Consider the following 248686-nt stretch of genomic DNA (forward strand, 5'->3'; position numbering starts at 1 on the left):
TGGTCAATCTGTTGAAATCAGACCACTACATTTTGGCCACCGTGTTCGATCCTAGGTTTAAAGCCTATGTGGTGTCTCTCTTTCCAGCCGACACAAGCCTGCAGAGGTGCAAAGACCTGCTGGTGAAAACACTGTCAGCTGAAGCAGAACGTGACACGTCAACAGCTCCTTCTTCATTTTCTCCCGCAACTGGGGCTGCCAGGAAACAACTTAGGTATCCTAAGCAACCTGCTGGCGGTGATGCAGGGCAGGCAGGTTCAAGTTTGGACAAACTGGCTCTATTTTACCTGAGTTGTCCCTCCTCCAGTGTGTACTCCGAAAGAGTGTTTAGTGCAGCCGGGAACCTTGTCAGCGAAAGGCGTAGGAGGTTGCTTCCACAAAATGTTCAGAAGATGATGTTCATAAAAATGAATTATCAACTCTTCCAGGGAGACCAGCCTCCAGAACGTACAGAGGGACTTGTGGTTGTGGATTCCAGCGGGGACGAATTAATACTCTGTGAGGATGAGGATGTACACAACACTGAAGAGGGTGAGGAATCGGTGGATGAGGAGGATGAGGACGACATCTTGCCTCCGTAGAGCCAGTTTGTTCAGGGACAGATTAATTGCCAGCTTGTTTTGTGGGGGCCCAATCAAACCAATCATTTCAGCCACAGTTGTTTGGCAGACCCTGGCGCTGAAATGATTGGTTTGTTAAGTGTGCATGTCCTGTTTACACAACATAAGGGTGGGTGGGAGGGCCCAAGGACAATTCCATCTTGCACCTCTTTTTTTCCTTTGCATTATGTACAGTTTGGGGCCTAGTTTTTCAAACTGCCATCCTGTCTTCCACTGCAGTGTCACTCCTAGATGGGCCACGTGTTTGTGCCGTTCACTCGTGTCGCTTAGCATAGTCATCCAGCTACCTCGGTGCAACCTTTTGGACTAAAAACAATATTGTGAGGTGTGAGGTGTTCAGAAAAGACTGGAAATTAGTGGAAATTAATGTTATTGAGGTTAATAATAGCATAGGAGCAGAAAAACCCACAAATTCTGTGATTTTGCTGTTTTTATGCTTTTTTTAAAACAAAACCCAGATCCAAAACACAAAACCCAGAACCCAAAACACGGAAGGGTGGTTTTGGCAAATACAGATCCAAAACACAAAGAAAGAACCAGATCCAAAACACAAAGAAAGAACCAGATCCAAAACACAAAAAGTGGCCGGTGCACACCATATATATATATATATATATATATATATACACACACACACACACACACACACACACACACATATATATATATATATTTATATATATGTGTGTGTATATATATATATATATATATATATATGTGTGTATTTATATATATTTGTGTGTATATATATATATATATATATATATATGTGTGTATACAGTATGTTTGTATGTATATATGTGAGTGTTTAAATAAATATATATATATTATATATAATATATATGTATAAATGTGAGTATGTAGATATGTGTGTGTGTGTATATGTATATATTAGTGTGTATGTATAGATGTGTATGTATATATATATGTGTGTGTATATGTATATATTAGTGTGTATGTATAGATGTGTGTGTGTGTATGTATGTTTGTGCATGTATGTATAGATGTGTGTGTATGTATGTATATATGTGCATGTGCGTGTATGTATAGATGTGTATGTATGTGCATGTGCGTGTATGTATAGATGTGTGCATATGTGTGTATGTATAGATGTGTATGTATGTGCATGTGCGTGTATGTATAGGTGTGTGCATATGTGTGTATGTATAGATGTGTATGTATGTGCATGTGTGTGTATGTATAGATGTGCATATGTATAGATGTGTGTATATGTATAGATGTGCATGTGTGTGTGTATGTATGTATATATGTGCCTATGTATGTATGAGTGTATGTATGTATATACAGTCAGGTGCATAAATATTGGGACATTGACAGAATTGTCATATTTTGGCCTCTAGTCACCACCACAATGGCTTTGAAATGAAACAAACAAGAAGTGATTTACCTGCAGACTTTCAGATTTAATTTGAGGGTAATTACATCCAAATCAGGTGAACGGTGTAGGAATTACAATGGTTTCTATATGTGCCTCCCACTTTTTAAGGCACCAAAAGTGATGGGACTATCAACTGAAAAGCTATTTCATGGACAGGTGTGGGCTATTCCCTCGTTATTTCAGTATCAATTAAACAGGTAAATGGTCTGGAGTTGATTCTAGGTGTGACATTTGCATTTGGAATCAGTTGCTGTTGACTCTCAATATGAGATCCAAAGAGCTGTCACTATCAGTGAAGCAAGCCATCATTAGGCTGAAAAGTCAAAACAAACCCATCAGACAGATAGCAAAAACATTAAGTGTGGCCAAATCAACTGTTTGGAACATTCTTAAAAAGAAAAAACGCACCGGAGAGCTCAGCAACACCAAAAGACCCGGAAGACCACGGAAAACAACTGTGGTGTATGACAGAAGAATTATTTCCCTGGTGAAGAAAAACCCCTTCACAACAGTTGGCCAAATCAAGAACATTCTCCAGGAGGTAGGTGTATATGTGTCAAAGTCAACAATCAAGAGAAGACTTCACAAGAGTGAATATAGAGGGTTCACCACAAGATGTAAACCATTGGTGAGCCACAAAAACAGGAAGACCAGATTAGAGTTTGCCAAACAACATCTAAAAAAGCCATTACAGTTCTGGAACAACATCCTATGGACAGATGAGACAAAGATCAACTTGTACTAGAGTGATGGGAAGAGAAGGAAAGGAACTGCTCATGATCCAAAACATACCACCTCATCAGTGAAGCATGGTGGTGGTGGTGTCCTAGCGTGGGCATGTATGGCTGCCAATGGAACTGGTTCCCTTGTATTTATTGATGATGTGACTGCTGACAAAAGCAGCAGAATGAATTGTGAAGTGTTTCGGGCATATTATATGCTCATATTCAGTCAAATGCTTCAGAACTCATTGGACGGCGCTTCACAGTGCAGATGGACAATGACCCGAAGCATACTGCAAAAGCAACCAAAGAGTTTTTTAAGGCTAAAAAGTGGAATGTTATGCAATGGCCAAGTCAATCCCCTGACCTGAATCGGATTGAGCATGCATTTCACTTGATGAAGACAAAACTGAAGGGAAAATGCCCCAAGAACAAGCAGGAACTGAAGACATTTGCAGTAGAGGCCTGGCAGAGCATCACCAGGGATGAAACCCAGCGTCTGGTGCTGTCTATGCGTTCCAGACTTCAGGCTGTAATTGCCTGCAAAGGATTTGCAACAAAGTATTAAAAAGTGAAAGTTAGATTTAGGATTGTTTAGTTTGTCCCATTACTTTTGGCCCCTTAAAATGTGGGAGGCACATATAGAAACCGTTGTAATTCCTACACCGTTCACCTGATTTGGATGTAATTACCCTCAAATTAAATCTGAAAGTCTGCAGGTAAATCACATCTTGTTTGTTTCATTTCAAAGCCATTGTGGTGGTGAATAGAGGCCAAAATATGACAATTCTGTCAATGTCCCAATATTTATGCACCTGTCTGTATATACACACACATATATATATATATATATATATATATATACATACATACACACACACACACACACATATATATATATATATACACACACAGACATATATAGGTATACACACACATATATATATAGGTACGCACACATATATATATACACACACACACACATATATATAGGTACACACACAAATATATCCACACATGCACATTATATATGTATATATATATATATATACACATACACACACGTGTGTGTGTGTATATATACGTGTGTGTGTGTATATATATATATATATATATATATATTAGGGGTGAGCGGGTTCGGATTTCTGAAATCCGAACCCCCCGAGCCCCCCCGATCCGAGGCCGATCCGAGTCAGGCTCGACTTTTCCCGCCTGACTCGGATCTGAAATCGAGGCAAAACGTCATCATCCCGCCTTCCGAGTCTCGCGGGTTTTGGATCCTATATAAGGTACCCGCGTCGGCGCCATTTTCTCACTCGGCTGTGGACAGTGAAGAGGGAGGGTGGGAGTTATGGCTGTGTAGTGTAGTGTAGAGTAGTGTTGTGCTGCTGTTGTCCATAGGGGCTGTGTCCACTCCTCCAAAGTCCATAGGGGCTGGCTGTGTTGTGCTGTGCTGCTGTTGTCCATAGGGGCTGTGTCCACTCCTCCAAAGTCCATAGGGGCTGGCTGTGTTGTGCTGCTGTTGTCCATAGGGGCTGTGTCCACTCCTCCAAAGTCCATAGGGGCTGGCTGTGTTGTGCTGTGCTGCTGTTGTCCATAGGGGCTGTGTCCACTCCAAAGTCCTGTGCAGTGTCCCAGTCCTAAAGGGGTGCTGTAGTGTTGTCCAGGGGGTGCTCTGTCCATCAGGGGTGCTCCCCCCAAGTGCTAAAAAAACAATATTTTTTCTGTGTTTGTGAATTGTGTGCACTGTGGCTGCACGTGCATCAACAAAGGAGCAGCGCCAAGCGATGCAGTATGGCATCCCAGCGCTGGAACAGCGGCGGAAATGTGTAGAGATGTGTCCCGCAAGGGACACATGTCGATCAGCGGCAGCGGACACGCTGGCATGTAGCCGGGACAAAGCATCCGGTCCCGGCTACAGTCAGCACACACTGGCCGCCAGCCAATCACGGGGCTCGCAGCCGCCAGCCAATCACAGAGCTCACGGCAGCCAGCCAATCACAGGGCTCGCGGCTGCCAGCTAATGAGAAGCTGCCAAGTGGCAGCTTCTCATTGGCTCGCACAACTGATCCAGCAACGTGGGACCCGGTGCTGCTGAGTCCTTGCAGCACCGTTCCAGCAGCGCACTGAGCGCAGGACAGAGGTAAGTAGTGAGAGGGAATAGAGAGAGGGACAGACAGAGGGAGGCAGGCAGTTAGTATTGTAGGGGGTGACAGAGAGGGAATTAGTGAGAAGGGCAGGGTGTGAGAGAGGGGAGCAGGCAGGGAGAGTGGGGGGGGGTGAGACGTACAATGGGGTGATATGGAAGCAGGGGCCCAAGGGGAGGGGGGGGAAGAGATTCATTCGCCATACCCCCACCTCTAAATTCCCACTTCGAGCACTGTGTATATATATATATATATATATATATATATATATGTGTGTGTGTATCTGTATATGTGTGTAACTATATATGTGTGTGTACCTATATATGTGACTGTGTATGCATGTGTGTACCTATATGTGTGTGTCTATATATACAGTATATATATATATATATATATGTTTGTGTGTATGCATATGTGTGCGTACCTATATACGTGTGTGTGTGCATATGTGTGTGTGGATGGTGCCACATACACACAGTAATCATGGGTGGTGCTACATACACACAGTAATCAGGGGTGGTGCCACGTACACACAGTAATCAGGGGTGGTGCCACATACACACAGTAATCAGGGTGGTGCCACATACACACAGTAATCAGGGGTGGTGCCATGTACACACAGTAATCAGGGGTGGAGTCATGTGCAGAGCTTAGGGGTGAGGGTCATGTATAGACAGCATCGAGGTGTGGGGCCACACACACATGTGCTGTACATGGACTGCACAATGTTATTATATGGGTTATCCCCTCTCTGAGGATGCATTATCTGTTTCATGACCATTGATTAGAATGGAAAAGTAACTTTCCTATATCTTCCTTTTTTAGTCCATGCGTCGCGCTAATCGGGGAACTGTTGGAGGCTACTTTCTGGCTGGAAGAAGCATGTCCTGGTTTCCTGTAAGTAACATATCCTAATGCTGAGTAACTTGTCCTGGCTCCCAGATATCACCCATACTTATCAAGGTTAGCGGCTTCTCTTGGATCCTGATTAATAAGTTGTCCTGCAGTCCTGGCAGGTGACTCGCCCTGTACCCCTGGCCGGTGTCTCTCTCTGCACCCCCAGTGGAAGACTCTCCCTGTACCCCCGGTCGGTGTCTCTCTCTGCACCCCCAGTGGGAGACTCTCCATGTACCCCCGGCCGGTGTCTCTCTCTGCACCTCCAGTGGGTGACTCTCCCTGTACGCCAGTTTTGTGACTTGCCCTGTACCCCCAGAAGTGCAGCTCAGAGGTAGATCGGTAGATTCAAGAGGTCATGATGGTGATACTACAAGATGAAGTGAGATATAACAAAGGTTTGATATTGAGGGTTGTGCAGACAAGGGAGGGGAATGTGAGGGTTGTGCAGACAAGGGAGAGGAATGTGAGGGTTGTGCAGACAAGGGAGAGGAATGTGAGGGTTGTGCAGACAAGGGAGAGGAATGTGAGGGTTGTGCAGACAAGGGAGGGGAATGTGAGGGTTGTGCAGACAAGGGAGGGGAATGTGAGGGTTGTGCAGACAAGGGAGGGGAATGTGAGGGTTGTGCAGACAAGGGAGGGGAATGTGAGGGTTGTGCAGACAAGGGAGGGGAATGTGAGGGTTGGGCAGACAAGGGAGGGGAATGTGAGGGTTGGGCAGACAAGGGAGGGGAATGTGAGGGTTGGGCAGACAAGGGAGGGGAATGTGAGGGTTGTGCAGACAAGGGAGGGGAATGTGAGGGTTGTGCAGACAAGGGAGGGGAATGTGAGGGTTGTGCAGACAAGGGAGGGGAATGTGAGGGTTGTGCAGACAAGGGAGGGGAATGTAAGGGTTGGGCAGACAAGGGAGGGGAATGTGAGGGTTGGGCAGACAAGGGAGGGGAATGTGAGGGTTGTGCAGACAAGGGAGGGGAATGTGAGGGTTGTGCAGACAAGGGAGGGGGATGTGAGGGTTGTGCAGACAAGGGAGGGGGATGTGAGGGTTGTGCAGACAAGGGAGGGGAATGTGAGGGTTGTGCAGACAAGGGAGGGGAATGTGAGGGTTGTGCAGACAAGGGAGGGGGATGTGAGGGTTGTGCAGACAAGGGAGGGGAATGTGAGGGTTGTGCAGACAAGGGAGGGGAATGTGAGGGTTGTGCAGACAAGGGAGGGGAATGTGAATTGGAATCTGGAGGCTATTGGGAGCCTATGAAGGACTTGCAGAGGAGAGAGGAAATTCGTCTGTCACAGCATGTAGGATTGCTTAAAGAGGGCACAGGCGGGTGAGGGGGATGGCAGATAGGAGGAGGTTGCAGTAGTAGAAGCCGGAGATGATAAAAGAGTGGGTGGGTTTTGATTGTCTCTTGAGGCATGAGGAGGCAGACAGCACGATGGACAGATACAGTATATCTGCAGATGATGGTTGTACATACACACTGACCAAACATTATCTGTCTACTGGCTGTGGGACCTGCTGGCCAGGGGGTGTCCCCTCCCCCTCTCCGCGGCCTCGGCTGCAAGTGTATGGGCGGTCGGGCATGATGGACAGATATATCTGCAGATATATTGGGCATTGGCATTCACAGACATGTCGCTGGTGCACACTGGCTGATGCCCGATCAATAGATCCGCCAATATATCTGCCAGTGTGTACCCAGCATTCGTCTTACTAAATCCAATCTGGGCACGACATTAGCTCATTGGATCAGGTTGCAGAATAATGTATTTACTGGTACATGCAGGGACAGTAACTTCGTACAGTGCCCGTCCCTGTGATGTGCTCGGAGAGAAGTAACCACATCAGCGGTCACTTCACTCCCCTATCGGGAATCCTGCGCATGGCGTTCTACTGACCATACATGTGTGGCGGCCATTGCCAGGGCTATGTTGTGACTGCTGTCAGAATGGAGGGACCACAGCAGATATCTGGGGATACTCAATATTTACAGGTAATGTCAGCTTTCCGGGAATATGCCGCAAATATTTATTGATAAACACCTTAGACTTACTAAAGGCTATAATGGGGCAGAGCTGCGACGTCTCTCAGTATTACTAAAGGGTATAATGAGGCAGAGCTGTGACGTCTCTTAGTATTACTAAAGGGTGTAACAGGCAGAACTGCGACGTCTCTTAGTATTACTAAAGGGTGTAATGGGGCAGAGCTGTGACGTCTCTTAGTATTACTATAGGGTGAAAAGGGCAGAGCTGCGACGTCTCAGTATTACTAAAGGGTATAATGGGGCAGAGCTGCAATGTCTCTTAGTATTACTAAAGGGTGAAAAGGGCAGAGCTGCGATGTCTCAGTATTACTAAAGGGTATAATGGGGCAGAGCTGCAATGTCTCTCAGTATTACTAAAGGGTATAATGGGGCAGAGCTGCGACGTCTCTCAGTATTACTAAAGGGTATAATGGGGCAGAGCTGTGACATCTCTTAGTATTACTAAAGGGTGAAAAGGGCAGAGCTGCGACGTCTCTTAGTATTACTAAAGGGTGTAACAGGCAGAGCTGCGACGTCTCTCAGTATTACTAAAGGGTGTAACAGGCAGAGCTGCGACGTCTCTCAGTATTACTAAAGGGTATAATGGGGCAGAGCTGTGACGTCTCTTAGTATTACTAAAGGGTGAAAAGGGCAGAGCTGCGGCGTCTCTTAGTATTACTAAAGGGTGTAATGGGGCAGAGCTGTGACGTCTCTCAGTATTACTAAAGGGTGTAATGGGGCAGAGCTGTGACGTCTCTTAGTATTACTAAAGGGTGTAATGGGGCAGAGCTGTGACGTCTCTTTGTATTACTAAAGGGTGTAACGGGCAGAGCTGTGACGTCTCTTAGTATTACTAAAGTATGTAACGGGCAGAGCTGTGACATCTCTCAGTATTACTAAAGGATGTAACGGGTAGAGCTGCGACATCTCTCAATATTACTAAAGGGTATAACAACAGGCAGAGCTGTGACATCTCTCAGTATTACTAAAGGGTGTAACGGGCAGAGCTGCGACGTCTCTTAGTATTACTAAAGGGTATAACGGGCAGAGCTGTGACATCTCTCAGTATTACTAAAGGGTGTAACGGGCAGAGCTGTGACATCTCTCAGTATTACTAAGGGTGTAACGGGCAGAGCTGCGACGTCTCTTAGTATTACTAAAGGGTATAACGGGCAGAGCTGTGATGTCTCTTAGTATTACTAGTGGCTGAAGTAATCAGAACTCTGACTGTCACAGGTATTTCACACATTACAACAGATACCAGACAGCCAGTAATATACCAAACAGACAGTAATATACCAAACAGACAGTACTATACCAGACAGACAGTACTATACCAGACAGACAGTCAGACACCAGACAGCCAGTAATATACCAGACAGACCGTAATATACCAAACAGACAGTCAGATACCAAACAGACAGTACTATACCAGACAGTCAGATACCAGACAGACAGTCAGATGCCAGACAGACAGTAACATAGACCAATATTCCAGATGTCTGCCTGACAATTATCTCTCTCACAGGTTGGTGCCTCGCTCTTTGCCAGTAACATTGGCAGTGGTCACTTTGTAGGGCTGGCTGGCACGGGGGCAGCGAGTGGTCTTGCAGTGGCTGGATTTGAATGGAACGTAAGTATTGTCTTGTTACCTCTAGTTAATGTAGAGGGACGTGGGAGGAAATGGCTGTGCACTGGCGGAATATTAGATGTTTTGGGGTTAATGAAGTGGCGTCTTTACAAAACCGCCAGCATAATGGACATGTGACCCCAGAAAGGGAACTTCTGTGTAATAGACATGTGACCCCAGAAAGGGAACTTCTGTGTAATAGACATGTGACCTAAGAATGTTACTTCTGTGTAATAGACATGTGACCTCAGTATGTTGTTACTTCTGTGTAATAGACATGTGACCTCAGTATGTTGTTACTTCTGTGTAATAGACATGTGACCTCAGTATGTTACTTCTGTGTAATAGACATGTGACCTCAGTATGTTACTACAGTTACTTCTGTGTAATAGACATGTGACCTCAATATGTTGTTACTTATGTGTAATAGACATGTGACCCCAGTATGTTACTTCTGTGTAATAGACATGTGACCTCAGTATGTTACTTCTGTGTAATAGACATGTGACCTTAGTATGTTACTTCTGTGTAATAGACATGTGACCTTAGTATGTTACTTCTGTGTAATAGACATGTGACCTCAGTATGTTACTTCTGTGTAATAGACATGTGACCTCAGTATGTTACTTCTGTGTAATAGACATGTGACCTCAGTATGTTACTTCTGTGTAATAGACATGTTACCTCAGTATGTTACTTCTGTGTAATAGACATGTGACCTCAGTATGTTACTTCTGTGTAATAGACATGTGACCTCAGTATGTTACTTCTCCTGCACGGTCTGATGCCGTGTCATGTCACCACCTTACTGTAATTGCCAGACATAACATGCACCACATACGTTGTTACTACAGGTTGAGTCTCCCATATTCAAAATGGTTGAGACCAGACGTATTTTGAATATCAGATTTCTCCTAATTTTGAAATATTTGCATACCATAATGCCATATACACACAGAATACATGTATATTTCATATACACCTTATACACACAGCCTGCATGTAATTTTATACAATATTTGTATTATTAATAATGTATTAATGAATACACAACCATCAGAAAGCAAAGATGTCACTATCTCAGTCACGCTCCAAAAATTCTGTATTTCAGAATATTCAATGTTTTTGAATTTTAGATATGGGAGACTCAACCTCTACTTTATATTCTTATTATCCTCTACTTTATATTCTTATTATCCTGTATACTTCATATTCTTATTATCCTGTATACTTCATATTCTTATTATCCTGTATACTTTATATTCTTATTATCCTGTATACTTTATATTCTTATTATCCTGTATACTTTATATTCTTATTATCCTCTACTTTATATTCTTATTATCCTGTATACTTTATATTCTTATTATCCTGTATACTTTATATTTTTATTATCCTGTATACTTTATATTCTTATTATCCTCTACTTTATATTCTTATTATCCTCTACTTTATATTTTTATTATCCTGTATACTTCATATTCTTATTATCCTCTACTTTATATTCTTATTATCCTCTACTTTATATTCTTATTATCCTGTATACTTCATATTCTTATTATCCTGTATACTTCATATTCTTATTATCCTGTATACTTTATATTCTTATTATCCTGTATACTTCATATTCTTATTATCCTCTACTTTATATTCTTATTATCCTGTATACTTTATATTCTTATTATCCTCTACTTTATATTCTTATTATCCTCTACTTCATATTCTTATTATCCTGTACTTCATATTCTTATTATCCTGTAGAGAAATGACACCGAGGCCAACCTTTGTTATCTGTATTATACTTTCCAGCTGCTGAGAGGCATTGCACTAATTACTGTCCACCGAACCACGTGTAATATATAGCAATATTAGGCTCTTCCCTAAAGGGGGCACTTATTTAGGCTCATAAACAGGACGTACAGTCAGGGGAGGCAGAGCATTCCCTGTCATAGTCTTGAGATGTGATATAAAAATCATTAAAATAATACAAATAAAATATTTATAACTTATAAACATCTTTGTAAATTGTAATCATTTTTATAGTTAACACTCGCCAGCTTTGTGGAGCTCCCTGGGACTCACTTCTGTATAGCCATGGCCAAAAGTTATGAGAATGACACAAGTTTTGGTTTTCACAAAGTTTGCAGCTTCACTGTTTTTAGACCTTTTTGTCAGATGTTACTATGGTATACTGAGGTAACATAACAGCATTACATAAGTGTCAGATGTTACTATGGTATACTGAGGTAACATTACAGCATTACATAAGTGTCAGATGTTACTATGGTATACTGAGGTAACATTACAGCATTACATAAGTTTCAGATGTTACTATGGTATACTGAGATAACATAACAGCATTACATAAGTGTCAGATGTTACTATGGTATACTGAGGTAACATTACAGCATTACATAAGTTTCAGATGTTACTATGGTATACTGAGGTAACATTACAGCATGACATAAGTGTCAGATGTTACTATGGTATACTGAGGTAATATTACAGCATTACATTAATGTCAGATGTTACTATGGTATACTGAGGTAACATTACAGCATTACATAAGTGTCAGATGTTACTATGGTGTACTGAGGTAACATTACATAAGTGTCAGATGTTACTATGGTATGCTGAGGTAATATTACAGCATTACATAAGTGTCAGATGTTACTATGCTATACTGAGGTAACATTACAGCATTACATAAGTGTCAGATGTTACTATGGTATACTGAGGTAACATTACAGCATTACATAAGTGTCAAAGGCTTTTATTGACAATTACATTAAGTTTATGCAGAGAGTAAATATTTGCAGTGTTGACCCTTCTTTTTCAAGACCTCTGCAATTGGCCCTGGCATGCTGTCAATAAACTTCTGGGCCACATACTGACTGATGGCCGCCCATTATTGCCTAAACAATTCTTTGTCAGAATTTGTGGGGGGGTTTTTGTCCACCCACCGCTTGAGGACCACAAGTTCTCAATGGGATTAAGGTCTGGGGAGTTTCCTGACCATGGACCCATAATGTTGATGTTTTGTTCCCCGAGCCACTTAGTTATCACTTTTGCCTTATGACAAGGTGCTCCATCATGCTGGAAAAGGTACTGTTCCTCACCAAACTATTCTTGGATGGTTGGGAGAAGTTGCTCCTGGAGGATGTTTTGGTACCATTCTTTATTCATGACTGTGTTCTTAGGCAAAATTGTGAGTCATCCCACTCCCTTGGCTGATAAGCAACACCACACATGAATGGTCTCAGGATGCTTTACTGTTGGCATGACACAGGACTGATGGTAGCGCCCACCTTTCCTTCTCCAGACAAGCATTTTCCCAGATTCCCCAAACAATCTGAAAGGGGATTCATCAGAGAAAATAACTTTACCCCAGTCCTCAGCAGTCCAATTCCTGTACCTTTTGCAGAATATCAGTCAGTCCCTGATGTTTTTCCTGTAGAGAAGTGGCTTCTTTGCTGCCCTTCTTGACACCAGGCCATCTTCCGAAAGTCTTCGCCTCACTGTGAATGAAGATGCACTGACACCTGCCTGCTGCCATTCCTGAGCAAGCTCTGCACTGGTGGTGCCCCTATCCCACAGCTGAATCAACTTTAGGAGACGGTCCTCGCACTTGCTGGACATTCCTGGGTACCCTGAAGCCTTCTTCACAACTACTGAACCTCTCTCCTTGAAGTTCTTGACGATCCGATAAATGGTTGATTTAGGTGCAATCATAGCAGCAATATCCTTGCCTGTGAAGCCCTTTTTGTGCAAAGCAATGATCACTGCACGTGTTTCCTTGCAGGTAACCATGGTTAACAGAGGAAAAACAATGATTTCAAGTTCCACCCACTTTTAAAGCTTCCAGTCTGTTATTCTAACTCAATCAGCATGATGGAATGATTTCCATCATTGTCTTGTCAACACTGTCACCTGTGCTAACGAGAGAATCACTGACATGATGTCAGCTAGTCCTTTTGTGGCAGGGCTGAAATGCAGTGGAAATTTTGTTTTTGGGATTAAGTTCATTGTCATGGCAAGGAGGGACTTTGCAATTAATTACAATTCATCTGATCACTCTTCATGACATTCTGGAGTATATGCAAATTGCCATCATAAACACTGACGCAGCAGACTTTGTGACAACCAATACTTGTGTCATTCTCAAAACTTTTGGCCCTGGCTGTATAGTCAGACACTGCTTGCAGAGCTGGGGGCATGGCCACACCACGGGCAGTAAGCTGCACAGAAAAAGAGCTAATAGAGGCATGCCTCTGAGTATGGGGGGCGTGCCTTGAGCACTGATGGACATTTTGGATGTCATGTGACCAGGAAGTGCACTGCATTGTTTAGAGAGGACACAGTGATGCATGTAGGAGAATCAATGGACACTGAAGCTTAGTGTACTGAGAGGAGAGTTACAGTGAGTACAGGGTGAGACAGGCTCCCAGCACTCAGACCCATCTCCATGTGTCTCTCCAGCCATCACTGCTCATAAGTTGTGTTCCAGAATGATTGCCTCTATCTTTGTCCTCATGCAGATTAATGTTTCCATGTCCGTATATAACCAGGTGCCAAATGCGTCCAGATTAGCATTTCCATGTCTGTGTATAACCAGGTGCGAAATGCGTCCAGTTACCATTTCCATGTCTATGTATAATGAGGTGCGAAATGCGTCCAGTTACCATTTCCATGTCTATGTATAATGAGGTGCGAAATGCGTCCGGTTACCATTTCCATGTCTGTGCATAGCCAGGTGTGAAATGCATCCAGTTACCATTTCCATGTCTGTGTATAACCAGGTGTGAAATGCGTCCAGTTACAGTTTCCATGTCTGTGTATAACCAGGTGCCAAATGCATCCAGATTACCATTTCCACGTCTGTGTATAACCAGGTGCAAAATGCATCCCAGATTACCATTTCCATGTCTGTGTATAACCAGGTGTGAAATGCGTCCAGTTACCATTTCCATGTCTGTGTATTACCAGGTGCAAAATGCGTCCAGTTTACCATTTCCATGTCTGTGTATAACCAGGTGTGAAATGCATCCAGTTACCATTTCCATGTCTGTGTATAACCAGGTGTGAAATGCATCCAGATTAAAGTTTCCATGTCTGTGCATAGCCAGGTGTGAAATGCGTCCAGATTGCCATTTTCATGTCTGTGTATAACCAGGTGTGAAATGCGTCAAGTTACCGTTTCCATGTCTGTGTATAACCAGGTGCCAAATGCGTCCAGATTACCATTTCCATGTCTGTGCATAGCCAGGTGTGAAATGCATCCAGATTGCCATTTCCATGTCTGTGTATAACCAGGTGTGAAATGCGTCCAGATTAGCATTTCCATGTCTGTGCATAGCCAGGTGTGAAATGCATCCAGATCACCATTTCCATGTCTGTGTATAACCAGGTGTGAAATGCGTCCAGTTACCGTTTCCATGTCTGTGTATAACCAGGTGCCAAATGCGTCCAGATTACGTTTCCATGTCTGTGTATAACCAGGTGTGAAATGCATCCAGATTAAAGTTTCCATGTCTGTGCATAGCCAGGTGTGAAATGCGTCCAGATTGCCATTTTCATGTCTGTGTATAACCAGGTGTGAAATGCGTCAAGTTACCGTTTCCATGTCTGTGTATAACCAGGTGCCAAATGCGTCCAGATTACCATTTCCATGTCTGTGCATAGCCAGGTGTGAAATGCATCCAGATTGCCATTTCCATGTCTGTGTATAACCAGGTGTGAAATGCGTCCAGATTAGCATTTCCATGTCTGTGTATAACCAGGTGTGAAATGCATCCAGATTGCCATTTCCATGTCTGTGTATAACCAGGTGTGAAATGCGTCCAGTTACCATTTCCATGTCTGTGTATAACCAGGTGCCAAATGCATCCAGATTACCATTTCCATGTCTGTGTATAACCAGGTGTGAAATGCGTCCAGTTAGCATTTCCATGTCTGTGTATAACCAGGTGCCAAATGCGTCTGGTTAGGAATACCTATAGGAAAGACGCCGGGATTCCAGAATGTATCTACAGGAAACATGAAAAGTCTTTATTGGTGCAATCACAATGTTGTTGTGGAGGCGCCGATTCAGAGATGGACGCAATACTGTTGATGGTTATGCAGTTGAGCAATTATCGGTGGTCTACGGATGCATCAGAGTGGCATTGCACATGTGTCACGTTCCATTAGCGTCCTTGCTCACAGTGAGAATTTCTTTCGCGAAGGGATTGACAGACAGGTACCATTTGTGGGTGGCAAAGGGGCGTGGTGACAAAAATGCAGGCATGTCGCAACTGTATTTGGGGAATGTCTTGGCCTGTGATCCCGTACTCTGTAAAATGGTTCCGGTGTCTCAGTTCCATCAGCCATTCTGCGCGATCATATGGTTACTCATAAGTCTAATAACGGACTGATCTGTAACGGATGCTGTGACCTTGTACAGAGACGCTTGGATTTGTGAAGCCACCAGAGGGCGTCTCAGTACATCTCCAGGCAGCTGCGACATTTCTATATCTTTGCACAGCTGCGGTGTACAAATTCGCAACAGTAGCCGCATTAGCGTCCATCTCTAAATGAGGCCAAGGGTCAACACATCATTTTCCAAACTTAAAGCAGTGATCATATTCTATTAATATCAATGGGTATTATCGGTAATTTTATATAGCACATACACTGATGCGCTCTGTGATCGGCACCGGCTACGCCGATACACTCTGTGACCGGCACCGGCTACGCTGATACACTCTGTGACCGGCACCAGCAGGAACTGGTGTCAGGAGGTAACGTGCTGCCATAGTGCACCACATGCTTGTGTCACCTTTTATAGGCATCATAATTACGTTACTACCAATATAATGGTGTTTACAAGCTAAAATCACCTGTTTTTAATAGTCTATTTATTTGGGGATTTTTCTGTTGATTTTAAATCGATTTTCAGTCTGTTAGACAACTAAAGGATTCTCTCATTTACTATGTGAAAGTATCGATGTTTGGTCGATATTGGTCGGGATTCGGGGTTTACCTTTAGTAAATTCCCAATTTGCAAATCACACAGAAAATCACCTATAAGTACAAAAAAACCCCAAAGTTTGCCTTCAGCAAATATATCCCTAGGACTCCAGTAAACTATGGGCCTGTTTCAGAGCCGGACGCTCTGACAGAGCGCTCGCTCTGAATCAGTGCCCGCCTATTGTTTTTTTAGAACGGCCTCCTGTCCGCTCGCAAAGCTGTGGGTGACCACCCACAGCTAGTGCGAGCGGCCAGGATGATGGTCGCGATGGTCAAGACCATCACAACCATCGGACTTGCGACGAGACCCTTGTGGTAGGGTCTCATTGCCGCAAGTCCCAGTGGACTTCTTGCTCTTACAGCATGCGCACTTGGCCAACATCGACCAGCTTGCGAGCGCTCAGCGCTCTCGAGCGGGTAAGAATAAGGCCCTATGTACTCAAACAAGCATCCAGGGTGTTTGCTGCAATTGTCTCACCTATAAACAACTTACCATGATGACTAGCAAAGCCGCTTGTCATTGGCTCTTTGAAAACACGCCCCTGACACTGAGTGGTTCTTTATCGCTCAGGAAAAGATTATTCTGTGTTTGTATATAATCCAATTATATTATTATCATTTATTTTGGATGAGGGGTGTAGCATGTGCTAGATGGTGAGTAGTGTCTGCCGCATTACAGAGGTCATTTTGTGTTTCAGTTAGAGCCCAGCAGCGAGTGCATTTGTTGCACAAAAAGTAAATAATATACAACATTAATGCAAGTGGTACATAAATGTCTGACGTGTGCTTGGGGACACGTATGCTACTCTTGTCACACATAACAAGCTCTGCATATGGGCAGAAATACGGTACTTGTGCCAAAAACATTTTCACTGTTAAATTGTTCTAATTTTGTGGCCAAATCTGCATCAGTGCCCCAGTGTCTATATAAGTCACAGGATGATCACTACAGAGCGCAGGCGCCATTTACCCGTTACATGTGACTCATCTCCCAGTGTCTCAGTGCCCCAGTGTCTATATAAGTCACAGGATGATCACTACAGAGCGCAGGCACCATTTACCCGTTACATGTGACTCATCTCCCAGTGTCTCAGTGCCCCAGCATCTATATAAGTCACAGGATGATCACTACAGAATGCAGGCGCCATTTACCCGTTACATGTGACTCATCTCCCAGTGTCTCAGTGCCCCAGCATCTATATAAGTCACAGGATGATCACTACAGAACGCTGGCGCCATTTACCATTTACATGTGACTCATCTCCCTGTCTCTACACTTTCTTCCAGGCTCTCTTCGTGGTATTGCTCATGGGTTGGATATTTGTACCTGTGTATCTGACAGCCGAGGTAAGAAGAAAAGTTTAAACCGAGAAATGTACCTCACAATGGGCCTAATTAAATATTGTGAAATGGGGTTTTCTCATTATTTTAGTAAAACCTAAATGTACTAAAGGGCATTGTAAGGAGATTTCACAAAATTCTTCTCCAAGCCCCAATTATCGCATTTTATTTAGTAAGTAGATCACGTCCCATAAATGTAATGGGAAATGGGATCTGCTCAGATTTACTAAAATGAATTGTTAAAAAATAACTGGGGAAGCCCATAACAGTACCTGGAGATGGTATTATTAGGGCTTCCCATTTCATCAACTCCTGCTCTGACAGTCAGAGTAGAGCTGGGAGCCAGCACCCGTGTGTCCAAATAGACCACAGGCTGATTACAGTTACAAAAAATAAAAAATTAATAGAAAAAAAATTACACTTAACTGCACCCAGGGACCAGTGATCCGATGAGCTCCTCCGTGATCCGGTTAGCTGATCTCCAGACTCCTGATCTGTGACCCTGGTGAGCTGTTCCAAGCTGATGTCTGTTTACTGCGTAGATCAGATGACTGGGGTCACAAAGCAGGAGACCAGCGATCAGTTGACTGGTGTCACGGAAGATCTCACCAGATCACCGGTCCCTGGGTGCAGGTAAGGGTAAGCTTAGCAGTGGAGGAGGGAGATTTAGCTGGAGTAGTGCAGGGAGAGGATTTGCAGGAACAGAGCTTTCTTGCCAGCTCTATCCCAGCATGCGATATGTCATCCATCCTTGTGATGTGTTCAATTATTACATTGCAATTTTGGGTGAATTTATCACATCCCAGCCACATCTGAGATGTGGATTGTGATAAATATGCCCCAAAGACATATTACCATAGAGCAGCAGAGAGGGAAGGATTCCAGAAGCAGCACAGAGCGAGGAAGGAAGGTTCTCCAGGAGTAACGTACAGGGGTCTGATTCAAAAGTGGACACAGATGTGGCCAAATCTATTGGAGGTCGCCCATCTGGAACTTTATGCAAATGCAGCTACAAAGCCCTTCCCTGGTGTACATCCATGGGTCCTAATGTGCAAGCACTGAGACGCCCACTGTCAGCGTCCGTAAGCTCGGAAATACTAATTGGTGCGTCTTTAGTTCACCATCTAAACTTGCACCAACCCTAAGACAGGTGCAGTTTTGCCTCCTATTTCAGCAGTTGGTCATTTCTGTATGCAGCCACTTTTACGGACATGCCCAGTATACTCCCATAATGTCATTAAGATGGACCATCTCCATGCATCCACTGAGCCACCTCCCAGACACAGCCCGGGAATGCCCAGCAGTTTTCAATACAGTACGTTTCTATCGCAACAGCACCTCTGCGCATGCGCTCTGTGTAACGCATGCGCCATAGGAGTTTTCAGGGATTTTCAAAAATGTGCACTAGCAAAAAAAAATAAAAAATCGATCAACTATGTGAATATTGCGTCTCTGAATCGGGCCCACAGAGAAAAGGAGAATCTTTAGGAGTAGCACAAATTGAGGAAGCTTCTCCAGGAGTGGCACACAATAAGCAAAGTTCTCCAGGTGTGGCACAGAGAGTCAAGAGGATCTTCAGGAGGAGCAGATTGAGGAAAGTTCTCCAGGATGGTTGAAAAGATAGAGAGGGTGAAACTCTCAAGAAGTGACACACAGAGCATGAAAAGGAGAGGATTTCTAGGAGCAGCACTGTTTCAGGATTGTTCTCCAGCAGTGACACAGATTGAGAAAGGTTCTGCAGGAGTGGCACAGAGGGGTAGAGCAGGAGGAAGTTCTGTAGCGGCACAGATTGAGGAAGGTTTTCCAACCGTGGCACAGATTGAGGAAAGTTCTTCAGGAGAAACAGAGAGAAAATGGATCTCCATGAGTGGCACAGAGAGGGAGAGAAGAGGATCTTCAAGAGTGGCACAGATTAAAGAAGGTTCACTAGAAATAGAACAGATTGAAGGAGGTTCTCTAGGGGAGGATTGAAGGAGGTTCTCCAGGAGGGACACATATTTAGGAAGGTTCTCCAGGAGTGGCACAGATTGAGGAAAGTTCTGAAGAAGTAACAGATTGTGGAAGTTCTTGAAGGAACCTTCCTCAATCACAGATTAAGGAAAATTTGGCAGAAGTGGTACCGAGAGGGAGAAGAGAGGATCTTCATGAGTGGCACAGAAAGGGAGAGGGAATAGCACAGATTAAGGAAAATTCTCCAGCAGTGGCACAGATTAAGGAAGGTTCTACAGGAGTGGCACAGATTGAGGAAGATTCTCCATGAGGGGGACACAGTGGGAGAAGGTGAGGATCTCCAGTAGGAAAGAAAAGAGGGAGAAGGTGAGAATCTCCAGGAATGATACAGAGAGCAGGAGAGGAGATGATCCCTAGGAGTGTCACAAATTGAGGAAGGTTCTCCAGGAGAGATAGAATGAGGAAAGTTCTGAAGGAGTGGCATAGATTATGGAAAGTTTGCCTGGAGTGTCACAGAGAGAGAGAGGAAGGAGAAAGTACAGAAATGGCACAGATTGAGGATGATGCTCCAGGAATGGTACATATTGAGGATGGTTCTCCAAGAGTAACAGTAATTGAGTATGGTTATCTAAAAATTGTGCAGATTTAGGATTGTTCTCCAGGAGTGGCTCAAATTGAGAAAGGTTCCCTAGGAGTGGCACAGAGGGAGAGGTGCGGATCTTTTGACGTGGCACATATTAAGGAAAGTTCTTACAGGAGTGGTACAGATTGAGGAAGGTCCCCCAGGAGCGGCACAGATTGAGAATGGTTCTCTAGGTGTGGCACAGATTGTGAAAGACTTTCCAGGAGTGGCAGATTGCGGATTGTTCTCCAGGAGTGGTACAGACTGAGGAAGGAAGGAGTGGCAAAGTGAGGAACAGGGGGAAATAATTCAGGCATGACACAGTTCTAGGAAGGTTTCCAGGAGAAGCACAAATTGAGATACATGATGGTTCTCCAGTAGCAGCACAGGTTTGGGTAGGTTTCCCAGGATTGGCACAGAAAAAGAGAGGAGATCATCTCCAGGAATGGCACAGATTGAGGATGGTTCTCCAGAATTGGCACAGATTGAGGATGGTTCTCCACAAGTGGCACAGATTGAGGATGGTTCTCCAGGAGTGACACAGATTAAGGAAGGTTCTCCAGGAGTGACACAGATTGACGAAGGTTCTGCCCGAGTAGCACAGATTGAGGATGGTTCTCCATGAGTGTCACAGAGAGGGAGAGCGGAGGTTCTCCAGGAGTAGCTCAGATTATGAATGGATCTCAAAGAGTGGCACAGATTTAGGATGGTTCTCTAAAAGTGGCACAGATTGAGAGAAGTTCTGCAGGAGTGGCACAGATAGAGGGAGAATCTTCAAGAGTAACACAAAGAGATGAAGGTTATTGATGAGTGGATGGAGGTTCTACAGCAGTAGTAGAGAGCGCAGATAGGTGTCCCTCCATAAGTGGCATAGAGGGAGGAAAATTCTCCTGTTGCCATGTACAAGAGAGGGGGGAGTATGCTGCTATTGCAGGACACAGGAAGGGGTCAGCAGGTTGTCCAGTATCAGCATAAAGGTATAATAGGAGGCTCATTCTCAGCAGCAGCCTGAAGGGGACACAGATACTAAGAAGGTTTCTGCTTCTCCCCACAGGTGGTGACTATGCCAGAGTACTTGAAGAAGCGTTTTGGAGGGCAAAGAATCCAGCTCTATCTGACAGTGCTCTCATTAGCCATGTATATATTTACTAAGATATCTGTAAGTATGCTGCAGGTACATGTATATAATGTGCTGTATTTCCTTGATTGCTCTTTTCTCAGAAATGATGTTGCTAGTTGCTTGCAACATCTGTAGTAAAGCAGCCTACAGCAGTGGTATCCAGCATGTGGGCCTCCCGCTGCTGTAGGACTACACTTCCCAGCATTTCCTGTCACAGTTTTACCATGCCCTTATAGCAAAACTGTTGCAAGTCATGCTGGGATGTGCAGTTCCACAGCAGCTGGAGGGCCACATGTTAAATACCCCTGGTCTACAGTATAGAACAGAAACGCGGTCCTCAAGGCTCGCCAACAGTTCAGGTATTAGAGATATCCATGGTTGAGCACAGGAGACTTAATTTGTGCCTCAGACAATTTGATTTAACCACCTGTGCTCAACCATGGATATCTCTAATACCTGAGCTGTTGGGGAGCCTTGAGGACCGCGTTTGGGAACCTCTGGTATAGAAGAACAAATGTTGCCACTATACATATGCTGCACCATGAGACAGACACTACATGTGCACACTGTGCTAATAGTATATATACATGGAGGTGTGACTAATGGACGATACCCAGCATAGTATAGACTTAGGTTTAGGCTGCGGGGAAGGGGGGGTTAGGTTTAGGCACTTAGAGGGGGCGGTTAGGGTTAGGCACCCCTAAAGGAGGGTTAGGGTAGGGAATTGGTTAGCGGTACTTACCTAAATTAGCAGTCGGGATCTTCACCCCTGCCAGGCTTCTGCTGTCAGGATTTGGGCCGCCAATCATACCGATTCCATATATGCATATATACACCAGGGAGATCCCATGCCGCATGTGGCAGGATCTATTGAGAGATCATTACAAGGCAATGAGCGGATCTCGGAACCTTTCTCCTCTCCATAGCACAACAACTCGGCAGGGAGATTGTTCCAAACATCTTGGAGAACTAAGCACAGATCTTCTGTGGATGTAGGCTTGCTCATATCCTTCTCTCTTCATGTAATGACAGACAGACTCGTTTCCTTGGCCGACCACTGCACCAATGGTCCTCAACATTGCCCGTTTCTTTGTGCGTCTTCAAAAGAGCTAGAACATCACATCTTGAGACCTTACGGATGCTGTATAACTACCTTGTGTCTTGTTGTTGTGCTCAGTCTTGCCATGGTGTATGACCTGTGACATGAAACTGTCTTCCACAACCTCACCTTTGTAGCAGAGTTTGGCTGTTCCTCACCCAGTTTTAAGCCTCCTACACAGCCGTTTCTGTTTCCGTTAATCACTGTGGGTCTCATTCATTACCGATCACAACTGCAATTACGCACGCAATTGGTTAGATTGTTGCGTTGTGCGCATGCATCTCAGTGCGCATGCACGAACCAGCCACTGTGATCAGGACTACGATCACAGTAACTACGCAGAGTGAATGACAGGAAGTGCCGTTTGTGGGAGGTGACGGAGGGTAGTTGGCGAAACGCAGCCGTGCCAGTGCATTTGAATGCCGTCACATGGGCATGTATATATTATCCACTGTGATGCCATATGCAGCTTGTGTAGTCACTGTGTGTGATGAGGTTAGTAATTCCTGAGTAAGGTCAGAGCCTGTGTAAGTGTGTGTGAGGCTGTGATGGTACTCCATGTTACTGATGGTTTCTCAGTCTTGTGTAATCACTGCGTGTGATGAGGTTAGTAATTCCTGAGTAAGGTCAGAGTGTAAGACTGTGTAAGTGTGTGTGAGGCAGCGATGATACCCCATGTTGCTGATGGTCTCTCTGTCTTGTATGTGGAGGTTAGTAATTCCTGAGTAAGGTCAGAGCCTGTGTAAGTGTGTGTGAGGCTGTGATGGTACTCCATGTTACTGATGGTATCTCAGTCTTGTGTAATCACTGCGTGTGATGAGGTTAGTAATTCCTGAGTAAGGTCAGAGCCTGTGTAAGTGTGTGTGAGGCTGTGATGGTACTCCATGTTACTGATGGTATCTCAGTCTTGTGTAGTCACTGCGTGTGATGAGGATAGTAATTCCTGAGTAAGGTCAGAGCCTGTGTAAGTGTGTGTGAGGCTGTGATGGTACTCCATGTCACTGATGGTGTCTCAGTCTTGTGTAATCACTGCGTGTGATGAGGTTAGTAATTCCTGAGTAAGGTCAGAGTGTAAGACTGTGTAAGTGTGTGTGAGGCTGTGATGGTACTCCATGTTACTGATGGTATCTCAGTCTTGTATAATCACTGCGTGTGATGAGGTTAGTAATTCCTGAGTAAGGTCAGAGCCTGTGTAAGTGTGTGTGAGGCTGTGATGGTACTCCATGTTACTGATGGTATCTCAGTCTTGTGTAGTCACTGCGTGTGATGAGGTTAGTAATTCCTGAGTAAGGTCAGAGCCTGTGAAAGTCAGTGTGTCAGGCTGTGATGGTACTCCATGTTACTGATGGTATCTCAGTCTTGTATAATCACTGCGTGTGATGAGGTTTGTAATTCCTGAGTAAGGTCAGAGTGTAAGACTGTGTAAGTGTGTGTGAGGCAGCGATGGTACCCCATGTTGCTGATGGTCTCTCAGTCTTGTGTAATCACTGTGTGTGATGAGGTTAGTAATTCCTGAGTAAGGTCAGAGCCTGTGTAAGTGTGTGTGAGGCTGTGATGGTACTCCATGTTACTGATGGTATCTCAGTCTTGTATAATCACTGCGTGTGATGAGGTTAGTAATTCCTGAGTAAGGTCAGAGCCTGTGTAAGTGTGTGTGAGGCTGTGATGGTACTCCATGTTACTGATGGTATCTCAGTCTTGTGTAGTCACTGCGTGTGATGAGGTTAGTAATTCCTGAGTAAGGTCAGAGCCTGTGAAAGTCAGTGTGTCAGGCTGTGATGGTACTCCATGTTACTCATGGTATCTCAGTCTTGTGTAGTCACTGTGTGTGATGAGGTTAGTAATTCCTTAGTAAGGTCAGAGTGTAAGACTGTGTAAGTGTGTGTGAGGCTGTGATGGTACTCCATGTTACTGATGGTTTCTCAGTCTTGTGTAATCACTGCGTGTGATGAGGTTAGTAATTCCTGAGTAAGGTCAGAGTGTAAGACTGTGTAAGTGAGTGTGAGGCAGCGATGGTACCCCATGTTGCTGATGGTCTCTCAGTCTTGTGTAATCACTGCGTGTGATGAGGTTAGTAATTCCTGAGTAAGGTCAGAGCCTGTGTAAGTGTGTGTGAGGCTGTGATGGTACTCCATGTTACTGATGGTATCTCAGTCTTGTATAATCACTGCGTGTGATGAGGTTAGTAATTCCTGAGTAAGGACAGAGCCTGTGTAAGTGTGTGTGAGCCTGTGATGGTACCCCATGTTACTGATGGTATCTCAGTCTTGTGTAATCACTGTGTGTGATGAGGTTAATAATTCCTGAGTAAGGTCAGAGCCTGTGTAAGTGTGTGTGAGGCTGTGATGGTACTCCATGTTACTGATGGTCTCTCAGTATTGTGTAATCACTGTGTGTGATGAGGTTAGTAATTCCTGAGTATGGTCAGAGCTGTGTATGTGTGTGTGAGGATGTGATGGTACTCCATGTTACTGATGGTCTCTCAGTATTGTGTAATCACTGCGTGTGATGAGGTTAGTAATTCCTGAGTAAGGTCAGAGCCTGTGTAAGTGTGTGTGAGGCAGCGATGGTACCGATGGTTTTGCAGACTTGCTAAACATTATGAATGTGTGTAATGTAAAGTCGGCGTCCTTATGTAGTGCTGCGACAGCATAGCGATTCCAGTGGATTAGCATACTATCGCAGCGAGACTGCATGCATAATCGCTACTGCAATTGCAGTTGCAATCCGTAAAGAATCAGGCCCTATGTTTCAACCTATTTATGAAAATGATGATCATTATCATCTGATCTGTATGATTGGTTAATCATACACCTGACTATGGCCCTGATTCAGAGTCGGGCGCTCTGACAGAGTGCTCGCTCTGAATCTGGGTGGTCCCTGCTCCTTTTTGGAGCGGCCTCCTGGCCGCTCGCATAGCTGTGGATGACCACCCACAGCTATAGCGAGCGGCCAAAATGATGGCAGCGATGGTCAAGTGATGTCAGTGGGGCCGGACCCAGACGGTAGGCGTTCCCATGGGAACTCCTCCGTCTGGGCAGCCACGCCCCCGGCACGCCCACCAAAGGGGGCGTGCTGTCAATCACTATCGACAGCACACCCCCTTTGGTGCGAGACTCTTAACGACGGCTTGGCCGTCGTTGTTCGGGTCTCGCGCATGCGCACTTGGGCACCATCGACCCACTTGCGAGCGGGTCAGAATCAGGCCCTATAATCCTACAAAATCCCTGACTTCGTGCAAGTGTACCCAGAAAAATTGAAGGGTGGTCACACCAAATATTTCTCTTCTGTTCATTTAGGTTGCATTTTGCGAACTGATAAAAATAAACTATTAACACTTCTATGTATGAAAGTATTCTCACTTTGCAGCATCTTTTCCTCACCTGCCTAAAACTTTTGCACAGTATTGTATATCAGGGACCAATTCAGATGGCCTCACCAATACTGCTGCTCAGCGTCCTCTCACTCACACGCCGATAGCCGCCTCGTCCTCTCACTCACACGCCGATAGCCGCCTCGTCCTCTCACTCACACGCCGATAGCCGCCTCGTGCTCTCACTCACACGCAGATAGCCGCCTCGTGCTCTCACTCACACACAGGTAGCCACCTCGTGCTCTCACTCACACCCCTATAGTCACCTCGTCCTCTCACTCACACAAGGATAGCCGCTTCATGCTCTCACTCACACCCCTATAGTCACCTCATCCTCTCACTCACACAATGAAAGCAGCCTCGTGTTCTCACTCACACCCCTATAGTCACCTCGTCCTCTCACTCACACCCCGATAGCCGCCTCGTGCTCTCATTCACACCCCGATAGACGCCTCATGCTCTCACTCACACCCCTATAGTCACCTCGTCCTCTCACTCACACAATGATAGCCACCTCGTGCTCTCACTCACACCCCTATAGTCACCTCGTCCTCTCACTCACACAAGGATAGCCGCTTCATGCTCTCACTCACACCCCTATAGTCACCTCATCCTCTCACTCACACAATGAAAGCAGCCTCGTGTTCTCACTCACACCCCTATAGTCACCTCGTCCTCTCACTCACACCCCGATAGCCGCCTCGTGCTCTCATTCACACCCCGATAGACGCCTCATGCTCTCACTCACACCCCTATAGTCACCTCGTCCTCTCACTCACACAATGATAGCCGCCTCATGCTCTCACTCACACCCCTATAGTCACCTCGTCCTCTCACTCACACAATGATAGCCGCCTCATGTTCTCACTCACACAATGATAGCCGCCTCATGCTCTCGCTCACACCCCTATAGTCACCACGTCCTCTCACTCACACAATGATAGCCGCCTCATGCTCTCACTCACACCCCTATAGTCACCTCATCCTCACACTCACACAATGATAGCCGCCTCATGCTCTCACTCACACCCATATAGTCACCTTGTCCACTCACTCACACAATGATAGCCACCTCATGCTCTCTCACACCTCTATAGTCACCTTGTCCTCTCACTCACACAATGATAGCCACCTCATGTTCTCACTCACACCCCTATAGTCACCTCGTCCTCTCACTCACACAATGATTGCCGCCTCATGCTCTCTCACACCCCTATAGTCACCTCGTCCTCTCACTCACACAATGATAGCCGCCTCAAAGTCTCACTCACACCCGATAGCCGCCTCATGTTCTCACTCACACAATGATAGCCGCCTCATGCTCTTACTCACACCCCTATAGACACCTCATCCTCTCACTCACACAATGATAGCCGCCTCATGTTCTCACTCACACCCCGATAGTCACCTCGTCCTCTCACTCACACAATGATAGCCGCCTCATGTTCTCACCCACACCTCTATAGTCACCTCGTCCTCTCACTCACACAATGATAGCCGCCTCATGAGCTCACTCACACCCCTATAGTCACCTTGTCCTCTCACTCACACAATGATAGCCGCCTCATGTTCTCACTCACACCCCTATAGTCACCTCGTCCTCTCACTCACACAATGATAGCCGCCTCATGCTCTCTCTCACACCCCTATAGTCAACTCGTCCTCTCACTCACACAATGATAACCGCCTCATGCTCTTACTCACACCCCTATAGTCACCTTGTCCTCTCACTCACACAATGATAGCCGCCACATGTTCTCACTCACACCCCTATAGTCACCTTGTCCTCTCACTCACACAATGATAGCCGCCTCATGTTCTCACTCACACCCCTATAGTCACCTCGTCCTCTCACTCACACAATAATAGCCGCATCATGCTCTATCACACCCCTATAGTCACCTCGTCCTCTCACTCACACAATGATAGCCGCCTCATGCTCTCACTCACACCCCTATTGTCACCTCATCCTCTTACTCACACCCCTATAGTCACCTCATCCTCTCACTCACACCCCTATAGTCACCTCGTCCTCTCACTCACACAATGATAGCCGCCTCGTGTTCTCACTCACACCCCTATAGTCACCTTGTCCTCTCACTCACACAATGATAGCCGCCTCATGTTCTCACTCACACCCCTATAGTCACCTCGTCCTCTCACTCACACAATGATAGCCGCCTCATGCTCTCACTCACACCCCTATAGTCACCTCGTCCTCTCACTCACACAATGATAGCCGCCTCATGCTCTCACTCACACCCCTATAGTCACCTCGTCCTCTCACTCACACAATGATAGCCGCCTCATGCTCTCACTCACACCTCTATAGTCACCTCGTCCTCTCACTCACACAATGATTGCCGCCTCATGGTCTTACTCACACCCCTATAGTCACCTCGTCCTCGCACTCACACAATGATAGCCGCCTCATGCTCTCTCACACCCCTATATTCACCTCGTCCTCTCACTCACACAATGATAGCCGCCTCATGTTCTCACTCACACCCCTATAGTCACCTCGTCCTCTCACTCACACAATGATAGCCGCCTCATGTTCTCACTCACACCCCTATAGTCACCTTGTCCTCTCACTCACACAATGATAGCCACCTCATGCTCTCTCACACCCAAATAGTCACCTCATCCTCTCACTCACACAATGATAGCCACCTCATGTTCTCACTCACACCCCTATAGTCACCTCGTCCTCTCATTCACACAATGATAGCCGCCTCATGTTCTCACTCACACCCCTATAGTCACCTCGTCCTCTCACTCACACAATGATAGCTGCCTCATGCTCTCTCTCACACCCCTATAGTCACCTCGTCCTCTCACTCACACAATGATAACCGCCTCATGTTCTCACTCACACCCATATAGTCACCTTGTCCTCTCACTCACACAATGATAGCCGCCTCATGTTCTCACTCACACCCCTATAGTCACCTCGTCCTCTCACTCACACCCCTATAGTCACCTCGTCCTCTCACTCACACAATGATAGCCGCCTCATGCTCTCACTCACACCCCTATAGTCACCTCGTCCTCTCACTCACACAATGATAGCCGCCTCATGCTCTCACTCACACCTCTAGTCACCTCGTCCTCTACTCACACAATGATAGCCGCCTCATGGTCTTACTCACACCCCTATAGTCACCTCGTCCTCTCACTCACACAATGATAGCCGCCTCATGTTCTCACTCACACCCCTATAGTCACCTTGTCCTCTCACTCACACAATGATAGCCGCATCATGCTCTCTCACACCCCTATAGTCACCTCGTCCCTTCACTCACACAATGATAGCCGCCTCATGTTCTCACTCACACCCCTATAGTCACCTCGTCCTCTCACTCACACAATGATAGCCGCCTCATGTTCTCACTCACACCCCTATAGTCACCTCGTCCTCTCACTCACACACAATGATAGCCGCCTCATGTTCTCACTCACACCCCTATAGTCACCTCGTCCTCTCACTCACACAATGATAGCCGCCTCATACTCCCACCCCTATAGTCACCTCGTCCTCTCACTCACACAATGATAGCCGCCTCATGTTCTCACTCACACCCCTATAGTCACCTCGTCCTCTCACTCACACAATGATAGCTGCCTCATGTTCTCACTCACACCCCTATAGTCACCTCGTCCTCTCACTCACACAATGATAGCCGCCTCATGTTCTCACTCACACCCCTATAGTCACCTCGTCCTCTCACTCACACAATGATAGCCGCCTCATGTTCTCACTCACACCCCTATAGTCACCTTGTCCTCTCACTCACACAATGATAGCCACCTCATGCTCTCTCACACCCAAATAGTCACCTCGTCCTCTCACTCACACAATGATAGCCACCTCATGTTCTCACTCACACCCCTATAGTCACCTCGTCCTCTCACTCACACAATGATAGCCGCCTCATGTTCTCACTCACACCCATATAGTCACCTTGTCCTCTCACTCACACAATGATAGCCGCCTCATGTTCTCACTCACACCCCTATAGTCACCTCGTCCTCTCACTCACACAATGATAGCAGCCACATGCTCTCTCTCACACCCTATAGTCACCTCGTCCTCTCACTCACACAATGATAACCGCCTCATGCTCTCACTCACACCCCTATAGTCACCTCGTCCTCTCACTCACACAATGATAGCCGCCTCATGCTCTCACTCACACCCGATAGCCGCCTCATGTTCTCACTCACACAATGATAGCCGCCTCATGAGCTCACTCACACCCCTATAGTCACCTCGCCCTCTCACTCACACAATGATAGCCGCCTCATGTTCTCACTCACACCCCGATAGCCGCCTCAAGTTCTCACTCACACAATGATAGCCGCCTCATGTTCTCACTCACACCCAGATAGCTGCCTCATGTTCTCACTCACACCCCGATAGCCGCCTCGTCATCTCACTCACACGCCGATAGCCACCTCGTCCTCTCACTCACACAATGATAGCCGCCTCATGCTCTCACTCACACCCCTATAATCACCTCGTCCTCTCACTCACACAATGATTGCCGCCTCATGCTCTCACACACACCTCTATAGTCACCTCGTCCTCTCACTCACACAATGATAGCTGCCTCATGGTCTTACTCACACCCCTATAGTCACCTCGTCCTCTCACTCACACAATGATAGCCGCCTCATGTTCTCACTCACACCCCTATAGTCACCTTGTCCTCTCACTCACACAATGATAGCCGCCTCATGCTCTCTCACACCCCTATAGTCACCTCGTCCTCTCACTCACACAATGATAGCCGCGTCATGTTCTCACTCACACCCCTATAGTCACATCGTCCTCTCACTCACACAATGATAGCCGCCTCATGTTCTCACTCACACCCCTATAGTCACCTCGTCCTCTCACTCACACAATGATAGCCGCTTCATGTTCTCACTCACACCCCTATAGTCACCTCGTCCTCTCACTCACACAATGATAGCCGCCTCATGTTCTCACTCACACCCCTATAGTCACCTTTTCCTCTCACTCACACAATGATAGCCACCTCATGCTCTCTCACACCCAAATAGTCACCTCGTCCTCTCACTCACACAATGATAGCCACCTCATGTTCTCACTCACACCCATATAGTCACCTTGTCCTCTCACTCACACAATGATAGCCGCCTCATGTTCTCACTCACACCCCTATAGTCACCTCGTCCTCTCACTCACACAATGGTAGCCGCCTCATGTTCTCACTCACACCCCTATAGTCACCTCGTCCTCTCACTCACACAATGGTAGCCGCCTCATGCTCTCACTCACACCCGATAGCCGCCTCATGTTCTCACTCACACAATGATAGCCGCCTCATGAGCTCACTCACACCCCTATAGTCACCTCGTCCTCTCAATCACACAATGATAGCCGCCTCATGTTCTCACTCACACCCCGATAGCCGCCTCAAGTTCACACTCACACAATGATAGCCGCCTCATGTTCTCACTCACACCCAGATAGCTGCCTCATGTTCTCACTCACACCCTGATAGCCACCTCGTCATCTCACTCACACGCCGATAGCCACCTCGTCCTCTCACTCACACAATGATAGCTGCCTCATGCTCTCACACACACCTCTATAGTCACCTCGTCCTCTCACTCACACAATGATAGCCGCCTCATGGTCTTACTCACACCCCTATAGTCACCTCGTCCTCTCACTCACACAATGATAGCAGCCTCATGTTCTCACTCACACCCCTATAGTCACCTTGTCCTCTCACTCACACGATAGCCGCCTCATGCTCTCTCACACCCCTATAGTCACCTCGTCCTCTCACTCACACAATGATAGCCGCCTCATTTTCTCACTCACACCCCTATAGTCACCTTGTCCTCTCACTCACACAATGATAGCCGCCTCATGTTCTCACTCACACCCCTATAGTCACCTCATCCTCTCACTCACACACAATGATAGCCGCCTCATGTTCTCACTCACACCCCTATAGTCACCTCGACCTCTCACTCACACAATGATAGCCGCCTCATGCTCCCACTCACACCCCTAGTCACCTCGTCCTCTCACTCACACAATGATAGCCGCCTCATGTTCTCACTCACACCCCTATAGTCACCTCGTCCTCTCACTCACACAATGATAGCCGCCTCATGTTCTCACTCACACCCCTATAGTCACCTCGTCCTCTCACTCACACCCCGATAGCTGCCTCATGTTCTCACTCACACCCCGATAGCTGCCTCGTCATCTCACTCACACCCCGATAGCCGCCTCATGAGCTCACTCACACCCCTATAGTCACCACGTCCTCTCACTCACACAATGATAGCCGCCTCATGTTCTCACTCACACCCCTATAGTCACCTTGTCCTTTCACTCACACAATGATAGCCGCCTCATGTTCTCACTCACACCCCTATAGTCACCTCGTCCTCTCACTCACACAATGATAGCCGCCTCATGCTCTCACTCACACCTCTATAGTCACCTCGTCCTCTCACTCAGACCCCGATAGCCGCCTCATGTTCTCACTCACACCCGATAGCCGCCTCATGTTCTCACTCACACAATGATAGCCGCCTCATGGTCTCACTCACACCCGATAGCCGCCTCATGTTCTCACTCACACAATGATAGCCGCCTCATGCTCTCACTCACACCCCTAGTCACCACGTCCTTTCACTCACACAATGATAGCAGCCTCATGCTCTCACTCACACCCCTATAGTTACCTCATCCTCTCACACTCACACAATGATAGCCGCCTCATGCTCTCACTCACACCCATATAGTCACCTTGTCCTCTCACTCACACAATGATAGCCACCTCATGCTCTCTCACACCTCTATTGTCACCTTGTCCTCTCACTCACACAATGATAGCCGCCTCATGCTCCCACTCACACCCCTATAGTCACCTCGTCCTCTCACTCACACAATGATAGCCGCCTCATGTTCTCACTCACACCCCTATAGTCACGTCCTTTCACTCACACAATGATAGCCGCCTCATGCTCTCACTCACACCCCTATAGTTACCTCATCCTCTCACACTCACACAATGATAGCCGCCTCATGCTCTCTCACACCCATATAGTCACCTTGTCCTCTCACTCACACAATGATAGCCACCTCATGCTCTCTCACACCTCTATAGTCACCTTGTCCTCTCACTCACACAATGATAGCCACCTCATGTTCTCACTCACACCCCTATAGTCACCTCGTCCTCTCACTCACACAATGATAGCCGCCTCATGCTCTCACTCACACCTCTATAGTCACCTCGTCCTCTCACTCAGACCCCGATAGCCGCCTCATGTTCTCACTCACACCCGATAGCCGCCTCATGTTCTCACTCACACAATGATAGCCGCCTCATGGTCTCACTCACACCCGATAGCCGCCTCATGTTCTCACTCACACAATGATAGCCGCCTCATGCTCTCACTCACACCCCTATAGTCACCACGTCCTTTCACTCACACAATGATAGCAGCCTCATGCTCTCACTCACACCCCTATAGTTACCTCATCCTCTCACACTCACACAATGATAGCCGCCTCATGCTCTCACTCACACCCATATAGTCACCTTGTCCTCTCACTCACACAATGATAGCCACCTCATGCTCTCTCACACCTCTATTGTCACCTTGTCCTCTCACTCACACAATGATAGCCGCCTCATGCTCCCACTCACATCCCTATAGTCACCTCGTCCTCTCACTCACACAATGATAGCCGCCTCATGTTCTCACTCACACCCCTATAGTCACGTCCTTTCACTCACACAATGATAGCCGCCTCATGCTCTCACTCACACCCCTATAGTTACCTCATCCTCTCACACTCACACAATGATAGCCGCCTCATGCTCTCTCACACCCATATAGTCACCTTGTCCTCTCACTCACACAATGATAGCCACCTCATGCTCTCTCACACCTCTATAGTCACCTTGTCCTCTCACTCACACAATGATAGCCACCTCATGTTCTCACTCACACCCCTATAGTCACCTCGTCCTCTCACTCACACAATGATAGCCGCCTCATAGTCTCACTCACACCCGATAGCCGCCTCGTCCTCTCACTCACACAATGATAGCCGCCTCATGTTCTCACTCACACCTCTATAGTCACCTCGTCCTCTCACTCACACAATGATAGCCGCCTCATGAGCTCACTCACACCCCTATAGTCACCTTGTCCTCCCACTCACACAATGATAGCCGCCTCATGTTCTCACTCACACCCCTATAGTCACCTCGTCCTCTCACTCACACCCCTATAGTCACCTCATCCTCTCACTCACACCCCTATAGTCACCTCATCCTCTCACTCACACAATTATAGCCGCCTCATGTTCTCACTCACACCCATATAGTCACCTTGTCCTCTCACTCACACAATGATAGCCGCCTCATGTTCTCACTCACACCCCTATAGTCACCTCGTCCTCTCATTCACACAATGATAGCTGCCTCAAGCTCTCACTCACACCCCTATAGTCACCTCGTCCTCTCACTCACACAATGATAGCCGCCTCATGCTCTCACACACACCTCTATAGTCACCTCATCCTCTCACTCACACGATGATAGCCGCCTCATGGTCTTACTCACACCCGTATAGTCACCTCATCCTCTCACTCACACAATGATAGCCGCCTCATGCACTCTCACACCCCTATAGTCACCTCGTCCTCTCACTCACACAATGATAGCCGCCTCATGTTCTCACTCACACCCCTATAGTCACCTTGTCCTCTCACTCACACAATGATAGCCGCCTCATGTTCTCACTCACACCCCTATAGTCACCTCGTCCTCTCACTCACACACAATGATAGCCGCCTCATGTTCTCACTCACACCCCTATAGTCACCTCGTCCTCTCACTCATACAATGATAGCTGCCTCATGCTCCCACTCACACCCCTATAGTCACCTCGTCCTCTTACTCACACAATGATAGCCGCCTCATGTTCTCACTCACACCCCTATAGTCACCTTGTCCTCTCACTCACACAATGATAGCCGCCTCATGTTCTCACTCACACCCCGATAGCTGCCTCATGTTCTCTCTCACACCCCGATAGCTGCCTCGTCATCTCACTCACACCCCGATAGCCGCCTCATGAGCTCACTCACACCCCTATAGTCACCACGTCCTCTCACTCACACAATGATAGCCGCCTCATGTTCTCACTCACACCCCTATAGTCACCTCATCCTCTCACACTCACACAATGATAGCCGCCTCATGCTCTCACTCACACCCCTATAGTCACCTCGTCCTCTCACTCACACAATGATAGCCGCCTCATGTTCTCACTCACACCCCTATAGTCACCTCATCCTCTCACACTCACACAATGATAGCCGCCTCATGCTCTCACTCACACCCCTATAGTCACCTCGTCCTCTTACTCACACAATGATAGCCGCCTCATGTTCTCACTCACACCCCTATAGTCACCTTGTCCTCTCACTCACACAATGATAGCCGCCTCATGTTCTCACTCACACCCCGATAGCTGCCTCATGTTCTCTCTCACACCCCGATAGCTGCCTCGTCATCTCACTCACACCCCGATAGCCGCCTCATGAGCTCACTCACACCCCTATAGTCACCACGTCCTCTCACTCACACAATGATAGCCGCCTCATGTTCTCACTCACACCCCTATAGTCACCTCATCCTCTCACACAATGATAGCCACCTCATGCTCTCACTCACACCCCTATAGTCACCTCGTCCTCTCACTCACACAATGATAGCCGCCTCATGCTCTTACTCACACCCCTATAGTCACCTCGTCCTCTCACTCACACAATGATAGCCGCCTCATGTTCTCACTCACACCCCTATAGTCACCTCGTCCTCTCACTCACACAATGATAGCTGCCTCATGCTCTCTCACACCCCTATAGTCACCTTGTCCTCTCCCTCACACAATGATAGCCGCCTCATGTTCTCACTCACACCCCTATAGTCACCTCGTCCTCTCACTCACACAATGATAGCCGCCTCATGCTCTCACTCACACCCCTATAGTCACCTTGTCCTCTCACTCACACAATGATAGCCGCCTCATGCTCTCTCACACCCCTATAGTCACCTCGTCCTCTCACTCACACACAATGATAGCCGCCTCATGTTCTCACTCACACCCCTATAGTCACCTCGTCCTCTCACTCACACAATGATAGCCGCCTCATGCTCCCACTCACACCCCTATAGTCACCTCGTCCTCTCACTCACACAATGATAGCCGCCTCATGTTCTCACTCACACCCCTATAGTCACCTCGTCCTCTCACTCACACAATGATAGCCGCCTCATGTTCTCACTCACACCCCTATAGTCACCTCGTCCTCTCACTCACACAATGATAGCCGCCTCTTGAGCTCACTCACACCCCTATAGTCACCTCGTCCTCTCACTCACACAATGATAGCCGCCTCATGTTCTCACTCACACCCCGATAGCCGCCTCATGTTCTCACTCACACATTGATAGCCGCCTCATGTTCTCACTCACACCCAGATAGCTGCCTCATGTTCTCACTCACACGCCGATAGCCGCCTCGTCCTCTCACTCACACAATGATAGCTGCCTCATGTTCTCACTCACACCCCTATAGTCACCTCGTCCTCTCACTCACACAATGATAGCCACCTCATGCTCTCTCACACAATGATAGCCGCCTCATGCTCTCACTCCCACAATGATAGCTGCCTCATGCTCTCACTCACACCCCGATAGCCGCCTCATGTTCTCACTGACACCCCGATAGTCGCCTCATGTTCTCACTCACACACTGAAAATTTGAAGGGCTGGTTATATACTGTATAGAATCACTGGACATGGGGTTCGTGGTATGGGGGTGCTGGTGGCATTGCTGATAGAAATGATGGGTTTCAGGGTATTAATATAAGAGGGAAGCATACTGTACAGCAAGGAGCTTTGTCTTGGCTAGATCAGGCTGAGACTATAATTGAGGAGACTGCTGGGATTGTCTTCAGGACCTGACCCAAGTCTGATAGTGCGGATCTCTATGATCAGCTCCATTCACACTGGATCCTTACAGCTTTTTTTCTTCCCTCAGGTGGATATGTTCTCTGGGGCAGTGTTTATACAGGTGGCATTGGGCTGGGATATATATGTGTCTGTTATCGCCCTGCTGGTTATTACCACCATATACACTGTGACAGGTAAGCAGCTTGGCCACATACCGGGAGTGTATGAGTAAGGTGTTACAGTAATGGGGAATGTGAGGTTATTTCTGTCTCTTATTCCCAATGTGGCCTCTGAATAATTGCTCTAAATACCTCTTTGTTTGTAAACTGCTATAACTGCCCCCTCACCCATAAGGTGGTCTCTCTGTAGGTGGTCTCAGTGCCGTAGCCATGGGAGGGAGCAGGAGGTGCACATATGTAACGCTGGTGATGATGATGTGACGCTGCCTGTCAGGGAGAGGAACTGAGAGAACAAGGAGGGGGACAGTATGAATTCTAGAGACAGAGGTATTGGGGCAGTATGGAACCTAGAGATGGGGATATGGGGGCAGTATGGAACCTAGAGATGGGTGTATAGGGGGCAGTATGGAACCTAGAGATGGGGATATGGGGGCAGTGTGGAACCTAGAGATGGGGGTATGGGGGAAGTATGGAACCTAGAGATGGTGGTATGGGGGGCAGTATGGAACCTAGAGATGGTGATATGGGGGCAGTGTGGAACCTAGAGATGGGGATATAGGGGGCAGTATGGAACCTAGAGATGGGGGTATGGAGGCAGTATGGAACCTAGAGATGGGGGTATGGGGGGCCATATGGAACCTAGAGATGGGGGTCAGTATGGAACCTAGAGATGGGGATATGGGGGGCAGTATGGAACCTAGAGATGGGGGTATGGAGGCAGTATGGAACCTAGAGATGGGGGTATGGGGGGCCATATGGAACCTAGAGATGGGGGTCAGTATGGAACCTAGAGATGGGGATATGGGGGGCAGTATGGAACCTAGAGATGGGGGTATGGGGGGCAGTATGGAACCTAGAGATGGTGATATGGGGGCAGTGTGGAACCTAGAGATGGGGATATAGGGGTCAGTATGGAACCTAGAGATGGGGGTTTGGGGTCAGTATGGAACCTAGAGATGGGGGTATGGAGGCAGTATGGAACCTAGAGATGGGGGTATGGGGGGCCATATGGAACCTAGAGAAGGGGGTCAGTATGGAACCTAGAGATGGGGGTATGGGGTCAGTATGGAACCTAGAGATGGGGGTATGGGGGAAGTATGGAACCTAGAGATGGGGGTATGGGGGGCAGTATGGAACCTAGAGATGGGGGTATGGGGGGCAGTATGGAACCTAGAGATGGGGGTATGGAGGCAGTATGGAACCTAGAGATGGGGGTATGGGGGGCCATATGGAACCTAGAGATGGGGGTCAGTATGGAACCTAGAGATGGGGGTATGGGGGAAGTATGGAACCTAGAGATGGGGGTATGGGGGGCAGTATGGAACCTAGAGATGGGGGCAGTATGGAACCTAGAGATGGGGGTATGGGGGGCAGTATGGAACCTAGAGATGGGGATATGGGGGGCAGTATGGAACCTAGAGATGGGGATATGGGGGGGAAGTATGGAACCTAGAGATGGGGGTATGGAGGCAGTATGGAACCTAGAGATGGGGGTATGGGGGGCCATATGGAACCTAGAGATGGGGGTATGGGGGAAGTATGGAACCTAGAGATGGGGGTAAGTGGGGCAGTATGGAACCTAGAGATGGGGGTATGGGGGGCAGTATGGAACCTAGAGATGGGGGTATGGGGGGCAGTATGGAACCTAGAGATGGGGATATGGGGGAAGTATGGAACCTAGAGATGGGGGTATGGAGGCAGTATGGAAACTAGAGATGGGGGTATGGGGGGCCATATGGAACCTAGAGATGGGGGTCAGTATGGAACCTAGAGATGGGGGTATGGGGGAAGTATGGAACCTAGAGATGGGGGTATGGGGGGCAGTATGGAACCTAGAGATGGGGTTATGGGGGGCAGTATGGAACCTAGAGATGGGGATATGGGGGGAAGTATGGAACCTAGAGATGGGGGTATGGGGGGCAGTATGGAACATAGAGTGAGTGAAGGTTATTTCGGTGTGTGGGGTATGGAGCCTGCAGCACATATTATTCATTGTAGCTCTTCCTTCTGGCAGAAGCTGGGTGCTCTGACCCTTCTCCCTCTCTATAAGTAATAACATTTAGTATCACTGTAGGAAGTGTAGCTCTCAGTAAATAAAGGAGTACAAGGATGATGCTATTATTTCTCTACACTGAGAATAGGGATGTCTCACAGAATGTCCTATGTCATGTGACATCTACTAGTCTTCAGCAGACTGATATGGATGTTATTCTGCAGATGATTGCGCTCAGGTGTAAGAGTCAAGTGGTAGTTGCTATTGGTAACTCTACTCCCTCCATTTACCTACCGGTAATATTATTTTAGCATTTTATGTTGTATTTATTTTTTGTATAAGGGAATTTAATTTACTAAATGTGTTTGTTTAGCCAATTCCTTGTCTGTCTGTGAAAGTCTGTAAATCAGCCATTTATTGTCACTAACAGACACTTCACAGCCCTGATCCATTCTTACGGTCTCTCTTGGTGACCATCTTTTTTACCTGATGTGGAAGCCACCCAGTAAATGGTGTAATACTTCTCTCTCTGTAGGTGGTCTAATCCTTGCCAATAAGGTGGTCTCTCTCTGTACTGTAAGTGGTCCTATCCTTCTTGCCCATAAGGTGGTCTCTCTGTAGGTGGTCTAATGCTCTTGCCCATAAGGTGGTAGCTCTCTGTAGCAGATCTAATCTTTCTTTCCCATAAGGTGGTCTCTTTCTGTAGGTGGTATAATATTCTTGCCCATAAGGTGATCTCTCTGTAGGTGGTCTAATGATCTTGCATATAAGGTGGTATCTCTCTGTAGCAGGTTTAATCCTTCTTTCCCATAAGGTGATCTCTCTGTAGGTTACTAATGATCTTGCCCATAAGGTGGTATCTCTCTGTAGCAGGTCTAATCCTTCTTTCCCATATAGTGGTCTCTCTCTGCAGGTGGTCTAATGATCTTGCCCATAAGGTGATATCTCTGTAGGTGGTCTAATGCTTCTTTCCCATAAGGTGGTCTCTCTCTGTAGCAGGTCTAATCCTTATTTCCCATAAGGTGGTCTTACTCTGTAGGTGGTCTAATGCTTCTTGCCCATAAGGTGGTCTCTCTGTAGGCAGCCTCATCATTGTTGCCCATAAGGAGGTCTCTCTGTAGGTGGTCTATAACTGCTTGTCCATAAGATGGTCTGTCTATAGGTGGTTTAACAATAGTTGCCCATGAGGTGGTATCTTTGTAGATTGCCTAATATTTCTTTTCCTTAAGGTGGTCTCTCTGTAGGTGGTCTTATCCTTCTTGCCCATAAGGTGGTCTCTCTGAAGGTGGCCTATTATTTGTTGCCTATAGGGTGGGCTCTCTGTAGGTGGTCCAATCCCTGTTGCCCATAAGGTGGTCTTTCTGGTGGCCTAATCCTTTTTGTTAATGGTAGTCTTGGAAGTCTAATTCTTCTTGTCCAAAAGGTGGTCTCTCTGTAGGTGGCCTTATTGTTGCCCATAAGCTTGTCATTCTGTAGGTGGTCTATTCCTTCTTCCACATAAGTTGATCTTTCTGTAGGAGGTCTAATACTACTTGCCCATAAGGTGGCCTCACTATTTAGGTGTTGTAATCCTTCTTACCCATAAGGTGATCTCTTTGTGCAAGTGGCCTACTTGTTGTTGCCCATACGGTGGTCTCTCTGTAAGTACTCCAATCCTCTTTGTCCATAAGCTGGTCTCTCTGTAGGTGGCCTAATCATTGTTGCCCAGTAGGTGGTCTCTCTGTAGGTGGTCTTATCCTTCTTGCCCATAAGGTAGTCACTCTGTAGGTGGTGCAATCCTTGTTGGCCATAAAATTGTCTCTCTCTCTAGGGAGCCTGATCCTTGTTGCCCATAAGGTGGTCTCTATCTATAGGCAGTCTTATGCTTTTTGCTCATATTTTCTTTCTTTGTCCTGAAGGTGGTCTTGCAGCTCTTATGTATACAGACACGGTACAGACATTTGTGATTATTGGAGGGGCGTGTGTTCTATCTGCATATGGTGAGTACATTAATAAATAAGCCAGTTAAGTCAAGTGATGTCATATCATCATAACAGACTATAGCTGGGCTTCTAAACTCCAACAGGTCATGTTTTGTGGATTTCTCTAATCATGCACAGGTGAGTTGATCTATTTTGCTGGGTCAGTAATTATTACGCCTGTTTTAACAGACACAAATCTCCAAATCAGGACCTGGGAAAACTTGTGGGTAGAGAACCTCTGGTTTATAGGACAATGCACAGCTACAGCAGAGAATATGAGAAACACACATACCTCTGACAGTACTGAATGCCATTAGTGGTCTCCTTTTCTCACTCTAATGATACAGACATGTATTTATGTATAAGCCAAACCACCTGACTAATATTGTGTAGATCCACTTGTGCCACCAAAAACAGTCAAGGCCTGGACTCCACCTCTGAAGGTGTCCTGTGGTATCTAGCACCAAGATGCTAGCAGTGAGTCCTTTAAGTCCTGTAAGTTGCGAGGTGGGGGCTCCATGGCTCAGACTCGTTTTCCCAGCACATTAGATTGATATCTGTGGAATTAGAAGGCAAATTCAATACCTTTAACTCTTTTGTCATGTTCCTCAAACCATTCCTGAACAATGTGAGAGGGCACATTATCCTGCTGGAATACTGTAGACCACTACCATCAGGGAATACTGCCACCATGAAGGGGTGTACATTGTCTGCAAGTGTCATAGTAACATTTACATGAATGTCAGGACCCAAGGTCTCCCAGCAGAACATTGCCCAGAGCATCACACTGCCTCCGCCGGCTGCCTTCTTCCCATAATGCATCCTGGTGCCATCTCTTCCCCAGGTAAATGATGCACACACCTGGCCGTCCACATGGTGTAAAAGAAAATGTGATTAATCAGACAACTCCTTCCATTGCTCCATGGTCCAGTCCTGATGCTCATGTGCCCATTGTAGGAGCTTTTGGCGGTGGACAAAATTCAGAATGGGCACTCTGAGCAGTCTGTGACGACATAGCCCCATACACCGCAAGCTGCGATGCTCTGTGTGTTCTGGCACCTTCCTATCCAACATTAATGTTTTCAGCAATTTGTGCTACAGTAGCTCTTCTGTGGGATTGGATGAGACCGGCTAGCCTTCACTCTCCACGCGCATCAATGAGCCCCTATGACTTTGTTGCCCGTTGTCCTTCCTTGGAGCACGTTTGTTAAGTACTAATCACTGCATATCAGGATACACCCTACAAGACTGTTTTGGAGATACCATCACAATTTGCCCCTTGTCAGAGTCACTCAGATCTTTAGGCTTACCCATGTTCCCTGCTTCCAACACATCAACTTCAAGAGCTGATTGGTCAGTTGCTGCCTAATATATCCCAGGCACCATAGTACCCAGATAATCCGTGTTATTCACTGCACCTGTCAGTGTGTGTGTACATGAAGTAATGCTACCAAATTATACTATCATACAATGCAATATACTTCACAGATATAGTACGTTTAAGTCACAAGACATCAGCAGTAAAGTATACTGTACATACAGCAGTAAAAAAATATATGCATACAACAATGTATAACGAGAGAGAAAAACATATACTGTATATATGTTACTATGTATTATAGAATAAATGAATGAAATAACAAACCCAGAAGGTCCAGGCAAGGTCCAGGCCAGGTCCAGCATATATTTCCATCATCATACACATAATTTTAAGAAATCAGCCCAAGTTGTTCATTTCATTACGACCATTTGGTGCAATAGTATTTAATTTGTGCATCCAGCGAGCATCTAGCATCAAAAGTTGTTTGCTCTATTGCCCACCTAATATTTTTGGGGACATGATCAAATGCTTTGTAGTGGATAATAGCCAAAGGATGCTGCTTTTATATTTTATATATATTCTTCAAACGAGCCGCTCTCTCATTATATACATTCCTTCACATCACCTGGGGTAGCATCCCAATAAGGATCCTGAATGGGTCCAACTTCCGCGTTTCACATTGGAACGCAGTGACGTCACTTCTGATAAAACATTGGCACAGCTCCCCCTCATTGCCGCACTAATCGTGACACGTCCATGTCACTCCCAAAGTGGCCGAGGTATCAGGGCAGCCCGCATCACTCGGCCCCCTCGTGCCCTCGTGTGGGTTGACCATAATCATACATGAGACTAATTCCACATTAGGGTGTATGGACATGATTGACCCTGTATTTGCTACAATAGCTCAATGCTCTTTGCAGACAGGAATTTTTCCTGAAACACTAAAGGAAGCAATTGTGAGACCACTTCTTATAAAACCTAATTTAGACCCCAACTGCATAACAAACTACAGACCGGTATCAAACCCTTTTCTAGGAAAGGTCATTGAGAAAGTGGTGGCAATGCAACTAGAAACCCACCTGTCTACCCATGATATTTAAAATCCATTCCAGTCAGGATTCAGGAGAAGACATAGCACTGAAACAGCCCTGGTATGTGTGTTTAATGATCTTCTGATGGCAGGAAACAGAGGTGATTGGTCAATCTTAATCCTTCTGGACCTCTCAGCAGCATTTGATACTGTGGACCACGGGACTCTAATTGAGCGCCTGAAATATTTCTGTGGACTGGATGGCACAGTCCTTAGCTGGTTCATAATCATTTCTGACCGGCAGGTCACAGAGAGTTTCTTCTGGAGTAAACTCTTCATCACCAGTGCCACTTCCATGTGGTGTCTCACAGGGTTCTATACCATCTCCCATGCTTTTTGCAGTATACATGTTACCATTGGGTGAAATAATCAGACGTCATGGCCTGGTCTACCACTGCTATGCAGATGATACACAACTGTACCTGTCCTTTGCTCCAGGTACAAAGGACCCCATAACAACCCTAAATGGCTGCCTAGCTGAGCTTCAGGTGTGGATGAGTGCCAGTTGGCTGCAACTGAACCCTGATAAAACAGAGGTCCTGATGATAGGTCATAGGACAGGGCTACAACATAGCCAACCAACAGGACTTACGCTTGGGGGATCAGAATTACAATACACTGAACATGTGCGGAATCTTGGTGTTGAGCTGGATGGTGGCCTCTGACATTTAAATCAGGTATCAGCCACAATAATTCCCTAATTATTCCATCTGAGGAACATTGCCAGAATAAAGCACTTAATTCCCTCAGAAGATCTGCCTAAAGTCATACATGCATTTATATCATCATGCCTAGACTACTGCAATGCCCTCTACCTCGGTCTCCCAGCAAAAGAATTACACCACTTGCAGATGGTACAAAATGCAGCTGCCAGGCTATTAGCCAACCAGACCCCCTTCCAGCCACATAACACCCATTCTCTACTCCCTTCACTGGCTGCCTATCACATGGCAAATTGTTTTCAAGATTGGCTTACTAACTTACAAAGCCCTACATGACCATGGCCCAAGGTACCTAAAGCAGCTTCTGATCCATTACTGTCCCACTCGATTACTGAGATCCATTGAAGGAGGACTATTAACAGTACCTAGAATGTCCTGGAATTAATTTGGGGGTCGAGCTTTCAGCATTATGTCTCCGACTCTATGGGACTCATTTCCCCGCACAGGTCGAGAAGCCTCCACTCTAGAGTCCTTCAAAAATAGACTCCAGACTGTTCACCCAGCATTTCACTAATGTCCCTTGTTAGGCTTGTTTTGTATTTTGTGCTGTAAAGACAAATGTAAAGCACTTCAAGTCCAATTAGGAAAAATGTGCTATATAAATAACATTATTATTATATAAAACATTGTGGGTATAGAACATGGCCGAGGCACAGGATATAGAATATTGCCATGTCCTCTACCCACAATGTTTTATATCTCGTGTCTCTGCCATATCCTCTACCCACAGAGACATGGTATATAGAACATTATGGGTACAGGACATGGCAGAAACACGGGATATAGCACATTGTCAGTATATGACATGGCAGAAACACTGGATATAGCACATTGTGGGTACAGGACATGGCAAAGACACGGGATATAGAACATTGTGGGTACAGGACATGGCAGACACAGGATATAGAACATTGTGGGTACAGGACATGGCAGAGACATTGGGTATGGGTAGAGGACATGGCAGAGACATTGGGTATAGGACATTGTGGGTACAGGACATGGCAGAGACATTGGGTATAGGACATTGTGGGTACAGGACATGGCAGAGACACTGGATATAGAACATTGTGGCTACAGGACATGGCAGACACAGGATATAGAACATTGTGGGTACAGGACATGGTAGAGATACAGGATACAGAACATTGTGGGTACAGGACATGGCAGAGACACAGGATACAGAACATTGTAGGTACAGGACATGGCAGAGACACAGGATACAGAACATTGTGGGTACAGGACATGGCAGACACAGGATATAGAACATTGTGGGTACAGAACATGGCAAAGTCACAGGATATAGAACATTGTGGGTACAGGACATGGCAGAGACACAGGATATAGTACATTGTGGGTACAGAACATGGCACAGACACAGGATATAGAACATTGTGGGTACAGGACATGGCAGAGACACAGGATATAGTACATTGTGGGTACAGAACATGGCAGAAACACAGGATATAGTACAGGACATGGCAGAGACACAGGATATAGTACATTGTGGGTACAGGACATGGCAAAGACACAGGATATAGAACATTGTGGGTACAGAACATGGCAAAGACACAGGATATAGAACATTGTGGGTACAGAACATGGCAAAGACACAGGATATAGAACATTGTGGGTACAGGACATGGCAGAGACACAGGATATAGAACATTGTGGGTACAGAACATGGCAAAGACACAGGATATAGAACATTGTGGGTACAGGACATGGCAGACACAGGATATAGTACATTGTGCGTACAGGACATGGCAGAAACACGGGATATAGCACATTGTCAGTATAGGACATGGCAGAAATATTGGATATAGCACATTGTGGGTACAGGACATGGCAGATACATGGGATATAGACTATTGTGGGTAGAGGACATGGCAGAGACATTGGGGATGGGTAGAGGACATGGCAGAGACATTGGGTATAGAACATTGTGGGTACAGGACATGGCAGAGACACAGGATACAGAACATTGTAGGTACAGGACATGGCAGAGACACTGGATATAGAACATTGTGGGTACAGGACATGGCAGAGACACTGGATATAGAACATTGTGGGTACAGGACATGGCAGAGACACAGGATACAGAACATTGTAGGTACAGGACATGGCAGAGACACAGGATACAGAACATTGTGGGTACAGGACATGGCAGAGACACAGGATACAGAACATTGTGGGTACAAGACATGGCAGAGACACAGGATACAGAACATTGTAGGTACAGGACATGGCATAGACATTGGGTATGGGTAGAGGACATGGCAGAGACATTGGGTATAGGACATTGTGGGTACAGGACATGGCAGAGACATTGGGTATAGGACATTGTGGGTACAGGACATGGCAGAGACATTGGGTATAGAACATTGTGGGTACAGGACATGGCATAGACATTGGGTATAGGACATTGTGGATACAGGACATGGCATAGACATGGGATACAGAACATTGTAGGTACAGGACATACCAGAGACATTGGGTATAGAATATTGAGACCATTGTCTTACCACTTGTGTCTTTCAGCTTTCCTGGAGGTCGGGGGCTATGGTGCGCTCATGGAGAAATATATGGAAGCTGTACCAAGCAATTTGGGTAATATGTCGGCTGCTTGTGCATTCCCACGACCTGATGCTCTACACCTGTTGCGTGATGCCTATTCTGGGGACCTGCCATGGCCGGCTCTCCTAGTGGGACTGACCATTGTGTCCACCTGGTACTGGTGCAGCGACCAGGTGTGGACCTTTATCTCTTACATACTGTTGTTATGTGTACTCCTTTCATAACTTTCCACTACACCTACTTCATGCCAACTAACCTCCTGTCTCCATCCCCAAACTCTCATCGCAAGTAGCACCAGCATAAATCTGATTAGGGATGAGAGGGAGCTAATGAGGCAGTCTTGGGCTCCGTGTCCCTATGTTCCCTTCTGCCACTTTATGATGGCTTCAGCCAGAAACCCTCCACTAAGGCCAGCAGCATCTTGGATTGATGACCTGAGGGCCTGGTGACACAATTCAGGAACTTTCTCCAAAGCTCTGATCTGCACCTGTTATGTGACATTTCTCCAATAATCTGTGTATTTGTCTCTTTAATCCTGTGGTTGTAGCCATGTTTCTGGTCCTTTATGTATAGCTGGGTACATTCAGTTTCATGGCCAGTACTGGAAATAACCCAACACTATTCTGAATGGATGAATAATGGATAATGAGCTACAGCCCCTCCCTCATTGTTCTAGGTGATTGTTCAGCGCTGCCTTGCTGCCCGTTCTCTAACACACGTCAAGTTGGGATGTGTGCTCTGTGGCTATCTGAAGATCCTCCCCATGTTCTTAATGGTTATGCCTGGAATGATCAGCAGAGTATTGTATGCAGGTAATAGCCCACATAACGTACTTGTACAATCATTCCCAAACCTCTCTCTTTTTATTACAAAAGATACAAATCTAATTTCTCCACATTTCCAGACTTTCCAATTATTCTAGGCTAACTATCCCCTAGCCTGTGTAATTGACACCTCTGTAATGATGCATGGTGCTGAAATCCCTACTTTGATTCCTGAGTTAGTGTTTCCTTGTTACAGATGAAGTAGCCTGTGTTGTCCCATCGGAGTGCTATAATATTTGCGGTGTGGAAAGTGGCTGCTCTAACACAGCCTACCCAAAGCTGGTTGTGAAGCTGATGCCGAGAGGTAGGTCTCCTTCACCAATTATCCAGCATGCAGGCTGGTGAGCAGGGCCCTCCTACATCTTTGTCTGTTATTATACAGTCTCGTCTTATTATTTTCTTCCCAATATGACGGCACTATATAAGTAACTATTAATAACCCTTGTTATTGTACGAGGCTAGGCTTATCTACAGCACCTGACTTGTGATCATTGCAGCCATTTCTGTGTGTGCTTCAGCAGCCCAATATTTGTGCTGCCACTATCCATGTCGCTTAGTTCAGTCTCCTCTGAACAGTTGATGTTGGGATTTGTCTGCTACTTGAACTCTGTGAAGACTTTATGTGGTCTCTAATCTGAGGTGCTGTTAAGTAGCGGTTTCTGAGGTGGTAACTCTAATGAACTTCTCCTCTGCAGCAGAGGTAACTCTTGGTCTTCCTTTCCTGGGGCAGTCCTCATGAGAGCCAGTTTCAGCATAGCATTTGATGGTTTTTGCAACTGCACTTGAGGATACATTCAAAGTTCTTGAAATTTTCCGTATCGACTGACCATGTCTTACAGTAATGATAGACTGCTGTTTCTCTTTACTGAGATGAGTGGTTGGTGCCATAATATGGATTACAACAGTAGTCAGATAGTGGTGTCCACTGTGTACTAACCCTACCTCTGCACAACACAACTGATGGTCTCAAACACATTAAGTAGGCAAGTAATTCCACAGATTGACTCCTGACAAGGTCCACCTGTTACTTCATAACCATTCCAGGAGACGACCTCAAGCAGCTGACTGAGAGAATGCCAAGAGTGTGCAAAGCTGTCATCCAAGCAAAGGGGGGCTACTTTCAGGAATCTAAAATATAAAACATATTTTGATTTAACACTCTTTTGTTTACAACATAATCCCATATGTGATCTTTCATAGTTTTGATGACTTCAGTATTAATCTACTATGTTGAAAATAATTTAAATAAACAAAAACCATTGAATGAGAAGGTGTCCAAACTTTTGACTGGTACTGTGTATATAATTAGTGCAACAATGAAATTGATTGTGAGCACCAAAGAAAGTGCTTAAAGAGCAAGTTAACATGTGAAAATATTCAGTGGATCAAATTGTGTTACCATGTACAGTACATACGTGTCCAAGCGCAAAAAATATACAATTAACCACAATCACTATGGGATTGTAATTAAAAGGCAGGTTATTTACCAATTACAATGTAGACACGTAAAAGCCTGTAATGTGCTAAGCAGTCAACATAGAGGCTAAAAATGAAACCAGTAAAAAGTGAATAAAAAATTACAAGGAGTAAATATATGTAATAAGCTTCTCTCTTGTGTTAGTAAGATTGGTCCATGTCAGGTGTGTTAGGTGGTGCCCTGTGTGCGCTGGTAGCATTACCTGGTTATTGTTATCTGGGGTCATACCTAATCCCCCATGTGCTGTGTGTAATACAGATAACAGTGTATCCTTGCCTGTGTGATTCATGAACCTATAACAGTGATGGGGTACTATGCAAGCTTTATACATTCAAGGTGGATGTGGTCAAATGGGGGACAGAAGCACAGATACACCTGGTATCCTCTCACTAGCCCAAACACGCAGACTAACAGTAACCCAGTCTATTCACACAATAACCCTGAATAACCAGGTCTTCACAGACTAACATCAACCCAGTCTATCCCACACTAACCAATAACACGAATAACCAGGTCTTCACTGACTAACATTAACCCAGTCTATCCCACACCAACCAATAACCCTGAATAACCAGGTCTTCACAGACTGACATCAACCCAGTCTTTTCCACACAATAACCCTGAATAACCAGGTCTTCACAGCCTGACATTAACCCAGTCTTTCCCACACTAACCAATAATCCTGAATAACCAGGTCTTCACAGCCTGACATTGGCCCTCATTCAGAGCCGTACGCTCTGAGCAGAGCGTACGCTCTGAATGAGCGCCGGGCTCCATTTTCATGGAGCGTCCTCCTGGACGCTCGTATAGCTGTGGGTCACCACCCACAGGCTATACGAGCGTGCATTGTGATGGTCGCGATGGTCGAGACCATCGCGACCATCGAATTTGCGAGCCGGAGCCTGCGGTTGAGGTTTTCAACCGCAAGCTCCGGAGTGATTTTGGCTCTATCAGAGCCAAAATCACTCCCACTGACATCACTAGTGATGTCAGTGGGCCGGCTTCTGACGGGAGGCACGCCCCCGGCAAGCCCACCAAAGGGGGCGTGCTGTCAAACATTGACAGCACGCCCCCTTTGATCGGACACAACGAGCGAAGGACTTTCCTTCGCTCGACGCGTCTGGCGCATGCGCACGATGGAGCTCCCTCCGTCGTGCGCATGCTCAGTCCATAACATCGACCCACTTGCGAGCGGACAGCCGCTCGCGAGTGGGTCTGAATCAGGCCCATTAACCCAGTCTTTCCCACACTAACCAATAACATGAATAACCAGGTCTTCACAGACTAACATTAACCCAGTCTTTCCCACACTAACCAATAATCCTGAATAACCAGGTCTTCACAGCCTGACATTAACCCAGTCTTTCCCACACTAACCAATAACCCTGAATAACCAGGTCTTCACAGACTAACATTAACCCAGTCTTTCCCACACTAACCAATAATCCTGAATAACCAGGTCTTCACAGCCTGACATTAACCCAGTCTTTCCCACACTAACCAATAACCCTGAATAACCAGGTCTTCACAGACTAACATCAACCCAGTCTTTCTTGTTCTGCTAGTCTTCCCAATACTAAACTTAATCTTCCTCATACTAGCCTAACCAAAATATCCACATACAAACCCTGTCATGCCAGATGTCACAGTCTGCCCAGACTAGCTATAACCAAGTCCTCACCACACTAACACAATAACACAGACTAACCAGGTCTTTACAAACAGACTAACCTACCATACTAACCCAAATTTCAGTAATTCTAACTAATTACTAACTAAAACTTCCCCAGACTAACAGTAACCCAGACTTTCTGATCTTCCCCAGACTAACCCAATTGCAAAGTAACCAGATCTCAACAGTTCTCGCAGACTAACCCTAACTAATTCTTCCCAGTTCTCACAAACTAATTCTTCCCAGTTCTCACAAACTAATTCTTCCCAGTTGTCCCAAACCCTAAATACTACTTCTCAGTTCTCCCAGACTAACCCCAATTCATTCTTCACAGTTGTACGAGACTAACCCTAAACCATTCTTACCAATTCTCCCAGACTAACCCTAAATAATTTTTCTCAGTTGTCCAAGACTAACCATAACTCAGTTAGTCTGGGAGAACCGGGAAGAATGATTTAGGATTAGTCTAGGAAAACTAGGAAGAATGGTTCTCATTCTTCCAAGTTCTCCCAGACTATCATTACCTCATTCTTCCCAGACTAACCATAACTCATTCTTCCCAGTTCTTCCAGACTAACGATAACTCATTCTTCCCAGTTCTCCAAGACTACCACTACCTTATACTTTCAGACTAATGATCTTAGTTCTGCCAGACTAATGATAAAGCTTGCGACATATTACCCGATTATCATTCCAACCAGCCAACTAGTTCACAGTAATCTATGGAAGCAAACAATAATCCTCCATTTTGCTACAAAATGACGATAAAATTACTGAAAATGGTAGTTCCAACAGGTTGGTTAAATCAGGCATGGTTTACCAACCCAACTACGAATATAGTTTCCTTTAACAGTAGTAAACAGACACTGTCCACCTACTTCTGTTCCTGCTGGATAACACACACTACAGAGTCTGCCTACTGATACCCACAGTCTGCTCCCACTCACTTACACGGCCCCTGGGTAATGGATAACACACAGTACAGACTATGCCTACTGATACCCACAGTCTGCTCCCACTCACTTACACGGCCCCTGGGTAATGGATAATGCACAGTACAGTCTCTGCCTACTGATACCCACAGTCTGCTCCCACTCACTTACACGGCCCCTGGGTAATGGATAATGCACAGTACAGGCTCTGCCTACTGATACCCACAGTCTGCTCCCACTCACTTACACGGCCCCTTGGTAATGGATAATGCACAGTACAGACTCTGAGTGGGAGCAGACTGTGGGTATCAGTAGGCACTTACATGGCCCTTGGGTAATGGGTAATGTACAGTACAGGCTCTGCCTACTGATACCCACAGTCTGCTCCCACTCACTTACATGGCCCCTGGGTAATGGATAATGGGTATCTGCCTACTGATACCCACAGTCTGCTCCCACTCACTAACACGGCCCCTGGGTAATGGATAATGCACAGTATAGACTCTCATCTGCCTACTGATAACCACAGTCTGCTCCCACTCACTTACATGGCCCCTGGGTAATGGATAATGCACAGTACAGACTCTGCCTACTGATACCCACAGTCTGCTCCCACTCACTTACATGGCCCCTGGGTAATGGATAATGCACAGTATAGACTCTCGTCTGCCTACTGATACCCACAGTCTGCTCCCACTCACTTACATGGCCCCTGGGTCAGCATCTTTGATACCCATATCCTGTTCAAGGCTACAGGCTCAAATCTGGACTCCGGCTTACACCTACTACTCTAGGCCACAGTTTAGGATAACCAGAACTCTGGATTCTCAGTGCCACTGTGGACTCTGATACTTTGCCTCCCACCCCTATTGTGTTCAGTATTACCCATCACACCCCTCCCTACAAGCTACGATCTCCCCACACCTCTCCTCTAGCTCACTTTCCCATAATCTCCTATTACTCCATCAGAGGCCTATGTACGTATGATAGTTCCACTCCATTAGTGGGTGCGGACGCCGAGTGTAATATACGGCACTGTGACCTCCCTGATGGATGAGGAATGCTTATTAAGAGCCAGATAATTACCGATCTGGTTATGTGCTGCAGCGATATAATCCTGTCTTACGTTAGAAGATCTAAACCAGGAATAAAATCTGCTGCTGTGCAGGGGCGGGATGTGTAACAAATTGCTCTGCAGGAGGGGGGGGCATGTATGACAATTTGCTGTGCAGGAGGGAGGGGAGTGGGGGGCATGTGTGACAAATTGCTGTGCAGGAGGGAGGGAAGGGGGGGACGTGTGACAATTTGCTGTGCAGGAGGGGGGGCATGTATGACAAGCTTCTGTGTATGGGGGGGCATGTGTGACAAATTGCTGTGCAGGAGGGAGGGGAGTGGGGGGCATGTGTGACAAATTGCTGTGCAGGAGGGAGGGAAGGGGGTGACGTGTGACAAATTGCTGTGCAGGAGGGAGGGAAGGGGGGGACATGTGTGACAAATTGCTGTGCAGGAGGGAAGGAAGGGGGGGACATGTGTAACAAATTGCTGTGCAGGAGGGAGGGAAGGGGGTGCACGTGTAACAAATTGCTGTGCAGGAGGGAGGGAAGGGGGTGCACATGTGACACAAATTGCTGTGCTGGAGGGAGGGAAGGGGGTGCACATGTGACAAATTGCTGTGCAGGAGGGAAGGAAGGGAGGGACATGTGTGACAATTTGCTGTGCAGGAGGGAGGGAAGGGGGGGACATGTGTGACAATTTGCTGTGCAGGAGGGAGGGAAGGGGGGGACATGTGTGACAATTTGCTGTGCAGGATGGAGGGAAGGGGGGGACGTGTGACAAATTGCTCTGCAAGAGGGGGGCCATGTATGACAAGCTGCTGTGTATGGGGGGACATGTGTAACAAATTGCTGTGCAGGAGGGATGGGGGGCATGTGTGACAAATTGCTATGCAGAAGGGAAGGAAGGGGGGGCATGTGTGACAAATTGCTGTGCAGGAGGGAGGGAAGAAGGGGACGTGTGACAATTTGCTGTGCAGGAGTGAGGGAAGGGGGGGACATGTGTGACAAATTGCTGTGCAGGAGGGAGGGGAGGGGGGACATGTGTGACAAATTTCTGTGGAGGAGGGAGGGAAGGGGGTGGACATGTGTGACAAATTGCTGTGCAGGAGGGAAGGAAGGGGGGGACGTGTGACAAATTGCTGTGCTGGAGGGAGGGAAGGGGGTGACGTGTGACAAATTGCTGTGCAGGAGGGAAGGAAGGGGGGGCCTGTGTAACAAATTGCTGTGCAGGAAGGAGGGAAGGAGGGGACATGTGTGACAAGTTGCTGTGCAGGAGGGAGGGAAGGGGGGGACATGTGTGACAATTTGCTGTGCAGGAGGGAGGGAAGGGGGGGACATGTGTGACAAATTGCTCTGCAAGAGGGGGGGACATGTATGACAAGCTGCTGTGTATGGGGGGACATGTGTAACAAATTGCTGTGCAGAAGGGATGGGGGGCATGTGTGACAAATTGCTGTGCAGGAGTGAGGGAAGGAGGGGACGTGTGACAATTTGCTGTGCAGGAGTGAGGGAAGGGGGGGACATGTGTGACAAATTGCTGTGCAGGAGGGATGGGGGCATGTGTGACAAATTGCTGTGCAGGAGGGAGGGAAGGGGGGGGACGTGTGACAATTTGCTGTGCAGGAGGGAGGGGGGACATGTGTGACAAATTGCTGTGCAGGAGGGGGGGCATGTATGACAAGCTTCTGTGTATGGGGGGGCATGTGTGACAAATTGCTGTGCAGGAGGGAGGGAAGGGGGTGACGTGTGACAAATTGCTGTGCAGGAGGGAAGGAAGGGGGGGACATGTGTAACAAATTGCTGTGCAGGAGGGAGGGAAGGGGGTGCACATGTGACAAATTGCTGTGCAGGAGGGAAGGAAGGGGGGGACATGTGTGACAAATTGCTGTGCAGGAGGGAGGGAAGGAGGGGACGTGTGACAATTTGCTGTGCAGGAGTGAGGGAAGGGGTGGACATGTGTGACAAATTGCTGTGCAGGAGGGAAGGAAGGGGGTGACATGTGTGACAATTTGCTGTGCAGGAGGGAGGGAAGGGGGGGACGTGTGACAAATTGCTCTGCAAGAGGGGGGGACATGTATGACAAGCTGCTGTGTATGGGGGGACATGTGTAACAAATTGCTGTGCAGGAGGGAAGGAAGGGGGTGACGTGTGACAAATTGCTGTGCAGGAGGGAGGGAAGGGGGGCCTGTGTAACAAATTGCTGTGCTGGAGGGAGGGAAGGGGGTGACGTGTGACAAATTGCTGTGCAGGAGGGAAGGAAGGGGGGGCCTGTGTAACAAATTGCTGTGCAGGAGGAAGGGAAGGAGGGGACATGTGTGACAAGTTGCTGTGCAGGAGGGAGGGAAGGGGGGGACATGTGTGACAATTTGCTGTGCAGGAGGGAGGGAAGGGGGGGACATGTGTGACAAATTGCTCTGCAAGAGGGGGGGACATGTATGACAAGCTGCTGTGTATGGGGGGACATGTGTAACAAATTGCTGTGCAGGAGGGATGGGGGGCGTGTGACAAGTTGCTATGCAGAAGGGAAGGAAGGGGGGGCATGTGTGACAAATTTCTGTGCAGGAGGGAGGGAAGGGGGTGGACATGTGTGACAAATTGCTGTGCAGGAGGGAAGGAAGGGGGGCCTGTGTAACAAATTGCTGTGCTGGAGGGAGGGAAGGGGGTGACGTGTGACAAATTGCTGTGCAGGAGGGAAGGAAGGGGGGGCCTGTGTAACAAATTGCTGTGCAGGAGGAAGGGAAGGAGGGGACATGTGTGACAAGTTGCTGTGCAGGAGGGAGGGAAGGGGGGGACATGTGTGACAAATTGCTCTGCAAGAGGGGGGGACATGTATGACAAGCTGCTGTGTATGGGGGGACATGTGTAACAAATTGCTGTGCAGGAGGGAAGGAAGTGGGTGACGTGTGACAAATTGCTGTGCAGGAGGGAGGGAAGGGGGGCCTGTGTAACAAATTGCTGTGCTGGAGGGAGGGAAGGGGGTGACGTGTGACAAATTGCTGTGCAGGAGGAAGGGAAGGAGGGGACGTGTGTGACAAATTGCTGTGCAGGAGGGAGGGAAGGGGGTGGGCATGTATGACAAATTGCTGTGCAGGAGGGAGGGGAGGGGGGACATGTGTGACCAATTGCTGTGCAGGAGGGAAGGAAGGGGGGGAAATGTGTGACAATCTGCAGAGGAGGGGTCTGATGTGAAGTATTTTTTATAGTTAGACGGAGTCTTTCTGTGGCATCAGCTGGAGGGAAGGTGGCTGCTCGGTGCAGTGTAGGAAGTAAGCCCATTGATCGTTTAGTTCAGTGGTTCTCAAACTCGGCCCTCATGACCTCAAACAGGTCAAGTTTTCAGGCTCACCCAGCAGGAGCACATGTGACTTCATTACTCAGTGACACATTGGTGATCCAGAAGTGGAGCAAATTATTTCACCTGTGATTCTGTGAGGAGACCTGGAAAACATGACCATTTGGAGTTCTATGGATTTGTCAGTTGGAGGAAACATTGGATAGTGCATGGCGAGATTAATAGGAGAGTTATGGTAAAACTTACCCTTGTTAACTCTCTTTCATCAAAGTCCACAGGGAGACATTGGGGTGTATGTGGGACTTGGAGGACCGGACACCAACAGCAAGGATGTTCTGGTCCTTCCCCCTATACCCCACCCACAGCCTGAGGGCAACTCAGTTTTGTTAACAAGCACATGGCAGGAGCAGGATAGCAGAGAAGGAAGACTGGTACACTGGAGGTATCACTCTCACACACAGAGAAGGAAACAAGTGTCCAAGAGGAGAGGCCCATAGAAGCCAGGTGCGTCAGGCGGGTGCTCTGTGGACGCTATAGACTTCGAAGAAAGAGAGTTAACCAAGGTAAGTTTTACCATACCTCTCCCAATCTTCTTCAGTGTCCATAGGGCTCCACAGGGAGACGGTTGGGATGTCCCAAAGCAGTTGTTCAAGGACAGGGACGCTCCTGAGCTGAGAGGAGAACCTGGCATCCAAAGGAAGCATCCCGAGAGGCAAGTGTGTCAAAGGCATAGAAAGAAAAGTGTGGACAGAAGACCAAGTGGACGCCTTGCAGAATTGTTTGGCAGACATGACACGGCAGGCTGCCCACAAGGAAGCCACTGAGTGAGTAGAATGAGCAGATAATATAGCCGGCACAGGAAGGCCAGCCAGCGTGTAAGCCTGTGAAATAGACTCTGGCCAGATGCTTCACATGACTGTTTGTTAGCTGGCCATCCCTTCTTGTGGAATCCATATAGGACAAAGAGGGAATCCATTTTCCTGATGGAACCAGTATGGTCCACGTAGATCTTCAGAGCACGGACCACATCCAAGGAGGCCTCACCTGCCGAGAGGTCTGGTGATTGAAGGCTGGAACAACAATTTCCTCATTAAGGTGGAAAAGAGAGACCACCTTGGGAAGAAAGCCAGGCACATTCGAAGAACAGCCCTGTCCTGATGAAAGATCAGAAATGGGGAGCGACAGGAGAGCACCCCTAAATCAGATACCCATAGGGCAGATGCTATAGCCAGAAGAAAAATAGTCTTCATACAGTAGTGATCCATTTGAGGTCTACTGAATCCAGGGGTTCAAATGGAGGTTCCTGAAGTGCGTGGAGAACCACTGACAAATCCCACAGAGCCAAAGGAGGGACAAAGGGAGGTTGTATATGGAGAACACTCTGCAGGAAGGTGTAAACATCAAGCAGAGGAGCAATTCTGGGTGTGGAACCAGATTGACAGAGCAGAGACGTGTACTTTCAGAGAGGCTAAGAGGAGTTCGAGATCCAATCCAGCTTGAAGGTACGGATTCTATAAACCCTAAAAACCTGAGGGTCATAGTTTCTAGTAGCACACCACTGGAAATATGTATGCCACACCCGGTGATAAATCTGGGCAGAGGCTGGTTTACACGCTCTGAGCATGGCCTGGACCACAGATCTCTTAGACCTCTTTAGACCTTAGGAGGGATGTCTCAAGAGCAAAGCAGTTAAAGACAGATGGGCCAGTGCCAGATGTAGACAGGGACCCTGAGACAACAGGTCTGAATGTAGAGGAAGTTGGAGAGGAGTGTTTATGGAGAGACTTTGAAGATCGAAGTACCAATGGTGCCTGGGCCAAGCCGGAGCTACCAACAGGACTGTACCCCCTTCTTGCTTCAACTTCTGAAGAACCTGTGGAAGAAGGGAGACTGGAGGGAAGAGGTATGCCAAATGGAAGGTTTACTTCACAGAAAGTGTCCACGAAGGCTGCTGTCCCTTGTCCTGGCCCTGTACATTGGAAGCTTGTGGTTGTGTCGTGAGGCCACGAGGTCCACTTCTGGTAGACCCCGTTTGTCCACCAGGAGCTGAAAGACTTATGCATGCAGGGAAGTGGTCTCTATATCCAGGTCATGATGGCTGAGGAAATCTGCTTCCCAAATGAGAATCCCCGGGATGAACACTGTGGAGATGGCTGGGAGATGGCGTTTGGTCCATGTGAGAATGTGGGACACTTCTGCCAGTGCTGACCGACTTAGAGTGCCTCCTTGGTGATTGAGGTAGGCCACTGCCATGGTAGTGTTGGACTGTACTTGTACTGGCCTGCCCTGAAGAATATCCTAAGCCAGAGTGAGGGCTCTGTAGATGGCTTGGAGTTTCAGGACGTTGATTGGTAAGATCACCTCAGCTGGAGTCCAGCATCCTTGGAAGGAGTGCTGGCCGGTCACTGCATCCCACCTGTGGAGGCTTGCATCCGTGGTGAGAAGTGCCCAGTCCAGGATCCAAAAGGGGCAACCCTTGTTTAAGTGGGACGTCTGTAGCCACCAGGATAGGGACAGGCGAACCTCTGGAGAAAAGCCCATCATCTGGATCTGAACAGATGGGGCAGCCCATTCCACCTGGTGAGGATCAGGTGTTGTAGGGTCCTGGAATGGAACTGAGCGAACACCACCATATCGAAGGTGGACACCATGGATCCCAAGGTCTGCATTGCAGAGTGAATTGACACTTGGCGATTGTGGAGCAACCTGCCCACTCGGTGCCGTAGTGCAGAGATTTTGTCTGCTGTCAGGAAGATTTTCTTAGCCTGAGAGTCCAGAAATACTCCCAGATGTACCATTCTTTGAGAAGGGGTCAGGGAACACTTTCTCCAGTTGATCAGTCAGACGTGCATTTGTAGAAAGGCAACGGCTACTTGTAGATGGTGGTGAAGAATCTCTGGAGAGCTTGCTAAGAGCAAGAGTTCATCCAAGTATGGGAGCAGTCTGATCCCCTGATGATGAAGATAGGCCGCCATAACCTTGGTAAAGTCCTGTGAAATTCTAGAAAGCCCAAAAGGCAGTGCTTGAAATTGGTAATGTTGCTGAAGGATAGCAAACTGGAGATATCCCTGATGAGAGGTCCCTAAAGGTACATGTAGGTAAGAGTCATGAATGTCACCATAAAGTCCCCAGGCTCCATAGCTAGGACAACATAGGGTTTCCATACAAAACCTAGGAACCCAGATAAACTTGTTCAGAGACCTGAGGTTGAGGATAGGCCGATGAGACCCGTTGGGCTTCTGAACTAAGAAAAGGGTAGAGTAATAACCCGTCCCTTGCTGTGATGAGGGGACCGGAAATATTACCCCTTAGAGCAGCAAGTACTGAATGGCCTTCTGGAGGAGCTGGGCTTTGTTTGGGTCCGATGGAGGTTCTGTGCAAAAGAACCGCTTGGGGGGAGGGGGGAGGAGACCAGCAGGCTCCTGTTGTCATGAAGCCAGCGTCCCCGGACGGATGATGCAACTTGGGGGAGGTAGGCACTCCCCCGGCAGCTTCTCCCCAGACATGGTCCCATCAATGGTTTCTATGTGTCTGAGTCACCCCTCCTACCCGCCTTGTGTACACGAGATGCTCACAGTCCACTATCGGTGCGCTGCTGTAGCTGTTGGTCTCAGGAGGTTTTAGGTCAGTTTCCCTGTATACCTTTCCCATGGGCCAGGTATATAGTGCTCTATATCCTACCAAGCATTGTGTTTTGAGTTGATTCAGAGCCCAGTGCAACTAAATTACATATGCATTGTATGTGACCGTGTGCTAGCTGCTGTATATATACACTGTATGTGACATTGTGCTAGCTGCTGTACATATACACTGTATGTGACCGTGTGCTAGCTGCTGTATATATACACTGTATGTGACCGTGTGCTAGCTGCTGTATATATACACTGTATGTGACCGTGTGCTAGCTGCTGTATATATACACTGTATGTGACCGTGTGCTAGCTGCTGTATATATACACTGTATGTGACCGTGTGCTAGCTGCTGTGTGTATATACTGTATGTGACCGTGTGCTAGCTGCTGTATATATACACTGTATGTGACCGTGTGCTAGCTGCTGTGTGTATATACTGTATGTGACCGTGTGCTAGCTGCTGTATATATATACTGCCTATTATTTCTGACTGTCAGTTATAGCTATCACTGTGTTTCTCCTCATCCCTCTGTGACAGGTGTGTATATACTGTATGTGACAGGTGTGTATATACTGTATGTGACAGGTGTGTATATACTGTATGTGACAGGTGTGGGGTTTTTTTTCTTAAACTTCACATTTACTTGTTATTTGTGAAGGTTTTCGCATTACATTACATTGTTGCCTTTATAAATGATATGTCAATAAGTAAAGGCAATCAGGAGGAGGGGGCCCCTGTGCTGATTTCATGTAAAGCCTGTTTAGCGGGCTTGACCTCTCAGGACTTGATTAAGGATGGTTTGTGTGCTGTCTGTTTATAAAGAGCCACCTCACCAGTCCTGTATACCAGTCCCTGTACAGGAGCCATCTTGGGTGTGCTCTTTGTCTCAAGTTATGAACAGTTTGCGGACGTATGGCTACTCCAATAAAGCCTCCTTGTATGGGGTACCCACAGCTTGCTATGTTTACACCTCCTATACATCCTTCCTGGATGGATGCTTATGCCCACTCAAGTCAGAGTATAGCTCAGTCAGTGGGTGCAGGTAGTTATTAAGGCGCCTAAACGCAAGTTATCTTTTTATCAGTCAGCTCAGCATATGGATTCAGACACATCATCAGATGAATCAGATGATGCACAGGGTTGTTCTCCAGGGTCTAGCTCGGGAGAGGAGGACCATTCGTTCTCAGTGGATGTTCCTTCTTTGGTGAGGGCTGTTAAATCAATCCTAGATATTCAGGATGATGAACCAGCTCCTAGAAAGAAGGGGACCCATTGTTTAAACACCAGAAGCTGAGCATCCACTATACAGTTTTCTGTCAGATATCTGTCCAATCTGGCTGGTTGGAATGAAAACCTGGTAATGTATGGGAGCAAATGACAGTCGATCACATGGTTTTAAACACTGAAAAAAGGACAAGTTGGTTACATTTGTGTGTTTTATCCAATTTGTCTGAACAACCATTTTTGGTTATTTTCCAGTGTTTGTGAGCAAATGGACGATTGTCATTTGCTCCCATACATTACCAGGTTTTCATTCCAACCACCCAGATTGGACAGATATCTGATAAAAAAAATTGTATAGCGGATGCCCAGCTATAGTCAGAAATGCTACATTGCCTATTTCGTCAGCATCTTCTCTTAAGGATTCTACAGACAGGAAGATTGAAACATGTCTTAAGGCAATATTTTCATCATCTGGAGCTCTTACTCGTCCAGCTATGGCTGGAGCCTGGGTAGCCAAAGCTGTTGAGGAATGGACGGGGGCATTGGAAGACTCTCTACCAGTTGCTACCAGAGAACAGATGATGAATATCTCCCACATACGGGAAGCAGCTTCCTATTTGGGAGGAGCTGCCGTAGATGATGGAATTTTAGCTTCTAAAGTATCAGCATCATCGGTAGTGGCACGTAGGCTTTGGTTAAGATCCTGGAGAGCTGATACAGGATCAAAGAAGGCTCTGGAGACAACCTTTTTCAGGAAATATACTTTTTGGAGCAGAGTTAGATAAGATAATAGCTACTCTGGCAGCTTCAAAATCTGCAGGTCTGCCATCTACGGCTACATTGAAGTCTAGGCAGTTTTCTTTTCGGTCTTTTCGTCCTCAGGGACGAGCAAAGGAACAGGCTTCCTCCAGGCCATCTAGTTTTCGCAGGACAACCAGGCGACAAACTAAGAGGTCTGGGCAGGCAGATGTCCATCTTCTAAGCCAGACGACAGACCCGTGGCCTGATGGGGCATCACTCCCTCCTGTGGTGGCTAAAAAGGACCATCTGAACAAAGGGTGCCCATTCTGGATTCCAAATTGGGTGCTTCTCACCACAGACACCAGTCTTCGCGGATCGGGAGCAGTGACAGGTCATCACACCTTTCAGTGAAGATGGACAAATGAAGAAAGTAATCTGCCAATAAACATTCTGGAAATGCGAGCAGTATACAAAGCACTTGTCATGGCACAGGACCTGCTCCAGGGCAAGCCGGTCCAGATCCAGTCTGACAATGTGACTACAGTGGCCTATTTCAACTACCAGGGAGGCTCAAGAATTTATGCAGCCATGAAAGAGGTGACAAAGGTTCTGATTGTCATCTTTCAGCCATCTTGGCAATATTCATACTGGGAGTACTCATTTGGGAAGCAGACTTCCCAAGTCAACAGGACATACACGCTGGAGAGTGGTCTCTCCATCCAGGAATGGTTCAGCTCCTGGTACACAAATGGGGTCTTTCAGAAATAGATCTCATGGCAACACGTCACAATCACAAGGTCCCCAGGTACGGGTCTAGGTCCAGAGACTCATAAGCAGCCTTTTTGGATGCACTGGCAGTAAGATGTGACTTCAAGCTGGCGTATCTCTTTCCTCCAATTTCCCTCCAACCAGGAGTTCTCAGGAATCTCAAGCAGGAAGACGGAACAGTAATACTAGTGTTAATGGCTTGGCCCAGACGACATTGGTTCACCGACATACAGAATCTATCCATAGACAGTCCTTATCTCTTCCTCTATGGCAAGATCTGCTAACACAGCATCCCTGCCGGCATCCGGACTTACCTCGTCTGGCTTTTACGGCGTGGCTCTTGAATCTTCCATCTTAAGAGCAAAAGGTTTTTCCAGTTCTGTAATTCAAACAATGATTAGGGCTCGAAAGCCTACCTCTGCAAGCATCTATTACAGAGTTTGGCATTCTTTGGTCATTGGTGTTCCTACAGAAAGTATGATCTTAAGGTGTTTAGGATTTCCAGGGTCCTGGCTTTTCTTCAGGCGGGGTTAGACAGTGGTCTCCACTTAGCCACATTGAGACTGCACTGTCAGTCTGGTTCCAGAGGAAGATTGCCTCATTACAAGATGTTAGAATTTTTTCTGCGAGTTCAGCCTCCTTTTGTTCCACCAGTAGCACCATGGGATTTGTCTTTGATTCTTAAGGGGCTCAAAAAAAAAGAGATTTGCCCCCCAGCACACTGCAGCAAAAACAATACTTAAATCCTACATGATAGTAGAGATTTAGAGGTATTAGTTACATACATTTGCAAATATATGAATAAGCGCCAGGCCAATCGTCAAGGTTCCTCTATACTGGCGTCCCTACCAGGGGAACTGGTTGTATCTTCTATTGATACAATAGTATCCTAAAATTAGCAGTTTCCTATTACAATATACAAAGTAGCAAATTTGGTTACAACAGATGTGTTGGTGTAATTTATATATAAACCACTAGATGGCTCAGCTGCTCTATCATTATTCAGGGGCATTATGGAAGAGCCACATGTAGAGCAGAACCTTTCTTGTGATAAACAGAATTAGCTTAGATTGCTATCATACAGACAGCGTATTGGTACCTATAAATATTGGTGTATGTGTGGGTCATATAGCATTTGGCATATCTGTGGAGTGTAATCCGGTATTGCCCTCTACACTCCCCTGATCATATATATTGATCAGTATATAAACTAGGGATGTGCAGGCTCGGATAGGTTCGAGTTTGCACGTTGAGTTCGGATTTTTCCCTCCAAAAAAACGGAACTCAGAGAGAGGCTAAACGTCATCTTACATGGACGAACATCATCATTCCTGGACTTTTACACAGACAGACCGCAGTGGCAGGTAGGATATAGCGCTGTATAACCTGGCTCTTAGGAGAAGTATACAGAGACCAGACCCAGCGTTCCAGGGACCTGAATGCAGAAAATGGCTGCCGTGAGTCTTGGGGGGAGGAGGGTGAGGGAGGAGCAGCTCAGGGGCGGCAACACCGCAGTGGAATGGCGCCCTGAGCTGGGGGAGGGGCTACAGGGAGAGGACCATCTCCCCTATACTGACATCAACCACCAAGTCCCTGTCCCCTATGCCAGTATAGGTTATGCCCTGGTGGTCTAGTAGAGTCCCGGACGAACCGGTGTCTACATCAGTGCCTCTGTCTCCTGAGACTGGAGGTATGCAGATTCCCGCCTTACCTGTCCCCTTGAGTCCCGGCTGCAATCTGGGGTCCGAGGATCCCTGCTAGCTTGGTCCCACCGGAGCCCCGCCGAGAGTACCTAGCCGATGGCTGGAGTCTTGGTGGCGCGGAGGGGTGATGGAGCAGACATCCAGGGGACTGTGTAGCGCTGCTTGCTCTGTAGTATAAAATAAATCTTAGGCTGTGTAATAGCAGCCCCACTGTGTAACTGTGATCCAGCTCCTGCCGGACACCAATGACACAGAGTTACCTTCAGGCTGTGGGCGGGGTATAGCGGGAAGGACCGGAGCATCCTGGGACAGGAAAAGGCTTTGATGTTGGTGTCCGGTCCTCCAAGTCCCACCTACACCCCATTGTCTCCCTGTGGAGCCCTATGGACCCTGAAGTAGTAGTCACACTTCCCAGTTCTCCCAGGATCACCCTGCCAGCTAACTCCAGACACTCTCTCTCTCGTGTCTCCTCTCTGTCAGGTCTCCGGGGGCTGATGCTTGCAGTGATGCTTGCCGCTCTCATGAGCAGTCTTGCCTCTATATTTAACAGCAGTGGCACTCTCTTCACTATGGATGTTTGGAGGAAGCTGAGACCTCAAGCACCAGAGAGAGAGCTGCTTCTGGTGGGCAGGTGAGTGTCTTAGTAGCAGAAGCCAGGAGTGGACGGCGTTCAGTCCCCAGGGTCACCATTCTCTTCTATTTCAGAGTGTGGACAGTATGTCTCGTGGCCTTCAGCATCGCCTGGATCCCAGTGGTTAAAGCTGCACAAGGGGGGCAATTGTTTGACTATATTCAGTCTGTAGCCAGTTTCCTGGCACCACCCATTGCGGCTGTGTTCTTCCTTGCACTGTTTGTGAAGAGAGTGAATGAACCAGTAAGATCTCCTCCCCGTATTTCATCAATATAGGACATTTCCATGCAATAAATGGAAACACACTACTGATAGATCTCACATCTTCCAAATTCAGTAATTGGCTGCTAACAACACTAAATTCTGAGTCAAGCGCTGCGGAATTTTTGTGCGCAATATAAATAACTGGTAATAAATAATAACAATCCTATCAACAAAGCATTCAGACAACTCCCTGCAAATCAGTCACCCTACAAACCAAACATCCCAACAACATCCTTCCATTCTGTTACCCTACACACCGAACATCATCCTTCCATTCTGTCACCCTACACACCGAACATCACAACATCATCCTTCCATTCTGTCACCCTACACACCGAACATCATCCTTCCATTCTGTCACCCTACACACCGAACATCCCAACATCATCCTTCACCATACACACCGAACATCCCAACATCATCCTTCCATTCTGTCATCCTACTCACCGAACATCCCAACAGCATCCTTCAATTCCGTCACCCTACACACCGAACATTCCATCATCCTCCTTCCATTGTCACACCGAACATCCCAACAGCATCCTTCCATTCTGTCACACTGAACATCCCATCATACTTCCATTCTGTCACCCTACACGCCGAACATCCCAACAGCATCCTTCCATTCTGTCACTCCACACACCGAACATCCCAACATCATCTTACCATTCTGTCACCCTACACACTGAACATCCCAACAGCATCCTTCCATTCTGTCACCCTACACGCCGAACTTCCCATCATCCTTCCATTCTGTCACCCTACACGCCGAACATCCCATCATCCTTCCATTCTGTCATCCTACACACCGAACATCCCAAAATCATTCTTCCATTCTGTCATACCGAACATTCCATCATCCTCCTTCCATTCTGTCACACCAAACATCCCAACATCATCCTTCCATTCTGTCACACCGAACATCCCAACAGCATCCTTCCATTCTGTCACCCTACACGCCGAACATCCCAACATCATCCTTCAATTCCGTCACCCTACACACCAAACATCACAACATCATCCTTCCATTCTGTAATCCTAGACAACGAACATCACAACATCATCCTTCCATTCTGTCACCCTACTCACAGAACATCCCAACATCATCCTTCCATTCTGTCATCCTACTCACAGAACATCCCAACATCATCCTTCCATTCTGTCACACCGAACATCCCAACATCATCCTTATATTCTGTCACACCGAACATCCCAAAAACATCCTTCCATTCTGTCACCCTACTCACAGAACATCCCAACATCATCCTTCCATTCTGTCACACCGAAAATCCCAACATCATCCTTCCATTCTGTCACCCTACACGCCGAACATCCCAACAGCATCCTTCCATTCTGTCACTCCACACACCGAACATCCCAACATCATCTTACCATTCTGTCACCCTACACACTGAACATCCCAACAGCATCCTTCCATTCTGTCACCCTACACGCCGAACTTCCCATCATCCTTCCATTCTGTCACCCTACACGCCGAATATCCCATCATAATTCCATTCTGTCATCCTACACACCGAACATCCCAAAATCATCCTTCCATTCTGTCATACCGAACATTCCATCATCCTCCTTCCATTCTGTCACACCAAACATCCCAACATCATCCTTCCATTCTGTCACACCGAACATCCCAACAGCATCCTTCCATTCTGTCACCCTACATGCCGAACATCCCAACATCATCCTTCAATTCCGTCACCCTACACACCAAACATCACAACATCATCCTTCCATTCTGTAATCCTAGACAACGAACATCACAACATCATCCTTCCATTCTGTCACCCTACTCACAGAACATCCCAACATCATCCTTCCATTCTGTCATCCTACTCACAGAACATCCCAACATCATCCTTCCATTCTGTCACACCGAACATCCCAACATCATCCTTATATTCTGTCACACCGAACATCCCAAAAACATCCTTCCATTCTGTCACCCTACTCACAGAACATCCCAACATCATCCTTCCATTCTGTCACACCGAAAATCCCAACATCATCCTTCCATTCTGTCACCCTACACACCGAACATCCCATCATCCTTCCATTCTGTCACACCAAACATCCCAACATCATCCTTCAATTCTGTCACACAGAACATCCCAACATCATCCTTCCATTCTGTCACCCTACACACCGAACATCCCAACAGCATCTTTCCATTCTGTCACACTGAACATCCCAACATCAACCTTCTATTCTGTCACACCGAACATCCCGACATCATACTTCCATTCTGTCACACCAAACATCCCAACATCATACTTCCATTCTGTAACATCGAACATCCCAACATCATCCATCCATTCTGTCACAACAAACATCCGAATATCATCCTTCCATTCTGTCACACCGAACATCCCAACATCATCCTTCCATTCCATTACCCTACACACAGAACATCCAAACGTCATCCTTCCATTCCATCACACTACACACAGAACATCCCAACAGGATCCTTCCATTCTGTCACCCTACACGCCGAACATCCCGTCATCATTCCATTCTGTCACCCAACATGCCGACTATCCCCACAGCATCCTTCCATTCTGTCACCCTACACACCGAACATCCCAACATCATCCTTCACCATACACAGCGAACATCCCAACAGCATCCTTCCATTCTGACATCCTACTCACCGAACATTCCAACATCATACTTCCATTCCTTCACCATACACACCGAACATCCCAACATCATCCTTCCATTCTGTCATCCTACTCACCGAACATCCCAACAGCATCCTTCAATTCCGTCACCCTACACACCGAACATTCCATCATCCTCCTTCCATTCTGTCACACCGAACATCCCAACAGCATCCTTCCATTCTGTCACATTGAACATCCCATCATACTTCCATTCTGTCACCCTACACGCCGAACATCCCAAGAGCATCATTCCATTCTGTCACTCCACACACCGAACATCCCAACATCATCTTACCATTCAGTCACCCTACACACTGAACATCCCATCATCCTTCCATTCTGTCACCCTACACGCCGAATCCCATCATCCTTCCATTCTGTCATCCTACACACCGAACATCCCAAAATCATCCTTCCATTCTGTCATACCGAACATTCCATCATCCTCCTTCCATTCTGTCACACCAAACATCCCAACATCATCCTTCCATTCTGTCACACCGAACATCCCAACAGCATCCTTCCATTCTGTCACCCTAGATGCCGAACTTCCCATCATCCTTCCATTCTGTCACCCTACACGCCAAACATCCCAACAGCATCCTTCAATTCCGTCACCCTACACACCGAACATTCCATCATCCTCCTTCCATTCTGTCACACCGAACATCCCAACAGCATCCTTCCATTCTGTCACATTGAACATCCCATCATACTTCCATTCTGTCACCCTACACGCCGAACATCCCAAGAGCATCATTCCATTCTGTCACTCCACACACCGAACATCCCAACATCATCTTACCATTCAGTCACCCTACACACTGAACATCCCATCATCCTTCCATTCTGTCATCCTACACACCGAACATCCCAAAATCATCCTTCCATTCTGTCATACCGAACATTCCATCATCCTCCTTCCATTCTGTCACACCAAACATCCCAACATCATCCTTCCATTCTGTCACACCGAACATCCCAACAGCATCCTTCCATTCTGTCACCCTAGATGCCGAACTTCCCATCATTATCCTTCTATTCTGTCACCCTACATGCCAAACATCCCAACATCATCCTTCCATTCTGTCATACCGAACATCCCAACATCATCCTTCCATTCTGTTACTCTATGCACCAAACATCCCAACAGCATCCTTCCATTCTGTCATCCAAGACACCGAACATCCCAACACCATCCTTCCGTTCCATCACCCTACACACAGAACATACCAACATCATCCTTCTGTTCCATCACCCTACACACAGAACATCACGTCGTCATCCTTCCATTCTGTCACACTGAACATCCCAACATCATACTGACATTCTGTCACCCTACACACCGAACATCATCCTTCCATTCTGTCACCCTACATGCTAAACATCCCAACAGCATCCTTCCATTCTGTCACTCTACACACCGAACATCCCAACATCATCCTACCATTCAGTCACCCTACACACTGAACATCCCAACAGCATCCTCCAATTCCGTCACCCTACACACCGAAAATCCCATCATCCTCCTTCCATTCTGTCACACCAAAAATCCCAACATCATCCTTCCATTCTGTCACACCGAACATACCAACATCATCCTTCCATTCTGTCACTCTACGCACAGAAAAGCCCAACATCATCCTTCCGTTCCATCTCCCTACACACAGAACATCCCAACGTCATCCTTCCATTCTGTCACCCTACAATCCTGACATCCCAACAGCATCATTCCATTCTGTCACCTTAAACACCGAACATCCCAACAGCATCCTTCTATCACCCTACACACCGAAGATCCCAACAGCATCATCCATTCTGTCATCCTACACACCGAACATCCCAACATCATCCTTCCATTCTGTCACACCGAACATCCCAACATCATTCTTCCATTCGGTCACCCTACTCACCGAACATCCCAACATCATCCTTCCATTCTGTCATCCTACACACAGAACATCCCAACATCATCCTTCCATTCTGTCATCCTACACACCGAACATCCCAACATCATCCTTCCATTCTGTCACACCAAACATCCCAACATCATCCTTCCATTCTGTCACCCTACATACTGAACATCCCATCATTATCCTTCTATTCTGTCACCCTACATGCCAAACATCCCAACAGCATCCTTCCATTCTGTCACACTGAACATCCCAAAATCATCCTTCTATTCTGTCACACCAAACATCCCAACATCATACTTCCATTCTGTCACACCGTACATCCCAACATCATCCTTCCATTCTGTCACACCGAACATTCCATCATCCTCCTTCCATTCTGTCACACCAAACATCCCAACATCATCCTTCCATTCTGTCACACCGAACATCCCAACAGCATCCTTCCATTCTGTCACCCTAGATGCCGAACTTCCCATCATCCTTCCATTCTGTCACCCTACACGCCGAACATCCCAACATCATCCTTCAATTCCGTCACCCTACACAGTGAACATCCCATCATTATCCTTCTATTCTGTCACCCTACATGCCAAACATCCCAACATCATCCTTCCATTCTGTCATACCGAACATCCCAACATCATCCTTCCATTCTGTCATCCTACACACCGAACATCCCAACAACATCCTTCCATTCTGTCACCCTACACACTCATCATCCCAACATCATCCTTCCATTCTGTCACACCGAACATACCAACATCATCCTTCCATTCTGTCATCCAAGACACCGAACATCCCAACACCATCCTTCCGTTCCATCACCCTACACACAGAACATACCAACATCATCCTTCTGTTCCATCACCCTACACACAGAACATCACGTCGTCATCCTTCCATTCTGTCACCCTACACACTGAACATCCCAACAGCATCCTTCCATTATGTCACCCTAGATGCCGAACTTCCCATCATCCTTCCACTCTGTCACCCTACACGCTGAACATCCCAACATCATCCTTCCATTCTATCACCCTACACACCAAACATCCCATCATTATCCTTCTATACTGTCACCCTACACGCCGAACATCCCATCATCCTTCCATTCTGTCATCCTACACACCGAACATCCCAAAATCATTCTTCCATTCTGTCATACCGAACATTCCATCATCCTCCTTCCATTCTGTCACACCAAACATCCCAACATCATCCTTCCATTCTGTCACACCGAACATCCCAACAGCATCCTTCCATTCTGTCACCCTACACGCCGAACATCCCAACATCATCCTTCAATTCCGTCACCCTACACACCAAACATCACAACATCATCCTTCCATTCTGTAATCCTAGACAACGAACATCACAACATCATCCTTCCATTCTGTCACCCTACTCACAGAACATCCCAACATCATCCTTCCATTCTGTCATCCTACTCACAGAACATCCCAACATCATCCTTCCATTCTGTCACACCGAACATCCCAACATCATCCTTATATTCTGTCACACCGAACATCCCAAAAACATCCTTCCATTCTGTCACCCTACTCACAGAACATCCCAACATCATCCTTCCATTCTGTCACACCGAAAATCCCAACATCATCCTTCCATTCTGTCACCCTACACGCCGAACATCCCAACAGCATCCTTCCATTCTGTCACTCCACACACCGAACATCCCAACATCATCTTACCATTCTGTCACCCTACACACTGAACATCCCAACAGCATCCTTCCATTCTGTCACCCTACACGCCGAACTTCCCATCATCCTTCCATTCTGTCACCCTACACGCCGAATATCCCATCATAATTCCATTCTGTCATCCTACACACCGAACATCCCAAAATCATCCTTCCATTCTGTCATACCGAACATTCCATCATCCTCCTTCCATTCTGTCACACCAAACATCCCAACATCATCCTTCCATTCTGTCACACCGAACATCCCAACAGCATCCTTCCATTCTGTCACCCTACATGCCGAACATCCCAACATCATCCTTCAATTCCGTCACCCTACACACCAAACATCACAACATCATCCTTCCATTCTGTAATCCTAGACAACGAACATCACAACATCATCCTTCCATTCTGTCACCCTACTCACAGAACATCCCAACATCATCCTTCCATTCTGTCATCCTACTCACAGAACATCCCAACATCATCCTTCCATTCTGTCACACCGAACATCCCAACATCATCCTTATATTCTGTCACACCGAACATCCCAAAAACATCCTTCCATTCTGTCACCCTACTCACAGAACATCCCAACATCATCCTTCCATTCTGTCACACCGAAAAACCCAACATCATCCTTCCATTCTGTCACCCTACACACCGAACATCCCATCATCCTTCCATTCTGTCACACCAAACATCCCAACATCATCCTTCAATTCTGTCACACAGAACATCCCAACATCATCCTTCCATTCTGTCACCCTACACACCGAACATCCCAACAGCATCTTTCCATTCTGTCACACTGAACATCCCAACATCAACCTTCTATTCTGTCACACCGAACATCCCGACATCATACTTCCATTCTGTCACACCAAACATCCCAACATCATACTTCCATTCTGTAACATCGAACATCCCAACATCATCCATCCATTCTGTCACAACAAACATCTGAATATCATCCTTCCATTCTGTCACACCGAACATCCCAACATCATCCTTCCATTCCATTACCCTACACACAGAACATCCAAACGTCATCCTTCCATTCCATCACACTACACACAGAACATCCCAACAGGATCCTTCCATTCTGTCACCCTACACGCCGAACATCCCGTCATCATTCCATTCTGTCACCCAACATGCCGACTATCCCCACAGCATCCTTCCATTCTGTCACCCTACACACCGAACATCCCAACATCATCCTTCACCATACACAGCGAACATCCCAACAGCATCCTTCCATTCTGACATCCTACTCACCGAACATTCCAACATCATACTTCCATTCCTTCACCATACACACCGAACATCCCAACATCATCCTTCCATTCTGTCATCCTACTCACCGAACATCCCAACAGCATCCTTCAATTCCGTCACCCTACACACCGAACATTCCATCATCCTCCTTCCATTCTGTCACACCGAACATCCCAACAGCATCCTTCCATTCTGTCACATTGAACATCCCATCATACTTCCATTCTGTCACCCTACACGCCGAACATCCCAAGAGCATCATTCCATTCTGTCACTCCACACACCGAACATCCCAACATCATCTTACCATTCAGTCACCCTACACACTGAACATCCCATCATCCTTCCATTCTGTCACCCTACACGCCGAATCCCATCATCCTTCCATTCTGTCATCCTACACACCGAACATCCCAAAATCATCCTTCCATTCTGTCATACCGAACATTCCATCATCCTCCTTCCATTCTGTCACACCAAACATCCCAACATCATCCTTCCATTCTGTCACACCGAACATCCCAACAGCATCCTTCCATTCTGTCACCCTAGATGCCGAACTTCCCATCATCCTTCCATTCTGTCACCCTACACGCCAAACATCCCATCATCCTCCTTCAATTCCGTCACCCTACACAGTGAACATCCCATCATTATCCTTCTATTCTGTCACCCTACATGCCAAACATCCCAACATCATCCTTCCATTCTGTCATACCGAACATCCCAACATCATCCTTCCATTCTGTTACTCTATGCACCAAACATCCCAACAGCATCCTTCCATTCTGTCATCCAAGACACCGAACATCCCAACACCATCCTTCCGTTCCATCACCCTACACACAGAACATCACGTCGTCATCCTTCCATTCTGTCACACTGAACATCCCAACATCATACTGACATTCTGTCACCCTACACACCGAACATCATCCTTCCATTCTGTCACCCTACATGCTAAACATCCCAACAGCATCCTTCCATTCTGTCACTCTACACATCGAACATCCCAACATCATCCTACCATTCAGTCACCCTACACACTGAACATCCCAACAGCATCCTCCAATTCCGTCACCCTACACACCGAAAATCCCATCATCCTCCTTCCATTCTGTCACACCAAAAATCCCAACATCATCCTTCCATTCTGTCACACCGAACATACCAACATCATCCTTCCATTCTGTCACTCTACGCACAGAAAAGCCCAACATCATCCTTCCGTTCCATCTCCCTACACACAGAACATCCCAACGTCATCCTTCCATTCTGTCACCCTACAATCCTGACATCCCAACAGCATCATTCCATTCTGTCACCTTAAACACCGAACATCCCAACAGCATCCTTCTATCACCCTACACACCGAAGATCCCAACAGCATCATCCATTCTGTCATCCTACACACCGAACATCCCAACATCATCCTTCCATTCTGTCACACCGAACATCCCAACATCATTCTTCCATTCGGTCACCCTACTCACCGAACATCCCAACATCATCCTTCCATTCTGTCATCCTACACACAGAACATCCCAACATCATCCTTCCATTCTGTCATCCTACACACCGAACATCCCAACATCATCCTTCCATTCTGTCACACCAAACAACCCAACATCATCCTTCCATTCTGTCACCCTACATACTGAACATCCCATCATTATCCTTCTATTCTGTCACCCTACATGCCAAACATCCCAACAGCATCCTTCCATTCTGTCACACTGAACATCCCAAAATCATCCTTCTATTCTGTCACACCAAACATCCCAACATCATACTTCCATTCTGTCACACCGTACATCCCAACATCATCCTTCCATTCTGTCACACCGAACATTCCATCATCCTCCTTCCATTCTGTCACACCAAACATCCCAACATCATCCTTCCATTCTGTCACACCGAACATCCCAACAGCATCCTTCCATTCTGTCACCCTACATACTGAACATCCCATCATTATCCTTCTATTCTGTCACCCTACATGCCAAACATCCCAACAGCATCCTTCCATTCTGTCACACTGAACATCCCAAAATCATCCTTCTATTCTGTCACACCAAACATCCCAACATCATACTTCCATTCTGTCACACCGTACATCCCAACATCATCCTTCCATTCTGTCACACCGAACATTCCATCATCCTCCTTCCATTCTGTCACACCAAACATCCCAACATCATCCTTCCATTCTGTCACACCGAACATCCCAACAGCATCCTTCCATTCTGTCACCCTAGATGCCGAACTTCCCATCATCCTTCCATTCTGTCACCCTACACGCCGAACATCCCAACATCATCCTTCAATTCCGTCACCCTACACAGTGAACATCCCATCATTATCCTTCTATTCTGTCACCTTACATGCCAAACATCCCAACATCATCCTTCCATTCTGTCATACCGAACATCCCAACATCATCCTTCCATTCTGTCATCCTACACACCGAACATCCCAACAACATCCTTCCATTCTGTCACCCTACACACTCATCATCCCAACATCATCCTTCCATTCTGTCACACCGAACATACCAACATCATCCTTCCATTCTGTCATCCAAGACACCGAACATCCCAACACCATCCTTCCGTTCCATCACCTTACACACAGAACATACCAACATCATCCTTCTGTTCCATCACCCTACACACAGAACATCACGTCGTCATCCTTCCATTCTGTCACCCTACACACTGAACATCCCAACAGCATCCTTCCATTATGTCACCCTAGATGCCGAACTTCCCATCATCCTTCCACTCTGTCACCCTACACGCTGAACATCCCAACATCATCCTTCCATTCTATCACCCTACACACCAAACATCCCATCATTATCCTTCTATACTGTCACCCTACACACCAAACATCCCACCATCCTTCCATTCTGTCACCCTACACACTGATCATCCCAACATCATCCTTCTATTCTGTCACACCGAATATCCCAACATCATCCTCCCATTCTGTCACACCGAACATCCCAACATCATCCTTCCATACTGTAATCCTAGACACAGAATGGAAGGATGATGTTGTGATGTTCGGTCACCCTACTCACAGAACATCCCAACATCATCCTTCCATTCTGTCATCCTACTCACAGAACATCCCAACATCATCATTCCATTCTGTCACAAAGAACATCCCAAAAACATCCTTCCATTCTGTCACCCTACTCACAGAACATCCCAACATCATCCTTCCATTCTGTCACACCGAAAATCCCAACATCATCCTTCCATTCTGTCACACCAAACATCCCAACATCATCCTTCCATTCTGTCACCCTACACACCGAACATCCCAACAGCATCCTTCCATTCTGTCACACTGAACATCCCAACATCAACCTTCTATTCTGTCACACCGAACATCCCAACATCATACTTCCATTCTGTCACACCAAACATCCCAACATCATACTTCCATTCTGTAACATCGAACATCCCAACATCATCCATCCATTCTGTCACAACAAACATCCGAATATCATCCTTCCATTCTGTCACACCGAACATCCCAACATCATCCTTCCATTCTGTCACACCGAACATCCCAACAGCATTCTTCCATTCTGTCACCCTACACACCGAACATCCCAACATCATCCTTCCATTCCATCACCCTACACACAGAACATCCCAACAGGATCCTTCCATTCTGTCACTCCACACACCAAACATCCCAACGTCATCCTTCCATTCCATCACACTACACACAGAACATCCCAACAGGATCCTTCCATTCTGTCACTCCACACACCAAACATCCCAACATCATCCTACCATTCTGTCATCCTACACACCGAAAATCCCAAAATCATCCTTCCATTCTGTCATACCGAACATTCCATCATCCTCCTTCCATTCTGTCACACCGAACATCCCAACAGCATCCTTCCATTCTGTCACCCTAGATGCCGAACTTCCCATCATCCTTCCATTCTGTCACCCTACACGCAGAACATCCCAACATCATCCTTCAATTCCGTCACCCTACACAGTGAACATCCCATCATTATCCTTCTATTCTGTCACCCTACATGCCAAACATCCCAACATCATCCTTCCATTCTGTCATACCGAACATCCCAACATCATCCTTCCATTCTGTCATCCAAGACACCGAATATCCCAACACCATCCTTCCGTTCCATCACCCTACACACAGAACATCACAACGTCATCCTTCCATTCTGTCACACTGAACATCCCAACATCATACTGACATTCTGTCACCCTACACACCGAACATCATCCTTCCATTCTGTCACCCTACATGCTGAACATCCCAACAGCATCCTTCCATTCTGTCACTCTACACACCGAACATCCCAACATCATCCTACCATTCAGTCACCCTACACACTGAACTTCCCAACAGCATCCTTCCATTCTGTCACCTTACAGACCGAACATCCCAACAGCATCCTCCAATTCTGTCACCCTACACACCGAAAATCCCATCATTCTCCTTCCATTCTGTCACACCAAAAATCCCAACATCATCCTTCCATTCTGTCACTCTACGCACAGAACAACCCAACATCATCCTTCCGTTCCATCTCCCTACACACAAAACATCCCAACGTCATCCTTCCATTGTCACCCTACAATCCTGACATCCCAACAGCATCATTCCATTCTGTCACCCTAAATAACGAACATCCCAACTGCTTTCTTCTATCACCCTACACACCGAAGATCCCAACAGCATCCATCCATTCTGTCATCCTACACACCGAACATCCCAAAATCATCCTTCCATTCTGTCACACCGAACATCCCAACATCATTCTTCCATTCGGTCACCCTACTCACCGAACATCCCAACATCATCCTTCCATTCTGTCATCCTACACAAAGAACATCCCAACATCATCCTTCCATTCTGTCATCCTACACACCGAACATCCCAACATCATCCTTCCATTCTGTCACGCTACTCACAGAACATCCCAACATCATCCTTCCATTCTGTCACACCAAACATCCCAACATCATCCTTCCATTCTGTCACCCTACACACTGAACATCCCATCATTATCCTTCTATTCTGTCACCCTACATGCCAAACATCCCAACAGCATCCTTCCATTCTGTCACACCAAACATCCCAACATCATACTTCCATTCTGTCACACCGTACATCCCAACATCATCCTTCCATTCTGTCACGCTACTCACAGAACATCCCAACATCATCCTTCCATTCTGTCACACCAAACATCCCAACATAATACTTCCATTCTGTCACGCTACTCACCGAACATCCCATCAATCATCCTTCCATTTTGTCACCCTACATGCCGAACATCCCAACATCGTCCTACCATTCAGTCACCCTACACACTGAACATCCCAACAGCATCCTTCCATTATGTCACCCTAGATGCCGAACTTCCCATCATCCTTCCATTCTGTCACCCTACACACCGAACATCCCAACAGCATCCTTCAATTCCGTCACCCTACACACCGAACATCCCATCATCCTCCTTCCATTCTGTCACACCGAACGTCCCAACAGCATCCTTTCATCCTGTCCCACTGAACATCCCATCATACTTCCATTCTGTCACCCTACACACCGAACATCATCCTTCCATTCTGTCACCCTACACGCTGAACATCCCGATAGCATCTTTCAATTCTGTCACTCTACACACCGATCATCTTACCATTGTCACCCTACACACTGAACATCCCAACAGCATCCTTCCATTCTGTCACCCTACACGCCGAACATCCCATCATCCTTCCATTCTGTCACCCTACACGCCGAACATCCCAACATCATCCTTCCATTCTGTCACCCTACACACCAAACATCCCATCATTATCCTTCTATACTGTCACCCTACACACCAAACATCCCACCATCCTTCCATTCTGTCACCCTACACACTGATCATCCCAACTTCATCCTTCTATTCTGTCACACCGAACATCCCAACATCATCCTTCCATTCTGTCACACCGAACATCCCAACAGCATTCTTCCATTCTGTCACCCTACACAGCGAACATCCCAACAGCATCCTTCCATTCTGTCATAGTACTCACCAAACATCCCAACATCATACTTCCATTCTGTCACCCTACTCACTGAACATCCCAACATCAATCATCCTTCCATTTTGTCACCCTACATGCCAAACATCCCAACAGCATCCTTCCATTCTGTCACTCTACACACCGAACATCATCCTTCAATTCCGTCACCCTACACACCGAACATCCCATCATCCTCCTTCCATTCTGTCACACCAAACATCATCCTTCCATTCTGTCACCCTACACACCGAACATCCCAACATCATCCTTCCATTCTGTCACCCTACACACCGAACATCCCAACATCATCCTTCCATTCTGTCACCCTACTCACCTAACATCCCAACAGCATCCTTCCATTCCATCACCCATACACACCGAACATCCCAACATCATCCTTGCATTCTGTCACACCGAACATCCCAACATCATCCTTCCATTCTGTCACACCAAACATCCCAACATCATCCTTCCATTCTGTCACCCTACACACCAAACATCCCATCATCATCCTTCCATTCTGTCACCCTACACACCAAACATCCCAACAGCATCCATCCATTCTGTCACCCTAAATGCCGAACATCCCAACATCATCCTACCATTCAGTCACCCTACACACTGAACATCCCAACAGCTTCCTTCCATTGTCACCCTAGATGCCGAACTTTCCAACATCCTTCCATTCTGTCACCCTACACACCCAACATCCTCCTTCAATTCTGTCACACCAAACATCATCCTTCCATTCTGTCACCCTACACACCAAACATCCCAACATCATCCTTCCATTCTGTCACCCTACACACCAAACATCCCAACATCATCCTTCCATTCTGTCACCCTAAATGCCGAAAATCCCAACAGCATCCTTCCATTCTGTCACTCTACACACTGAACATCCCAACATCATCCTACCATTCAGTCACTCTACACTGAACATCCCAACAGCATCCTTCCATTCTGTCACTCTACACATTGAACATCCCAACATCATCCTACCATTCAGTCACTCTACACTGAACATCCCAACAGCATCCTTCCATTCTGTCACTCTACACACTGAACATCCCAACATCATCCTACCATTCTGTCACCCTACACAATGAACATCCCAACAGGATCCTTCCATTGTCACCCTACACGCCGAACATCCCATCATCCTTCCATTCTGTCACCCTACATGCCGACCATACCCACAGCATCCTTCCATTCTGTCACCCTACACACCGAACATCCCAACATCATCCTTCACCATACACAGCGAACATCACAACAGCATCCTTCCATTCTGTCATAGTACTCACCAAACATCCCAACATCATCCTTCCATTCTGTCATCCTACACACCGAATATCCCAACATCATCCTTCCATTCTGTCATCCAACACACCAAACATCCCAACAGCATCCATCCATTCTGTCACCCTACATGCCGAACATCCAAACATCATCCTACCATTCAGTCACCCTACACACTGAACATCCCAACAGCTTCCTTCCATTGTCACCCTAGATGCCGAACTTTCCAACATCCTTCCATTCTGTCACCCTACACACCCAACATCCTCCTTCAATTCTGTCACCCTACACACTGAACATCCCAACAGCATCCTTCCATTCTGTCACTCTACACACCGAACATCATCCTTCCATTCTGTCACCCTACTCACCTAACATCCCATCAACATACTTCCATTCTGTCATCCTACTCACCAAACATCCCATCATCATCCTTCCATTCTGTCACCCTACTCACAGAACATCCCAACATCATCCTTCCATTCCATCACCCATACACACCGAACATCCCAACATCATCCTTGCATTCTGTCACACCGAACATCCCATCATCCTTCCATTCTGTCACACCAAACATCCCAACATCATCCTACCATTCTGTCACCCTACACAATGAACATCCCAACATGATCCTTCCATTGTCACCCTACACGCTGAACATCCCATCATCCTTCCATTCTGTCATACCGAACATCCCAACATCATCCTTCCATTCTGTCATACCGAACATCCCAACATCATCCTTCCATTCTGTCACACCGAATATCCCAACATCATCCTTCCATTCCTTCACACCGAACATCCCAACATCATCCTTCCATTCTGTTACACCGAACATCCCAACATCATCCTTCCATTCTGTCACACCAAACATCATCCTTCCATTCTGTCATCCTACACACCGAACATCATCCTTCCATTCTGTCACGCTACTCACAGAACATCGCAACATCATCCTTCCATTCTGTCACACCGAACATCCCAACATCATCTTTTCATTCTGTCACACCGAACATCCAAACATCATCCTTCCATTCCATCATCCATACACAACAAACATCCCAACATCATCCTTCCATTCTGTCACACCGAACATCCCAACATCATCCTTCCATTCTGTCACACTGAACATCCCAACATCATACTTACATTCTGTCACCCTACACACCGACCATCATCCTTCCATTCTGTCACCCTATATGCCGAACAGCATCCTAAAATTCGGTCGCTCTACACACTGTACATCCCAACAGCATCCTTCCATTCTGTCACCCTACACACTGAACATCCAGACAGCATCCTTCCATTGTCACCCTAGATACTGAACTTCCCATCATCCTTCCATTCTGTCACCCTACACACCAAACATCCCAACAGCATCCTTCAATTTCATCACCCTACACACCGAACATCCCATCATCCTCCTTCCATTCTGTCACACCAAACAAACCAACATCATCCTTCCATTCTGTCACAGCAAACATCATCCTTCCATTCTGTCATCCTACACACCGAATATCCCAACATCATCCTTCAATTCTGTCACCCTACACACCGAACATCTCAACATCCCAACATCATCCTTCCATTATGTCACCCTACACACCGAACATCCCAACATCACCCTTCCATTCTGTCACCCTACTCACCGAACATCCCAACATCAATCATCCTTCCATTCTGTCACCCTACAGACCGAACATCCCAACATCATCCTTTCATTCTGTCATCCTACACACCGAACATCCCATCATCATGCTTCCATTCTATCATCCATACACACCGAACATCCCAACATCATCCTTGCATTCTGTCACACCGAACATCCCAACATCATCCTTCCATTCTGTCACCCTACACACCAAACATCCCAACAGCATCCTTCCATTCTGTCACCCTACACACCGAACATCATCCTTCCATTCTGTCACCCTACATGCCGAACATCCCAACAGCATCCTTCCATTCTGTCACCCTACACACGGAACATCATCCTTCCATTCTGTCACCCTACATGCCGAACATCCCAACAGCATCCTTCCATTCTGTCACCCTACACACTGAACATCCAGACAGCATCCTTCCATTGTCACCCTAGATACCGAACTTCCCATCATCCTTCCATTATTTCACCCTACACACCGGACATCCCAACAGCATCCTTCAATTCCGTCACCCTACACACCGAACATCCCATCATCCTCCTCCCATTCAGTCACTCTACACACTGAACATCCCAACAGCATCCTTCCATTCTGTCACCCTACACACTGAACATCCCAACATCATCCTACCATTCTGTCACCCTACACACTGAACATCCAGACAGCATCCTTCCATTGTGTCACCCTAAACACAGAACATCGCAGCATCATCTTACCATTCTGTCACCCTACACACTGAACATCCCAACAGCTTCCTTCCATTGTCACCCTAGATGCCGGACTTTCCATCATCCTTCCATTCTGTCACCCTACACACCCAACATCCCATCATCCTCCTTCCATTCTGTCACACCAAACATCATCCTTCCATTCTGTCACCCTAGACACTGAACATCCCAACAGCATCCTTCCATTCTGTCACCCTACACACTGAACATCCAGACAGCATCCTTCCATTGACTCACCCTAAACACAGAACATCGCAGCATCATCCATATCATTCTGTCACCCTACACACTGAACATCCCAACAGCATCCTTCCATTGTCACCCTAGATACCGAACTTCCCATCATCCTTCCATTCTGTCACCCTACACACTGAACATCCCAACAGCATCCTTCCATTCTGTCACACCCAACATCCCATCATACTTCCATTCTGTCACACTACACACCGAACATCATCCTTCCATTTTGTCACCCTACACGCCGAGCATCCCAACATCATCCTACCATTCTGTCACCCTACACACTGAACATCCCAACAGCATCCTTCCACTCTGTCACCCTAGATGCCGAACTTCCCATCATCCTTCCATTCTGTCACCCTACATACCAAATATCCCATTATCCTTCCATTCTGTCACACCGTACATCCCAACATCATCCTTCCATTCTGTCACCCTACACACCGAACATCCCAACATCAATCATCCTTCCATTCTGTCATCCTACACACCGAACATCCCAACATCATCCTTCTATTCTGTCAAACCAAACAACCCAACATCATCCTTCCATTCCATCATCCATACACACCGAACATCCCAACATCATCCTTCCATTCTGTCACACTGAACATCCCAACATCATCCTTCCATTCTGTCACACTGAACATCCCAACATCATACTTCCATTCTGTCACCCTACACACTGACCATCATCCTTCCATTCTGTCACCCTATATGCCAAACATCCCAACAGCATCCTTCCATTGTCACCCTAGATACCGAACTTCCCATCATCCTTCCATTCTGTCACCCTACACACTGAACATCCCAACAGCATCCTTCCATTCTGTCACCCTACACACTGAACATCCAGACAGCATCCTTCCATTGAGTCACCCTAAACACAGAACATCGCAGCATCATCCTACCATTCTGTCACCCTACACACTGAACATCCCAACAGCATCCTTCCATTGTCACCCTAGATACCGAACTTCCCATCATCCTTCCATTCTGTCACCCTACACACTGAACATCCCAACAGCATCCTTCCATTCTGTCACCCTACACACTGAACATCCAGACAGCATCCTTCCATTGAGTCACCCTAAACACAGAACATCGCAGCATCATCCTACCATTCTGTCACCCTACACACTGAACATCCCAACACCATCCTTCCATTGTCACCCTAGATACCGAACTTCCCATCATCCTTCCATTCTGTCACCCTACACACTGAACATCCCAACAGCATCCTTCCATTCTGTCACCCTACACACTGAACATCCAGACAGCATCCTTCCATTGAGTCACCCTAAACACAGAACATCGCAGCATTATCCTACCATTCTGTCACCCTACACACTGAACATCCCAACAGCATCCTTCCATTCTGTCACACCAAACATCCCAATATCATCCTTCCATTCTGTCACCCTACACACCGAACATCCCAACAGCATCCTTCCATTCTGTCACACCGAACATCCCAACAGCATCCTTACATTCTGTCTTTCTACACACTGAACATCCCAACATCATCCAACCATTCAGTCACCCTACACACTGAACATCCAGACAGCATCCTTCAATTCTGTCAGCCTACACGCCGAACATCCCCACAGCATCATTCCATTCTGTCACCCTACACACCAAACATCCCAACAGCATCCTTCCATTCCGTCACCCTACACACCGAACATCCCAACATCATCCTTCAATTCTGTCACGCTACACACCAAACATCCCATCATCATCCTTCCATTCAGTCACTCTACACACTGAACATCCCAACAGCATCCTTCCATTCTGTCTTTCTACACACTGAACATCCCATCATCCTACCATTCTGTCACCCTACACACTGAACATCCCAACAGCTTCCTTCCATTGTCACCCTAGATGCCGAACTTTCCATCATCCTTCCATTCTGTCACCCTACACACCCAACATCCCATCATCCTCCTTCCATTCTGTCACACCGAACATCCCAACATACTTCCATTCTGTCACCGTACACACCGATCATCCTTCCATTCTGTCACCCTACCCGCCAAACATCCCAACATCATCCTACCATTCTGTCACCCTACACACTGAACATCCCATCATCCTTCCATTCAGTCAGCCTACACGCCGAACATCCCCACAGCATCATTCCATTCTGTCACCCTACACACCGAACATCCCAACAGCATCCTTCCATTCTGTCACCCTACACCGAACATCCCAACATCATCCTTCCATTCTGTCATCCTACACACAGAACATCCCAACAGCATCATTACATTCTGTTACCCTACACACCGAACATCCCAACAGCATCATTCCATTCTGTCACCCTAAACACCGAACATCCCAACAGCATCCTTCCATTCTGTCACTCCACACACCGAACATTCCAACAGCATCATTCCGTTCTGTCACCCTACACACCGAACATCCCAACAGCATCCTTCCATTCTGTCACCCTACACACCGAACATCCCAACAGCATCCTTCCATTCTGTCACCCTACACACCGATCATCCTACCATTCTGTCACCCTACAAACCGAACATCCCAACAGCATCCTTCCATTCTATCACCCTACACGCCGAACATCCCATCATCCTTCCATTCTGGTCACCCTACACGCCGAACATCCCCACAGCATCCTTCCATTCTGTCACCCTACACACTGAACATAACAACAGCATCCTTCCATTCTGTCACCCTACACACCGAACATCCCAACAGCATCCTTCCATTCTGTCATCCTACACACAGAACATCCCAACATCATCTTTCCATTCTGTCACCCTACACACTGAACATCCCAACAGCACCCTTCCATTCTGTCACCCTACACACTGAACATCCCAACAGCAACCTTCCATTCTGTCACCCTACACACTGAACATCCCAACATCATCCTTCCATTCTGTCATCCTACACACTGAACATCCCAACAGCATCCTTCAATTCTATCACCCTACACGCCGAACATCCCATCATCATTCTTCCATTCTGTCACCCTACACACTGAACAGCCCAACAGCAACCTTCCATTCTGTCACCATACACACTGAACATCCCAACAGCATCCTTCCATTCTGTCTTTCTACACACTGAACATCCCATCATCCTACCATTCTGTCACCCTACACACTGAACATCCCAACAGCTTCCTTCCATTGTCACCCTAGATGCCGAACTTTCCATCATCCTTCCATTCTGTCACCCTACACACCCAACATCCCATCATCCTCCTTCCATTCTGTCACACCGAACATCCCAACATACTTCCATTCTGTCACCGTACACACCGATCATCCTTCCATTCTGTCACCCTACCCGCCAAACATCCCAACATCATCCTACCATTCTGTCACCCTACACACTGAACATCCCATCATCCTTCCATTCTGTCACCCTACACCAAACATCCCAACATCATCCTTCCATTCTGTCATCCTACACACAGAACATCCCAACATCATCTTTCCATTCTGTCACCCTACACACCGAACATCCCAACAGCATCATTACATTCTGTTACCCTACACACCGAACATCCCAACAGCATCATTCCATTCTGTCACCCTAAACACCGAACATCCCAACAGCATCCTTCCATTCTGTCACTCCACACACCGAACATCCCAACAGCATCATTCCGTTCTGTCACCCTACACACCGAACATCCCAACAGCATCCTTCCATTCTGTCACCCTACACACCGAACATCCCAACAGCATCCTTCCATTCTGTCACCCTACACACCGATCATCCTACCATTCTGTCACCCTACAAACCGAACATCCCAACAGCATCCTTCCATTCTATCACCCTACACGCCGAACATCCCATCATCCTTCCATTCTGGTCACCCTACACGCCGAACATCCCCACAGCATCCTTCCATTCTGTCACCCTACACACTGAACATCCCAACAGCATCCTTCCATTCTGTCACCCTACACACCGAACATCCCAACAGCATCCTTCCATTCTGTCATCCTACACACAGAACATCCCAACATCATCTTTCCATTCTGTCACCCTACACACTGAACATCCCAACAGCACCCTTCCATTCTGTCACCCTACACACTGAACATCCCAACAGCATCCTTCCATTCTGTCACCCTACACACTGAACATCCCAACATCATCCTTCCATTCTGTCATCCTACACACTGAACATCCCAACAGCATCCTTCAATTCTATCACCCTACACGCCGAACATCCCATCATCATTCTTCCATTCTGTCACCCTACACACTGAACATCCCAACAGCAACCTTCCATTCTGTCACCCTACACACTGAACATCCCAACAGCATCCTTCCATTCTGTCATCCTAGACACCCAACATCCCAACAGCATCCTTCCATTCTGTCACCCTAGACACCCAACATCCCAACAGCATCCTTCCATTCTGTCACCCTACACACTGAACATCCCAACATCATCCTTCCATTCTATCACCCTACACACTGAACATCCCAGCAGCATCCTTGCATTCTGTCACCCTACACACTGAACATCCCAACATCATCCTTCCATTCTGTCATCCTACACACCGAACATCCCAACATCATCCTTCCATTCTGTCACCCTACACACTGAACATCGCAACAGCATCCTTCCATTCTGTCCCCTACACGCCAAACATCCCATCATCCTTCCATTCTGTCATCCTACACACCGAACATCATCCTTCCATTCTGTCACCCTACACACCGAACATCCCATCATCATCCTTCACCATACACAGCGAACATCCCAACATCATATTTCCATTGTGTCACACCGAACATCCCAACATCATCCTTCCATTGTGTCACACCGAACATCCCAACAGCATCCTTCCATTCTGTCCCCTACACATTGATCATCCCAACATCATTCTTCCATTCTGTCAGACCGAACATCCCATCATCATCCTTCTGTTCCATCACCCTACACACAGAACATCCCAACGTCATCTTTCCATTCTGTTACCCTACACACCGAACATCCAAACAGCATCATTCCATTCTGTCACCCTACACACCGAACATCACAACAAGCATCATTCCATTCTGTCACCCTAAACACCGAACATCCCAACTGCATCCTTCCATTCTGTCAGCCTCCACACCGTATATCCCAACAGCATCCTTCCATTCTGTCACCCTTCACATTGATCATCCCAACATCATTGTTCCATTCTGTCAGACCGAACATCCCATCATCCTTCCATTGTGTCACCCTACACACTGATCATCCCAACATCATTCTTCCATTCTGTCAGACCAAACATCTCATCATTATCCTTCCGTTCCATCACCCTACACACAGAACATCCCGTCATCTTTCCATTCTGTTACCCTACACACCGAACATCCCAACAGCATCATTCCATTCTGTCACCCTAAACACCGAACATCCCAACAGCATCCTTCCATTCTGTCACTCCACACACCGAACATCCCAACAGCATCATTCCGTTCTGTCACCCTACACACCGAACATCCCAACAGCATCCTTCCATTCTGTCACCCTACACACCAAACATCCCAACAGCATCCTTCCATTCTGTCACCCTACACACCGATCATCCTACCATTCTGTCACCCTACAAACCGAACATCCCAACAGCATACTTCCATTCTATCACCCTACACGCCGAACATTCCATCATCATTCCATTCTGGTCACCCTACACGCCGAACATCCCCACAGCATCCTGCCATTCTGTCACCCTACACACTGAACATCCCAACAGCATCCTTCCATTCTGTCACCCTACACACCGAACATCCCAACAGCATCCTTCCATTCTGTCATCCTACACACAGAACATCCCAACATCATCTTTCCATTCTGTCAACCTACACACTGAACATCCCAACAGCACCCTTCCATTCTGTCACCCTACACACTGAACATCCCAACAGCATCCTTCCATTCTGTCACCCTACACACTGAACATCCCAACATCATCCTTCCATTCTGTCATCCTACACACTGAACATCCCAACAGCATCCTTCAATTCTATCACCCTACACGCCGAACATCCCATCATCATTCTTCCATTCTGTCACCCTACACACAACATCCCAACAGCAACCTTCCATTCTGTCACCCTACACACTGAACATCCCAACAGCATCCTTCCATTCTGTCATCCTAGACACCCAACATCCCAAGAGCATCCTTCCATTCTGTCACCCTACACACTGAACATCCCAACATCATCCTTCCATTCTATCACCCTACACACTGAACATCCCAGCAGCATCCTTGCATTCTGTCACCTTACACACTGAACATCCCAACATCATCCTTCCATTCTGTCATCCTACACACCGAACATCCCAACATCATCCTTCCATTCTGTCACCCTACACACTGAACATCCCAACAGCATCCTTCCATTCTGTCCCCTACACGCCAAACATCCCATCATCCTTCCATTCTGTCATCCTACACACCGAACATCATCCTTCCATTCTGTCACCCTACACACCGAACATCCCATCATCATCCTTCACCATACACAGCGAACATCCCAACATCATATTTCCATTGTGTCACACCGAACATCCCAACATCATCCTTCCATTGTGTCACACCGAACATCCCAACAGCATCCTTCCATTCTGTCCCCTACACATTGATCATCCCAACATCATTCTTCCATTCTGTCAGACCGAACATCCCATCATCATCCTTCCATTCTGTCACCCCACACACTGATCATCCCAACATCATTCTTCCATTCTGTCAGACCGAATATCCCATCATTATCCTTCTGTTCCATCACCCTACACACAGAACATCCCAACGTCATCTTTCCATTCTGTTACCCTACACACCGAACATCCAAACAGCATCATTCCATTCTGTCACCCTACACACCGAACATCCCAACAAGCATCATTCCATTCTGTCACCCTAAACACCGAACATCCCAACTGCATCCTTCCATTCTGTCAGCCTCCACACCGTATATCCCAACAGCATCCTTCCATTCTGTCACCCTACACACCGAACATCCCAACAGCATCCTTCCATTCTGTCACCCTACTCACCGAACATCATCCTACCATTCTGTCACCCTACACACCGAACATCCCAACAGCATCCTTCCATTCTATCACCCTACACGTCGAACATCCCATCATCCTTCCATTCTGGTCACCCTACATGCCGAACATCCCCACAGCATCCCTCCATTCTGTCACCCTACACACTGAACATCCCAACAGCATCCTTCCATTCTGTCACCCTACACACCGAACATCCCAACAGCATCATTCCATTCTGTCACCCTACACACCGAACATCCCAACAGCATCATTCCATTCTGTCACCCTACACACCGAACATCCCAACAGCATCCTTCCATTCTGTCATCCTACACACCGAACATCCCATCATCCTTCCATTCTGTCATCCTACACACCGAACATCATCCTTCCATTCTGTCATCCTACACACCGAACATCCCATCATCCTTCCATTCTGTCATCCTACACACCGAACATCATCCTTCCATTCTGTCACCCTACACACCGAACATCCCAACATCATCATTCACCATACACAGTGAACATCCCAACATCATCCTTCCATTGTGTCACACCGAACATCCCAACATCATCCTTCCATTCTGTCATCCTACACACAGAACATCCCAACATTATCTTTCCATTCTATCACCCTACACACCAAACATCCCATCATCCTTCCATTCGGTCATCCTACACACCGAACATCATCCTTCCATTCTGTCACCCTACACACCGAACATCCCAACATCATCCTTCACCATACACAGCGAACATCCCAACATCATCCTTCCATTCTGTCATCCTACATACCGGACATCCCAACATCATCCTTCCATTCTGTCATCCTACATACCGGACATGTCAACATCATCCTTACATTCTGTCACTCCACACACCGAACATCCCATCATCCTTCCATTCTGTCACCCTACACACCGAACATCCCAACAGCATCCTTCCATTCTGTCATCCTACACACAGAACATCCCAACATCATCTTTCCATTCTGTCACCCTACACACGGATCATCCCAACATCATTCTTCCATTCTGCCAGACCGAACATCCCATCATTATCCTTCCGTTCCATCACCCTACACACAGAACATCCCAACATCATCCTTCCATTCTGTCACCCTACACACCGAACATCCCAACAGCATCCTTCCATTCTGTCACCCTACACACCGAACATCCCAACAGCATCCTTCCAGTTGGTCATCCCACAATTCAAACATCCCGGCAGCATCCATCCCTACAGTCACACTTCCCTCACACCCCGCATATATTCCCGTACACTTCCCTCACATCCCACATCTATTCTCGCACACCCCATGGTTCACCTGCTACAAGCCATAACTGAGTCTCTCTCCACAGGGCGCATTCTGGGGTCTGATTGGGGGGCTGTTCCTGGGTCTGTGCCGCATGGTGCCTGAATTTGCCTTTGGATCAGGAAGCTGTTCTGTTCCCAGCTCCTGCCCTGCACTGATCTGTGGCGTCCATTATCTCTACTTCGCAATTATCCTCTTCTTATGCTCCGCATTCATCATTCTGGCTGTGTCTTACGTCACCCCTGCAATCCCGGACTCACAGGTGAGGCCCCGCCCATCACAGGGATATTGCTTAGGGCCATGTGAGATGATATGGACAGTAACCATAATGGGCAGCAACCAATCAGCTTTTACCTGCCTGGTGACAACGGCCAATGAAAGCAGGTGGCTGATTCCAGTCATGGGACAAACAACCAATCATTGTCTGATTAGTCAGTTACTGTACAACAGCATCACAATTACAGTATGGAAGATGCAGTATGGGCAGCGCAGGGAGACCCCAATCTGAAGAGCGCAGTCGATTTAAGAGGCAAAAGGGGTATTCAATTAGGTGCGTAAAGTACCGTTCTTTTCGCCTGGAGAGGTTTTCCCCGTCATCGCTGGTTTTCAATGCAGTAAAGTATCACGCTCATTCCCGTATTCAATTCCAAATCAGCGAAAACGGAACCTGGCAAATTCGATACCGGCTAAACGTGCTGTCAGATTTGGGGAAATCAGCCTGACACCCCCCTATAAATACCCCCAAATAGCCCTGCTGAAGGTATTTGGGGTACTTAAATGAGCTCAATAGCTGCTAATTTGCGTCTTTGCAGAAGTGGTGAAGAATAGCATTTAGCAGGTTTTTTATTAAGAAAATAGCTATTCCCAGCAAATTTGGGGTACATGAAAATGGGGGCTAGCATATTTTGAAGTTGCTAAAGTGAAGTTTTAAAAAACTTAAAAAATCCACCTGCAACGAACACCTGCAATCTTAACAACACCTGGGGCATACTTGGGGGACCCCTTGGAGTCTATTTCGCAAGTTAAGTTTGTCCCCCAACTTTGTTCTTTTTCAACCCCAAAATGAAAGTACTTTTTTAGGGGTGTTCTGTAGTTTGTTTATTTTTAACTTTGACAGTTTACCTTTGGGGGACTGTCCCAAGGGAGCAGGGTGGTTCCCGCAAGTTTGCACCTCAAAACCCTATTCTGCACTTTTTTCCGACAGTTTTCATAGGAGAATCTTTTTCGCCTATTCCAATACATTGTTTTTCCGCAGCGGTGGAAAAGTCTGTGGAATTGAATACAAGGATAAGTTTTCGCCTGGCGTAATTACATCACCGGCAAAACTGCTCTGCAAAAACAGACTTTTCGCACCTAACTGAATACCCCCCAGAGACTTAATAGGAGTCATAGGGCCTGATTCAGACCCACTCGCGAGCGGCTGTCCGCTCGCAAGTGGGTCGATGTTATGCACTGCGCATGCGCACGACGGCGGGAGCTCCGTCGTGCGCATGCGCGAGACGCGACGAGCGAAGGACTTTCCTTCGCTCGTTGTGTCTGATCAAAGGGGGCGTGCTGTCGATGTTGATTGACAGCAAGCCCCCTTTGGTGGGCGTGCCTCCCAGACAGGGGCGTTCCTAAGGGAACGCCTACCGTCAGAAGCCGGCCCCACTGACATCACTAGTGATGTCAGTGGGAGTGATTTTGGCTCTGATAGAGCCAAAATCACTCCGAGCCTTGCGGTTGAGAAACTCAACCGCAGGCTCCGGCTCGCAGTGGCGATGGTCGCGATGGTCAAGACCATCGCAGTCATCAACCTGCACGCTCGTATGAGCTGTGGGTAGTGACCCACAGCTATACGAGCGTCCAGGAGGACGCTCCATAATTATGGAGGACGGCCCTCATTCAGAGCGTGCACTCTGCTCAGACCGTACGGCTCTGAATGAGGGCCTATGTCCGATCCTAATAGGATGAGCCAGCACACCGCTGATGGCCAGCTCCCTATGGCACGATCCCACATCAGTTACCGCTATGATGGCCAGCTCCACATGGCATGCTCCCACATCAGACTCACCGATATGATGGCCAGCTCCCTATAGCACGATCCCAACTGCTATGATGGCCAGCTCCCCATGGCACGATCCCACATCAGTCACCGCTATGATGGCCAGCTCCCCGTGGCACAATCCCACATCAGTCATCGCTATGATGGCCAGCTCCCCGTGGCACGATCCCACATCAGTCACTGCTATGATGGCCAGCTCCCCGTGGCACATTTCCACATCAGAGTCACCGCTATGATGGCCAGCTCCCCGTGGTACATTTCCACATCAGAGTCACCGCTATGATGGCCAGCTCCCCATGGCACAATCCCACATCAGAGTCACCGCTATGATGGCCAGCTCCCCATGGCACAATCCCACATCAGAGTCACCGCTATGATGGCCAGCTCCCCATGGCACAATCCCACATCAGAGTCACCGCTATGATGGCCAGTTCCCCATGGCACAATCCCACATCAGAGTCACCGCTATGATGGCCAGTTCCCCATGGCACAATCCCACATCAGAGTCACGGCTATGATGGCCAGTTCCCCATGGCACGATCCCACATCAGAGTCACCGCTATGATGGCCAGCTCCCCATGGCACAATCCCACATCAGAGTCACCGCTGATGGCCAGCTCCCCATGGCACAATCCCACATCAGAGTCACCGCTATGAATGACATCCGTCTCCCAGTGGGATCACGCTCAGTACTGGCTCTGGCACCTCCTTCTGTTGTGGACTAATGCAGCGGTACTCTCGGCAGCATTGCATAGTGCAGGACTCTGTAATTACATTAAGAACACCAATCTCTGAGCAAAATGTATAGACACTAAAGGATAGAACAGTAAAATAAATGCTCATTGTCTCTCCACAGCTCTATCGCTTAGTGTTCAGCCTCCGCAACAGTCAGGAGCCACGAGAAGAAATGGGAACATCAGGTAGAGTTCTCCACTTTACTAACAGTAGATCACCACCATTGTCGCTTGAAGACTGAATATAGCTCGGTTCATTTGGATGCAACAAAGACTCGGCACTCGCTCCAGTCACCGCAAGTAATACATCATGTCCGCAATAAGGACTCTGCCCTCAGGGGTCTATGTACTAAGCCTTAGAGAGAAATAAAGTGGATGGAGATGAAGTACCAACCAATCAGCTCCTGTCATATTACACCTGTGCTTGAAGGAGACAGTTAGGAGCTGATCGGTTGGTACTTAATATCCATCCACTTTCTCTCTCTCAAAGACGTAGTACATAAACCCCTCAGTCCTGTCACCGCCAGTTATACATCATGGTCACAATAAGGGCTCAGCACTCAGTCCTGTCACCACCAGTTATACATTATGGTCACAATAAGGGCTCAGCACTCAGTCCTGTCACCACCAGTTATACATCATGGTCACAATAAGGGCTCAGCACTCAGTCCTGTCACCTCCAGTTATAAATCATGGTCACAGTAAGGACAAAGCACTCAGTCCCATCACCACCAGTTATACATCATGGTCACAATAAGGACTCAGCACTCAGTCCTGTCACCACCAGTTATACATCATGGTCACAATAAGGACTCAGCACTCAGTCCCGTCACCACCAGTTATACATCACGGTCACAATAAGGACTCAGCACTCAGTCCTGTCACCACCAGTTATACATCATGGTCACAATAAGGGCTCAGCACTCAGTCCTGTCACCACCAGTTATACATCATTGTCACAATAAGGACTCAGCACTCAGTCCCGTCACCACCAGTTATACATCATGGTCACAATAAGGACTCAGCGCCAGTTTTACATCATGGTCACAATAAGGACTCAGCGCCAGTTATACATCATGGTCACAATAAGGACTCAGCACTCAGTCCTGTCACCACCAGTTATACATCATGGTCACAATAAGGACTCAGCACTCAGTCCCGTCACCACCAGTTATACATCATGGTCACAATAAGGACTCAGCACTCAGTCCCGTCACCACCAGTTATACATCATGGTCACAATAAGGACTCAGCACTCAGTCCCGTCACCACCAGTTATACATCATGGTCACAATAAGGACTCAGCACTCAGTCCTGTCACCACCAGTTATACATCATGGTCACAATAAGGACTCAGCACTCAGTCCCGTCACCACCAGTTATACATCATGGTCACAATAAGGACTCAGCACTCAGTCCTGTCACCACCAGTTATACATCATGGTCACAATAAGGGCTCAGCACTCAGTCCCATCACCACCAGTTATACATCATGGTCACAATAAGGACTCAGCACTCAGTCCTGTCACCACCAGTTATACATCATGGTCACAATAAGGGCTCAGCGCCAGTTATACATCATGGTCACAATAAGGACTCAGCGCCAGTTATACATCATGGTCACAATAAGGGATCAGCACTCATTCCTGTCACCACCAGTTATACATCATGGTCACAATAAGGGCTCAGCACTCAGTCCTGTCACCACCAGTTATACATCATGGTCACAATAAGGGCTCAGCACTCAGTCCTGTCACCGCCAGTTATACATCATGGTCACAATAAGGACTCAGCACTCAGTCCTGTCACCTCCAGTTATACATCATGGTCACAATAAGGGCTCAGCACTCAGTCCTGTCACCTCCAGTTATACATCATGGTCACAATAAGGGCTCAGCACTCAGTCCTGTCACCACCAGTTATACGTCATGGTCACAATAAGGTCTCAGCGCCAGTTTTACATCATGGTCACAATAAGGACTCAGCGCCAGTTATACATCATGGTCACAATAAGGGATCAGCACTCAGTCCTGTCACCACCAGTTATACATCATGGTCACAATAAGAACTCAGCACTCAGTCCTGTCACCTCCAGTTATACATCATGGTCACAGTAAGGGCTCAGCACTCAGTCCCGTCACCACCAGTTATACATCATGGTCACAATAAGGACTCAGCACTCAGTCCTGTCACCTACAGTTATACATCATGGTCACAATAAGGGCTCAGCACTCAGTCCTGTCACCACCAGTTATACATCATGGTCACAATAAGGACTCAGCATACAGTCCTGTCACCGCCAGTTATACATCATGGTCACAATAAGGGCTCAGCACTCAGTCCCATCACCACCAGTTATACATCATGGTCACAATAAGGGCTCAGCACTCAGTCCCGTCACCACCAGTTATACATCATGGTCACAATAAGGACTCAGGACTCAGTCCTGTCACCACCAGTTATACATCATGGTCACAATAAGGACTCAGCTCTCAGTCCCGTCACCACCAGTTATACATCACGGTCACAAAAAGGGCTCAGCACTCAGTCCCGTCACCACCAGTTATACATCATGGTCACAATAAGGACTCAGGACTCAGTCCTGTCACCACCAGTTATACATCATGGTCACAATAAGGACAAAGCACTCAGTCCTGTCACCACCAGTTATACATCATGGTCACAATAAGGGCTCAGCACTCAGTCCTGTCACCACCAGTTATACATCATGGTAACAATAAGGGATCAGCACTCAGTCCCGTCACCACCAGTTATACATCATGGTCACAATAAGGGCTCAGCACTCAGTCCCATCACCACCAGTTATACATCATGGTAACAATAAGGACTCAGTCCTGTCACCACCAGTTATACATCATGGTCACAGTAAGGACTCAGCACTCAGTCCTGTCACCACCAGTTATACATCATGGTCACAATAAGGGCTCAGCACTCAGTCCTGTCACCTCCAGTTATACATCATGGTAACAATAAGGGCTCAGCACTCAGTCCTGTCACCACCAGTTATACATCATGGTCACAATAAGGGCTCAGCACTCAGTCCTGTCACCACCAGTTATACATCATGGTCACAATAAGGGCTCAGCACTCAGTCCCGTCACCACCAGTTATACATCATGGTCACAATAAGGGCTCAGCACTCAGTCCCATCACCACCAGTTATACATCATGGTCACAATAAGGACTCAGCACTCAGTCCTGTCACCGCCAGTTATACATCATGGTCACAATAAGGGCTCAGCGCCAGTTATACATCATGGTCACAATAAGGACTCAGCGCCAGTTATACATCATGGTCACAATAAGGGATCAGCACTCATTCCTGTCACCACCAGTTATACATCATGGTCACAATAAGGGCTCAGCACTCAGTCCTGTCACCGCCAGTTATACATCATGGTCACAATAAGGGCTCAGCGCCAGTTATACATCATGGTCACAATAAGGACTCAGCGCCAGTTATACATCATGGTCACAATAAGGGATCAGCACTCAGTCCTGTCACCACCAGTTATACATCATGGTCACAATAAGGGCTCAGCACTCAGTCCTGTCACCTCCAGTTATACATCATGGTCACAATAAGGGCTCAGCACTCAGTCCCGTCACCACCAGTTATACATCATGGTCACAATAAGGGCTCAGCACTCAGTCCCATCACCACCAGTTATACATCATGGTCACAATAAGGACTCAGCACTCAGTCCTGTCACCGCCAGTTATACATCATGGTCACAATAAGGGCTCAGCGCCAGTTATACATCATGGTCACAATAAGGACTCAGCGCCAGTTATACATCATGGTCACAATAAGGGATCAGCACTCATTCCTGTCACCACCAGTTATACATCATGGTCACAATAAGGGCTCAGCACTCAGTCCTGTCACCGCCAGTTATACATCATGGTCACAATAAGGGCTCAGCGCCAGTTATACATCATGGTCACAATAAGGACTCAGCGCCAGTTATACATCATGGTCACAATAAGGGATCAGCACTCAGTCCTGTCACCACCAGTTATTCATCATGGTCACAATAAGGGCTCAGCACTCAGTCCTGTCACCTCCAGTTATACATCATGGTCACAATAAGGGCTCAGCACTCAGTCCTGTCACCACCAGTTATACGTCATGGTCACAATAAGGTCTCAGCGCCAGTTTTACATCATGGTCACAATAAGGACTCAGCGCCAGTTATACATCATGGTCACAATAAGGGATCAGCACTCAGTCCTGTCACCACCAGTTATACATCATGGTCACAATAAGAACTCAGCACTCAGTCCTGTCACCTCCAGTTATACGTCATGGTCACAATAAGGTCTCAGCGCCAGTTTTACATCATGGTCACAATAAGGACTCAGCGCCAGTTATACATCATGGTCACAATAAGGGATCAGCACTCAGTCCTGTCACCACCAGTTATACATCATGGTCACAATAAGAACTCAGCACTCAGTCCTGTCACCACCAGTTATACATCATGGTCACAATAAGGGCTCAGCACTCAGTCCTGTCACCTCCAGTTATACATCATGGTAACAATAAGGGCTCAGCACTCAGTCCTGTCACCACCAGTTATACATCATGGTCACAATAAGGGCTCAGCACTCAGTCCCGTCACCACCAGTTATACATCATGGTCACAATAAGGGCTCAGCACTCAGTCCCATCACCACCAGTTATACATCATGGTCACAATAAGGACTCAGCACTCAGTCCTGTCACCGCCAGTTATACATCATGGTCACAATAAGGGCTCAGCGCCAGTTATACATCATGGTCACAATAAGGACTCAGCGCCAGTTATACATCATGGTCACAATAAGGGATCAGCACTCATTCCTGTCACCACCAGTTATACATCATGGTCACAATAAGGGCTCAGCACTCAGTCCTGTCACCGCCAGTTATACATCATGGTCACAATAAGGGCTCAGCGCCAGTTATACATCATGGTCACAATAAGGACTCAGCGCCAGTTATACATCATGGTCACAATAAGGGATCAGCACTCAGTCCTGTCACCACCAGTTATACATCATGGTCACAATAAGGGCTCAGCACTCAGTCCTGTCACCTCCAGTTATACATCATGGTCACAATAAGGGCTCAGCACTCAGTCCTGTCACCTCCAGTTATACATCATGGTCACAATAAGGGCTCAGCACTCAGTCCTGTCACCACCAGTTATACGTCATGGTCACAATAAGGTCTCAGCGCCAGTTTTACATCATGGTCACAATAAGGACTCAGCGCCAGTTATACATCATGGTCACAATAAGGGATCAGCACTCAGTCCTGTCACCACCAGTTATACATCATGGTCACAATAAGAACTCAGCACTCAGTCCTGTCACCTCCAGTTATACATCATGGTCACAGTAAGGGCTCAGCACTCAGTCCCGTCACCACCAGTTGTACATCATGGTCACAATAAGGGCTCAGCACTCAGTCCTGTCACCACCAGTTATACATCATGGTCACAATAAGGACTCAGCACACAGTCCTGTCACCGCCAGTTATACATCATAGTCACAATAAGGGCTCAGCACTCAGTCCTGTCACCACCAGTTATACATCATGGTCACAATAAGGACTCAGTGCCAGTTATACATCATGGTCACAATAAGGACTCAGCACTCAGTCCTGTCACCACCAGTTATACATCATGGTCACAATAAGGGATCAGCTCTCAGTCCTGTCACCACCAGTTATACATCATGGTCACAATAAGGTCTCAGCGCCAGTTATACATCATGGTCACAATAAGGACTCAGCGCCAGTTATACATCATGGTCACAATAAGGACTCAGCACTCAGTCCTGTCACCACCAGTTATACATCATGGTCACAATAAGGGCTCAGCACTCAGTCCTGTCACCTCCAGTTATACATCATGGTCACAATAAGGACTCAGCACTCAGTCCTGTCACCGCCAGTTATACATCATGGTCACAATAAGGGCTCAGCACTCAGTCCTGTCACCTACAGTTATACATCATGGTCACAATAAGGGCTCAGCACTCAGTCCTGTCACCACCAGTTATACATCATGGTCACAATAAGGGCTCACCACTCAGTCCTGTCACCACCAGTTATACATCATGGTCACAATAAGGACTCAGCGCCAGTTATACATCATGGTCACAATAAGGACTCAGCACTCAGTCCTGTCACCACCAGTTATACATCATGGTCACAATAAGGGCTCAGCACTCAGTCCTGTCACCTCCAGTTATACATCATGGTCACAATAAGGGCTCAGCACTCAGTCCCATCACCAACAGTTATACATCATGGTCACAATAAGGACTCAGCGCCAGTTATACATCATGGTCACAATAAGGTCTCAGCGCCAGTTATACATCATGGTAACAATAAGGACTCAGCGCCAGTTATACATCATGGTCACAATAAGGGATCAGCACTCAGTCCTGTCACCACCAGTTATACATCATGGTCACAATAAGGACTCAGCACTCAGTCCTGTCACCTCCAGTTATACATCATGGTCACAATAAGGGCTCAGCACTCAGTCCCGTCACCACCAGTTATACATCATGGTCACAATAAGGGCTCAGCACTCAGTCCTGTCACCACCAGTTATACATCATGGTCACAATAAGGGCTCAGCACTCAGTCCCGTCACCACCAGTTATACATCATGGTCACAATAAGGACTCAGCACTCAGTCCCGTCACCACCAGTTATACATCATGGTCACAATAAGGACTCAGCGCCAGGTATACATAATGGTCACAATAAGGACTCAGCGCCAGTTATACATCATGGTCACAATAAGGTCTCAGCGCCAGTTATACATTATGGTCACAATAAGGGCTCAGCACTCAGTCCTGTCACCACCAGTTATACATCATGGTCACAATAAGGGCTCACCACTCAGTCCTGTCACCACCAGTTATACATCATGGTCACAATAAGGGCTCAGCACTCAGTCCTGTCACCACCAGTTATACATCATGGTCACAATAAGGACTCAGTCCTGTCACCACCAGTTATACATCATGGTCACAATAAGGACTCAGCACTCAGTCCTGTCACCACCAGTTATACATCATGGTCACAATAAGGGCTCAGCACTCAGTCCTGTCACCACCAGTTATACATCATGGTCACAATAAGCACTCAGTCCTGTCACCACCAGTTATACATCATGGTCACAATAAGGGCTCAGCACTCAGTCCTGTCACCACCAGTTATACATCATGGTCACAATAAGGACTCAGTCCTGTCACCACCAGTTATACATCATGGTCACAATAAGGGCTCAGCACTCAGTCCTGTCACCACCAGTTATACATCATGGTCACAATAAGGACTCAGTCCTGTCACCACCAGTTATACATCATGGTCACAATAAGGGCTCAGCACTCAGTCCTGTCACCACCAGTTATACATCATGGTCACAATAAGGACTCAGTCCTGTCACCACCAGTTATACATCATGGTCACAATAAGGGCTCAGCACTCAGTCCTGTCACCACCAGTTATACATCATGGTCACAATAAGGACTCAGTCCTGTCACCACCAGTTATACATCATGGTCACAATAAGGGCTCAGCACTCAGTCCTGTCACCTCCAGTTATACATCATGGTCACAATAAGGGCTCAGCACTCAGTCCTGTCACCACCAGTTATACATCATGGTCACAATAAGGACTCAGCACTCAGTCCTGTCACCACCAGTTATACATCATGGTCACAATAAGGGATCAGCTCTCAGTCCTGTCACCACCAGTTATACATCATGGTCACAATAAGGTCTCAGCGCCAGTTATACATCATGGTCACAATAAGGACTCAGCGCCAGTTATACATCATGGTCACAATAAGGACTCAGCACTCAGTCCTGTCACCACCAGTTATACATCATGGTCACAATAAGGGCTCAGCACTCAGTCCTGTCACCTCCAGTTATACATCATGGTCACAATAAGGACTCAGCACTCAGTCCTGTCACCGCCAGTTATACATCATGGTCACAATAAGGGCTCAGCACTCAGTCCTGTCACCTACAGTTATACATCATGGTCACAATAAGGGCTCAGCACTCAGTCCTGTCACCACCAGTTATACATCATGGTCACAATAAGGGCTCACCACTCAGTCCTGTCACCACCAGTTATACATCATGGTCACAATAAGGACTCAGCGCCAGTTATACATCATGGTCACAATAAGGACTCAGCACTCAGTCCTGTCACCACCAGTTATACATCATGGTCACAATAAGGGGTCAGCACTCAGTCCTGTCACCTCCAGTTATACATCATGGTCACAATAAGGGCTCAGCACTCAGTCCCATCACCAACAGTTATACATCATGGTCACAATAAGGACTCAGCGCCAGTTATACATCATGGTCACAATAAGGTCTCAGCGCCAGTTATACATCATGGTAACAATAAGGACTCAGCGCCAGTTATACATCATGGTCACAATAAGGGATCAGCACTCAGTCCTGTCACCACCAGTTATACATCATGGTCACAATAAGGACTCAGCACTCAGTCCTGTCACCTCCAGTTATACATCATGGTCACAATAAGGGCTCAGCACTCAGTCCCGTCACCACCAGTTATACATCATGGTCACAATAAGGGCTCAGCACTCAGTCCTGTCACCACCAGTTATACATCATGGTCACAATAAGGGCTCAGCACTCAGTCCCGTCACCACCAGTTATACATCATGGTCACAATAAGGACTCAGCACTCAGTCCCGTCACCACCAGTTATACATCATGGTCACAATAAGGACTCAGCGCCAGGTATACATAATGGTCACAATAAGGACTCAGCGCCAGTTATACATCATGGTCACAATAAGGTCTCAGCGCCAGTTATACATTATGGTCACAATAAGGGCTCAGCACTCAGTCCTGTCACCACCAGTTATACATCATGGTCACAATAAGGGCTCACCACTCAGTCCTGTCACCACCAGTTATACATCATGGTCACAATAAGGGCTCAGCACTCAGTCCTGTCACCACCAGTTATACATCATGGTCACAATAAGGACTCAGTCCTGTCACCACCAGTTATACATCATGGTCACAATAAGGACTCAGCACTCAGTCCTGTCACCACCAGTTATACATCATGGTCACAATAAGGGCTCAGCACTCAGTCCTGTCACCACCAGTTATACATCATGGTCACAATAAGCACTCAGTCCTGTCACCACCAGTTATACATCATGGTCACAATAAGGGCTCAGCACTCAGTCCTGTCACCACCAGTTATACATCATGGTCACAATAAGGACTCAGTCCTGTCACCACCAGTTATACATCATGGTCACAATAAGGGCTCAGCACTCAGTCCTGTCACCACCAGTTATACATCATGGTCACAATAAGGACTCAGTCCTGTCACCACCAGTTATACATCATGGTCACAATAAGGGCTCAGCACTCAGTCCTGTCACCACCAGTTATACATCATGGTCACAATAAGGACTCAGTCCTGTCACCACCAGTTATACATCATGGTCACAATAAGGACTCAGCACTCAGTCCCGTCACCACCAGTTATACATCATGGTCACAATAAGGACTCAGCACTCAGTCCTGTCACCACCAGTTATACATCATGGTCACAATAAGGGCTCAGCACTCAGTCCTGTCACCACCAGTTATACATCATGGTCACAATAAGGGCTCAGCACTCAGTCCTGTCACCACCAGTTATACATCATGGTCACAATAAGGACTCAGCACTCAGTCCTGTCACCACCAGTTATACATCATGGTCACAATAAGGGCTCAGCACTCAGTCCTGTCACCACCAGTTATACATCATGGTCACAATAAGGACTCAGTCCTGTCACCACCAGTTATACATCATGGTCACAATAAGGACTCAGCACTCAGTCCTGTCACCACCAGTTATACATCATGGTCACAATAAGGGATCAGCACTCAGTCCTGTCACCACCAGTTATACATCATGGTCACAAAAAGGACTCAGCACTCAGTTCTGTCACCACCAGTTATACATCATGGTCACAGTAAGGACTCAGCACTCAGTCCTGTCACCACCAGTTATACATCATGGTCACAATAAGGACTCAGCACTCAGTCCCGTCACCACCAGTTATACATCATGGTCACAATAAGGACTCAGCACTCAGTCCTGTCACCACCAGTTATACATCATGGTCACAATAAGGACTCAGCACTCAGTCCTGTCACCACCAGTTATACATCATGGTCACAATAAGGGCTCAGCACTCAGTCCTGTCACCTCCAGTTATACATCATGGTCACAATAAGGACTCAGCACTCAGTCCCGTCACCACCAGTTATACATCATGGTCACAATAAGGACTCAGCACTCAGTCCTGTCACCACCAGTTATACATCATGGTCACAATAAGGACTCAGCACTCAGTCCTGTCACCACCAGTTATACATCATGGTCACAATAAGGACTCAGCACTCAGTCCCGTCACCACCAGTTATACATCATGGTCACAATAAGGACTCAGCACTCAGTCCTGTCACCACCAGTTATACATCATGGTCACAATAAGGACTCAGCACTCAGTCCTGTCACCACCAGTTATACATCATGGTCACAATAAGGACTCAGCACTCAGTCCTGTCACCACCAGTTATACATCATGGTCACAATAAGGACTCAGCACTCAGTCCTGTCACCACCAGTTATACATCATGGTCACAATAAGGGCTCAGCACTCAGTCCTGTCACCACCAGTTATACATCATGGTCACAATAAGGACTCAGTCCTGTCACCACCAGTTATACATCATGGTCACAATAAGGACTCAGCACTCAGTCCTGTCACCACCAGTTATACATCATGGTCACAATAAGGACTCAGCATTCAGTCCCGTCACCACCAGTTATACATCATGGTCACAATAAGGACTCAGCACTCAGTCCTGTCACCACCAGTTATACATCATGGTCACAATAAGGGCTCAGCACTCAGTCCTGTCAACACCAGTTATACATCATGGTCACAATAAGGACTCAGCACTCAGTTCCGTCACCACCAGTTATACATCATGGTCACAATAAGGACTCAGCACTCAGTCCTGTCACCACCAGTTATACATCATGGTCACAATAAGGGATCAGCACTCAGTCCTGTCACCACCAGTTATACATCATGGTCACAAAAAGGACTCAGCACTCAGTTCTGTCACCACCAGTTATACATCATGGTCACAGTAAGGACTCAGCACTCAGTCCTGTCACCACCAGTTATACATCATGGTCACAATAAGGACTCAGCACTCAGTCCCGTCACCACCAGTTATACATCATGGTCACAATAAGGACTCAGCACTCAGTCCTGTCACCACCAGTTATACATCATGGTCACAATAAGGACTCAGCACTCAGTCCTGTCACCACCAGTTATACATCATGGTCACAATAAGGGCTCAGCACTCAGTCCTGTCACCTCCAGTTATACATCATGGTCACAATAAGGACTCAGCACTCAGTCCCGTCACCACCAGTTATACATCATGGTCACAATAAGGACTCAGCACTCAGTCCTGTCACCACCAGTTATACATCATGGTCACAATAAGCACTCAGCGCCAGTTATACATCATGGTCACAATAAGGACTCAGCGCCAGTTATACATCATGGTCACAATAAGGGATCAGCACTCAGTCCTGTCACCACCAGTTATACATCATGGTCACAATAAGGGGTCAGCACCTCCAGTTATACATCATGGTCACAATAAGGACTCAGCGCCAGATATACATCATGGTCACAATAAGGACTCAGCGCCAGTTATACATCATGGTCACAGTAAGGACTCAGTCCTGTCACCACCAGTTATACATCAAGGTCACAATAAGGGCTCAGCACTCAGTCCTGTCACCACCAGTTATACATCATGGTCACAATAAGGACTCAGTCCTGTCACCACCAGTTATACATCATGGTCACAATAAGGGCTCAGCACTCAGTCCTGTCACCACCAGTTATACATCATGGTCACAATAAGGACTCAGTCCTGTCACCACCAGTTATACATCATGGTCACAATAAGGGCTCAGCACTCAGTCCTGTCACCACCAGTTATACATCATGGTCACAATAAGGACTCAGTCCTGTCAACACCAGTTATACATCATGGTCACAATAAGGGCTCAGCACTCAGTCCTGTCACCACCAGTTATACATCATGGTCACAATAAGGACTCAGTCCTGTCACCACCAGTTATACATCATGGTCACAATAAGGACTCAGCACTCAGTCCCGTCACCACCAGTTATACATCATGGTCACAATAAGGACTCAGCACTCAGTCCTGTCACCACCAGTTATACATCATGGTCACAATAAGGGCTCAGCACTCAGTCCTGTCACCACCAGTTATACATCATGGTCACAGTAAGGACTCAGCACTCAGTCCTGTCACCACCAGTTATACATCATGGTCACAATAAGGACTCAGCGCCAGTTATACATCATGGTCACAATAAGGGATCAGCACTCAGTCCTGTCACCACCAGTTATACATCATGGTCACAATAAGGGGTCAGCACTCAGTCCTGTCACCTCCAGTTATACATCATGGTCACAATAAGGACTCAGTCCTGTCACCACCAGTTATAGATCATGGTCACAATAAGGACTCAGCACTCAGTCCTGTCACCACCAGTTATACATCATGGTCACAATAAGGACTCAGTCCTGTCACCACCAGTTATAGATCATGGTCACAATAAGGACTCAGCACTCAGTCCTGTCACCACCAGTTATACATCATGGTCACAATAAGGACTCAGCACTCAGTCCTGTCACCTCCAGTTATACATCATGGTCACAATAAGGGATCAGCACTCAGTCCTGTCACCTCCAGTTATACATCATGGTCACAATAAGGGCTCAGCACTCAGTCCTGTCACCACCAGTTATACATCATGGTCACAGTAAGGACTCAGCACTCAGTCCTGTCACCACCAGTTATACATCATGGTCACAATAAGGACTCAGCACTCAGTCCTGTCACCACCAGTTATACATCATGGTCACAATAAGGACTCAGCACTCAGTCCTGTCACCACCAGTTATACATCATGGTCACAATAAGGACTCAGCACTCAGTCCCGTCACCTCCAGTTATACATCATGGTCACAATAAGGGCTCAGCACTCAGTCCTGTCACCACCAGTTATACATCATCATGGTCACAATAAGGACTCAGCACACAGTCCTGTCACCACCAGTTATACATCATGGTCACAATAAGAACTCAGCACTCAGTCCTGTCACCTCCAGTTATACATCATGGTCACAATAAGGACTCAGCACTCAGTCCAGTCACCACCAGTTATACATCATGGTCACAATAAGGGCTCAGCACTCAGTCCTGTCACCTCCAGTTATACATCATGGTCACAATAAGGACTCAGCACTCAGTCCTGTCACCACCAGTTATACATCATGGTCACAATAAGGACTCAGTCCTGTCACCACCAGTTATAGATCATGGTCACAATAAGGACTCAGCACTCAGTCCTGTCACCACCAGTTATACATCATGTTCACAATAAGGACTCAGCACTCAGTCCTGTCACCACCAGTTATACATCATGGTCACAATAAGGACTCAGCACTCAGTCCTGTCACCTCCAGTTATACATCATGGTCACAATAAGGGCTCAGCACTCAGTCCTGTCATCTCCAGTTATACATCATGGTCACAATAAGGGCTCAGCACTCAGTCCTGTCACCACCAGTTATACATCATGGTCACAGTAAGGACTCAGCACTCAGTCCTGTCACCACCAGTTATACATCATGGTCACAATAAGGACTCAGCACTCAGTCCTGTCACCACCAGTTATACATCATGGTCACAATAAGGACTCAGCACTCAGTCCTGTCACCACCAGTTATACATCATGGTCACAATAAGGACTCAGCACTCAGTCCTGTCACCACCAGTTATACATCATGGTCACAATATGGGATCAGCACTCAGTCCTGTCACCACCAGTTATACATCATGGTCACAATAAGGACTCAGTCCTGTCACCACCAGTTATACATCATGGTCACAATAAGGACTCAGCACTCAGTCCTGTCACCACCAGTTATACATCATGGTCACAATAAGGACTCAGCATTCAGTCCCGTCACCACCAGTTATACATCATGGTCACAATAAGGTCTCAGCACTCAGTCCTGTCACCACCAGTTATACATCATGGTCACAATAAGGACTCAGCACTCAGTCCTGTCACCACCAGTTATACATCATGGTCACAATAAGGACTCAGCGCCAGTTATACATCATGGTCACAATAAGGGATCAGCACTCAGTCCCGTCACCACCAGTTATACATCATGGTCACAATAAGGGGTCAGCACTCAGTCCCGTCACCACCAGTTATACATCATGGTCACAATAAGGACTCAGCACTCAGTCCTGTCACCACCAGTTATACATCATGGTCACAATAAGGGCTCAGCACTCAGTCCTGTCACCACCAGTTATACATCATGGTCACAATAAGGACTCAGCACTCAGTCCTGTCACCACCAGTTATACATCATGGTCACAATAAGGGGTCAGCACTCAGTCCCGTCACCACCAGTTATACATCATGGTCACAATAAGGACTCAGCGCCAGTTATACATCATGGTCACAGTAAGGACAAAGCACTCAGTCCTGTCACCACCAGTTATACATCATGGTCACAATAAGGGCTCAGCACTCAGTCCTGTCACCACCAGTTATACATCATGGTCACAATAAGGACTCAGTCCTGTCACCACCAGTTATACATCATGGTCACAATAAGGACTCAGCACTCAGTCCCGTCACCACCAGTTATACATCATGGTCACAATAAGGACTCAGCACTCAGTCCTGTCACCACCAGTTATACATCATGGTCACAATAAGGGCTCAGCACTCAGTCCTGTCACCACCAGTTATACATCATGGTCACAGTAAGGACTCAGCACTCAGTCCTGTCACCACCAGTTATACATCATGGTCACAATAAGGGATCAGCACTCAGTCCTGTCACCACCAGTTATACATCATGGTCACAATAAGGGGTCAGCACTCAGTCCTGTCACCTCCAGTTATACATCATGGTCACAATAAGGACTCAGCACTCAGTCCTGTCACCACCAGTTATACATCATGGTCACAATAAGGACTCAGTCCTGTCACCACCAGTTATAGATCATGGTCACAATAAGGACTCAGCACTCAGTCCTGTCACCACCAGTTATACATCATGGTCACAATAAGGACTCAGCACTCAGTCCTGTCACCTCCAGTTATACATCATGGTCACAATAAGGGATCAGCACTCAGTCCTGTCACCTCCAGTTATACATCATGGTCACAATAAGGGCTCAGCACTCAGTCCTGTCACCACCAGTTATACATCATGGTCACAGTAAGGACTCAGCACTCAGTCCTGTCACCACCAGTTATACATCATGGTCACAATAAGGACTCAGCACTCAGTCCTGTCACCACCAGTTATACATCATGGTCACAATAAGGACTCAGCACTCAGTCCTGTCACCACCAGTTATACATCATGGTCACAATAAGGACTCAGCACTCAGTCCCGTCACCTCCAGTTATACATCATGGTCACAATAAGGGCTCAGCACTCAGTCCTGTCACCACCAGTTATAGATCATGGCTGGAGACCCAGCACCACCTCACCCGGGGGCACCATGCTGGTGTGACAGTGTACTCCTTGCTATCTTTATCCAAGAGTAGAGGGGTAACTGACATATAATCCGAAAAGAAAATCTGTAGATTCAGGGGAAACTCAAAAGTGGTCCTAACGTACAGAACCAGATCACAAAATGTTTTTTATACAAGTAGATAAAATAAGGGAATATAGTGATTGTGGGAATAAGATTATATAGGAAATTGTGGGTGAGATCAGAGGGGAAGCGGGTGAGAGGGAAGAGACGGAGATATTGTTAGACGCCCCCTTATTATTGAGTCACGGTGACGCCATTATGACGCATGTGAACAGCGATCTGTATGGGTTTCCCCCCCGGTTCCAAGCCGTGGCCATAAAGCACCACGCCATGTAAGGATTTCTGTACATAACGACAGCGGTGGAAGGGTTACTAGGACCCTGTGTAAATAGGACATTTCCATCCCGCGTCAGCAGTAACGAGACTCTTCTGGTATAAAGCGATTTTATTACAGTTCTATAGATTATAAAGAGATCACATATAATAAATCTTCTCTCTCCGCAGGGATCTATGATTCCAGTATCCCACAGAATGGCTCCGCACTGCCCAGCATCAGAGAGGACCCGGGACTGGCGCGTCTGGTCAACGTGAACGCCCTGATCATGATGAGCTGCGCAGTCTTCCTCTGGGCGTACTATGCTTGAATAAAAGTTATTATTGCCAAGATGTCGGTGTCTCAATGTTCGGGGGCACCATCGTCTGGGGGTACTTCAATGCTCTGCAGGCTAGGGACAGGGATGTGCAGGCAACGGAGGGTTCTCAGGAAATGTTTAGGGGGTGAACAGCGCAGCACAATAGGGTCCTGCCCAGGGGAGAGTGGGAGGGTGACCTGCGCAGCGTGAAGATGGAGCAGAAGAGTTCGAGCCTGTGGGAGAGAGAGTCCGAGAGCTCGAAGCACAGACTGGGGGGGTTTCTGGTGAGAGAGATAGAGAGACTGACAAAGGTCACATTATTCATTACTCACACAGAGATTACCCCATAACGCAGAGATTACCCTTATTACACAGAGATTACCCTCATTACACAGAGATTATCACATAACGCAGCGATCACCCTCATTACACAGCAATTACCCTCAGTACGCAGCGATTACCCCATAACGCAGCGATTACCCTCATTACACAGAGACTACCCTCATTACACAGCGATTACCCTCGGTACACAGCGATTACCCTCGGTACACAGCGATTACCCTCGGTACACAGCGATTACCCTCGGTACACAGCGATTACCCTCGGTACACAGCGATTACCCTCGGTACACAGCGATTACCCTCGGTACACAGCGATTACCCTCGGTACACAGCGATTACCCTCGGTACACAGCGATTACCCTCGGTACACAGCGATTACCCTCGGTACACAATGATTACCCTCGGTACACAGCGATTACCCTCGGTACACAGCGATTACCCTCGGTACACAGCGATTACCCTCGGTACACAGCGATTACCCTCGGTACACAGCGATTACCCTCGGTACACAGCGATTACCCTCATTACACAGCGATTACCCTCATTACACAGAGATTACCCTCATTACACAGAGATTACCCCATAACGCAGCGATCACCCTCATTACACAGAGATTAGCCCATAACGCAGCGATCACCCTCATTACACAGAAATTACCCTCATTACACAGAAATTACCCTCATTACACAGAAATTACCCTCATTACACAGAAATCACCCTCATTACACAGAAATCACCCTCATTACACAGCGATCACCCTCATTACACAGCGATTGCCCTCATTACACAGAGATTGCCCTCATTACACAGAGATTGCCCTCATTACACAGAGATTGCCCTCATTACACAGAGATTGCCCTCATTACACAGAGATTGCCCTCATTACACAGAGATTGCCCTCAGTACACAGAAATTACCCTCAGTACACAGAGATTACCCTCATTACACAGAGATCACCCTCAGTACACAGAGATCACCCTCAGTACACAGCGATTACCCTCATTACACAGAGATTACCCTCATTACATAGAGATTACCCCATAACACATTACCCTCATTACACAGAGATTACCCCATAACACATTACCCTCATTATACCCTCATTACACAGAGATTACCCCATAACACATTACCCTCATTATACCCTCATTACATAGAGATTACCCCATAACACATTACCCTCATTACACAGAGATTACCCCATAACGCAGCGATTACCCTCATTACACAGAGATTACCCCATAACACATTACCCTCATTATACCCTCATTACATAGAGATTACCCCATAACACATTACCCTCATTACACAGAGATTACCCCATAACGCAGCGATTACCCTCATTACACAGAGATTACCCCATAACACATTACCCTCATTACACAGAGATTACCCCATAACACAGCGATTACCCTCATTACAGAGATTACCCCATAACACATTACCCTCATTACACAGAGATTACCCCATAACACATTACCCTCATTATACCCTCATTACACAGAGATTACCCCATAACACATTACCCTCATTATACCCTCATTACACATTGATTATCCCATAATACATTGCCCTCATTATACCCTCATTACACAGAGATTACCCCATAACACATTACCCTCATTATACCCTCATTACACAGAGATTACCCCATAACACATTACCCTCATTATACCCTCATTACACATTGATTATCCCATAATACATTGCCCTCATTATACCCTCATTACACAGAGATTACCCCATAACACATTACCCTCATTATACCCTCATTACACAGAGATTACCCCATAACACATTACCCTCATTATACCCTCATTACACATTGATTATCCCATAATACATTGCCCTCATTACACAAAGATTACCCCATAATGCAGCAATTAACCTCATTACACAGAGATTACCCCATAACACATTACACAGAGATTACCCCATAACATATTACCCTCATTAGTAGTCGATACAGGGAGAGGGTCTCCGCACAAGCTTTTAAATTGACATATTTCTAGCCAAAATCTCAGATCGTGTGGCAATAAAAATCATAAGTATTACATCAATATTGAAATACTTAAATAAATGCCATAAGCAAATAAAGTTGGCGGTGCTCCCCTAGAATTAGATTACAATATAGCACAAAAAAGGAAATAAAACGCATTTTGTTGGGGGCACAGACTTATTTTCATCTGTTAAAAAAAATTATTTTAATGTTGTATTTAACTAGTTTTGAAGCACTTAAGACAAAATAATCACAAATCATAAATGAAATATATCACACTGGATAATTGGACATATTTGTAAACCAATTCTCCTCACAAATTCAGGTCAAAAATAAGTTCTGTCATACGGTTTAGTAAGACCCAGAGGATAGTTATCAGTGTGATTAACAATAGTAATAGAGGGCAAAAACGTTTTTAGATCATGTTCATGAGTAAAGTACGTTTTGGGGAACTGAGCAAACCCCTACCTACGGTGGTACATTTGTCAGAGAGTTAAGAGGGAAGAGAAGTTTAGTTTACACAGAGAGAATCAGTAACGTCATACATCTGCTTTCCAATTTCATTGCCTCCAAACTGCTGTACAGAGGAGATACGATGAGAGTACATATATAAAAGACAATTATTGACCCACTTTAGTGCTTCTGCTGTCTGTAAACCTGTGCCCGGCTCCTGCAGGCCAGTACCGTTGAGAGTGCGAAGAAAGTTTATAGATTCCACCAACGGTCTGATATTTACCAAATAAATTACAAAATGTAAAGGATATGTTATTATAGCGCTACAGGTGTGTGTCACTCTGAATGCAGAGATAATACCAGATAGTTTACTATACTATTAATTACGTCACCGGTATCACCTATAAGGTATTCCGTAGATAGCCCCTTTTTTTTCGTGTTGCTAAACACTAAATCTTGAGAAACCAGACGCTTGTTACACGCACATATGAAGATTATCCAATCTATAAACCTGGTATATAATACGAAGATGCTGCTAGTAAAGTACTTTTCAGAAATGGATTATTTTGTAATTTATGTGCTCTGATTATTTGGTGAATATCAGACCAATGGTGGAATCTATAAACTTTCTTCGCACTCTCAACGGTACTGGCCTGCAGGAGCCGGGCACAGGTTTACCGACAGCAGAAGCTCTAATTAAAGGGGATCAGTTATTGTCTTATATATGTACTCTCATCACATCTCCTCTGTACGGCAGTTTGGAGGCAATGAGATCTGAAAGCAGATGTATGACGTTACTGAATCTCTCTTTTCACAATATCTGCTGCTTACCTTATTATTCTTACTATAATAACGGCTACTGTGGAGGGGGCACTCACTGAAGTCATATGAAGCTTTATAGCAGATGGTATAACAGCCATATCTTACTCCTCAGATTGGTATAAAAGAACTGCTCAAACTTCTCTCTACCCTCTTAACTCTCTGACAAATGTACCACCGTAGGTAGGGGTCTGCTCAATTCCCCAAAACGTACTTTACTCATGATCTAAAAACTTGTTTGCCCTCTAATAATACTATTGTTATCACACTGATAACAATCCTCTGGGTCTTACTAAACCATATGACAGAACTGATTGTGGCCCAAATTTGTGAGGGTAATTAGTTTACAAATATGTCCAATTATCCAGTGATATATTTCATATATGTTTTGTGATTTTTTTTGTCTAAGTGCTTTAAAACTAGTTACATAACATTATAATAAATTTTAACAAATGAAAATAAGTTTGTGCCCCCAACAAAAAGTTTGCTTTCCTTTTCTGTGCTACATTACTCCCATTACACAGAGATTACCCCATAACACAGCAATTACCCTCGTTACATAGAGATTACCCCAAAACACAGCAATTACCCTCATAAAACAGAGATGACCCCATAACACAGCAATTACCCTCATTATACAGAGATTACCCCATAACACATTACCATCATTATACAGAGATTAGCCCATAAAACAGCAATTACCCTCATTACACACAGATTACCCCATAACACAGCAATTACCCTCATTATACAGAGATTACCCCATAACACAGCAATTACCCTCATTACACACAGATTACCCCATAACACATTACCCTCATAACTCTGTAACTTGAATCCATAACAATAAATGAATGGAATTCAATCAGGTCTACTCCCGACCACTGCCCGTGTACATCTCCACCAGGGATAGAGCATCAGGGTTCTCAGGGAGTAGAAAACTCATCCCTTGCATGTCCTCTCACTACAGGCCGTATTCCCCACAGGTTACAGCAGGGGAGGGGGAGCAGCTCCTGTACCTAATCCCATCACCACTAATGCTGGGTACACACTACAGATATATCCCCTGTAAGTCCTCTCACTACAGGCCGTATTCCCCACAGGTTACAGCAGGGGAGGGGGAGCAGCTCCTGTACCTAATCCCATCACCACTAATGCTGGGTACACACTACAGATATATCCCCTGTAAGTCCTCTCACTACAGGCCGTATTCCCCACAGGTTACAGCAGGGGAGGGGGAGCAGCTCCTGTACCTAATCCCATCACCACTAATGCTGGGTACACACTACAGATATATCCCCTGTAAGTCCTCTCACTACAGGCCGTATTACCCACAGGTTACAGCAGGGGAGGGGGAGCAGCTCCTGTACCTAATCCCATCACCACTAATGCTGGGTACACACTACAGATATATCCCCTGCATGTCCTCTCACTACAGGCCGTATTCCCCACAGGTTACAGCAGGGGAGGGGGAGCAGCTCCTGTACCTAATCCCATCACCACTAATGCTGGGTACACACTACAGATATATCCCCTGCATGTCCTCACACTACAGGCCGTATTCCCCACAGGTTACAGCAGGGGAGGGGGAGCAGCTCCTGTACCTAATCCCATCACCACTAATGCTGGGTACACACTACAGATATATCCCCTGTAAGTCCTCTCACTACAGGCCGTATTCCCCACAGGTTACAGCAGGGGAGGGGGAGCAGCTCCTGTACCTAATCCCATCACCACTAATGCTGGGTACACACTACAGATATATCCCCTGTAAGTCCTCTCACTACAGGCCGTATTCCCCACAGGTTACAGCAGGGGAGGGGGAGCAGCTCCTGTACCTAATCCCATCACCACTAATGCTGGGTACACACTACAGATATATCCCCTGTAAGTCCTCTCACTACAGGCCGTATTACCCACAGGTTACAGCAGGGGAGGGGGAGCAGCTCCTGTACCTAATCCCATCACCACTAATGCTGGGTACACACTACAGATATATCCCCTGCATGTCCTCTCACTACAGGCCGTATTCCCCACAGGTTACAGCAGGGGAGGGGGAGCAGCTCCTGTACCTAATCCCATCACCACTAATGCTGGGTACACACTACAGATATATCCCCTGCATGTCCTCACACTACAGGCCGTATTCCCCACAGGTTACAGCAGGGGAGGGGGAGCAGCTCCTGTACCTAATCCCATCACCACTAATGCTGGGTACACACTACAGATATATCCCCTGTAAGTCCTCTCACTACAGGCCGTATTCCCCACAGGTTACAGCAGGGGAGGGGAGCAGCTCCTGTACCTAATCCCATCACCACTAATGCTGGGTACACACTACAGATATATCCCCTGCATGTCCTCTCACTACAGGCCGTATTCCCCACAGGTTACAGCAGGGGAGGGGGAGCAGCTCCTGTACCTAATCCCATTACCACTAATGCTGGGTACACACTACAGATATATCCCCTGCATGTCCTCTCACTACAGGCCATATTACCCACAGGTTACAGCAGGGGAGGGGAGCAGCTCGTGTACCTAATCGTATCACCACTAATGCTGGGTACACACTACAGATATATCCCCTGTATGTCCTCTCACTACAGGCCGTATTCCCCACAGGTTACAGCAGGGGAGAGGGAGCAGCTCCTGTACCTAATCCCATCACCACTAATGCTGGGTACACACTACAGATATATCCCCTGTATGTCCTCACACTACAGGCCGTATTCCCCACAGGTTACAGCAGGGGAGGGGGAGCAGCTCCTGTACCTAATCCCATCACCACTAATGCTGGGTACACACTACAGATATATCCCCTGCATGTCCTCACACTACAGGCCGTATTCCCCACAGGTTACAGCAGGGGAGGGGGAGCAGCTCCTGTACCTAATCCCATCACCACTAATGCTGGGTACATACTACAGATATATCCCCTGTATGTCCTCTCACTACAGGCCGTATTCCCCACAGGTTACAGCAGGGGAGGGGGAGCAGCTCCTGTACCTAATCCCATCACCACTAATGCTGGGTACACACTACAGATATATCCCCTGTATGTCCTCTCACTACAGGCCGTATTCCCCACAGGTTACAGCAGGGGAGGGGGAGCAGCTCCTGTACCTAATCCCATCACCACTAATGCTGGGTACACACTACAGATATATCCCCTGCATGTCCTCTCACTACAGGCCATATTCCCCACAGGTTACAGCAGGGGAGGGGAGCATCTCCTGTACCTAATCCCATCACCACTAATGCTGGGTACACACTACAGATATATCCCCTGCATGTCCTCTCACTACAGGCCGTATTCCCCACAGGTTACAGCAGGGGAGGGGGAGCAGCTCCTGTACCTAATCCCATTACCACTAATGCTGGGTACACACTACAGATATATCCCCTGTATGTGCTCTCACTACAGGCCGTATTACCCACAGGTTACAGCAGGGGAGGGGAGCAGCTCCTGTACCTAATCGTATCACCACTAATGCTGGGTACACACTACAGATATATCCCCTGTATGTCCTCTCACTACAGGCCGTATTACCCACAGGTTACAGCAGGGGAGAGGGAGCAGCTCCTGTACCTAATCCCATCACCACTAATGCTGGGTACACACTACAGATATATCCCCTGTATGTGCTCTCACTACAGGCCGTATTACCCACAGGTTACAGCAGGGGAGGGGAGCAGCTCCTGTACCTAATCCCATCACCACTAATACTGTGTACACACTACAGATATATCCCCTGCATGTCCTCTCACTACAGGCCGTATTCCCCACAGGTTACAGCAGGGGAGGGGGAGCAGCTCCTGTACCTAATCCCATCACCACTAATGCTGGGTACACACTACAGATATATCCCCTGCATGTCCTCACACTACAGGCCGTATTCCCCACAGGTTACAGCAGGGGAGGGGGAGCAGCTCCTGTACCTAATCCCATCACCACTAATGCTGGGTACATACTACAGATATATCCCCTGTATGTCCTCTCACTACAGGCCGTATTCCCCACAGGTTACAGCAGGGGAGGGGGAGCAGCTCCTGTACCTAATCCCATCACCACTAATGCTGGGTACACACTACAGATATATCCCCTGTATGTCCTCTCACTACAGGCCGTATTCCCCACAGGTTACAGCAGGAGAGGGGAACAGCTCCTGTACCTAATCCCATCACCACTAATGCTGGGTACACACTACAGATATATCCCCTGTATGTCCTCTCACTACAGGCCGTATTCCCCACAGGTTACAGCAGGGGAGGGGGAGCAGCTCCTGTACCTAATCCCATTACCACTAATGCTGGGTACACACTACAGATATATCCCCTGTATGTGCTCTCACTACAGGCCGTATTACCCACAGGTTACAGCAGGGGAGGGGAGCAGCTCCTGTACCTAATCGTATCACCACTAATGCTGGGTACACACTACAGATATATCCCCTGCATGTCCTGTCACTACAGGCCGTATTCCTCACAGGTTACAGCAGGGGAGGGGGAGCAGCTCCTATACCTAATCCCATCACCACTAATACTGTGTACACACTACAGATATATCCCCTGTATGTCCTCTCACTACAGGCCGTATTCCCCACAGGTTACAGCAGGGGAGAGGGAGCAGCTCCTGTACCTAATCCCATCACCACTAATGCTGGGTACACACTACAGATATATCCCCTGTATGTGCTCTCACTACAGGCCGTATTACCCACAGGTTACAGCAGGGGAGGGGGAGCAGCTCCTGTACCTAATCCCATCACCACTAATGCTGGGTACATACTACAGATATATCCCCTGTATGTCCTCTCACTACAGGCCGTATTACCCACAGGTTACAGCAGGGGAGGGGGAGCAGCTCCTGTACCTAATCCCATCACCACTAATGCTGGGTACACACTACAGATATATCCCCTGCATGTCCTCTCACTACAGGCCGTATTCCTCACAGGTTACAGCAGGGGAGGGGAGCAGCTCCTATACCTAATCCCATCACCACTAATACTGTGTACACACTACAGATATATCCCCTGCATGTCCTCTCACTACAGGCCGTATTCCCCACAGGTTACAGCAGGGGAGGGGGAGCAGCTCCTGTACCTAATCCCATCACCACTAATGCTGGGTACACACTACAGATATATCCCCTGTATGTGCTCTCACTACAGGCCGTATTCCTCACAGGTTACAGCAGGGGAGGGGAGCAGCTCCTATACCTAATCCCATCACCACTAATACTGTGTACACACTACAGATATATCCCCTGCATGTCCTCTCACTACAGGCCGTATTCCCCACAGGTTACAGCAGGGGAGGGGGAGCAGCTCCTGTACCTAATCCCATCACCACTAATGCTGGGTACATACTACAGATATATCCCCTGTATGTCCTCTCACTACAGGCCGTATTACCCACAGGTTACAGCAGGGGAGGGGGAGCAGCTCCTGTACCTAATCCCATCACCACTAATGCTGGGTACACACTACAGATATATCCCCTGCATGTCCTCTCACTACAGGCCGTATTCCTCACAGGTTACAGCAGGGGAGGGGAGCAGCTCCTATACCTAATCCCATCACCACTAATACTGTGTACACACTACAGATATATCCCCTGCATGTCCTCTCACTACAGGCCGTATTCCCCACAGGTTACAGCAGGGGAGGGGGAGCAGCTCCTGTACCTAATCCCATCACCACTAATACTGTGTACACACTACAGATATATCCCCTGTATGTCCTCTCACTACAGGCCGTATTCCCCACAGGTTACAGCAGGGGAGGGGAGCATCTCCTGTACCTAATCCCATCACCACTAATACTGTGTACACACTACAGATATATCCCCTGTATGTCCTCTCACTACAGGCCGTATTCCCCACAGGTTACAGCAGGGGAGGGGGAGCAGCTCCTGTACCTAATCCCATCACCACTAATGCTGGGTACACACTACAGATATATCCCCTGCATGTCCTCTCACTACAGGCCGTATTCCCCACAGGTTACAGCAGGGGAGGGGAGCAGCTCCTGTACCTAATCCCATCACCACTAATGCTGGGTACACACTACAGATATATCCCCTGCATGTCCTCTCACTACAGGCCGTATTCCCCACAGGTTACAGCAGGGGAGGGGAGCAGCTCCTGTACCTAATCCCATCACCACTAATGCTGGGTACACACTACAGATATATCCCCTGCATGTCCTCTCACTACAGGCCGTATTCCCCACATGTTACAGCAGGGGAGGGGAGCAGCTCCTGTACCTAATCCCATTACCACTAATGCTGGGTACACACTACAGATATATCCCCTGTATGTCCTCACACTACAGGCTGTATTCCCCACAGGTTACAGCAGGGGAGGGGGAGCAGCTCCTGTACCTAATCCAATCACCACTAATGCTGGGTACACACTACAGATATATCCCCTGTATGTGCTCTCACTACAGGCCATATTCCTCACAGGTTACAGCAGGGGAGGGGAGCAGCTCCTGTACCTAATCCCATCACCACTAATGCTGGGTACACACTACAGATATATCCCCTGTATGTCCTCACACTACAGGCTGTATTCCCCACAGGTTACAGCAGGGGAGGGGGAGCAGCTCCTGTACCTAATCCCATCACCACTAATGCTGGGTACACACTACAGATATATCCCCTGTATGTCCTCTCACTACAGGCCGTATTCCTCACAGGTTACAGCAGGGGAGGGGGAGCAGCTCCTGTACCTAATCCCATCACCACTAATGCTGGGTACACACTACAGATATATCCCCTGTATGTCCTCTCACTACAGGCCGTATTCCTCACAGGTTACAGCAGGGGAGGGGAGCAGCTCCTGTACCTAATCCCATCACCACTAATGCTGGGTACACACTACAGATATATCCCCTGTATGTCCTCTCACTACAGGCCGTTTTCACCACAGGTTACAGCAGGGGAGGGGAGCAGCTCCTGTACCTAATCCCATTACCACTAATGCTGGGCACACACTACAGATATATCCCCTGCATGTCCTCACACTACAGGCCGTATTCCCCACAGGTTACAGCAGGGGAGGGGGAGCAGCTCCTGTACCTAATCCCATCACCACTAATACTGTGTACACACTACAGATATATCCCCTGTATGTGCTCTCACTACAGGCCGTATTCCTCACAGGTTACAGCAGGGGAGGGGAGCAGCTCCTGTACCTAATCCCATCACCACTAATGCTGGGTACACACTACAGATATATCCCCTGTATGTCCTCTCACTACAGGCCGTATTCCCCACAGGTTACAGCAGGGGAGGGGGAGCAGCTCCTGTACCTAATCCCATCACCACTAATGCTGGGTACACACTACAGATATATCCCCTGTATGTCCTCTCACTACAGGCCGTATTCCCCACAGGATACAGCAGGGGAGGGGGAGCAGCTCCTGTACCTAATCCCATCACCACTAATACTGGGTACACACTACAGATATATCCCCTGTATGTCCTCTCACTACAGGCCGTATTCCCCACAGGTTACAGCAGGGGAGGGGGAGCAGCTCCTGTACCTAATCCCATCACCACTAATGCTGGGTACACACTACAGATATATCCCCTGTATGTCCTCTCACTACAGGCCGTATTCCCCACAGGTTACAGCAGGGGAGGGGGAGCAGCTCCTGTACCTAATCCCATCACCACTAATGCTGGGTACACACTACAGATATATCCCCTGCATGTCCTCTCACTACAGGCCGTATTCCCCACAGGTTACAGCAGGGGAGGGGAGCAGCTCCTGTACCTAATCCCATCACCACTAATGCTGGGTACACACTACAGATATATCCCCTGTATGTCCTCTCACTACAGGCCGTATTCACCACAGGTTACAGCAGGGGAGGGGAGCAGCTCCTGTACCTAATCCCATTACCACTAATGCTGGGTACACACTACAGATATATCCCCTGCATGTCCTGTCACTACAGGCCGTATTACCCACAGGTTACAGCAGGGGAGGGGGAGCAGCTCCAGTACCTAATCCCATCACCACTAATGCTGGGTACACACTACAGATATATCCCCTGTATGTTCTCTCACTACAGGCCGTATTCCCTACAGGTTACAGCAGGGGAGGGGGAGCAGCTCCTGTACCTAATCCCATCACCAGTAATGCTGGGTACACACTACAGATATATCCCCTGTATGTCCTCTCACTACAGGCCGTATTCACCACAGGTTACAGCAGGGGAGGGGGAGCAGCTCCTGTACCTAATCCCATCACCACTAATGCTGGGTACACACTACAGATATATCCCCTGTATGTCCTCTCACTACAGGCCGTATTCCCCACAGGTTACAGCAGGGGAGGGGGAGCAGCTCCTGTACCTAATCCCATCACCACTAATGCTGGGTACACACTACAGATATATCCCCTGCATGTCCTCACACTACAGGCCGTATTCCCCACAGGTTACAGCAGGGGAGGGGGAGCAGCTCCTGTACCTAATCCCATCACCACTAATGCTGGGTACACACTACAGATATATCCCCTGCATGTCCTCTCACTACAGGCCATATTCCCCACAGGTTACAGCAGGGGAGGGGAGCAGCTCCTGTACCTAATCCCATCACCACTAATGCTGGGTACACACTACAGATATATCCCCTGCATGTCCTGTCACTACAGGCTGTTTTCCCCAAAAGTTACAGCAGGGGAGGGGAGCAGCTCCTGTACCTAATCCCATCACCACTAATGCTGGGTACACACTACAGATATATCCCCTGTATGTCCTCTCACTACAGGCCGTATTACCCACAGGTTACAGCAGGGGAGGGGAGCATCTCCTGTACCTAATCCCATCACCACTAATGCTGGGTACACACTACAGATATATCCCCTGCATGTCCTCTCACTACAGGCCGTATTCCCTACAGGTTACAGCAGGGGAGGGGGAGCAGCTCCTGTACCTAATCCCATCACCACTAATACTGTGTACACACTACAGATATATCCCCTGCATGTCCTGTCACTACAGGCCGTATTCCCCACAGGTTACAGCAGGGGAGGGGGAGCATTTCCTGTACCTAATCCCATCACCGCTAATACTGTGTACACACTACAGATATATCCCCTGTATGTCCTCTCACTACAGGCCGTATTCCCCACAGGTTACAGCAGGGGAGGGGAGCAGCTCCTGTACCTAATCCCATTACCACTAATGCTGGGTACACACTACAGATATATCCCCTGCATGTCCTGTCACTACAGGCCGTATTCCCCACAGGTTACAGCAGGGGAGGGGAACAGCTCCTGTACCTAATCCCATTACCACTAATGCTGGGTACACACTACAGATATATCCCCTGCATGTCCTCTCACTACAGGCCGTATTCCTCACAGGTTACAGCAGGGGAGGGGAGCAGCTCCTGTACCTAATCCCATCACCACTAATGCTGGGTACACACTACAGACCTATCCCCTGCATGTCCTCTCACTACAAGCCGTATTCCCCACAGGTTACAGCAGGGGAGGGGAGCAGCTCCTGTACCTAATCCCATCACCACTAATGCTGGGTACACACTACAGATATATCCCCTGTATGTGCTCTCACTACAGGCCGTATTCCCCACAGGTTACAGCAGGGGAGGGGAACAGCTCCTGTACCTAATCCCATCACCACTAATGCTGGGTACACACTACAGATATATCCCCTGTATGTCCTCTCACTACAGGCCGTATTCCCCACAGGTTACAGCAGGAGAGGGGAACAGCTCCTGTACCTAATCCCATTACCACTAATGCTGGGTACACACTACAGATATATCCCCTGCATATCCTCACACTACAGGCCGTATTCCCCACAGGTTACAGCAGGGGAGGGGGAGCAGCTCCTGTACCTAATCCCATCACCACTAATGCTGGGTACACACTACAGATATATCCCCTGTATGTCCTCTCACTACAGGCCGTATTCCCCACAGGTTACAGCAGGGGAGGGGGAGCAGCTCCTGTACCTAATCCCATCACCACTAATGCTGGGTACACACTACAGATATATCCCCTGTATGTCCTCTCACTACAGGCCGTATTCCCCACAGGATACAGCAGGGGAGGGGGAGCAGCTCCTGTACCTAATCCCATCACCACTAATACTGGGTACACACTACAGATATATCCCCTGTATGTCCTCTCACTACAGGCCGTATTCCCCACAGGTTACAGCAGGGGAGGGGGAGCAGCTCCTGTACCTAATCCCATCACCACTAATGCTGGGTACACACTACAGATATATCCCCTGTATGTCCTCTCACTACAGGCCGTATTCCCCACAGGTTACAGCAGGGGAGGGGGAGCAGCTCCTGTACCTAATCCCATCACCACTAATGCTGGGTACACACTACAGATATATCCCCTGCATGTCCTCTCACTACAGGCCGTATTCCCCACAGGTTACAGCAGGGGAGGGGAGCAGCTCCTGTACCTAATCCCATCACCACTAATGCTGGGTACACACTACAGATATATCCCCTGTATGTCCTCTCACTACAGGCCGTATTCACCACAGGTTACAGCAGGGGAGGGGAGCAGCTCCTGTACCTAATCCCATTACCACTAATGCTGGGTACACACTACAGATATATCCCCTGCATGTCCTGTCACTACAGGCCGTATTACCCACAGGTTACAGCAGGGGAGGGGGAGCAGCTCCAGTACCTAATCCCATCACCACTAATGCTGGGTACACACTACAGATATATCCCCTGTATGTTCTCTCACTACAGGCCGTATTCCCTACAGGTTACAGCAGGGGAGGGGGAGCAGCTCCTGTACCTAATCCCATCACCAGTAATGCTGGGTACACACTACAGATATATCCCCTGTATGTCCTCTCACTACAGGCCGTATTCACCACAGGTTACAGCAGGGGAGGGGGAGCAGCTCCTGTACCTAATCCCATCACCACTAATGCTGGGTACACACTACAGATATATCCCCTGTATGTCCTCTCACTACAGGCCGTATTCCCCACAGGTTACAGCAGGGGAGGGGGAGCAGCTCCTGTACCTAATCCCATCACCACTAATGCTGGGTACACACTACAGATATATCCCCTGCATGTCCTCACACTACAGGCCGTATTCCCCACAGGTTACAGCAGGGGAGGGGGAGCAGCTCCTGTACCTAATCCCATCACCACTAATGCTGGGTACACACTACAGATATATCCCCTGCATGTCCTCTCACTACAGGCCATATTCCCCACAGGTTACAGCAGGGGAGGGGAGCATCTCCTGTACCTAATCCCATCACCACTAATGCTGGGTACACACTACAGATATATCCCCTGTATGTCCTCTCACTACAGGCCGTATTACCCACAGGTTACAGCAGGGGAGGGGAGCATCTCCTGTACCTAATCCCATCACCACTAATGCTGGGTACACACTACAGATATATCCCCTGCATGTCCTCTCACTACAGGCCGTATTCCCTACAGGTTACAGCAGGGGAGGGGGAGCAGCTCCTGTACCTAATCCCATCACCACTAATACTGTGTACACACTACAGATATATCCCCTGCATGTCCTGTCACTACAGGCCGTATTCCCCACAGGTTACAGCAGGGGAGGGGGAGCATTTCCTGTACCTAATCCCATCACCGCTAATACTGTGTACACACTACAGATATATCCCCTGTATGTCCTCTCACTACAGGCCGTATTCCCCACAGGTTACAGCAGGGGAGGGGAGCAGCTCCTGTACCTAATCCCATTACCACTAATGCTGGGTACACACTACAGATATATCCCCTGCATGTCCTGTCACTACAGGCCGTATTCCCCACAGGTTACAGCAGGGGAGGGGAACAGCTCCTGTACCTAATCCCATTACCACTAATGCTGGGTACACACTACAGATATATCCCCTGCATGTCCTCTCACTACAGGCCGTATTCCTCACAGGTTACAGCAGGGGAGGGGAGCAGCTCCTGTACCTAATCCCATCACCACTAATGCTGGGTACATACTACAGACCTATCCCCTGCATGTCCTCTCACTACAAGCCGTATTCCCCACAGGTTACAGCAGGGGAGGGGAGCAGCTCCTGTACCTAATCCCATCACCACTAATGCTGGGTACACACTACAGATATATCCCCTGTATGTGCTCTCACTACAGGCCGTATTCCCCACAGGTTACAGCAGGGGAGGGGAACAGCTCCTGTACCTAATCCCATCACCACTAATGCTGGGTACACACTACAGATATATCCCCTGTATGTCCTCTCACTACAGGCCGTATTCCCCACAGGTTACAGCAGGAGAGGGGAACAGCTCCTGTACCTAATCCCATTACCACTAATGCTGGGTACACACTACAGATATATCCCCTGCATATCCTCACACTACAGGCCGTATTCCCCACAGGTTACAGCAGGGGAGGGGGAGCAGCTCCTGTACCTAATCCCATCACCACTAATGCTGGGTACACACTACAGATATATCCCCTGCATGTCCTCTCACTACAGGCCGTATTCACCACAGGTTACAGCAGGGGAGGGGAGCAGCTCCTGTACCTAATCCCATTACCACTAATGCTGGGTACACACTACAGATATATCCCCTGTATGTCCTCACACTACAGGCCGTATTCCTCACAGGTTACAGCAGGGGAGGGGGAGCAGCTCCTGTACCTAATCCCATCACCACTAATGCTGGGTACACACTACAGATATATCCCCTGTATGTCCTCTCACTACAGGCCGTATTCCCTACAGGTTACAGCAGGGGAGGGGGAGCAGCTCCTGTACCTAATCCCATCACCACTAATGCTGGGTACATACTACAGATATATCCCCTGTAAGTCCTCTCACTACAGGCCGTATTCCCCACAGGTTACAGCAGGGGAGGGGGAGCAGTTCCTGTACCTAATCCCATCACCACTAATGCTGGGTAAACACTACAGATATATCCCCTGCATGTCCTGTCACTACAGGCCGTATTCCCCACAGGTTACAGCAGGGGAGGGGGAGCAGCTCCTGTACCTAATCCCATCACCACTAATACTGTGTACACACTACAGATATATCCCCTGCATGTCCTGTCACTACAGGCCGTATTCCCCACAGGTTACAGCAGGGGAGGGGAGCATCTCCTGTACCTAATCCCATCACCACTAATACTGTGTACACACTACAGATATATCCCCTGTATGTCCTCTCACTACAGGCCGTATTCCCCACAGGTTACAGCAGGGGAGGGGGAGCAGCTCCTGTACCTAATCCCATCACCACTAATACTGTGTACACACTACAGATATATCCCCTGCATGTCCTGTCACTACAGGCCGTATTCCCCACAGGTTACAGCAGGGGAGGGGAGCATCTCCTGTACCTAATCCCATCACCACTAATACTGTGTACACACTACAGATATATCCCCTGTATGTCCTCTCACTACAGGCCGTATTCCCCACAGGTTACAGCAGGGGAGGGGGAGCAGCTCCTGTACCTAATCCCATCACCACTAATGCTGGGTACACACTACAGATATATCCCCTGCATGTCCTCTCACTACAGGCCGTATTCCTCACAGGTTACAGCAGGGGAGGGGGAGCAGCTCCTGTACCTAATCCCATCACCACTAATACTGTGTACACACTACAGATATATCCCCTGCATGTCCTGTCACTACAAGCCGTATTCACCACAGGTTACAGCAGGGGAGGGGGAGCAGCTCCTGTACCTAATCCCATCACCACTAATGCTGGGTACACACTACAGATATATCCCCTGCATGTCCTCACACTACAGGCCGTATTACCCACAGGTTACAGCAGGGGAGGGGAGCAGCTCCTGTACCTAATCCCATCACCACTAATGCTGGGTACACACTACAGATATATCCCCTGCATGTCCTCTCACTACAGGCCGTATTCCTCACAGGTTACAGCAGGGGAGGGGGAGCAGCTCCTGTACCTAATCCCATCACCACTAATACTGTGTACACACTACAGATATATCCCCTGCATGTCCTGTCACTACAGGCCGTATTCACCACAGGTTACAGCAGGGGAGGGGGAGCAGCTCCTGTACCTAATCCCATCACCACTAATGCTGGGTACACACTACAGATATATCCCCTGCATGTCCTCTCACTACAGGCCGTATTCCTCACAGGTTACAGCAGGGGAGAGGAGCAGCTCCGGTACCTAATCCCATCACCACTAATGCTGGGTACACACTACAGATATATCCCCTGCATGTCCTCACACTACAGGCCGTATTCCCCACAGGTTACAGCAGGGGAGGGGAGCAGCTCCTGTACCTAATCCCATCACCACTAATGCTGGGTACACACTACAGATATATCCCCTGCATGTCCTCTCACTACAGGCCGTATTACCGACAGGTTACAGCAGGGGAGGGGAGCAGCTCCTGTACCTAATCCCATCACCACTAATGCTGGGTACACACTACAGATATATCCCCTGCATGTCCTCTCACTACAGGCCGTATTCCTCACAGGTTACAGCAGGGGAGAGGAGCAGCTCCGGTACCTAATCCCATCACCACTAATGCTGGGTACACACTACAGATATATCCCCTGCATGTCCTCACACTACAGGCCGTATTCCCCACAGGTTACAGCAGGGGAGGGGAGCAGCTCCTGTACCTAATCCCATCACCACTAATGCTGGGTACACACTACAGATATATCCCCTGCATGTCCTCTCACTACAGGCCGTATTCCCTACAGGTTACAGCAGGGGAGGGGGAGCAGCTCCTGTACCTAATCCCATCACCACCAATGCTGGGTACATACTACAGATATATCCCCTGCATGTCCTCTCACTACAGGCCGTATTCCTCACAGGTTACAGCAGGGGAGGGGAGCAGCTCCTGTACCTAATCCCATCACCACTAATGCTGGGTACACACTACAGATATATCCCCTGCATGTCCTCTCACTACAGGCCGTATTCCCCACAGGTTACAGCAGGGGAGGGGGAGCAGCTCCAGTACCTAATCCCATCACCACTAATGCTGGGTACACACTACAGATATATCCCCTGTATGTCCTCTCACTACAGGCCGTATTCCCCACAGGTTACAGCAGGGGAGGGGGAGCAGCTCCTGTACCTAATCCCATCACCACTAATGCTGGGTACACACTACAGATATATCCCCTGTATGTCCTCTCACTACAGGCTGTATTCCCCACAGGTTACAGCAGGGGAGGGGGAGCAGCTCCTGTACCTAATCCCATCACCACTAATGCTGGGTACACACTACAGATATATCCCCTGTATGTCCTCACACTACAGGCCGTATTCCCCACAGGTTACAGCACGGGAGGGGGAGCAGCTCCTGTACCTAATCCCATTACCACTAATGCTGGGTACACACTACAGATATATCCCCTGTATGTTCTCTCACTACAGGTCGTATTCCTCACAGGTTACAGCAGGGGAGGGGGAGCAGCTCCTGTACCTAATCCCATCACCACTAATGCTGGGTACACACTACAGATATATCCCCTGTATGTCCTCTCACTACAGGCCGTATTCACCACAGGTTACAGCAGGGGAGGGGGAGCAGCTCCTGTACCTAATCCCATCACCACTAATGCTGGGTACACACTACAGATATATCCCCTGCATGTCCTCACACTACAGGCCGTATTCCCCACAGGTTACAGCAGGGGAGGGGGAGCAGCTCCTGTACCTAATCCCATCACCACTAATGCTGGGTACACACTACAGATATATCCCCTGTATGTCCTCTCACTACAGGCTGTATTCCCCACAGGTTACAGCAGGGGAGGGGAGCAGCTCCTGTACCTAATCCCATCACCACTAATGCTGGGTACACACTACAGATATATCCCCTGTATGTCCTCTCACTACAGGCTGTATTCCCCACAGGTTACAGCAGGGGAGGGGAGCAGCTCCTGTACCTAATCCCATCACCACTAATGCTGGGTACACACTACAGATATATCCCCTGTATGTCCTCTCACTACAGGCCGTATTCCCCACAGGTTACAGCAGGGGAGGGGGAGCAGCTCCTGTACCTAATCCCATCACCACTAATGCTGGGTACACACTACAGATATATCCCCTGTATGTGCTCTCACTACAGGCCGTATTACCCACAGGTTACAGCAGGGGAGGGGGAGCAGCTCCTGTACCTAATCCCATCACCACTAATGCTGGGTACACACTACAGATATATCCCCTGCATGTCCTCTCACTACAGGCCGTATTCCCCACAGGTTACAGCAGGGGAGGGGGAGCAGCTCCTGTACCTAATCCCATCACCACTAATGCTGGGTACACACTACAGATATATCCCCTGCATGTCCTCTCACTACAGGCCGTATTCCTCACAGGTTACAGCAGGGGAGGGGAGCAGCTCCTGTACCTAATCCCATCACCACTAATGCTGGGTACACACTACAGATATATCCCCTGCATGTCCTCTCACTACAGGCCGTATTACCCACAGGTTACAGCAGGGGAGGGGGAGCAGCTCCAGTACCTAATCCCATCACCACTAATGCTGGGTACACACTACAGATATATCCCCTGTATGTCCTCTCACTACAGGCCGTATTCCCCACAGGTTACAGCAGGGGAGGGGGAGCAGCTCCTGTACCTAATCCCATCACCACTAATGCTGGGTACACACTACAGATATATCCCCTGCATGTCCTCTCACTACAGGCCGTATTCCTCACAGGTTACAGCAGGGGAGGGGAGCAGCTCCTGTACCTAATCCCATCACCACTAATGCTGGGTACACACTACAGATATATCCCCTGCATGTCCTCACACTACAGGCCGTATTCCCCACAGGTTACAGCAGGGGAGGGGAAGCAGCTCCAGTACCTAATCCCATCACCACTAATGCTGGGTACACACTACAGATATATCCCCTGTATGTCCTCTCACTACAGGCCGTATTCCTCACAGGTTACAGCAGGGGAGGGGAGCAGCTCCTGTACCTAATCCCATCACCACTAATGCTGGGTACACACTACAGATATATCCCCTGTATGTGCTCTCACTACAGGCCGTATTCCCCACAGGTTACAGCAGGGGAGGGGAGCAGCTCCTGTACCTAATCCCATCACCACTAATGCTGGGTACACACTACAGATATATCCCCTGTATGTGCTCTCACTACAGGCCGTATTCCTCACAGGTTACAGCAGGGGAGGGGAGCATCTCCTGTACCTAATCCCATCACCACTAATGCTGGGTACACACTACAGATATATCCCCTGCATGTCCTCTCACTACAGGCCGTATTCCTCACAGGTTACAGCAGGAGAGGGTAACAGCTCCTGTACCTAATCCCATCACCACTAATGCTGGGTACACACTACAGATATATCCCCTGCATGTCCTCTCACTACAGGCCGTATTCCCCACAGGTTACAGCAGGGGAGGGGAGCAGCTCCTGTACCTAATCCCATCACCACTAATGCTGGGTACATACTACAGATCTATCCCCTGCATGTGCTCTCACTACAGGCCGTATTCCCCACAGGTTACAGCAGGGGAGGGGGAGCAGCTCCTGTACCTAATCCCATCACCACTAATGCTGGGTACACACTACAGATATATCCCCTGCATGTCCTCTCACTACAGGCCGTATTCCCCACAGGTTACAGCAGGGGAGGGGAGCAGCTCCTGTACCTAATCCCATCACCACTAATGCTGGGTACACACTACAGATATATCCCCTGTATGTCCTCTCACTACAGGCCGTATTCCTCACAGGTTACAGCAGGGGAGGGGAGCAGCTCCTGTACCTAATCCCATCACCACTAATGCTGGGTACACACTACAGATATATCCCCTGCATGTCCTCTCACTACAGGCCGTATTCCCCACAGGTTACAGCAGGGGAGGGGAGCAGCTCCTATACCTAATCCCATCACCACTAATGCTGGGTACACACTACAGATATATCCCCTGTATGTCCTCTCACTACAGGCCATATTCCCTACAGGTTACAGCAGGGGAGGGGGAGCAGCTCCAGTACCTAATCCCATCACCACTAATGCTGGGTACACACTACAGATATATCCCCTGCATGTCCTCACACTACAGGCCGTATTCCTCACAGGTTACATCAGGGGAGGGGAGCAGCTCCTGTACCTAATCCCATCACCACTAATGCTGGGTACACACTACAGATATATCCCCTGTATGTCCTCTCACTACAGGCCGTATTCCTCACAGGTTACAGCAGGGGAGGGGGAGCAGCTCCTGTACCTAATCCCATCACCACTAATGCTGGGTACACACTACAGATATATCCCCTGCATGTCCTCACACTACAGGCCGTATTCCTCACAGGTTACATCAGGGGAGGGGAGCAGCTCCTGTACCTAATCCCATCACCACTAATGCTGGGTACACACTACAGATATATCCCCTGTATGTCCTCTCACTACAGGCCGTATTCCCCACAGGTTACAGCAGGGGAGGGGGAGCAGCTCCTGTACCTAATCCCATCACCACTAATGCTGGGTACACACTACAGATATATCCCCTGTATGTCCTCTCACTACAGGCCGTATTCCTCACAGGTTACAGCAGGGGAGGGGAGCAGCTCCTGTACCTAATCCCATCACCACTAATGCTGGGTACACACTACAGATATATCCCCTGCATGTCCTCTCACTACAGGTCGTATTCCCCACAGGTTACAGCAGGGGAGGGGGAGCAGGTGTGACAAAAGGCTATGTACATACATATTATACAAACATACATTATATCTGTAGTGCATGGGCGTGCGTGTACACCGATAACGACCTAGCTCACATAATAAACTGACGCAGCAAAGCCAGTGACGATTAATCTAGCAGATGTATGGTTTCTTCTGTCTGTCTGTCTGTATGGCCAGCCCGCCAACTGCCCCATAAGTCGCCTGCAGAAGTCACTGGGCGCCATTGTGGGACACACACATTACATAGAATGTGACGGCAGGTAAGTACCACTAGGCCCGTCTGGTCTGCCCTTCTCTAGCTCTTGGAAACCTCAGCTCTATGTGATCCTCAGAACATTGGGCAGACGATTGGCCAAGTGTGTACCCAGCTTGAGAGTGGTAAGAACAGGATCATCTCACACCATGAGCTGGACGTCACTGGGATTTCCTCACCTTACCCATCACACAGAGATAAACCAGCGACACGATGACCGGACAGATTAGGGATTCAGGCAGGTTCCCAGGTTGGTCTTCCTGGGCGATTTAAGGTTTATTAGCTCTGCTATAGACAACACACTGTATTGTTGAGGTCTCAGAACACCGTCATATCCATCCAATTAGCTCCCTTACCTTCCAATCTGTCCCAAATCCTAAACAAACCAAAATACCCCTCATTCCCGGCTTTGTTACCTGCGGAGCAAGGCGAGCCCAATTCGAGTACTTGTGGTCCCCAAGAATCGGACAATTCAAAGCGAGAGCAAGATGAGCCCGAAGCTGGTGCTTCACCCCTAGGGAAAGAGAGACATCATCAGGGCGCAAGAGAGGAGAGAGACATCATCAGGGTGTAACAGAGGCGAGAGACATCATCAGGGCGTAAGAGGAGAGAGAGCGAGAGACATCATCAGGGCGCAAGAGAGGAGAGAGACATCATCAGGGCGCAAGAGAGGAGAGAAAGCGAGAGGCATCATCAGGGCGCAAGAGAGGAGAGAGAGCGAGAGACATCGGGGCGTAAGAGAGGAGAGCGATGGACATCAGGGCGCAAGAGAGGAGAGAAAGCGAGAGACATCATCAGGGCGTAAGAGAGGAGAGAGAGCGAGAGACATCATCAGGGCGCAAGAGAGGAGAGCGAGAGACATCAGGGCATAAGAGAGGAGAGAGACATCAGGGCATAAGAGAGGAGAGAGACATCATCAGGGCGTAAGACAGGAGAGAGCTAGAGACATCAGGGCATAAAAGAGGAGAGAAAGCGAGAGACATCGTCAGGGCGTAAAAGAGGAGAGAGACATCATCAGGGCGTAAGAGAGGAGAGAGCGAGAGACATCATCAGGGCGTCAGAGAGGAGAGAGAGAGAGCGAGAGACATCAGAGAGCGAGAGACATCATCAGGGCGTTAACAGGATTCCCTGCAGGGTGCTAAGGACACTATGTATTGCACATACTCCATGCCAACTAGCCTCCCATGCCAACTAGCCTCCCATGCACTAGCTGCAGCTAAGTGCCTCATATCCCTGTACGCCCTTGCCCTGGGCAACACACTAATTCCTCTCCTATTACATCTCTCCTCCACATCAGCCGCGCTACCAAATTAACGTGTCCGGTTCTCCTACTTCTTGCCAAGGGTCTATCAGGCTGTTTTTTTGTGTGTATACCTGCCGCCCCCCCCCCCCCCCTAAAGGTGAACCTCCCTGACCTCCCCCCCACCCGCAGGTGACCCTCCGTACCCCCCCCCCCCCTAAAGGTGAACCTCCCTGCCCTTCCCCCACTCCCGAAGGTGACCCTCCCTACCCCCCCCACCCGCAGGTGACCCTCCCTGCCCCCCCCACCCGCAGGTGACCCTCCCTAACCCCCCCAACCCGCAGGTGACCCTCCCTAACCCCCTGGATGAGTCAGTACTTTCCTCCTATTGCACATTACCATTTCTAAATGTCCGGCCGCCCATGCCTGTATCCCAGATACACACATAGCCAACATGTGATGTGACCGCCTCACATTCATACACGGTTCTGGTATTTCTCCTGCGTCCGTCAGGAGTCACAGAAGATCTCACCTGTGAGAGGCTGCAGTTCTATCAGTGAGGCCCCAGATACTTTCCCCACGGTGCGGTAACGCGTCACAGCCTCATGTGCAGAACTACTAATACGGAACCGCTGCAGAGACCCATCTGGTGATACTCGGAACCGCGGGCACAGCGCCATCTGAGGAGAGACGGACCATTAGGTAGAGACATTCTGCCCTCACCCCCAGCACGTATCTCGCCCAGTATCACTAAGTGGTGGTGAGCATTAGGGACATCTGAGGAGAGACGGACCATTAGGTAGAGACATTCTGCCCTCACCCCCAGCACGTATCTCGCCCAGTATCTAAGTGGTGGTGAGCATTAGGGACATCTGAGGAGAGATGGACCATTAGGTAGAGACATTCTGCCCTCACCCCCAACACGTTCCCATGCTACGCACGTTGCCCAGTATCACTAAGTGTGGTGAGCATTAGGGACATCTGAGGAGAGATGGGCCATTAGGTAGAGACATTCTGCCCTCACCCCCAGCACGTATCCATGCTACGCACGTCGCCCAGTATCACTAAGTGGTGGTGAGCATTAGGGACATCTGAGGAGAGATGGACCATTAGGTAGAGACATTCTGCCCTCACCCCCAGCACGTATCCATGCTACGCACGTCGCCCAGTATCACTGTGTGGTGAGCATTAGGGACATCTGAGGAGAGACGGACCATTAGGTAGAGACATTCTGCCCTCACCCCCAGCACGTATCCATGCTACACACGTCGCCCAGTATCACTAAGTGTGGTGAGCATTAGGGACATCTGAGGAGAGATGGACCATGAGGTAGAGACATTCTGCCCTCACCCCCAGCACGTATCCATGCTACGCACGTCACCCACTATCACTAAGTGTGGTGAGCATTAGGGACATCTGAGGAGAGATGGACCATGAGGTAGAGACATTCTGCCCTCACCCCCAGCACGTATCCATGCTACGCATGTCACCCAGTATCACTAAGTGTGGTGAGCATTAGGGACACGGGGACATCTGAGGAGAGCTGACCACACACTAGGAAAACGCCTTAGTCAGCAGTGGCCAGGATCACAATCAGAGCGCGGGAGAGACGCACTATCACTCTGCGTGTAGCCGCGATTGGCCACCAGTGTCAGCAGACTCTCAGCAGGAGAACGCGGATGGTCCAATGTGTGGTCAGCGGACTGTGGGGGAGGGGGAAAAAATACCAACCAATCACCTTGTAATGTTTTTGGGGCCCAGGAGTCTCCGTCTCTATGATGGGAATGTCCACAATTCCTTCCAGGGGAGCAGGAACCCCGAGACATACTGCCCTGCCAATTATAACCGTAATATGGTACAAGTCACATACAGTCCCACAGTACATTTATGCAGGGGGGACGGGCTGCATTCTATTAATAAAAGGGCATTTTCATTCATTTAGGTCAGTGGTTCTCAAACTCGGTCCTCAGGACACTACACAGTTCACATTTTGTAGGTCTCCTAGCAGGGGCACAGGTGTAGTCATTACTCACAGACATATTTTAAAAGATCCCGAGGTGGAGCTAATTATTTCACTTGAATCTGTGAGGAGACATGGAAAACATGCACTGTTGGGGGTCCTGAGGACCGAGTTTGAGAACCTGTGATTTAGGTTATATGCTGGCGGTGGAGATAAATTTCTACTTTCATAATGTTAAGACAAAGGGAGAGCCACGCCCACCAGGAGAGCCATGTTTACAGGAAGACCCTATATATCACCATCAACTCCTGCAGCCTCTCACCAGTAGACTCCACACCCCTACCCATCCTCTAACCAGTAGACTCCGCAACCCCCACCCATCCTCTCACCAGTAGACTCCGCACCCCCACCCATCCTCTCACCAGTAGACTCCGCACCCCCCACCCATCCTCTCACCAGTAGACTCCGCACCCCCCCACCCATCCTCTCACCAGTAGACTCCGCACCCCCCACCAGTAGACTCCACACCCCCACCCATCCTCTCACCAGTAGACTCCGCACCCCCCACCCATCCTCTCACCAGTAGACTCCACACCCCCCACCCATCCTCTCACCAGTAGACTCCACACCCCCACCCTCTCACCAGTAGACTCCGCACCCACCCTCTCACCAGTAGACTCCGCACCCCCCAGCCATCCTCTCACCAGTAGACTCCGCACCCCCCACCCATCCTCTCACCAGTAGACTCCACACCCCCCACCCATCCTCTCACCAGTAGACTCCACACCCCCCACCCATCCTCTCACCAGTAGACTCCACACCCCCCACCCATCCTCTCACCAGTAGACTCCACACCCCCCACCCATCCTCTCACCAGTAGACTCCACACCCCCCACCCATCCTCTCACCAGTAGACTCCACACCCCCCACCCATCCTCTCACCAGTAGACTCCGCACCCATCCTCTCACCAGTAGACTCCGCACCCCCCACCAGTAGACTCCACACCCCCACCCATCCTCTCACCAGTAGACTCCACACCCCCCACCCATCCTCTCACCAGTAGACTCCGCACCCATCCTCTCACCAGTAGACTCCGCACCCCCCACCAGTAGACTCCACACCCCCACCCATCCTCTCACCAGTAGACTCCACACCCCCCACCCATCCTCTCACCAGTAGACTCCACACCCCCCACCCATCCTCTCACCAGTAGACTCCACACCCCCCACCCATCCTCTCACCAGTAGACTCCGCACCCATCCTCTCACCAGTAGACTCCGCACCCATCCTCTCACCAGTAGACTCCACACCCCCCACCCATCCTCTCACCAGTAGACTCCACACCCCCCACCCATCCTCTCACCAGTAGACTCCACACCCCCCACCCATCCTCTCACCAGTAGACTCCGCACCCCCCACCCATCCTCTCACCAGTAGACTCCACACCCCCCACCCATCCTCTCACCAGTAGACTCCACACCCCCCACCCATCCTCTCACCAGTAGACTCCGCACCCATCCTCTCACCAGTAGACTCCGCACCCATCCTCTCACCAGTAGACTCCGCACCCCCCACCCATCCTCTCACCAGTAGACTCCACACCCCCACCCATCCTCTCACCAGTAGACTCCACACCCCCCACCCATCCTCTCACCAGTAGACTCCACACCCCCCACCCATCCTCTCACCAGTAGACTCCACACCCCCCACCCATCCTCTCACCAGTAGACTCCACACCCCCCACCCATTCTCTCACCAGTAGACTCCACACCCCCACCCATCCTCTCACCAGTAAATTCCACACCCCCCACCCATCCTCTCACCAGTAGACTCCGCACCCCCCACCCATCCTCTCACCAGTAGACTCCACACCCCCACCCATCCTGTCACCAGTAGACTCCACACCCATCCCTTCACCAGTAGACTCCCCACCCATCCTCTCACCAGTAGACTCCCCACCCATCCTCTCACCAGTAGACTCCCCACCCATCCTCTCACCAGTAGACTCCCCACCCATCCTCTCACCAGTAGACTCCCCACCCATCCTCTCACCAGTAGACTCCCCACCCATCCTCTCACCAGTAGACTACACACCCCCACCCATCCTCTCACCAGTAGACACCCCACCCATCCTCTCACCAGTAGACTCTGTGCATCCTTCGTTCCCGAATTAGGCTCTGTACACGCTCGGCAGCCTCTGCAGTCCTGGCCAGGATTAATGCCCCAGTGGTGTCTTTGTCCAAACGGTGACAAACTTTCAGAGGCTCAGCCCCTCTTCCAAACAGCATGTGAGACAGAGCAGGGAGTAGGGAGGCCACACTACGGCCCACAGAGGGGCCACCTGTGGGATGGCAGCAGACATGAATATACATGTAGGGTGCAGCGCACACAGGGGGAATGGCTCCGCCATACTCACCATGTGTAGGCAGACCATAAGGTTTGTTTATTAGCACAAGCTCGGAGTCGTGCTGCAATACCCAGCTCTTCAACTCATGCAGGGTGGTGCTGGGACTAGGGGTCTGTGGGAGACAGAACACAGGAATAACCAGACTGAACACAGAGAGACAAGCCATCAGATTCTCACCACGTGTAATATAACTGGATAGAACGCTGGGTCAGTCCTTACAGAGGTCTGTGCAGGAACGCTCATTCAGATTCACCCATCCCAGGCCTAAGCAATAACCGGCAAATCCCACAAATATGGGGAGCTTCCATTACCCAGCACAGGTTATGTATATCCCCCAATCCCAGGCCTAAGCAATATACCCCCATTCCCAGGCCTAAGCAATAACCGGCAAATCCCACAAACATGGGGAGCTTCCATTACCCAGCACAGGTTATGTATATCCCCCAATCCCAGGCCTATGCAATATACCCCCCATCCCAGGCCTAAGCAATATACCCCCCATCCCAGGCCTAAGCAATAACCGGCAAATCCCACAAATATGGGGAGCTTCCATTACCCAGCACAGGTTATGTATATCCCCCAATCCCAGGCCTATGCAATATACCCCCCATCCCAGGCCTAAGCAATATACTCCCCATCCCAGGCCTAAGCAATAACCAGCAAATCCCACAAATATGGGGAGCTTCCATTACCCAGCACAGGTTATGTATATCCCCCAATCCCAGGCCTATGCAATATACCCCCCATCCCAGGCCTAAGCAATAACCGGCAAATCCCACAAATATGGGGAGCTTCCATTACCCAGCACACGTAGAAGCCCCTTATACCCCCCAATTGTCCCAGTAAGACCTGTCTTGTGAGTCTCTGAATGCAGCCGTTCTGCACTCTGCACAGGTTATGGGGTGCACCTATGGGAACCAGGAGCAGTCTGTACTCGGCACAGGTTATAGGGTGCACCTATGGGAACCAGGAGCAGTCTGTACTCGGCACAGGTTATGGGGTGCACCTACGGGAACCAGGAGCAGTCTGTACTGCAGTCTGTACTCGGCACAGGTAATAGGGTGCACCTATGGGAACCAGGAGCAGTCTGTACTCGGCACAGGTTATGGGGTGCACCTACGGGAACCAGGAGCAGTCTGTACTCGGCACAGGTTATGGGGTGCACCTACGGGAACCAGGAGCAGTCTGTACTCGGCACAGGTTATGGGGTGCACCTACGGGAACCAGTAGCCGTCTGTAGTCGGCACAGGTTATGGGGTGCACCTATGGGAACCAGTAGACGTCTGCACAGGTTATGGGGTGCACCTATGGGACACAGAAGCCATCTGCACAGGTTATGGGGTGCACCTATGGGACACAGAAGCCTTCTGCACAGGTTATGGGGTGCACCTATGGGACACAGAAGCCATCTGCACAGGTTATGGGGTGCACCTATGGGACACAGAAGCCATCTGCACAGGTTATGGGGTGCACCTATGGGACACAGAAGCCATCTGCACAGGTTATGGGGTGCACCTATGGGACACAGGAGAACGGGATGGAATTTGGATGCAGAAGAAATTCTTACTGCTGAAATTATAAAGAGGAATTAGAAATACTGACCATTTAGTATGTACAGAGCTGTATCCACGGTGACTACAGCCATGGCCAAAAGTTTTGAGAATGACAAGTTTTGGTTTTCACAAAGTTTGCTGCTTCAGTGTTATTAGACCTTTTTGTCAGATGTTACTATGGTAAAGCATCCTGAGACCGTTCATGTGTGGGGGCTTCTCAGCCAAGGGAGTGGGCTCACTCACAATTTTGCCTAAGAACAGCAGCCATGAATAAAGAATGGCACCAAAGCATCCTCCAAGAGCAACTTCTCCCAACCATCCAAGAACAGTTTGGTGATGAGCAATGCCTTTTCCAGCATGATGGAGCACCTCGCCATAAGGCAAAAGTGACAAGTGGCTCGGGGAACAAAACATCAACATTATGGGTCCATGGCCAGGAAACTCCCCAGACCTTAATCCCATTGAGAACTTGTGGTCAATCCTCAAGAGGCGGGGGACATACAAAAACCCACAAATTCTGACACACTCCAAGCATTGACTAGGCAAGAATGGGCGGCCATCAGTCAGTATGTGACCCAGAAGGTGAGTGACAGCTGCCAGGGCGAATTGCAGAGGTCTTGAAAAAGAAGGGTCAGCAATGCAAATATTCACTCTCTGCATAAACTTAATGTAATTGTCAATCAAAGTCTTTGACACTTATGTAATACTGTAATGTTACCTCAGTATACCATAGTAACATCTGACACTTATGTAATGCTGTAATGTTACCTCAGTATAGCATAGTAACATCTGACACTTATGTAATACTGTAATGTTACCTCAGTATACCATAGTAACATCTGACACTTATGTAATACTGTAATGTTACCTCAGTATACCATAGTAACGTCTGACACTTATGTCATGTTACCTCAGTATACCATAGTAACATCTGACACTTATGTAATGCTGTAATGTTACCTCAGTATACCATAGTAACATCTGACACTTATGTAATGCTGTAATGTTACCTCAGTATACCATAGTAACATCTGACACTTATGTAATGCTGTAATATTACCTCAGTATACCATAGTAACATCTGACATTAATGTAATGCTGTAATATTACCTCAGTATACCATAACAACATGTGACACCTATACTCTATAAGACACGTCCCCTTTTCGTCACTCGGGGGCGTGCCCGGCACTAACAGACACGCCGGGCACCCCCCAAGCACTGCAGACTTGGATAATAGATGCCCGGCGTCTATTCTCTGGGGGTGACCGGGTCACCGCACATTTCTCCAGGGTGGGGGGGGTACCCCTCACCCTGTCCTGCACTGAGGCCCCTCTACCTTCTATTCTCGCATCACTGTGCACTCCTCCATATCATCAGGCCAGTCTGTGTACAGTCATGGCCAAAAGCTTCCAGAATGACACAAGTATTGGTTATCACAAATTTTGCTGCTTCAGTGTTGTTAGACCTTTGTGTCAGATGTTTAGCGTTACCGCTAGGCTATTTGAGCTCCCTGCCCCCACAGCCTGCGGGTGCCGTCTTCACCAGCGGGTCGCAGTGTCCCCCCCCACCCTGTGCACACACGGTACCTGGTTCCTGCCTATGACACATGTAAGCGGAATTGAGCTATAGAGATAGGGGTGCGAATCAGATGTGGACGCAGGGAAGCCTTTGGCGCAAATGTCAGATGGTTTCCCTCACCGCCTGTGTAGCCGCCAGAATGGAATCCTCACAGAGACGCAGATGGAAACTTCATGGAGACTCATACAATTTCGATGGGTATAACTGGGGTGTAACAGCTACTAGAAGCGGGCGTGTTGGGTCAGCTAATCCATTTAAAGATGCACTTCCACCAACATCGTGGCCATGGTCAATCGGACATTCGACGCCTGTCATAGGCAGCTGCAATGTCTAGTGGTGTATCGCTAGTGCGTTGTAGTCAGGCAGCGTCTCAATAGTACGCCCATCGGTCACGACATTACCATAGAGTCGCAATAATGGCTGCACCAAAAGACGCAGCCGCAACTGTGTCCATCTCTGAATCACCCCCCGGGGGCTGTATTATGTGCCCGTACTGCCTATAAGGAGCTCTGTATTACGTGCCCGTACTGCCTATAAGGAGCTCTGTATTATGTGCCCGTACTGCCTATAAGGAGCTCTGTATTACGTGCCCGTACTGCCTATAAGGAGCTCTGTATTATGTGCCCGTACTGCCTATAAGGAGCTCTGTATTATTTACCCACCCTGCCTATAAGGAGCTCTGCATTATGTGCCCGTACTGCCTATAAGGAGCTCTGTATTATGTGCCCGTACTGCCTATAAGGAGCTCTGTATTATTTACCCGCCCTGCCTATAAGGAGCTCTGTATAATGTGCCTGTACTGCCTATAAGGAGCTCTGTATTATGTGTCTGTACAGCCTATAAGGAGCTCTGTATTATGTGCCCGTACTGCCTATAAGGATCTCTGTATTATGTGCCTGTACTGCCTATAAGGAGCTCTGTATTATGTGCCTCTACTGCCTATAAGGAGCTCTGTATTACGTGCCCGTACTTACTATAAGGAGCTCTGTATTACGTGCCCGTACTGCCTATAAGGATCTCTGTATTACGTGCCCGTACTGCCTATAAGGAGCTCTGTATTATGTGCCCGTACTGCCTATAAGGAGCTCTGTATTATGTGCCCGTACTGCCTATAAGGAGCTCTGTATTATGTGTCTGTACTGCCTATAAGGAGCTCTGTATTATGTGCCCGTACTGCCTATAAGGAGCTCTGTATTATGTGCCCGTACTGCCTATAAGGAGCTCTGTATTATGTGCCCGTACTGCCTATAAGGAGCTCTGTATTATGTGCCCGTACTGCCTATAAGGAGCTCTGTATTATGTGCCCGTACTGCCTATAAGGAGCTCTGTATTATGTGCCCGTACTGCCTATAAGGAGCTCTGTATTATGTGCCTGTACTGCCTATAAGGAGCTCTGTATTATGTGCCCGTACTGCCTATAAGGAGCTCTGTATTATGTGCCTGTACTGCCTATAAGGAGCACTGTATTATGTGTCTGTACAGCCTATAAGGAGCTCTGTATTATGTGCCTGTACTGCCTATAAGGAGCTCTGTATTATGTGCCTGTACTGCCTATAAGGAGCTCTGTATTATGTGCCTGTACTGCCTATAAGGAGCTCTGTATTATGTGCCTGTACTGCCTATAAGGAGCTCTGTATTAGGTGTCTGTACTGCCTATAAGGAGCTCTGTGAGCCCAGGAACGTGTGTAACCTCTGAGCACCTGAGTGTTCCTAATACCTTCAGCTGGGAATATTGTAATATTTAATACATTTATATCAACACCCAGAGTGATCCCGTGTATTCCATAACGAGTTACTGATTATAATCTCCCATCCCTCACTTAACACATATACATCTTCTCTATCCACCAGCCACGTGCACCACTCACACCATCAGCACTCTCTCACCTAAGTGTACCAGCCACGCACGCGCACCACTCACACCATCAGCAAGCTCTCCCCTAAGTGTACCAGCCACGCACGCGCACCACTCACACCATCAGCAAGCTCTCCCCTAAGTGTACCAGCCATGCACGCGCACCACTCACATCATAAGCAATCTCTCCCCTAAGTGTGCCAGCCACGCACCACTCACATCATCAGCAATCTCTCCCCTAAGTGTACCAGCCACGCACGCGCACCACTCACATCACCAGCAATCACTCCCCTAAGTGTACCAGCCACGCACGCGCACCACTCACACCATCAGCAATCTCTCCCCTAAGTGTAGCAGCCACGCACGCGCACCACTCACACCATCAGCAAGCTCTCCCCTAAGTGTACCAGCCAAACACGCGCACCACTCACATCATCAGCAATCTCTCCCCTAAGTGTACCAGCCAGGCACGCGCACCACTCTCATCATCAGCAATCTCTCCCCCTAAGTGAACCAGCCACGCGCACCACTCACATCATCAGCACTCTCTCCCCTAAGTGTACCAGCCACGCACGCGCACCACTCACACCATCAGCAATCTCTCCCCTAAGTGTACCAGCCACGCGCACCACTCACATCATCAGCACTCTCTCCCCTAAGTGTACCAGCCACGCACGCGCACCACTCACACCATCAGCACTCTCTCCCCTAAGTGTACCAGCCACGCACGCGCACCACTCACACCATCAGCAAGCTCTCCCCTAAGTGTACCAGCCACGCACGCGCACCACTCACATCATCAGCAATCTCTCCCCTAAGTGTACCAGCCACGCACCACTCACATCATCAGCACTCTCTCCCCTAAGTGTACCAGCCACGCACGCGCACCACTCACACCATCAGCAAGCTCTCCCCTAAGTGTACCAGCCATGCACGCGCACCACTCACATCATCAGCAATCTCTCCCCTAAGTGTGCCAGCCACGCACCACTCACATCATCAGCAATCTCTCCCCTAAGTGTACCAGCCACGCACGCGCACCACTCACATCACCAGCAATCACTCCCCTAAGTGTACCAGCCACGCACGCGCACCACTCACACCATCAGCAATCTCTCCCCTAAGTGTACCAGCCACGCACGCGCACCACTCACACCATCAGCAATCTCTCCCCTAAGTGTACCAGCCACGCAGGCGCACCACTCACACCATCAGCAAGCTCTCCCCTAAGTGTACCAACCAAACACGCGCACCACTCACATCATCAGCAAGCTCTCCCCTAAGTGTACCAGCCACGCACCACTCACATCATCAGCAAGCTCTCCCCTAAGTGTACCAGCCACGCACGCGCACCACTCACATCATCAGCAAGCTCTCCCCTAAGTGTACCAGCCACGCACGCGCACCACTCACACCATCAGCAATCTCTCCCCTAAGTGTACCAGCCACGCGCACCACTCACATCATCAGCACTCTCTCCCCTAAGTGTACCAGCCACGCACGCGCACCACTCACACCATCAGCAAGCTCTCCCCTAAGTGTACCAGCCATGCACGCGCACCACTCACATCATCAGCAATCTCTCCACTAAGTGTGCCAGCCACGCACCACTCACATCATCAGCAATCTCTCCCCTAAGTGTGCCAGCCACGCACCACTCACATCATCAGCAATCTCTCCCCTAAGTGTACCAGCCACGCATGCGCACCACTCACATCACCAGCAATCACTCCCCTAAGTGTACCAGCCATGCACGCGCACCACTCACACCATCAGCAATCTCTCCCCTAAGTGTACCAGCCACGCACGCGCACCACTCACACCATCAGCAAGCTCTCCCCTAAGTGTACCAGCCAAACACGCGCACCACTCACATCATCAGCAATCTCTCCCCTAAGTGTACCAGCCAGGCACGCGCACCACTCTCATCATCAGCAATCTCTCCCCTAAGTGTACCAGCCAGGCACGCGCACCACTCTCATCATCAGCAATCTCTCCCCTAAGTGAACCAGCCACGCGCACCACTCACATCATCAGCACTCTCTCCCCTAAGTGTACCAGCCACGCACGCGCACCACTCACACCATCAGCAATCTCTCCCCTAAGTGTACCAGCCACGCGCACCACTCACATCATCAGCACTCTCTCCCCTAAGTGTACCAGCCACGCACGCGCACCACTCACACCATCAGCAAGCTCTCCCCTAAGTGTACCAGCCACGCACGCGCACCACTCACATCATCAGCAATCTCTCCCCTAAGTGTACCAGCCACGCACCACTCACATCATCAGCAATCTCTCCCCTAAGTGTACCAGCCACGCACCACTCACATCAGCAAGCTCTCCCCTAAGTGTACCAGCCACGCACGCGCACCACTCACTCCATCAGCAAGCTCTCCCCTAAGTGTACCAGCCACGCACGCGCACCACTCACACCATCAGCAATCTCTCCCCTAAGTGTACCAGCCACGCACGCGCACCACACACCATCAGCAAGCTCTCCCCTAAGTGTACCAGCCACGCACGCGCAACACTCACACCATCAGCAATCTCTCCCCTAAGTGTACCAGCCACGCACGCGCACCACTCACATCATCAGCAAGCTCTCCCCTAAGTGTACCAGCCACGCACCACTCACATCATCAGCAAGCTCTCCCCTAAGTGTACCAGCCACGCACGCGCACCACTCACATCATCAGCAAGCTCTCCCCTAAGTGTACCAGCCATGCACGCGCACCACTCACACCATCAGCAAGCTCTCCCCTAAGTGTACCAGCCACGCACGCGCACCACTCACACCATCAGCAATCTCTCCCCTAAGTGTACCAGCCACGCACGCGCACCACTCACACCATCAGCAAGCTCTCCCCTAAGTGTACCAGCCACGCACGCGCACCACACACCATCAGCAAGCTCTCCCCTAAGTGTACCAGCCACGCACGCGCACCACTCACATCATCAGCAAGCTCTCCCCTAAGTGTACCAGCCACGCACCACTCACATCATCAGCAAGCTCTCCCCTAAGTGTACCAGCCACGCACGCGCACCACTCACACCATCAGCAAGCTCTCCCCTAAGTGTACCAGCCACGCACGCGCACCACTCACACCATCAGCAATCTCTCCCCTAAGTGTACCAGCCACGCACGCGCACCACTCACACCATCAGCAAGCTCTCCCCTAAGTGTACCAGCCACGCACGCGCACCACACACCATCAGCAAGCTCTCCCCTAAGTGTACCAGCCACGCACGCGCACCACTCTCATCGTCAGCAAGCTCTCACCGAAGTGACTCATCTTCATGACACATGTATTTGGCACACAGACATGTAAAAGGCACACACACACATAAAACACACGCACATGCGTAACAGACACACACATAACAAGCGCACACACACACACGCACAAGCGCACACACACACACGCGCAACAGCACACGCAACAGGCACACACACGCACACGTAACAGGCACACACACACGCAACAGGCGCACACACACGCAACAGGCGCACACACACGCAACAGGCGCACACACACGCAACAGGCGCACACACACGCAACAGGCGCACACACACGCAACAGGCGCACACACACGCAACAGGCGCACACACACGCAACAGGCGCACACACACGCAACAGGCGCACACACACGCAACAGGCGCACACACGCAACAGGCGCACACACACGCAACAGGCGCACACACACGTAACAGGCGCACACACACACACGTAACAGGCGCACACACACACACGTAACAGGCACACACACACACACGTAACAGGCACACACACACACACGTAACAGGCACACACACACACGTAACAGGCACACACACACACGTAACAGGCACACACACACACGTAACAGGCACACACGCCTAACAGGCACACACACATGTAACATTCACACACACGTAACAGGCACACACATATGTAACATTCACACACACACGTAACAGGCACACATGTAACATACACGTAAAACATTCACACACACACGCAACGGGCACACACACACGCAACAGGCGCACACACACGCAACAGGCGCACACACACGCAACAGGCGCACACACATGCAACAGGCGCACACACACGCAACAGGCGCACACACACGCACGTAACATTCACACACACGTAACATTCACACACACGTAACATTCACACACACGTAACATTCACACACACGTAACATTCACACACACGTAACATTCACACACACGTAACATTCACACACACGTAACATTCACACACACGTAACATTCACACACACGTAACATTCACACACACGTAACATTCACACACACGTAACAATCACACACACGTAACAATCACACACACGTAACATTCACACACACGTAACATTCACACACACGTAACATTCACACACACGTAACATTCACACACACGTAACATTCACACACACGTAACATTCACACACACGTAACATTCACACACACGTAACATTCACACACGTAACATTCACACACATGTAACATACACGTAAAACATTCACACACACACGCAACGGGCGCACACACACGGAACAGGCACACACACACGCGACAGGCGCACGCACACGCAACAGGCACACACACACATGTAACAGGCACACACACACATGTAACATTCACACACACACACACACATGCAACAGGCACACATGTAACACACACGTAACATTCACACACACGTAACATTCACACACACGTAACATTCACACACACGTAACATTCACACACACGTAACATTCACACATGTAACATACACGTAAAACATTCACACACACACGCAACGGGCGCACACACACGGAACAGGCATACACACGCGACAGGCGCACGCACACGCAACAGGCACACACACACATGTAACAGGCACACACACACATGTAACATTCACACACACACATGCAACAGGCACACATGTAACACACACGTAACAGGCACACACACACACGTAACATTCACACACACGTAACAGGCACACATGTAACATACACGTAAAACATTCACACACACGTAACATTCACACACACACACACGTAACAGGCACACATGTAACATACACGTAAAACATTCACACACACACACAACGGGCGCACACACACGCAACAGGCGCACACACGCAAAAGGCGCACACACGCAACAGGCGCACACACACGCAACAGGCGCACACACACGCAACAGGCGCACACACACGCAACAGGCGCACACACACGCAACAGGCACACACACACGTAACATTCACACACACGTAACATTCACACACACGTAACATTCACACACACGTAACAGGCACACATGTAACATACACGTAAAACATTCACACACACACGCAACGGGCGCACACACACGGAACAGGCACACACACACGCGACAGGCGCACGCACACGCAACAGGCACACACACACATGTAACAGGCACACACACATGTAACATTCACACACACACACATGCAACAGGCACACATGTAACACACACGTAACAGGCACACACACACACGTAACATTCACACACACGTAACATTCACACACACGTAACAGGCACACATGTAACATACACGTAAAACATTCACACACACGTAACATTCACACACACACACGTAACAGGCACACATGTAACATACACGTAAAACATTCACACACACACGCAACGGGCGCACACACACGCAACAGGCGCGCACACACGCAACAGGCGCACACACACGCAACAGGCGCACACACACGCAACAGGCGCACACACGTAACAGGCGCACACACGTAACATTCACACACACGTAACATTCACACACACGTAACATTCACACACACGTAACATACACGTAAAACATTCACACACACACGCAACAGGCGCACGCACACATGTAACAGGGACACACACATGCAACAGGCACAAATGTAACACACACGTAACATTCACACACACGTAACATTCACACACACGTAACATACACGTAAAACATTCACACACACACGCAACGGGCGCACACACACGGAACAGGCACACACACACGCGACAGGCGCACGCAACAGGCACACACACACATGTAACAGGCACACACACACATGTAACATTCACACACACACACACGCAACAGGCACACATGTAACACACACGTAACAGGCACACACACACACACGTAACATTCACACACACGTAACATTCACACACACGTAACAGGCACACATGTAACATACACGTAAAACATTCACACACACGTAACATTCACACACACACACACACACGCAACAGGCACACATGTAAAGTACACGTAAAACATTCACACACACACGCAACGGGCGCACACACACGCAACAGGCGCACACACACGCAACAGGCGCACACACGCAACAGGCGCACACACACGCAACAGGCGCACACACACGCAACAGGCACACACACACGTAACATTCACACACACGTAACATTCACACACACGTAACATTCACACACATGTAACAGGCACACATGTAACATACACGTAAAACATTCACACACACACGCAACGGGCGCACACACACGGAACAGGCACACACACACGCGACAGGCGCACACACACGCAACAGGCACACACACACATGTAACAGGCACACACACACATGTAACATTCACACACACACATGTAACATTCACACACACACACACACACATGCAACAGGCACACATGTAACACACACGTAACAGGCACACACACACACGTAACATTCACACACACGTAACATTCACACACGTAACATTCACACACACACACACGTAACAGGCACACATGTAACATACACGTAAAACATTCACACACGCAACGGGCGCACACACACGCAACGGGCGCACACACACGCAACAGGCGCACACACACGCAACAGGCACACACACACGTAACAGGCACACACACACACGTAACAGGCACACACACACACGTAACAGGCACACACACACACACACGTAACAGGCACACACACACACGTAACAGGCACACACACGTAACATTCACACACACGTAACATTCACACACACGTAACATTCACACACACGTAACATTCACACACACGTAACATTCACACACACGTAACATTCACACACACGTAACAGGCACACACACACACACACACACACGTAACAGGCACACACACACACGTAACAGGCACACACACACACGTAACAGGCACACACACACACGTAACAGGCACACACGCCTAACAGGCACACACGCCTAACAGGCACACACACATGTAACATTCACACACACGTAACAGGCACACACATATGTAACATTCACACACACACGTAACAGGCACACATGTAACATACACGTAAAACATTCACACACACACGCAACGGGCACACACACACGCAACAGGCGCACACACACGCAACAGGCGCACACACACGCAACAGGCGCACACACACGCAACAGGCGCACACACACGCAACAGGCGCACACACACGCAACAGGCGCACACACACGCACGTAACATTCACACACACGTAACATTCACACACACGTAACATTCACACACACGTAACATTCACACACACGTAACATTCACACACACGTAACATTCACACACAGGTAACATTCACACACACGTAACATTCACACACACGTAACATTCACACACACGTAACAATCACACACACGTAACAATCACACACACGTAACATTCACACACACGTAACATTCACACACACGTAACATTCACACACACGTAACATTCACACACACGTAACATTCACACACACGTAACATTCACACACATGTAACATACACGTAAAACATTCACACACACACGCAACGGGCGCACACACACGGAACAGGCACACACACACGCGACAGGCGCACGCACACGCAACAGGCACACACACACATGTAACAGGCACACACACACATGTAACATTCACACACACACACACATGCAACAGGCACACATGTAACACACACGTAACATTCACACACACGTAACATTCACACACACGTAACATTCACACACACGTAACATTCACACATGTAACATACACGTAAAACATTCACACACACACGCAACGGGCGCACACACACGGAACAGGCATACACACACGCGACAGGCGCACGCACACGCAACAGGCACACACACACATGTAACAGGCACACACACACATGTAACATTCACACACACACACACACATGCAACAGGCACACATGTAACACACACGTAACAGGCACACACACACACGTAACATTCACACACACGTAACAGGCACACATGTAACATACACGTAAAACATTCACACACACGTAACATTCACACACACACACACGTAACAGGCACACATGTAACACACGTAAAACATTCACACACACACGCAACGGGCGCACACACACGCAACAGGCGCACACACGCAACAGGTGCACACACGCAACAGGCGCACACACGCAACAGGCGCACACACACGCAACAGGCGCACACACACGCAACAGGCGCACACACACGCAACAGGCGCACACACACGCAACAGGCACACACACACGTAACATTCACACACACGTAACATTCACACACACGTAACATTCACACACACGTAACAGGCACACATGTAACATACACGTAAAACATTCACACACACACGCAACGGGCGCACACACACGGAACAGGCACACACACACGCGACAGGCGCACGCACACGCAACAGGCACACACACACATGTAACAGGCACACACACATGTAACATTCACACACACACACATGCAACAGGCACACATGTAACACACACGTAACAGGCACACACACACACGTAACATTCACACACACGTAACAGGCACACATGTAACATACACGTAAAACATTCACACACACGTAACATTCACACACACACACGTAACAGGCACACATGTAACATACACGTAAAACATTCACACACACACGCAACGGGCGCACACACACGCAACAGGCGCGCACACACGCAACAGGCGCACACACACGCAACAGGCGCACACACGTAACAGGCGCACACACGTAACATTCACACACACGTAACATTCACACACACGTAACATACACGTAAAACATTCACACACACACGCAACAGGCGCACGCACACATGTAACAGGGACACACACATGCAACAGGCACAAATGTAACACACACGTAACATTCACACACACGTAACATTCACACACACGTAACATACACATAAAACATTCACACACACACGCAACGGGCGCACACACACGGAACAGGCACACACACACGCGACAGGCGCACGCAACAGGCACACACACACATGTAACAGGCACACACACACATGTAACATTCACACACACACACACGCAACAGGCACACATGTAACACACACGTAACAGGCACACACACACACACGTAACATTCACACACACGTAACATTCACACACACGTAACAGGCACACATGTAATATACACGTAAAACATTCACACACACGTAACATTCACACACACACACACACACGTAACAGGCACACATGTAAAGTACACGTAAAACATTCACACACACACGCAACGGGCGCACACACACGCAACAGGCGCACACACACGCAACAGGCGCACACACGCAACAGGCGCACACACACGCAACAGGCGCACACACACGCAACAGGCACACACACACGTAACATTCACACACACGTAACATTCACACACATGAAACAGGCACACATGTAACATACACGTAAAACATTCACACACACACGCAACGGGCGCACACACACGGAACAGGCACACACACACGCGACAGGCGCACGCACACGCAACAGGCACACACACACATGTAACAGGCACACACACACATGTAACAGGCACACACACACATGTAACATTCACACACACACACACACATGCAACAGGCACACATGTAACACACACGTAACAGGCACACACACACACGTAACATTCACACACACGTAACATTCACACACGTAACATTCACACACACACACACGTAACAGGCACACATGTAACATACACGTAAAACATTCACACACACACGCAACGGGCGCACACACACGCAACGGGCGCACACACACGCAACAGGCGCACACACACGCAACAGGCACACACACACACGTAACAGGCACACACACACACGTAACAGGCACACACACACACACACACGTAACAGGCACACACACACACGTAACAGGCACACACACGTAACATTCACACACACGTAACATTCACACACACGTAACATTCACACACACGTAACATTCACACACACGTAACATTCACACACACGTAACATTCACACACACGTAACATTCACACACACGTAACATTCACACACACGTAACATACACGTAAAACATTCACACACACACGCAACGGGCGCACACACACGGAACAGGCACACACACACGCGACAGGCGCACGCACACGCAACAGACACACACATGTAACAGGCACACACACACATGTAACATTCACACACACACACACACATGCAACAGGCACACATGTAACACACACGTAACATTCACACACACGTAACATTCACACACACGTAACATTCACACACACGTAACATTCACACACACGTAACATTCACACATGTAACATTCACGTAAAACATTCACACACACACGCGACAGGCGCACGCACACGCAACAGGCACACACACACATGTAACAGGCACACACACATGTAACAGGCACACACACACATGTAACATTCACACACACACACATGCAACAGGCACACATGTAACACACACGTAACAAGCACACACACACACGTAACATTCACACACACGTAACATTCACACACACGTAACAGGCACACATGTAACATACACGTAAAACATTCACACACACGTAACATTCACACACACACACACGTAACAGGCACACATGTAACATACACGTAAAACATTCACACACACACGCAACAGGCGCACACACACGCAACAGGCGCACACACACGCAACAGGCGCACACACACGCAACAGGCGCACACACACGCAACATTCACACACACGTAACATTCACACACACGTAACAGGCACACATGTAACATACACGTAAAACATTCACACACGCAACGGGCGCACACACACACGGAACAGGCACACACACGCGCGACAGGCGCACGCACACGCAACAGGCACACACACACACATGTAACAGGCACACACACACATGTAACATTCACACACACACACACACACATGCAACAGGCACACATGTAACACACACGTAACAGGCACACACACACACGTAACATTCACACACACGTAACATTCACACACACGTAACAGGCACACATGTAACATACACGTAAAACATTCACACACACGTAACATTCACACACACACGTAACAGGCACACATGTAACATACACGTAAAACATTCACACACACACGCAACGGGCGCACACACACGCAACAGGCGCACACACACGCAACAGGCGCACACACACGCAACAGGCGCACACACAGGCAACAGGCGCACACACACGCAACAGGCGCACACACACGCAACAGGCGCACACACACGCAACAGGCGCACACACACGCAACAGGCGCACACACACGTAACATTCACACACACGTAACATTCACACACACGTAACATTCACACACACGTAACAGGCACACATGTAACATACACGTAAAACATTCACACACACACGCAACAGGCGCACGCACACATGTAACAGGGACACACACATGCAACAGGCACACATGTAACACACACGTAACATTCACACACACGTAACATTCACACACACGTAACATTCACAAACACGTAACATTCACACACACGTAACATTCACACACACGCAACATTCACACATGTAACATACACGTAAAACATTCACACACACACGCAACAGGCGCACACACACGGAACAGGCACACACACGCGTGACAGGCGCACGCACACGCAACAGGCACACACACACATGTAACAGGCACACACACACATGTAACATTCACACACACACACACACATGCAACAGGCACACATGTAACACACACGTAACAGGCACACACACACACACGTAACATTCACACACACGTAACATTCACACACACGTAACAGGCACACATGTAACATACACGTAAAACATTCACACACACGTAACATTCACACACACACACACGTAACAGGCACACATGTAACATACACGTAAAACATTCACACACACACGCAAAGGGCGCACACACACGCAACAGGCGCACACACGCAACAGGCGCACACACGCAACAGGCGCACACACACGCAACAGGCGCACACACACGCAACAGGCACACACACACGTAACATTCACACACACGTAACATTCACACACACGTAACATTCACACACACGTAACATTCACACACACGTAACAGGCACACATGTAACATACACGTAAAACATTCACACACACACGCAACGGGCGCACACACACGGAACAGGCACACACACACGCGACAGGCGCACGCACACGCAACAGGCACACACACACACATGTAACATTCACACACACACACATGCAACAGGCACACACACACACACACACATGCAACAGGCACACATGTAACACACACGTAACAGGCACACACACACACGTAACATTCACACACACGTAACATTCACACACACGTAACATTCACACACGTAACATTCACACACACGTAACATTCACACACACGTAACATACACGTAAAACATTCACACACACACACGCAACAGGCGCACGCACACATGTAACAGGGACACACACATGCAACAGGCACAAATGTAACACACACGTAACATTCACACACACGTAACATTCACACACACGTAACATTCACACACAGGTAACATTCACACACACGTAACATTCACACACACGTAACATACACGTAAAACATTCACACACGCAACGGGCGCACACACACGGAACAGGCACACACACACGCGACAGGCGCACGCAACAGGCACACACACACATGTAACAGGCACACACACATGTAACATTCACACACACACACACGCAACAGGCACACATGTAACACACACGTAACAGGCACACACACACACACGTAACATTCACACACACGTAACATTCACACACACGTAACAGGCACACATGTAACATACACGTAAAACATTCACACACACGTAACATTCACACACACACACACACACGTAACAGGCACACATGTAACATACACGTAAAACATTCACACACACACGCAACGGGCGCACACACACGCAACAGGCGCACACACACGCAACAGGCGCACACACGCAACAGGCGCACACACACGCAACAGGCGCACACACACGCAACAGGCGCACACACACGCAACAGGCGCAAACACACGCAACAGGCACACACACACGTAACATTCACACACACGTAACATTCACACACACGTAACAGGCACACATGTAACATACACGTAAAACATTCACACACACACGCAACGGGCGCACACACGGAACAGGCACACACACGCGACAGGCGCACGCACACGCAACAGGCACACACACACACATGTAACAGGCACACACACACATGTAACATTCACACACACACATGTAACATTCACACACACACACACACATGCAACAGGCGCACGCACACATGTAACAGGGACACACACATGCAACAGGCACACATGTAACACACACGTAACATTCACACACACGTAACATTCACACACACGTAACATTCACAAACACGTAACATTCACACACACGTAACATTCACACACACGTAACATTCACACACACGTAACATACACGTAAAACATTCACACACACACGCAACAGGCGCACACACACGCAACAGGCACACACACACGGAACAGGCACACACACGCAACAGGCACACACACACGCAACAGGCACACACACACGCAACAGGCACACACACGTAACATTCACACACACGTAACATTCACACACACGTAACAGGCACACATGTAACATACACGTAAAACATTCACACACACACGCAACGGGCGCACACACACGGAACAGGCACACACACACGCGACAGGCGCACGCACACGCAACAGGCACACACACACATGTAACAGGCACACACACACACATGCAACAGGCACACATGTAACACACGTAAAACATTCACACACACACGCAACGGGCGCACACACACGCAACAGGCGCACACACACGCAACAGGCGCACACACGCAACAGGCGCACACACGCAACAGGCGCACACACACGCAACAGGCGCACACACACGCAACAGGCGCACACACACGCAACAGGCGCACGCACACGCAACAGGCGCACGCACACGCAACAGGCGCACACACACGCAACAGGCGCACACACGTAACATTCACACACACGTAACATTCACACACACGTAACAGGCACACATGTAACATACACGTAAAACATTCACACACACGCAACAGGCACACATGTAACAGGGACACACACATGCAACAGGCACACATGTAACACACACGTAACAGGCACACATGTAACATACACGTAAAACATTCACACACACGTAACATTCACACACACACACGTAACAGGCACACATGTAACATACACGTAAAACATTCACACACACACGCAACGGGCGCACACACACGCAACAGGCGCACACACACGCAACAGGCGCACACACGCAACAGGCGCACACACACGCAACAGGCGCGCACACACACGCAACAGGCACACACACGTAACATTCACACACACGTAACAGGCACACACACGTAACAGGCACACATGTAACATACACGTAAAATATTCACACACACACGCAACGGGCGCACACACACGGAACAGGCACACACACACGCGACAGGCGCACACACACGCAACAGGCGCACACACACGCAACAGGCGCACGCACACGCAACAGGCGCACGCACACGCAACAGGCGCACGCACACGCAACAGGCGCACACACACGCAACAGGCGCACACACACGCAACAGGCGCACACACACGCAACAGGCGCACACACGTAACATTCACACACACGTAACATTCACACACACGTAACAGGCACACATGTAACATACACGTAAAACATTCACACACACGCAACAGGCACACATGTAACAGGGACACACACATGCAACAGGCACACATGTAACACACACGTAACAGGCACACTTGTAACATACACGTAAAACATTCACACACACGTAACATTCACACACACACACACGTAACAGGCACACATGTAACATACACGTAAAACATTCACACACACACGCAACGGGCGCACACACACGCAACAGGCGCACACACACGCAACAGGCGCACACACACGCAACAGGCGCACACACACGCAACAGGCGCACACACACGCAACAGGCGCACACACACGCAACAGGCGCACACACACGCAACAGGCACACACACGTAACATTCACACACACGTAACAGGCACACATGTAACATACACGTAAAACATTCACACACACACGCAACGGGCACACACACACGGAACAGGCACACACACACGCGACAGGCGCACGCACACGCAACAGGCACACACACGCGACAGGCGCACGCACACGCAACAGGCACACACACACATGTAACAGGCACACACACACATGTAACATTCACACACACACACACACATGCAACAGGCACACATGTAACACACACGTAACATTCACACACACGTAACATTCACACACACGCAACAGGCACACATGTAACAGGGACACACATGCAACAGGCACACATGTAACACACACGTAACAGGCACACATGTAACATACACGTAAAACATTCACACACACGTAACATTCACACACACACACACGTAACAGGCACACATGTAACATACACGTAAAACATTCACACACACACGCAACGGGCGCACACACACGCAACAGGCGCACACACGCAACAGGCGCACACACACGCAACAGGCGCACACACACGCAACAGGCACACACACACGCAACAGGCACACACACGTAACATTCACACACACGTAACAGGCACACATGTAACATACACGTAAAACATTCACACACACACGCAACGGGCGCACACACACGGAACAGGCACACACACACGCGACAGGCGCACACACACGCAACAGGCGCACACACACGCAACAGGCGCACACACACGCAACAGGCGCACACACACGCAACAGGCGCACGCACACGCAACAGGCGCACGCACACGCAACAGGCGCACACACACGCAACAGGCGCACACACGTAACATTCACACACACGTAACATTCACACACACGTAACAGGCACACATGTAACATACACGTAAAACATTCACACACACGCAACAGGCACACATGTAACAGGGACACACACATGCAACAGGCACACATGTAACACACACGTAACAGGCACACTTGTAACATACACGTAAAACATTCACACACACATAACATTCACACACACACACACGTAACAGGCACACATGTAACATACACGTAAAACATTCACACACACACGCAACGGGCGCACACACACGCAACAGGCGCACACACACGCAACAGGCGCACACACACGCAACAGGCGCACACACACGCAACAGGCGCACACACACGCAACAGGCACACACACGTAACATTCACACACACGTAACAGGCACACATGTAACATACACGTAAAACATTCACACACACACGCAACGGGCGCACACACACGGAACAGGCACACACACACGCGACAGGCGCACGCACACGCAACAGGCACACACACACGCGACAGGCGCATGCACACGCAACAGGCACACACACACATGTAACAGGCACACACACACACACATGTAACATTCACACACACACACACACATGCAACAGGCACACATGTAACACACACGTAACATTCACACACACGTAACATTCACACACACGCAACAGGCACACATGTAACAGGGACACACATGCAACAGGCACACATGTAACACACACATAACAGGCACACATGTAACATACACGTAAAACATTCACACACACGTAACATTCACACACACACACACGTAACAGGCACACATGTAACATACACGTAAAACATTCACACACACACGCAACGGGCGCACACACACGGAACAGGCACACACACACGCGACAGGCGCACGCACACGCAACAGGCACACACACACATGTAACAGGCACACACACACATGTAACAGGCACACACACACATGTAACAGGCACACACACACATGTAACAGGCACACACACACACATGCAACAGGCACACATGTAACACACACGTAACAGGCACACACACGTAACATTCACACACACGTAACATTCACACACACGTAACAGGCACACATGTAACATACACGTAAAACATTCACACACACACGCAACGGGCGCACACACACGGAACAGGCACACACACACGCGACAGGCGCACGCACACGCAACAGGCACACACACACGCGACAGGCGCACGCACACACAACAGGCACACACACACATGTAACATTCACACACACACACACACATGCAACAGGCACACATGTAACACACACGTAACATTCACACACACGTAACATTCACACACACGCAACAGGCACACATGTAACAGGGACACACACATGCAACAGGCACACATGTAACACACACGTAACAGGCACACATGTAACATACACGTAAAACATTCACACACACGTAACATTCACACACACGCACACGTAACAGGCACACATGTAACATACACGTAAAACATTCACACACACACGCAACGGGCGCACACACACGCAACAGGCGCACACACGCAACAGGCGCACACACACGCAACAGGCGCACACACACGCAACAGGCACACACACGTAACATTCACACACACGTAACAGGCACACATGTAACATACACGTAAAACATTCACACACACACGCAACGGGCGCACACACACGCAACAGGCACACACACACATGTAACAGGCACACACACACGCGACAGGCGCATGCACACGCAACAGGCACACACACACATGTAACAGGCACACACACACATGTAACATTCACACACACACACACACATGCAACAGGCACACATGTAACACACACGTAACATTCACACACACGTAACATTCACACACACGCAACAGGCACACATGTAACAGGGACACACACATGCAACAGGCACACATGTAACACACACGTAACAGGCACACATGTAACATACACGTAAAACATTCACACACACGTAACATTCACACACACGCACACGTAACAGGCACACATGTAACATACACGTAAAACATTCACACACACACGCAACGGGCGCACACACACGCAACAGGCGCACACACACGCAACAGGCGCACACACACGCAACAGGCACACACACGTAACATTCACACACACGTAACAGGCACACATGTAACATACACGTAAAACATTCACACACACGCAACGGGCGCACACACACGCAACAGGCACACACACATGTAACAGGCACACACACACGCGACAGGCGCATGCACACGCAACAGGCACACACACACATGTAACAGGCACACACACACATGTAACATTCACACACACACACACACATGCAACAGGCACACATGTAACACACACGTAACATTCACACACACGTAACATTCACACACACGCAACAGGCACACATGTAACAGGGACACACACATGCAACAGGCACACATGTAACACACACGTAACAGGCACACATGTAACATACACGTAAAACATTCACACACACGTAACATTCACACACACGCACACGTAACAGGCACACATGTAACATACACGTAAAACATTCACACACACACGCAACGGGCGCACACACACGCAACAGGCGCACACACACGCAACAGGCACACACACGTAACATTCACACACACGTAACAGGCACACATGTAACATACACGTAAAACATTCACACACACACGCGACAGGCACACATGTAACATTCACACACACACATGTAACATTCACATTCACACACATGCAACAGGCACACATGTAACACACAGCTAACAGGCACACACGTCACCTGTGTATTCCCAGTCGCTGTCTTCTCCACCCGAATCCTCTCCGCCAGCCGCCGAGCCCCGCGTGTAACACCGGCCGCCGCCATTTGTACTACTGGCAGCTCCCTCACTATCACATACTAATGATAACACAGGAGCCGCCATCTTAGTCCTTGGAACGCCCGCATCCGCCATCTTTATCTCAGTCACCTGCTGCCCCAGCTTAACAGTGCTCTTACGGAAGGGGATCCAGCTGTAACCGCGCTCTTACGGAAGGGGATCCAGCTGTAACAGTGCTCTTACGGAAGGGGATCCAGCTGTAACAGTGCTCTTACGGAAGGGGATCCAGCTGTAACAGTGCTCTTACGGAAGGGGATCCAGCTGTAACAGTGCTCTTACGGAAGGGGATCCAGCTGTAACCGAGCTCTTACGGAAGGGGATCCAGCTGTAACAGTGCTCTTACGGAAGGGGATCCAGCTGCAACAGTGCTCTTACGGAAGGGGATCTAGCTGTAACAGTGCTCTTACGGAAGGGGATCCAGCTGTAACCGAGCTCTTACGGAAGGGGATCCAGCTGTAACCGCGCTCTTACGGAAGGGGATCCAGCTGTAACAGTGCTCTTACGGAAGGGGATCTAGCTGTAACCGTGCTCTTACGGAAGGGGATCTAGCTGTAACAGTGCTCTTACGGAAGGGGATCCAGCTGTAGCCGAGCTCTTACGGAAGGGGATCCAGCTGTAACCGCGCTCTTACGGAAGGGGATCCAGCTGTAACAGTGCTCTTACGGAAGGGGATCCAGCTGCAACAGTGCTCTTACGGAAGGGGATCCAGCTGTAACAGTGCTCTTACGGAAGGGGATCTAGCTGTAACCGAGCTCTTACGGAAGGGGATCTAGCTGTAACAGTGCTCTTACGGAAGGGGATCCAGCTGTAGCCGAGCTCTTACGGAAGGGGATCCAGCTGTAGCCGAGCTCTTACGGAAGGGGATCCAGCTGTAACCGCGCTCTTACGGAAGGGGATCCAGCTGTAACAGTGCTCTTACGGAAGGGGATCCAGCTGTAACAGTGCTCTTACGGAAGGGGATCTAGCTGTAACCGAGCTCTTACGGAAGGGGATCCAGCTGTAACAGTGCTCTTACGGAAGGGGATCCAGCTGCAACAGTGCTCTTACGGAAGGGGATCCAGCTGTAACAGTGCTCTTACGGAAGGGGATCCAGCTGTAACAGTGCTCTTACGGAAGGGGATCTAGCTGTAACCGAGCTCTTACGGAAGGGGATCCAGCTGCAACAGTGCTCTTACGGAAGGGGATCCAGCTGCAACAGTGCTCTTACGGAAGGGGATCTAGCTGTAACAGTGCTCTTACGGAAGGGGATCCAGCTGTAACCGAGCTCTTACGGAAGGGGATCCAGCTGTAACCGCGCTCTTACGGAAGGGGATCCAGCTGTAACAGTGCTCTTACGGAAGGGGATCCAGCTGCAACAGTGCTCTTACGGAAGGGGATCTAGCTGTAACCGTGCTCTTACGGAAGGGGATCCAGCTGTAACAGTGCTCTTACGGAAGGGGATCCAGCTGTAGCCGAGCTCTTACGGAAGGGGATCCAGCTGTAACCGCGCTCTTACGGAAGGGGATCCAGCTGTAACAGTGCTCTTACGGAAGGGGATCCAGCTGCAACAGTGCTCTTACGGAAGGGGATCCAGCTGTAACCGTGCTCTTACGGAAGGGGATCCAGCTGTAACAGTGCTCTTACGGAAGGGGATCCAGCTGTAACCGAGCTCTTACGGAAGGGGATCCAGCTGTAACCGCGCTCTTACGGAAGGGGATCCAGCTGTAACAGTGCTCTTACGGAAGGGGATCCAGCTGCAACAGTGCTCTTACGGAAGGGGATCCAGCTGTAACAGTGCTCTTACGGAAGGGGATCCAGCTGCAACAGTGCTCTTACGGAAGGGGATCTAGCTGTAACCGTGCTCTTACGGAAGGGGATCTAGCTGTAACAGTGCTCTTACGGAAGGGGATCCAGCTGTAACCGCGCTCTTACGGAAGGGGATCCAGCTGTAACAGTGCTCTTACGGAAGGGGATCCAGCTGTAACAGTGCTCTTACGGAAGGGGATCTAGCTGTAACCGAGCTCTTACGGAAGGGGATCCAGCTGTAACCGCGCTCTTACGGAAGGGGATCCAGCTGTAACCGCGCTCTTACGGAAGGGGATCCAGCTGTAACAGTGCTCTTACGGAAGGGGATCCAGCTGCAACAGTGCTCTTACGGAAGGGGATCTAGCTGTAACAGTGCTCTTACGGAAGGGGATCCAGCTGTAACCGAGCTCTTACGGAAGGGGATCCAGCTGTAACCGCGCTCTTACGGAAGGGGATCCAGCTGTAACAGTGCTCTTACGGAAGGGGATCCAGCTGCAACAGTGCTCTTACGGAAGGGGATCTAGCTGTAACCGTGCTCTTACGGAAGGGGATCCAGCTGTAGCCGCGCTCTTACGGAAGGGGATCCAGCTGTAACCGCGCTCTTACGGAAGGGGATCCAGCTGTAACAGTGCTCTTACGGAAGGGGATCCAGCTGCAACAGTGCTCTTACGGAAGGGGATCTAGCTGTAACCGTGCTCTTACGGAAGGGGATCCAGCTGTAACAGTGCTCTTACGGAAGGGGATCCAGCTGTAACCGAGCTCTTACGGAAGGGGATCCAGCTGTAACCGCGCTCTTACGGAAGGGGATCCAGCTGTAACCGCGCTCTTACGGAAGGGGATCCAGCTGTAACAGTGCTCTTACGGAAGGGGATCCAGCTGCAACAGTGCTCTTACGGAAGGGGATCTAGCTGTAACAGTGCTCTTACGGAAGGGGATCCAGCTGTAACCGAGCTCTTACGGAAGGGGATCCAGCTGTAACCGCGCTCTTACGGAAGGGGATCCAGCTGTAACAGTGCTCTTACGGAAGGGGATCCAGCTGCAACAGTGCTCTTACGGAAGGGGATCTAGCTGTAACCGTGCTCTTACGGAAGGGGATCTAGCTGTAACAGTGCTCTTACGGAAGGGGATCCAGCTGTAGCCGCGCTCTTACGGAAGGGGATCCAGCTGTAACCGCGCTCTTACGGAAGGGGATCCAGCTGTAACAGTGCTCTTACGGAAGGGGATCCAGCTGCAACAGTGCTCTTACGGAAGGGGATCTAGCTGTAACCGTGCTCTTACGGAAGGGGATCTAGCTGTAACAGTGCTCTTACGGAAGGGGATCCAGCTGTAGCCGCGCTCTTACGGAAGGGGATCCAGCTGTAGCCGCGCTCTTACGGAAGGGGTTCCAGCTGTAACCGCGCTCTTACGGAAGGGGATCCAGCTGTAACCGTCCTCTTACGGAAGGGGATCCAGCTGTAACAGGGCTCTTACGGAAGGGGATCCAGCTGCAACCGTGCTCTTACAGAAGGGGATCTAGCTGTAACCGTGCTCTTACGGAAGGGGATCTAGCTGTAACAGTGCTCTTACGGAAAGGGATTAGCTGTACAGTCCTCTTACGGAAAGGGATCTAGCTGTAACAGTCCTCTTATGGAAAGGGATCTAGCTGTAACCGTCCTCTTACGGAAGGGAATCTAGCTGTAACCGTGCTCTAAGCTCTCCGCACTGATTGCCCCTGATAGATATGGTGCCCTCAGTGTAATAGGTGTGCCTTGTATGTAATGCCATTAACACACCTATTACATACATGACTTCAGCATTATTTACATAGCAAAATCATAAAGTACAAGGCACCACCATAACGTACATGGTACACCCGTTACATACATGACACCACTATTACATATATGGTAAAACCAGTAAGTACATGGCACCAACATTACACACGACACCAATTACATATATGGAACAATCAGTAAGTACATGGCACCACCATTACATACATGACCCCCATTACATACATGGCACCACCATTACATATATGGTACACCCAGTAAGTACATGGCGCCACCATTACATACATGGCACCACCATTACATATATGATCCCAATTACATACATGACACCACTATTACATACATGACCCCCATTACATACATGGCACCACAATTACATACATGACACCACCATTACATACATGGCACCACAATTACATACATGGCACCACCATTACATATAATGGTACACCCAGTAAGTACATGGCACCACCATTACATACATGACACCACCATTACATATAATGGTACACCCAGTAAGTACGTGGCACCACCATTACATACATGGCACCACCATTACATACATGGAACCATTACATACATGGCACCACCATTACATACATGGAACCAGTAAGTACATGGCACCACCATTACATACATGGAACCATTATATACATGGCACCACCATTACATACAGTCAGGTGCATAAATATTGGGACATTTACAGAATTTTCATATTTTGGCCTCTAGTCACCACCACAATGGTTTTGAAATGAAACAAACAAGATGTGCTTTACCTGCAGACTTTCAGATTTAATGTGAGGGTAATTACATCCAAATCAGGTGAACGGTGTAAGAATTACAACGGTTTCTATATGTGCCTCCCACTTTTTAAGGGGCCAAAAGTAATGGGACTATAAACTCAAAAGCTATTTCATGGACAGGTGTGGGCTATTCCCGCGTTATTTCAATATAAATTGAGCAGGTAAAAGGTCTGGAGTTGATTCTAGGTGTGACATTTGCATTTGGAATCAGTTGCGGTCGACTCTCAATATGAGATCCAAAGAGCTGTCACTATCAGTGAAGCAAGCCATCATTAGGCTGAAAAATCAAAACAAACCCATCAGAAATATAGCAAAAACATTAAGTGTGGCCAAATCTACTGTTTGGAACATTCTTAAAAAGAAAGAACGCATCGGAGAGCTCATCAACACCAAAAGACCCGGAAGACCACGGAAAACAACTGTGGTGGATGAGAGAAGAATAATTTCCCTGGTGAAGAAAAACCCCTTCACAACAGTTGGCCAAATCAAGAACACTCTCCAGGAGGTAGGTGTATATGTATCAAAGTCAACAATCAAGAGAAGGCTTCACAAGAGTGAATATAGAGGGTTCACCACAAGATGTACACCATTGGTGAGCCACAAAAACAGGAAGACCAGATTAGAGTTTGCCAAACAACATCTAAAAAAGCCATTACAGTTCTGGAACAACATCCTATGGACAAATGAGACAAAGATCAACTTGTACCAGAGTGATGGGAAGAGAAGAGTATGGAGAAGGAAAGGAACTGCTCATGATCCAAAACATACCACCTCATCAGTGAAGCGTGGTGGTAGTGTCATGACGTGGGCATGTATGGCTGCCAATGGAACTGGTTCCCTTGTATTTATTGATGATGTGACTGCTGACAAAAGCAGCAGAATGAATTCTGAAGTGTTTCGGGCAATATTATATGCTCATATTCAGTCAAATGCTTCAGAACTCATTGGACGGCGCTTCACAGTACAGATGGATAATGACCCGAAGCATACTGCAAAAGCAACCAAAGAAGTTTTTTAAGGCTAAAAAGTGGAATGTTATGCAATGGCCAAGTCACTCCCCTGACCTGAATCCGATTGAGCATGTATTTCACTTGATGAAGACAAAACTGAAGGGAAAATGCCCCAAGAACAAGCAGGAACTGAAGACATTTGCAGTAGAGGCCTGGCAGAGCATCACCAGGGATGAAACCCAGCGTCTGGTGATGTCTATGCGTTCCAGACTTCAGGCTGTAATTGCCTGCAAAGGATTTGCCACAAAGTATTAAAAAGTGAAAGTTAGATTTAGGATTGTTTAGTTTGTCCCATTACCTTTGGCCCCTTAAAAAGTGGGAGGCACATATAGAAACCATTGTAATTCCTACACCGGTCACCTGATTTGGATGTAATTACCCTCAAATTCAATCTGAAAGTCTGCAGTTAAAGCACTGTGTTAGGAAGCGTGGTACTGTGATAGGAGGCGTGGTACTGTGATAGGAACCGTGGGTACTGTGATAGGATGCGTGGTACTGTGATAGGAACCGTGGGTACTGTGACAGGAGGCGTGGTACTGTGATAGGAAGCGTGGTACTGTGATAGGAGGCGTGGTACTGTGATAGGAAGTGTGGTACAGTGATAGGAGGCGTGGTACTGTGATAGGAAGTGTGGTACAGTGATATGAGGCATGGTACTGTGATAGGAGGCGTGGTACTGTGATAAGAACCGTGGGTACTGTGATAGGAACAGTGGGTACTGTGATAAGAAGCGTGGTACTGTGATGGGAGGCGTGGTACTGTGATGGGAAGCGTGGTACTGTGATGGGAAGCGTGGTACTGTGATGGGAGGTCGTGGTACTGTGATAGGAAGTGTGGTACAGTGATAGGAGGTGTGGTACTGTGATAGGAAGTGTGGTACAGTGATAGGAGGCGTGGTACAGTGATAGGAACCCTGGTACAGTGATAGGAGGCGTGGTACTGTGATGGGAAGCGTGGTACTGTGATGGGAAGCGTGGTACTGTGATAGGAGGCGTGGTACTGTGATAGGAGGCGTGGTACTGTGATAGGAGGCGTGGTACTGTGATAGGAACCGTGAGTACTGTGATAGGAGGCGTGGTACTGTGATAGGAACCGTGGGTACTGTGATAGGAAGCATGGTACTGTGATAGGAAGTGTGGTAACAGTGATAGGATGCCACCTTTGCAATAAGACGGTTCATGAAATTTCATCCCTGCTAGATATTCCACGGTCAGCTGTAAAGTGGCACATCCACTAGGCGAAAATGAAAAGGCTGAAAGATAACGATATCATTATCGTTCAGTCGTTCATTTTACGGTGCAGTGCCTACAATGAAACAATATATCATTCAGTGTAGGCACCCACCATCATCCCCGAACATTGCCAATCTGTCGTTATTAGTAGATTGACCGGCATGTTCAGGCGATGATTGATGTTGGAAATGACCAGCAGGAGCGGGCATCGCTGGTCGTTTCCGACATTTGGATGCACGATTAATGAGCGATTGAACGATAATGATGTCGTTCAATCGCTGTGTTTAATCGGGTAGTGGATGTGCGCCTTAAGTGATATTATCAGAAAGTGGAAGCATTTAGGAACAACAGCAATTCAGCCACGAAGTAGTTGCATGCCAGCCTCACATCACCCAGTCCAATGCCCAGCGTGGGATGAAGGGGTGTAAAGCACACTGACACTGGACTGCGGAGCGTGTTCTATGGAGTGACGAATCACGCTTCTCTGTTTGGCAGTCAGATAGGCGAGTCCGGGTTTGGCGGATTCCGGGAGAGCGTTACCTGCCTGACTGCATTGTGCCATCTGTGAGGTTTGGTGGAGGAGGGATGATGGTACATGGGGCTGTGTGTCAGGGTTTGGGCCAGGCCCCTTATCTCCAGTGAGGGGCAGTCTTAGTGCTTCAGCATACCAAGGCATTTTGGACAATGCTATGCTCCCAACTTTGTGGCAACAGTTTGGGGAAGGCTCTTTTCTATTCCAACATAACAGTGCCCCAGTGCACAAAGCAAGGACTATAAAGACATGGGCCCTCATTCAGACCCGCTCGCAAGTGGGTCGACGGTGGGGCACTGTGCGCATGCCACGCGCAAGCCCCAGAGTGAGTGAGAAATTCACATCGACATCGCCACATCAACAGCCGCCCCGTTTTGTAGGCGGGAGGGGGGTTGGCTGGACAAATGGAGGCGTTCCTGAAGGAACGATTGCCATTTGTGGGCGGCCCTACTGACATCACGAGACATCACATCATGTCTGCTCTATTAGAGCCGGAAGCTCACTGGGGCTTGCCACAGTCACCCACAGCTTAGCGAGCAGCCAGGAGGCTGGCTAGAAAAATAAAAAACGTCCGCCCTCATTCAGAGCGAGTGTTCGCTTTTTGCGAGCGGCTCTGAATGAGGTCCATGGTTTGATGAGTTTGGTGTGGAAGAACGTGACTGGCCCGCACAGACCACTGACCTCAACCCCATCGAGCACCTTTGGGATGATCTGTAACGGAGATTGTGAGCCAGACCTTCTCATCCAACATCAGGGTCTGACCTCATAAATGCTCTACAGAATGACTGGGCATAAGGTATCACAGAAGCCCTCCAACATCTTGTGGAAGGACTTCCAAGAAGAGTGGAAGCTGTTATAGATGCAAAAGGGGGACCAGCTCCATATTACAGTATATGTACTTGATTACAATGTCATTACAGTCCCTGTTGGTGTAATGGTCAGGTGGCCAAATACTTTTGTCCATATAGTGTACATTCAATCCTGAATCCCTAGAATGGAGGTCTCACGTATGTATTAATAGTCTCCCGTAATTAATGGTGGAGACACGTATATGGAATGGTGCTGTCACGTATGGAATGGTGCTGTCACGTATGGATTGGTGCTGTCACGTATAGAATAGTGCTGTCACGTATGGAATGGTGGTGTCACGTATAGAATGGTGGTGTCACCTATGTACTGGCAGTATCATGTATAGAATAGCAGTGTCATGTACAGAATGGTGGTTTCATGTACAGAATGGATTGGAGACTAACTAAACATGTTATGATTCATCATTCTCAAAGGCCAAACAATGGCTGATCACACCGTATCATCCATGGCCACCTCAATTCATTACTGATCACCAATTTATACTGATAAACATACCTAACCAGACGCTTCTTTCCTCCTAATCTCCCCTACACACCCATAGGGACCCCTGCTTTCCTTCTAATCTCCCCTACACACCCATAGTGACCCCTGCTTTCCTCCTAATCTCCCCTACACACCCATAGTGACCCCTGCTTTCCTCCTAAATTCCTCTACACTCCCATAGTGACCCCTGCGTTCCTCCTAATCTCCTCTACACACCCATAGGGACCCCTGCTTTCCTCCTAATCTTCCCTACACACCCATAGGGACCCCTGCTTTCCTCCTAATCTCCCCTACACACCCATAGTGACCCCTGCTTTCCTTCTAATCTCCCCTACACACCCATAGTGACCCCTGATTTCCTCCTAATCTCCCCTAAACACCCATAGGGACCCCTGCTTTCCTCCTAATCTCCCCTACACACCCATAGGGACCCCTGCTTTCCTCCTAATCTCCCCTACACCCCCATAGGGACCCCTGCTTTCCTGCTAATCTCCCCTACACTCCCATAGTGACCCCTGCTTTCCTCCTAATCTCCCCTACACACCCATAGTGACCCCTGCTTGCCTCCTAATCTCCCCTACACACCCATAGTGACCCCTGCTCTCCTCCTAATCTCCCCTACACACCCATAGTGAACCCTGCTTTCCTCCTAATCTCCCCTACACTCCCATAGTGACCCCTGCTTTCCTCCTAATCTCCCCTACACACCCATAGTGACCCCTGCTTTCCTCCTAATCTCCTCTACACACTCACAGTGACCGCTGCTTTCCTCCTAATCTTCCGTACACACCCATAGTGACCCCTGCTTTCCTCCTAATCTCCCCTACACTCCCACAGTGACCCCTACTTTCCTCCTAATCTCCTCTACACACCCATAGTGACCCCTGCTTTCCTCCTAATCTCCCCTACACTCCCATAGTGCCCCCTGATTTCCTCCTAATCTCCTCTACACACAGTGACCCCTGCTTTCTTCCTAATCTCCCCTATACACCCATAGTGACCCCTGCTTTCCTCCTAATCTGCCCTACACACCCATTGTGACCCCTGCTTTCCTCCTAATCTTCCCTACACTCCCATAGTGACCCCTGCTTTCCTCCTAATCTCCTCTACACACCCATAGTGACCCCTGCTTTCCTCCTAATCTCCTCTACACTCCAAAAGTGACCCCTGCTTTCCTCCTAATCTCCTCTACACACTCACAGTGACCCCTGCTTTCCTCCTAAACTCCCCTACACTCCCATAGTGACCCCTGATTTCCTCCTAATCTCCCCTACACACCCATAGTGACCCCTGCTTTCCTCCTAATCTCCCCTACACTCCCATAGTGCCCCCTGATTTCCTCCTAATCTCCTCTACACACAGTGACCCCTGCTTTCCTCCTAATCTCCCCTACACACCCATAGTGACCCCTGCTTTCCTCCTAATCTGCCCTACACACCCATAGTGACCCCTGCTTTCCTCCTAATCTTCCCTACACTCCCATAGTGACCCCTGCTTTCCTCCTAATCTCCTCTACACACCCATAGTGACCCCTGCTTTCCTCCTAATCTCCTCTACACTCCAAAAGTGACCCCTGCTTTCCTCCTAATCTCCTCTACACACTCACAGTGACCCCTGCTTTCCTCCTAAACTCCCCTACACTCCCATAGTGACCCCTGATTTCCTCCTAATCTCCCCTACACACCCATAGTGACCCCTGCTTTCCTCCTAATCTCCCCTACACACCCATAGTGACCCCTGCTTTCCTCCTAATCTCCCCTACACACCCATAGTGACCCCTGCTTCCCTCCTAATCTCCCCTACACACCCATAGTGACCCCTGCTCTCCTCCTAATCTCCCCTACACACCCATAGTGACCCCTGCTTTCCTCCTAATCTCCCCTACACTCCCATAGTGACCCCTGCTTTCCTCCTAATCTCCCCTACACACCCATAGTGACCCCTGCTTTCCTCCTAATCTCCTCTACACACTCACAGTGACCCCTGCTTTCCTCCTAATCTTCCGTACACACCCATAGAGACCCCTGCTTTCCTCCTAATCTCCCCTACACTCCCACAGTGACCCCTACTTTCCTCCTAATCTCCTCTACACACCCATAGTGACCCCTGCTTTCCTCCTAATCTCCCCTACACTCCCATAGTGCCCCCTGATTTCCTCCTAATCTCCTCTACACACAGTGACCCCTGCTTTCCTCCTAATCTCCCCTATACACCCATAGTGACCCCTGCTTTCCTCCTAATCTGCCCTACACACCCATAGTGACCCCTGCTTTCCTCCTAATCTTCCCTACACTCCCATAGTGACCCCTGCTTTCCTCCTAATCTCCTCTACACACCCATAGTGACCCCTGCTTTCCTCCTAATCTCCTCTACACTCCAAAAGTGACCCCTGCTTTCCTCCTAATCTCCTCTACACACTCAGTGACCCCTGCTTTCCTCCTAAACTCCCCTACACTCCCATAGTGACCCCTGATTTCCTCCTAATCTCCCCTACACACCCATAGTGACCCCTGCTTTCCTCCTAATCTCCCCTACACACCCATAGTGACCCCTGCTTTCCTCCTAATCTCCCCTACACACCCATAGTGACCCCTGCTTTCCTCCTAATCTTCCCTACACACCCATAGTGACCCCTGCTTTCCTCTCCTACACACCCATAGTGACCCCTGCTTTCCTCCTAATCTCCCCTACACCCCCATAGTGACCCCTGATTTCCTCCTAATCTTCCCTACACTCCCATAGTGACCCCTGCTTTCCTCCTAATCTCCCCTACACTCCCATAGTGCCCCCTGCTTTCCTCCTAATCTCCCCTACACACCCATAGTGCCCCCTGCTTTCCTCCTAATCTCCCCTACACTCCCATAGTGTCCCCTGCTTTCCTCCTAATCTCCTCTACACACCCATAGTGCCCCCTGCTTTCCTCCTAATCTCCCCTACACTCCCATAGTGACCCCTGCTTTCCTCCTAATCTCCCCTACACACCCATAGTGCCCCCTGCTTTCCTCCTAATCTCCCCTACACTCCCATAGTGCCCCCTGCTTTCCTCCTAATCTCCTCTACACACCCATAGTGACCCCTGCTTTCCTCCTAATCTCCCCTACACTCCCATAGTGACCCCTGCTTTCCTCCTAATCTCCTCTACACACCCATAGTGACCCCTGCTTTCCTCCTAATCTCCCCTACACACCCATAGTGACCCCTGCTTTCCTCCTAATCTCCCCTACACACCCATAGTGACCCCTGCTTTCCTCCTAATCTTCCCTACACTCCCATAGTGACCCCTGCTTTCCTCCTAATCTCCCCTATGCTCCCATAGTGACCCCTGCTTTCCTCCTAATCTCCCCTACACACCCATAGTGACCCCTGCTTGCCTCCTAATCTCCCCTACACACCCATAGTGACCCCTGCTCTCCTCCTAATCTCCCCTACACACCCATAGTGACCCCTGCTTTCCTCCTAATCTCCCCTACACTCCCATAGTGACCCCTGCTTTCCTCCAAATCTCCCCTACACTCCCATAGTGACCCCTGCTTTCCTCCAAATCTCCTCTACACACCCATAGTGACCCCTGCTTTCCTCCTAATCTCCACTACACTCCCATAGTGACCCCTGCTTTCCTCCTAATCTCCTCTACACACTCACAGTGACCCCTGCTTTCCTCCTAATCTTCCCTACACACCCATAGTGACCCCTGCTTTCCTCCTAATCTCCCCTACACTCCCACAGTGACCCCTACTTTCCTCCTAATCTCCTCTACACACAGTGACCCCTGCTTTCCTCCTAATCTCCCCTATACACCCATAGTGACCCCTGCTTTCCTCCTAATCTGCCCTACACACCCATAGTGACCCCTGCTTTCCTCCTAATCTTCCCTACACTCCCATAGTGACCCCTGCTTTCCTCCTAATCTCCTCTACACACCCATAGTGACCCCTGCTTTCCTCCTAATCTCCTCTACACTCCAAAAGTGACCCCTGCTTTCCTCCTAATCTCCTCTACACACTCACAGTGACCCCTGCTTTCCTCCTAAACTCCCCTACACTCCCATAGTGACCCCTGATTTCCTCCTAATCTCCCCTACACACCCATAGTGACCCCTGCTTTCCTCCTAATCTCCCCTACACACCCATAGTGACCCCTGCTTTCCTCCTAATCTCCCCTACACACCCATAGTGACCCCTGCTTTCCTCCTAATCTCCTCTACACACAGTGACCCCTGCTTTCCTTCTAATCTCCCCTACACACCCATAGTGACCCCTGCTTTCCTCCTAATCTTCCCTACACACCCATAGTGACCCCTGCTTTCCTCTCCTACACACCCATAGTGACCCCTGCTTTCCTCCTAATCTCCCCTATACACCCATAGTGACCCCTGCTAATAGTTTGTTTTGCAATTTAATCCAAGTTTTCAGCTCTATAAATGTTAGTCTTTGCCCCAAGTGTTAGTAAGCACAGTATTATGCCGAGAATGTTAGTAGGCAAAAGGACAATAATAATAGGCAGTGAAAATGGCTTTCAAATCCCTTATTCATGCAAGCAGGGACTTAAGTGAATTCATTCCTTTTAGAAACTCAGGAGCGTAGCCTGACCGGCTTGTTTATCCCGTACTCACAGTTCTCCCGGGAGATGTGACAAGTGTTTAAAACCAGCTGGTTCAGATTGACAGACTCTTAACTCGTTTCCGTCTATGCTCAGCGGCTTCCTCAGAAGTGGTAGTGTCTGTTCTAAGTCTTCCAGTTTTTATCCTGGAGACCGGAGGTTGGCGCATGCGCCTTACATCCCAAACCAAGCCTCGTTTTCGAGGTGGATCACGTGATCGAGACTCGGCAACTGAATAGGTTGTCTCTGTTTATGTCTTATACTATTGTAGATAATAGCCTTCATGCGTTCCAGCTGGATATTATTTATATATCAGCGGACAACATATCTTGTATACACATGATGGCTCAGCTTGCTTATTGTAATTTCAAAACATAATCCCCATGATTGGAGGAGAGGGAGATCGGATGATTTTTAATACTCTTTAGGGCATTTGCCCATACACTGTTAAAACATACATACATATATGTAGACGAGGAGAAAAAAGTTGACATACATGTGTGTATATATATATATATATATATCTATCAACAATAAAAAATACATATAAAAAAAAACAATCGTTTACATAAAAAAAACATATATAATATTAATATCAGACCCCATTATCAGGTCACTCTAAATTTTTTCGGAGAGATATATTTGCAACCTCAAAATAATTAAATTAAATTAGAAAATACCCAATAGGGCTGCTTAGCGTACCTCAGGAAATCCTAACTTACATTCAAGGCACAAGAGAATTGATACACCATCTCAGAATATCACCTTGAACACTTAATTAGTACATATAATATCCGGGATAAATGATATACATTAAACTAATAAGTTGGTTGCCCTATAGGTAAAAAAAAGGAGGGCCAACAAAAATGACCCAAAAAAATGAAATAAATTAAATATTTATAGAAAGACTTATAGGTTCCCATATATATTCCTAAGGTATACAGGATAATAGACCCTATTTGATATAACACTCAAATCTTACAGTATATACAAAATATACAAAATATCAGAAGATGAATGACATGTATCAACATGGCCTAACGTGGTGGACTTAATGCCCTAGTCCAAAGGGACCTTTGGTAACCTGGACAGAATACCCAACATAAATTAACCCATTTGAAACCTAGCCCAAGAAGAAATAACTCTATTAAATCGTTATTTTCGTGATGATTCCATTTAACGTAACTTTGAATTTACATATCAAATTTGGCCCTATAGGTAAAAAAAGGGGGGCCAACAAAAATGACCAAGAGAGATGAAATGGATTAAATATTTTTAGAAAGACTCATAGGTTCCTATATACATTCCCAGAGCACACAGGATAATAGACCCTATTTAATATGTCACTCAGAACTTACAGTATATACAAAATATCAGAAGATGATTGGCATGTAACAACATGGCCTAACGTGGTGGGCTTGATGCCCTAGTCCAAAGGGACCTTTGGTAACCTGGACAAAATACCCAGCATAAATTAACCCATTTGAAACCTAGCCCAAGAAGAAATAACTCTATTGAATCGTTATTTTCAGAATTATTCTGTTTAAGGTAACTTCGAATTTGCATAACAAGATCACATGTAGTCATTATTCAGACATTTAATTCTACCGTGTCATTAAGACCGCCCGGTATTAGTGTACCCAGCCTATATATCCAATATGCTTCCCTTTTACATGTGTTTTATACCTGTCCCCTCCACGCCATGTGGCCTTAATTTGTTCTATCGCTTTTATCCTTAGGGTCTTTAAATTTCAACACTGAGTAACATGTTTTGATAAAGGGTGTGTCTTAACGCCTTTCAAAATATTTCTGCGATGTTCCATAAAGGGTGTATGTAACGACCTTGTTGTTCTACCAATGTATTGGATATCGCAACCACATGTGATGAGATAAATCACAAAAGAGGAACAGTTCAAAAATTCTTTAATTTTGAAACACTCCTTATTCACACTTGAAATAGTCTAAACTTTTTTTCTCTGATTGTAAACATGTACCACATGTGGTTTTACCACATCTGTGGAACCCTACTGGCCTTGCAGGGAGCCATGTATTACTACTTATTTTAGTTTGAGTCTCACCCTTAAAATGACTTGATACCAGTTTAGATTTAAGATTCTCTGATTTTCTGAAAATAACCCGTCCTGTTGGATTGATTTCTCTTTTTAAAAAGTCATCCAACAGGAGCAACGGGGTATTATTTCTTATAAGTTTTTTAATTTCCCAAGCATCATTATTAATTTGCGTAAGAAAGGACATCGAATGTGCTTGTGTTGCAACAATTTCATTCTCTTCATTATTCATATTTTTATTGTTACCTTCTATGAGTAAAAGCTTCCTATCCATAGTACTAACCTCTTGCTATGCCAAACTCAGAATTTCTTCCGGATATCCCTGCTCCGGTAGAGATGTTATAAATTCTTTAGCTTGAATTTTGTCTTCGTCGAACAATTGTGTTTAATCCGCAAGAGTTGACTCTTTGGAATATTGTTTTTCCATCTTCTATCATGTGAGCTTTTATAATTAAGGTATCGGCTCTGATCAACCGGTTTGATATACGTTTCTCTGACTAGCTTATTATAATGGACAGTGAGGGCAATATCCAGAAAATTAATAGAACTAGTGCTAAAAGATGATGTGAACTTTAAACCAAAATTATTACAATTTAAACTATCTGTGAAAGCATATAGTGATTTTAAATCCCCACTCCAAACAATGCATAAATCATCGATGTATCTGCCATAGAGGACGAGGCTCCCCCCGAAATTGCTCCCCCACACATGTTGCTCCTCAAAGAGCCCCATGTAGAGGTTAGCAAAACTCGGGGTGAATCTCGTCCCCATGGCAGTACCTAACATTTGTAAATAATATTGTTTATCAAATAAAAAATAATTGTGAGATAAAATAAATTTAATTGAATTAAGAATAAATTCTCGTGAAGTTTGTGACATTGTATCATCTCTTTTTAAATAATAATCTACAGCATTAATGCCCATATCATGCGGAATGTTGGAATAGAGAGATTCTACATCACAAGTTAATAGATAATACCCTGGTTGCCAGGTAACTGCATTAATTAGATTCAGAAAATGTTTAGAGTCTTTTATATGCGACTTTAATTTAGTCACATACCCTTGCAAAAAATGATCCACGTAAAAAGACAAATTATTTGTGAGGGAACCAACACCTGAAATAATAGGACGACCTGGGGGTGATGTGAGGGACTTGTGTATTTTCAGTAAATAATAAAAAGTGGGTGTAATAGGGTGCAAATTAAATAAAAAGTGCATAGTTTCCCTGGATATTACCCTCTCTACCAAGGCTTCTTCTAATAATACTTTGAGTTGTCTTTGGAAAAGGGCGGTGGGGTTGTCACTCAGTTTCTTATAAAAATTCTCATTATTGAGTTGTCTCAGTGCCTCTGTGGTATAATCCACAGTATCCAGAATGACAACACCACCACCCTTATCCGCCGGCTTGATGATAATATCTCTATCTGCGTATAAAGTCTTAATAGCCCTTCTCTCTCCATAGTTTAGGTTATCCCTTAAAGGCTTTTTTCCTGCACGTTCACACATAGTTCTAAATTGATCAAGTGTAGTTTTATAGAAACTTTCTATGTAGGGGCCCTTAAATTTTAGTGGGTAGAAATCTGATTTATTTCTAAAGGAACCTCTTTGTTGATCAAATATTTTAACATATTCCTCATTTCCCTCTCCAACTCCCTTCTTTCTGTAATGATTGCAGAATATCAACCATTTCTTCGTCCTCTTTATCTAAGATAATAGGTAGAGTATCAATTGCATTTCTTTTTAAAGTTTTTAGTGCAAAATACCGTTTACGACACAAGGTTCTGACGTAACGGTTTAAGTCAGCAAAAAGACTAAAGAGATTAGGTTTGGACACCGGGGCAAAGTTAAGACCCTTTTCTAAAAGAATTAATTCATCCTGAGTCAAAACTTTGGATGAGAGGTTAAAAACCCCTTTCCCCATGTTACTCAATTTAGCCGTAGACTTTTTATTTTGTTTTCTTCTACCCCCGCTTGTGCCTCTAGATCTCCTGTTCGGTCTCTTTTTTGACTCTTTATTCCAAATGGTCTGTTGAAATTCCTGTTTGTCCCTGAAAAAACATTGTTTTGAGGGGATTGTTCATATTCATCTTCAGTCTCTGAGGGTTTATGAAGTTTGTGGGGATACTGGTAGGGCCTAAAGTTCCCAGTTTTGGGGGAGCCATAAAGCTCTAATAATTCAAACTTGTTTCCATGTAGAAAATCCTTCATATTACTATCAAACCTAGTCCTCCTATTGTGATGGGAATATTTACGTGTTCTATTTCCATTGTTAACATAGAATGGTTCCTTTCTCGTTTTTTCTTGATATTTAGGTTTAAATCCATTCCCATACTTGTTCTGTAGCATATTAGGCTCCCTACTTGTTCTAACTGATCTATTAAAATTATGTATTTCTCCTTTTTCATAATCTTTTATGTCCCTATCCATCTTATGCTCCTTTCTGGATAAGAGTAGATGTTCATATTCTTCAATTTTTTGGTTGACTTTACAGTCTCTCTCCCTATAGTCTTGATTACCCTCAAAAACCTTAAGTAGGTTTTAAGTTTTTTCTATCTCCACCTGTATTTCATTTACACGTTCCTCTCTATATTTAATTAAAAGTTTTATAACATTTTTGGAACATGATTGAATATTATTCCAATCCTCCGTAAATATGGTATCTTCTTTGAAGGTGGAGGTTTTTAGGATTCTCAAACCCCTAGGGATCAGATCACTGTCCAGATATTTCTGGAGAGTGACCTGATCCCACCAATGTCTGGTTTCAGTAATGCACAGATTCTCCAATTTGTTGAACAACCTGTGCATATCTGCTAAATCATTTACTTCATTATCAGTTTCTATAGGAATTTTACCTTTAAGATACAAATTTCTCCTCTCCATCCGATCTACTATACATTTAAGTGGTGACATGGTTAGAGGAGCAGCCTAGTCACGGCAATAGATTATACAATAAAGGAAAAAAAGAACCAGGCGCTCTTTAACCAGCCAATTATATAACAATTATTAAAATTAAAATTAGTTTAATCTTTGTTCAGCTGCTGTCAAAAGATAGGTAAATGCCACTACCTATAAAGAAAGTCCCAAGGAAAATGCAAATTATAAAGACAGGGCTTTTTGACAAAAGATTTAATATATAACAATAACCTTACAAGCAATTACTAGAACAATACATTACAATAAACAATTAAAAAAATGTATTACTAGATGTACAGAACCGGCAGGTATAGACACTCATCAATCAACAAAAAAACATAATTTTTGGACATCCAGAAAAAAACAATGTGTCATATGGTTTTGTAGATACACCTTAATTGGTGTTATAAAAAAAATAGCAAGCTTGAAAAGATTATTAGCATGAAACTTTGTCTGCTTAGAATAACAGATCGATTTATTCCCAAGATGAGGGTGTTAGTCTGTATTCATTGCAGGTGAATCCGAATAATAGTTTGTTTTGTAATTTATACATGCATGCATCCAAGTTTTCAGCTCTATAAATGTTAGTCTTTATGCCCCAAGTGTTCGTAAGCAAGGTATTATGCCGAGAATGTTAGTAGGCAAAAGGACAATAATAATAGGCAGTGAAAACGGCTTTCAAATCCCTTATTCATGCAAGCAGGGACTTAAGGGAATTAATTCCTTTTAGAAACTCAGGAGCGTAGCCTGACCGGCTTGTTTATCCCGTACTCACAGTTCTCCCGGGAGAAGTGACAAGTGTTTACAACCAGCTGGTTCAGATTGACAGACTCTTAACGCGTTTCTCCACCTCAGTCTATGCTCAGCGGCTTCCTCAGAATTGGTAGTGTCTGTTCTAAGTCTTCCGGTTTTTATCCCGGAGACCGGAGGTTGGCGCATGCACCTTACATCCCAAACCAAACCTCGTTTTCGAGGTGGATCACGTGATCGAGACTCGGCAACTGAATAGGTTGTCTCCGTTTATGTCTCATACTAACGTAGATAATAGCCTTCATGCGTTCCAGCTGGATATTATTTATATATCAGCGGACAACATATCTTGTATACACATGATGGCTCAGCTTGCTTATTGTAATTTCCAAACATAATCCCCATGATTGCAGGAGAGGGAGATCGGATGATTTTTAATATTCTTTAGGGCATTTGCCCATACACTGTTAAAACAATGACATACACACCCACAGTGACTTTGTAAGAGATTAGATAGAATCCGCACTAGTCAATCAGAACCATAATTAGACATATATTGAAAAATATCATATATATACCAACATATGAGTCTTCATTTGAAAGAGTCTAATAAGACTATGATGGTTGGTGGTGCACCAGAAAAATTTGTGAGAGCACAATATTTATTAAATATTTAGCAAAGAAGCAAAAAGGACAAATATAGTCTTACTAGTGCACTCTTGAATTAATTAGCTAAAAAACAGGATATAGTAACAATAAATAATGAACTGTATTAATACATAACTTTTAATAGATACTTAAAAAAGTGTATAAATATTATACACTAATGTTACCCGGGATCACGGAAATACCGTATGATCACAAATCACACATAACAAGCCAATACCACATTTAACAAGCAATTGGCGAAAATATTATTCCCTGGTTCCTTAAATAAACTACAATAGTCAGAAAAATTATTATTCAAGATCTATTTCCCAGGGAACCAGAATAAATATAGCACATTCCTGACCCATGAAATAGTTTAATCATAGGATCTCATTAAGAGTATACAACTAATGTGGCCAGGGATCAGAACAGCTGTATGTGAAAGCCAATGTCATATATACAGAGAATCCTCATTGGCATATCCTCGTCAGAGGTAAATAAGGACTGCTTAATGCTTCACAGTATCCTAAACTCACATCTGTAAACCGGTGGTTAATCATGCAATGAATTAAGGACATTGATAGACTCCTAGTAATTTTTATCCCATCACAACATTAACGACAGAGATATAGATAATATTAACCCTGAAGGGTCACATATGTGAAAAACCTGTATTATAATACTATACAGAAACCTATAGGAAATGTCCACACAATGAAAATGTGTGGAAACTGATGAAAATACATCCACTGCAGTATAACATATGGTAAGGTCTAATAGATATAAACAAAACACAATGGAGTGAATTAATGGGTGGTAGGAAATAAGTATAGCCCGGTGTCCAGCTGCGTCACACCTTCTACTGTCCCTTATCTTGTATAATACAGTGAACAAGAGATGAGAGAGGAGTGAACCTGAACTACCAGGGAAACAACAGGTTAAACGCCTCTGCTGTCCCCGCTCCTGACTGTATCTACTCGCTGTTACTACGTAGTATTGCAAAGGGAAAGTGTCAGCCCGGCTTGGATGAGAGAGCGCTAGAGTAATAGGGAAGAGGAAGAGTACCTGGAGTGAAAACAAAAGTGGATCACTGAAGTTTGGAATAACTGACAATCTGCTAAACACACATAATCACAGATGTGCAGCTGTTCGTGGTATCACAGGTAGGGCTGGTTACGTATAGTCACCCGGTCTGATGGCCGTCACGTGCAGTCGCGAAAGTGTAGCCGCTCACATGGAGTAATGTATGGGGCTGTGGTACATGTGAACCACCCGTTGGTAGGACGCGCGTTTCGCCTTCCTAGGCTTGGTCACCTGATCGCCGTGAGGTAAGCCTCCTTCTCACCCCCTCTATCTAGATCAGCTGAACCAATCAAGTTCTCTTTAGAGAGATTGATGTCTCTCAGTGCCAATCATAGCCCTTATCCAAAAAAGCCAATCAGCTAGGATGCCCTTATTAGCATAGGTAAACAAGAAACACATGGTTGCTGCAGTGCTGATCTTCAATACATAATATAGTGCAAGTAACATCAGGGATGTATTCTGAGATTAGATGACTGGGGATATGAGGATTAGGGATCTGAGGGTATCCTCTATATAACATATAAAACTAAATAAATAGAGTATAACATTAATCCTTATATCATTGGTGACTGTTTTGAAATGGTATTGTTGTATTAAACTATCTATGGCTGGTCCTGTATATGATGTATTACACACACTGCACTATCTATGGCTGGTCCTGTATATGATGTATTACACACACGGCACTATCTATGGCTGGTCCTGTATATGATGTATTACACACACTGCGCTATGTATGGCTGGTCCTGTATATGTCTGAAGTATTACACACACTGCACTATGTATGGCTGCTCCTGTATATGATGTATTACACACACTGCACTATGTATGGCTGCTCCTGTATATGATGTATTACACACCCTGCACTATGTATGGCTGGTCCTGTATATGATGTATTACATACACTGCGCTATGTATGGCTAGTCCTGTATATGATGTATTACACACACTGCACTATGTATGGCTGGTCCTGTATATGATGTATTACATACACTGCACTATGTATGGCTGGTCCTGTATATGATGTATTACACACACGGCACTATGTATGGCTGGTCCTGTATATGATGTATTACATACACTGCGCTATGTATGGCTGGTCCTGTATATGATGTATTACACACACTGCACTATGTATGGCTGCTCCTGTATATTATGTATTACATACACTGCACTATGTATGGCTGGTCCTGTATATGATGTATTACATACACTGCACTATGTATGGCTGGTCCTGTATATGATGTATTACACACACGGCACTATGTATGGCTGGTCCTGTATATGTCTGATGTATTACACACACTGCACTATGTATTGCTGGTCCTGTATATGATGTATTACATACACTGCACTATGTATGGCTGGTCCTGTATATGTCTGATGTATTACATACACTGCACTATGTATGGCTGGTCCTGTATATGATGTATTACATACACTGCACTATGTATGGCTGGTCCTGTATATGATGTATTACACACCCTGCGCTATGTATGGCTGGTCCTGTATATGATGTATTACACACACTGCACTATGTATGGCTGGTCCTGTATATCATGTATTACACACACTGCACTATGTATGACTGGTCCTGTATATGTCTGATGTATTACATACAAAGCACTATGTATGGCTGCTCCTGTATATGATGTATTACACACACTGCACTATGTTTGACTGGTCCTGTATATGATGTATTACACACACTGCACTATGTATGGCTGCTCCTGTATATGATGTATTACACACACTGCACTATGTATGGCTAGTCCTGTATATGATGTATTACACACACTGCACTATGTATGGCTGGTCCTGTATATGATGTATTACACACACTGCACTATGTATGGCTGGTCCTGTATATGATGTATTACATACACTGCACTATGTATGGCTGGTCCTGTATATGATGTATTACATACACTGCACTATGTATGGCTGGTCCTGTATATGATGTATTACACACACGGCACTATGTATGGCTGGTCCTGTATATGTCTGATGTATTACACACACTGCACTATGTATTGCTGGTCCTGTATATGATGTATTACATACACTGCACTATGTATGGCTGGTCCTGTATATGTCTGATGTATTACATACACTGCACTATGTATGGCTGGTCCTGTATATGATGTATTACATACACTGCACTATGTATGGCTGGTCCTGTATATGATGTATTACACACCCTGCGCTATGTATGGCTGGTCCTGTATATGATGTATTACACACACTGCACTATGTATGGCTGGTCCTGTATATCATGTATTACACACACTGCACTATGTATGACTGGTCCTGTATATGTCTGATGTATTACATACAAAGCACTATGTATGGCTGCTCCTGTATATGATGTATTACACACACTGCACTATGTATGACTGGTCCTGTATATGATGTATTACACACACTGCACTATGTATGGCTGCTCCTGTATATGATGTATTACACACACTGCACTATGTATGGCTAGTCCTGTATATGATGTATTACACACACTGCACTATGTATGGCTGGTCCTGTATATGATGTATTACACACACTGCACTATGTATGGCTGGTCCTGTATATGATGTATTACACACACTGCACTATGTATGGCTGGTCCTGTATATGATGTATTACACACACGGCACTATGTATGGCTGGTCCTGTATATGATGTATTACACACACGGCACTATGTATGGCTGGTCCTGTATGTGTCTGATGTATTACACACACTGCACTATGTATGGCTGGTCCTGTATATGATGTATTACACACACGGCACTATGTATGGCTGGTCCTGTATATGTCTGATGTATTACACACACTGCACTATATATGGCTGGTCCTGTATATGATGTATTACACACACTGCACTATGTATGGCTGGTCCTGTATATGATGTATTACACACACGGCACTATGTATGGCTGGTCCTGTATATGATGTATTACACACACTGCACTATGTATGGCTGGTCCTGTATATGATGTATTACACACACTGCACTATGTATGGCTGGTCCTGTATATGATGTATTACACACACTGCACTATGTATGGCTGGTCCTGTATATGATGTATTACACACACTGCACTATGTATGGCTGCTCCTGTATATGATGTATTACATACACTGCACTATGTATAGCGTTCTGGAATATGCAGAGCTGGAAAACAGATAGAAACATATATGCTTAATCTTACAGGATATATCACAGTCCAATACCGCCATTTATAGACCAGCGCTGGGCAGGTACAATATCACTTGCATCGCCGCTGGCACTTTTCCTCTCACCCACTTTTATATCGCAAACTCTGAACCCACCAAAAAACTTGTTGCAATGGCACAGTCTGACTACGAGACTACATCCTGACTGCACCACATTATAGGCTCAGGAGATAGGTAACCCCGGGGAGGACAGGTGACATCCCCTACATAACACTCTGCATATGGCCTAATGTATCCACTGATCCCAATAACACAGAGGAGCACATCAGGCCCTCAGCTACTAACAGCGTCAGCATCACATCAGGCCCTCAGCTACTAACAGCGTCAGCATCACATCTGTACCGGATTGGTGACATCCCCTACATAACACTCTGCTTATGGTTCTAATGTATCCACTGATCCCAATAACACAGAGGAGCACATCAGGCCCTCAGCTACTAACAGCATCACAGTAACACATCTGTACCGGATTGGTGACATCCCCTACATAACACTCTGCTTATGGCCTAATGTATCCACTGATCCAAATAGCACAGAGGAGCAGATCAGGCCCTCAGCTACTAACAGCATCACATCAGGCCCTCAGCTACTAACAGTATCACAGTAACACATCTGTACCGGATTGGTGACATCCCCTACATAACACTCTGCTTATGGCCTAATGTATCCACTGATCCCAATAGCACAGAGGAGCACATCAGGCCCCCAGCTACTAACAGCGTCAGCATCACATCTGTACCGGATTGGTGACATCCCCTACATAACACTCTGCATATGGCCTAATGTATCCACTGATCCCAATAACACAGAGGAGCACATCAGGCCCTCAGCTACTAACAGCGTCAGCATCACATCAGGCCCTCAGCTACTAACAGCATCACAGTAACACATCTGTACCGGATTGGTGACATCCCCTACATAACACTCTGCTTATGGCCTAATGTATCCACTGATCCCAATAGCACAGAGGAGCACATCAGGCCCTCAGCTACTAACAGCATCACAGTAACACATCTGTACCGGATTGGTGACATCCCCTACATAACACTCTGCATATGGCCTAATGTATCCACTGATCCCAATAACACAGAGGAGCACATCAGGCCCTCAGCTACTAACAGCATCACAGTAACACATCTGTACCGGATTGGTGACATCCCCTACATAACACTCTGCATATGGCCTAATGTATCCACTGATCCCAATAGCACAGAGGAGCACATCAGGCCCTCAGCTACTAACAGCGTCAGCATCACATCAGGCCCTCAGCTACTAACAGTATCACAGTAACACATCTGTACCGGATTGGTGACATCCCCTACATAACACTCTGCTTATGGCCTAATGTATCCACTGATCCCAATAGCACAGAGGAGCACATCAGGCCCCCAGCTACTAACAGCGTCAGCATCACATCTGTACCAGATTGGTGACATCCCCAACATAACACTCTGCATATGGCCTAATGTATCCACTGATCCCAATAGAGAAAGGGAGAGGGGGCAACTCTTTTCTAATAAAAGGTGTCATTATGCTTAAACCAATATTTGCTCAGGTTACTGTGTGAATATGCTCTAATACTCAGATCCTCAATTGCAAACAGAATTTTGGTACTTACCGATAAATCCCTTTCTCCGATTCCATAGGAGACACTGGAGGCTTCATGACGGTGGGTTATAGACGGTGCTAAGTGGGAACTGGTAATTAAAATTTTTGAAGTGTGACTAGCTCCTCCCCCTCTATACCCCCCTACAAGCCCAGTCTTAGGAAACTGTGCCCGAGGAGTGCTGGGAAAAAACAACCGGAAGAGGAGGAGGAAAAACAAGTACACAGAACAATTAGAAGTTTGAAATAACATTAACACCACAAGAGACATCAAACAGTCCTCAAACAGCCATAACATAAAATTACCACAACCATGGCAGGAAGGAACAGCGCAGGGTGGGCGTCCAGTGTCCACTATGGAATCAGGGAAAGGGATTTATCGGCAAGTACCAAAATCCTGTTTTCTCCTTCATCCACACTGGAGGCTTCAAGAAAGTGGGGACGTCCCTGAGCTCCCATCACGGGCAGGAGAGCGCTGAGAACCCTGCAAAGCAGACCGACCATATTGCCCTGCAGAGGCCGCAAACGTGTCAAATCTATATAAAACGGATAAAGGTATGTTGGCCAGACCAAGTGGCCGCCTGGCAAAGTAACTCCATGGAAACCCCGCGAGCAGCCGCCCACGAGGGACCCACTGATCAAGTGGAATGCGCTGTAATAGAAGGAGGAGGCTCCCTAGGTGAGGCCACATACGCCGGTCAGACAAATCCAGCGGACCAGCGACTGTTTGGAAGCTGGCCAACCAGGACAAGCAGCATCATACAAAACAAATAGTGTGTCTGTTCTACGTATGGCTGCAGTCCTCTCCACATAGATCCAAAGAGCCCTAACAACATCCAAGGATCTTGAAGAGGGTAAATCCAGTAGAAAAACCAGTACCCCAATAGGTTGGTTGATGTGGAAATCAAAAACCACCTTTTGAAGGAAATCCATTCTTGTACGTAGATTCCACTTTATCCGCATGAAATACCAAGAATGGAGGACGACAGGATAGAGCTCCCAGTTCCAACACTCTCCTGGCTGAGGCCAACGCGAGAAGAAGGGTTGACTTCCACGAAAGGTATTTTAACTCCACAGACTCCAAAGGTTTGAACAAAGAAAACCGTAAGAAGGAAAGGACGAGATCCAAATCCTACCGAGCCATAGAAGGAACAAAGGGTGGTTGTAACCGTATAACCCCTTGCAGAAAAGTCTGGACTTCTGGTATAAAGGCCAGCTTCTTCTGGAAGAAAACCAATAGAGCTGAGATTTGAACTTTCAGACAACCCAGACACAGTCTGGCCGAGAAACCTGCTTGCAGGAAAAGCAGAAATCTGGCTAGTTTGAATTCTGTAGGAGACCCTCGCCATTCACACCATGAAACATAAGCCTTAAAAATACGGTGGTAATGTTTCGATGTAACCTCCTTCCGGGCTTGAAGCATAGTAGGGTTACCCTGGATGGGATCCCGCTACATCTTAAGATGGCCCTTTCAACAGCCATGCTGTCAAACTTAGCCGCTTAAGTCTGGATAGATTAAAGGACCCTTCAGAAACAGATCTACTCTCAGAGAAAGGGGCCACGGATCGTCGATCAGCAGAAGTTGAAGGTTGGAATACCAAGCTCTGCGAGGTAAATCCAGAGCCACTAATAGTGCCTTGGCTTTCTCCCTTTTGATGCATTGTAGATTCCAAGGGAGAAGAGGAAACGGTGGGAACAGATAGACAAACTGCCGTGGCGATGACTGTGCCACTGCTTCTGGGTCTCTCGTCCGAGCGCAGTAGAGAGGCAGTTGATGATTTTTTCTGGATGCCATGAGGTCGACCTGCGGAAGACCCTACTGTTGGACCACCTTTTGAAAAACCTGAGGATGTAGCGCCCTTTCCCCTTGCACATCCTGCCGGCTGAGGTAGTCTGCCTTCCAATTTTCTACACCCAGAATGAAGATGGCTGAAACTGCCCTTGCGAACTTTTTCGCCCAGATTACAATTTGGCTTACTTCTTTCATAGCCGCCCAACTTCTGGTGCCACCTTGTCTGTTTATGTATGCCCCTCTCGGCAGACTCGCTTCCTGTAATGTCCAGCGGCCTTGGAAGTGGTGCTCTCGAATCACTGCCCCCCAACCTCTCAGATTTGCGCCTGTGGTGAGGAAATTCCAATCTCACACTCCAAATCTCTTTCCCTCCATTAGGTGTGTTGAGTTCAACCACCAGAGAAGGGATATCCGAGTTCTGGGACTTAACCTTACACGTTGGTGAAGGAAAAGATGGGATCCTGTCCATTGTGAGAGGAGGTCTATCTGAAATGTCCTGGAGTGAAAATGTCCGTAAGGAACGGCCTCGAATGCGCAACCATCTTCCCCAGAAGATGAATGCATACATGCATCGATACGTGCCAATGTCGAAGGACCCTTCTCCATACAAAAAAAAAGAAAACTTTTAAGAAAGCAGTGGCGCCAAGGAGACCCAAAGGATGTTGAAAAATTGTATTAAAACCAGATATTTTATTCACATATATAAAAACAAAATGAATGGTAGTTCTTCAAACTATAATTACCAATGGGACATCAATGAATATGAATGAATACAAAGTGCTTCAGATTTAAATACAAAAGTTAAATGAATAAATTATGTTTCTTCAGATGGTGACTGTCAATATTCACATATAATACAGAATTAATGGTAGATCTTCAAGCTATAACTACCAATGGGACATCAATGAATAAATACAAGGTGCTTCAGAATAAAGCTGCAAATGTAAGTAAATGAATGATGTTTCTTCAAATGGTGACAGCCAATATAATCTCTCACCCTCCTTGGATAGTTGCGGTGGGTTAGTGTAGCGCTCAGGTCCCGGGTATCAAACCACGGCACCACCACAAGGGAATTCAAGTACGGACAAAAGGCAGTCAAATCCAGATGAAGATTCGTCAGTAAGGCCGTCCATGCAACGCGTTTCGGAGTTCTTCCTCCTTCCTCAGGCTTGGATGCCTTGCTGCTGTGTGGTGCGGGTATTTATACCATTCTTTTCCCGCATTTTCCATTTTTGCCGCGTACCGGAAGTGACGCGTGCGTTTCATTCGTCACTTCCGGTTTGCGTTCCAAAGCCTCAAATTCCTGCCGCACCGGAAGCAGCATCTTACAATACATCCTGTTACTCCTCTCCACTTCCGGAAGTGATGTTATCTCATCATTTTTCACTTGCGGTCATTTTGTTTAAGGGAAAACAATTAGAAAATCCCAATAACATGATGAACAAATTTATGCTTAATCCAAAAACTTCCATATATCCTTATCTGTGCTGTACGTCGTATCCCAGCATTGTCCATCCCTACCATGGAAGTTCAGGCTTATAATGGGATTCCATATGCTCATATGGAATGGAGAAGAAAAAGATAAATAGAACATTAGTTAATATGACCCATGTAATAAATACCATAAAATACTAAAAATACATAGATGACATATAAACTACTAAAAATACATAAAAATGACAAATTAATCGAAAAACCACATAATTTCGAAGTCTGAATTATGACCATTGGGATGGACGGTATCTAAATTAAAAATCCACCTCATTTCACTTTGGGACAGCATCTCTATTTTTCCAATTTTTCACCTTATATGTTTGTTTTTATCCATGGAATTTTTTCACATATATTTTAATCTCTTTCATCACTTAGTAATTACTCGCACACATCTATACTTTACACTGCACGGTCACTATTTTTCCATTTTCATGTGATGCCCTGGGGGGGTCCTGGGCTGGACGTGTTTTGGGGTGCTCTGTGCCCCGGACGTGAACCCGTTAATGTTAGGGACTGCTGGTGACAGAGAAGCCTTGACGAGGCCTAGCAGCTTCCCATGTATTTGCAAATGCATGCAACCAATATCTCTGAAATTCTATTACCATATAGTGTTCATGTATTGTTGATGATTTCATGATTCGGTGTGCTGAGGAACAATAGGGGGTTAAAACCTCCTCTCTTTTTTACTTGGTATGACCCCTCCCTTTCATGCACCTGAAAAAAGTACTACCAGATTGATTGAGCAGATGCCATTTTTTTGTTTGCTGTAGTGTTACCCTGGCCACCACGCTAATCTCACGATGCTGCTCCGCTGCCAGCGTCGGGTGACTAATGGAGGACCGCTATAAGAGCTGCAAGCAGCGGCATACGGAACCCCCTATATGGAGACAGGTGTCTCTGTAGTCGGGGACCCCAGGCAAGCTGCGTGCAGTTGCGAACAGGTCCTCGCTGCAGCTCCATGGATGCAGACAGGCAGTGCAGCTGCTGCCTGTCTGCTCTATAGATATCCTGCGCTCTTACTATATAAATACCCTGAGGAGAATGTGACATACACCCCCAGCTCCCCTCGAGCACTAACTAAGACTGGGCTTGTAGGGGGAGGAGCTAGTCACACGTCAGAGCCTGCTCACACTTAGCACACTTCTATACCCCACTGTCTGCTCTATAGATATCCTGCGCTCTTACTATATATATACCCTGAGGAGAATGTGACACACACCCCCAACTCCCCTCGGGCACTAGCTAAGACTGAGCTTGTAGGGGGGAGGAGCTAGTCACACGTCAGTGCCTGCTCCCACTTAGCACACGTCTATACCCCACTGTCTGTTCTATAGATATCCTGCGCTCTTACTATATATATACCCTGAGGAGAATGTGACACACACCCCCAGCTCCCCTCGGGCACTAAGACTGGGCTTGTAGGGGGAGGAGCTAGTCACACGTCAGTGCCAGCTCCCACATATCACACCTCTATACCCCACTGCCTGCTCTATAGATATCCTGCGCTCTTACTATATAAATACCCTGAGGAGAATGTGACATACACCCCCAGCTCCCCTCGGCCACTAACTAAGACTGGGCTTGTAGGGGGAGGAGCTAGTCACACGTCAGTGCCAGCTCCCACTTAGCACACGTCTATACCCCACTGTCTGCTCTATAGATATCTTGCGCTCTTACTATATAAATACCCTGAGGAGAATGTGACATACACCCCCAGCTCCCCTCGGGCACTAAGACTGGGCTTGTAGGGGGAGGAGATAGTCACACGTCAGTGCCTGCTCCCACTTAGCACACGTCTATACCCCACTGTCTGCTCTAAAGATATCCTACGCTCTAACTATACAAATACCCTGAGGAGAATGTGACATACACCCCCAGCTCCCCTCGGGCACTAACGAAGACTGGGCTTGTAGGGGGAGGAGCTAGGCACACGTCAGTGCCAGCTCCCACTTAGCACACGTCTATACCCCACTGTCTGCTCTATAGATATTCTGCGCTCTTACTATATATATACCCTGAGGAGAATGTGACACACACCCCCAGCTCCCCGCGGGCACTAATTAAGACTGGGCTTGTAGGGGGAGGAGCTAGTCACACGTCAGTGTCTGCTCACACTTAGCACACGTCTATACCCCACTGTCTGCTCTATAGATATCCTGCGCTCTTACTATATAAATACCCTGAGGAGAATGTGACATACACCCCCAGCTCCCATCGGGCACTAAGACTGGGCTTGTAGGGGGAGGAGCTAGTCACACGTCAGTGCCTGCTCCCACTTAGCACACGTCTATACCCCACTGTCTGCTCTATAGATATCCTGCGCTCTTACTATATAAATACCCTGAGGAGAATGTGACATATACCCCAAGCTCCCCTCGGGCACTAACTAAGACTGGGCTTGTAGGGGGAGGAGCTAGTCACACGTCAGTGCCAGCTCCCACATATCACACCTCTATACCCCACTGTCTGCTCTATAGATATCCTGCGCTCTTACTATATAAATACCCTGAGGAGAATGTGACACACACCCCCAGCTCCCCTCGGGCACTAACTAAGACTGGGCTTGTAGTGGGAGGAGCTAGTCACACATCAGTGCCAGCTCCCACTTAGCACACCTCTATACCCCACTGTCTGCTCTATAGATATCCTGCGCTCTTACTATATAAATACCCTGAGGAGAATGTGACATACAACCCCAGCTCCCCTCGGGCACTAAGACTGGGCTTGTAGGGGGAGGAGCTAGTCACACGTCAGTGCCTGCTCACACTTAGCACAAGTCTATACCCCACTGTCTGCTCTATAGATATCCTGCGCTCTTACTATATAAATACCCTAAGGAGAATGTGACACACACACCCAGCTCCCCTCGGGCACTAACTTAGACTGGGCTTGTAGGGGGAGGAGCTAGTCACACGTCAGTGCCAGCTCACACTTAGCACACGTCTATACCCCACTGTCTGCTCTATAGATATCCTGCGCTCTTACTATATAAATACCCTGAGGAGAATGTGACATACACCCCCAGCTCCCCTCGGGCACTAAGACTGGGCTTGTAGGGGGAGGAGATAGTCACACGTCAGTGCCTGCTCCCACTTAGCACACGTCTATACCCCACTGTCTGCTCTAAAGATATCCTACGCTCTAACTATACAAATACCCTGAGGAGAATGTGACATACACCCCCAGCTCCCCTCGGGCACTAACGAAGACTGGGCTTGTATGGGGAGGAGCTAGGCACATGTCAGTGCCAGCTCCCACTTAGCACACATCTATACCCCACTGTCTGCTCTATAGATATTCTGCGCTCTTACTATATATATACCCTGAGGAGAATGTGACACACACCCCCAGCTCCCCGCGGGCACTAATTAAGACTGGGCTTGTAGGGGGAGGAGCTAGTCACACGTCAGTGCCTGCTCACACTTAGCACACGTCTATACCCCACTGTCTGCTCTATAGATATCCTGCGCTCTTACTATCTAAATACCCTGAGGAGAATGTGACATACACCCCCAGCTCCCCTCGGGCACTAAGACTGGGCTTGTAGGGGGAGGAGCTAGTCACACGTCAGTGCCTGCTCACACTTAGCACACCTCTATACCCCACTGTCTGCTCTATAGATATTCTGCGCTCTTACTATATATATACCCTGAGGAGAATGTGACACACACCCCCAGCTCCCCTCGGGCACTAACTATGACTGGGCTTGTAGGAAGAGGAGCTAGTCACACGCACAATTCTATACCCCACTGTCTGCTCTATAGAGATCCTGCGCTCTTACTATATATATACCCTGAGGAGAATGTGACATACACCCCCAGCTCCCCTCGGGCACTAACTAAGACTGGGCTTGTAGGGGGAGGAGCTAGTCACACATCAGTGCCTGCTCCCACTTACCACACGTCTGTACCCCACTGTCTGCTCTATAGATATCCTGCGCTCTTACTATATAAATACCCTGAGGAGAATGTGACACACACCCCCAGCTCCCCTCGGGCACTAAGACTGGGCTTGTAGGGGGAGGAGCTAGTCACACGTCAGTGCCAGCTCCCACTTAGCACAATTCTATACCCCACTGTCTGCTCAATAGATATCCTGCGCTCTTACTATATATATACCCTGAGGAGAATGTGACATACACCCCCAGCTCCCCTCGGGCACTAACTAAGACTGGGCTTGTAGGGGGAGGAGCTAGTCACACGTCAGTGCCTGCTCCCACTTAGCACACGTCTATACCCCACTGTCTGCTCTATAGAGATCCTGCGCTCTTAATATATAAATACCCTGAGGAGAATGTGAGACACCCCCAGCTCCCCTCGGGCACTAACTAAGACTGGGCTTGTAGGGGGAGGAGCTTGTCACACGTCAGTGCTAGCTCACACTTAGCACACGTTTATACCCCACTGTCTGCTCTATAGATATCCTGCGCTCTTACTATATAAATACCCTGAGGAGAATGTGACATACACCCCCAGCTCCCCTTGGGCACTAAGACTGGGCTTGTAGGGGGAGGAGCTAGTCACATGTCAGTGCCTGCTCACACTTAGCACAAGTCTATACCCCACTGTCTGCTCTATAGATATCCTGCGCTCTTACTATATAAATACCCTGAGGAGAATGTGACACACACCCCCAGCTCCCCTCGGCCACTAACTAAGACTGGGCTTGTAGAGGGAGGAGCTAGTCACACGTCAGTGCCAGCTCACACTTAGCACACGTCTATACCCCACTGTCTGCTCTATAGATATCCTGCGCTCTTACTATATAAATACCCTGAGGAGAATGTGACATACACCCCCAGCTCCCCTCTGGCACTAAGACTGGGCTTGTAGGGGGAGGAGCTAGTCACACATCAGTGCCAGCTCCGACTTAGCACACGTCTATACCCCACTGTCTGCTCTATAGAGATCCTGCGCTCTTACTATATAAATACCCTGAGGAGAATGTGACATATACCCCCAGCTCCCCTCGGCCACTAAGACTGGGCTTGTAGGGGGAGGAGCTAGTCACACGTCAGTGCCAGCTTCCACTTATCACACCTCTATACCCCACTGTCTGCTCTATAGATATCCTGCGCTCTTACTATATAAATACCCTGAGAATGTGACACACACCCACAGCTCCCCACGGGCACTAACTAAGACTGGGCTTGTAGGGGGAGGAGCTAGTCACACGTCAGTGCCAGCTCCCACTTAGCACACGTCTATACCCCACTGTCTGCTCTATAGATATCCTGCGCTCTTACTATATATATACCCTGAGGAGAATGTGACATATACCCCCAGCTCCCCTCGGGCACTAAGACTGGGCTTGTAGGGGGAGGAGCTAGTCACACGTCAGTGCCTGCTCCCACTTAGCACAAGTCTATACCCCACTGTCTGCTCTATAGATATCCTGCGCTCTTACTATATATATACCCTGAGGAGAATGTGACATACACCCCCAGCTCCCCTCGGGCATTAAGACTGGGCTTGTAGGGGGAGGAGCTAGTCACACGTCAGTGCCTGCTCCCACTTAGCACAAGTCTATACCCCACTGTCTGCTCTATAGATATCCTGCGCTCTTACTATATAAATACCCTGAGGAGAATGTGACATAAACGCCCAGCTCCCCTCGGGCACTAAGACTGGGCTTGTAAGGGGAGGAGCTAGTCACAGGTCAGTGCCTGCTCCCACTTAGCACACGTCTATACCCCACTGTCTGCTCTAAAGATATCCTGCGCTCTTACTATATAAATACCCTGAGGAGAATGTGACACACACCCCCAGCTCCCCTCGGGCACTAATTAAGACTGGGCTTGTAGGGGGAGGAGCTAGTCACACGTCTGTGCCTGTTCCCACTTAGCACTTGTCTATACCCCACTGTCTGCTCTAAAGATATCCTGCGCTCTTACTATATAAATACCCTGAGGAGAATGTAACACACACCCACAGCTCCCCTCGGGCACTAATTAAGACTGGGCTTGTAGAGGGAGGAGCTAGTCACACGTCAGTGCCAGCTCACACTTAGCACACGTCTATACCCCACTGTCTGCTCTATAGATATCCTGCGCTCTTACTATATAAATACCCTGAGGAGAATGTGACATACACCCCCAGCTCCCCTCGGGCACTAAGACTGGGCTGTAGGGGGAGGAGCTAGTCACACGTCAGTGCCAGCTCCCACTTTGCACATGTCTATACCCCACTGTCTGCTCTATAGATATCCTGCGCTCTTACTATATAAATACCCTGAGGAGAATGTGACACACACCCCCAGCTCCCCTCGGGCACTAAGACTGGGCTTGTAGGGGGAGGAGCTAGTCACACGTCAGTGCCAGCTCCGACTTGGCACACGTCTATACCCCACTGTCTGCTCTATAGAGATCCTGCGCTCTTACTATATAAATACCCTGAGAATGTGACATATACCCCCAGCTCCCCTCGGGCACTAACTAAGACTGGGCTTGTAGGGGGAGGAGCTAGTCACACGTCAGTGCCAGCTCCCACTTAGCACACGTCTATACCCCACTGTCTGCTCTATAGATATCCTGCGCTCTCACTATATAAATACCCTGAGGAGAATGTGACACACACCCCCAGCTCCCCTCGGGCACTAAGACTGGGCTTGTAGGGGGAGGAGCTAGTCACATGTCAGTGCCTGCTCCCACTTAGCACACGTCTATACCCCACTGTCTGCTCTATAGATATCCTGCGCTCTTACTATATATATACCCTGAGGAGAATGTGACATACACCCCCAGCTCCCCTCGGGCACTAAGACTGGGCTTGTAGGGGGAGGAGCTAGTCAAACGTCATTGCCTGCTCCCACTTAGCACACGTCTATACCCCACTGTCTGCTCTATAGATATCCTGCGCTCTTACTATATATATACCCTGAGTAGAATGTGACATATACCCCCAGCTCCCCTCGGGCACTAAGACTGGGCTTGTAGGGGGAGGAGCTAGTCACACGTCAGTGCCTGCTCCCACTTAGCACAAGTCTATACCCCACTGTCTGCTCTATAGAGATCCGGCGCTCTTACTATATAAATACCCTGAGGAGAATGTGACACACACCCCCAGCTCCCCTCGGGCACTAAGACTGGGCTTGTAGGGGGAGGAGCTAGTCACACGTCAGTGTCTGTTCCCACTTAGCACACATCTATACCCCACTGTCTGCTCTATAGAGATCCTGCGCTCTTACTATATAAATACCCTGAGGAGAATGTGACATACACCCCCAGCTCCCCTCGGGCATTAACTAAGACTGGGCTTGTAGGGGGAGGAGCTAGTCACACGTCAGTGATAACTTCCACTTATCACACCTCTATACCCCACTGTCTGCTCTATAGATATCCTGTGCTCTTACTATATAAATACCCTGAGGATAATGTGACACACCCCCCCAGCTCCCCTCGGGCACTAACTAAGACTGGGCTTGTAGGGGGAGGAGCTAGTCACACGTCAGTGCCAGCTCACACTTAGCACACGTCTATACCCCACTGTCTGCTCTATAGATATCCTGCGCTCTAACTATATAAATACCCTGAGGAGAATGTGGCACACACCCCCAGCTCCCCTCGGGCACTAACTAAGACTGGGCTTGTAGGGGGAGGAGCTAGTCACACGTCAGTGCCAGCTCACACTTAGCACACGTCTATACCCCACTGTCTGCTCTATAGATATCCTGAGCTCTTACTATATATATACCCTGAGGAGAATGTGACATATACCCCCAGCTCCCCTCGGGCACTAAGACTGGGCTTGTAGGGGGAGGAGCTAGTCACACGTCAGTGCCAGCTCCCACTTAGCACACGTCTATACCCCACTGTCTGCTCTATAGATATCCTGCGCTCTTACTATATATATACCCTGAGGAGAATGTGACATAAACCCCCAGCTTCCCTCGGGCACTAAGACTGGGCTTGTAGGGGGAGGAGCTAGTCACACGTCAGTGCCTGCTCCCACTTAGCACACGTCTATACCCCACTGTCTGCTCTATAGATATCCTGCGCTCTTACTATATAAATACCCTGAGGAGAATGTGACATACACCCCCAGCTCCCATCGGGCACTAAGACTGGGCTTGTAGGGGGAGGAGCTAGTCACACGTCAGTGCCTGCTCCCACTTAGCACACGTCTATACCCCACTGTCTGCTCTATAGATATCCTGCGCTCTTACTATATAAATACCCTGAGGAGAATGTGACATATACCCCAAGCTCCCCTCGGGCACTAACTAAGACTGGGCTTGTAGGGGGAGGAGCTAGTCACACGTCAGTGCCAGCTCCCACATATCACACCTCTATACCCCACTGTCTGCTCTATAGATATCCTGCGCTCTTACTATATAAATACCCTGAGGAGAATGTGACACACACCCCCAGCTCCCCTCGGGCACTAACTAAGACTGGGCTTGTAGTGGGAGGAGCTAGTCACACATCAGTGCCAGCTCCCACTTAGCACACCTCTATACCCCACTGTCTGCTCTATAGATATCCTGCGCTCTTACTATATAAATACCCTAAGGAGAATGTGACACACACACCCAGCTCCCCTCGGGCACTAAGACTGGGCTTGTAGGGGGAGGAGATAGTCACACGTCAGTGCCTGCTCCCACTTAGCACACGTCTATACCCCACTGTCTGCTCTAAAGATATCCTACGCTCTAACTATACAAATACCCTGAGGAGAATGTGACATACACCCCCAGCTCCCCTCGGGCACTAACGAAGACTGGGCTTGTATGGGGAGGAGCTAGGCACATGTCAGTGCCAGCTCCCACTTAGCACACATCTATACCCCACTGTCTGCTCTATAGATATTCTGCGCTCTTACTATATATATACCCTGAGGAGAATGTGACACACACCCCCAGCTCCCCGCGGGCACTAATTAAGACTGGGCTTGTAGGGGGAGGAGCTAGTCACACGTCAGTGCCTGCTCACACTTAGCACACGTCTATACCCCACTGTCTGCTCTATAGATATCCTGCGCTCTTACTATCTAAATACCCGGAGGAGAATGTGACATACACCCCCAGCTCCCCTCGGGCACTAAGACTGGGCTTGTAGGGGGAGGAGCTAGTCACACGTCAGTGCCTGCTCACACTTAGCACACCTCTATACCCCACTGTCTGCTCTATAGATATTCTGCGCTCTTACTATATATATACCCTGAGGAGAATGTGACACACACCCCCAGCTCCCCTCGGGCACTAACTATGACTGGGCTTGTAGGAAGAGGAGCTAGTCACACGTCAGTGCCAGCTCCCACTTAGCACAATTCTATACCCCACTGTCTGCTCTATAGAGATCCTGCGCTCTTACTATATATATACCCTGAGGAGAATGTGACATACACCCCCAGCTCCCCTCGGGCACTAACTAAGACTGGGCTTGTAGGGGGAGGAGCTAGTCACACATCAGTGCCTGCTCCCACTTACCACACGTCTGTACCCCACTGTCTGCTCTATAGATATCCTGTGCTCTTACTATATAAATACCCTGAGGAGAATGTGACACACACCCCCAGCTCCCCTCGGGCACTAAGACTGGGCTTGTAGGGGGAGGAGCTAGTCACACGTCAGTGCCAGCTCCCACTTAGCACAATTCTATACCCCACTGTCTGCTCAATAGATATCCTGCGCTCTTACTATATATATACCCTGAGGAGAATGTGACATACACCCCCAGCTCCCCTCGGGCACTAACTAAGACTGGGCTTGTAGGGGGAGGAGCTAGTCACACGTCAGTGCCTGCTCCCACTTAGCACACGTCTATACCCCACTGTCTGCTCTATAGAGATCCTGCGCTCTTAATATATAAATACCCTGAGGAGAATGTGAGACACCCCCAGCTCACCTCGGGCACTAACTAAGACTGGGCTTGTAGGGGGAGGAGCTTGTCACACGTCAGTGCTAGCTCACACTTAGCACACGTTTATACCCCACTGTCTGCTCTATAGATATCCTGCGCTCTTACTATATAAATACCCTGAGGAGAATGTGACATACACCCCCAGCTCCCCTCGGGCACTAAGACTGGGCTTGTAGGGGGAGGAGCTAGTCACACGTCAGTGCCTGCTCACACTTAGCACAAGTCTATACCCCACTGTCTGCTCTATAGATATCCTGCGCTCTTACTATATAAATACCCTGAGGAGAATGTGACACACACCCCCAGCTCCCCTCGGCCACTAACTAAGACTGGGCTTGTAGAGGGAGGAGCTAGTCACACGTCAGTGCCAGCTCACACTTAGCACACGTCTATACCCCACTGTCTGCTCTATAGATATCCTGCGCTCTTACTATATAAATACCCTGAGGAGAATGTGACATACACCCCCAGCTCCCCTCGGGCACTAAGACTGGGCTTGTAGAGGGAGGAGCTAGTCACACGTCAGTGCCAGCTCCCACTTAGCACACGTCTATACCCCACTGTCTGCTCTATACAGATCCTGTGCTCTTACTATATAAATACCCTGAGGAGAATGTGACACACACCCCCAGCTCCCCTCGGGCACTAAGACTGGGCTTGTAGGGGGAGGAGCTAGTCACACGTCAGTGCCAGCTCCGACTTAGCACACGTCTATACCCCACTGTCTGCTCTATAGAGATCCTGCGCTCTTACTATATAAATACCCTGAGGAGAATGTGACATATACCCCCAGCTCCCCTCGGCCACTAAGACTGGGCTTGTAGGGGGAGGAGCTAGTCACACGTCAGTGCCAGCTTCCACTTATCACACCTCTATACCCCACTGTCTGCTCTATAGATATCCTGCGCTCTTACTATATAAATACCCTGAGAATGTGACACACACCCACAGCTCCCCACGGGCACTAACTAAGACTGGGCTTGTAGGGGGAGGAGCTAGTCACACGTCAGTGCCAGCTCCCACTTAGCACACGTCTATACCCCACTGTCTGCTCTATAGATATCCTGCGCTCTTACTATATATATACCCTGAGGAGAATGTGACATATACCCCCAGCTCCCCTCGGGCACTAAGACTGGGCTTGTAGGGGGAGGAGCTAGTCACACGTCAGTGCCTGCTCCCACTTAGCACAAGTCTATACCCCACTGTCTGCTCTATAGATATCCTGCGCTCTTACTATATATATACCCTGAGGAGAATGTGACATACACCCCCAGCTCCCCTCGGGCATTAAGACTGGGCTTGTAGGGGGAGGAGCTAGTCACACGTCAGTGCCTGCTCCCACTTAGCACAAGTCTATACCCCACTGTCTGCTCTATAGATATCCTGCGCTCTTACTATATAAATACCCTGAGGAGAATGTGACATAAACGCCCAGCTCCCCTCGGGCACTAAGACTGGGCTTGTAAGGGGAGGAGCTAGTCACATGTCAGTGCCTGCTCCCACTTAGCACACGTCTATACCCCACTGTCTGCTCTAAAGATATCCTGCGCTCTTACTATATAAATACCCTGAGGAGAATGTGACACACACCCCCAGCTCCCCTCGGGCACTAATTAAGACTGGGCTTGTAGGGGGAGGAGCTAGTCACACGTCAGTGCCTGTTCCCACTTAGCACTTGTCTATACCCCACTGTCTGCTCTAAAGATATCCTGCGCTCTTACTATATAAATACCCTGAGGAGAATGTAACACACACCCACAGCTCCCCTCGGGCACTAATTAAGACTGGGCTTGTAGAGGGAGGAGCTAGTCACACGTCAGTGCCAGCTCACACTTAGCACACGTCTATACCCCACTGTCTGCTCTATAGATATCCTGCGCTCTTACTATATAAATACCCTGAGGAGAATGTGACATACACCCCCAGCTCCCCTCGGGCACTAAGACTGGGCTGTAGGGGGAGGAGCTAGTCACACGTCAGTGCCAGCTCCCACTTAGCACATGTCTATACCCCACTGTCTGCTCTATAGATATCCTGCGCTCTTACTATATAAATACCCTGAGGAGAATGTGACACACACCCCCAGCTCCCCTCGGGCACTAAGACTGGGCTTGTAGGGGGAGGAGCTAGTCACACGTCAGTGCCAGCTCCGACTTGGCACACGTCTATACCCCACTGTCTGCTCTATAGAGATCCTGCGCTCTTACTATATAAATACCCTGAGAATGTGACATATGCCCCCAGCTCCCCTCGGGCACTAACTAAGACTGGGCTTGTAGGGGGAGGAGCTAGTCACACGTCAGTGCCAGCTCCCACTTAGCACACGTCTATACCCCACTGTCTGCTCTATAGATATCCTGCGCTCTCACTATATAAATACCCTGAGGAGAATGTGACACACACCCCCAGCTCCCCTCGGGCACTAAGACTGGGCTTGTAGGGGGAGGAGCTAGTCACATGTCAGTGCCTGCTCCCACTTAGCACACGTCTATACCCCACTGTCTGCTCTATAGATATCCTGCGCTCTTACTATATATATACCCTGAGGAGAATGTGACATACACCCCCAGCTCCCCTCGGGCACTAAGACTGGGCTTGTAGGGGGAGGAGCTAGTCAAACGTCATTGCCTGCTCCCACTTAGCACACGTCTATACCCCACTGTCTGCTCTATAGATATCCTGCGCTCTTACTATATATATACCCTGAGTAGAATGTGACATATACCCCCAGCTCCCCTCGGGCACTAAGACTGGGCTTGTAGGGGGAGGAGCTAGTCACACGTCAGTGCCTGCTCCCACTTAGCACAAGTCTATACCCCACTGTCTGCTCTATAGAGATCCGGCGCTCTTACTATATAAATACCCTGAGGAGAATGTGACACACACCCCCAGCTCCCCTCGGGCACTAAGACTGGGCTTGTAGGGGGAGGAGCTAGTCACACGTCAGTGCCTGTTCCCACTTAGCACACATCTATACCCCACTGTCTGCTCTATAGAGATCCTGCGCTCTTACTATATAAATACCCCGAGGAGAATGTGACATACACCCCCAGCTCCCCTCGGGCATTAACTAAGACTGGGCTTGTAGGGGGAGGAGCTAGTCACACGTCAGTGATAACTTCCACTTATCACACCTCTATACCCCACTGTCTGCTCTATAGATATCCTGTGCTCTTACTATATAAATACCCTGAGGATAATGTGACACACCCCCCCAGCTCCCCTCTGGCACTAACTAAGACTGGGCTTGTAGGGGGAGGAGCTAGTCACACGTCAGTGCCAGCTCACACTTAGCACACGTCTATACCCCACTGTCTGCTCTATAGATATCCTGCGCTCTAACTATATAAATACCCTGAGGAGAATGTGGCACACACCCCCAGCTCCCCTCGGGCACTAACTAAGACTGGGCTTGTAGGGGGAGGAGCTAGTCACACGTCAGTGCCAGCTCACACTTAGCACACGTCTATACCCCACTGTCTGCTCTATAGATATCCTGAGCTCTTACTATATATATACCCTGAGGAGAATGTGACATATACCCCCAGCTCCCCTCGGGCACTAAGACTGGGCTTGTAGGGGGAGGAGCTAGTCACACGTCAGTGCCAGCTCCCACTTAGCACACGTCTATACCCCACTGTCTGCTCTATAGATATCCTGCGCTCTTACTATATATATACCCTGAGGAGAATGTGACATAAACCCCCAGCTTCCCTCGGGCACTAAGACTGGGCTTGTAGGGGGAGGAGCTAGTCACACGTCAGTGCCAGCTCACACTTAGCACACCTCTATACCCCACTGTCTGCTCTATAGATATCCTGCACTCTTACTATATATATACCCTGAGGAGAATGTGACACACACCCGCAGCCCCCTCGGGCACTAACTAAGACTGGGCTTGTAGGGGGAGGAGCTAGTCACACGTCAGTGATAACTTCCACTTATCACACCTCTATACCCCACTGTCTGCTCTATAGATATCCTGTGCTCTTACTATATAAATACCCTGAGGAGAATGTGACACACACCCCCAGCTGCCCTCGGGCACTAACTAAGACTGGGCTTGTAGGGGGAGGAGCTAGTCACACGTCAGTGCCTGCTCCCACTTAGCACACGTCTATACCCCACTGTCTGCTCTATAGAGATCCTGCGCTCTTACTATATATATACCCTGAGGAGAATGTGACATACACCACCAGCTCCCCTCGGGCACTAAGACTGGGCTTGTAGGGGGAGGAGCTAGTCACACGTCAGTGCCTGCTCCCACTTAGCACACGTCAATACCCCACTGTGTGCTCTATAGATATCCTGCGCTCTTACTATATATATACCCTGAGGAGAATGTGACATATACCCCCAGCTCCCCTCGGGCACTAAGACTGGGCTTGTAGGGGGAGGAGCTAGTCACACATCAGTGCCAGCTCCCACTTAGCACACATCTATACCCCACTGTCTGCTCTACAGATATCCTGCGCTCTTACTATATAAATACCCTGAGGAGAATGTGACACACACCCCCAGCTCCCCTCGGGCACTAAGACTGGGCTTGTAGGGGGAGGAGCTAGTCACACGTCAGTGCCTGTTCCCTCTTAATACACGTCTATACCCCACTGTCTGCTCTATAGATATCCTGTGCTCTTACTATATAAATACCCTGAGGAGAATGTGACACACACCCCCAGCTCCCCTCGAGCACTATCTAAGACAGGGCTTGTAGGGGGAGGAGCTAGTCACACATCAGTGCCTGCTCCCACTTAGCACACGTCTATACCCCACTGTATCCTCTATAGAGATCCTGCGCTCTTACTATATATATACCCTGAGGAGAATGTGACACACACCCCCAGCTCCCCTCGGGCACTAACTAAGACTGGGCTTGTAGGGGGAGGAGCTAGTCACACGTCAGTGCCAGATCCCACTTAGCACACGTCTATACCCGTCTGCTCTATAGATATCCTGCGCTCTTACTATAAAAATACCCTGAGGAGAATGTGACACACACCCCCAGCTCCCCTCGGGCACTAAGACTGGGCTTGTAGGGGGAGGAGCTAATCACACGTCAGTGCCAGCTCACACTTAGCACACGTCTATACCCCACTGTCTGCTCTATAGATATCCTGCGCTCTTACTATATATATACCCTGATGAGAATGTGACATAAACCCCCAGCTCCCCTCGGGCACTAAGACTGGGCTTGTAGGGGGAGGAGCTAGTCACACATCAGTGCCAGCTCCCACTTAGCACACATCTATACCCCACTGTCTGCTCTACAGATATCCTGCGCTCTTACTATATAAATACCCTGAGAATGTGACACACACCCCCAGCTCCCCTCGGGCACTAAGACTGGGCTTGTAGGGGGAGGAGCTAGTCACACGTCAGTGCCTGTTCCCTCTTAATACACGTCTATACCCCACTGTCTGCTCTATAGATATCCTGTGCTCTTACTATATAAATACCCTGAGGAGAATGTGACACACACCCCCAGCTCCCCTCGAGCACTATCTAAGACAGGGCTTGTAGGGGGAGGAGCTAGTCACACATCAGTGCCTGCTCCCACTTAGCACACGTCTATACCCCACTGTATCCTCTATAGAGATCCTGCGCTCTTACTATATATATACCCTGAGGAGAATGTGACACACACCCCCAGCTCCCCTCGGGCACTAACTAAGACTGGGCTTGTAGGGGGAGGAGCTAGTCACACGTCAGTGCCAGATCCCACTTAGCACACGTCTATACCCGTCTGCTCTATAGATATCCTGCGCTCTTACTATAAAAATACCCTGAGGAGAATGTGACACACACCCCCAGCTCCCCTCGGGCACTAAGACTGGGCTTGTAGGGGGAGGAGCTAATCACACGTCAGTGCCAGCTCACACTTAGCACACGTCTATACCCCACTGTCTGCTCTATAGATATCCTGCGCTCTTACTATATATATACCCTGATGAGAATGTGACATAAACCCCCAGCTCCCCTCGGGCACTAAGACTGGGCTTGTAGTGGGAGGAGCTAGTCACACGTCAGTGCCTGCTCCCACTTAGCACACGTCTATACCCCACTGTCTGCTCTATAGATATCCTGCGCTCTTACTATATAAATACCCTGATGAGAATATGACATACACCCCCAGCTCCCCTCGGGCACTAACTAAGACTGGGCTTCTAGGGGGAGGAGCTAGTCACACGTCAGTGCCAGCTCCCACTTAGCGCACGTCTATACCCCACTGTCTCCTCTATAGAGATCCTGCGCTCTTACTATATAAATACCCTGAGGAGAATGTGACATACACCCCCAGCTCCCCTCGGGCACTAACTAAGACTGGGCTTGTAGGGGGAGGAGCTAGTCACACGTCAGTGCCTGTTCCCACTTAGCACACGTCTGTACCCCACTGTCTGCTCTATAGAGATCCTGCGCTCTTACTATATATATACCCTGAGGAGAATGTGACATATACCCCCAGCTCCCCTCGGGCACTAAGACTGGGCTTGTAGGGGGAGGAGCTAGTCACACATAAGTGCCTGCTCACACTTAGCACACGTCTATACCCCACTGTCTGCTCTATAGATATCCTGCGCTCTTACTATATACCCTGATGAGAATGTGACATACACCCCCAGCTCCCCTCGGGCACTAACTAAGACTGGGCTTGTAGGGGGAGGAGCTAGTCACACATCAGTTCCTGCTCACACTTAGCACACCTCTATACCCCACTGTCTGCTCTATAGAGATCCTGCGCTCTTACTATATAAATACCCTGAGGAGAATGTGACATACACCACCAGCTCCCCTCGGGCACTAAGACTGGGCTTGTAGGGGGAGGAGCTAGTCACACGTCAGTGCCAGCTCCCACTTAGCACACATCTATACCCCACTGTCTGCTCTATAGATATCCTGCGCTCTTACTATATAAATACCCTGAGGAGAATGTGACACATACCCCCAGCTCCCCTCGGGCACTAAGACTGGGCTTGTAGGGGGAGGAGCTAGTCACACGTCAGTGCCAGCTCCCACTTAGCACAAGTCTATACCCCACTGTCTGCTCTATAGAGATCCTGCACTCTTACTATATAAATACCCCGAGGAGAATGTGACATATACCCCCAGCTCCCCTCGGGCACTAAGACTGGGCTTGTAGGGGGAGGAGCTAGTCACACGTCAGTGCCTGCTCCCACTTAGCACACGTCTATACCCCACTGTCTCCTCTATAGAGATCCTGCGCTCTTACTATATATATACCCTGAGGAGAATGTGACATACACCCCCAGCTCCCCTCGGGCACTAACTAAGACTGGGGTAGGGGGAGGAGCTAGTCACACGTCAGTGCCTGTTCCCACTTAGCACACGTCTATAGCCCACTGTCTGCTCTATAAAGATCCTGCGCTCTTACTATATAAATACCGAGAATGTGACACATAAACCCAGCTCCCCTCGGGCACTAAGACTGGGCTTGTAGGGGGAGGAGCTAGTCACACGTCAGGGCCTGCTCCCACTTAGCACACGTCTGTACCCCACTGTCTGCTCTATAGAGATCCTGCGCTCTTACTATATATATACCCTGAGGAGAATGTGACATATTCCCCCAGCTCTCCTCGGGCACTAAGACTGGGCTTGTAGGGGGAGGAGCTAGTCACACATCAGTGCCTGCTCACACTTAACACATGTCTGTACCCCACTGTCTGCTCTATAGATATCCTGCGCTCTTACTATATAAATACCCTGAGGAGAATGTGACACACACCCCCAGCTCCCCTCGGGCACTAAGACAGGGCTTGTAGGGGGAGGAGCTAGTCACACATCAGTGCCTGCTCCCACTTATCACACGTCTATACCCCACTGTCTGCTCTATAGATATCCTGCGCTCTTACTATATAAATACCCTGAGGAGAATGTGACATACACCCCCAGCTCCCCTCGGGCACTAACTAAGACTGGGCTTGAAGGGGGAGGAGCTAGTCACACGTCAGTGCCAGCTCCCACTTAGCACACGTCTATACCCCACTGTCTCCTCTATAGAGATCCTGCGCTCTTACTATATATATACCCTGAGGAGAATGTGACATATACCCCCAGCTCCCCTCGGGCACTAAGACTGGGCTTGTAGGGGGAGGAGCTAGTCACACGTCAGTGCCAGCTCCCACTTAGCACACGTCTATACCCCACTGTCTGCTCTATAGATATCCTGCGCTCTTACTATATATATACCCTGAGGAGAATGTGACATAAACCCCCAGCTTCCCTCGGGCACTAAGACTGGGCTTGTAGGGGGAGGAGCTAGTCACACGTCAGTGCCAGCTCACACTTAGCACACCTCTATACCCCACTGTCTGCTCTATAGATATCCTGCACTCTTACTATATATATACCCTGAGGAGAATGTGACACACACCCGCAGCCCCCTCGGGCACTAACTAAGACTGGGCTTGTAGGGGGAGGAGCTAGTCACACGTCAGTGATAACTTCCACTTATCACACCTCTATACCCCACTGTCTGCTCTATAGATATCCTGTGCTCTTACTATATAAATACCCTGAGGAGAATGTGACACACACCCCCAGCTGCCCTCGGGCACTAACTAAGACTGGGCTTGTAGGGGGAGGAGCTAGTCACACGTCAGTGCCTGCTCCCACTTAGCACACGTCTATACCCCACTGTCTGCTCTATAGAGATCCTGCGCTCTTACTATATATATACCCTGAGGAGAATGTGACATACACCACCAGCTCCCCTCGGGCACTAAGACTGGGCTTGTAGGGGGAGGAGCTAGTCACACGTCAGTGCCTGCTCCCACTTAGCACACGTCAATACCCCACTGTGTGCTCTATAGATATCCTGCGCTCTTACTATATATATACCCTGAGGAGAATGTGACATATACCCCCAGCTCCCCTCGGGCACTAAGACTGGGCTTGTAGGGGGAGGAGCTAGTCACACATCAGTGCCAGCTCCCACTTAGCACACATCTATACCCCACTGTCTGCTCTACAGATATCCTGCGCTCTTACTATATAAATACCCTGAGGAGAATGTGACACACACCCCCAGCTCCCCTCGGGCACTAAGACTGGGCTTGTAGGGGGAGGAGCTAGTCACACGTCAGTGCCTGTTCCCTCTTAATACACGTCTATACCCCACTGTCTGCTCTATAGATATCCTGTGCTCTTACTATATAAATACCCTGAGGAGAATGTGACACACACCCCCAGCTCCCCTCGAGCACTATCTAAGACAGGGCTTGTAGGGGGAGGAGCTAGTCACACATCAGTGCCTGCTCCCACTTAGCACACGTCTATACCCCACTGTATCCTCTATAGAGATCCTGCGCTCTTACTATATATATACCCTGAGGAGAATGTGACACACACCCCCAGCTCCCCTCGGGCACTAACTAAGACTGGGCTTGTAGGGGGAGGAGCTAGTCACACGTCAGTGCCAGATCCCACTTAGCACACGTCTATACCCGTCTGCTCTATAGATATCCTGCGCTCTTACTATAAAAATACCCTGAGGAGAATGTGACACACACCCCCAGCTCCCCTCGGGCACTAAGACTGGGCTTGTAGGGGGAGGAGCTAATCACACGTCAGTGCCAGCTCACACTTAGCACACGTCTATACCCCACTGTCTGCTCTATAGATATCCTGCGCTCTTACTATATATATACCCTGATGAGAATGTGACATAAACCCCCAGCTCCCCTCGGGCACTAAGACTGGGCTTGTAGGGGGAGGAGCTAGTCACACATCAGTGCCAGCTCCCACTTAGCACACATCTATACCCCACTGTCTGCTCTACAGATATCCTGCGCTCTTACTATATAAATACCCTGAGAATGTGACACACACCCCCAGCTCCCCTCGGGCACTAAGACTGGGCTTGTAGGGGGAGGAGCTAGTCACACGTCAGTGCCTGTTCCCTCTTAATACACGTCTATACCCCACTGTCTGCTCTATAGATATCCTGTGCTCTTACTATATAAATACCCTGAGGAGAATGTGACACACACCCCCAGCTCCCCTCGAGCACTATCTAAGACAGGGCTTGTAGGGGGAGGAGCTAGTCACACATCAGTGCCTGCTCCCACTTAGCACACGTCTATACCCCACTGTATCCTCTATAGAGATCCTGCGCTCTTACTATATATATACCCTGAGGAGAATGTGACACACACCCCCAGCTCCCCTCGGGCACTAACTAAGACTGGGCTTGTAGGGGGAGGAGCTAGTCACACGTCAGTGCCAGATCCCACTTAGCACACGTCTATACCCGTCTGCTCTATAGATATCCTGCGCTCTTACTATAAAAATACCCTGAGGAGAATGTGACACACACCCCCAGCTCCCCTCGGGCACTAAGACTGGGCTTGTAGGGGGAGGAGCTAATCACACGTCAGTGCCAGCTCACACTTAGCACACGTCTATACCCCACTGTCTGCTCTATAGATATCCTGCGCTCTTACTATATATATACCCTGATGAGAATGTGACATAAACCCCCAGCTCCCCTCGGGCACTAAGACTGGGCTTGTAGTGGGAGGAGCTAGTCACACGTCAGTGCCTGCTCCCACTTAGCACACGTCTATACCCCACTGTCTGCTCTATAGATATCCTGCGCTCTTACTATATAAATACCCTGATGAGAATATGACATACACCCCCAGCTCCCCTCGGGCACTAACTAAGACTGGGCTTCTAGGGGGAGGAGCTAGTCACACGTCAGTGCCAGCTCCCACTTAGCGCACGTCTATACCCCACTGTCTCCTCTATAGAGATCCTGCGCTCTTACTATATAAATACCCTGAGGAGAATGTGACATACACCCCCAGCTCCCCTCGGGCACTAACTAAGACTGGGCTTGTAGGGGGAGGAGCTAGTCACACGTCAGTGCCTGTTCCCACTTAGCACACGTCTGTACCCCACTGTCTGCTCTATAGAGATCCTGCGCTCTTACTATATATATACCCTGAGGAGAATGTGACATATACCCCCAGCTCCCCTCGGGCACTAAGACTGGGCTTGTAGGGGGAGGAGCTAGTCACACATAAGTGCCTGCTCACACTTAGCACACGTCTATACCCCACTGTCTGCTCTATAGATATCCTGCGCTCTTACTATATACCCTGATGAGAATGTGACATACACCCCCAGCTCCCCTCGGGCACTAACTAAGACTGGGCTTGTAGGGGGAGGAGCTAGTCACACATCAGTTCCTGCTCACACTTAGCACACCTCTATACCCCACTGTCTGCTCTATAGAGATCCTGCGCTCTTACTATATAAATACCCTGAGGAGAATGTGACATACACCACCAGCTCCCCTCGGGCACTAAGACTGGGCTTGTAGGGGGAGGAGCTAGTCACACGTCAGTGCCAGCTCCCACTTAGCACACATCTATACCCCACTGTCTGCTCTATAGATATCCTGCGCTCTTACTATATAAATACCCTGAGGAGAATGTGACACATACCCCCAGCTCCCCTCGGGCACTAAGACTGGGCTTGTAGGGGGAGGAGCTAGTCACACGTCAGTGCCAGCTCCCACTTAGCACAAGTCTATACCCCACTGTCTGCTCTATAGAGATCCTGCACTCTTACTATATAAATACCCCGAGGAGAATGTGACATATACCCCCAGCTCCCCTCGGGCACTAAGACTGGGCTTGTAGGGGGAGGAGCTAGTCACACGTCAGTGCCTGCTCCCACTTAGCACACGTCTATACCCCACTGTCTCCTCTATAGAGATCCTGCGCTCTTACTATATATATACCCTGAGGAGAATGTGACATACACCCCCAGCTCCCCTCGGGCACTAACTAAGACTGGGGTAGGGGGAGGAGCTAGTCACACGTCAGTGCCTGTTCCCACTTAGCACACGTCTATAGCCCACTGTCTGCTCTATAAAGATCCTGCGCTCTTACTATATAAATACCGAGAATGTGACACATAAACCCAGCTCCCCTCGGGCACTAAGACTGGGCTTGTAGGGGGAGGAGCTAGTCACACGTCAGGGCCTGCTCCCACTTAGCACACGTCTGTACCCCACTGTCTGCTCTATAGAGATCCTGCGCTCTTACTATATATATACCCTGAGGAGAATGTGACATATTCCCCCAGCTCCCCTCGGGCACTAAGACTGGGCTTGTAGGGGGAGGAGCTAGTCACACATCAGTGCCTGCTCACACTTAACACATGTCTGTACCCCACTGTCTGCTCTATAGATATCCTGCGCTCTTACTATATAAATACCCTGAGGAGAATGTGACACACACCCCCAGCTCCCCTCGGGCACTAAGACAGGGCTTGTAGGGGGAGGAGCTAGTCACACATCAGTGCCTGCTCCCACTTATCACACGTCTATACCCCACTGTCTGCTCTATAGATATCCTGCGCTCTTACTATATAAATACCCTGAGGAGAATGTGACATACACCCCCAGCTCCCCTCGGGCACTAACTAAGACTGGGCTTGAAGGGGGAGGAGCTAGTCACACGTCAGTGCCAGCTCCCACTTAGCACACGTCTATACCCCACTGTCTCCTCTATAGAGATCCTGCGCTCTTACTATATATATACCCTGAGGAGAATGTGACATACACCCCCAGCTCCCCTCGGGCACTAACTAAGACTGGGCTTGAAGGGGGAGGAGCTAGTCACACGTCAGTGCCAGCTCCCACATAGCACACGTATATACCCCACTGTCTGCTCTATAGAGATCCTGCGCACTTACTATATAAATACCCTGAGGAGAATGTGACATACACCCCCAGCTCCCCTCGGGCACTAAGACTGGGCTTGTAGGGGGAGGAGCTAGTCACACATCAGTGCCTGTTCCCACTTAGCACACGTCTATACTCCACTGTCTGCTCTAGATATCCTGTGCTCTTACTATATAAATACCCTGAGGAGAATGTGACACACACCCCCAGCTCCCCTCAGGCACTAAGACTGGGCTTGTAGGGGGAGGAGCTAGTCACACGTCAGTGCCTGTTCCCACTTAGCACACGTCTATACCCCACTGTCTGCTCTATAAAGATCCTGCGCTCTTACTATATAAATACCGAGGAGAATGTGACACATACCCCCAGCTCCCCTCGGGCACTAAGACTGGGCTTGTAGGGGGAGGAGCTAGTCACAAGTCAGGGCCTGCTCCCACTTAGCACACGTCTGTACCCCACTGTCTGCTCTATAGAGATCCTGCGCTCTTACTATATATATACCCTGAGGAGAATGTGACATATTCCCCCAGCTCCCCTCGGGCACTAAGACTGGGCTTGTAGGGGGAGGAGCTAGTCACACATCAGTGCCTGCTCACACTTAGCACACGTCTGTACCCCACTGTCTGCTCTATAGATATCCTGCGCTCTTACTATATAAATACCCTGAGGAGAATGTGACACACACCCCCAGCTCCCCTCGGGCACTAAGACAGGGCTTGTAGGGGGAGGAGCTAGTCACACATCAGTGCCTGCTCCCACTTATCACACGTCTATACCCCAGTCTGCTCTATAGATATCCTGCGCTCTTACTATATAAATACCCTGAGGAGAATGTGACATACACCCCCAGCTCCCCTCGGGCACTAACTAAGACTGGGCTTGAAGGGGGAGGAGCTAGTCACACGTCAGTGCCAGCTCCCACTTAGCACACGTCTATACCCCACTGTCTCCTCTATAGAGATCCTGCGCTCTTACTATATATATACCCTGAGGAGAATGTGACATACACCCCCAGCTCCCCTCGGGCACTAACTAAGACTGGGCTTGAAGGGGGAGGAGCTAGTCACACGTCAGTGCCAGCTCCCACATAGCACACGTATATACCCCACTGTCTGCTCTATAGAGATCCTGCGCACTTACTATATAAATACCCTGAGGAGAATGTGACATACACCCCCAGCTCCCCTCGGGCACTAAGACTGGGCTTGTAGGGGGAGGAGCTAGTCACACGTCAGTGCCTGCTCCCACTTAGCACACGTCTATACCCCACTGTCTGCTCTATAGATATCCTGCGCTCTTACTATATATATATACCCTGATGAGAATGTGACATACACCCCCAGCTCCCCTCGGGCACATGTGACACATACCCCCAGCTCCCCTCGGGCACTAAGACTGGGCTTGTAGGGGGAGGAGCTAGTCACACGTCAGTGCCAGCTCCCACTTAGCACAAGTCTATACCCCACTGTCTCCTCTATAGAGATCCTGCGCTCTTACTATATAAATACCCTGAGGAGAATGTGACATATACCCCCAGCCTCCCTCGGGCACTAACTAAGACTGGGCTTGGAGGGGGAGGAGCTAGTCACACGTCAGTGCCAACTTCCACTTAGCACACGTCTATACCCAACTGTCTGCTCTATAGAGATCCTGCGCTCTTACTATATATATACCCTGAGGAGAATGTGACATACACCCCCAGCTCCCCTCGGGCACTAAGACTGGGCTTGTAGGGGGAGGAGCTAGTCACACGTCAGTGCCTGCTCCCACTTAGCACACGTCTATACCCCACTGTCTGCTCTATAGATATCCTGCGCTCTTACTATATATATACCCTGAGGAGAATGACATATACCCCCAGCTCCCCTCGGGCACTAAGACTGGGCTTGTAGGGGGAGGAGCTAGTCACACGTCAGTGCCTGCTCCCACTTAGCACAAGTCTATACCCCACTGTCTGCTCTATAGATATCCTGCGCTCTTACTATATAAATACCCTGAGGAGAATGTGACACACACCCCCAGCTCCCCTCGAGCACTAACTAAGACTGGGCTTGTAGGGGGAGGAGCTAGTCACACGTCAGTGCCTGCTCCCACTTAGCACACGTCTGTACCCCACTGTCTGCTCTATAGAGATCCTGCGCTCTTACTATATAAATACCCTGAGGAGAATGTGACATACACCCCCAGCTCCCCTCGGGCACTAAGACTGGGCTTGTAGGGGGAGGAGCTAGTCACACGTCAGTGCCTGCTCCCACTTAGCACACGTCTATACCCCACTGTCTGCTCTATAGATATCCTGCGCTCTTACTATATAAATACCCTGATGAGAATGTGACATACACCCCCAGCTCCCCTCGGGCACTAAGACTGGGCTTGTAGGGGGAGGAGCTAGTCACACGTCAGTGCCTGCTCCCACTTAGCACACGTCTATACCCAACTGTCTGCTCTATAGAGATCCTGCGCTCTTACTATATATATACCCTGAGGAGAATGTGACACACACCCCCAGCTCCCCTCGGGCACTAAGACTGGGCTTGTAGGGGGAGGAGCTAGTCACACGTCAGTGCCAGCTCCCACTTAGCACACGTCTATACCCCACTGTCTGCTCTATAGATATCCTGCGCTCTTACTATATAAATACCCTGAGGAGAATGTGACACATACCCCCAGCTCCCCTCGGGCACTAAGACTGGGCTTGTAGGGGGAGGAGCTAGTCACACGTCAGTGCCAGCTCCCACTTAGCACAAGTCTATACCCCACTGTCTGCTCTATAGATATCCTGCGCTCTTACTATATAAATACCCTGAGGAGAATGGGACATATACCCCCAGCTCCCCTCGGGCACTAACTAAGACTGGGCTTGGAGGGGGAGGAGCTAGTCACACGTCAGTGCCAACTTCCACTTAGCACACGTCTATACCCAACTGTCTGCTCTATAGAGATCCTGCGCTCTTACTATATATATACCCTGAGGAGAATGTGACATAAACCCCCAGCTCCCCTCGGGCACTAAGACTGGGCTTGTAGGGGGAGGAGCTAGTCACACGTCAGTGCCTGCTCCCACTTAGCACACGTCTATACCCCACTGTCTGCTCTATAGATATCCTGCGCTCTTACTATATATATACCCTGAGGAGAATGTGACATACACCCCCAGCTCCCCTCGAGCACTAACTAAGACTGGGCTTGTAGGGGGAGGAGCTAGTCACACGTCAGTGCCTGCTCCCACTTAGCACACGTCTGTACCCCACTGTCTGCTCTATAGAGATCCTGCGCTCTTACTATATAAATACCCTGAGGTGAATGTGACATATACCCCCAGCTCCCCTCGGGCACTAACTAAGACTGGGCTTGTAGGGGGAGGAGCTAGTCACACGTCAGTGCCTGCTCCCACTTAGCACACGTCTGTACCCCACTGTCTGCTCTATAGATATCCTACACTCTTACTATATAAATACCCTGAGGAGAATGTGACATACATCCCCAGCTCCCCTCGGGCACTAACTAAGACTGGGCTTGCAGGGGGAGGAGCTAGTCACACATCAGTGCCTGCTCCCACTTAGCACACGTCTATACCCCACTGTCTTGAAGCCTCCAGTGTCCCCTAGTGGATGAAGGAGAAATTACCAGTACAATTGTCCTACCACCATCATCAATCCACCATCCAGAACCTGCTATCGCTCGCTCATGGTCACAGGACACTGAAATATTACAGCACACGTAGTCACCCCTGGTTCCACACCATTCGGCCAGCACCGCGACTACGTGTGCTCCCGCACGGCCCTACGGCCAGCACCGCGACTACGGGTGCTCCCGTGCCGCAACGCCAGCCACACAGTACACTCATTGCGCCCTCTCACAAATAAACCTGTATTTCACCAAATTTATTTAAAAGAAAAATAATTAAGAACAAATGCATTTCGTTTCAGTTATGTGACCTTACAGTCAGCTGTGTGACCTTGGTCATGTGACATTACAGTCAGCTGTGTGACCTTTGTCATGTGACCTTACAGTCAGCTGTGTGTACAGTCTTTGTCATGTGACCTTACAGTCAGCTGTGTGACCTTGGTCATGTGACCTTACAGTCAGCTGTGTGACCTTGGTCATGTGACCTTACAGTCAGCTGTGTGACCTTGGTCATGTGACCTTACAGTCAGCTGTGTGACCTTGGTCATGTGACCTTACAGTCAGCTGTGTGACCTTGGTCATGTGACCTTACAGTCAGCTGTGTGACCTTGGTCATGTGACCTTACAGTCAGCTGTGTGACCTTGGTCATGTGACCTTACAGTCAGCTGTGTGACCTTGGTCATGTGACCTTACAGTCAGCTGTGTGATCTTGGTCATGTGACCTTACAGTCAGCTGTGTGATCTTGGTCATGTGACCTTACAGTCAGCTGTGTGATCTTGGTCATGTGACCTTACAGTCAGCTGTGTGACCTTGGTCATGTGACCTTACAGTCAGCTGTGTGACCTTGGTCATGTGACCTTACAGTCAGCTGTGTGATCTTGGTCATGTGACCTTACAGTCAGCTGTGTGATCTTGGTCATGTGACCTTACAGTCAGCTGTGTGTACGGTCTCTGTATTGTCAGACTCTGCATTGTCAGACGGTTGTAGGCCGGATCTCCTCTGTCTGTGAATGGAGAATCTTCTATACACTCTTATTTTGCAGACTGAAGCGTCCTCTCTTGACATTCTGTTGGAGCGTGTCATCTCCTGCCTCTTGGCTGTGGATTTCTGGCACTGAGTGAGATGTACGGTGGGATTTAGCTCCACACCCGCTCTGAGAAACATCTTCCTTTATTAACAGTTCTGCCATTTTCTCGCAATCTTGTATTTTGCTTTCTGCATTCTGCACATCACCATCAGGGGGCGCTGCAATTCTTCCACGTCGTACATAATGCTGCACTCTCTCCTCCAATGTCTGACATAGACGTCTCTTCATCAGAGGGGTATACGTGCGTGCACTCACTCCTTCCACAAGGCCACTGCTCTGGCTGAGAATTGCTGGCTGACACAGACTCCATGAGACTGGATCCTGCCCTGTAATCAAGGACACAGACATAACGGTGTGTAAGGCAGATCCAGGGATATCACTATGATGGTGATAACGGTGCATGTACTATGCTCGTGGTGTGTAAGGCTGATCCTGGGATATCACTATAACGGTGCATGTACGGTGCTCGTGGTGTGTAAGGCTGATCCCTAGGATATCACTATAATTGTGACAATTGTGCATGTACGGTGCTCGTGGTGTGTAAGGCTGATCCTGGGATATCACTATAATGGTGACAATTGTGCATGTAAGGTGCTTGTGGTGTGTAAGGCTGACCCTGGGATATCACTATAACAAGAGATATGGTAAGAACTTACCTTTGTTATCTCTGTTTCTACGAAGTCCATAGGGTCCACAGGGTTGACCTTGGGGGTATAGCTGGATCTGGATCCACGGGCACCACGAAGTTAAAGCTTTGCTGCTCCCAGGATGCACTTGGGTCCGTCCTCCTCTATACCCCGCCCCGGCCACAGGCACCTCAGTTGGTAAGCAGCTAAGGCCGGAGGAGGAGACTAAACAGAGAGAAGGAAGACTGGAACACACAAGAAACCATACTCACAGAAATGGGAGACGGAAAACCGGTGACCAGCCACACAGCCCATTTGAAGCCAGGTGCGTCAGGGCGGGCGCCCTGTGGACCCTATGGACTTCGTAGAAACAGAGATAACAAAGGTAAGTTCTTAACATATCTCTTGTTTTCTACTTCAGGGTCCATAGGGGGTCCACAGGGTTGACCTTGGGGATGTCCCAAAGCAGTTCAACTAAGGGCGGGGACGCTCCAGTGCTGAAAGGAGTACCCGGCGCCCAAAGGATGCATCCTGAGAGGCGAAGGTGTCAAACGCATAAAACCTCAAAAACGTCTGAATTGAAGACCAAGTAGCCGCCTTACACAGCTGAACAGCGGAGGCGCCACGTCTAGCAGCCCAAGAGGGACCCACAGAACGAGTGGAATGAGCCTTAACAGAGGCTGGCACAGGTAAACCCTCCTGCGCATAAGCCTCACAAATAACTGAACGAAGCCAACGGGCTAACGTTTGCTTGTTGGCAGGCCAACCCCTCTTGTGAAAACCGAAGAGGACAAACAAAGAATCCGACTTCCTAACCGAAGCAGTCCGGTCCACATAGATTCTAAGTGCCCGGACCACATCCAAGGAAGCCTGATTAATGTGGAACTTTGAAACCACTTTGGGCAAAAACTCAGGACGCGTGCGGAGCACTGCCCTGTCCTGGTGAAAAATCAGAAAAGGAGGGCGACAGGAAAGCGCCCCCAATTCTGAAACCCTCCTGGCCGAAGCAATTGCCAGGAGAAAAATGGTCTTAAACGTCAGCCACTTGAGCTCCACCGGCTCAAGCGGCTCAAAAGGAGGACCCTGCAAGACCCTCAGTACCACCGTCAAGTCCCACGGAGCCACCGGAGGCACGAAGGGAGGCTGGATCCTGAGAACACCTTGGAAAAAGGTGTAAACATCTGGCAGTGTAGCAATCCGTCGCTGAAACCACACGGACAAAGCAGACACATGAACCTTCAGAGAGGCCAGGCGTAAGCCGAGGTCCAAACCCGATTGAAGAAATTCCAAGATTCTGGAAACCCGGAACACCTGCGGATCATAGTTTCTGGATTCACACCACTGAAAATAAGTGCGCCACACCCTGTGGTAAATCCGCGCGGAGGCAGGCTTGCGTGCCCAAAGCATGGTACCAATCACTGAACTGGAGAAACCCCTAGACCTCAAGACGGCTGTCTCAAGAGCCACACCGTCAAAGACAGCCGACCCAGATCCGGGTAAAGGCAGGGCCCCTGAGACAACAGGTCCCGACGCTGAGGAAGAAGGTACGGAGCGTCGATGGAGAGGCACCTCAGATCGGAGTACCAAGGACGTCTGGGCCACGCCGGAGCCACCAGCACGAGCGTGCCGCCGTCCTGCTTGAATTTCCGCAGAACCCGAGGAAGTAAGGATATCGGAGGAAACAGATACGCCAGGTGAAACGTCCATTTCACCGACAGAGCGTCTACCAGACAGGCGCCTGCGTCTCTTGTCCTTGACCCGTAAACGGGCAACTTGTGATTGTGACGGGAGGCCATCAAGTCCAGCTCCGGCAGCCCCCACCTGTCCACGAGTAGCTGAAACACCTCTGGGTGAAGCGACCATTCCCCGGGATGCACATCGTGACGGCTGAGGAAGTCCGCCTCCCAATTGAGGACTCCGGGAATGAAGACTGCCGAGATCGCTGGAACGTGACACTCCGCCCAAGCAAGAATGCGAGACACCTCCGACATTGCTGCCCGACTGCGAGTTCCCCCTTGGTGGTTGATGTATGCCACCGTGGTAGCGTTGTCGGACTGCACCTGAACCGCCCTTCCGTGAAGAGCGGGGCCGGACGACTGCAGGGCCCTGTACACAGCCCGCAGTTCCAGGATGTTGATGGGGAGAAGTGCTTCTTCCGCGGACCAATGACCCTGAAGCGATAATGAGCCGGTCACTGCCCCCCAACCCCGAAGACTGGCATCCGTCGTGAGCAGGACCCAGTCCGGGATCCAAAAGGGGCGCCCCTCGACCAGATGCACCGTCTGAAGCCACCAAGCCAAAGACTGCCGAACCTCCGCGGACAACACCAGCATCTGAGAGCGGATCCGGTGAGGTAACCCGTTCCATTCCGATAGAATCAGCGCCTGCAGGGGCCGGGAATGGAACTGGGCAAATTCCACCATGTCGAATGTCGACACCATGGACCCCAGAACTCTCATAGCTGAATGGACCGACAGGCGGCAACTGCTCAGGCAACTGTGTATCCGCAGCTGCAGGGAGGAGACCTTCTCTGGAGTCAGGAAAATCCGCTGCTGACGAGAATCCAGCAGGGCTCCCAAATGAACCATCCGCTGTGATGGAATCAGGGAGGACTTCTTCCAGTTTATCAACCACCCGTGTGCTTGAAGACAAGCAATGGTCAGGTGGAGATGTCGAAGAAGCACCTCCGGGGAGCTCGCCAGCAGCAGAAGATCGTCCAGGTACGGCAACAGACGTAGACCCTGACCCCGAAGGTGGGCAGCCATAACCGCCATCACCTTGGTGAACACCCTCGGAGCCGTGGAAAGGCCAAAAGGCAACGCCCGAAACTGGTAGTGATGGTTCAGGATAGCAAACCTCAGATACCGCTGATGTGCCGGTGCTATGGGCACATGGAGATAGGCGTCCTGGATATCGAGGGAGACCATATAATCCCCGGGTTCCATCGCCAGAATGATGGAACGTAACGTTTCCATCCTGAACCTGGGAACTCTGAGGTATCTGTTCAGAGACTTCAAATTCAGGATAGGGCGATGAGAACCATTGGGTTTCTGTACCAGAAACAGAGTAGAATAGTACCCCGTCCCGCGCTGAGACTGCGGAACGGGAACAATGACCCCTGCTTGTAGCAAGGATTCTATAGCTACCTGAATCTGACCAGCTTTGGTCTTGTCCAGAGAAGGACTCGTACAGAAAAACTGGTGGGGCGGCCTGAACCGAAAAGACAGGGTGTACCCCTGAGAGACTACTTCTCGAACCCAGGCATCCGTGGTGGTATTGTGCCAACACTGGGCGAATTGGAGAAGTCGGCCTCCCACTCTGGGGTCCCCCAGAGAGAGGCCCGTCCCATCAGGCAGCAGGCTTATCCTCCTGCTTGGAAGAAGGGCGTCGAGCACTCCATGCTTGCTTCTTGGGCTTGGGTGCGGCCTTGGTCGCCGAATGTCTCGGGAAGGACTGGCCCTTGGCCTTACCCTGAACCCGAAAGGACCGAAAGGCAGAGCTCCTCACTTTAGCCGGCGCAGAGGCCGAAGGGAGAAAAGCCGACTTGGACTTAGCCAAAGTATCCACTATTCTGTCCAAATCCGGACCAAATAGTAAATCACCATTAAAAGGCAAGGCCTCCAGACCCTTTTTTGAATCTGCATCAGCCCTCCAGGACCTCAGCCACAGGGAGCGCCGAGCAGATACCGCTGCAGCCGACACCCTAGAAGTGAGCAGGCTGGCATCCAAAGACGCTTCCCCAATATAGGAAGCTGCATCCCGCATCTGTCCCACTAACGCTCTCTGGATATCCGGAGCCTCATCAGGAAAGGTATCCTCCAAGGCATTGGCCCATGCCTCAATGGCTTTAGCCACCCAGGAGATAGCCATGGACGGGCGAGCCACCGCCCCGGAAAGAGAATAAATGGACTTTAAACAAGTCTCCACCTTCCTGTCCGTGGGATCCTTCAAAGAGGAGATAGACGGCAATGGCAACGTCGCGCTTTTGATCAAGCGGGTAACGTGGGAATCCACCGCCGGCGGAGTTTCCCATTTCCTGCAATGAGCTTCAGGAAAAGGATAGTTCGCCGCCAACCTCTTCTGTGGATGGAACCTCTTACTAGGTAATTGCCAGGCCGCCGCCATATGATCCGATAATTGATCAGACAGGGGGAACACAGTTGAGGTCACCTTGGCCTTTTTAAAATTAGGAAACTTCGACCTAGGAGCCGGCGCATCATCCTCAACATGTAGGATAGCCCGCACCGCCCTAACTAAGGCTGGAACATTAATGGAGGACTTAGCTTCCACTTCCTGCCCCATGACATCAGAGTCAGAGTCCTCATGGATTTCTCCATCATCTGAGGACACTTCCGAGTCCGACAACTGCGCAGCTAGTGAACTCACAACCGGACGTTTAGACACCCTTGGTGGCACATCACCTTGCAACATGGACTGAAACGCAGAGGATGAAGCCGCCAGACTCTGTACGGAGCTGGATAGAACATCCACCCAAGGCGGAGGCTGCAAAGGCACTACAGACTGACATGTCCCTGGGGAAGACTGCACATACACAGGCAGTCCCGAGTAAGGACCCACAGTCTGGGCCCCGGGGGAAGACCGCAACATTTGTGGAACCCTCGGGGAATGGGGGATGGTGGGCTGCGGTAACGCCCTAGAAGGGACCGCTGATGGGACCGATAACCGGTCCGCAATAGACGCCAGCACCTGTGAAAACATCGCCCAAGGAGGGTCCTGTGATACAGGGGGGTTGGAGGGGCCCGGTACCAGCTGGCACCGCCCGCACAGACCATCCTGAGATAAGTCCTCCCCATCAACTCCAGCAGCACAACGTCTGCAGGAAAATAGCACAGGAGCCACAGAGCGCTCAGTCTCCTCATCAGACATGATACCGTAAATCACAAGAAATAGGTATCACCAGAGGAATTACGGTTTTAACACCCGCGCACTCACCAGTATGCGACACAACAGCCCAGATATGGTACTGTGTAGCACACAACAGTATGTGACTGACCCCACAAATACGTGTTTTATATAAGTGAGGGTCTCAGAAAAACGCCCTTCCCCCACACACCTGCCGGGCCGTAGGAGAAGGAAAGGGATAGTTATAAGCTGACAGTAAGGAGAATAAGTGACAGACAGGCAGCACTAGCAATAGTCACATACAATGCAGAAAAGTTATACTCACTGCACCTTCCGCTACAATCAACCGCCCAGATTCAGTGTCTGGGAGGGCTATAGCGCTGTGTACACTGTCCTTTTGCAGGGGAGAGGTACACAGGGGGACCGGTCCACTTGATACCGCCTGGGAGTCTGCGATGTGCCAGTAAAGATGGCCGCCGGAGACCTCAGAGGAGGAGTGGCCGTAAGATAAGAGCAGCTCAGCGACGCCAGACTCCTAGTTGAAAGGCGCGCTGGGCTGAGGGGAGGAGCCGCTAGACAGGGAAGGCTGCCTCCCCTGGCTAGCAATTAACCCCCGGGTTGCCGGTCCCGCTACCAGCCTGATACCCTGGTGGTCTAGCGGACACGCGGGGTATTCCTCAATTGAGAGGGAGCCCGCCGCCGCCGCTAGCGCCTCCGGTCTGTCCCCAGAGACCGGAGGCTCCTGACTGCATTGAAGTATCCGCGGGCCGCCGCACGCGGCGACCCGCGGCTTACCTGATCCCCGTCGCGTCCGGCAGCAGTCAAGGGAGTCCCCAGAGCCCGGCTAGTACAGGCTCTGGGGTCCCGCCGCGATCCCCAGAGCTGTACTGGCGTCGCGGCGCCAGCGGGGAGAAGGAGCGGCAGCGTGGACGTCCTAAAGGACAGTCTGATGCTGCCGCTCTAACAGTGTAAAAAAAGAAGAAAAAAATAAAAAATTTCTCTTTTAAAATAAAGCTTAGGGGCTGCTCCTGCAGCCCCACTGCGACAGGGCGACCCGACTCCGGCCGGGCACCAACTAAAACTGAGGTGCCTGTGGCCGGGGCGGGGTATAGAGGAGGACGGACCCAAGTGCATCCTGGGAGCAGCAAAGCTTTAACTGCATGGTGACCGTGGATCCAGATCCAGCTATACCCCCAAGGTCAACCCTGTGGACCCCCTATGGACCCTGAAGTAGAAAATGGAGATAACGGTGCATGTACGGTTCTCGTGGTGTGTAAGGCTGATCCTGGGATATCACTATAATGGTGATAACAGTGCACGTACGGTGCTCGTGGTGTGTAAGGCTGATCCTGGGATATCACTATAATGGTGACAATGGTGCATGTACGGTGCTCGTGGTGTGTAAGGCTGATCCTGGGATATCACTATAATGGTGACAATGGTGCATGTACGGTGCTCGTGGTGTGTAAGGCTGATCCAGGGATATCACTATGATTGTGACAATGGTGCATGTACGGTGCTCATGGTGTGTAAGGATGATCCTAGGATATCACTATAATGGTGACAATGGTGCATGTACAGTGCTCATGGTGTGTAAGGCTGATCCTGGGATATCACTATAATGGGGATAATGAGGCATGTACATTGCTCGTGTGTAAAGCTGATCCTGGGATATCACTATAATGGTGACAATGGTGCATGTACGGTGCTCGTGGTGTGTAAGGCTGATCCTGGGATATCACTATAATGGTGACAATTGTGCATGTACGGTTCTCGCTGTGTGTAAGGATGATCCGGGGATATCACTATAATGGTGCATGTACGGTGCTCGTGGTGTGTAAGGAGGATCCTGGGATATCACTATAATGGTTATAACGGTGCATGTACGGTGCTCGTGGTGTGTAAGGCTGATCCAGGGATATCACTATGATTGTGACAATGGTGCATGTACGGTGCTCATGGTGTGTAAGGATGATCCTAGGATATCACTATAATGGTGACAATGGTGCATGTACAGTGCTCATGGTGTGTAAGGCTGATCCTGGGATATCACTATAATGGGGATAATGAGGCATGTACATTGCTCGTGTGTAAAGCTGATCCTGGGATATCACTATGATGGTGACAATGGTGCATGTACGGTGCTCATGGTGTGTAAGGATGATCCTAGGATATCACTATAATGGTGACAATGGTGCATGTACGGTGTCGTGGTGTGTAAGGCTGATCCTGGGATATCACTATGATGGTGACAATGGTGCATATACGGTGTCGTGGTGTGTAAGGCTGATCCTGGGATATCACTATAATGGGGATAATGAGGCATGTACATTGCTCGTGTGTAAAGCTGATCCTGGGATATCACTATGATGGTGACAATGGTGCATGTACGGTGCTCATGGTGTGTAAGGATGATCCTAGGATATCACTACAATGGTGACAATGGTGCATGTACGGTGTCGTGGTGTGTAAGGCTGATCCTGGGATATCACTATGATGGTGACAATGGTGCATGTACGGTGTCGTGGTGTGTAAGGCTGAACCTGAGATATCACTATAATGGTGACAATGGTGCATGTACTATGCTCATGGTGTGTAAGGCTGATCCTGGGATACCACTATAATGGTGACAATGGTGCATGTACGGTGTCGTGGTGTGTAAGGCTGATCCTGGGATATCACTATGATGGTGACAATGGTGCATGTACGGTGCTCGTGGTGTGTAAGGATGATTCTAGGATATCACTATAATGGGGACAATGGTGCATGTACAGTGCGCGTGGTGTGTAAGGCTGATCCTGGGATATCACTATGATGGTGACAATGGTGCATGTACGGTGCTCGTGGTGTGTAAGGCTGATCCTGGGATACCACTATAATGGTGACAATGGTGCATGTATGGTGCTCGTGGTGTGTAAGGATGATCCTAGGATATCACTATAATGGTGACAATGGTGCTCATGGTGTGTAAGGATGATCCTAGGATATCACTACAATGGTGCATGTACGGTGCTCGTGGTGTGTAAGGATGATCCTAGGATATCACTACAGTGGAGCATGTACGGTGCTCATGGTGTGTAAGGATGATCCTAGGATATCACTATAATGGTGACAATGGTGCATGTACGGTGCTCATGGTGTGTAAGGCTGATCCTGGGATATCACTATAATGGTGACAATGGTGCATGTACGGTGCTCGTGGTGTGTAAGGCTGATCCTGGGATATCACTATAATGGTGACAATGGTGCATGTACGGTGCTCGTGGTGTGTAAGGCTGATCCTGGGATATCACTATAATGATGATAACGGTGCTCGTGGTGTGTAAGGATGATCCTAGGATATCACTATAATGGTGACAATGGTGCTCATGGTGTGTAAGGATGATCCTAGGATATCACTACAATGGTGCATGTACGGTGCTCGTGGTGTGTAAGGATGATCCTAGGATATCACTACAATGGTGCATGTACGGTGCACATGGTGTGTAAGGATGATCCTGGGATATCACTATAATGGTGCATGTACGGTGCTCATGGTGTGTAAGGCTGATCCTGGGATATCACTATAATGGTGATAACGGTGCTCGTGGTGTGTAAGGCTGATCCTGGGATATCACTACAATGGTGACAATGGTGCATGTATGGTGCTCGTGGTGTGTAAGGATGATCCTAGGATATCACTATAATGGTGACAATGGTGCATGTACGGTGCTCGTGGTGTGTAAGGATGATCCTAGGATATCACTATAATGGTGACAATGGTGCATGTACGCTGCTCGTGGTGTGTAAGGATGATCCTGGGATATCACTATAATGGTGACAATGGTGCATGTACGGTGCTCGTGGTGTGTAAGGATGATCCTAGGATATCACTATAATGGTGACAATGGTGAATGTACGGTGCTCGTGGTGTGTAAGGATGATCGTAGGATATCACTACAATGGTGACAATGGTGCATGTACGGTGTCGTGGTGTGTAAGGCTGATCCTGGGATATCACTATGATGGTGACAATGGTGCATGTACGGTGCTCATGGTGTGTAAGGCTGATCCTAGGATATCACTATAATGGTGACAATGGTGCATGTACGGTGCTCGTGGTGTGTAAGGCTGATCCTGGGATATCACTATAATGGTGACAATGGTGTATGTACGGTGCTCGTGGTGTGTAAGGCTGATCCTGAGATATCACTATAATGGTGACAATGGTGCATGTACGGTGCGCGTGGTGTGTAAGGCTGATCCTGGGATATCACTACAATGGTGACAATGGTGCATGTATGGTGCTCGTGGTGTGTAAGGATGATCCTAGGATATCACTATAATGGTGACAATGGTGCATGTACGGTGCTCGTGGTGTGTAAGGATGATCCTAGGATATCACAACAATGGTGACAATGGTGTATGTACGGTGCTCGTGGTGTGTAAGGATGATCCTAGGATATCACTACAATGGTGACAATGGTGCATGTACGGTGCTAGTGGTGTGTAAGGCTGATCCTGGGATATCACTATAATGGTGACCATGGTGCATGTACGGTGCTCGTGGTGTGTAAGGCTGATCCAGGGATATCACTATAATGGTGACAATGGTGCATGTACGGTGCTCGTGTTGTGTAAGGCTGATCCTGGGATGTCACTATAATGGTGCATGTACGGTGCTCATGGTGTGTAAGGATGATCCTAGGATATCACTATAATGGTGACAATGGTGCATGTACGGTGCTCGTGGTGTGTAAGCCTGATCCTGGGATATCACTATAATGGTGCATGTACAGTGCTCGTGGTGTGTAAGGCTGATCCTGGGATATCACTATAATGGTGACCATGGTGCATGTACGGTGCTAGTGGTGTGTAAGGCTGATCCAGGGATATCACTATAATGGTGACAATGGTGCATGTACGGTGCTCGTGTTGTGTACGGCTGATCCTGGGATATCACTATAATGGTGATAACGGTGCTCGTGGTGTGTAAGGCCGATCCTGGGATATCACTATAATGGTGACCATGGTGCATGTACGGTGCTCATGGTGTGTAAGGCTGATCCTGGGATATCACTATAATGGTGATAACGGTGCTCGTGGTGTGTAAGGCTGATCCTGGGATATCACGATAATGGTGGCCATGGTGCATGTACGGTGCTCGTGGTGTGTAAGGATGATCCTAGGATATCACTATAATGGTGACAATGGTGATAACGGTGCTCGTGGTGTGTAAGCGTGATCCTGGGATATCACTATAATGGTGACAATGGTGCATGTATGGTGCTCATGGTGTGTAAGGATGATCCTAGGATATCACTATAATGGTGATAACTTACTCTCTAATATCTGGCTACAAGATGGAGTGGTCATCGTAGACGCCTAACCCATCCATATGCCAGACCATATTCTTGTTCCCAAAAGTTATCCTTTAGCACCAATTTGTAGAACACTCCTAATTTCCTCCAATACAATCGGTGGATTTGTACCCAGCGTCAGTGATGTCAAAGTGGCGGAAATGACCGTGGTCTCAGCTCGTTCACCTGTATGAGAACTCTAAATAATGTATTTTCCATCACTGAAAAGCTGTGTGTAAGGGTTGTGACCCTTCCATATTAATATACAAATTAGGGCTCAGCCCAATGTCTTGTAAAGGTTTGCGCATTTCACTTTGAAAATCTGTATGTGTTGCGCCATAGTACTGTGTGTGTCATTACCAGGACTAATGGTGACAAGCACGGAGTCCAGACAGTGTAACGCCATACGGATAATCTGGGCCTTTACTGCCTCCTGAGTCCACAAGCGCTGCAGGTGCGATACCGTAACGGTCTGGAAATCCTTTTCTGCGATCCACTGGATACCATCAAACTGACAGTCATATAACACCAGGGGAAATTCCACCGCCATACTGTGGGGCAATATACATTACAGATCAGTCATAGAGCATCAGACAGAGCCCACCGCCATACTGTGGGGCAATATACATTACATATCAGTCATAGAGCATCAGACAGACCCCACCGCCATACTATGGGGTGCTATACATTACATATCAGTCATAGAGCATCAGACAGACCCCACCGCCATACTATGGGGTGTTATTATATATTACATATCAGTCATAGAGCATCAGACAGACCCCACCACCATACTATGGGGTGTTATTATACATTACATATCAGTCAGACCCCATCGCCATACTATGGGGTGTTATTATACATTACATATCAGTCAGACCCCACCGCCATACTATGGGGTGTTATACATTACAGATCAGTCATAGAGCATCAGACAGACCCCACCGCCATACTATGGGGTATTAGACATTACATATCAGTCATAGAGCATCAGACAGACCCCACCGCCATACTATGGGGTATTATACATTACATATCAGTCATAGAGCATCAGACAGACCCCACCGCCATACTATGGGGTGTTATTATACATTACATATCAGTCATAGAGCATCAGACAGACCCCCACCGCCATACTATGGGGTATTATACATTTCAGATCAGTCATAGAACATCAGACAGACCCCACCGCCATACTATGGGGTATTATTATACACTACATATCAGTCAGAGCATCAGACAGATCCCGCCGCCATATTATGGGGGGTATTATACATTACATATCAGTCAAAGCATCAGACAGACCCCACCGCCATACTATGGGGGGTATTATACATTACATATCAGTCATAGAGCATCAGACAGACCCCACCGCCATACTATGGTGTGTTATTATAAATTACATATCAGACATAGAGCATCAGACAGATCCCACCGCCATACTATGGGGTATTATACATTACATATCAGACAGACCCCACCGCCATACTATGGGGTATTATACATTACATATCAGTCAGACCCTACCGCCATACTATGGGGTATTATACATTACATATCAGTGAGACCCCACCGCCATACTATGGGGTATTATACATTACATATCAGTCATAGAGCATCAGACAGACCCCACCGCCATACTATGGGGTATTATACATTACATATCAGTCATAGAGCATCAGACAGATCCCACTGTCAGACTATGGGGTATTATACAACACAGATCAGTCATAGAGCATCAGACAGACCCCACCACCATACTATGGGGTATTATACATTACATATCAGTCATAGAGCATTAGACAGATCCCACCGCCATACTATGGGGTATTATACAACACAGATCAGTCATAGAGCATCAGACAGACCCCACCACCATACTATGGGGTATTATACATTACATATCAGTCATAGAGCATTAGACAGACCCCACCGCCATACTATGGGGTATTATACATTACATATCAGTCAGGGAGCATCAGACAGACCCCACCGCCATACTATGGGGTATTATACATTACATATCAGTCAGGGAGCATCAGACAGACCCCACCGTCATACTATGGGGTATTATACATTACATATCAGTCATAGAACATCAGACAGACCCCACCGCCATACTATGGGGTATTATACATTACATATCAGTCATAGAGCATCAGACAGACCCCACCGCCATACTATGGGGTATTATACATTACATATCAGTCAGACCCCACCGCCATACTATGGGGTATTATACATTACATATCAGTCATAGAGCATCAGACAGATCCCACCGCCATACTATGGGGTATTATACATTACAGATCAGTCATAGAGCATCAGACAGACCCCACCGCCATACTATGGGGTATTATACATTAGATATCAGTCATAGAGCATCAGACAGACCCCACCGCCATACTATGGGGTATTATACATTACATATCAGACACATCCCACCGCCATACTATAGGGTATTATACATTACATATCAGTCAGACCCCACCGCCATACTATGGGGTATTATACATTACATATCAGTGAGACCCCACCGCCATACTATGGGGTATTATACATTACATATCAGTCATAGAGCATCAGACAGATCCCACTGTCAGACTATGGGGTATTATACATTACAATATCAGTCATAGAGCATCAGGCAGACCGCACCGCCATACTATGGGGTATTATACATTACATATCAGTCATAGAGCATCAGACAGACCGCACCGCCATACTATGGTGTGTTATTATACATTACAGATCAGTCAGAGCATCAGACAGACCCCACCGCTATACTATGGGGTATTATTATACATTACATATCAGTCATAGAGCATCAGACAGATCCCAGCGCCATACTATGGGGTATTATTATACATTACATATCAGTCATAGAGCATCAGACAGATCCCAGCGCCATACTATGGGGTATTATACATTACATATCAGTCATAGAGCATCAGACAGATCCCACCGCCATACTATGGGGTATTATACATTACATATAAGTCATAGAGCATCAGACAGATTCCACCGCCATACTATGGGGTATTATACATTACAGATCAGTCATAGAGCATCAGACAGACCCCACCGCCATACTATGGGGTATTATACATTACATATCAGTCATAGAGCATCAGACAGACCCCACCGCCATACTATGGGGTATTATACATTACATATCAGACACATCCCACCGCCATACTATAGGGTATTATACATTACATATCAGTCAGACCCCACCGCCATACTATGGGGTATTATACATTACATATCAGTGAGACCCCACCGCCATACTATGGGGTATTATACATTACATATCAGTCATAGAGCATCAGACAGATCCCACTGTCAGACTATGGGGTATTATACATTACAATATCAGTCATAGAGCATCAGGCAGACCGCACCGCCATACTATGGGGTATTATACATTACATATCAGTCATAGAGCATCAGACAGACCGCACCGCCATACTATGGGGTATTATACATTACAGATCAGTCATAGAGCATCAGACAGACCCCACCGCCATACTATGGTGTGTTATTATACATTACATATCAGTCATAGAGCATCAGACAGATCCCAGCGCCATACTATGGGGTATTATTATACATTACATATCAGTCATAGAGCATCAGACAGATCCCAGCGCCATACTATGGGGTATTATACATTACATATCAGTCATAGAGCATCAGACAGATCCCACCGCCATACTATGGGGTATTATACATTACATATAAGTCATAGAGCATCAGACAGATTCCACCGCCATACTATGGGGTATTATACATTACAGATCAGTCATAGAGCATCAGACAGACCCCACCGCCATACTATGGGGTATTATACATTACATATCAGTCATAGAGCATCAGACAGACCCCACCGCCATACTATGGGGTATTATACAACACAGATCAGTCATAGAGCATCAGACAGACCCCACCACCATACTATGGGGTATTATACATTTCATATCAGTCATAGAGCATTAGACAGACCCCACCGCCATACTATGGGGTATTATACATTACATATCAGTCAGGGAGCATCAGACAGACCCCACCGCCATACTATGGGGTATTATACATTACATATCAGTCATAGAGCATTAGACAGACCCCACCGTCATACTATGGGGTATTATACATTACATATCAGTCATAGAGCATCAGACAGACCCCACCGCCATACTATGGGGTATTATACATTACATATCAGTCAGGGAGCATCAGACAGACCCCACCGCCATACTATGGGGTATTATACATTACATATCAGTCATAGAGCATTAGACAGACCCCACCGTCATACTATGGGGTATTATACATTACATATCAGTCATAGAGCATCAGACAGACCCCACCGCCATACTATGGGGTATTATACATTACATATCAGTCAGGGAGCATCAGACAGACCCCACCGTCATACTATGGGGTATTATACATTACATATCAGTCAGGGAGCATCAGACAGACCCCACCGCCATACTATGGGGTATTATACATTACATATCAGTCATAGAGCATCAGACAGATTCCACCGCCATACTATGGGGTATTATACATTACAGATCAGTCATAGAGCATCAGACAGACCCCACCGCCATACTATGGGGTATTATACATTACATATCAGTCATAGAGCATCAGACAGACCCCACCGCCATACTATGGGGTATTATACAACACATATCAGTCATAGAGCATCAGACAGACCCCACCGCCATACTATGGGGTATTATACAACACAGATCAGTCATAGAGCATCAGACAGACCCCACCACCATACTATGGGGTATTATACATTACATATCAGTCAGGGAGCATCAGACAGACCCCACCGCCATACTATGGGGTATTATACATTACATATCAGTCAGGGAGCATCAGACAGACCCCACCGTCATACTATGGGGTGTAATTATACATTACAGATCAGTCAGGGAGCATCAGACAGACCCCACCGTCATACTATGGGGTATTATACATTACATATCAGTCAGGGAGCATCAGACAGACCCCACTGCCATACTATGGGGTATTATACATTACATATCAGTCAGGGAGCATCAGACAGACCCCACCGCCATACTATGGGGTATTATACATTACATATCAGTCAGGGAGCATCAGACAGACCCCACCGTCATACTATGGGGTATTATACATTACATATCAGTCAGGGAGCATCAGACAGACCCCACCGTCATACTATGGGGTGTAATTATACATTACATATCAGTCATAGAGCATCAGACAGACCCCACCGCCATACTATGGGGTATTATACATTACAGATCAGTCAGGGAGCATCAGACAGACCCCACCGTCATACTATGGGGTATTATACATTACATATCAGTCAGGGAGCATCAGACAGACCCCACCGTCATACTATGGGGTATTATACATTACATATCAGTCAGGGAGCATCAGACAGAACCCACCGTCATACTATGGGGTATTATACATTACATATCAGTCAGGGAGCATCAGACAGACCCCACCGTCATACTATGGGGTATTATACATTACATATCAGTCATAGAGCATCAGACAAACCCCACCGCCATACTATGGGGTATTATACATTACATATCAGTCATAGAGCATCAGACAAACCCCACCGCCATACTATGGGGTATTATACATTACATATCAGTCATAGAGCATCAGACAAACCCCACCGCCATACTATGTTTTTTTAAATGATATCAGTGATCCCCTGAACATACTATAAGCCCACAGACCACACATTGACCCATCTCACTTGTATTGAGGTTTGCAGGGATTTTTCTCCACGTCCAGAAGTTCTCTAATGACCTCAGGCTCCTCCTTCTCCTGACCAATCAGAAAGAGGACTCCCATAATGCACCTAACCTGGTGGTAGAGAAATGCCAGGCCCGTGATCTGTAGGTGGTAGAGCTGGAATGCTCCTCCGCCCCCTGGAAGTTCCGGGACTGGCTCCACCTTAGCAGAGAGCACGGTACGGACAAAGGTCACCACGCCATTGGCAACATCCATCTTGCAGAGGTTGCGGAAATCATGAGTCCCCTCGAGCAGCCGCGCAGCACGGTCCATCGCATCCACATCCAGCTGAGCGCGGGGAAAAAGGTACCTGTAGGTGCGGGAACGGCAACTGAAACGTGCGCTGAATGAAGAAGGTACAACAGCCCAGCTTAGCACCCGGATATCAGACGGCAGCACACGGTTCAGCATCTGGGTGTATCTGAGCTCTGGCTTCCCCGCTGCAGCTGTCCGGAGGTCCAGAGAGATGACCTGGAAATAGGGGCACGGTGTCAGTGTGTTAGAAGAGAGGGTTCCCCCTACGCCCCGCCACACTCACCTGGCCCAGCGCACTGACCCCCCGGTCCGTCCGGCCACAGCGGTGATAGTTTGACGTCTGTCGGTTCTCCAGCAGCCGAGTCTTGGTGAGGGCCTGGAAGACCACCTCTTCCACTGTGTTAGCTGTGTTCTCCTGGCTGGCGAAGCCATGGTAGTTCCAGCCAAGGTAGGCAAGGCGCAGGGCCACGTGCTTCTTGGGGTGCCCAGAGAAATCAAAGGGGCGCTGAGGGCGCTGTTTAACTGGGCGTTTCCTGCTGGTGTCACCCTGAGATGTCACCCTCGTCAGGGTTCCCAGGCGCAAAACCTCCGCCTCCAGCTCCTGAACCCTCTGGCGCAGGCGGGTCACCTCCGACTCCTCAGACATAGTGGGTGTACGGATTATGGGCTCAACAGGGCCTCTCACCCGGGGCCACCCCCTTCTCACAGGGACCCTCTATTACCCGGGAACACCCCCCTTTCTCTCAGGGACCTCTCACCCGGGGACACCCCCCTTCTCACAGGGACCTCTCACCCGGGTACACCCCCCCTTCTCACAGGGACCTCTCACCCGGGGACACCCCCCCTTCTCACAGGGACCTCTCACCGGGGACACCCCCTTCTCACAGGGACCCTCTCACCGGGGACACCCCCTTCTCACAGGGACCCTCTCACCCGGGGACACCCCTTCTCACAGGGACCTCTCACCCGGGGACACCCCTTCTCACAGGGACCTCTCACCCAAGGACACCCCTTCTCACAGGGACCTCTCACCCAAGGACACCCCTTCTCACAGGGACCTCTCACCCAAGGACACCCCTTCTCACAGGGACCTCTCACCCAAGGACACCCCTTCTCACAGGGACCTCTCACCCGGGGACACCCCCTTCTCACAGGGACCTCTCACCCGGGGACACCCCTTCTCACAGGGACCTCTCACCCGGGGACACCCTTCTCACAGGGACCTCTCACCCGGGGACACCCCTTCTCACAGGGACCTCTCACCCGGGGACACCCCTTCTCACAGGGACCTCTCACCCGGGGACACCCCTTCTCACAGGGACCTCTCACCCGGGGACACCCCTTCTCACAGGGACCTCTCACCCGGGGACACCCCTTCTCACAGGGACCTCTCACCCGGGGACACCCCTTCTCACAGGGACCTCTCACCCGGGGACACCCCTTCTCACAGGGACCTCTCACCCGGGGACACCCCTTCTCACAGGGACCTCTCACCCGGGGACACCCCTTCTCACAGGGACCTCTCACCCGGGGACACCCCTTCTCACAGGGACCTCTCACCCGGGGACACCCCTTCTCACAGGGACCTCTCACCCGGGGACACCCCTTCTCACAGGGACCTCTCACCCGGGGACACCCCTTCTCACAGGGACCTCTCACCCGGGGACACCCCTTCTCACAGGGACCTCTCACCCAAGGACACCCTTCTCACAGGGACCTCTCACCCGGGGACACCCCTTCTCACAGGGACCTCTCACCCGGGGACACCCCTTCTCACAGGGACCTCTCACCCGGGGACACCCCTTCTCACAGGGACCTCTCACCCGGGGACACCCCTTCTCACAGGGACCTCTCACCCGGGGACACCCCTTCTCACAGGGACCTCTCACCCGGGGACACCCCTTCTCACAGGGACCTCTCACCCGGGGACACCCCTTCTCACAGGGACCTCTCACCCGGGGACACCCCTTCTCACAGGGACCTCTCACCCGGGGACACCCCTTCTCACAGGGACCTCTCACCCGGGGACACCCCTTCTCACAGGGACCTCTCACCCGGGGACACCCCTTCTCACAGGGACCTCTCACCCGGGGACACCCCTTCTCACAGGGACCTCTCACCCGGGGACACCCCTTCTCACAGGGACCTCTCACCCGGGGACACCCCTTCTCACAGGGACCTCTCACCCGGGGACACCCCTTCTCACAGGGACCTCTCACCCGGGGACACCTCCCTTCTCACAGGGACCTCTCACCCGGGGACACCTCCCTTCTCACAGGGACCTCTCACCCGGGGACACCTCCCTTCTCTCAGGGACCTCTCACCCGGGGACACCCTTCTCACAGGGACCTCTCACCCGGGGACACCCCTTCTCACAGGGACCTCTCACCCGGGGACACCCTTCTCATAGGGACCTCTCACCCGGGGACACCCCCCTTCTCTCAGGGACCTCTCACCCGGGGACACCCCCCTTCTCTCAGGGACCTCTCACCCGGGGACACCCTCCCTTCTCTCAGGGACCTCTCACCCGGGGACACCCCCTCCTCACAGGGACCTCTCACCCGGGGACACCCCCTCCTCACAGGGACCTCTCACCCGGGGACACCCCCCTTCTCACAGGGACCTCTCACCCGGGGACACCCCCCTTCTCACAGGGACCTCTCACCCGGGGACACCCCCCTTCTCACAGGGACCTCTCACCCGGGGACACCCCCCTTCTCACAGGGACCTCTCACCCGGGGACACCCCCCTTCTCACAGGGACCTCTCACCCGGGGACACCCCCCTTCTCACAGGGACCTCTCACCCGGGGACACCCACCCTTCTCTCAGGGACCGCTCACCCGGGGACACCCCCTCCTCACAGGGACCTCTCACCCGGGGACACCCCCTCCTCACAGGGACCTCTCACCCGGGGACACCCCTTCTCACAGGGACCTCTCACCCGGGGACACCCCTTCTCACAGGGACCTCTCACCCGGGGACACCCCTTCTCACAGGGACCTCTCACCCGGGGACACCCACCCTTCTCTCAGGGACCGCTCACCCAGTGACACCCCTTCTCACAGGGACCTCTCACCCGGTGACACCCCTTCTCACAGGGACCTCTCACCCGGGGACACCCACCCTTCTCTCAGGGACCGCTCACCCGGGGACACCCACCCTTCTCTCAGGGACCGCTCACCCGGGGACACCCCCTCCTCACAGGGACCTCTCACCCGGGGACACCCCTTCTCACAGGGACCTCTCACCCGGGGACACCCCTTCTCACAGGGACCTCTCACCCGGGGACACCCCTTCTCACAGGGACCTCTCACCCGGGGACACCCCTTCTCACAGGGACCTCTCACCCAAGGACACCCTTCTCACAGGGACCTCTCACCCGGGGACACCCCTTCTCACAGGGACCTCTCACCCGGGGACACCCCTTCTCACAGGGACCTCTCACCCGGGGACACCCCTTCTCACAGGGACCTCTCACCCGGGGACACCCCTTCTCACAGGGACCTCTCACCCGGGGACACCCCTTCTCACAGGGACCTCTCACCCGGGGACACCCCTTCTCACAGGGACCTCTCACCCGGGGACACCCCTTCTCACAGGGACCTCTCACCCGGGGACACCCCTTCTCACAGGGACCTCTCACCCGGGGACACCCCTTCTCACAGGGACCTCTCACCCGGGGACACCCCTTCTCACAGGGACCTCTCACCCGGGGACACCCCTTCTCACAGGGACCTCTCACCCGGGGACACCCCTTCTCACAGGGACCTCTCACCCGGGGACACCCCTTCTCACAGGGACCTCTCACCCGGGGACACCCCTTCTCACAGGGACCTCTCACCCGGGGACACCCCTTCTCACAGGGACCTCTCACCCGGGGACACCCCTTCTCACAGGGACCTCTCACCCGGGGACACCCCTTCTCACAGGGACCTCTCACCCGGGGACACCCCTTCTCACAGGGACCTCTCACCCGGGGACACCCCTTCTCACAGGGACCTCTCACCCGGGGACACCTCCCTTCTCACAGGGACCTCTCACCCGGGGACACCTCCCTTCTCACAGGGACCTCTCACCCGGGGACACCTCCCTTCTCTCAGGGACCTCTCACCCGGGGACACCCTTCTCACAGGGACCTCTCACCCGGGGACACCCCTTCTCACAGGGACCTCTCACCCGGGGACACCCTTCTCATAGGGACCTCTCACCCGGGGACACCCCCCTTCTCTCAGGGACCTCTCACCCGGGGACACCCTCCCTTCTCTCAGGGACCTCTCACCCGGGGACACCCCCTCCTCACAGGGACCTCTCACCCAGGGACACCCCCTCCTCACAGGGACCTCTCACCCGGGGACACCCCCCTTCTCACAGGGACCTCTCACCCGGGGACACCCCCCTTCTCACAGGGACCTCTCACCCGGGGACACCCACCCTTCTCTCAGGGACCGCTCACCCGGGGACACCCCCTCCTCACAGGGACCTCTCACCCGGGGACACCCCCTCCTCACAGGGACCTCTCACCCGGGGACACCCCTTCTCACAGGGACCTCTCACCCGGGGACACCCCTTCTCACAGGGACCTCTCACCCGGGGACACCCACCCTTCTCTCAGGGACCGCTCACCCAGGGACACCCCTTCTCACAGGGACCTCTCACCCGGGGACACCCCTTCTCACAGGGACCTCTCACCCGGGGACACCCACCCTTCTCTCAGGGACCGCTCACCCGGGGACACCCCCTCCTCACAGGGACCGCTCACCCGGGGACACCCCTTCTCACAGGGACCTCTCACCCGGGGACACCCCTTCTCACAGGGACCTCTCACCCGGGGACACCCCTTCTCACAGGGACCTCTCACCCGGGGACACCCCCCTTCTCACAGGGACCTCTCACCCGGGGACACCCCCCTTCTCACAGGGACCTCTCACCCCACGGTTGCGGGCAGGGGATGTGTTGTGTGGGCTCGGTATCTCGCGGTCTCTGTCCCCTGAGCTCGGCTGGAGACTGGGTCCCCCTCTATGGCCACATGGATGGCGGGGAATGACGTTGGACAGCAGCCGATGACGTCAGGGTCCTCTCCGCGAAGGGATTTAGACATTACCGTCCCACATGGGCTCAGAGTGCGCCGGGAGCGACACACGAGGGTTTCCGGCCCACACTGATGACGTCACAGTGTTTGCTAGGAAACCGCCGGAGCTTGACAGACGCCACCTGTACTTCCGGCTCTGACGTCACCGCGCAGGATCTGACTACAGACACACACAGAGCCGTTACTGCAGCCGCGCCGGGAGCCCGGTAACTAGCAGCACCCCCTACCCCTATATACCCCCCATATCCCCCCCATATCCTATGTGTTATACCCTATATACCCCTCATATCCTATGTGTTATACCCTATATACCCCCCATATCCTATGTGTTATACCCTATATACCCCCCATATCCTATGTGTTATACCCTATATACCCCCCATATCCTATGTGTTATACCCTATATACCCCCCATATCCTATGTGTTATACCCTATATACCCCCCATATCCTATGTGTTATACCCTATATACCCCCCATATCCTATGTGTTATACCCTATATACCCCCCATATCCTATGTGTTATACCCTATATACCCCCCATATCCTATGTGTTATACCCTATATACCCCCCCATATCCTATGTGTTATACCCTATATACCCCCCATATCCTATGTGTTATACCCTATATACCCCCCATATCCTATGTGTTATACCCTATATACCCCCCATATCCTATGTGTTATACCCTATATACCCCCCATATCCTATGTGTTATACCCTATATACCCCCCATATCCTATGTGTTATACCCTATATACCCCCATATCCTATGTGTTATACCCTATATACCCCCCATATCCTATGTGTTATACCCTATATACCCCCCATATCCTATGTGTTATACCCTATATACCCCCCATATCCTATGTGTTATACCCTATATACCCCCCATATCCTATGTGTTATACCCTATATACCCCCCATATCCTATGTGTTATACCCTATATACCCCCCATATCCTATGTGTTATACCCTATATACCCCCCATATCCTATGTGTTATACCCTATATACCCCCATATCCTATGTGTTATACCCTATATACCCCCCATATCCTATGTGTTATACCCTATATACCCCCCATATCCTATGTGTTATACCCTATATACCCCCCATATCCTATGTGTTATACCCTATATACCCCCCATATCCTATGTGTTATACCCTATATACCCCCATATCCTATGTGTTATACCCTATATACCCCCATATCCTATGTGTTATACCCTATATACCCCCCATATCCTATGTGTTATACCCTATATACCCCCCATATCCTATGTGTTATACCCTATATACCCCCCATATCCTATGTGTTATACCCTATATACCCCCCATATCCTATGTGTTATACCCTATATACCCCCCATATCCTATGTGTTATACCCTATATACCCCCCATATCCTATGTGTTATACCCTATATACCCCCCATATCCTATGTGTTATACCCTATATACCCCCCATATCCTATGTGTTATACCCTATATACCCCCCATATCCTATGTGTTATACCCTATATACCCCCATATCCTATGTGTTATACCCTATATACCCCCCATATCCTATGTGTTATACCCTATATACCCCCCATATCCTATGTGTTATACCCTATATACCCCCCATATCCTATGTGTTATACCCTATATACCCCCATATCCTATGTGTTATACCCTATATACCCCCCATATCCTATGTGTTTTACCCTATATACCCCCCATATCCTATGTGTTATACCCTATATACCCCCATATCCTATGTGTTATACCCTATATACCCCCCATATCCTATGTGTTATACCCTATATACCCCCCATATCCTATGTGTTATACCCTATATACCCCCCATATCCTATGTGTTATACCCTATATACCCCCCATATCCCTGGTGTTATACCCTATATACCCCCCATATCCCTGGTGTTATACCCTATATACCCCCCATATCCCATGTGTTATACCCTATATACCCCCATATCCTATGTGTTATACCCTATATACCCCCCATATCCTATGTGTTATACCCTATATACCCCCCATATCCCTGGTGTTATACCCTATATACCCCCATATCCCTGGTGTTATACCCTATATACCCCCCATATCCTATGTGTTATACCCTATATACCCCCCATATCCTATGTGTTATACCCTATATACCCCCCATATCCTATGTGTTATACCCTATATACCCCCCATATCCTATGTGTTATACCCTATATACCCCCCATATCCTATGTGTTATACCCTATATACCCCCCATATCCTATGTGTTATACCCTATATACCCCCCATATCCTATGTGTTATACCCTATATACCCCCCATATCCTATGTGTTATACCCTATATACCCCCATATCCTATGTGTTATACCCTATATACCCCCCATATCCTATGTGTTATACCCTATATACCCCCCATATCCTATGTGTTATACCCTATATACCCCCCATATCCCTGGTGTTATACCCTATATACCCCCCATATCCTATGTGTTATACCCTATATACCCCCCATATCCCTGGTGTTATACCCTATATACCCCCCATATCCTATGTGTTATACCCTATATACCCCCCATATCCTATGTGTTATACCCTATATACCCCCCATATCCTATGTGTTATACCCTATTATACCCCCCATATCCTATGTGTTATACCCTATATACCCCCCATATCCCTGGTGTTATACCCTATATACCCCCCATATCCTATGTGTTATACCCTATATACCCCCCATATCCTATGTGTTATACCCTATATACCCCCATATCCCTGGTGTTATACCCTATATACCCCCCATATCCTATGTGTTATACCCTATATACCCCCCATATCCCTGGTGTTATACCCTATATACCCCCCATATCCTATGTGTTATACCCTATATACCCCCCATATCCTATGTGTTATACCCTATATACCCCCATATCCTATGTGTTATACCCTATATACCCCCCATATCCTATGTGTTATACCCTATATACCCCCCATATCCCTGGTGTTATACCCTATATACCCCCCATATCCTATGTGTTATACCCTATATACCCCCCATATCCCTGGTGTTATACCCTATATACCCCCCATATCCTATGTGTTATACCCTATATACCCCCCATATCCTATGTGTTATACCCTATATACCCCCCATATCCTATGTGTTATACCCTATATACCCCCCATATCCTATGTGTTATACCCTATATACCCCCATATCCTATGTGTTATACCCTATATACCCCCCATATCCTATGTGTTATACCCTATATACCCCCCATATCCCTGGTGTTATACCCTATATACCCCCCATATCCTATGTGTTATACCCTATATACCCCCCATATCCCATGTGTTATACCCTATATACCCCCCATATCCCTGGTGTTATACCCTATATACCCCCCATATCCCATGTGTTATACCCTATATACCCCCATATCCTATGTGTTATACCCTATATACCCCCCATATCCTATGTGTTATACCCTATATACCCCCATATCCTATGTGTTATACCCTATATACCCCCCATATCCCAGGTACCCCCCATATCCTATGTGTTATACCCTATATACCCCCCATATCCCTGGTGTTATACCCTATATACCCCCCATATCCTATGTGTTATATCCTATATACCCCCCATATCCCTGGTGTTATACCCTATATACCCCCCATATCCTATGTGTTATACCCTATATACCCCCCATATCCCTGGTGTTATACCCCCATATCCCAGGTACCCCTATATACCGCCCCTTCCCCCATATCCTATGTGTTATACCTCATATACCCCCCATATCCCAGGTACCCCTATATACCACCCCTTCCCCCCATATCCTATGTGTTATACCCTATATACCCCCCATATCCCTGGTGTTATACCCTATATACCCCCCATATCCCAGGTACCCCTATATACCACCCCTTTCCCCCCATACCCCAGCTACCCCCCATATCCCAGGTGTTATACCTCATATACCCCCCATATCCCAGGTGTTATACCCCCCCATATCCCAGGTGTTATACCCCATAGACCCCCCCCATATCCCAGGTGTTATACCCCAGCTACCCCCCCCATATCCCAGGTGTTATACCCCAGCTACCCCCCCCATATCCCTGGTGTTATACCCCAGCTACCCCCCATATCCTATGTGTTATACCTCATATACACCCCATATCCCTGGTGTTATACCCCAGCTATCCCCCCATATCCCATGTGTTATACCCCAGCTACCCCCCATATCCCAGGTGTTATACCCCAGCTACCCCCCATATCCCAGGTGTTATACCCCAGCTACCCCCCCATATCCAGGTGTTATACCCATGTACCCCCCCATATCCAGGTGTTATACCCCCCATATCCCAGGTGTTATACCCCATATACCCCCCATATCCCAGGTGTTATACCCCATATCACAGGTACCCCTATATACCACCCCTTCCCCCCATATCCTATGTGTTATACCATATATATATCCCCCATATCCCTGGTGTTATACCCTATATACCCCCCATATCCCTGGTGTTATACCCCAGCTACCCCCCATATCCCAGGTGTTATACCCCAGCTACCCCCCCATATCCTATGTGTTATACCCTATATACCCCCCATATCCCAGGTGTTATACCCCAGCTACCCCCCCCTTTATATCCCAGGTGTTATACCCCATAGACCCCCCATATCCCAGGTGTTATACCCCATAGAACCCCATATCCCAGGTGTTATACCCATAGACCCCCCCATATCCCAGGTGTTATACCCAGATACCCCCCCATATCCCAGGTGTTATACCCAGCTACCCCCCCATATCCCAGGTGTTATACCCCAAAAAAACCCCATATCCCAGGTGTTATACCCCAGCTACCCCCCCCATATCCCATGTGTTATACCCCAGCTACCCCCCCCATATCCTATGTGTTATACCTCATATACCCCCCATATCCCAGGTGTTATACCCCATATACCCCCCATATATCCTTGGAGTTATATAGTGTTCCCTCTAGCTCCGGCGGCAGGCAGGGCGCAGGAGCTAGAGAGGGCATGCCCGTGCGCGCGACCGAGAAGGGGGCGTGGTCATCGGAAAAGGGGGCGTGTCTATAAGACGCGTCCCCTTTTCGTCACTCTTGGGGGCGTGCCCGCCACTTACGGACACGCCGGGCAGCCCCCAAGCCCTGCAGACAGGGAGAATAGATGCCGGGCGCATGCGCCCGGCGTCTACTTTCCGGCGGTGACCGGGTCACCGCATGTTTCTCCACCCGCGGGACACTGCATGCCGCGGGTGAGAACGGCTCCCGCAGGCTGTTAGGGCAGGACGCTTTTGCCCTGCTCCTGGAGGGCAGGGTGCTTTTTGCCCTCCAGAAGGAGGGCAGGGCGCCGCGCCCCGATAAAACAGCCTAGCGGGAACGCTAGTTATACCCCAGCTACCCCCTCCATATCCTATGTGTTATACCTCATATACCCCCCATATCCCAGGTGTTATACCCCAGCTACCCTCCCCCATATCCCAGGTGTTATACCCCAGCTACCCCCCCCCCCATTTCCTATGTGTTATACCTCATATACCCCCCATATCCCAGGTGTTATACCCCCATATCCCTGGTGTTATACCCCAGCTGCCCACCCATATCCTATGTGTTATACCCCATATACCCCCAATATCTCAGGTGTTATACCCCATATACCCCCCATATCCCTGGTGTTATACCCCATATACCCCCCATATCCTATGTGTTATACCCCATATACCCCCCATATCCCAGGTGTTATACCCCAGCTACCCCCCCCATATCCCAGGTGTTATACCCCATATACCCCCCATATCGCAGGTGTTATACCCCCATATCCCAGGTGTTATACCCCATATACCCCCCCATATCCCTGGTGTTATACCCAAGCTACCCCCCCAATGTCCTAGGTGCTATACCCCATATCCCAGGTGTTATACCCCATATACCAGGTGTTATACCCATATACCCCACATCCCAGGTGTTATAACCCCTATATACCCCACGTCCCATGTGTTATACCCTATATACCCCCCCATATCCCAGGTGTTATACCCAGCTACCCCCCCCCATATCCCAGGTGTTATACCCCATATTCCCCCCATATCCCAGGTGTTATACCCTATATACCCCCCATATCCCAGGTGTAATACCCCATATACCCCCCATATCCCAGGTGTTATACCCCATATACCCCACCTCCCAGGTGTTATACCCCATATACCCACCATATCCCAGGTGTTATACCCTATATACCCACATTCCAGGTGTTATACCCCATGTACCCCCCATATCCCAGGTGTTATACCCCATGTACCCACCATATCCCAGGTGTTATACCCTATATACCCCACATCCCACGTGTTATACCCCACCTCCAAGGTGTTATACCCTTATACCCCACATTCCAGATGTTATACCCCATATAACCCACATATCCAAGGTGTTATACCCCAGCTGCCCCCCCCATGTCCTAGTGTTATACCCCACATATCCCAGGTGTTATACCCCATATACCCCACATTCCAGGTGTTATACCCCCATACCCAGTTGTTATACGCCAGCTACCCCCCCCCCACAGCCCAGGTGTTATACCCCACAGCCCAGGTGTTATACCCACAGCCCAGGTGTTATACCCCACAGCCAGGTGTTATATACCCCACATCCCAGGTGTTATATACCCCACATCCCAGGTGTTATACCCCCCCATATCCCAGGTGTTATACCCCAGCTACTCCCCCCATATCACAGGTGTTATACCCTATATACCCCACATCCCAGGTGTTATACCCATATACCCCCCATATCCTATGTGTTATACCCCACATCCCAGGTTTTATACCCTATATACCCCACATCCCAGGTGTTATACCCCAAATCCCAGGTGTTATACCCCACATCCCAGGTGTTATACCCCACATCCCAGGTGTTGTACCCCATATACCCCCCATATCCTATGTGTTATACCCCACATCCCAGGTTTTATACCCTATATACCCCACAGGTGTTATACCCCACATCCCAGGTGTTGTACCCCACATCCCAGGTTTTATACCCTATATACCCCACATCCCAGGTTTTATACCCTATATACCCCACATTCCAGGTGTTATACCCACATCCTAGGTGTTATACCTTACATGCCAAATGATATACCACTATATACCCCCTTTCTCCCATGTCCCAGGTGTTATACCCCATATACCCCCCCAATATCCTAGGTGTTATACCCCATATACCCCCCCATATCCCAGGTTTTATACCCCAGCTACCCCCCCCCCCCCCAATATCCTAGGTCATGGCTCGACAAATTCCAGGGGCCAGGCCGCCATGGCGACCAAATTTTGCAGTCTGGCGACCAGATTTTGCAGGGAGGAGGTTCTACATATACGTTTTTTACGCTGGCGCCACCTAGAGGAGGGCACCCTGACCCGGCCAGTGACATGTAAAGCGGCCGCCAGGCAGACTGTGTCACTGTGACACAGCTGCCTGCGCAGTCGCACCGCAGCGCTCAGGAGGGCACCCGCCGACTTTGTTGCCAGAGATGTCCCGAGACAGTCTCCTAAGCCTGTGGGGGGGGGGGGGGGGAGCGATCACACTGATCGTGCCCCCCATGGCATGCCACGGAGCTGAGGGTCACACAGCGCCCGCTTCCCAGAGCACAGCGGTGCTGAAAAATTATTCAATTACAATTTTTTAAGCCTAAGGGGGCGTGGCCACGGCTCCCGCGATTAGGCTACGCCCCCTTCCCCCGGGCCCTGCGCGGCTCTCGGCAGCCCTGAGTCTGAGTAGGGGGGTTGTGATGTAGGAGACTTATGAGGGGATAGGAGGGGCTGTGATGGAGGGGGAGGAAGAGGGGATAGGAGGGGCTGTGATGGAGGGGGAGGAAGAGGGGATAGGAGGGGCTGTGATGGAGGGGGAGGAAGAGGGGATAGGAGGGGCTGTGATGGAGGGGGAGGAAGAGGGGATAGGAGGGGCTGTGATGGGGAGGGGGGGAGGAAGAGGGGATAGGAGGGGCTGTGATGGAGGGGGAGGAAGAGGGGATAGGAGGGGCTGTGATGGAGGGGGAGGAAGAGGGGTTAGGAGGGGCTGTGATGGAGGGGGAGGAAGAGGGGATAGGAGGGGCTGTGATGGAGGGGGAGGAAGAGGGGATAGGAGGGGCTGTGATGGAGGGGGAGGAAGAGGGGAAAGGAGGGGCTGTGATGGAGGGGAGGAAGAGGGGATAGGAGGGGCTGTGATGGAGGGGGAGGAAGAGGGGATAGGAGGGGGCTGTGATGGAGGG

At 48.7% G+C, this 248686-nt stretch overlaps 3 protein-coding genes across 3 annotated transcripts; 1 reads left to right on the forward strand and 2 right to left on the reverse strand.

Annotated features, from left to right (window-relative positions):
- The first annotated feature begins 5770 nt into the window (after positions 1-5770).
- LOC148442501 (sodium/glucose cotransporter 2-like) lies at positions 5771-110230 on the forward strand. The gene is made up of 14 exons (XM_088463883.1): positions 5771-5785; positions 9329-9433; positions 17726-17785; positions 21406-21510; positions 37065-37170; positions 41047-41127; positions 46781-46989; positions 47493-47628; positions 47837-47944; positions 64619-64769; positions 64844-65012; positions 91046-91261; positions 93900-93963; positions 110079-110230. The coding sequence occupies exons 1-14, from the start codon at positions 5771-5773 to the stop codon at positions 110216-110218; spliced, it is 1665 nt and encodes a 554-aa protein (XP_088320009.1). The 3' UTR covers positions 110219-110230.
- RPUSD4 (RNA pseudouridine synthase D4) lies at positions 110002-162431 on the reverse strand. The gene is made up of 7 exons (XM_088463884.1): positions 162334-162431; positions 138419-138521; positions 138142-138343; positions 135780-135873; positions 134574-134721; positions 133218-133315; positions 110002-110487 (listed from the first exon to the last, which is right to left on the reverse strand). The coding sequence occupies exons 1-7, from the start codon at positions 162415-162417 to the stop codon at positions 110251-110253; spliced, it is 966 nt and encodes a 321-aa protein (XP_088320010.1). The 5' UTR covers positions 162418-162431; the 3' UTR covers positions 110002-110250.
- A 55026-nt stretch (positions 162432-217457) lies between these two features.
- PUS3 (pseudouridine synthase 3) lies at positions 217458-236592 on the reverse strand. The gene is made up of 4 exons (XM_088463882.1): positions 235584-236592; positions 235008-235516; positions 229589-229779; positions 217458-218726 (listed from the first exon to the last, which is right to left on the reverse strand). Exons 1-4 carry the CDS (start codon positions 235944-235946, stop codon positions 218335-218337), a joined length of 1455 nt encoding a protein of 484 aa, XP_088320008.1. The 5' UTR covers positions 235947-236592; the 3' UTR covers positions 217458-218334.
- Positions 236593-248686: the final 12094 nt, after the last annotated feature.

The sequence above is a fragment of the Taudactylus pleione genome, unplaced genomic scaffold, assembly GCF_031769625.1.
Source record: "Taudactylus pleione unplaced genomic scaffold, aTauple2 ptg001489l, whole genome shotgun sequence".
Classification (NCBI taxonomy): domain Eukaryota; kingdom Metazoa; phylum Chordata; class Amphibia; order Anura; family Myobatrachidae; genus Taudactylus; species Taudactylus pleione.

What these genes read in the sequence shown, in the direction of transcription:
- LOC148442501 (XM_088463883.1), top strand. An exon ending in TGTGAAGCTGATGCCGAGAG is followed by an intron (nt 47,945 to 64,618) that starts GTAGGTCTCCTT and finishes CCTCTCTGTCAG; the next exon opens with GTCTCCGGGGGCTGATGCTT. An exon ending in AGAAGAAATGGGAACATCAG is followed by an intron (nt 93,964 to 110,078) that starts GTAGAGTTCTCC and finishes CTCTCTCCGCAG; the next exon opens with GGATCTATGATTCCAGTATC.
- RPUSD4 (XM_088463884.1), bottom strand. Translation starts at nt 162,417, where the DNA reads ATGGCGGCGGCCGGTGTTACACGCGGGGCTCGGCGGCTGGCGGAGAGG. An exon ending in GGCCCCAAAAACATTACAAG is followed by an intron (nt 134,722 to 135,779) that starts GTGATTGGTTGG and finishes GTCTCTCCTCAG; the next exon opens with ATGGCGCTGTGCCCGCGGTT. An exon ending in GGGCTCGCCTTGCTCCGCAG is followed by an intron (nt 110,488 to 133,217) that starts GTAACAAAGCCG and finishes CTCTCTCACCAG; the next exon opens with AAACCCCCCCAGTCTGTGCT.
- PUS3 (XM_088463882.1), bottom strand. Translation starts at nt 235,946, where the DNA reads ATGTCTGAGGAGTCGGAGGTGACCCGCCTGCGCCAGAGGGTTCAGGAG. An exon ending in GGGTCAGTGCGCTGGGCCAG is followed by an intron (nt 235,517 to 235,583) that starts GTGAGTGTGGCG and finishes CCCTATTTCCAG; the next exon opens with GTCATCTCTCTGGACCTCCG. An exon ending in CCCTGCAAACCTCAATACAA is followed by an intron (nt 229,780 to 235,007) that starts GTGAGATGGGTC and finishes ATTGCCCCACAG; the next exon opens with TATGGCGGTGGAATTTCCCC.